At 42.1% G+C, this 288,358-nt stretch overlaps 1 protein-coding gene across 1 annotated transcript; it reads right to left on the reverse strand.

Moving 5' to 3' along the window:
• Positions 1-25,433: 25,433 nt before the first annotated feature.
• On the reverse strand, positions 25,434-221,913 carry CNTNAP1 (contactin associated protein 1). The gene is made up of 24 exons (XM_063458930.1): positions 221,706-221,913; positions 173,677-173,778; positions 164,616-164,812; positions 162,431-162,578; positions 161,179-161,382; positions 159,640-159,824; positions 132,555-132,695; positions 105,143-105,404; positions 102,523-102,672; positions 102,101-102,272; positions 89,184-89,290; positions 83,076-83,195; positions 81,340-81,543; positions 72,925-73,081; positions 70,739-70,866; positions 60,314-60,505; positions 58,856-59,074; positions 57,150-57,389; positions 37,228-37,455; positions 32,743-32,870; positions 31,983-32,073; positions 30,054-30,284; positions 29,298-29,342; positions 25,434-27,000 (listed from the first exon to the last, which is right to left on the reverse strand). The coding sequence occupies exons 1-24, from the start codon at positions 221,791-221,793 to the stop codon at positions 26,807-26,809; spliced, it is 3,933 nt and encodes a 1,310-aa protein (XP_063315000.1). The 5' UTR covers positions 221,794-221,913; the 3' UTR covers positions 25,434-26,806.
• Positions 221,914-288,358: the final 66,445 nt, after the last annotated feature.

The following is a 288,358-nucleotide window of genomic DNA, read 5'->3' on the forward strand; positions in this document are numbered from 1 at the left end:
CCCAACACCCAACGGAGATCAATCAGATCTTCACGGAATTCTTCGCACACATCTACAACCATTCCCCAACACTCAGCAGCGACAATAGGGTCCACACACAGGAAGTAGCTGACTATGTAGCAAAGACGAACATGCCGAGACTAACCCCGGAGGTCCTGCACACCTTGGGGAAAGCTATAGGTGAAGAGGAAATTAATAAGGCGATCACAGCCCTTAAGGGCAATAAAGCCCCGGGACCGGACGGCTACGATGGCTCTTACTATAAAGTTTTTAGGGACGTACTGATGCCCAGCCTCACGAAAATGTACGCCGAATGGATGGAGGGCGGGTACCCTAATCCAGATATGCTCACTGCCGACATAGCACTCATACCTAAACCAGGGAGAGACCCAACGGAAGCCGCCAACTACAGACCCATCTCCCTGATTAACTTTGACGTAAAGATTTTCGCGAAAATATTAGCTACAAGACTTAACCAACTCCTGGGCACGCTGGTCCACCCGGACCAGGTCAGTTTTGTACCAACAAGGCAACTGTACGAAAACACCAGGAGGGGGGTGGACATCATATGGTGGGCGGTGAGGTCTCGGACGCCTTCTCTGATCCTTTCCCTGGACGCGGAGAAGGCGTTCGACAGAGTGCAATGGCACTACCTCTTCGCACTACTTGAACGACTGCAGATGCCGGACGCTTTTATAAAGGGCATCAAGGCCCTTTATACCCAACCGAGGGCGCAGACCAACGTACCTGGTACGATCCCGACCCCGTTTACGCCAACCAACGGCACAAGACAGGGCTGCCCCCTCTCCCCCCTGCTGTTCGTCCTCTCGTTGGAGCCTCTCCTACAGAGGATAAGGGAAGACAAGAACATCTCAGGTATACAAGCAGGAGGCGAAGAGTTCAAAGTCTCCGCATATGCGGACGACGTCCTGGTCACACTAACCAACCCAAATCAATCACTGCCCCGACTGGTGACCATACTAGAAGAATACGGACGCGTCTCAGGTTACAAAATCAACTTAGACAAAACAGTAGCCATGCCAATAGAAATGGACAGAGAAGGGATAGACAACATAAAAAACACCTACCCCCTCAAACTCACACGATCAGATATTAAATACCTTGGGGTCAAACTCACGGCTGACCCGGAGAAGCTATACAGCGCCAATTACACGCCCACCATCCAAGCGCTCTGTCGGGACCTAGAAAAATGGCATGAGAGACCCATATCGTGGATTGGTAGACTGCACGCAGTCAAAATGACTCTGCTCCCACGTATACTGTTCCTGTTTCAGGCCCTTCCAATTAAAGTAACCAAGCAAGACCTGCAAACACTCCAGACACACATAGACAACTTCATCTGGGCACAGAAAAGACATAGGATAGCTCGACAGACATTGTACCGACCTAAAGCGAGAGGTGGGCTGGGACTCCCGAACCTGTATCATTATTACCTGGCAGCCCAACTGGCCCAGATAATAGCATGGCATACACCGGAGGGCGCACATAGGTGGGTAGACCTAGAGACAAAACTAATGAACACTGACCTCCCTCAATTCTGGATATGGGTGCCTAAACAAGACCGACCATCCTTGCATACATCTTGCCCAGCGATCCTTAACTCCATAAGGATCTGGGACTTGACAGCCACCAAATTCGCCCTGAAACATACACCCTCACCGCTGACTCCGTACCTACGGAACAAAGCGTTTGAGCCCGGGCTGAGCGCACGAGACTTCAGGGGGATAGAAAGCACAGGAATGCAAAGATACAAGCACATGTACATCGGGGATTCCTTCAAAACCTTCGAAACCCTAAAAACCACAGCACCCCTAACAACCAAGGACGTCTTCCGATACATGCAGCTGCGAGACTTTTCCAAACACCCAAACATAAAGAAAGCAGCTCAGACCCCTATGACATTCTTTGAACGGTTGTGCAACGCCGAAACAATCCAAAAAGGGATGATCACGACAATTTATGCACAGCTCAGCGCCCCAGAAAAAGGAAGCCATAGACCCAAATTATATACACCAGTGGGAGGCAGTGGGAGGCAGACAGGGAGAGCAATAGAGGGAGAGGACTGGGTAGACATATGGGAAGCGACGGCGAAAATATCGATATGTGTGCTACATCAGGAGCAAGCCTATAAGATGCTCATGAGGTGGTACACCACACCTGCTCAGCTCCATGAGATGGGGAAAACAACGACAGACACATGTTGGAAGGGATGCGGCGGCAAGGGCACCTTTATCCACATGTGGTGGGAATGCCCTGAGGTGGCCAAATTCTGGAAGAGAATCCAATCACTACTCCAAGAGGTCCTCACACGACACATAGACCTAGATCCCTGGGCGATCCTCCTATCCAGGCCAACCGACTGCCTTTCTAAAAAAGAACAACAACTTCTGAACAAACTCACACTGGCAGCTAGAAGGGCACTAGCACAATCGTGGCTAAAGCCCACGGTCCCCACTGACAACGACGTGATAGTTAAAATTAAAGACACATATTTAATGGACAAACTAACAGCCCAAATAAGAAATACGGAAAAATCATTCCAAAAAACCTGGCAACCATGGGAAACTTATACCAATGAATAATTCCAGACAATCTAAAAATCGCGAGCTGCGGCTTGGCGTGCTTGTGCCCGCCGGGCGCCCCAACGAGCATTACCCCATTCCCTACCCTACCCCACTTCCTACAAGACCAATCACTCAGTACACCAGCTTGGTTAACATACCAGACTAGCAAAACAACCTCGACTGGGTGGACACGGACGCAAAGACGTAGGCGGTGAGAGTTCACTGTGTAACAGTAACCAGAACTGTGCTAAGAACCACTTCGACAAACACAGGGACGTCTCACCCACCGAATGAAACTCAGACCCGCACAATGTTAACCGGTCCATATGTTGTGAAATTAAGTACTGAAATACCACGACCTTACCAATATTCATGTTTTTGTTTATGTATTTGTTCAATACTTGGGCTAACAACGCCCGGAAAAAAGAAAATCAGCGCCGGACGGCACACTACTTCAAATTTGTATTTGACATCACTATGTATATTCCGTTTAAAGCACTGTATAATATGTCTATAAGAGGCCCCTGCGTGGGCCATCCAATGTCTTTTACTGCCGTACCGGATGCTGAAACAAAAATAAAGAATTAAAAAAAAAAAAAAGATCACCTCTATGGTATTGTGCCGTACTTAGATATGTAAGGCGGAATAACTACTGGGAATAGTAGGTATATAGTATGTCCGCCGGATTGCTTCTAGATACGCTGCTTGGCAATTTAAAGTTAGTAAGACAAGTCGTAGAATAGGTACTCAGACTGGTCAGACTTTATCCACTCACTTTCTCCGAGATATTTAGCTTGGAGCAAAGTGGATGTTAAGACTGATAGGTGTGCAGTATCACCGCTGACTTGCTACTAAAAATCTTGCCGGGCAGTGCAGATGTTTGCAAAAAGTGTGTTAGTATAATTAGTTAGGTGCTCGTCGCATGTATAACGTATCTCGTCTGAACCGGTAGCCCAGTTCTTATCGTCAGCTTTTCTACTTGAAATAGTTCTAGAGACTTAAAAGAAAGGAAAGTGCCTTCGAGGGCACTAGTAATAGTAAAGGAAGAATATTGAAGATTTGCCAATGCATAAAGCGAGCTGTGGCAAAAGTAGCTAGGTGGTTAAGAATGAAGACCATCGGTCGGTTAGTTATTCCACACTGCTTATCACTGAGCTGAATGCCCCAATACCTTGGTCGGTAACTCAGATAAGTGTGATTGCTGAGGTTTCCAAGGGGGCAGTCCTGTATTCAGTGTTTCTGTTAAGAGTGCAGAATAATGTCGGAGAACCCGACGCGCGTTTCGCCCTGTTTAGGGGCTCGTCAGGGGGAAATGACTCCCTCCAGTGGTGGAGTTATAAATCCCGCCCTTGCAGCTGATTGGTCTGATTTCGGCTGCCTGGGAATGATAATCTACGGTGGCTCAGTGGGATCAAAAATTTAACGAACACACAGTAGTTTGGTTTGTCGAGTGTATATGCCAGAATTCTTGTACATCTATGGTCCTAATACCTGTCCCTGAAATAATAGAAACTATTTCGGGATGGTGTAATTAAGGAGGTCCTATGTTATACCTGGAGGTGATTGAGTATGTTAGAAAATGTGTATAAATAACTACTCAATTGGTAAGGCACCTCTTCTTAAAGGCATGGAGTTGAATTTATAGATGTTATACCCATATATGAGATAAAACAATTAGATTAAATTAAAGGAGAAGATCTTTTGATACAGATGTAATTCAAAGATCAATGATGGTGGCTGTCCCCCCATATACACAACTGGCCAGCTTAGATGTGGTCTCCCTATACACTAACATACCCCATCAGATGGGACTGAGGGCCTGCAGGTTCTTTCTAAACAACACCTCATATAACGACTCTCGAAAGGATTTCATCTTGGCTTCACTAGAGTTTGTTTTGACGCACAACTATTTTGTGTTCAATGGCTCCTACTACCTTCAGATCTCCGGCACAGCTATGGGGACAGCGTGTGCACCCACATATGCCAATCTATTCTTGGGATGGTGGGAGCAACATGTCGTCACCACCACAAGGTTTAGCCGGTTCCATGAATTCATCTTAACCTGGCACAGATATATAGATGACATGCTGCTCTTTTGGACAGGCTCTGTGACCATGTTCGAAGGTTTCGTCGAGATGCTAAATGACAACGATATCAATCTTAGATTGACGCATGTGATTGACGAGCACCAACTAGTGTTCCTGGACCTTAAGATAGACACTCTAGCCTTCACTTTACTAGACCTGTACAAGATTCCAAGACTCCCCGCTGTATCGCCACCTTCGACCAAGGCTGGGAACATATGACTAACATCTTCAAAAGGAATTGGCCTATCCTCCAACATGACCCTATCCTTCAAAAAATATTACCCAACCACCCATCTCTAACAGCACGGAGACCATCCAACTTACAGGATCAACTGGTCCACAGCCACCTTTCCTCCCCTTCAGCACCATCAAACTGGCTCTCTGATCTAAAGGGAACCTTTAAATGCGGCCATTGTAAAGCCTGCCAGTACATCTCACCTACTAAGTCGGCGGTTTCCACCCAAACGCGGATCAGCATTGTCACCAATGCTTTGATAAATTGTGGCACCACTCGACTCATTTATCTTATCACTTGTAGCTGTGGAATCCAGTATATCGGCAAGACCTTCCAACAGTTCAGACGAAGGATTCTGCAGCACATTAATTCCATCAAGAATACTGTTACTCCAACCACAGTAGCACGACACATCCTCAATTTTCACAATGGCATCGTTGACAATTTACGATTTCAGGCCATTGAGAAACTAATGCCTAACCCAAGGAAAGGTGATTTTAACAAAATTCTACTACAAAAAGAATCCCACTGGATTTTCACCTTCAAGACTCTAGCCCCTCACGGTCTAAACGAAGATTTTAACTATACACCATTTATCCACCAGTAATTGGAGGTTATTGAGCACCACTACAACCGCTCTCCCTCCACTGGTCCCTCGTTACAAAATCATTCTTGCACTCAAAATGGTGCTCGTATATACTTCATGTTCCCATACATGATGAGCAACTGGTCAGAATTACTGTTATCGATCTCAGTAATGGCTGGAAGAACACCATCATTGATCTTTGAATTACATCTGTATCAAAAGATCTTCTCCTTTAATTTAATCTAATTGTTTTATCTCATATATGGGTATAACATCTATAAATTCAACTCTATGCCTTTAAGAAGAGGTGCCTTACCAATTGAGTAGTTATTTATACACATTTTCTAACATACTCAATCACCTCCAGGTATAACATAGGACCTCCTTAATTACACCATCCCAAAATAGTTTCTATTATTTCAGGGACAGGTATTAGGACCATAGATGTACAAGAATTCTGGCATATACACTCTACAAACCAAACTACTGTGTGTTCGTTAAATTTTTGATCCCACTGAGCCACCGTAGATTATCATTCCCAGGCAGCCGAAATCAGACCAATCAGCTGCAAGGGCGGGATTTATAACTCCACCACTGGAGGGAGTCATTTCCCCCTGACGAGCCCCTAAACAGGGCGAAACGCGCGTCGGGTTCTCCGACATTATTCTGCACTCTTAACAGAAACACTGAATACAGGACTGCCCCCTTGGAAACCTCAGCAATCACACTTATCTGAGTTACCGACCAAGGTATTGGGGCATTCAGCTCAGTGATAAGCAGTGTGGAATAACTAACCGACCGATGGTCTTCATTCTTAACCACCTAGCTACTTTTGCCACAGCTCGCTTTATGCATTGGCAAATCTTCAATATTCTTCCTTTACTATTACTAGTGCCCTCGAAGGCACTTTCCTTTCTTTTAAGTCTCTAGAACTATTTCAAGTAGAAAAGCTGACGATAAGAACTGGGCTACCGGTTCAGACGAGATACGTTATACATGCGACGAGCACCTAACTAATTATACTAACACACTTTTTGCAAACATCTGCACTGCCCGGCAAGATTTTTAGTAGCAAGTCAGCGGTGATACTGCACACCTATCAGTCTTAACATCCACTTCGCTCCAAGCTAAATATCTCGGAGAAAGTGAGTCTGAACTTGCGCTTTGATACATATCAACTGAGCAGCCCCCCACATATGGAAAAGGAGTAGGCTACTATCAGTTAACCACGTCTATTATTTCCTCTATAGACCACTGGTTGCACCAATCGGAATGTTCAGCACCATACTTATGACTTAGTTAGCTAACATTTTGTACTGACCGCCTCTCAGTTATTACTCTGTGATTTGCCATGGTATTTTTGAGCCCGCTCAAACTGGCAATCACGTCCAGCTCTATAACACTAGAGACCTCTCGACATACAGATATTAATAATCAAGTATCGTCTTGAACAGTTTGTAACTATACAATCTACCAGGTCAATCCCTCTTGTATATTGGAGAACAGAGTAGCCGCAGCTATTCAGTTACAATTGAATTAAGATACATATGTTCATTCGATACATATATTTACTTTAACTGAATAACGACACATTTGTTCACATTATTGAACAACCAAACAACCTGAGTTTATATATTTTATGTTGTTTCTTCCCCTCCTTTGCTTTCTCCCCCTCTTATCCCCCTATGTATACGCCTCTATTTTTCTTATGTCAGTAATTCCGATTGCTAGCTGAGAGCTAGCCAGGATATACTGTACCTATGAATTGGTGACAGTTTACGATAGGAACGTGTTTTCTCAACATATTAAAGTATTCATTTTTAATTTTTACCTCTATAGTACACTATACCTTTGTGTCATAATCAGGAATGTCTTTTTGATACCAATACCTCCATATTGTGTTTTATCTCTAGGACAGACTTCTCTCCCTTTGTACGTTATACTTTGAGGGTTACCCCCTCCCTGTCCAGTTACACTAGACAATCTCATGGGCCAATCCACCCCCTTATCACGTGGTTTCCTTGGTGGCCCAGTGGGGAGAGTGAACTCTAGCCCGCGCTCCAGGGCTAGAGTTCACTCTCGCGAGATTTGTAGCGTTGCCATGGTTACCGCGTCAACGCCTCCAAGCTCGCGAGATGAGGACCGGGAGGAGCTGCAGGCAGAGCTCCCGGGTCCTCTTTCTTTCCCTCCCTCTCCTGCCGGCTGCGATCACAGTGCCTGCGGGCCGGGGAGGGAGATCTCTGATCTCCTCTCCGGTCCACAGGCACATTGCAGGGCTAGCACCTGCATGTGCTGGCAGGGTAGAGGGAGACCATCGGTATTCTCGGGGGGGGGGGCAATTGCCCCGTTGCCCCCCCCCCCGGATCCGCCACTGCCCTCCCCACCACCTTCATCCTCACCATCCTCCCCACCACCCCCACCACCCTCAGCACCCCACAACCCTCAGCCTCAGCACCCCCCACCACCCTCAGCCTCCCCACAAAAATAAAATATATACCGTAATCCTTCTTAATAAGTTATAATATGGTGTTTTCCCTGCTGTGTCTATCCAAATATCATATCTTTTTCAGATGCAATTGCAATACATCTTTTTATTGATACATATTGATAATGTCTATGCTTTCATTAAACTACTGATCACATCTAGCTGAGACCATGTTACCAACTGTATCTAAATATACTTACATTATATATTCCAGCTATGACACAGTGTTTAATAGCTATATCCTCAACATCCTTAGGAATAACAACATCATTGGATTAATATAGGTACCAAATTTATAACAATTAAAACTGGAAGCTATGCGATATTGTACATTCTCAAATATGCCAGCCATTGAATGCTAGCATCCGATTTTTACTTCATTAGGGAACTTCTACTAATTCAGATTTTAGCCTGTCTTCTATGCATTATTTATTATTTTACAACTAGTAATTTACTGAAAGGGTTAATCCCCTCTACGATTATGTCAGACAGGAAGAGCTTTCACGGCATGTGTTGGAATCTAACTAATAGGAACTACTTACCTCCAGCCAATCATATTCTACCACCTCCTTTTTAAACTTCGTGCTGTGCACTGGCTGGCTACCCTCTGACGAGCCAGGTCGGGCGAAATGCGCGCGTCAGGGGTTCACATGGTGCTGTCTCTTATCATTAGTTGACAGCACCGGACTTACTACTTTATTTATTTATTGACTGTACGGTTCATGAGCTATCTGGCTTTTGAACATGACTTTGACTACCCAGTTTTATTAAGGATCATGTACTTATAGTATCAGGGGAGGTCACGAGATGAGAGGTATCTCTCTTGGAACTCAAGCACTTACAGAGACTGACCCATACAAACCAAGACTGACCCATTCAAACCCACAGACTGACCCATACACAGACAGACCCATACACACACTCACTGCCCCCCACATACAGACTGACCTATACAAACACACAGACTGCTCCCCCACACAGACTGACCCCCCACACACACACAGACTGACCCATACACACACAGACTGACCCCCCACACACACTGACACACCCCACAGAGACTGACTCATGCACACACAGACTGACCCATGCACACACACAGAGACTGACCCATGCACACACACACACACAGACTGACCCCCCACACACAGACTGACCCATACACACAAACTGATCCCCACACACAGACTGAACCCCCCACCGCACACACACAGACTGACCCCCCCCCCACACCCATACACACACAGACTGACCCATAAACGCACAGACTGACCCACCCCACAAAAACGGACCCATACACAGCGACATATACATACTGTGGTCGCAGCTGCAAACGGGCCCATCACTCCAGGGGACCAAGCCGCCCTGCAGACCCCTGGAACCAGGTGCCGGCCGCCATGTCTTGCGGCCCTGGCCGCGCAGTATAATTGCCAGGGCCGCAGGATGGAAATGAATTTCATCATCAGAGTGATGATCACTCTGATGATGTCAGACGCTGGGAGGAAGTGACTGCCACAGGAGGAAGCAGAGGGAGTCAGAGTGGGAACTCTGACTCCCATCAACCTGAGCCACTGGACCCCAGGGAAGTCACCCTCCTGCACCTAAAAGGTAGGATATAGGAGAATGACTAAAATATTTTACATGTGTGTGTGTTAGTGTATGTGTGTGTCTGTTTGTGTGTCTATGTATGTGTCTGTATGTATCTGTGTTTATGTGTATCTGTATATGTGTCTATGTATGCATGTGTCTGTATGTGTGTGTGTATGTGTGTCTCTGTATGTATGTCTGTCTGTGTGTGTCTATGTATGTGTGCCTTTGTGTGTCTATGTATGTGTCTGTATGTATCTGTGTGTATGTGTGACAGTATGTATGTGTTCGTGTGTCTATGTATGTGTGTCTGTATGTATGTTTGTCTGTCTGTGTGTGTCTATGTATGTATCTGTGTCTGTGTGTGTCTGTATGTGGTGGCGGTGGGGATGGGGTGGGGAGTGGGGTGGCGGTGAGGGGGACAATGGAAGAGGCCCATGGAGAAATGGCAAAGAACAAACAGTTCAACGTCTCTGCGTGTACACCTGTACAGACTGCCCCAGAGATAAATGAAGGGGTAGTGACAGATGCCACACACAGGGACAAATGTACCGGTTTGAGACTCCAGATGTCTCAAAAAGGGGCTTAACCCCAGCTAAACGAAAATCAGAAACAAACACAAAAAATTTAGTCAGTCTCAGTTTGTACTAGAGACTAGCCACATGTCTGGAAATATCTACAGCGATAGAGTGTAATGTAACAATCCTGGCTTACAAAACTGCAAATGTAACTAGAGACCCAAAAACAGAAAAAGTAAAAATAATATTGATAGTTAAATAAAGTATTTACAGGTGGTACTCAAATTCCATGCCAACCAAAGGGGGTATAGGTAGGGATATAAATACTGCATGTATCCTCAGTTCTAAACCCTAATTAACAGCTTTATTATAATGTGCTATAAGGGTATGAGTATCCAGGGGCTAGGTCCCATCCATAAATACCTCCTAGGAAATGTCCATCGTAAGTATAACAAAAGCTCAAGATAGAGCTAACTCAAGTAGAGAGAGAGAGAGAGGAATTAGTATATAGTAATCAAAAACAATCAAAACCATACTGGTAGTTTTAAATTAAAAAGCCTCTCTCCCTGTTAATCTAGCTAGACAGGCATAGGAAAGATAGAAAGAAAATAAATTAATTAAATAAAGTGCTAATCATGGTGCTACATCCACCAGTGCCCAGTGCTCATAATAAAATATGAGAAGAAACGCCCAACGTACGTTTCGGTGCTATAAAGCAGCACCTTCGTCAGGGGACAAGAGAGGTCTGATAAGAGGTCTCTTATATATGAAGTGTGCCAGAAAATATGAATGCCTAAGACCAATGGGAGTTGGGGAAATGATTTACCAGTTGTGCTTCCGCGTCATTACAGACCACGAGATGTGCATGCAGGCGGAGTTAAGTTCCGATCACATGGTCTGGTATGCCGCGCATCACGTGGTCTACCTGACGGGACGTATGGTCACGTGGTCTATCCGACAAGATCAGTTTTCCACTGAGGCCCCATGGATTTTGTGTATACACACAAACTGACCGCACACACACAGGCTGATCCTCACACACACAGACTGACCCCCCACACCCATACACACAGACTGACCCCCCAACACCCATACATACAAACACAGACTGACCCCCCCACACACACAGACTGACCCATACACACACAGACTGACCCACCCACCCCACACAGATGGAGACCCCCATTCCCACACACAGACTGATCCCCACACACACAGACTCCCCCCCCCCACACCCACTGACCCATACACACACAGACTAGCCCTCCCCACACAGACTAATTCATACACACAACTGACATCCCAACACAGACTGGGCCCCCCACCCCACACACAGACTGACCTCCACACATACAGACCCATGCACAAAAACTGACCGCACACACACAGACTGACCCCCCCCACACCCATACACACAGACGGACACATACACACACAGACTGACCCCCCCAACATCCATACACACACAGACTGACCCATACACACAGACAGAATCCCCCACTCCCAAACACAGACTGACCCATACACAAACAGACTAGCCCACCCCACACAGACTGACCCATACACACAATTGACCTCCCCACACCACACACTGACTGATCCTCACACACACAGACTGATCCTCACACACACAGACTGACCCATACACACAAATTGACCCCCACACACACAGACTGACCCATACACACACAGACTGACCCATACACAGACTGACCCCCCCCCACACACACACAAACTGAACCACACACACTGACTCACACTTACCAGCAGCTGCCTGGATGCCTCTTCCTGTCTCTCCATTGCGCTGCTCTTTAGGACCCAGAAGGAAGTCCTCCCAGCACAGTGCCCCCTCTGGCCGCTTGTGGGAAAAGCTTGTGTAGGGAGGCGCAGTGCTTCCGACTTTAATATCAATTGGGGGGGCACTGCATGTTGTAGGTCCGCCCCATGTGAACTGTATATCACATACATATCAATTATATCCTTCAATATAGCATCCACAGCAGGGCAAAGAAGAGAGCTAAAGGTATCAAAGAGACGCCTGAGATCGCGGGAGCATGAACTAATTATAGATTCATATTGTGTTCTACAGCGCAGCCCTTGCCCTCGCCAAAGACTAATACTTTTCCTCTTGGAAAAGCATGACTCTTTGACGAGGTCAAGGGCTGCGCTGTAGAACACAATATGAATATATAATGGAGGAAGTCTGACTGGGTGCGAAACGTCCTACAGCAGCATTCAGCACAACGGGAGCATCTTTGTAGGTAGCGTGTTGATTTAGTGTGCCATGGTTAGGAGCATGTCCTCCTCGAGGTATATGTTTGGAGCAGGACTGTAGCGTTCACGGCAGAGTTAGTGTTATATGTGGAGATGGCCAGTGAGGGACAGGAGAGGGAAGGGATGGCTTTGTGAATCAATATCAGCTGACAGCTTCTATAGGTCAATATAATTAAGGTTTCTCCTGAGTTGAGGGGGGTTAGGCTGAGGTTATTGGGTGAGGGGGGGTTCTTTAATATTCAAATATTAAAGAAATGAGAAAATAAAATTGTCTCTTTATCATTCCAGGAAAATCCAGAAAAGGATGCAGCATCTATTGGCTTTTACTTAGGATTGCAAGATATCTCTCATCAAAAGAATTGAAAGTCCCTAACATCATCTGACCTCACTTGACTAGTGCTATGGCCACATCTTGGGCAGCCTGGGCTTTCATTCCCCTTGGGGCTTTAGGATTCCCTATTAGTGATGTATGGCCACGTAATAGGAAAATGCTTACCTATACTTTACCAGAATTAACTTTTCCTGCATCATGAAGCCACCACCCAACTAATAAATTGGGTATGTCTATTTTTTTGTGTAAAATCATTTGTCTGTTGTAATGGGGAGCTGTATATTTACATTAATTTGCTTTTGTTACACACTGTCCAACAACCATGTCCTAGATCGCAGAGAGGTTTCATTTGGTTTTTCATTTTTTCTTCATTTTACACTGTTTGGAAAAAAATGCAGAATCAGAACTGCCAGGGTACGGCTAGTAACAGTTGAGTTTATCAGTGCACAAGGGAGCACTGAATAATCATAAATATTGTTTACTTTGTTAAAATATACATATTTCATGTTAGAATATAACCAAATAATGAATTCATATAAGTCAGGTAAGTCAATATTTGTTTATTCTTTTCATTTTAGAGTTTGAGAAATCCAGCAGAACTAGACCACTTCAGGTTACTAGTTGCTGCTTTGAAAAGAAACGTCAACACAGAGGGAAGCCTCTTTTGACTGGTCCCGAGGGAGGGCCAATAACTTTATCCTCCCGGCTCTGTTGGGGTGGAGGGCAGCCTATTGAAAAATTATTTGCAGAATCTCTAATAGCCACTGCATTATCTGATGGACATAACTAAGACTCCTTTGCTACAGCCAATGACAGCCAGTCACCAGGTATTTAATGTATGCTTTTTTTTGTGCAAGTACCACATATAAAGTAACTCAAGGTCAGGGAAATGTACGTAGGTCTTTTTAGCAAGCTGGTTCAGAATGTGATAAACAGTTCAGCCCTTTATAGGTATTATAGTGATTTCTAAGAGATATTTTTCAGGATGTTCAGTGGATTCTGGCTAACGCCTGAGCTACTAGGGATGTGCATGGAGAAAATTTTCGGTTCGGCATTCCGAAATTCGGAACTTCTCTTGCAGCCGCTTAGTAGATAACTCTCTAATTCCCACGGTATTAGGGAGTTATCTACCAAAAGGCTGAAAGACCTAAATTGGTCTTTCAGCCAAATTTACTAAGTAAAAATTACTTAGTATTAGTAAATTCTGCCCCTACTCGCTATACTGCAGTTAGGGGCATGTCTATTAAACAGTGAGCAGCCTGCTCACTGTAAAAAAAAAAACCAAACGTTTCCCCCATCCCGAGCCCTCACCCATGCCGCGCGAGTGGGAGCTTCAAACCTGAAAGGGGGACCTATTGGCCCAACCCCGAACGGAGGGTGGGGGCCCTAAAGTAAAATAAGGGGGGGGGGACCTATTGTCCTCCCCCCCCGGCCCCCACCCCTGAGCGGCGGGTGGGGGCCCTAAATTAGAATAAGGGAGGGCGGAAACATTTTTTTTACAGTTTACAGTTTTACTGTTTAATTGACATGCCCCTACTCCCGGTATAGCGATTAGGGGCAAAATTTACTAATACTAAGTAATCTTTACTTAGTATTAGTAAATTTGGCTGAAAGACCAATTTAGGTCTTTCAGCCTTTTAGTAGATAGCACCCTAATACAGTGGTAATTAGGGAGTTATCTACTTATTAATTCCTGTCATTCCATTGACTGGCTAAGTAACTTACATTTTATATGAATGTGTGTTACTTGATTGTTGTAAGTGTTGCAAATGCTTACAGCTGAACCCTGGCTATGTTTGTATACTTTTTATTTAAACTTGTATACAGTGTAACATTCTTCATTCTTTCACCGGGTAGGTATATTAGTTCTTCGGCAATACTGTGCTTTGGAACTTCGGCAATTCGGACATTCGGAAGTATCTGAAACAAATTGCACATGTCTACGAGCTACAAACATTGGTACAAACCACCTGTTACCTTTGGTAACTACTCGCCTTCAATCCTATACCCTGTTAAATCAAGAGACCTGGCAGACCTGTTTTTAATTCAACTCACGGAGTGTTATCACTGTATCAATTTGACACCAAACACCGTTGCCAAAGTTGCCAACAGTGTCACATTTTGCTACATCAGTTAGTGTTATATGTGGAGATGGCCAGTGAGGGACAGGAGAGGGAAGGGATGGCTTTGTGAATCAATATCAGCTGACAGCTTCTATAGGTCAATATAATTAAGGTTTCTCCTGAGTTGAGGGGGGTTAGGCTGAGGTTATTGGGTGAGGGGGGGTTCTTTAATATTCAAATATTAAAGAAATGAGAAAATAAAATTGTCTCTTTATCATTCCAGGAAAATCCAGAAAAGGATGCAGCATCTATTGGCTTTTACTTAGGATTGCAAGATATCTCTCATCAAAAGAATTGAAAGTCCCTAACATCATCTGACCTCACTTGACTAGTGCTATGGCCACATCTTGGGCAGCCTGGGCTTCCATTCCCCTTGGGGCTTTAGGATTCCCTATTAGTGATGTATGGCCACGTAATAGGAAAATGCTTACCTATACTTTACCAGAATTAACTTTTCCTGCATCATGAAGCCACCACCCAACTAATAAATTGGGTATGTCTATTTTTTTGTGTAAAATCATTTGTCTGTTGTAATGGGGAGCTGTATATTTACATTAATTTGCTTTTGTTACACACTGTCCAACAACCATGTCCTAGATCGCAGAGAGGTTTCATTTGGTTTTTCATTTTTTCTTCATTTTACACTGTTTGGAAAAAAATGCAGAATCAGAACTGCCAGGGTACGGCTAGTAACAGTTGAGTTTATCAGTGCACAAGGGAGCACTGAATAATCATAAATATTGTTTACTTTGTTAAAATATACATATTTCATGTTAGAATATAACCAAATAATGAATTCATATAAGTCAGGTAAGTCAATATTTGTTTATTCTTTTCATTTTAGAGTTTGAGAAATCCAGCAGAACTAGACCACTTCAGGTTACTAGTTGCTGCTTTGAAAAGAAACGTCAACACAGAGGGAAGCCTCTTTTGACTGGTCCCGAGGGAGGGCCAATAACTTTATCCTCCCGGCTCTGTTGGGGTGGAGGGCAGCCTATTGAAAAATTATTTGCAGAATCTCTAATAGCCACTGCATTATCTGATGGACATAACTAAGACTCCTTTGCTACAGCCAATGACAGCCAGTCACCAGGTATTTAATGTATGCTTTTTTTTGTGCAAGTACCACATATAAAGTAACTCAAGGTCAGGGAAATGTACGTAGGTCTTTTTAGCAAGCTGGTTCAGAATGTGATAAACAGTTCAGCCCTTTATAGGTATTATAGTGATTTCTAAGAGATATTTTTCAGGATGTTCAGTGGATTCTGGCTAACGCCTGAGCTACTAGGGATGTGCATGGAGAAAATTTTCGGTTCGGCATTCCGAAATTCGGAACTTCTCTTGCAGCCGCTTAGTAGATAACTCTCTAATTCCCACGGTATTAGGGAGTTATCTACCAAAAGGCTGAAAGACCTAAATTGGTCTTTCAGCCAAATTTACTAAGTAAAAATTACTTAGTATTAGTAAATTCTGCCCCTACTCGCTATACTGCAGTTAGGGGCATGTCTATTAAACAGTGAGCAGCCTGCTCACTGTAAAAAAAAAAAAAAAAACGTTTCCCCCATCCCGAGCCCTCACCCATGCCGCGCGAGTGGGAGCTTCAAACCTGAAAGGGGGACCTATTGGCCCAACCCCGAACGGAGGGTGGGGGCCCTAAAGTAAAATAAGGGGGGGGGGACCTATTGTCCTCCCCCCCCGGCCCCCACCCCTGAGCGGCGGGTGGGGGCCCTAAATTAGAATAAGGGAGGGCGGAAACATTTTTTTTACAGTTTACAGTTTTACTGTTTAATAGACATGCCCCTACTCCCGGTATAGCGATTAGGGGCAAAATTTACTAATACTAAGTAATCTTTACTTAGTATTAGTAAATTTGGCTGAAAGACCAATTTAGGTCTTTCAGCCTTTTAGTAGATAGCACCCTAATACAGTGGTAATTAGGGAGTTATCTACTTATTAATTCCTGTCATTCCATTGACTGGCTAAGTAACTTACATTTTATATGAATGTGTGTTACTTGATTGTTGTAAGTGTTGCAAATGCTTACAGCTGAACCCTGGCTATGTTTGTATACTTTTTATTTAAACTTGTATACAGTGTAACATTCTTCATTCTTTCACCGGGTAGGTATATTAGTTCTTCGGCAATACTGTGCTTTGGAACTTCGGCAATTCGGACATTCGGAAGTATCTGAAACAAATTGCACATGTCTATGAGCTACAAACATTGGTACAAACCACCTGTTACCTTTGGTAACTACTCGCCTTCAATCCTATACCCTGTTAAATCAAGAGACCTGGCAGACCTGTTTTTAATTCAACTCACGGAGTGTTATCACTGTATCAATTTGACACCAAACACCGTTGCCAAAGTTGCCAACAGTGTCACATTTTGCTACATCAGTACAGGATTTAAAGGATAACTGTGTTCCTTTAACTCCTTAAGGACACATGACATGTGTGACATGTCATGATTTCCTTTTATTCCAGAACTTTGGTCCTTAAGGGGTTAATAAGAAGTTGCATATTTTATGAAAAATGTGTATTCCTGATCGTACAGTGTTAAAAGCACTATTTAGCCCTCTGACCCCCCTTAAGAAGCTGTTAAACTTTCTTTCCAGCCCCGTGTGGGTTTGCTGGTGCTGGCTCTGCCCCCTATCTGTCTCCTTGGCTGACATCATCAAAATTGATGATCTCAGCTAATCAAAGGCTTTCCCATAGAAAAATCAATGCATCTCTATGGGCAAAGTTCAGCATCTCCATGCAGAACGTGGACATGCTGAACGTCAGCACTGCACTGACCCAGGAAGTACATCTAGTGGTCATCTGAGGAGTGGCCACTAGAGGTGTTCATGTAATGTAAAAGTTAGTGTTTACGGCAAAACAGCCTGCAGGGACTGACTATACTCACATAAGAACTACATTACGCTGTAATTGTTCTGGTGACTACAGTGTCCCTTTAAATTATATAGAATCAAATGTTATCTATGTATTGTGCTAGCAGAATTAAAAGCAATTAGAGGTTAAAACAGCCCTTCTCCCTCCTCTCAGTGTGTGCAAAGTGTGTGACAATCAGCATAGATATAAGAAGATTGTGCTCTACTGTTAGTTATCCTATTTGATTCAGCATTATAGTGTCCCTACTATAATCACCAGAACAACTACAGAATAGAAACAGTTGTGGGAGCAAATAGGGAGACTGGAAAGTCATTCATAGACACTTGTGACACAGAGATACACAATGCTACAAACAACTATCAACACACAATTATGGAGCCTTTGTTAAATAATTGACACCAAAAGGGCTACAATGAATAAGTATCACCTATGTTTGCTACATACTGTAAAAATATATTGGGCTTATCATGAAGAAATTAAATGGGTTGGTCAGTACATCATCCTAAGCAGAGGAGTTGGGCTTTGAATGGTGGGTAAACCTTTTGGGAGCTAATATACAAAACTATCATATTTACCTTAGGGTACAATAAGTTGCTGTTGTTATGGTGTAACATTTCAGGGGATGTTCGTTCCAAAAGAAGAATCCACCCCTTGGTACACCTTTGCACATTACACTCCTCTAAAACTTTGCCCCACAGTTGTCCTTTACAAGTAATAAAATGTCAGGTCATTATTCTTAATAAAACATAAAAAATGCAATACAGTATTTTATTAGAATGAAAAAGTCTGTTGCAAAAATGCCCATTTTGTCTAGATAACCAGAGGAAAAAAAATACAGGTGAGAGAATCTTAAAAAAAATATACAGCATTGGACTGATGGTACTGACACTGACATTTTGACATAAACTCTCTCTACTGTGTAAACAGACATATGTTATACATTTTCCTAATTTACATTGTTCTTTTATCTTTCCAAGTGCATTGTGTAGTAATTATATCTATGAATGTCACTTATACAGTCACCCGCTTCTAATAGCATCTAGCTTGAAGTGTTTCACCTGAGCATAGTTTTTGCTTGTACAGAGAAGTGTATTGTAACATACGCCGTAAGTACAGAAAATATTAACTACTATAGTTATGTACAGTATAAGGAGCTTGTTCATGCTCTGGTAATCTCTCGCATGGATTACTGTAATTCTCTCCTAGTTAGTCTCCCCAAAAGCCAAACTGCCCTGCTACAATCGGTAATGAATGCTGGCGCCAGGCTGATCTTTCTCACCCGTCGCTCCTCCCATACCTCGCCCCCCTGTCGATCCTTACACTGACTTCCTGTATCATATAGGTGTCAATTCAAAATACTAACTCTTACCTATAAAGCTCTAACCAACTCTAGCCCATCTTGCATTTCTTCCCTGATTCATAGATATGCCCCTTCTTGGTCTGTCCACTCTGCCAGTAACCTTCTCCTGTCCGCTGCTCGCACCCTTACTGCTAACTCGCACTTGCAGGACTTCAGACGTGCAGCTCCCTTCTTTTGGGACAGCCTGCCTCCCCCATCAGACGCTCCCCTAGTCTTCAATTGTTTAAGAAGTCCCTCAAAACACATCTGTTCAGAAATGTCTATTGACTCCCAGAGTAACTTATCTATACTTACCCAAGTCTATCTCTTGCTCTCCTAAAGAGCCATACTCCATTCTCACCTCCAGCTCTGCTACTTTTCCACCTTGTTTGGGGGCTGTCACCCTTGCTACCCTGCTGTGTATTTGTACCCCACCTCATCTAGACTGTAAGCTCGTTTGAGCAGGGTCCTCATCTACCTATTGTTCCTGTGTCTCATGTATTGTAAATCCTCCCCCCCCCCCCCCCTCCTTTCATAATATTGTAAAGTGCTGTGGAATTAGTTGGCTCTATATAAATACCAATAATAATAATGGTCATTTATATTTGTGTAGGTGACTCGGTGGTGGTTGCAGTCTTGAGGGACACTGATGATGGACCATAAGATCCCTGTCATTCTTGACATATCGTTTTTGTGGAAAGTGAGTTTGCATGATGTAGTGCAATAATGTAATGCGTCTTGTTGTCTTTGGTTGGGTGTTTTAAGTAAATGTATATTTTTTTAAACTATCAATCTCAAATGTCTCTACCTTGGCTGTTAAAGGACCACTATAGGCACCCAGACCACTTCAGCTTAATGAAGTGGTCTGGGTGCCAGGTCCAGCTAGTATTAACCCTTTTTATATAAACATAGCAGTTTCAGAGAAACTGCTATGTTTATATTAGGGTTAAGCCAGCCTCTAGTGGCTGTCTCATTGACAGCCGCTAGAGGCGCTTGCGTACTTCTCACTGTGAAAATCACAGTGAGAAGACGCCAGCGTCTATAGGAAAGCATTGTAAATGCTTTCCTATGAGACTGGCTGAATGCGCGCGTGGCTCCTGCCGCGCATGCGCATTCAGCCGAGGAGGCGGAGAGCTCCCCGCCCGGCGCTGAAAAAAGAGGTAAGTTTAACCCCTTCCACTCCATCCAGCACGGCGTTTTCCTGGCACTATAGTGGTCCTTTAATTGGTCTGTTCCCGCTTCCCTTCAGAAAGAGGAGGATACAAAGTCTAATTTCTATACCTCTTTTGAAGCAAATTGCACTCGTTGTATTGCATTATTTTTAATTCTTTATTCTTATTATGTATTCACATTTCTCATTCAATTGTATTGATTCTATAATTGGATCTATTTTTAATATTTTATTGGGCTTTTATAAGAGAATCCCTTGAGTACCGCTTTATTATTGATGGAGCCTTTGCCAACCCTAGTTTTATACCACAATATAGTGTGTCTTCATTTAAGATGCATATAGAAATGTACTAAAAACAACAGTTCATGCTGAAAAGATACACATACAATTAAAGCATGCTAGAAAAGGGTCTTCCTCAGCGTACAATCCTTCATGGTTTTTTTTTGTCTGTTGTACTGTACTGGGAAAATATTGCTTCTTTATAAATATAATAAAACTTAATTAAGGCAAGGTGACAAATGAACATTTAATTGTGAATTCATTCATATGCTCAGTTATGCCTCCCATTGCAATAACAGATTCATTTTGTTTTCATTTTATATAGAATCATATAAAAACTGTGCACTTTTGCTATGACAGAATTTGAAGGAACAAATATTACATAGATACATGGGTAATCCAACTAAAGCTATGTCATTTCCATGTGCTAATTAATAACTACGAATAATTCACTAAACCTGAATTGTGGAGGCTTGACAAACAAATTACAAATATGAGGCCAACATAGTTGAGTGTGGAAAGTAGCGGATCTAAAGGTCTTTCGCTTTTTGATTACTTTGGCCTAAAACAAAATTGCAAATACCCTGTGAAGTATCAACAATGTCAAGTTTAATGTATAACTATGTTTGCAAACTTAAAAAGTTGCTAAATCTATAAGTATCTAAATATGTTTTAACGGAACATTCCATGCACCACAGCCTGCTTTATCAGTTACGGTGCCGTGAGTGACTTAGTGCTGTCCCAGTGTAATTTGTTGAACCGTTTTAGAACAGTTTTCTAATTTAACTGGATCTCTCAGGCCACCCAGCCACCTCCAGTCTGGTACTCCTCAGCGAAATAGATAGACCATGTTCATTGTCAGAGAGCAATAAGCTGATTCTCCCAGCCAATGAGCACACCTCTGCATGGCAATGCTTAGCTTAACAGAGCAATTCGGATTCTGCTACAGGAAAATCCAAAAGCAAGGTTTCCTGTTTGTCAAAATAGGCAAACAGGAAAATGTCTCTTTAACACATAGTGTAGCAAGCCTGCATATTTAGAAGCATGGTTTTGATTAAATAGCACTTTATATAATTTTTCATTTCTTTTTCCTCTGACTATCTAGCAAGATTATTAGGGAGAGAGGCTTTAACTATTTATATCTCTGTCTGTAGATATCTAATGATCCTAAGCATAAGCTGAATTACCTTGAGTATTGAATCAATGAACTAGAAAGATCCATTCAGGATCACTAAACGACTCTTAGAAAAAGTGACAGCCAATTACAAATATTTTAGAACTTCAGGGGCATAACTGCATCTATAATTTAAATATATTAACCCCATATGTGGGATTAGAATTTTAAAGCAATTGTTGTCAACTACTTTATCTGGAGTTACAACATTGGCGTACACACAAACCATGGGGCCCCCGGTGCGAAAATGATCCGTGGGCCCCCCTCTCCCCCGACAGACACACACACACACATAGACCCGTAAATACTAACAGACAGGCACAAATATATACATACAGACAGACACACACAGACATAAAGACCGACACACAGGCACACATACACACACACACACACACACACACAAGACACACATACATACAAAGACACATACATAAAAAAACAGACAGGCACATATACACACAAGCAGACACATACAGACAGACAGATAGACACACACAAGACGCACATACATACAAACAGACAAGCACACACACATACAGGCAGACACACACACATACATACACAGACAGGCACACACACATACATACAAAGACATACATACACACACACACACACACACACACAGAGACAGACACACATACAAACACACACACACAATGTTTAAGTCACCCTCCTGCTTCCTACCTTTAAGGTGCAGGAGGGTGACTTTCCCTGGGGTCCAGTGGTGGCTCAGGTGGATGGGAGTCAAAGTTCCCACTCTGACTCCCTCTGCTTCCTCCCGCACGGCTCTCTGTGTGTTAGCTGGAAGGAGTGATGTGCGGTCACTTCCTCCCAGCTCTGTGTGATGTAATCACAGGGGGCCTGGTTGCGCTGACCGGGCCCCCTGACAATCCATATCCATCGGGTGGCCCTGACAGCATGGGCTACCCGATGGACCCGTTGGACCGCGGCCCCGGCGGCTTGCCACGTGGGAGGGGCTGCAGAAGATGATGGCGGCGGATACCCGGTCACAGGGAGTGGCGGGCCCGGTCGCAGCTGCAACCCCTGCGACCGCGGTATGTAGCCGCTGATTGGAGATATTGTGACTATATCCAAGACAAATCTGAACAATATCTTGGCTCCTATTTTGCTTATTTGAATCAAGTCTATATGAGAACTCATTTCCCACTGGGATTTTCCTATTGAAGTATACTGACACAATCCAGTACCAGTGAGATTGTAGACTTTGAGTTTATTGTTTATCTTGCAATAAGCTCTATACTACTTTTGCTGAGTTATTGGCATTTTGCCTTCTGCTCCCTGTATCCTTGACTACAATATTTATTTCATTTGATTGATTAATATCCTACATAGGCATAACGTAATAAATCCTGGAAAGTTAGGGGCACTGGATATATGCTTATACTTGAATAGTCAGAGGTTTAGCCTAATAGGCTTTGGATTTCTAATCTGCCCACAACCACATTTTGGGTGTAGTGCTTTAAATTAAGAGTATATACATTTCATTTTTCTTCCAGTTTACACCTACACTCAGAGTTTTCTCTCTGGAAGTAGGAGTTACATTTCAATCTCTAAGTCAGCTATGCTCCGGGTACTCTGACCTTAAATTTAATATTTCACTTGGAATTGTCACTTTAGTAAATAACTCTAGGAGGGTATTTTATAATACCGGTAATTGTAGAGAATTGACAAGGGAATTGCCCATCACGGGCTGGGAGCAGGCGCTATGGGGGGCCTAGAGGGACTCAGGTAAGTTTTCAATCCTTGCTGGAATGTTTAGACAAAATACACTGGGATGGTGCCAAGGCACTCCGGGTTCTAGTGTTATGGTGCATAGTTCCTTTAACTATGGGCCTGATGATTGCTTGGCTAAATAGTACCCATCGTATCTGTCTTTGTATTTATTTGTATTCACATACACAAATCAAAGCCTGTCATATATAGATATATTATTTTATTCTACTCTGTAAGATAAAGCTTTCATATATTTATATATATGGATCATAATTTTATTATCAATAAAAATAATTCACATTTTGAAAGCAATGCTTAGAAATCAGGGTAGTAGGGCACCTTCAAGACACCAAAAGAAATGTGGAAGAATTCTTTTTTTCCAGCAAATAACAGCAATCTTTTTGTTTCTCTATCTAAATTTGTTACTTCTCTTGATGAATACATTTTACCACAGTATATTTGGGCAGAATATTACATTGATTTCAGTTACAAATGTCATGAACTTTACAATATACGCTGTCATTCTAAATTTTAGCCAGAGAAAATCATTTTACCACATCTTACCATTAGGGTTGCCACAGCCACCATATTTTCCTGGACACACGTCAATTCCACATGCTGATTTATAGGATATGGGGAAAAAAAAAAAAAACTCTCTTCTACTATGTAACATTCAAAGAATTAACGAAACAAAGCATGGTAAAAAAGCATGAACAGTCCTTCAGCGCGATTAAATGGTAAGTGTCCGGGAATAGTTTAAGGAACTGGTAACCCTAATGTGAAATGACATGGCTTTAAATAAAAAGTCTTGAGACAATGATACTGAAATTTAAACCAGTACCATTGGTTGGGTAATATTACTGCTAAATATAAAGTCTTTTTGCACCATATTTCTGTGCAGTGTAAAGTTTACAACACCAACACATTCCTATATATGTCTTATTTATAAAGCTACATGACATAGTTGATATTATTACACAGGTATACTCAATGTATTACCTTTGTTACGGCAGTGTCTTTAAAAATATGTTGTCATTAGGTTTAGGCAGCAGCCATTTAAGAAATCCAGGGTTGTCATGGGAAACTATTGTTTTAGAAGTTCAAGTAAATGGGGTCTCATTCAAATCTATCTCAATCTCCTAACCTGGGGAGAATACTGTCATATTTAAAATGAATGTTGTGTTTTCAAAACAAATGTAGTGATATCGTGATATAAATATTGTTTCTTTAATGTAAAAAACTAAAAAATGTCTGCATTATCAAATATCGGCAACATCACAAACAGGATGCCTATGGTATAATCTATTGACGGTTTTATCTGCAGCTTTAATACATGTATTACAGTTGCATTCATGAGTCTGGTGAATAAACCAATGCTAACACTATCTGGGTTATTTACTAAAGTAAGAATTCAGGGTGAATTCAAAGTAAATTTCAACTTTACGATCAGCTATGCTCAATCTTGCTACTAAGACCTGAAATTTGAAATTCACTTTGAATTATAACTTTAGTTAATAACCATGTGAGGGTATTTCACTATACCGGTAATTGTAGAGAATTGACAAGGGAACTGCAAAACTGGGAACAAAATGGCTGCATTGAAAAAATATTCATCCCATTTCTCCAGTTTGGTTATTGTGGCTTAACATTTGCTCTAACCTTGCCATTCCTTCTGGTTTAGTGCGTAGCCCATGTGCTATTCTCCTACAATATTAAAGAAATATGCTTGTTTATTTGTGTAATTTCATAATTAGTCTAGCATTCATTATTTTCTCCAGGTGTTAGTAAGTCTATCATCAATAGCATATGTTCTATGGTTATACATATCAAGACATAACAATAATCTGTTTCTTAGCAGGTCTTAACCCCTCAAGGACCAAACTTCTGGAATAAAAGGGAATCATGACGTGTCACACATGTCATGTGTCCTTAAGGGGTTAAAAAAAAAAAAAAGGTAAATGAAACCACAGATGAACACTGTGTCATGATTTATTTAACAAAAACAAAGCCAAAATGGAGAAGTCATGTGTGAAAAACCAAGTACACGCTTCCATAGGAATTAAGAGACTGAGTTGCAAACATGTGCTGCTAATTAAATTATTAATTGATCATCAGCAAGTGTGACCACTTGTATAAAAGCTGAAGTTTTAGAAGTTTGCTGGTCTGGAGCATTCAGGTGTGTTTTAACAGGAGGAGAAACGTCAGCAATCATCTCAGAGAAGAATTGTTCAAACTGGGAAGGGTTATAAGGCCATTTAAAACCAGTTTAAAGTCCATCATTCTACAGTTAGAAAGATTATTCAAAAGACAGTTGCCAATCTTTGTTTTTCACACACGGCTTCTCTCTATTTTGGCTTTATTTTTGTTAAATAAATCATGACACAGCACATGTGTTGTTGTACATCTGCTATTGTATTTACCTAATTTTAAGACCTGCTAAAGAACAGATGATTGTTATTATGTCCTGATATGTAAAACCATAGAATTCAAAGAGGGTGTACTTTCATTTTCCCACGACTGAATGGTCATTACTCGCATTACCTGATATCCAGTGCTATACTTAATCTGTGATTTACAAGTACGGTGGGCAACCAGATCAAGACGTATGGATGGTTTTCATTATGTAGGCTTGCTTGTTGAACTATTGACTCATTGGGTCCTAAAATGTTAGACATGCAGTGAACGCTTAATGATGACTTTTTTTGTTTGTTTGATGTACATGTAAATGACATAATGCTTATAGAAGCAGTACAGGAATAAATACGAGCATTCACATACTGGCTCATTTGAAGTGCAACGTCTAATTTACAAACATCCTAGAACTGAGCTTTCACTTCCTGCATTCATAGATTAGTGCAATCATATACCATTCATGCTTGCCTGTAGAATGTCTGAGATACTTCACTCATATTTAATGGAATAAAAGACACATTATACCCCCTTTTGGGGGGTGGAGGGGTGTATATGCAGTAATTGTAAAGTCTTGTGGCTCATCTTTTAAACTGCATTCCTACATTTCTTCTAATATTAAGGTGTACGTTTTGGTAAGTAATATCTGATACCACTATGGTAGAATTTAAATATGAGGAAGCTTAGGATATGTCTTCTTTTCCAATAGGTTGTGGCATTATTCAGTAAAAATTAAATAGGTGAATGTAAATACAATACTGACATAATCTTCCCTCCAAAAATGGCTACAAATTCTTCTAACTAGGGCAGTCCATTCTTTTTCATATTCTCTGGTCCCTCTTCCCCCCTTGTTCCTTCCACTCCTTTTCTCTCCGTTAAAGAGGGCTTGATCAACTAGTAGACAGATAGTTGAAGGTGACATAGGCAGTCATTCCCAGACAACCCACGATTAGATGGCTGCTGTTTCTTGGATGTGTCTTCTGTGGCATGGGTTATTCAACTTTTCCGCCCTCCTCTTCAATTTGAGGGAGGGGCTGCTCTTTCCGGCCAGAGGCAGGCTTTGTGGTGCTTGGGGCATCTATGGCTTTTGGCTCATTGGTAAGGTACGAACCTTTGTACCGGTGGAAATAATGGTAAACCAGAAATAAGGCCGCGATTGCAATAAGGAAGAGAAAGATCACCGTGACTGTTTAGAAGAAGGAAAATAATAGAGGTGTGTTATTTCTAATCTTTGACAATTTGGCAGATTTACAAATGTGGAAAACATTCAATATAGCATAACATAGAAGCATCTTTTTCACAATAACGGCGAATACTGGGTTATTGTATGAATAATGGACTGGACAAAGTACAGTAAAATTTGAGCTTTTGAGGTTTTTTCACTAGACAGAGACACATACAACTGGTGAGGTCAAGGAATCAGTAACTTGTTAAGTGTGAACCAGTCAAAATTAAATGTTGTGAACTATGGGGCAAGATAGTTCCAAGAATATTTACAAGATTAATCATAATCCCACAAACTAAGTTGCCCATATCTTCCCCCATAACATAATGTATAATACAACTATTGATGTGTTACACTCCCTCTCCATCTCTGGGGCAGGAGGAGGAAGACAAAAAAAAATAAATAAAAGTTTTTGAACTTACGGGCATGAAATTAAGAAGCGGTACAATACTAACTCTTCCTTTCGCTTTTGGTGCCCAGGTGCCATAAATGCCATATATGTTAATGGAAGATAGGGTGGCCATTAAGGCCCCCTCAGTATTTTCACCTTTATTAAAAAAAAAAAAAAAAAAACACCCTCCTGGGTTGAAAAAGGGTTACTACTAACATGTAATTGAGTGTTTCTGTTCTTCTACATTGTAAACTGGGTGAAATTGGTTGAAGGGGATGCTGAGATTTTTACAACTGTAGACTCAATGTACATTGGGTCTGAGGTTTTGGTCTCAGGGGCTTGTAGTTTTGATCAGAGAATTACGAACAGCGTTCGAATCTGCATTTGTATGGCCCTTGGACATTCAACCTGACTAGTCACCTCAAAGGTTCGCCATACATTATAAAATGGCACTAGTGTAAAAAAAAGTGTTGAATGTCCAGAAGAACGCAGTTGAAATCAGTTCTGTGTTATCTGGTCCAAACTATTTATATTGTTAGGATTGGCTAACTATAACATCATTGGAACAATATAAAGTTATGGCCAAGAATGCGGTTCCTTTTAACATCTCAAGTTTGACTAGTGTAAGAGAAAAATCATTTTTGACAGATTTTTCAAAGCCCCCAAAAAAATGAGTTATCACAATGAAATGATGCACCTTATAAGTCGCTACCTATGTTTTCTGTGTGTAACGGTGACTGTGTTTATGTGTGGTTTTGATACCCATTTTAAAGTGTGCAGCTTAACTGGCAAATATAACATTTGATGTTGAATATTCCTGTTGTTTCTAAAACATATTTGAATTAATGTGTCCCAAATTTAGGTAGAAATCCCAGCCTAATAACCTATTAAATACCTGTTGTTCAGAGCAATGGGAGTTGAAGTTATTCTAACAGCTCTGTTAATGCACATAATGCAGCAGATATGGTTGCAATATCAGATTTCCTTTTTTTTTTTTAGTTTCTTGTTCAACTGCAGGTATTCATTTTTATTTATTTTTTTTACAAAAAGTAATTTATATAGATTAATCAATCTATATTAATTACTTTTTGTTAAAAAATTTTTTTTGAAAACACATTATCTGCCCTAACATAGAAACGCTGTCTCACTGTGATGTTAATTTTTTCCCTCTAAAGGACACAGAGCCTGAACATTCCCAGGGGATGGGCTGTTTTAATATAACTGATCATTCAAAACCCAATTAATAAATACATAGATGACACAAGAAGGTGGATTATTTGACGGTTTTTTTTTTTACTACCTTCCCTATACATTAAGACCAGGTGTAACTATCTGCTTGGATAAAGAATAAAAGCACACTGGTTAAAATAACTATATATTTGGGATATGCAATAACATCTTTTGGAGAATTTACTTTGAACAACTTGTGTCTGTGTCTGTGTCAGTTCACGGTGGCCTTCCCAACGCTGAAAAGAGATTGTAGGACAAACCTGAGATGGCTAAATTACATAGAAGTCCATGGCAAGGAAGTTGTCAATTATTTAAATAGATCTACAATTTTGTTCTAACAATAATGCTCTCACATTCAGCGGGATAGTGGCAATTCTAATGTAATAATACTTCATGTTTACCAGGTTTTACAGAATAGGCCTACATGTTTGTTATGTGAAAGTCAGAAATTATGCACAATTATTTACTTCACACTTTGCCCATGTACCAGTGTACAAACCAATACCCAGTATTGTATAAGATGTGTGATATGAAACAATAAGGCATGCCCTGGCTAGTTATGTATCATCACATTGTTCATAAACTTGTATTTGTTTAAGCCCGTAGCTAATTTAGATTTCACAGTGATAATACTTACATGCAATTATCCCAGCCAGACCATCATCGTGGTAATGAGGAAAAACTGTAAGACAAACATGTGTGATATAGTTATATGTGAACAAATTGATACACGGAATGGAACATTTTAGTTACAAAGAAAGGTAAAAAAAATGTAGATCTCTTTAGTTTGGAAAAACGGCACCTCAGAGGGGATATGATAACATTATACAAATATATTCGGGGCCAGTACAAACCATTATCTGGAAATCTATTTATAAACAGGGCTATACATAGGACACAAGGTCACACATTTAGGCTGAAAGAAAGGAGATTTCATCTAAGGCAAATAAACGTTTTTTTTTACAGTAAGAGCAATAAGGATATGGAAGTCTCTGCCTGAAGAGGTGGTTTTATCAGAGTCCATACAGATGTTTAAACTGAAATTGGATAAATACTTGTAAAAACATAACATACAGGGATATAATTTCTAATTAGTGGGGCAATAGCTGCTTGATCCAAGGAGACATCTGACTTCTATTTTGGGGTCAACAGGGAATTTTTTTCCTAGTTTGTTGCAAAATTGGAAGCGCTACAGACTAGTTTTTTTGCCTTATTTTGGACCAACAGCAAAAGCATATGTGAGGAAGACTGAACTTGATGGACGCAAGTCTCTTTTCAGCTATGTAACAATGCAAAGCAACTTATGTTCTCATTTAGCATATTACAAACTAATGGCTTTAATACCCAGTACATGATGCCTATACAAAGAAGCATTGTTCCTTAAGAACCTTACCTGTTCCCATATACCATGGATCCATATCGTAGGGCATATGAAAAAACTCCCTAGGCATGGCCCCACAGTTAGACTCCACCAATGTCCCCTTCACAGTAATAACAGCTGAGGAATATGGAGGTCTGAAGATGTCATGTATGGGAGTGATGTTGTTAAAGCGAACATCTGCTAAGCAACCTCTGAAACCAGGTGTGTTAAACTTTTGTACTTCTGGATCAATGGTGCCCGTCTCTGTAGATAAACAACAAAACGAGAAATGCACATAATTTTGATGCAGTGATATGCAGACTCTATGCCTCCTTTAGAGTAGTATGCAGTCCCCCAATTCAAATCACTACTACTTACAAAAGTAGGCCCCCATAGCATTTTACATGAGATATATTGAAGTGCATCTGTGCCCTATAGAACTTTTGGAGTATTTCATAAACATAAATTATTTATATAATCATGTTGACTAAGGCAAAGTAGACAGGGTTGACAAAATGATAACAAACGGCCATGTGTCTGCTGTCAGCTTTTGTTAATTCCCAATGCCAGTGTCACTGACAGCTGTCAGGATATGGTGGATTCTTGTGAAATGTTGGTTGGGCTATGGAAAATCCCACAGTCTCACTCATAGACTTCAGTGTTTTATTCTTCTGCATGCAAGAAAATACAGCAGTAATATGGACTCACGATGCTCCTGGAGCTTAACAATGAATATGGCTGCACTCAGTGGGAGAGCTTCAGGAAATTATAACTAACTTTAGGTTTAACCAACCGAACTACACACAACAGGCATACTACCTTTGAAGGTCTTTGCAAAATTATTTTTTCAATAGCTTTTTATTCACTCCAAACATGAATTATAATTGTAAAACACAGTAAAAAAAAATTGTATACATTTTACTCAAGAACTAATTGGGGAGGAAAAAGTTAGAGAAAGAAAGAAAGTGCTACAACACTACAGAGATATGCAAAATAGCAAAACAGACAAGGTAAAAGTGGTCTGTAAAGGAGAAATTGGGGCAAGTAGTGACTTGTTGTTTCAAAGATGGTTGGAGGGTTATTCACTAAGAAACACCATCTGATTCTGGAAGAATATGTCCCTTATTGTATAATCTAGCAAAATATGTGTGCTAATAATGATATCCAAAGGATTAATATAATCATTGTTATAGTGAAGCTATACATTTTATATTACTTAAGATGAACGTTTTATGGAGTTTTATGTAAGTATGTGCTATTTTACTGTTTGAAAAATGGAGAAAGTACGAGTGCGTTGCCATGTGTGAATTGAGTGGTCAAATATGTAGTTGGGCCACAGGAATCAGAATAATACAAAGCAGAGTCAATAAACATGCTAATAACAAGAATTAGGGTGGGGAACAATATGATTATGCATCAGGGGTCTTGCTTCAAATTCTGTGTCATTGACACCATGCGCAGAGCACCAGACAGGACACCAACCAATGGACTTCAACCAATAAAACCATAAAGAGGCTAAAAGGTTTTGGCTCGCATCATTTAAGTTTGGCTTTGTTCGGAATAAATCGAGCACCACCTAATGACTATAATGCTGTACCCAGAATGTTACAAGTGAGCCCGTGTACTAGAGATTGATACGGCTGGGTCTGTATATGAGTACATTTTCTTCCTCGGTAATAGGACTTTGGATCAGAATGACTCTTTTGACGCTGATGCACCCATAAAATCATTAGGCTGTGTGATTGCTGTGAGAGCCAATGACCATGATTGTATTGCCTTAGCTGTCAGTTAAGGCACTGGTGTAACTGTAATTGTTCCCCATATTGACCAGGATGCCTAGGTGCCAACTGATGATTTGTGCAGATCTGCCTCACTTGTTTATCTTTGTGACAAAAAATATTCCATATGCTTTATACTTTACTATACTTTATACTTTAATTTCTGTAATTAAAAGACACTCACCCACCACGCGTCCCAGATACAAAGCTTTCGGAGAATCAAATTTCCAGAGCCATAAATATAATTGTTTGGTCACCACAGGATTATAGTCCACCTAGATATGAAGATATTTGAGTCCTTTAGCAGGAATTAAACATTTAGGTTTCAAGTATCACTTTGTGATATGCATGGTATTATAACACATGTTCATCATCGGAATGATAAAAGGTTGTTCGGACTCTCCAAAATACAACACTGAGGTTTGAGAAAGTAGTATAGTGTGTGCATTTGGCAACTTTTACTGGTTAGTAAAAGAAGAAACTTAGCACAATTATTTTCACTTACATATATTACACGAGTTTATTTCTAGAATATGTGCAAACTGTACAAAACATTATAAATCAATAGTAAAGCCACGCTGAATATGTACTGCAAAATATTTAAGGATGATGTTGAAGTGCAAAAGTTTGGATAATGAATCCAATGACTGTGTATTGAACCCAATGAAAATTTCAGATATGATAAAAAGCCATGCAAGTTGCAACTGTGTACCCTAGACAGAATTCATATTATATTATCCAAATATATATAAAAGGCAAATGCAGTTTTCTCAATGATGTCCATTTGGCAAAGAACTGAACAAAGAAAAAATAAGCACCATTAAGGCCTTAAATAGAACTTGAAGAAAGGAGATTTCACCTGCATTAGTAGGAACACAAAAACTCATCACCTTATTGAACCCACTATTTTTAGCAATAGTCAAACCATTAGTCAATAAGATTACCTGCATGTAAAGAGTATGGTATATCCTTGTAATATTAACCAAGTGAGATCTCCCATCGGTCATGTTTTTCCTGCTCAGCTGGATGACATATGGGTTATTGCTCAACTGATAATTCAGTTGCAAAGTCCCTGAAAAACAGTTAAATATGGGCAAGGATTAAGTAGTACAGTTAGTTAATTGCAAGTACAGGTAATTATAAACATTTTTGGTAATTACTCATAACCCAATGGCCAACTCACGCTTGCAGGACTTCCCACGGGTAGCTGCCTTTCTTTGGAATAGCCTGCCTACCACCATCAGACTCAGGGGCGGGCTGGGCCGGGGGGCAGGGAGGCAATTGCCCCTCAGGCCGCCTGAAATAATTTTAGGACCGGCCGCCGCGGGCCGGCCCTTTAAATGCTGCAGCCGCCGAGCGGCAAGCCGCTGACACAAAGCAAAGACAGCAAGCGGGTTACTGGGAGACAGGTTTACTGCACCTAATATTAGCGTTCTTACGTTATAAGTGTGGACACATCTGTGTCTCCCTACCCATGTTGGGTCTTCTACATACATAAGAGTATTTGCCTGTCCAGCTGTTATATCAGCAAGCTCTACAGTAAGACTGTGTGCTTTTTGGGGGGACTCCTTAGCAATTGGCACCAATTAGAGGCCTCGTTGCACAGTGAGCCTCAACTCCCTTTACCTCCTCACAGTCTGCTACCGCTAGGCAATCTCCCTGTATGGTAGACTACGCCATCACCGGCTGTCTAAGTGCTTGTGAGCTATTCCAGTACAGAGTATAGACTCTTTCAAAGGCAACATCCGATTCCTTTATAGACAGGATCGAGTGTGCTCTATTATTGACTCACAGCGATCCACCACTTGGACTGAACCGTTTGGTTCAACCTGTTCTTGTCACTCTAGAGCTCTCTTCACTCATCTATCCCTGTCTTAGAGGCCAGCTGCCACTAAGAGCACTATTCTGCACTGTGCTATACCTGTTACCCAGCCTCTGCTTATACATTCTCAGCCTTTCTCTACTCAAAGGCAGTATATAGCAGGGCTAACGTCCACAGGTCCCTATAGCCATTTATGTAGGTACAACCTATTTTGTTCTTGTTTTCCCCGTTTGGTTCATAGTGGTTGTGGGATATTAAGTTTCCTTTCTCTATATGTATATATTTGTCTGGGACCATACAGTGGTTATGGTGCCCATAATAAAGTTGAATTTTTAAGTCTGCCATATTGGTTAGAATCATCCCTGCAGTACCCCTCTCCAGTGCTCCTGAAGCTGCCCCACAGCTTGGGTTCACGTTTTTTCAATGGGCATTTTAGGCTAAATAGTACAAGCTGAGCTCACTTGATGTAAGTGATATCTGAATATAAAAAAAATAAATATAGTTACATAGTTACATAGCTGAAAAGAGACTTGCGTCCATCAAGTTCAGCCTACCTCTCATTTGTTTTTTGCTGTGGATCCAAAAGAAGGCAAAAAAAAAAAAAAAAAGACAGTTTGAAGCACAATTTTGCAACAAACTAGGAAAAAAATCCTTCTTGACCCCAGTCAAGGGGCAGTCAGATTTATCCTTGGATCAAGCAGTTATTACCCTACATTTAAAGATAATATCCTTGAATATTCTGTTTTTGCAAATATGCTTCTAGTTGCTGTTTGAACATCTGTATGGACTCTGATAAAACCACTTATTCAGTCAGAGAATTCCACATCCTTATTGTTACAGTAAAAAACCTTTTCTTAGACAAAATCTTCTTTCTTGCAGTCTAAACGCATGACCTCGTGTCCTATGTAAAGTCCGGTTTGTGAATAGATTTCCACACAATGGTTTGTATTGGCCTCAAATATATTTGTATAATGTTATCATATCCCCTCTCATGTGACTTTTTCTAAACTAAAGAGGTGATATGTTCCATTCCTTTTATTAATTTTGTAGCCTGTCTCTGCACTTTTTCTAGTGCCAAAATATCCTTCTTTAGAACAGGTGCCCAAAATTACAGCAACATCGCCTCAAACTGGTACGGTGTGCGGTCTCGGGCCGCCGTCAGTAAGACTGTTTTATCTCTCCGATGCTGAAAGCATATTATGAGGTCCTGAGGGGCTGCACTGGGTGCTCTTGCGGGCTTTGGGGCTCTAATGACGCCGTTTAGCTCAATGGCTTTATCTTGCCGCAGGTGTAGTAGCGTTGTCAGGAGCCTCCGCACCAAGTGCGGTAATTCATCTGTTGGGATGTCTTCCTTTATGCCCCATAACTTGACATTGCTTGCACTGCGTGTATCTTACAGGACTTCAAATCTAATGTCATACTCCTCATTATGGCTCAGCAGTCCCTGGATCTCCTGCTGTAAGGAGGTGATTTGCACATCATGGACGTCGGAGGTGTTCTCCAAAGTGCTCAGCCTTCCTGTCAATCCTTGAATGTCTTAGCGGAGATTAGCCACATCAGACTGGATGTTTGACTGGAGGTCTGTTAACAATTTCTTTAGCACCCCGGTGGTAACAGGTGCAGAGACTGTGCTTATAGGTTTTGGCTTCGGTGTCTGCACAGCCGGTAAGTCTGTTGTTTCATCTCCCAGTGTGGAGTCAGAGAGCTCAGAGTATGTTCCCGGGTAGTCGGCCATTTTGGGCCCAGCAGCCCCACGTAGCCTGCCTCAGCAGCTCGCAGATATCCAGGCTTTGCCGTAACCTGTCGGGTTTCTGTTTATTGGTCTTCTGACCCATGCTGGATTCCTCCCGCTTGGCAGGTATTGGCTGTGGTTTTGTGGGGTATGATTGCCCAAATCTGGTTGATTTTGGCTATAGTTCGCCGGAGCTCTGAAGTCATGCATCTGCTCAGCTCCGTGGTTAAGCACCGCCCCCTTGATTCTTTCTTTAATGGTGAAGATATGAACCTTGACAATCATATCCCTGGTAGCAAGCTGTCAAGGTCATGGCATCTGATGGATCTTTTAGGAGATCTTGGAGATCCTCAGAGGGCAACAGGGCTTGGAGGCAAGAGGTTACAAACTTGTAGATATTTCAATTTTTCACACTAACAGCAATGCCCTGCAGTTCAAAGTTATTTTGCTAGAGTGCACTTCCCGGTTGCCTTCTGACGAGGGCACTCTGGCCTCCAGAGCCTCATGAGCATCAGCCATTGAACTCTGAACCTCCACCATCTATCTCCTCCATTTTGATTTCCAACGCATTTGTGCAGTTGATGAATTTCTTCAGCTAGCTTGTTAAAACTGCATTGCAGAGATGTCTGCACCTTCGTTAAGCACTTACTATGCTGAAGTTAAAATAGTAGTGATGTCACTATCTCCAGACGTGGAAGGTGAAGATGCTCATTTGGAACCATATTGGGCCTACTAACCATAGAGTGGCCCTGCAACATGCAGATCCACTCATCTCTCCTTAAATCATTTAGAGCTGCTGGGCTACATTGCGTGATTCAGCCGAGTTTGGGCTGTTAATTGTTTAGTCATTGAATTTGTTTGGACACAAGCACCTTACTCTCTAATCTATTCACTGTCAACATGCTCCACACGCACCGGTACTCCTTCACTGCTAGAACAGGTTTTTGAGTAGGGTACCAGAGGAGTGCTGACAGGACCAATAATCATAATGTTTATTTTTAACTGCAATAATATTGTTATAATTTCACATGCATTAATAAACTCTCTCATAAAGTCCTCTAAAATTCCTCAGTATTTCGTTACCATCATGTCATGCACCAAGTCTTCTCCCTTACAAGCATAGTTCAGAAAGGTTGCATATTCTCCTCTCAGATTCAGCCGCTGTGTTTCTACGGACAGTGTTCCAATGAAACTCTACCCTACAGAGAGCTGTCTGTTGGAACACTGGCCAAATGAGGCGCAGGAAGAATAAACAGCAAGTACTTAAAGTTTTGTCTGCGCTCTTAATTACCTCATATTGCAAAAGTGATAATAGGAGCCGCACTCAATCCCAGCAGCCACCCGGTGCTCTGGAGCAGGACCAGCAATCCCACAACGATAAGGCAACAAAAGTAATTTCCGGGCACTCATGGTGTTGAAGCCGCAGGTGCACCTTGAGTGCCTGGAGAATTTATTTTGTTGCCTTAATTACCTCATAAACATTTATAAACTTAAATTTTCATATTTTCCTATGTAACAATAGGGACGTTAATTAAGGGACTCTCTAAGCACCATAACCACTACCGCTAATTATACTGTTTATCATGCATTTTTGCTGTACCAGTATGAAGTGGTTTCAAAAACTCGAGTATTCCATCAGACCTAAAGGATTGAGAAGACATAACAAGGAAGTTTCACTTCTTCATTATCTGTCTGAAATATGTAGAGGTTTCTGCAGGACTCAGCAGTGCCAAATTAATACAACCATTCCAGCGCTTTAGATGCCATTGAATTATGGAGGGAGTGTATAATACGTTGCATTGGTAATGTTACTTTGATCATTTTTTTGATCACGCATAAAATGTTCTGAAAATAGCATGGTTCTTTCTAACTCACCATCTGGCTTGAGAAGAACAGCAATGTAATCTGAGACAAAGGAACTGACGTAGAGGAGTACAGCTGGGGCAGTGGTGGTTCTAAAGCTGAAAGAAATCTCATCGCGAGTTAGATTGTTCACAAAAAGTGGAAGGTGTGTAATGTTGGCAAACTCCTTGGCAGCTATCATGCTTATCGATAGAATATTGTATCGCAGCCATGTTCCAGCCTCAAAATATGCACCAATATCTAGATAAATAGCAGAAAAGGAATGCATTTAAAAAACCATCACACAGCAAATGGACAAAAACAACACACAGCAACATTGCATATGAAGAAAGAACATAAGCATAAAATTCAAGTGACTACTACATTAAAATCATCTTAAAAAATAGCATACTGCTGGCATTTCAGAAAGTAACTTTTTGCTCACGTATTATATCATTCTGTGCTTTCTTTGTATTTCCCATTATCTAACACCCATCATTTCCAGCTCAGTCTCAAACTCCTTCATATACATACAGTGAGGGAAAAAAGCATTTGATCCCCCGCTGATTGTGAACGTTTGCCCACTGACAAAGAAATGATCAGTCTATAATGTTAATGGTAGGTGTATTTTAACAGTGAGAGAAAGAATAACAAAACAAAAAATCCAGAAGAACGCATGTCAAAAAGTTATAAATTGATTTGCATGTCAATGAGTGAAATGAGTATTTGATAACCTATTAACCCCTTAAGACCGCAGCCAAATGTACAAGTTGTGATCCAAAAAAACCGTAAACAAAACCTGGCATTTGCGCTATATGTCTGTCCAACCATAATTCACCTCTTTCATATTAAATGCATCCCCCCTTATTATATAACATTTTATTCAGGTGAAACAGGGCTTTCGTTTAACATCAAATATTTAGGTAAGGAACATAATTTAATATGAAAAAAATATTAAAAAATGGGAGAAAATAAGAATTTTTAAAATTGTTTTAGTTCTACGTGACATTTTAACTGTGAATGTCAAAATACTGTTTGCTTTTACTGCAATACAATACACATATTTGTGTTCAGCAATGTCCCACGTGTAAAACAGTACCCCCTATGTACAGGTTTTATGGTGTTTTGGGAAGTTACAGGGTCAAATATAGCGTGTTACATATTTCAGTTTTTTCACATTGAAATTCGCCAGATTGGTTACGTTGCCTTTGAGACCATATGGTAGCCCAGGAATAAGAATTACCCCCATGATGGCATACCATTTGCAAAAGTAGACAACCCAAGGTATTGCAAATGGAGTATGTCCAGTCTTTTTTAGTAGCCACTTGGTCACAAACACTGGCCAAAGTTAGTGTTAATATTTGAAAATGCAAAAAACTAATTTGAACGCAAATTTTGGCCAGTGTTTGTGACTAAGTGGCTACTAAAAAAAACTGAACATACCCTATTTGCAATACTATTGCAAATGGTATGCCATCATGGGGATAATTTTCATTCCTGGACTACCATACGGTCTCAAAGGCAACCTGGCAAATTTTAATGTGAAAAAACTGAAATGCAAACCTTATATTTGACTCTGTAACTTTTGAAAACACCATAAAACCTGTACATGAGGGGTACTGATATACTCAGGAGACTTCGCTGAACACTAATATTAGTGTTTCAAAACAGTAAAACGTATCACAACAATTATATCGTCAGTGTAAGTGCCATTTGTGTGTGAAAAATGCAAAAAATGTCACTGTCACTGACGATATCGTCGTTGTAATATATTTTACTGTTTTGAAACACTAATATTTGTGTTCAGAGAAGTCTTCTGAGTAAAACAGTACCCCCCATGTACAGGTTTTATGGTGTCTTGGAAAGTTACAGGGTTAAATATAGTGCTAGAAAATGTAATTCCCTGAACTTTCGGCCTGGGTTGTCAGGCAGGTCCTGCAAATTGTAATTAATAAAATGACCTAATTATGTAAAATTATTACATAAATATATACGTAGAATTATTATATATATATATATATGTGTGTGTGTATATATATATATATATGTGTATATACGATTAATACACGTTTGAAAAATCCAAGTGAGTGCTCCTGTTTTTTACCTTCATTTCTACTGGCCTAGAGGCATCCTGGTAATATTTTTACACATTATATATATACTTTTTTTGGGTTGAGTGCCAGAGTCTGGTCTGTTATATGTGTATATATATATATATATATATATATATGTGTCATTCTTTTTTTATTTATATATAGGTATATATATAGTGATATATAAGTATATACTTATGTATATAGATATATATATATATATATTATTTAGTTCTACATGTATTTTGATATCAATATACCGTATATACTCGAGTATAAGCTGAGTTTTTCAGCACATTTTTTGTGCTGAAAAACCCCAACTCGGCTTATACTCGAGTCAATAGTCTGTATTATGGCAATTTGCATTGCCATAATACAGACTGGGGGAGAGGGGGGCTGGCAGAGCTGTAACTTACCTCTCCTGCAGCTCCTGACAGCGCCCTCCTCCTCCGCGCCGTCCGTTCAGCACCTCGGTCAGCTCCCACTGTAAGTCTCGCGAGACAGAGGGAGCTGCACGGACGGCGCGGAGGAGGAGAGAGCTGACAGGAGCTGCAGGAGAGGTAAGTTACAGCTCCGCCAGCCCCCTCCTCCTCCCACTGAACTACCAATGCCACTGGACCACCAGGGAAGGAGAGCCACCAGGGCTGGACCACCAGGGAAGGACGAAAAAAATATATAATAAAATAAAATAAATATAATAATATTAAAAATAATAATAAAAAAAAAAATATATAAGAAAAATAAAATAAAATAATAATAAAAAAAAAGAATAATAATATAACAAAAAAAAGAAAGATTAAAACAATTAGTAAAAGAGCAATAATCAGCCCACCCCCTTCCAACACATACACAGACACACACTGCATCACACACTCACACTGCACTCATACACACACACTACACTCACACTGCACTCATACACACACACTACACTGCACTCACACTGCACTCATACATACACACTGCACTCATACATACACACTGCATTCATACACACACACTGCATTCATACACACACACTGCATTCATACACACACACTGCATTCATACATACACACTGCATTCATACGCACACTGCATTCATACGCACACTGCACTCATACGCACACACTGCATTCATACACACACACTGCGTGCATTATATACACACACTGTACATAAATATTAAATGAATATAATTTTTTTAGGATCTAATTTTATTTAGAAATTTACCAGTAGCTGCTGCATTTCCCACCCTAGTCTTATACTCGAGTCAATACGTTTTCCCAGTTTTTTGGGGTAAAATTAGGGGCCTCGGCTTATATTCGGGTCGGCTTATACTCGAGTATATACGGTATATATTAATTTTAAAATACAGTTAGAACGAAATTACGTATGTTTATATATTTTTTATCTATTTATTTTTTATAATTTTTGTAATTTTATTTTTTAACATATTTAGATATTTATTTATTTGTTATTATAAATATATATATATATATATATATATATATATATATAATAACAATTATATATATATTTAATCAATATCATTGTACGTGTATTTTGATATTGATATATATATATATAATTATGTATATATTAATATTAAAATACACGTAGACAGTGTATGTATATTTATGTGTATATGTGTATATATATATATATATATATACTTAGATCATATATATAATAAATATATATATGATCTAATTATATATAATCTTATTTTTACACTGTTTTAACTTATTTTATTTTATTTCCAGGCAGCAGGGGGAGTACCTGTCATTACAGGCACTCCCCCTGCTGGCATTGACATGGACGGCTATGCCGTCGATGTGATCGCGGGGTCCTCGCGATCACATGGCCCTGGGGGGCCGAAGAGGACAGAGGGGGACTCCCTGGGCTCCCAGGTAAGTCCCCCATACCACGATCGCCGGTGTGGGATCGCCGGCGACCCGGTAAGTACAAAAGATCGCAGGACGTTCTATGCCGTCCTGCGGCGTTTAGAGCCACCAAAATAAGGACGGCATAGAACGTCCTGTGGTCTTAAGGGGTTAATCAGCAAGATTTCTGTCTCCCAGGTGTCTTTTACACAGGTAACGAGCTGAGATTAGGAGGACTCTCTTAAAGGGAGTGCTCATAATCTTAGCTCGTTACCTGTATAAAAGACACCTGTCCACAGAAGCAATCAATCAGATTACAAATTCTCCACCATGGCCAAGACCAAAGAGCTGTCCAAGGATGTCAGGGACAAGACTGTAGACCTACACATGGCTGGAATGGGCTACAAGACCATCGCCAAGCAGCTTGGTGAGAAGGTGACAACAGTTGGTGCAATTATTCGCAAATGTAAGAAACACCAAATAACTGTCCATCTCACTTAGTCTGGTACTCCATGCAATTTCTCACCTCATGGAGTTTCAATGATCATGAAAACGATGCTCAAGAAAGCACATGTACAGGCCCATCTGAAGTTTGCCAATGAACATCTGAATGATTCAGAGAAGAACTGGGTGGAAGTGTTGTGGTCAGATGAGACCAAGATCGAGCTCTTTGGTATCAACTCAACTCGCCGTGATTGGAGGAGGAGGAATGCTGCCTATGACCCCAAGAACACCATCCGCACGTCAAACATGGAGGTGGAAACATTATGCTTTGGGGGTGTTTTTTCTGCTAAGGGGACAGAACAACTGCACCACATCAAAGGGACGATGGACGAGGCCATGTACCATCAAATCTTGGGTGAGCACCTCCTTCCCTCAGCCAGGGCATTGAAAATGGGTCGTGGATGTGTATTGCAGCATGACAATGACCCAAAACACACAGCCAAGGCAACAAAGGAGTGGCTCAAGAAGAAGCACATTAAGGTCCTGGAGTGGCCTAGCCAGTCTCCAGAACTTAATCCCATAGAATATATGTGGATGGAGCTGAAGGTTCGAGTTGCCAAATGTCAGCCACGAAACCTTAAAGGAAAACTCCAGTGCCCGGAAAACAATCCGTTTTCCTGGCACTGGAGGTACCCTCTCCCTCCCACTCCCCGGTTACTGAAGGGGTGAATACCCCTTCAGTCACTTACTTGAGGCAGTGACGATGTCCCTCGTCGCTGTCTCCTCCTCCGCGCCGCTCCTCCTACTGATTCCGTCAGGCAGTGGGCGAGACTGATCCCGCCCACCGGCCGAGGAGACCTAATGCGCATTAGTGCTCCCCATAGGAAAGCATTGAAAAAGATTTTCAATGCTTTCCTATGAGGAAATGAGCGACGCTGGAGGTCCTCACACAGCGCGAGGACGTCCAGCGACGCTCTAGCACAGATAATCTGTGCTATGTGTCAGGAAGTGACCTCTAGTGGCTGTCTAGTAGACAGCCACTAGAGGTGGAGTTAACCCTGCAAGGTAATTATTGCAGTTTATATAAAAAGTTTTATAAAAAAACTGAAATAATTACACTTGCAGGGTTAAGAGTAGTGGGAGTTGGCACCCAGACCACTCCAATGAGCAGAAGTGGTCTGGGTGCCTGGAGTGTCCCTTTAATGACTTGGAGAGGATCTGCAAAGAGGAGTGGGACAAAATCCCTCCTGAGATGTGTGCAAACCTGGTGGCCAACTACAAGAAACGTCAAACCTCTGTGATTGCAAACAAAGGTTTTGCCACCCAGTACTAAGTTGAAGGGGTAAAATACTTATTTCACTCATTGACATGCAAATCAAATTACAACTTTTTTGACATGTATTTTTCTTGTTTTTTTTTTTGTTATTCTGTCTCTCACTGTTAAAATATACCTACCATTAAAATTATAGACTGATCATTTCTTTGTCAGTGGGCAAACGTTCAAAATCAGCACGGGATCAAATACTTTTTTCCCTCAATGTGTATCTATATATATATAGTGTGACAAAAGTACTCCTTTCCCTTGGTACCTTGTCCTGGGATTGGGGTGTTACACACAGTCTTTTCAGGCTTTAGAGACACCTTACACGCTGGATGAGGTAAATTAACTTGCTCTTTTATTGAGGCTCCAAAATAAATGCACAGTAAGGTATAAAGGTAACAAAAATATATAAAACAAAAGCCTTGCTCCTCTGAGCACTAACTAAACAAAATAATCAGCTAACTGGGTTGGATGGCTTGTCCATTTCCCAACATAAACATAAGCATAAACAACCTTACTGTTTCAGGGTTTTCAGCTCTCTGTTTCCACTCACAGAAACCAAACACAATCTCCATCCTTCCTTGGCAGGGGAGTACTTAATAGCACCGGTAATTGGCAATCCTTTTCAAACTCTGGAACTGGACTTCTCACCTGTAGGTTCCAAGCAACTTCCAAAATGTGGAGTGGAGTGGAGCATTGGCCCACCCTACTCTCCAAGTACTCCACCCCAGGGCCCAAATATACACATATTTAAAGTGCAACATGCATTATAACATTACACATTTCCCTGGGGCTAATTACACAAAGTAGGAACCTTGAAAAATCTGGGGAGGTATATAGATTCCCTCCAGCACAATTCCTTGCTTTCCTATTGGGTCGAGCGACCATGGACATCAGCGAGTGCATCCGCGAAAGACCATCTGCATTTCCCTGTTTACTCCCAGCCCTATGCTCTATGGAGAAATTATAGGGTTGCAAGCTAAGGAATTTTCGTCCCAAGAGATAGTATTTAAGTGTGTCTACTGCCCACTTTATAGCCAGACACTCCTTCTCAACAATGGAATAGTTTCTTTCTTGGGGATTAAGCTTCCTGCTTAAATATAATATGGGGTGCTCCTCACCCTGAATTTCCTGAGAGAGAACAGCACCTAGTCCTACATCAGAGGCATCTGTCTGTAAAATAAATTCTTTAGAAAAATCAGGTGTTACCAACACTGGTTGGGCACAAATGGCTTCTTTAAGCTTTCTGAATGCTTGTTCAGTCTCTGGGGACCATTTTACCACTACTGGAGCATTAGCTTTAGTAAGGTCAGTTAATGGGCTTCCAATTGTAGCAAAATTGGATATAAATCTCCTGTAATAGCCAATGAGGCCAAGAAATGTTCTCACCTGTTTCTTAGTCAGTGGTCTCGGCCAATTTCGTATGGCTTTAATTTTAGCAACTTGGGGTTTCACTAGTCCCCTACCAAAAGAGTAGCCCAAATATTTTGCTTCCTCTAGGCCAATTGTACACTTATTGGGGTTAGCAGTTAAGCCAGCATTTTGTATTGAGTTAAGGACAGCCTGTACTTTTGGATGGTGAGATTCCCAATCCTCACTGTGTACTACAACATCATCCAAGTATGCAGCTGCATAGCGCACATGCGGCTTTAGTATTCTGTCCATCATTCTTTGGAATGTGGCAGGGGCACCATGCAAGCCAAAAGGCAAAACTCTGTACTGAAATAGGCCATCAGGAGTAGAAAATGCGGTCTTTTCTTTTGCTCGCTCTGTGAGTGGTACTTGCCAATAACCTTTGGTTAAATCTAGTGTAGTGAGGTACCGAGCTCTCCCAATTCGTTCTACTAGCTCATCAACTCTAGGCATGGGGTATGCATCAAACTTAGAAATAGCATTCAGTTTGCGATAATCATTACAAAACCGTACTGTATTATCAGGCTTTGGTACCAGCACACTTGGACTGCTCCAGTCACTTTGTGACTCCTCAATGACTCCAAGATCTAACATTTTCTTAACCTCTGCTCTGATAGCTTCTCTGCGAGCCTCGGGTATTCTGTATGGTTTGAGATTGACCCTTTTTCCTGGTTCTGTCAAAATGTCATGTTTAATCACACTAGTCCTTCCTGGGACTGGGGAGAATACCTCTTTATTTAATCTAATAAACTCCTTAACTTCCCTTGTCTGGTGTATTGACAGGGTCTCTGAGATATTTACTTCGGGGTCAATATTACACTTATCAGGGAAGGTTGAAGCCTCTGTAGTAACCAGAACTTCCCTTTCTTTCCATGGTTTTAGCAAATTGACATGGTATATTTGCACTTCCTTTCTTCTACCTGGTTGCCTTACTTTATAATTTACCTCTCCTACTCTTTCAATAATCTCATATGGCCCATGCCAAGTTGCCAGGAATTTGTTCTCTACTGTGGGAACCAGGACTAATACTCTGTCTCCTGGTTGAAATACTCGAATTCTAGCATTCTTATTATAGCTATTCTGCTGATTTTGTTGAGCCTTTTGCATGTGTTCTCTGACTATTGGCATAATGGCTTCAATACGTTCCTGCATCTGAGTTATGTGTTCTATTACACTGCGATGTGGGTTTGCTTCTTGTTCCCAAGTTTCCTTTGCTATGTCAAGTAATCCCCTGGGGTGTCTGCCATATAATAATTCAAAAGGTGAGAAACCCGTAGAAGCTTGGGGTACTTCTCTAATGGCAAACATTAAATTGGGCAATAGAAAGTCCCAGTTTTTCCCATCTTTATCAGTTAGTTTGCGCAGCATAGCTTTTAACGTTTTATTAAATCGCTCAACCAAACCATCGGTTTGTGGGTGATAAACAGAGGTTTTGAGGTGTCTAATGTGAAGGAGCTTGCAGAGTTCCTTTGTAACCTTGGACATGAATGTAGTACCCTGATCTGATAGGATCTCCTTGGGAATCCCAACCCGGCTAAACATCATCATTAACTCTTTAGCAATGGACTTTGCTGAGGTTGTGCGCATAGGTATTGCCTCAGGGTAACGGGTAGCATAGTCTAGTACTACTAATATATACTGATGCCCCCTACTGGATTTTACCAGAGGACCCACAAAATCCATAGCAATACGTTCAAAAGGCACTTCAATAACAGGCAAGGGTACTAAAGGGCTACGGTAAGCCGTAAAGGGCGCAGTGACCTGACATTCAGGGCATGACGAACAGTAGTTCTTGATAGCTGCGATTACTCCAGGCCAATAAATCTCCTCAAAACACGCTCTCTTGTTTTGTCAACCCCTAGGTGACCCCCTAAAACATGGCTATGTGCAAGGTTTAACACAGTGCGCCAATAGGCTTGTGGTACTAACAGCTGCTTTGTAATAACGGACTCTTTTTTCTCAACTCTGTACAACAGATCATTATCCACTTCAAAATAAGGGTAAGTAAGAGAATTCCCTGGATTGACAGGGGATCCATTCCTTATAGAAATATTATTCCTGGCTACCAATAATGTTGGGTCAGACCACTGTGCACTTCTGAAGTTACCAGGCCTAACCTCTAAATCAGCTAACTCTATATCTGGTTCAGAGCTTCTAGAAGGTCCCGCATTAGTTTGTTCTGGGTTTTCACCAACTAATGTTTTTATAGGGGAATGCTGCATATTGTTAGGCTCATCATCATGATCTCTCTCATCTGCCAGAGTATTTGCAAAAGGAAATTCATCATTCTGTTCACCTGATGGGTTTTCAAAACATGCCCATAGGTCTAGAAAATGGGGAAAATCCCTTCCAATAATCATCTCATGTGCCAGTTTTGGTACCAGTCCCACTCTGCAGTTTACAGTACCACACTGGGTTTTAACAAGTATATCTGCAGTAGGGTAGTTATGTATATCCCCGTGCACACAAGCAATATTAACTTTTCCAGAGTTAACAATATGAGTATCCTGTAATAAGGATTGGTCTAGAAGGGTAACCATACTCCCTGAAACTAGCAATGCCTGTATAATTTTTCCCTCCACATTCACGGTACACCCAGGGTGACTATTCAAATAACCATTTTTTTCCACAGAACATACAACCTGTGAATAAAGTGCAATTCCTTCCCAATTATTACCAAAATTACACTCCATTGGTTCAACATTTTCAGGACAGTCTTTTGCAATATGTCCAAAGTTTTTGCATTTAAAGCATTTTATACCATAATTAGTACTTTTTGATTCATTTGTAGGCTCTTCCCACCTCCCAAAGTCTTTTTCTCTTTTAACAATGTCTCTTGGGTAATAAAAACCCTGTTCTCTCACCAAAAGACCCCCTTTTCCCTGGAACAGTCTTACCAGATTTGCTGGGGCTGTAGGTTTTCAGATTCTTGGGTCTCTCTTGGCCAGGAGGTTGAAACAGTTCTCCCGCTGCTATATACCGTTCAACCAATTCAACCAATTGGTCTGCTGTTTGGGGATTGCTCTGACTGACCCACCGACGAAGTCCAATAGGTAAGCCTCTTAGGAATCTTTCCATCACCAGTTGCTCCACAATACGGCTGGGTGAGTTGATCTCTGGCTGCAACCATTTTCTGGCAAGGTGTATCAAGTCAAACATCTGTGAACAAATCGCTTTATCCAGGCTGTAAGTCCACGAATGAAATCTCTGGGCACGGACGGCTGTTGTCACCCCCAGGCGTGCCAGTATTTCTGCTTTCAGCTTCTTGTAGTCACTGGCTTCCGCTGGTTCCAGATCATAGTATGCTTTCTGGGATTCACCTGTAAGAAATGGCGCTAGCAGACTTGCCCATTCCACTTCAGGCCAACCTTCTCGCTCAGCGGTTTGCTCAAATGCCATCAGGTAGGCCTCTACATCATCTGTGGATACCATCTTTTGCAAGTAGTGACTCACTCTGATCACCTTTGGACATTGTGGTGATTCTGTGGCATCCCTGGCCAGCCTTTGTGATAGACTCTGGATCTCCTGCTGTATGATACATGTGGCATGCTGCTGCTCCTCTCTGAGCAATTGATGAGCTGCTGCCTGTGTTGCTTCAACTTGCTTGAATAAAGCATCTGTATTTTCCTTTTGAACCAGTACAAGCTGCTGCAGTATTGAAATGCTCTCTTGCTGTATTGCATTAGTCTCTGCAGTCCTCCTGTTTGTCTCTTGCTGTACAGCAGTGGACTGGAGCAAAGCTTTCATGACATCCTCCATTTTCTCAGCAGTCTCTTTCTCCCTACTTACAGACTTTGCCGTGTGCTGCCCGCATCCTCCACCATATGTGACAAAAGTACTCCTTTCCCTTGGTACCTTGTCCTGGGATTGGGGTGTTACACACAGTCTTTTCAGGCTTTAGAGACACTTCACACGCTGGATGAGGTAAATTAACTTGCTCTTTTATTGAGGTTCCAAAATAAATGCACAGTAAGGTATAAAGGTAACAAAAATATATAAAACAAAAGCCTTGCTCCTCTGAGCACTAACTAAACAAAATAATCAGATAACTGGGTTGGATGGCTTGTCCATTTCCCAACATAAACATAAGCATAAACAACCTTACTGTTTCAGGGTTTTCAGCTCTGTTTCCACTCACAGAAACCAAACACAATCTCCCTCCTTCCTTGGCAGGGGAGTACTTAATAGCACTGGTAATTGACCATACTTTTCAGGTGAGTTAAATTAGGATTCAAACTCTGGAACTGGACTTCTCACCTGTAGGTTCCAAGCAACTTCCAAAATGTGGAGTGAAGCACTGGCCCACCCTACTCTCCAAGTACTCCACCCCAGGGCCCAAATATACACATATTTAAAGTGCAACATGCATTATAACATTACACATTTCCCTGGGGCTAATTACACAAAGTAGGAACCTTGCAAAATCTGGGGAGGTATATAGATTCCAAAAAACGGGTGGGTGTACCAGCGCTAATGTGGATAATCAGAATATTATGTACCAAATGGCTAAAAATTAACACGAGAAGCTGCTAAATCACCCAAGGTCTTATCTTAAAAACTAAGGAATAAAATACGGAGTGATGGTGAAGCGCTATATTAAACTCAAGGTGTGGAAACAGGAGATAATTCTAAAGGAGTATAAATGTACCTGAATATAAACGTTTCTTGGAACCTTAACCTTGATATAATTTCCTTAAAAATATAAACATAAAAAACATATCATAGCGTAAAACTGTAAAATACACAATGTAGTATGTATAAGAGAATATTCCCACTCACACTCTGAAGAGCTAAAAGGTTTTAGCTCAATTCTTGCGCCTGCAGGGTCCGTAAAGGCGACCCTCTCCCTTCTTGGGGAACCTTTATCCTTCTTATTTCCGATCTAGGATACAGAGCATATATAGTGCAGTACCTTTAAAGTTCTTTAAAATAAGTAAAATAATAGATGTGGTACTCACAAACCAAGAGCCTTCAGAATAGGCTCAATGGAACAGCATATGTGGTTAAGGACCACAATCCTTCTTTCTTGTAGCAGGAAGAATTGCCCAATAGTATTGTGGTAAAAAATATATTTATTATACTATTACTTTAAAACATAATCTAATACAAGTAAATACTATATAGGCAAAAATAAAAGAGTCCAATAATTGTAGTCTCCAGGACGCGTTTCGCCTAATAGGCTTCCTCAGCTGGATCAAAAAGTCTTTATGAAGATCCTTGGACTGGTTCCTGCTTTATATACCTTTTTCTTTGTTCAAATAATTGTTTTGTGGGCTCTTTAATTTCGCGGGCTATCGTCATGGCAACGCCGACGCCCTGCGTGTCAAGCCTCTTTTTCGTTTCGCTTCCGTGTTTGTCACTTCCGGTGTGACGTGTTTCCGGTGTTTTCATGCGTTCCACCGTGCGGTTCATACGTAGGTGTTTCCGGATCGGCATGGTTATAGAGAGAGAGAGGATGAGAATATATTCCGAAAAAGTTCACTCATATGTTCTTTCCTTTTAACTTTATATCAGTATGGTATACATTAGTCTTTGTTTCCATATTTTATAATTCGTTCTATTTAACAATGGTATACATTATAATATTTTAGATTTTATTAATGTTCGTCTTCCTAAGTATATATATATAATTTTATTCCACTTTGAATAAAGATTGTAAGCTCTCATTCTGAAGTTCTTTCTATACGTTTTGCAAATCTTAAAAGTGTCCATTTATATATTTCTACATCTTGATATCGAAAGACTCCATGAGAATAAACCACTTGAAGTGTATTTTATGTACTCACAATAGTACCAAGTTAGACATAAATCATTCATAGGCACCTGAGGTATTCATAGATCATGCAGATCAAACTACTAGGGTGATTGGGGTACAGTATATCGAATAAAACATCACTCAAATTGCTTAAATTAAAACAAACCACTTAAGGTGCTTAGCATGAATTTAAAATACAAAATATTAAAAAGTAAAACCGTGATGACCAAAGTGACCTATATAAGATTGAAATACTTCCCCTAAAATGCTTCATAAAAATCAGAGTCGTCAGCATAATAATATAAAACCATAATATAAAACCATATAGGTCTAAAAAATGTCTCTCAGCTTACGTTGATATTGTTAAGAATATGTGGATACCATATTAGGTGTATAAACGTTATTAAAAAAAAAAAAAAAAAAAAAATGTATCCAAAAGTGTATAAAAAATTGTATAAAAAATATATATATATGAGTAAGAATATAAAATGAGAATAGGGAAGAGGGGACAGAGAGGTGGGGATCTATCTGAGGAAATGGCACATCTCAAAATCTGCGTTCAACCCGTTTGGAATTAGGGTATTAAGTCTAAAAATCCACTCCATTTCTTGCTTGCTCATTTTTGTATCAAAATTGCCTCCCCTCCAGTCCTTATCTACTTTTTTTATGCCTAGGAATATCGTGTTTATAAACTCACAATTGTGGAAAGATTTATAATGTAATGAGACACTATGGTTCTCAAATCCTTTTGTAATATTCCGGCCATGTTCCTCTATTCTAATGTGTAAGGCTCTAGTGGTTTTTCCCACATAGATTAGGCCACAGGGGCATATTAGTGCATAAATCAAGTTTTTCGAGTGGCAGGTTAAAAAATCTTTAATAGGATACTCTGTACCATCTTTCTTCACAAACGTTTTTATATGTCTTTTTTTGTTTGTGGTTCTTTTGCAGGCCAGGCATTGGCCACATCCAAAGAAACCTTTATCAGAATTTAAAAATGAGTTCTCTGTTTTTTTCTTTCTTATGAAACTTGATGTCAGGGTTGTGCGCAAATTTTTTACCCCTCTATGTATAAACCTGGGCTTCTCTGGAAGAATTGTTTTAACACTCGGGTCCTGAAGTAGGATTGGCCAAAATTTAGAAATAATCTTTCTTACTTTAAAATTATCCGTACTAAAATTGCATATGAAGGGTATTTCTTTCATGTTGTTTTCTTTTTTCTTTTTATATACTAAAAGACTGTTTCTTTCCACTCCCTTCACTTCCTCTCTAGCTTTTTCTAATTTTTGTTCTTTATATCCCTTTTCTAAAAAATCGAGTTTTATCTTGTCTGATTGGGCTTTAAAAACATTCAAATCCGTACAGTTCCTCCGAATTCTTAAAAATTGGCCTTTCGGAGCGTTTTCCAGCCATGGTGAAAAGTGGCAACTTTCTCTTTCTATATAACTATTTGCTTCTACGGTTTTAAAATGATTTTTGGTTTTGATGGTGTTGTCCTCTATATAAATTAAAAGGTCTAAAAATACCACTTCTGATTTACTCCAATTGCTCGTAAGTTTAATTCCCCATGAGTTAAAATTCAAGAAATTTAAAAATTCTATCAGGTCTTTTTCTTCTCCCTTCCAAATGAAGAGAATGTCATCGATATAGCGGCCATAGGTGACCAAGTTCTCCCTCCAGCTATGTGGGCCATAAATAAATGTGTCTTCCCAATGAGCCATAAACAAATTAGCATAGCTGGGGGCAAACTTGGTCCCCATGGCCGTTCCATTAATTTGTAAATAAAATTCTTCGCCATACCAGAAAAAATTGTTGTTTAAAATTAGTTCAATCCCTTCTAAAATAAATTCCATTTTTTCCTCGGTTAAATCTGAAAAATTGTTTAAACGGTATTTTACTGCATTGCATCCATATTTATGTGGAATATTACTATAAAGTGCTGCTACATCGCTTGTCACTAAAAAGTAATTTTCATTCCAATTACATTCATTTAAAAGATTTAAAACCGTGATCGTATCTTTTATATAAGAAGTGGTATTTTTTACTAGTGGTTGGAGATGTAGATCTACGTAATGGGACAGTCTACTGGATATGGAGTCTATCCCTGCCACTATAGGTCTGCCTGGGGGATTATTGACATCTTTGTGGACTTTGGGTAAGAAATAAAAAACCGGAGTTTTTGGGTACTTAATATTCAGAAAGCTAAATTCTTTTTCATTTAATATGTTTGACTCTAGACCCTTATTTAAAAACTTCTGAAACTTAAAGTTCATCTCCTTTCCTGGATTGTAGTTTAACTTTTTATATGTAGTGGTATCTGCCAATATTCTATCTGCTTCCTTCTCATAGCTTTCTTTAGACATAAGGACTGTTCCCCCTCCCTTGTCTGCTGGTTTAATAACTAGGTTTGAATCTGTTTTTAAATCTTTTAAGGCTTTTCTTTCCTGTATGGTCAGGTTGTGACTGAAATTCTCTTTTTTATCCAGTTTTTTGATCTCAGTCATGACCATAGTTTCAAAGGTCACCATTTTGTCTGAGATCATCTGTTTTGGGTAAAATTGAGATTTTTCTTTTAGCATTGTATGTCTTGATTTATCCTCATCATTTAGTTGGAGTGCTATAGGGTTTTTTTCAAAATACTTTTTTAGGCATAGATTTCTTTTGAATTTATTTAGGTCAATATAAAATTCAAATTGATTTAACGGTTTGTTTGGGGCAAATTTTAATCCCTTAGTTAATACCTTTTTGTGGTATTCTGTTAATGTTTTTTGACTTAGGTTATAGATGCCTTTCATTTCTATTGGTTCCTCTGTGATTTTTCCCTTTTTCCTTTTTTGGACATATTTTCCTCCTCTAGTGCCTCTATGCTCGAATCTCTTCTTCTTTTGTATGGTGTTAAAATGTCTATTAAATCCTCTCTTTTGTGCCTGTCTTTGCCCTTGCTTCTCCAAAAATCCTGGTCATCGAATTCGTCCAGGACTTGGAAGCGGTTTCTGGTAGCCAGGGGTTCTTCTTTCCTGTATTCTGTGAATCGGCTATATGGTGTTTTTTCTCTTTCTACATTTTTATAGTCTGTTTTTCTTTCCTGCCTCTCTCTCTCATATCTCGGTCTTCTTTCATATCTATCTCTTCCAAAATATTTTTTGTTTTCTTGATCTCTATCTCTATATTGTGGATATGTAGGTTTAGGTTTGTAATTCCAATTTCTATGTGGGCGTTGTTCATAGTGATTTCTATGTGTCGGGTGATACGAATGGTACGGTTTATTTACCCCTTGTTTATTAGAGTAATTTTCTCTTGGGAATTCTGAATCGGGGTTTCTTTTATAACCCATAGTTTTTTGCATATCCTCTCTATTTTCTAAATGTGTTTCTTGAAAGTTATATTTAGAAAATGATCTCACTTGTTTAAGCTTATAATCTCTGGTGTCTCTGAGATATTTGCTTTTTTTAATCTCTATCACATCTCTTTCTATTTTGTCTAAGTTTTCTTTGATATCACGTGTTGTGATGTCAAACTCTTCTTGATTAAGAGAATTTAAGATCTCATTCTGACATTTATTGATTTCTAGATCTAGTTCTTTAAGGTTTTCTTTCCTTCTTTTGATAATAAGATGCATAGTAGTAATGGTAAAATTTTCCAACATTACATTCCATTCATCCATATCCATATCCAGTAGACTGTCCCATTACGTAGATCTACATCTCCAACCACTAGTAAAAAATACCACTTCTTATATAAAAGATACGATCACGGTTTTAAATCTTTTAAATGAATGTAATTGGAATGAAAATTACTTTTTAGTGACAAGCGATGTAGCAGCACTTTATAGTAATATTCCACATAAATATGGATGCAATGCAGTAAAATACCGTTTAAACAATTTTTCAGATTTAACCGAGGAAAAAATGGAATTTATTTTAGAAGGGATTGAACTAATTTTAAACAACAATTTTTTCTGGTATGGCGAAGAATTTTATTTACAAATTAATGGAACGGCCATGGGGACCAAGTTTGCCCCCAGCTATGCTAATTTGTTTATGGCTCATTGGGAAGACACATTTATTTATGGCCCACATAGCTGGAGGGAGAACTTGGTCACCTATGGCCGCTATATCGATGACATTCTCTTCATTTGGAAGGGAGAAGAAAAAGACCTGATAGAATTTTTAAATTTCTTGAATTTTAACTCATGGGGAATTAAACTTACGAGCAATTGGAGTAAATCAGAAGTGGTATTTTTAGACCTTTTAATTTATATAGAGGACAACACCATCAAAACCAAAAATCATTTTAAAACCGTAGAAGCAAATAGTTATATAGAAAGAGAAAGTTGCCACTTTTCACCATGGCTGGAAAACGCTCCGAAAGGCCAATTTTTAAGAATTCGGAGGAACTGTACGGATTTGAATGTTTTTAAAGCCCAATCAGACAAGATAAAACTCGATTTTTTAGAAAAGGGATATAAAGAACAAAAATTAGAAAAAGCTAGAGAGGAAGTGAAGGGAGTGGAAAGAAACAGTCTTTTAGTATATAAAAAGAAAAAAGAAAACAACATGAAAGAAATACCCTTCATATGCAATTTTAGTACGGATAATTTTAAAGTAAGAAAGATTATTTCTAAATTTTGGCCAATCCTACTTCAGGACCCGAGTGTTAAAACAATTCTTCCAGAGAAGCCCAGGTTTATACATAGAGGGGTAAAAAATTTGCGCACAACCCTGACATCAAGTTTCATAAGAAAGAAAAAAACAGAGAACTCATTTTTAAATTCTGATAAAGGTTTCTTTGGATGTGGCCAATGCCTGGCCTGCAAAAGAACCACAAACAAAAAAAGACATATAAAAACGTTTGTGAAGAAAGATGGTACAGAGTATCCTATTAAAGATTTTTTAACCTGCCACTCGAAAAACTTGATTTATGCACTAATATGCCCCTGTGGCCTAATCTATGTGGGAAAAACCACTAGAGCCTTACACATTAGAATAGAGGAACATGGCCGGAATATTACAAAAGGATTTGAGAACCATAGTGTCTCATTACATTATAAATCTTTCCACAATTGTGAGTTTATAAACACGATATTCCTAGGCATAAAAAAAGTAGATAAGGACTGGAGGGGAGGCAATTTTGATACAAAAATGAGCAAGCAAGAAATGGAGTGGATTTTTAGACTTAATACCCTAATTCCAAACGGGTTGAACGCAGATTTTGAGATGTGCCATTTCCTCAGATAGATCCCCACCTCTCTGTCCCCTCTTCCCTATTCTCATTTTATATTCTTACTCATATATATATATTTTTTATACAATTTTTTATACACTTTTGGATACATTTTTTTTTTTTTTTTTTTTTTAATAACGTTTATACACCTAATATGGTATCCACATATTCTTAACAATATCAACGTAAGCTGAGAGACATTTTTTAGACCTATATGGTTTTATATTATGGTTTTATATTATTATGCTGACGACTCTGATTTTTATGAAGCATTTTAGGGGAAGTATTTCAATCTTATATAGGTCACTTTGGTCATCACGGTTTTACTTTTTAATATTTTGTATTTTAAATTCATGCTAAGCACCTTAAGTGGTTTGTTTTAATTTAAGCAATTTGAGTGATGTTTTATTCGATATACTGTACCCCAATCACCCTAGTAGTTTGATCTGCATGATCTATGAATACCTCAGGTGCCTATGAATGATTTATGTCTAACTTGGTACTATTGTGAGTACATAAAATACACTTCAAGTGGTTTATTCTCATGGAGTCTTTCGATATCAAGATGTAGAAATATATAAATGGACACTTTTAAGATTTGCAAAACGTATAGAAAGAACTTCAGAATGAGAGCTTACAATCTTTATTCAAAGTGGAATAAAATTATATATATATACTTAGGAAGACGAACATTAATAAAATCTAAAATATTATAATGTATACCATTGTTAAATAGAACGAATTATAAAATATGGAAACAAAGACTAATGTATACCATACTGATATAAAGTTAAAAGGAAAGAACATATGAGTGAACTTTTTCGGAATATATTCTCATCCTCTCTCTCTCTATAACCATGCCGATCCGGAAACACCTACGTATGAACCGCACGGTGGAACGCATGAAAACACCGGAAACACGTCACACCGGAAGTGACAAACACGGAAGCGAAACGAAAAAGAGGCTTGACACGCAGGGCGTCGGCGTTGCCATGACGATAGCCCGCGAAATTAAAGAGCCCACAAAACAATTATTTGAACAAAGAAAAAGGTATATAAAGCAGGAACCAGTCCAAGGATCTTCATAAAGACTTTTTGATCCAGCTGAGGAAGCCTATTAGGCGAAACGCGTCCTGGAGACTACAATTATTGGACTCTTTTATTTTTGCCTATATAGTATTTACTTGTATTAGATTATGTTTTAAAGTAATAGTATAATAAATATATTTTTTACCACAATACTATTGGGCAATTCTTCCTGCTACAAGAAAGAAGGATTGTGGTCCTTAACCACATATGCTGTTCCATTGAGCCTATTCTGAAGGCTCTTGGTTTGTGAGTACCACATCTATTATTTTACTTATTTTAAAGAACTTTAAAGGTACTGCACTATATATGCTCTGTATCCTAGATCGGAAATAAGAAGGATAAAGGTTCCCCAAGAAGGGAGAGGGTCACCTTTACGGACCCTGCAGGCGCAAGAATTGAGCTAAAACCTTTTAGCTCTTCAGAGTGTGAGTGGGAATATTCTCTTATACATACTACATTGTGTATTTTACAGTTTTACGCTATGATATGTTTTTTATGTTTATATTTTTAAGGAAATTATATCAAGGTTAAGGTTCCAAGAAACGTTTATATTCAGGTACATTTATACTCCTTTAGAATTATCTCCTGTTTCCACACCTTGAGTTTAATATAGCGCTTCACCATCACTCCGTATTTTATTCCTTAGGTATATAGATTCCCTCCAGCACAATTCCTTGCTTTCGGTCACAATAGATATATAGTAAATACGTATTCATGCTTCATTATGCATTTCAAATGTATAATGCTATTACCTCTGTTACAGAAGGGTCCCTCAAATCCCGTTCCATTGCAATCACAGGTGTAGTGATTGTATCTTTCCACACAGCGACCAAGATTCTGACACTCTACTCGTGGCTTCTCACAATAGCCTGTGCAGTTGGTCCTTATACCTAACGTTTCATTAGCTTTTCCTTCTAAATCCAATGTAACTCCATTCATTCTCAGCGCACGAAGGCAACCAACAAATGGTTTTAACTTGTACTCTGCAGAACCTGCAATCGAAATGTTTAGACATTAAAGGTATAATTAAAAAATCCAATAACACAGAAGCAATAGATTTTATAAATTAGAAAAGTGACATAAAATAAATAGAAATACATAAAATAAAAAAACATATGAGTGTCACGGTGTGGGAAGAGATTGTGGGGGACATTGTTTAGAAACAGGGAAGTTAATAAGATTTGCTTTTCAATTCACTATGATTCATCGTTTTAAAACTCTTATTGACTATCCTTTTGGGAGTTGTGCTTTTGCTGTCTACCATGGAAGTTCCTTCTACAAGTTAAAACTCAACTTATCAAACAAAAGCACGTTGTTGGGTTGTTTTTAGCCCCTTAAATTCACACCTGAAATGTGTCAATATAACAATAATCTGTTGAATTCCAGTCTAAAAGAAGATTCTACTTTTAAAACACAAGCCCTGCATAGTGCCCCAATAAATGTTTATCTTCCAACCTGATGATACCGGCTAGATGGAAAGCCCTTACTATGAGCCAGGGTTCTAAAGATCATAATTACATACCTACACTGCTTATTATATGAACCATAGTGCATTGCGCTATTCACACACTTTCTTTGTCTGTTTAAACATATTTCTATGCTTATCACATTGAATTATCTACTATTCCTGCAAATGACTGGGTATATCCGTTGCTATGAAATTTATATTTTTCTTTAGTTTTTTAAAAAAATAATATTAATTATAAAATAGTTCAGATATGGTGCTCAGGATGGACTAAGCCCAAAAGTGTGAATAAATTGACAGCCTCTCACTTTCATTACCAGACTCGCACTGGCCATGTCTTTACATGGATAGAGCTCCCAGTGACAACAGATAATTGCTGGCTGTTCCACTGTACACACATACCCAAACATTATCCAAAGCGGAGTTCAAAGCACCATAACTAGTAAAGCCAGCTGTAGTGTTTATGGTGCAGGAGTGCCTACCTGAGTCCTACTGGAATCCCAGGGCCACATCTGCTTGTACTTTTCTATTTTCTCTTCAGAACTAAGCAAAGGCAGCCTTGCTCAATTACTTAGAGTGTTAGTGCTCAGCCAATTAGTGCAATATTGGCTATTCTATAGAGAATATTGAATGTGGCACAAGTTGTGGATCCAGGTAAGTTTTCAAACTGTACTAGAATGGAATGGTTATGGTGCTTGGAGAGTTGCTTTTGGGGTGAAGGTTACTCCAGATCCCACAAACACCAGTCCAACAGAGGAAATAGAAGAAGGGGGATATTTTTATTTTATTGTGTGGAAAATAGGGTCTTATACTCCTGGAAGGTAGGATGAAGAGAATCACATTAACATTAGAGGTCTGTTGCCCAAGGAACACGAGAGGGGTATTTTTATCGAGTCAATCACACTTAATTTTGAAGGAGAAAATTTAAATGTTGTGATACTCCATTCTCTAAACTTTATAAATGATTTGCTAATGATATCACTGTTCACTCACCTACACGTAATGGACGATCATAAGACATGTTGAGGTAGGTCTGAAGGGGGAATCTGCGGATAACCCAGGGTAAGTAATCTACCTTGATTCTTGCTAGCTTGACATTCATTTCAGCCTTCACTTGGTGCCATTCATCATCATTAAAACCTCGGGGTGATTTTACAGTTACATTTTCATGGCCGTTACCAATGTCATAAATAAACGCCAGTTCTTTTGTTGCTGAAAAGTAAAAAAAAACAAAAAAAAAAACCAACACATTTTGGTTGATGTTTTATTGATTTTGATAACAATCATACCCAACTAAACAATAACTACAACCTGTCAGAATCATTCAAAAATCCCATTCTAGGTCTGCATATTAATTTGTCCATTGTCACCTGTCCAGCTCAGCAGTTAATTTTTCTCTCTCTTTTTTACTTTACCATTACCCTCACAAATAAACACATCCTGTCTGTCAGTTCTTTTTCTCAAACATCTCTCCTACCAGACATCCATTAGATGCCCGAACACGCTGTCTGCAGAAGCATCATTGGGTGGAGAATCTGTCACATTGCAAGAGATGGTTCCTCTTTAAACTTTTATTTAAGTTGTGGGATAAAACTAAGCACTTTTTTAAAAATCTTTTTCTACTTTTTTATTTGATGAAATGCATTATGCCTAATTTAAAGAAAAATATTTAATGAAAATGCTAATTACCTTTGCTTTTCCATAATTAATTGTGTGCAGAACTTAAAGTTAGTTGTTAGTAAGTAAGAGTCAGTTTATTGCAAATAAATTAAGTGAAAAAATAAATGCCCTCATGATTTCAAATTTGCCATTGTATTACTACAATTACAACTATAATTTGTCACAACATGTATCCTAATTTTCAGCAACTGCTTATTAAAGGGTGGTAACACAATAGGAGGCAGGAGGGGGCTCTAACTATAATACTGGGAGGACCGGGTGTCCCCTCCATGGGTGGTTGGGGGCAGTAATCATAATACAAGAGAGGGGTGGTGGAGAGGGGTGGTGTAGGACTCTAGGCCCGTGGGTGGGGGTTGGGGTTTGAAATCCAGACCATACCCAAGTTTATTCAAAATAAATAATTATTTTGGGGTTTTGCATTCCAAATGTCCTGCAGCCATGTGGTTTTGCCCCAATAAGAGTTTAATCAATGACTCGGTTAATATCTGTGCCAGTTAGCTATGATTGTGTGTGACTTAGTCCCTTTAAATAACTAAATGTTTCATCATATGCATTCTTTGAAAACACCATGCTGTATTGTACTAATCACTTGCTGAACTTTTCATCTATATCGCCATAGTTCTGCGTGCTTGTGAAATTGCATGACAGTTGCTATTTAGCATGCCTAATAAACAAATGGTCCTCTTTAAAGTTTTAAAACATTTCACAAGTAGATTTTAGCATTATGGCTGTTATAAATTATGACAAAAGCAATTCACACCAGCCACTCACTGTTCAACTCAATCCTGATAAAGATCTGAAATCTGCCATATATGTCAGGATATCCTCCTGCATTCTCCAAAAAGGTTCCAGATAGAGCAGTGGTTTTGAAGTAGAAGGAGATATCAACACTAGTTTCTGGTTTGAATGTTGGGAAGAGTAGGCTGGCTCCTTTCATAAATGTCACTGTATTCCATGTGTTTCCTAAAATTAAATGAAAAATGATTTTATTATGTTAGTCTTTTAATCTATTTATAAGTCCAAACATGTTCATCACATGCAATAATTCTTTATTTGTGTCCTTTAAACATGGCAAACTATGCAAAACAAATGGATTAAATGTCTTAATACCCTCCAGAGGAGAAAAGTAGCTGGGCTGATATTTGTGTCAAACATAAAGAACAGGGATACAACATTATTTGTAGATGATATTTAACTCTGATCAGACTCCAGAAAGGTTAACTCCCATCGGATCGCTGTTGGAAACAGTGTTGGAAAAAAGGCACCTACCAACACTGCTAGTGGTCATGCCCTAAGCTGAATACCATTTCTCCTACCACAGGTGTTTGGGAAACCATATCTGTTAGATCCCTGGGCTCTCTTACTCTTTAAACTCTTTGATTTAACAGAGCGAAGAATAATCAGCCACTGGGAAAGCACTTGCAGCTCGTAGAGCAATCGGTGAATTATGGGCAAATATCTGAAAAGCTGCCTCTGTCACAGTCCGTATAATAAGGGGAGCCATGGATATGGAGGGATTGTCTGCCCAGCTGAAGGGTTTTCCTAAATCTTTTCACAAAGTTTAGGACCCCTGCCTTTCGAGGCTGTTTTGGAGATACGCCATGTAACCTGTTCCTTTCCTACATAAGCTCAACTAGCTTCTGAGGCACTTGGATTTTTCCCACTCATCACTTTCCCATTTTTCCTTTCTTGGGGATTCAGGCATGTTGCCTCTGCTTCCTCTTTACTCCTCTCCCTACATACCTTTCTTTTCCTCGCTTCACCTCTTTGTTCTCTCATCCTCTTCGTATATTCGTATCTGTATATAGTTTAATGTGGTTCATTTCTCTCCTTCTCCCCTCTACCCCTTTTTCCTCAACCCCTTCATGGCCTTCTATTTGGGAAGCAATACATTAATGATAGCTTACACCTATGTGAAGCAATCTCTGGGGCCATACTCACTAATTTCTTGTCTTGTAGTTTTGGTTGTGTCCCTTCCCCTGTCCCACAAGTAGGAGCACTTAGCAGATTTAGAAAATGTTGAATCTTCTGCAACCTTATCCCTTATAGTCAACACAATGTGAGGATACCTGTTATGTATGAAATTACCGATGCTTCTCATCTCTTGTGATTGGTGCCTATTACTCAAGTAATAGTTATGCTTCATTGATATACACACGAGCGCATACAGATGTAACAATCTTTTCAACGCAAGAGTGTGTTTGTCCTTGGACTACAGGCAGTAAACTGTTATTTAGGAGGCTATCTTGCTAATCAAATATACAATATTACTGCCCATTTATTCCATAAACCTTTGGATTACTGGGCAGTATACTCCTATAGAGGAGGCTATTTTGCTAATAATACCGGTTATATCACTGCCCATTATTCCAATTACGTTTGGATTATTGTTTTTATGTTTTATTAGATATTAGTATTATTCTGATCAGTCTATACTCATTATTAGAAGCCCATCAACTGGTGGACTTCTTTTTAGTAAATACCTAGTAAAAGTTAAGTTTTAGCTACTGCAGATTTTTACCGTATGCAGTATTTGACTATATTAACCTGTTATATTGGTAATCCTCCTGTTTTCCTCTTTTTTCTGTGTCACACTTTATTTGGTTGTTTTATAAAAAAAAATATTTCATAGTCAATTCTAGAGATTTTAAAACTAAGACAGTGGAACATAGACATATGTATTAGTATTTTTTGCTATGTTAACGGCAATAAATTTAGAAACCATGCCTATGTAAAGACCCCGCTATCAACAGTTTGCCAATTTTTCAATTTTAACATACTACGTTCTAATATCGAGTTTCTATTTCTTTATTGAAAGTTTAAATCCTTTTAGGTGATAAGAAACGTTCTTTAGCTTCTCCATTTTTATATGGGGTTATATACCGTATATAGTGTAAGTTGAGTATAAGTCGACCCGAATATAAGCCGAGGCCCCTAATTTTACTCCAAAAAACTGGGAAAACTTATTGACTCGAGTATAAGACTAGGGTGGGAAATGCAGCAGCTACTGGTACATTTCTAAATAAAATTAGATCCCCCAAAAAATTATATTAATTGAATATTTATTTACAGTGTGTATATAATGAATGCAGTGTGTTTGTATGAATGCAGTGTATGTATGAACACAGTGTGTGTGTGTGTATGAATGCAGTGTGTGTGTATGTATGAATGCAGTGTGTGTGTGTGTGTGTGTGTGTATGAATGCAGTGTGTGTGCATGAGTGCAGTGTGTGTGTGTATGAATGCAGAGCGTGTGTATGAGTGCAGTGTTAGTGTGTGTGTGTGTATGAATGCAGTGTGTGTGTGTGTGTATGAATGAATGCAGTGTGTGTGTGTGTGTATATAATGCAGTGTGTGTGTGTGTGTGTGTATGTATGCAGTGTGTGTGTGTATGAGTGCAGTGTATGTGTGTGTGTATATAATGCAGTGTGTGTGTGTGTGTGTATGGGTGCAGTGTATGTGATGCAGAGCCTTGGTGGGGGGTGGGCATTTTTATTATTTTTATTATTATTTTTAAATATTATTATTATTATTTTAGTTATATTATTAATATTTTTTTTATTTTAATATTACATTTTTTATTTGTATTTATTTTTGTCCCCCCTCCCTGCTTGATACATGGCCAGGGAGGGGGGCTCTCATTCCCTGGTGGTCCAGTGGCATGAGCTATGTAGGAGGGGGGCTGGCAGAGAGCTGTAACTTACCTTTCCTACAGCTCCTGTCAGCTCCCTTCTCCTCCACTGTAAGTCTCGCGGTGTGAGTGCCGCTCTGACCCCACGGCTCTCGCAAGATTTACAGTGGAGCTGACAGGGGAGCTGACCGGAACGCAGGAGAAGGGAGCTGACAGGAGCTGCAGGAAAGGTAAGTTACAGCTCTCTTCCAGCTCCCAACAGGACCGCCGGGCTTCTAATGAGCCCGGCGGTCCTGGTCTATATTATGGCAATGTAAGTTGCCATAATACAGACATTGGCTCGAGTATAAGTTGAGTGGGTGTTTTTCAGCACAAAACATGTGCCGAAAAACTCGGCTCATTCTCAAGTATATATGGTAAATCTAGCAATTTAAAATTATTCTATGTATTTGGGAGTCATTATATCATACTTTGTTATTTTAAAGATATTAGGTAATTTATTTATTTAATGGAGTAAGGAGCCGCCTAAGAAGTACATAAATTATTATCAATTTGGATTTGTTTCTTGGTGTATTCCCCTTTGTTTTGATCAAACATTTTAAAAGGAATTTTATATATTATCCCCACTTGCCCTTTAACTATTTCTAAGCAGTTATTTAGGTCAGTGGTTGCGTTCCATCTATACATCCGGGCTTTAAAAAAAATAATAAAAAAAATAAAATAAAAAATTGGGGTTAGGATTTATCATAGGCTAGGATTAATTTATCTGGTATATATTTCTTTAACGTACTATTCCACTTCAGCACTTTAGTAAGTCTGCCTCAGTTTCCTTTCGCCCATGTCTAGATTCAGGTGTGAGTGGTTTGTATTATAAGGAGCGTCAATTTGCTTTGAATGGATTCCTCCTATATATCTCCAGAATTTCCTATGTTTACTCATGTTGAGAAAGCACCAGGGGGGTGCGAAACGCATCCAGGGTACTAGCGCTTACCTTTATGTCGGTGGCGGTGTAGGTGGTCTTCCTCACGTCTGGCAGCAGAAGGTATCACAACTACCTAATCTTTCATTCCCTTAGTGTTCCTATTTTTTGCAAGTATGTTGTCCATGCTTGGAAATCTGTATATTCATCTTGTGATTATTATATGTGGTTTGCATTACTCTATATTCCTACTCCTATATTTAGCTTTTTGGAGTGCTGCCATGACTATTTTCTGCCATACATCGTTGCAATTTTTATATCAATAAATGTGCACTTTTTTCATTATTTCTGTGTATTATTCTGTGGCTCATTAGGGTTTTTCTCCTGAGTGCGGACTCCATTTTATTTTGTGTCACGTAATGCATATGTGGGATAGCCCAGCACCGGAATTAACCATATCAAGGTCTTGCTCTCAGGATTATTTAAGACATTTTACTTGGAGTTGCAGTATTGTCTGTGGGTTTCATACAACACCAACATATTTTTTGTTATATTTCATTAAGGGTTCGAGGCTGACGTTTGGCAACTCGAACCTTCAGCACCCTCCACAGATTTTCTATGGGATTAAGGTCTGGAGACTGGGTAGGCCACTCCAGGACCTTAATGTGCTTATTCTTGAGAGACTCCTTTGTTGCCATGGCTGTGCGTTTTGTGTCATTGTGTGTCATTGTCATGCTGGAATACCCACCCACAAGCCATTTTCAATGCCCTGGCTGAGGGAAGGAGGTTCTCACCCAAGATTTGACAGTACATGGCCCCGTTTGATGTGGTGCAGTTGTCCTGTCCCCTTAGCAGAAAAACACACCCAAAGCATAAAGTTTCCACCTCCATGTTTGACGGTGGGGATGGTGTTCTTGGTTATAGGCAGCATACCTCCACCTCCACACGGTGATATGAGTTGATGCCAAAGAGCTTGATTTTGGTCTCATCTGACCACAACACTTTCACCCACTTCTCCTCTGAAGCATTCAGATGTTCATTGGCAAACTTAAGACGGGCCTGTACATGTGCTTTCTTGAGGGACCTTGCGGGTGCTGCAGGATTTCAGTCATTCACGGCATAGTGTGTTACCAATTGTTTTCTTGGTGACTATGGTCCCAACTGCATTGCGATCATTAACAAGATCCTCCCGTGTGGTTCTGGGATGATTCCTCACCGTTCTCATGATAATTGAAACTCCACGAGGTGAGATCTTGCATGAAGCATCAGACCGAGGGAGACTGACAGTTATTTTGTGTTTCTTCCATTTGCGAATAATTGCATCAACTATTGTCACCTTCTCACCAAGCTGCTTGGTGATGGTGTTGTAGCCCATTCAAGCCTTGTGTAGGTCTACAATCTTGTTCCTGATATCCTTGGACAGCTCTTTGATCTTGGCCATGGTGGAGAGTTTGGAATCTGATTGATTGCTTCTGTGGACAGGTGTCACATGAGAGCCAGAAATCTTGCTGATTGATAGGGGATCAAATACTTATTTCACTCATTGACATGCAAATCAATTTATAACTATTTGACGTTTTTTCTGAATTTTTTTCTATTTTATTCTGTCAGGGGATCAAATACTTTTTCCTCTCACTGTACCACACTTCAATTTCCAAAGCGTATTTTTTTGGTATTAAAGTTTGTTGGTGTCTTTGTTTAAACGCTTTTGCCAGATATTTGCCACATTTGTTCCCATACTGGTAGTTTACGTGTAGGACTAGTAGGGCAGATCGCACCGTACGGTTGTCTAAGAGAGCGTTAAGTTTTTGTCTGGTGTCTGTTAATTCCATCAGCATGTCAGGGGACATAAATTGATTGTGTTGCCTGTCCAGTGTTTGTAGTTTAGTAAGCAACGTTTGTATTTCTTAATTTTTCCGTCTTTTAAAGCTTAGAACCAAGTTTAATTAATTCCACTCTAATAACACATTTATGTGCGTTCTAAAGCCTCATTGGGGAAATATCAGTTGTGTAATTTTCCTGGAAGTACATGGAAATCTGAGACTGTAGTTTGTCCCTGATCTCTTGTGTTTTTAATTTTCATTAATTTTCCATAATGGGTTAAATGGTTGGGGTGTTTCAGGATTAATGGTAATAGTTATTAGAGCTTGGTCAGACCACATTATGGACTGAATGGATGAGTGTCTTAACAGGTGTAGGTGGCGGTGCGCTAGCAAGAGAAGATCTATTCTGGAGTACGAGTGCTTAACCTGTGAGTAGTATGTGAAGTCTATTTGGTTGCTGTAAGCGCCAACAGTCTACTAGCTGGTGCCTATGTAATAGTGCTTTTAGTTTGCATCTGTGTCTAGAATCAGAGTGTATGTTTGTTGCCGTGTTGTCTAGTCTAGGGTCAAGCGTTATGTTGAAATCACCCCTTACTATTACTGTACCTTAAGCAAAGTCTGCTAACTTGGTCAGTATCTTTGAAAGAGAAGCATATTGTTTGGAATTAGGAAGATAAATGTTGGCGAAGGTGTAAACTTGATTTGAGATATGTGCTTTGACAAAGGTAAATGTTCCTTCTGTATCTGATAGGTATGCAGAGGGGCAGAAGGGTAGGGTTCATGAGAAGAGGATCGCTGTGCCCCTAGATTTGTATTCTGTATAATTGCTGTAATAACCAGCTCGGTAGCAGTGATCTTTTAATGTGGGAGCCGAGGGACCCTTAAAGTGAGTCTCTTGGACAAAGACTCTGGAAGCTTCGAGGGAGTGAAACTCTGGCAGGGCTCATGCCCTCTTCTAAAAATTGTATCAATTAATGCTGGGGCCTAAATGTGCCTGAGCACATTTAGGCCCCAGCATTAATTGATACAATTTTTAGCTGTGACATTGATACTTTGTATAATATTTGCAAAGAAAGTCTGCGGGTAATCTGTCTAGTCTAAGTGTAAGGAGGATGTAACATAAATAGGGCCTACAGGGCCAACAGTAACTATTTACAAGAAACAAAACAATATGCATATAAGTGAGGGTCACATAAAAGGACATAGGTTGTAGTGTGTATGCTCTAACAGTAAATAAAACTGTTCGTGGGTCGGCTATCCAGTCTTCATGGACCATTGATCAAATGGAGCTGGGTAACCCAATTGTTCACGAGGCTATTGTGTGAATACTAGATGAGTTAAAGTTTAACATCTGTGTGAGTAGTCTAAAACTCAGATGCCACTTATATTAACATTACTAGACAATTACATGGTTAATAGTAGCAACGCTGCGAGTTGCAGCCCCGGCCCGCCCCCCACAGCAAAATCAATTATCATATCTCATAACGTCCCGGTGAACCACGGGAGGCCTGACAAGTCGAGTAATCCTCCGGTCCAGCATGGCGGCCCGGGACCCAATTTCCTCCCCTCCCCCATGACGAGAACCTAAGAATTTGTGCCCCTTTCCTTGCGAGGCAGAACAGTCCAGCCCCTGTCTGTGGCGTGTCTCTGGCTCAGCAGTGGAGTTAAGTGGCCATCTCCAAGCTTGGTCGGCCACGCCCCTCTATATTTTCATATATTTTGAAAATATGACTGATCATGCAAAAAAAAATATTTTTTTGAATGATAGTGATCATATGAAGCCATTTATTATCACATAGTTATTTGTCTCCGTACGACCAGTACCTATATGGCACTCGATAGCAAAGATAGCAGCTTAATGAAATGATATGCATTGTCAGCACAGCGTAGGGATGATTATGGGACAAATATTCATATTTTCTGTTATAATATGTCTGACAATATGACAATGGAAGGGCCTCATCTATGGATTTATGAAGCATAATCTTATAGTTCTATTAAAATAGTAATGGAATAGGCAAACTTCTGCACTGCAGGCATTGTTTACTACATTTCCAATAATGCTCTTACAACCATAATGCTAGCAAAGCTTCAGGGGAAAAGTAGTCCACAACAGAACAAGAGTGCTGAAAGTTGCCAACCCCATCTCTAGTATTTATGTATGCTTTTCCTTTAAGTGGCGGTCTCATGTGCATATATAACTAGGTACCTCCCCCTAAATTTAATTCTGAAACACTGTCTTTTGATAAAATTCTTCGCAATGGAACATGTCAGTATCTAGTGTGATGTCACTTCCTGTTTGTCATTTCCGTACATTGTGCTTTTTGATTTGGTTTGGTGTGGAGTCTCTTCTTCAGACCTTACGCCACACGGATTACCTTGTAGTTCTACTCTAGAATTACTTTTTACAATACAATAATTTGTAAATACTTTACCATCACAAGTTATTTACACAATGATTGTGATGGGATTCCTGTATGAACTTTGTAACAGTTGGTGGACATTTTCTAGGTAGATGATAAACTATCATTACTATTCCTACTGGTTTTGGCATTGAGAGGTGTCCTCATAGTTCTATCTATTTGTGTGGGGTTTTTAATTGCATTTTTATGGTGACATTTATTTCTTATTTAGCAGCAGAAGGGTATAGCAGATTTAGTATGCCTGTTTGGAGAGTGTTTATGACTATTGATACAGCAATAATTTGATTTTGATATTTGATATGCTCTGCTCTCAGAACGATTAGGTTACCTGATATCTCTATAACTTTATTCACTTGGTTATTACAATTACCACATATCAACACATCCACTGGAGTGCTGAGTGATGTGAACTCCGTTCTGTTCGGAGAAGAGATATTTTTTGTAACCTGATGCAGACAAATGTATCAAACATTATACTTTGTGTTACTATTTATACCTCTTAAGAGTTACGCTCACAGGCAATAATCATCTAGTCAACTTTATGGTCTAAAATCCCTTTAGCCCCTCAGACCTTAGTACTATCCACTTATACCAGAGGTACCCACCTATTTACTGAGTCATCTTAGGTGATGCATTAAAGGTACACGGGTTCCTCGAGTATAGGATAATTTTGAGACTTAACCTCCCAGCATTTTCAATGTATTATTGTTTCATAGTGTTTGATTTATATCACTAGGGTTTGCACATTTTATTTACTTTATGTTTTTTTTCTGTTCTGATCTTTTTTGGCCATATATATAAATATATATATATATAAATATAAGCGTTTCATTCAAAATAGTCAACAGGGTCGCAAGAAGCGTGTGGAGAAACCAAGGCGCAAAATAACTGCCCATGAACTGAGAAAAGTCAAGCGTGCAGCTGCCAAGATGCCACTTGCCACCAGTTTGGCCATATTTCAGAGCTGCAACATCACTGGAGTGCCCAAAAGCACAAGGTGTGCAATACTCAGAGACATGGCCAAGGTAAGAAAGGCTGAAAGACGACCACCACTGAACAAGACACACAAGCTGAAACGTCAAGACTGGGCCAAGAAATATCTCAAGACTGATTTTTCTAAGGTTTTATGGACTGATGAAATGAGAGTGAGTCTTGATGGGCCAGATGGATGGATTGGTAAAGGGCAGAGAGCTCCAGTCCGACTCAGACGCCAGCAAGGTGGAGGTGGAGTACTGGTTTGGGCTGGTATCATCAAAGATGAGCTTGTGGGGCCTTTTCGGGTTGAGGATGGAGTCAAGCTCAACTCCCAGGCCTACTGCCAGTTTCTGGAAGACACCTTCTTCAAGCAGTGGTACAGGAAGAAGTCTGCATCCTTCAAGAAAAACATGATTTTCATGCAGGACAATGCTCCATCACACGCGTCCAAGTACTCCACAGCGTGGCTGGCAAGAAAGGGTATAAAATAGAAAATCTAATGACATGGCCTCCTTGTTCACCTGATCTGAACCCCATTGAGAACCTGTGGTCCATCATCAAATGTGAGATTGTCTGGGAGGCTGTGGTTGCTGCTGCACGCAATGTTGATGGTTAACAGATCAAAACACTGACAGAATCCATGGATGGCAGGCTTTTGAGTGTCCTTGCAAAGAAAGGTGGCTATATTGGTCACTGATTTGTTTTTGTTATGTTTTTGAATGTCAGAAATGTATATTTGTGAATGTTGAGATGTTATATTGGTTTTACTGGTAAAAATAAATAATTGAAATGGGTATATATTTGTTTTTTTGTTAAGTTGCCTAATAATTATGCACAGTAATAGTCACCTGCACACACAGATATCCCCCTAAAATAGCTATAACTAAAAACAAACTAAAAACTACTTTCAAAAATATTCAACTTTGATATTAATGAGTTTTTGGGGTTCATTGAGAACATGGTTGTTGTTCAATAATAAAATTAATCCTCAAAAATACAACTTGCCTAATAATTCTGCACTCCCTGTATAAAATTAAAAATTAAAATGATATAAAATGTAAGCATTGCTAATGATACACACATATTTTATACATTAATATATACCTACTATGTATGTAATTTAATGCACCCTTAAAAGTAACTGTTCTCACTGTATTACACAAATATATTTACCATATACTAGGTGGAATGATTAATTAATTGCTCCTAATAAGGCCAAAACAATGCTCAGGGTGTTTGGAGATTTACAGACTAAATAAAATGTATGACGTGGGACACTCAATAACTAGATCATGTATGCCTGGTAACTGACTATGTAACATTTCTCCCACATAACCAGATCCCAAGTGTGTCAGTCGTATTCAACTTCAGTATGGTATTGATGCACTTTACATCATTCATTGAGACCACGGGACTAATGTCTTACTGTCTCCATAGCATCGTAATGGTCCCACTGAAAACCAGGCCTCGGAGCTGGAGCGATTTGTGTCCCCCACAACCACTTGTGTAACTGGTAGATGATCACGATATTTAAGTACACCTTTGTCACTTCTCCTAAAAAAAAATGAAAAAAATAAAAGATAACATACATTAACATTTTGTGTGCAAAAGACATCATTCCAATGCCATGTTCTCTCTGTAATATGCTTGTTTTGCACATTATATAAAATACAGGAACAGTGGAAAATGAAAATAAACATTGCTGAATGGGCAACAGTGTGTAACGTTTTGGTAAAAACAGCTGCAACCTTTCAAGCTGCATATCAGAAGTCGCAAGTCCCTAAAATATATCATACTAATTGGTGTTTTAAACTGAATTATTTATTTAAGATACAAGAAAAGAGAGCGCTGGTACTAAATAGATAACTAATGTGATAACCAATAAATAGTCTAAATAAAATAAATAAAAATAGTATTGTAACTATTTCTGTAGTAATCAGCAGCTAAAACAAAAGAAATTTCCCAATTCCTATGTAGAGATGCACATGAAGATTTCAGCGCTTAGTAGATAATTCCCTTATTGGTAATAAGGGTGTCTAAATATAAAGAACAATCAAATACAATAAAACATATGTAAGTAAAGTTAAAAACAAAATGAAAGATCAAAAGTAAAAACAACTAAAGTCCAAAATAATTGTAGAAAAATACCAATATAAAGGAAAATCCAAAGTCTGCAAAACCTGAGTATGAGTCCTGCACAAAAAGAGTCCAATTTTGTAGTGGAAGGTGGGGATCCAAATATGTGTAAAAATACCTTAGATAGAAGGAGACAAAAACGGTATATAGTGTAACTCTATGACAAAATGTATTGCTCCAGGTATAAAAGATCCCTCCCTACATAAATACTCTTACACGAATAAAATAATGATACTCATCGTGAAGCAGAAAAAAAACCCGTGCTCGCTTGTTGTAAGTTCAAATGAAGCTCCGGTTTCCCAAAGAGGACAGCAGCTACCCGGTGCACTCAGGAGGGCTGTCTATGATGGCACTGGCGGGGAAACAACTGGCGGTGAATGCGGCTTCTATCAGGAGCTTGCAGAGCAGGGTATGCTGCAGATGAGATCTGTGTTGGCACCTTATTCACCGCCAGTTGTTTCCCCGCCAGTGCCATCATAGACAGCCCTCCTGAGTGCACCGGGTAGCTGCTGTCCTCTTTGGGAAACCGGAGCTTCATTTGAACTTACAACGAGTGAGCACGGGGTTTTTTTCTGCTTCACGATGAGTATCATTATTTTATTTGTGTAAGAGTATTTATGTAGGGGGGGATCTTTTATACCTGGAGCAATACATTTTGTCATAGAGTTACACTATATACCGTTTTTGTCTCCTTCTATCTAAGGTATTTTTACACATATTTGGATCCCCACCTTCCACTACATTATTGGACTCTTTTTGTGCAGGATTCATACTCAGGTTTTGCAGACTTTGGATTTTCCTTTATATTGGTATTTTTCTACAATTATTTTGGACTTTAGTTTTTACTTTTGATCTTTCATTTTGTTTTTAACTTTACTTACATATGTTTTATTGTTTTTGATTGTTCTTTATATTTAGACAGCACTGAAACCTTCATGTGAATTATTTATTTACCTTATTTACCTTCACAAGTAAAAGAAACAGATAGCTATTTAGAATTTGTGTAAAAAAAATCTGGACTAGATTGGATCTCACTGATAATCTGTGGTTTTATTTGCACTCTGAGCACAGTTTAATGCTAAAACGTAGCCAGGGTTAGCAAAAAGGTAAGAAATGTATGTGTGTATAGAGACACAAACACGTCTTATTATTATTGTCATTTATGTAACATCAACATATTCAGCAACTCGTTGCCATTTTACAATGGGGATATGATGGCAAATAAATGGCAAAATAACTAATGCAAACAGAAAGAAACACTTAAATAAGTATCTAAGAGTAAGATCATGTTGACAAGATGTGTGCTAGCGCAGATATTGAGACGTTTAAAGTAGTGCTTGTGATGAGACTTTATGAAACATCTAAACTATTCAAAAAGTCCTAACACTGAAGAAACGAACAATTTAAAACAACAATTTACTTTCAAGTATTTAGTCTCAGATTACTTGGAACACCTAAAAAAATTTCTTTACTCACCACTGCAGATGATCAGCATCACAGTTGCAGAAGAAAGTTGGATCTGCACATGTCTTTTCAAAGCTGCAAGCACATCTTTGACTTCCAGGATTTGAGCCACCCCAGTAAAAATGCCTTAAATTATCTCGTCCCATCCAGAAGCTGTAGGGAAGTCCAGCTGCAATGATATAGTAGATGGACAACGTGGAACAATTTGAAGTGAATCATCCAAATGTTCTTTTATATATATTTGAATGCACATTGCGTGCTGTCATATCTGAATAGGGTTCCTGGAATCAATACTTGAGTGGAGTTGATCACTGTAGCCCCAGAGATTGCGTGTACAATTCTGACACTTACTTGTAAATGCTGCAACCTAGGAAGGGAGCGCTATCGCTGAACAAAGGTACCCCTTACTCTACCCAGTCATTTAAAAAAAAATATTGATTGTATTCATACTGTGTTTGTTCATTGTCCCTATTTTCAAGACCCTATTTTGTGAGGCTCTTCATGTCCAAGGAAAATAGGCCTTCCAGCTTACTTCAAACATACAACCTTAATAACTCTCTATGATGTGCAGTATGTAGACAAGGTGCCAATAAGTTTATTTAACTTGGCATGGGTACCCAGTTAAACCTAGGATGCTGTGATTGGTCTCCTAGCCTAGAGAGTCTTTGTGTACATGATCAGCTGCAAAAGTGCTATAACATGCTAAATTGTGCAGAGAATTTTATTTTTATTGTTTGTATGTATTGTGACAGACCGCCTGGCACCCCGACCGGGTATCTCTGCCAATAGCTGCTTCCTAGTTATCCATATGTACCATAAGCACTGCACCAGACACCTTAACCACTGTAAACCCCACAAACCGCCGCAGCTTGGTTGGGGTCTCGCTGTCTTCCACCCACCTTGGACCCAAAATCAGGATTCAGCTTTCAGTGGGTAGATCTCTCCTAGTCCAGAAAGAAAAGCAGGCTGCTCTTACAAGAGAGTTGTAAGCCAAGGGAGTATAGTGATTATAGCAATCCCCAGAGTGAATATTGCCCTCCAACCCCCCAAACATGAGCCTAGACTTCATGAAGGATAAAAAAAATCTGTTTAATGGCAGCCACAACTGGCCTTATATGCAGGTCCCCATGCAAGGGGCAATCCCCCCTGGACATGAGAGTAGACTACAGTAAAAACATAAACAAGATTACATTGACTCTCAGGTCCAGGACACTGCCATACAAAATAGGTCAATCCCTCCCCTGTGCCTGGGAGATAATTGAGTCAGCACTGTATTAAACTCAATAATCTCCAGGCACAGAAAACATACATTTTTACAAACCCCCCCCCAAAATACCTTTAAACACACAGAATCCCCACAAAAGTTAAATCCCCTGATAGCCCCGATCTGAGTGACCAACATATCCAAAAATCACACAGATCAGTTCAGGAATTTCCTGGAAGTCATGCATGGTCCCATACCCAAAACAGTTCCAGAGAATCAGGGCTTGCAGTCGGTCTAGTTCGGTAGTTTAAAAAACAAACAAACTACCGAGCATAGTCAATGTCTTACCCTGGAGCTTGTTCACCTTGTTCATGGGGATGTTTCCAACGAACAGTGCCCTTCTAAGTTGTGTAGAACCGAACGCAGGTGATCCTGGAAGTCTGCCTGCGTTCGCAGGAACAAGATGGACGCCACCTAATGGTCTTTCCTGCGAACAGCGGCCACCCAGACGAACACTTAGAACATTGCGGTGGAAAGTGTTACAAACTGTCAATTAGGCTGAACAAGCTCCCGGGTGGTCTCTGGTTTGTGCAGCTGTTCGGGAACCAAACCATATAATCCCAATTGCACAAACAGAGCCCTTTAAAAGTATTTTAAGCCAGGTCTATTGCAGAGGCCATAGTCCTGAGGCAGGAGGCTGGCAAGCAGGCTCCTCCCAGAACCCCTGACGAGGTTCAGTTCGTCACATGTATTATATTATAGCATGAAGGGACAAAGGTGTTAATACTTACTAAAGGTAAATCTGGGGAAAATATGGTAATTCTGACCAAATAAGTACCATGTGGCCAGTTCAATTTGAAGTTTTAAAAGCAGTGTTCTTTGCATCAGAATCCTATACACAGTAAAAGACCCAAACATTTTAAAACACCAATTTTAACTTCTGCTATGAAGTAAGTGAATAACGCTGCTTACAATAACCACACACATAATATCAAAACCAACATCTACCCATCCCATATCTCCTAAAATTAAGGCATACATAAACTGGTGAAGAAAGTGTTTGTTTTCTTCTGCCCAGGGCCACCAGAACATCATGGACAAAAGGAGCATGAAACTCTGAGAGGTTTACAAGATAATTCTGATTATCATTAAAGATAGTGACAAAGGTCACTAGGTCAGTGAAGAAAGTCCAAGATAAATAAGTAATTGTGAGACTGGTGCCTCGAATGAGGACATAAAAATGTTAATGGATAATGTGATGGAAATACATATAATCAATATGGATTTAAAAAAAAAAAAAAATAGTTTTAAACCCAACCAGTTCTACTTATGTCCATCTTGTATGCACTACCCAAAGTGCATATCAATCTATGTAACCCACCATGAAGGCCCACTAATAAATATTCCTTGATAAGGTTTTGCAACCAAATAAATATAAATAATTTTTCCTAGATAGTATTGCGACTATCTATACTGTCAATTTTGAACAGAATAACAGTGACATGTTGCAGAATGATTTTTTGACTGACATTTTGAAATCAATTTTGTCCAGGAATTCATTTTGGTTTGGTGATGTCATCTACAGGAGGAGGAGTGTTTCTTGTATACCCACCATCTGTACAAAGAATACACCAATATTTGGTGGTGTTTCATTGATGATATTTTGTTTAGGTATCCATTGAGATGATCTGAGCCAATCCAATGCTTTCCCAGAGCAATCCAAAAATTAATTCCTGGATAAAATTGATTTAAAAATGTCAGTCAAAATATTAATTTTCAATTCTAATGATCTCAGTCAAGGAGGCGAGCCGGGTGAGGAGCCAAACGCTACTTTGACCCAGGGGCGGACTGAGAACCCTCAGGGCCCCCGGGCAAAATAAATCAAGGGCCCCCTTACAGGCCCCACCCATACTCCGCAGCAAGCGCCACCCATGTCCCGCCTCCATGCACCGCCTCCAGCCACACCCTACACAATCTTTAGACACAAGGAACAAAAGTGCAATAATCCCTTCAAGGCCCCAGTAGAGACTACAATTGAGGGCTAATGGGCCATGGAGGGGGGTCTTTCTAGCAGAGGCTATCTCAGTGTCCTTTAGAGAGTGTGTTAGAAAGAATCCCCTCCAGGCCCTATTAGAGACTACAATGGAGTCTAACAGGCTTGGAAGGGGGTCTTTCTAACAGAGGCCATTTCAGTGTCCCTGCTGGAAACAGTCGCCTCCAGGCCCCAGTAGAGACTACAATTGAGGGCTAATGGGCCATGGAGGGGGGGAGCATTCTAGCAGAGGCTATCTCAGTGTCCTTTAGAGAGTGTGTTAGAAAGAATTTCCTCCAGGTCCCATTAGAGACTACAATGGAGTCTAATGGGGCCTGGAGGGGGTTCTCTCCAACACTCTGGTTCCTATTCACAATATAGCAACACAACATAGCTGATACCTAGGCCAAGTTTGCTCCTCTTACCTTAATTACTGTTGCTGGCTGGCAGTCTGTGGGCTTACTGGAAGGCTGTGGGCTTACTGGCTGCGGCTGGCAGGCTGTGGGCTTGCTGGCAGGCTGTGGGCTTGCTGGCTACTGCCGGCAGGCTGTGGGCTTGCTGGCTGCGGCTGGCAGGCTGTGGGCTTGCTGGAAGGCTGTGGGCTTACTGGCTGCGGCTGGCAGGCTGTGGGCTTGCTGGCAGGCTGTGGGCTTACTGGCTACTGCCGGCAGGCTGTGGGCTTGCTGGCTGCGGCTGGCAGGCTGTGGGCTTGCTGGCTGCGGCTGGCAGGCTGTGGCTTGCTGGCTGTGGCTTGCTGGCTGGCAGGCTGTGGCTTGCTGGCTGCGGTTGGCAGGCTGTGGGGTTGCTGGCTTTAAGCCTAACTGGTGGCCTGTAGGCTGGCTGGCTGTCTACTGGCCAGCCTGTGGGCTGGCTGGCCTGTGGGTTGGCTGGCTTGCTGGCTACTGGGGCACTCGTAGATTATTTAAAGAAATAATCCATGCACAATAACCACTACTACTCTGTGTAGTCGTTATGGTGCCAGGAGGGCCGGGCCCCCCTCCCAGAGTAAGTAGTCAAACCGTTTAAGAACAGTTTGACAACTTACCTGGGGTCTGCTGGGATATGAGGCTGTAGTAGGGTATAGGAGCAGTGGTGCAATGTGTAAGGGGTGCAGTCTGTGTGAAAGGTTCAGTGTGTGTGAGGGGGTGTAGTGTGTGAATGTGTAGGGTGTGTGGGGCAATGTGTGTACGAGGGGGCTTTGTATGTGTGTGGCAATGTTAGTATGGGGGGCTGTGTGTGTATGGGTGGGCAGTGTATGTGTGTGTGTGTGAGGCAATGTGTGTAAATGTGTATGGTGTGTGTGGGGGCAGTGTGTGTGTATGGGGGGCAGTGTGTGAATGTGTATGGTGTGGGGGCAGTGTGTTTATGGGGCTAAAGTTCACTCTCACCACTGCGACCACCAGGAATACCTGGTGGTCACAGTGTTGAGAGTGAACTCTAGCCCGTAGCTCCAGGGCTAGAGTTTACTCTTGCAAGAGCCGTAACGTTGCCGTGGTAACCGCGGCAATGATCTGTGCTCGCGCAAGAAGGACCCAGAGGAGCTGCAGGCTGAGCTCCCGGGTCCTCTCTTCCTCCCTCCCCTGCCGGCTGCCCGCACGGTGCCTGCGGTGCCACGGTGCCTGCGGCAATTGCCCTCCTCTTACTCCCCCCTCCCCCTCTTCTTACCCCCCCTCCCCCTCTTCTTACCCCCTTCTTACTCCCACTCTCTTCTTACCCCCATTCTTACTCTCCCCTCCCCCTCTCCTTACTCCCCCTTCTTACTCTCCCCATCTTCTTACTCCCCCTCCCCCTCTTCTTACTCCCACCTCTTCTTACTCCCCCCTCCCCGCTCTTCTTACCCCCCTCCCCCCTCTTCTTACTCCCCCTTCCTCTTTTTACTCCCCCCTCCCCTCTTCTTACCCCCTTTACTCCCCCCCTCTCTTCTTAATCTCCCCTCTTCTTACCCCCTCCCCCCTCTTCTTACTCTCCCCTCCCCCTCTTCTTACTCCCCCTTCCTCTTTTACTCCCCCTCCCCCTCCCCCTCTTCTTACCCCCTTCTTACTCCCCCCTCCCTTCTTACCCCCTCTCTCTCTTCTTACCCCCTCCCTCTTCTTACCCCCCCTCCCTCTTCTTACCCCCCTCTCTTCTTACCCCCTCCCTCTCTTCTTACCCCCTCCCTCTCTCTTCTTACCCCCCTCCTTCTCTCTTTTTACCCCCCTACTCCCCTCTCTCTTTTTACCCCCCTCCCTCTCTCTTTTAACCCCCTCTCTCTTTTAACCTCCCCTCTCTCTTTTAACCTCCCCTCCCTCTCTCTTTTAACCCCCCCTCCCTCTCTCTTTTAACCCCCCCTCCCTCTCTCTTTTAAACCCCCTCCCTCTTTTAAACCCCCTCCCTCTTTTAAACCCCCCTCCCTCTCTCTTTTAACCCATCTCTTTTAACAACCCCCCCTCTCTTTTAACCCCCCTCCCTCTCTCTTTTAACCCCCCTCCCTCTCTCTTTTTACCCCCCCTCCCTCTCTCTTTTAACCCCCCCTCCCTCTCTCTTTTAACCCCCCCTCCCTCTCTCTTTTAACCCCCCTCTCTCTTTTAACTCCCCTCTCTCTTTTAACTCCCCCCCCCTCTCTCTTTTAACTCCCCCCCTCCCTCCCTCTCTCTTTTTACCCCCTCCCCGTAGCGTGGCCGAGAGGCTCTGCGTCCGCGGTGCCGGCCGGATTGATAGGAAGGTGCACACACACTGAGTGTGCACCTTCCTGTCAGTCCGGCCGGGTACAGGAAACAGAAACTCCTGTTCCGCGCGGAACAGGAGTTTCTGTTTCCTGTACCCGGCCGGACTGACAGGAAGGTGCACACTCAGTGTGTGTGCACCTTCCTATGACTCCGGCCGGCACCGCGGACGCAGAGCAGCTCGGCCACGCTACGGGGAGGGGAGGCGAGAAGCTGCAGCCGCCTGAGCGCTCTTAAGAGAGCGCTCAGGCGGCTGCAGCATTTAAAGGGGCGGCCGGGCCCCCTGATGGCGGGCCCCCCTCCCGGCCGGGCCCTCGGACCATGTCCGAAGTGCCCGACCGGTCAGTCCGCCCCTGCTTTGACCAATCAACATCTCTATGCGGAAAGCTCAGTGTCTCCATGCAGAATGTTAATGTCCCAGGAAGCACCTCTAGAGGAGTGACCACTGGAGGTGTACCTAGGCTGTAATGTAAACACAGCATTTTCTCTGAAAAGACAGTGTTTTCTGCAAAAAACCTGCAGAGACTGACTATATTCACCAGAACAAGTACAATAAGCTGCAGTTGTCCTGGTGACTATAGTGTCCCTTTAAATACGATCAGTGTCTTCAATTTTATTGCTGACTTTTGTCAACATCATAATTGTGTTTTGTTTTCATGTTAATGTCACGACTACTAGTGTGGTTCAGCACGCAGAAACTATGTAAACATATACATAGGCAAGAAAAGGGAAATAAAAGGACAGAGCGTAAACCGGACCTTAGAATGGCCGGTCTAATACGCTAGAGACAGAGAATGGTCAAAGGGAAAGCCGAGGTCAAGGAAGCCAGAAAATGCACAATACCGTTTACACAAGCCAAGTCAGGGAAACCAGAATTCAGAATAACCAGGGAAAAGCCAAGATCAGCATACCAGGAAATCAGATTCACAAAGATAAAGCACTCTCAGGAAACCAGGAACAGGAAACCACGACAGGGCAAGGTACTGGAGTGAGCTAGGGATTTAAATATCCCTCTCAAAGGTCTGATTGGTCAGAGGGTGACCTCTGACCCCAAAACGTGCGTGCACGTTGACGTTGTGACGTCACGCGCACATCAGTATAAACTTCGGGGGCAGAGCTATGTTTAGGCGCGACCACGTGGTCAGCGCCATTTTGGAACCGGGCGCGATGGCCGGAGGATGCAGGGAAGCGGTTGCCGGCTCACCGGCGAGCAGGTAAGCTTGTGCCGTCGGGCACAGCGTGCCACGCGGCGGGCCGGCAACCGCAACAGTTAATTTGTTAAAAAAATCTATAAATTGATAAGTGTATTATGCACCATAACTGACATGGTACTCAAGTATGTGCAAAAATATGTTTAGTTGTGTCTTAGAAATGGATTTCCTAAAAACTGCATGTGATGAAACTACCCTGTTTATTCTGGACTTTGACTTTTTTGGTTCGGTATTTGAAACTACTGAACAACGGCCACCCCCCTGGCTCATAACCTTCAAAGAGAACAGTGTATTAAATGCTCTGGTACTAAAATTGGATACTCAACTTCCGGAACACCTGTCAAACTTTACGTATGCCTGCCTGCTTCCTTTTCCCGAACAGCCTGGAGAGCGCTGTTCAGTAGTTTTGTTCCACGAACTAGGGGAACAAACGCTGCTATGAGCCAGGGGGTAGTGTTTGCATTTGTTCTGTTTCAAGACTTTCCGAAATAGACCGACTGCACAACCTAAACTCATGGAACTATTTCTGGACAGGAGCCTTGTGTGCGGTCGGTCAAATTAAGACATCCATAGAATTCCAGAACCCCTGAACTGATCTGGGTGATTTTTGGATATGTTGGTCACCCAGATCAGGGCTATTAAGATATAACATTTATGGTGATTTTTTGTTTTTTGGGGTACTTTTTAAGTTTTATGGAAAATGGTTTTTTTTCTGCCTGGAGATAATTGGGTTATTACAGTATCTCACTCAATTATCTCCCAGGCAGGAAGGAGGGATTATGTGATGTATAGGGGAGTGTCATAATTTGTAACCTTGTTGTAATTGGTTGTTAACTTTGTGTTGGAGTCCCCCACAAGGTCACCGTGGAAGTGCCCCTTGCATGGTGACTTGCATAAAAGCCAGTGTGGCACCATTAAACTTCATTACTGTTGTACCCTTCATCTAGTAACTGTCTACTTGCTGGGGAGAAACTATTTGGATGCTGCATTAGTCTGGAACCGCTTGAATCTACACCCGAACTGCGAGCTATAATCACTCAGGCTTCAGCAGTTCGGGAGGAAATAGGCGAACGGGTATCTACCATACGAGCGTTCGTAATACTGCATACCAATGGATTTTGTGGAGAAATAACATCAGCACTTGAAGGTTTTCACAATGTATATAAAAAAAATTCCTACTTGCTCTGAACAGGATCCAATTTGTGAGGATTACGTTATGTGATATAATGCTGCAGAAAGTAGTTGGTTGCATACATAACATATACATTATCCGCTTACCAGGTGAATTGAGGAGCCTGGATTTGTAACAAGAGAATTCTATTTTCTGCTCACAGTATTCAGACCCATTTGCCAATGAGGAAATTTCTCCCCAAGATGCGTTCCAATAATGCAACTCCCCCATATACGGATGGTCTGGGGTGGTACCAACGATCTTTGTTGCCACTTCCCGGTCATGATGTACTGTAGTCCATGCTCTTTCCTCTAGTCAGATGACAGAACAAACAAGAGTTAAACTGTCAGCATTGAAAATCTAGATGACATGTCCTTTACATATCCATATATATTCGGGTCAGAGAGCGACATAGCCAATCACATTCTAACTATGATTGGCTAACAGGGGAATTTAAATGCAGAGGAAAGGGAGAGTCTTTTTTTTTTTTTTTTAAATGGGGCATACCTGACAAGGCATACTTAAAATACTTAAATGCATGTTGGGCCTTTTTTTTTTTCTTAATATGACACTACAAGGGTTTTCTGTGTGGTTGGAGGTTTATTTGTTTCAGACCAAGCACTTTAATACGTATTATGAGAATGATAGGTTAGACTCCAGTGGCAGTATAGCAGATCCTGGTGTTTGTTGAGATAAGCCAGTGGCCTGGGTTGAATCCTATTATATTATTTGCAGACATTTTAGCTGTGTATTAGAGTTGTTATAGGCAGGTAGCTCCATAGTTGTGGTGTCTAAGCTTGGTTGGATACTGCTATAACTGTGCATAGGATAAAATGGGACACATTATGCTGCTTGGCTTCATGCTCACTGACACTGTTAGTTCCTCCTGCTAATTGAACTGACTATATAGGAGTTGATTCCCGTCAATTTAAATCATGTGCTAGTCAAGAATATGTGGGTTTCCTCTTTCTCGAGGTTCATATCTGTAGAAAACGGAGCAGCTTATTTATTTTTTTGCCTATTTACTGCTCAGACAAAATAGTGTATGGCCACTAGTGTCACATAGAAACTAAATGTAGCCTACAACAGAATACAGGACTAACTAATAGATTACACTAGTGCATTTAAACAGCTAAATTGATTAAGACTTTGAGTGTATGTTGCCAGTTGTATGTATTCAGGCAGGCACAACGATAACAGCACATAAGTGAACTTGTCAGGAATAGGCCTTTCATTTGGTGATGCCTTAAGAGGTAACAATATAATGCTGTATTGTGATTGTGGTATACTTACCTCTAGAAGTTAATAGGGAATGCAGTCTGGTGTTTGTAAATTGAACAAAACACTTGAACACTTTTTAATAAACTTAATAAGTTTTTTGTTTTGTACATAGATTTGCATATTTGTTTTATTTACTAAAAGTTTGTCTCTTGGGAAGGGGGCAGGGGGGGAGGTCAGTTATCCTAACCTAGATATTAATTTTTGTTAACTTCTGCATTATACATATTCTAAGTACACCAAGGAATTACAAGAAACATGCATAGTACAGTAGTTTTTACTTTAAAATGATGTAAATGTTAAAAATCTAAGTATCTTCTTATGTACAGGGCACCAATTTCCTCCTTTTGTCTCTGCAACAGAGTTAATTTATCATCGAATTTATAAAAATGTATTTATATACTAACATGCTATGAATGCCTAAGGAATCTTTAAAACTCAATTTAACTAGGTGCCAACATAAGTTTAGTTTCATGACATTCCTGTCGTAATTGTTTTTCCAGCTTAGAAACAATTCATCAGGTCATCTAAACTACATCAATGTTAATGAGTTGTTTTACATTACCTGATATGTCACAGTAAACAGTAAAAGGTTTCATTGGCCCACTACCATCAGGATCCACAGTATAATTGCCAGAATATTTGCCACTGACTCTGTATGCATCGCAGTTTTCCTTGTAAAGAGCTACAAAACAATGTAAGAGCTTAATTATAAAATGCATTTGACAGCACAAGTAGCAAGCAAGGAACATGAAGCTATTTTATTTATTTATTTATTTAAATTCTTTATTTTCCTAGTGCATAGCTTAATAACATACATGCTTGTCTTGCCACGACAACTGTGACAAGCAATCTCAAGTATACATCTAGATACGGTGTCAAAGCATGTGAAAACATTGTACATGTTTATAAGATTGGTACACAAGTTAAACTAAGCACTTTTTTTTTATATTAGACAAGTTAGGTGACACGCCCAGGGTTGTGCTATTTCAGACAGGTGTGGTAGGTTGTGTGTTAGTTCCCTGGGATACTCCAGGTTTGGGTGTCTGTGAATGCTCGTGGGTACTAAATGTGGCTTAAGTTGGGAGCCTAAGAGCATACATGCTTGCTACAGGTTTGGGTCAGGTTTTGGGTGTCAGATGTCAGTGAGTACCTGTCTATGGGCCCCCGTTTTTAGTTTTTAGTTTGTGTTTTATCAGGTGTGTGTGGGGTTCCGCGTTGCAGGGTACTACCTGTGGCATCTTGACTATTTCCCCTTACCTTGGGGGTGGCGGGGAGACGGAGGGATGTGTCTAAGGTGGGTGCCATCAATTTGTCTGTTGTGTACATAGTTACATAGTTACATAGTTAGATAGCTGAAAAGAGACTTGCGTCCATCAAGTTCAGCCTTCTGTTGTGTAGGTCTGTTTGGTATTGTTGGGTGCATGGGTACCTCATGTAAATAGTGGTAGTGTTTATGAACACAATTATACAGGTGTTAACAGGGAAACAAAAAGTAATAATACATGCATATACATCTCATGAAGAGGAAGGGGTGCATGTGAGAGGTTATGCAATGGTGTAGGCACTTGAGGGGATCTCAACCGAGTATCGGTAAAGTCTTGGTCTGCATCGGAAATTGTTCCCGTGGTATGTGTGTTGTTTTTAGGCTCAGCCTTTGGACATAGTTAGGTGTTTATAGATTGTTGGTTCCTCGTTATCTGGGCCAGCGTTGGATCGTTCTCTGGTTCCCGATTCTCTATTTGACTTGCAGGTGTGGGGTTAAGATGCAAAGGCGCGTAGTGAGGCTGTGACTGGCCCGAATGTTTTACGCCTTAGTAGTGTGGCTCTGGTGAGGTCCTGAAAGAATGTCAATTGGGAGCTCTCGAAGGCCAGAGGCGTTTTACCCTTCAGGGCTGTCATTATCTGTATCTTGTCCTGTATCGACGTGCAGCGCAGGATTACATCTCTGGGTGTGCTGGGGGGGGGATTCGTACCGTGCTTGTGACCCGGTAAATCCCGTCCAGGACTAGTTTCTTGGCGATAGCTTGAGGTAGGATCATGGTGAGGAATCGGCTTGCGTAGTGTGCTAGTTCCTCGGTTGGGACTGTGGTGGGTACTCCCCTGATTTTAATGTGGGTTTGGCGTTGTTTATCCTCAAGGGACATGAGTTGAGCAGCTAGGATATGTTGCTCCGTTTGTATTTGTTGGACTGTGTCTTTAAGGCTGGAGACCTCATCCTGAACGACTTTGATGTCTGCCTCTGCTGTTCCGACACGTTCCGTTACTTGTGTTATGTCTGCCTTAACCCTTGCGACATTGGCCGCTAGTAAGTTTTGTATGTTTGCCCATAGTGCTTTTAAGTCCCCTGTGGTGGTGGGGGCTGAATCATCTAGGGATTCTGGTGGTGGTGTTTGGTCTGCCAGGGGGGTCGCCGCTGTGATAGGTTCTTCTCAGTGTTGGTCTGAGGTCGGGCTGCTGGCGTGGAGTTGAGCGGCCTGGGCCGGTTCAGGGTGTGTAGGCCGGAGGAGCATCTCTCCGATATCCCTACCTTGTGTGCAGTGGCCAATGCGGGTTTTTGTGAGCGGCGGACCATTTCTGCTTTGCTTGCAGCCGCGTTGAGAGGAGGGAGTTCCGGGTAGATCTCGCCGAGGAAGGCCTCTAGGCCCAGGATTGGAGTGGCGCGGTAGGCCACAGCTTTGTGTTTGCGTCTGGGTTGCTTAGGTGCCTGGAAGAAAGGCATGAAACGGTGCAGGGTGCTTGCTGGTAGGTGCTGGGTGTTTTTGGAGGGTAGATGGGGCTTGATGGGGTCGATTTTTGGCAGATTGTTGTAGATTTTGGAGGAGCAAGCTTTGATGGCATCTGTACAGGATGGCTGCCAGGCTCCGCCCCCAAGCTATTTTATTTAATTACAAATCAAGTGTCACTTAGCAAACTTCTGGTATGTTAAGGGCATACTTTTCATATAATTTTATCCTTTAAAACCCTTATATTATCTTGATTTTTAGTTAAATATCCAGGATAAGTACTGTACCCTCGTCCACTGACATCATTTCTCCAAGCATCTCTTCCCCATTCAGCCGTCCAAGTTTTGGTACTGCTACTGTATGAGTATGCCCTGCCTGGTGTTACTGTGCTAGTCAGCCTCCTAAACATGCAGGAGCTGTGCTGGAAGTGTTGGCATACACTATATGGTAATACTATAATCTATCCAGATATCCAATCAAAGTCCAGCACTCTTACAATTCAGCAGAACTCTCAAATTGTTTAATTTATCACAAACACAACCCAGCCTCTACATTATTAATATTATGAAAATCAAACTAAATGAAGTGTAGGCGTTTACTAAAAGGGAAAATTGTCATTTTAAGAATGCATGCATAAATAATCTTTTCAGAAGTAAATACTCATGTGAACAGATGTTTCCCAAAACAAAGCACTCCATGTCAAAATTGGGGATACAAATTGTTGATTGTCATCTGGAGCACTGTGCAATCAATAATAATAACAGTGCAGTGGTAATTCCCTTAGAAACGGGAACAACAGATACAAATCCCGGTCAGACCACCTCACCAGCATGTGTCCCTCGGCAAGACACCCAATGATATATACTGCCGTCCACCTCAGTAATATAAGAGTAACATGGACCAAGAGAGTCCTGCCTGCCCAGATTAACAATGTACATGTCAGATGTTAGGGAACCAGGGCAATCTGATGAAAAGTGAGCTACTGGAACAAACCATTCCTGGACATGAAGACCTGCTTGACTGCTACTACACCTGCTTGATTGCTACTACAACAGCAGACCTAAAGAGAGGGGCTAAATGAAACATATTTGGGAACTATGGATGAATAAAAGACCTTCATCTACCCTAACAATAAAACAGCTGGTTATACAACGTTTGAACGTTGTTAAGAGGAAGCTAGTGTCACAACTGGAATAATATGGACTAGGTAAAACACCATACATGAGCCAGGAGGAATACATTCCCATACCCACACCCATACTTGCAGAGTGTTACCAATCTGAATGTCTACCCCAAGATGCCATAACAACACCAATAAGAAAGATAAGCCTTGAAAAGCTAGCAGTCCTTGACAACCGGACCAAAGATCACTGGCAAACTGCAACCAGATAGTATTCTAAAAACACATCAATCAGGACAAACCTGATACAATTCCAGTAGCATGCGAATAGAAATAAATAGGAAAAAAACTGTATTCCTTAAATCAATTGATAATATCCAAACAACCAATTAAAATCTAAAAAAAAGGTGCTAAAAATATGCTTGTAAAACTGTATCTAAATATTAAAAATAATGTAAAAACTTAACAAGCACACAGATAGATAAGGGAATGTAACCAAAATAATTAAAAGTTACAAATTGCACAAGTTAATAAATAGCAATGTTTGTGGGAAAAAAAGAGCAACTTAAAATACACAATATTGCACATTGAGTCCACACTAAAGCAAATGTTATAGATCCAAGTTCTTGTTAAAGCAGTTTATGGATAATGTTAGAGCACGGCTAATTCCACTCCTGCTACTATATTTGCAACTGTAAATTAGATATGATTAGGAATTACTTTAGGAGTTAAATCATCCGTGCTGTCACATTATCCATGAACTGCTTTCACAAGAACTTTAATATACAACCCAACCAAATTGCTGAGATTGTGTAACAAAATATTTGCACAAAAAATGGGTTGGACCAACCTAAAAGAGGAATCAAAAGATAAGGTCTAAAATAGACCTTAATTTTAGAGTATAAAACACAGCTAAAGGTAAACTCTCAACCGAAAAAGGGACTCCACTAAAAAATCCCTGTAAGTGCAATAGAAAAGGAAATATTAGATAATATAAATAATCCAATATAAATTCAGGAGTAGTATATACCTTGAAAATGTTAAACTTATTTGATGCAATGCTAAAAAGACATGACATTGCTTGTATTCGATAGTATTAAATGTATTCAATTTTAACTATTGAATACAAGCAATATCATGTCTTTTTATCATTGCATCAAATAAGTTTAAAATTTAAAGGTATATACTACTCCTGAATTTATATTGGATTATTTATATTATCTAATATTTCCTTTTCTATTGTACCAGCCTAAGTCCAGATGGGAGATACCACAAAGGGTAGTTTAGAATGACAGGGCTAAGATCCTGTGGGACTTCCAGATCCAGACAGACAAGCAAGTATTGGCCAACCAACCTGACATTGTGGTGGTAGACAAGGAACGAAATACTGCAGTTGTGGTCGATGTGGAAATAACCAGTGATTATAACATCAGGAAAAAGGAGCATGAGAAGGTGGACAAACACCAAGGACTGAAAGAAGAGCTAGAAAGGATTTGGAAAGTGAAGATAGTAGTAAGGCCAGCTATAATCCCCAAGTTTGGGGGAGTAGATGCAACAGATTCCGGGAGGGACATCTAAGATCCCTGTCCTGCAGAGGGGAGAATGGGTAATATGTACCACGCAGGGGGATGAAAATATAAATATATTTTAAAAAGTATATAGGTAATTATTGCACACCTTTGTTTGATATATATATTTTGTTCAGTGTCATTGAGATATTTTTTTTTTAATTTATAAATTTTTATTCTTTTTATAAGCAAAAAGTATACAAAAAGTCAACAATTGTATGATACCAAGTTTCACAACATTGAAGAAGAATAAATCCGTTGATACATAATACGTGATGTTACAATAATGCATTGGTAATATACAAATGTATTGAGAGGCGTGGTGTTATACAAACATAAATGTAAAACAATAACTTTTACATAGCTTCACATAATAAAGACTGTGTGAGAAAGTAGTTGGAATAATTTATTCGTTCTAAATAATGTTGAAGTGTCATAACAAAGAACTGAGCTCAAGGGGTGGGTGAGATATTTTATTAAAAGGGATTGGCTAAAGATATTTATAGGTTTTTACATTTCATTGTATTTTGTAAAAGTGCTCCTTGTTTATATATTATGGAAGCTTAATGCTGCAGTTTCATAATTGAATTTTTCCCATCTGACAATGAAAGAAGCACAGCTTCATGGACACTGCTCTGTGCCACTACTTACAGCGCTACAGGCCTGCTCAGTATATACTTCCTAAAAGTGAGATGGGGAATCCTTCCAACTCTCTCTATTTCTATGCAGTGGTGCACTGCACTAAAGTCAAGTCTGGCTGTGCCAATACAGGTGGTCCTCACTTTACGACCTACCTGTTTTACGAAGGCTCGCACTAATGACCAGCTCTTCAGTGTTGGGATTCAAGGGATATAGCTGGCCTATGTTCGGGGAATTTTCCCCGAACATAGATTCGTAGGATTCTATGCGCTAGTGAGTTGGGGGGAATTTACACTAACGTAGACCTGCTCTCTTGCGCATGCTCGCAAGCGCATCCTCACTTACCGACCAATTTCTTTTACGACCGTGTCGGTACGGTAAGTAAGTGAGGACTGCCTGTATATGAAAAGGTCAGCACACTTAACACGAAATACAGAGCCATTGACTTACAACCAGGCTGCCATTCCACAGATGCTCATCCACTACCTCTCAGACACTACCAGACTGACACCATAGATTGCTACTACACTAGAAAAAACATAATCTCAGTATTTGCAGACTTATACATAAGGGTCAGTATGCAGTGTTCTATCTTGGAATCACATTAGTAAGATACTTACACTTGTGACAAGTCTCTCCCTTGTAGCCAGTCATATCACAGATGCAGAAAAAGTCATCCCATGATTGATAGCAGCGGCCCCCATGCTCACATGGATTAGGTCTGCATCTGAATGTATAAAGAAACAAATGACCAACGTTATAGAAGTATAATTAATACAGTTAAAAGATAAAAAGTGCTCATTTTAACATCACTTTAAATTATAGATAAATTCTAAATATAAAATGAATGTAGTGACAATTTCTTGCTGACAATCTCATGGATGAGTGAGATTTTGGCAGCTTGGCTATTTTAGACTTAATTTAATGAATGTAGTTTTCACATTACACTGTTAAGTGATTAAATCCCTTAGATTTGGCTTTATTTGTCCATTCAAACCTAGAACAGCAATGCAACATGTATTTGAGAATACAATCAATATAAGATGAAAACGTTTAAAGGGACAACAGGACTCCTAAATAACTTGCTGAAGTGATTTATGTATGGAGAGTGTGTTCTCTATTTTATTTTACAAAAGGTGCACATTTCAATAGAAATTGGCCCTTTTAAAATTAACTACAATTGGTCCTATTACTTCCTGGTTTGGTTAGCTCAGTGGTGCTAAACTCAAGAGGCAGCAAATGCTCAGAGCACCTGCCATTGAGTTGTATTGGGAAGTCTGTGATTGGACAGCCAGAGAATGTCTGCGCTGGATTATAAGAGGGAAGCTTACAAAGGCTTCAGACAAGAGATCTGTAGCTTTAGCAGATTTTCCTTCCAATTTAAAAAATCCCTTTAACTATGTATGTTAAAGTCCCATTAGAAATGTAAAGCATAAAAATAAAATGCATAATATCTGTCAGGGTATTTATATCGGCAGACATTTTGTGCTATGATAGAAATTAAAGTGTATATTGCCTAAATCATTCTGAACAGAGCAGACTCCATTTTGTTATCTTCAAGCTGACAAAAGACACAAGATTTCTATCCCTTCTGTAAAACTAACCACCTTGCCAGAAGCTAAGGAATGCTTAGTATATACAAACCAAATTGATAAGAAATGAGAACGGGGGATGGACAGACTGTCTAAATGCTAATGGAATATAATTAATTCTAAAACCAGACATTTGTGACAGAGAAGATTAAATAATTTAATTTTACTTTCGATATTGTATAACGTCCCATTGTAATTTAAGGGTCATATTTAGTTTACGAACTGTCATATTAGAAATTATAGCAGAATTTGCCAGACACATAGTCTGAAGAAAGCCCAAAGAAACTCTTTGAACTGACAGAAAACTTAAATTATAAATAACCATAAAGATAAGGTAAATTACGTCAAAATAGCCACCAGGAAAAGTTAACTCTTTCCTGGATAGGAATGTTTAGTGGGACAAGACTGCCCTCTATAGACCAAATACTTAAATTGCTATCTGGAAGGTAACCACACCTCCAGTTTTCTATTGGTCTATCACCTAGTGAATTTTCCCTTTAAAAAGTTAAGACAAAGGAAAGAGAGAGGCAAAAGAAGCAAAGAGGTGAGCAGTCGGGGGCAATGCAGAGAAATCCATGACAGATATCCACTCCAGGGCACTCAGAATTTCTTACACACCAATCACACATCCATTCAGACTACCTACTAATCTGATGAAAATATCTACTCAACTGGTAATTATACTGGTTTCATTTAATTAATCTAAATTAATTAAAATTTTCTGATAGCATGATATATGCCTGGATTAATCACGATCAGATTTCGATATTTAGAAATCTTAGTTACTAAAGAATATATAATTAAGCATTCTATTCTGCAGATGGAAAGGAATAATTATATTTCCAGGCTAATCATGGCAGCATATACACATGGGTTAGCTCCTCCCCTTACAGCCGATAGGACAGGAAAACCACCAAGGTTTTAAAAGGAGGCTCCATCCCTAAGGTCCTCAGTCTTTTTCCTGTCCTACAGCCCTTAGGACGTGAGCAATTTGCTCCCTTAACTTACGGACATGTATGTTTTTTATCTTCATTACTTTATTTGCCTGTTTTACTGTAGTACATTATGCAGTTGTGCTTTTATGCTGTGATGCATTTAAGCTTTGATATCTTTAAACTAGTGCATTATACAGCTGTACCTTATTTTTAAGATTGTGGTACATTATGCGGTTGTGCTTTTGCTAGGAAGCATTTAACCCCTTAAGGACCAAACTTCTGGAATAAAAGGGAATCATGACATGTCCCACATGTCATATGTCCTTAAGGGGTTAAGCTGTGTTGCATTTCAGCTGTGTGGCATTTAAAACTGTTTCATTTAAATTTGCATTTAATACTTTTGCATGTATTGAAACTGCAGTACATTTGGAAAACTGCAGTGCATTTGAAGACTGATATATTTAAAACTGTGATACATTTTGAAAACTGTGTTACCTTTTATATCTTGAGGCCTTTAGACTGTGGTGCCTTTAAACTTTGACTTTTTGCACATGGTTGCCTTTTCAACTCCCTTGCAGGCACTTTTGTTATCTATTTTGCTTCCCCTCGGTCCCAGTGATTTATTCCCGGTACCCTGGGTGTTTAGGGGCCATGTAGGCTTCAGACAGAGTCCTCTCCCTGGTCTCTAAACAGCAAACACACTCGGAATAGGCCCACATGTGTGCAGTTTGTGCCTTATTGGCCCTAATACAGATGACTTGCATTGTGGGAATACAAGTTGTGGCAGCCATCTTGGATAAGGGCAATTGCCAGAAAGTGTCTAAAATAAAGGGAAAAGTACAGTAAACCTACCACACTTATTTGGTAAGTATTTGCAGTGTCTCCAGACATGGATAAGTGCTGTCGTCAGCCTGTTTTAAAGCTGTTTCGCTGGTTTCTTATAGAATTTAACAGTGCACATTTTTTCTTAATACTTACCACAGGTAATATTTAGTTATTATTATTTGTCAGGTGTCTGATTCTTCACCAGGATCTGGTTATGAGGTGAAAACAGTGGAAGGAATCGGTTATGCACTGACTTCCTCCAGAAGGTTGTCGCTTCAGCATGACCTATCACTGTGCAGCCACATGACATGCAGGCAGGGCTTACAAAGTAAGTTCCAGAGGCCTTAGGGGTAAGAAAAGAGGCCAGGCTTTACCCTGTGGAGGAAGTTATTTCCAACCCCAAAACAACACCACCTAAGTTGCACACTTATGGATCATAGGTGGACGCAGACCTATCCAAAATTTTACGCCTACCATTGCAGGAGGCCAGCCAGCTGTGACTTCCGCTGCTGTTTCTACAAACATGAAATATGTGATTAAAGATCTAAAGACTACTATGGAGAGAGAGATATTAAAAACCAAGATTGAAGAGGCAGTCTGAAGTCTTCAGGTTACAACTGACTTCTTCACAGAAACTTCCCTAGATGTAACTAGGATATTCTCTGGATCAGATGGCTTTGTCTATAGCAGCTAGGAAAGCATTATGGTTCTATTTCTGGGATGATGACTCATCCTCCAAGTCTGCCCTCTACACCATTCTATTTGAAGGGGTGGTGCTGTTTGGGGAAACTTTGGATAATTCCATTGAAAAGGCGAATGAGGGCTGCAAGATATTGGTACCTTAGGATGGAAGTTCCAAGGATCCCAGCTCCTCATAGTCATAGTCAGACCGGAGAACCTCCAGTGACCAGTATTTGAGATACATGGAGCTACTGGCCCTGCAGGGAATACTCCAGAGGTGACTCATGGCAGTTGGTAAACCTGCCTTTCAAGGTTCTAATGGAGCTATAACGCAGTCGTTTTGCTCTTCAGCAATGAACATATCTCCTCCGGTACTAGGAGCCTCATTTTTCTGATCACACACACCTGGGCTCATCATACTCTGGAGGCTTGTGTGGTATCCATGGTCCAGATGGATATAGACTGGAGTTTTTTCTTAACGGGCACAGGAGTCCCCATACCAACAGGAGTATTAAGACCAATGAATCAAAAGGTAAAGCACTGAAGGAAGAAGCCTTCTGGACGAAGAGGTGATATTTTTTTTTTTAGGTCCCAGAACAAGAGCAGTTCCAGGGACAAGTTTCGCCTCTCTTCTGGTGCTTAGAGGAAAAGCACAGGAAAGCCTACATTGGACATAAGAGGGGCCAACAAGAGGCTGAATGTCAGTCTTCGGGATGGAGTCAAGCAGATCCATATCTCAAGCAATCTGGAAGGATAATTTCCTTACCTCTATATATCTCAAGGATGCTTATTTTCAGTCCAATCTGCAGAGATCTTCGGCATTAGCTCAGAAGAGAACCTACCATTTGGCCTCAATGTGGCCCCAAGAATCTTTATATGTGCTTATAGTGTTATTGAGAGTCCAGAACTCCACCTGGTTCCATTAGCTGGAGGATCTACTTCTGATAGCCTTAGACCCTCAGAAGGCAGGCACACAGTATATAGTTCTTTCATAACTCCTAAAGTTTGGCTGCTTGATGAATATCAAGAAAAGCAGTTTCAGACCAGCTCAGTGGTTGACATTCCCGAGTGGAAAATTCTATGCTCTGCTGTAGCGGATTGGTACCGGGCTGTCCCACGACATATATGAGAATAAGTGTATTTGGTCATATGGCTGGTTTAATGTGTATGTACATGTATAGAAAGCATGGTATCCGGGTATAATGACAGTTAAATGTATGTAAAGAATTGTATTCCTCTAGTTGTTCGGTAGAATCATTCAAATAAAACAAGGGAATGAAACTACCGAACAACCAGACCACCCAGGAATGAGTGTGCCTCCAATTACCGTTTGCAACAATGTTGCAAACAGGTAATTGTCAATCAGTGCAGTGTGGTCTTTGTCCTCTGGGTGGCCGCCATTCGGGAAACAAACACGTGGCGGCGGCCATCTTAAACTACCGAACAGCGGTGTTTTGCCGTCGAGTGTCTGGAACTAAAATTGGACACTTGACTAGGCAAACACCGCTGAGACCTCCATACTTCCAGAAATTCGTATGGAAACTACCGAATGACCCGCCGTTCGGTAGAAAGAGCCCCATAAACAAGGGAATTCATTCAAACCCTCTCCAGGCTCTATAACACAGGCAATTCGCCTGTTTTCATTCCCTTGTTTGTGACCGACCGCAGGGCCAAAATGCATGGAACTGTTTTCGGATACTTTACCCATGCGGTCGGTCAAATCTTTGGAACCCCATATCTCACGAACCATTCATCCGAATGGGCTAATTTTTAAGTATGTTGGTCCCCCAGAATAGAGCTATGTTGGATTTGTGGATGTACCCCAAGTATTTAGGGTACATCCAAAACTCGGGGAAAACTGTGTACACAATAAGGGGATTATGATGCTAGAGGAGGGGAGGAGATCTGTGGGAGGTTACTACTTAGAGATTGGATAATGTCTTAAGTGATAGAACCTCCTCCCTTGCATGGGAGAGGGCTTTATAAGGAACTGTGGAATAAAGCTTGTCAGTCTACTCCTGAAACTGTGTGTCGTCCAGTTATTGGGATTGCGATGGGGATACTGCTGTATTACTTTACCTGCTGGAAACCTTGCCTATGGACTTAACATCACCTTGTTCCTGAGCCTCACTGGAATCTCTAGTGGAGAATAGCTGTGCAAGATCGGCTCTCCGCTACATTGGTTGGCAGCGCTGGGATCCAAACTCACAGAGGAACAAGTGTAAATGGAGTACGGATGGAGATTGATTTTTCTGCGCTAAAACGCTCCACGCTAAAGGACCTCCTAGAGGAAAGGGGTATACAAGCCAGCAATAAGAAGAAAGCAGTACTTGTTACAGAACTCATGGCAGAGTACAGAATGGAGGGCGATTCAGTTCCGGCACAGAGGGAGCCGGGAGGAACACCACAAGGATCGGAATTCCAGAGGCAGGTTCAGTTCAGGCTATCCTTTTATGGGGAAAACCCCCCAACAGAAATTGTTACCAGGACAATGGCCGAGGTACAAGAATTCATCCTAAGGACACAGGCACCAGAACAAAGCTCTACAATTAATGTGCCACAGGAAGGTAAGCCTAAAATACCATACCAGGCTTTTAAAACATATGTGGAGGCAGAGGAAGATATAGACGCTTTCCTGCAAGACTTTGAAAGACTGTGTGCACTGCATAAAATTAACGCAGAGGACTGGGTACCTATTTTGGCCGGAAGGTTAACCGGGAGGGCAGCAGAGGCATATCGGACTGTACCTAATGACGAAATAAGGAATTACAGTAAAGTGAAAGAAATTATACTCGCCAGGTATGCTATAACACCCGAGGCATACCGGCGGAGGTTCCGGGATCTAAAGAAAACAGAGAAGGACTCGCACGCAGAGTGGGCATGCCGATTACAGGGGGCAGCGCTCGGGTGGGTGCAAGCTAGCAAGGCACGTTCTATGGAGGATGTAATACAAATGTTGCTGATGGAGCAGTTCTATGAGGGAGTAACCAATGAGGTCCAGGAATGGGTAAGGGACAGCAACCCTACTTCCCTTACCGAGGCGGCTAGGAAAGCGGATGACTACCTGGATGCACGCAGGTCACAAAAACCTGCAGCTCCAAAAGCAACCTTTAAAACATTCGGGGGAAACAACTACACCCCAGCTCCACCGAGACCGCTTCCACCACCCGCTGCACAGCCCCGGTTCCGACAACCCACCGCTGGCCCCTGTCATCACTGCCAGAAGTGGGGACATTATAAAAGGGAATGCCCACAGCTACGGGACCGTTCCACCTGGATTCGTCCAGGCCCACCTCCACCCAGGGCGGCCGCAGCCCACCACTACCAGGACCTAGTCACCACCCCATGTGGCCCCAAGAATCTTTATATGTGCTTATAGTGTTATTGAGAGTCCAGAACTCCACCTGGTTCCATTAGCTGGAGGATCTACTTCTGATAGCCTTAGACCCTCAGAAGGCAGGCACACAGTATATAGTTCTTTCATAACTCCTAAAGTTTGGCTGCTTGATGAATATCAAGAAAAGCAGTTTCAGACCAGCTCAGTGGTTGACATTCCCGAGTGGAAAATTCTATGCTCTGCTTTTCCCTATCTCGGGAACAGTTCCACAGATTGTAAAGGTTTTCTCTCCCAGTTTCTTCATTTCTGCTTGGTAACAGCAAGAAAATAGATACAACTACTAGGAATCCTGGCTTCCACCAGCAGACTTGTCAGATGGGCCCAATGGCATCTCTGGATTCCTTACAGATCCTTCCTATCTTGATCCAACAAGAGAAAGATTATTGGAGTCAGCCACTTACTATGTCCCCCATCAGTGGAGTTACACCTTCCCTGGCAGCTGAAAGAGGGATTAGATCTGAGTTTCCTGTGAACAGAACCTCATTGGTCGATTATTAGCTCGAATTCCAGTTTTTATAAGATTGGTTGCACAGTGTTTGGAACATGTTGCACAATATTTCCATTCATTTGTATGGAACTAAGTCATTTTCAAGGTTCTTCTTCACTTCAGATGCTTGCTGAAGAATGAGTGGGTCCAAATTTGCTCAACAATCAATGCAACTGTATCCTATATTTACCAAGATGGGTCTCACAGATACGTATTGATGGAATTCCAGCCCATAATCAGGGCACAGAAGAACAACCAGTGGCTCAGAATACAATGGCTGTTTGCTAGAGCTGAATAACTGTGGACAAGGTGGATTGGCAACCAGGTCCTGACGTATCCTCAGGGTTGACGCAGATTGTCTGATACCCTACATAGATCTGATGGCCATTTCTTGGACCTACCAGGTCCAGAAGTATTTTTTACATGCTAGGACCAGAATGCTCAGGTTCAGGATACACTGACTCAAATTTAGAATTTTAGTCTGATGTACATATTCTCCTGTTTTCGACTTTCCTAAGAAGGCAATGCAAAAGGTGACAGTGGAAGACCGTGTCGACTCAAATTCCTATGATGAATAAGATGATTCTGGAACCTCCAAGGGAAATTCCTGTATGTCCAGACCTATTACAAGGCCCCATGACACACCAGGATCCTCAAGTTCTGGTGTTGATGCAGGGGTCCATATTAGTATAGGCATCCCTGAGACGGTCATTGAGATCCTCTTACAATCCTATACAGGCTTTACTAAGCTTGACATGCTTTTGTCTGTTGGAATTACTCATCGTTCAGGCCTTGAAAGGTTCTGTGTTATAACACTCTAGAGGAGCACTTAGCTGCACTTTGCTTCATATAGGCATTGATTGAAATCATGCCTCCACTGAGTGTGGTGAAGCCAATATGTGACGTACCACTGGTCTCACGGGCCCTGACTGAACCATTATTCGAACCTCTAGAATGAGCTTCCATGGTGGTAGCACAGAAAGTGCTGGAGGCTAGTACCCCAGCAAGGAAAATGGGTGAACTCCAGGCTTGATCCTGTGAACCCCCTTTCACTACTTTTCAACAGATATGGTCATCTTGCATTTGGCATCTGAAGATCCTGCCTATGGTGAATGCTTATCTAGGTCATTCTCTACCTGTACTGAAGGGTACCGATTGAGCGTTGATATCCCTTGTGCTTTGCTTCATGTAAGCAAAAATTGAACTCAAGCCTCCGCTGAGGGTGTTGAAACCAATATGTGACGTACCACTGGTCTCACAGACTCTGACTGAACTTCTAGCAGGAGCTTCCATGATTTTAGCCCAGACGTTGCTGTTGCTGGTGACTTGTACCTCAGCAAGGTGAATGTGTGCACTTAGCTGCACTTTGCTTCATATAGGCATTGAATGAAATCATGCCTCCACGGAGTGTGGTGAAGCCAATGTGTGACGTACCACTGCTCTCATGGGCCCTGACTGAACCATTATTCAAACCTCTAGAAGGTGCTTTCATGGTGGTAGCACAGAAAGTGCTCGTGGCTAGTACCCCAGCAAGGAAAATGGGTGAACTCCAGGCTTGATCCTGTGTACCCCCATTCACTGAATTTCAACAGGATATGGTTGTCTTGCTGGTAGCACCAGAGATCCTGCCTAAAGTGAGAGCCTTTCAATGCCATTCTCTACCTGTACCAAAGGATTTGGGGCATTCTCCACTAGTACTGTTACAGCATCTCGTGGGCTTCCATGGCAATGGTCTCTGCTGAAACTTTGTAAAGTTGGCATTTGGACCTCTTTGAACTAGTTTGTCCTGCATTACATATTGGACATTGAAGTAATTCGTGAGGCACAATTTGGACGTCACGTCCGTTCTCTACCTGTGCTGGAGGGTATCAGGGCACTCTCCTCCCATGCTGTTGCAGCATCATGGGTTGCCATGGTAATGGTTTCCGCTGACACTTTTTGTTAGCTAGCATTTGAACCTCTTTAGACACGTTTGTCTGGCATTTCATACTGTTCGTTAAAACAGTCTATGATGCACAATTTGGTACTCAAGTACTTAACTCAGTTAATTCTTCTATCTATGTTGAATTATTCTGATTATTTGATTGGCTATTCTGAAAATGGAAAATTTATTCATACTTACCGTAATTTTCTTTTCCTGGCTATTATTCATGGCAGCATATACTTCCCACCCATTAATGTCTCTATTTATGTACTGTAGAGCTTGTAAACTGACTGAGGACCTTAGGGATGGAGCCTCCTTTTAAAACCTTGGTGGTTTTCCTGTCCTATCGGCTGTAAGGGGAGGAGCTAACCCATGTGTATATGCTGCCATGAATAATAGCCAGGAAAAGAAAATTACGGTAAGTATGAATACATTTTCCATTATATTAATGTGACATATCACATGTTAGCATATCGTGATATTTATCCAGGTGTATCTTAACTACCTAGGAGATCTAGCCAGCATTGAAAGGGTTATTCTAACTGTTAGCTAAAGTTTTTATGGCCTTATGCTGCAAGCTGTGTGAAAGAAAGTGTCTCTGTGAAGCCCATCATAAATCATTGTCTTGACAATTGCTGTGTTAGCCATTGGAATGCGTATTGCCATTGTATTGCATACTATGTTATACTGAATATTCATTGATTATTATCATGCATGTTACATATTGTTATTATTTAATTGTCACAATAAATTGTATCTATTTTTATAACAAATTGTGATTTTATTTATATGGAATACATTTCACTTACACGATAACGATCTTTGGGATCTGAGAATTGAAATAGTGGGCAATTCTCAACTGTTTACTATTATTTTTTTGTAATTCTTTATTCTCAAATGACAGAAATTACAGGAACGTACACATTGCGCAGGAGTGGGTCATGGGCTTATGCAAAAGCCGAGGTTCTAACATTCCAGCAGTACAGATTTATACAGAAGGATAGAGAGAGAATTGTTATATGGTGATGGAACATTAGATTTCTTTTGTACGAGCCTGTTCTGTCAGGTTTTTCAACAGTTGCATAACATACATAACGAAACAAGTTTAGGTTAAGTTTTAGCGTTAGAACTATAAGAGTGATAGAGAGGTTCCATATTCTTGGAGTTTCTAACCCTTTTGTTGTGTAAAAACAGCATAACATGGTTGAAGCAGTAATTGTGCTTTGTGCAATAAACAGTTTGCAGAGTTAAGCTGTTTCTAGTTAATGGAAATGGTTACAGTGAGTTACGGGGTGGGGATGTGTGTAGAACTTGTGGGGATGGGGGTCGAGGGGCCCTATTGGGCTTTAACTGTTTACTATTATTATCCCATAAATATCCCCACATATCAGTGTATATAAAATATAATATTGAAAACCCCAAAATTGGAAAAATGTAAACAATCTCAAATTCAAGTATTTACTGGAGCTAGAATAATAAAGTCAAAGCACACAGCTCTTACTCAAAATGCAAATCATAACATCTCTCACAAGTGGTAAAGTTGGGTTGTGAAGTGTCCCTTCAAGTAGGCCTCTGGATTTATGAGAAAATTCAGAGTGGCTTTTTTTTCTTTATCAGACATTTAGAGCAGGGCAGCAGGAACAAAAAGAGTGTGTAAAGTATTTATTTTTGTAATAAAAAAAAAAAAGGCAAAAAAAGCTGCCTTAGTCTTTATACCATACTCACTTCAATTAGATGTATTGCTTATGGTACTTGTGTGTGATCCTTTAACTTTACATTACAGCCATATAGATTAATGGACTTACAAATATTCAGACTTTTTATAGTTTTTACTGTAAAGAATCCTTTCATCTCCTTTAATTAATTCTCTGTTGATGACCTCTTATCATTTATACAGTGCATTTAACAATCTATATCTACAGCTCTATAATATCCTTCTTTAAAACTGGTCCAACAATTGCACCATATATTTAAGGTACGGTCGTATAACCGATTTTAAAGAGGCAAACATATTTTCATCATACAAGTTAAGATTCTTTTTATACATGACAATATCTTAGATGTCTTATAATCTGTTTTTATATATATACAGGGAGTGCAGAATTATTAGGCAAGTTGTATTTTTGAGGATTAATTTTATTATTGAACAACAACCATGTTCTCAATGAACCCAAAAAACTCATTAATATCAAAGCTGAATATTTTTGGAAGTAGTTTTTAGTTTGTTTTTAGTTTTAGCTATTTTAGGGGGATATCTGTGTGTGCAGGTGACTATTACTGTGCATAATTATTAGGCAACTTAACAAAAAACAAATATATACCCATTTCAATTATTTATTTTTACCAGTGAAACCAATATAACATCTCAACATTCACAAATATACATTTCTGACATTCAAAAACATAACAAAAACAAATCAGTGACCAATATAGCCACCTTTCTTTGCAAGGACACTCAAAAGCCTGCCATCCATGGATTCTGTCAGTTTTTATCTGTTCACCATCAACATTGCGTGCAGCAGCAACCACAGCCTCCCAGACACTGTTCAGAGAGGTGTACTGTTTTCCCTCCTTGTAAATCTCACATTTGATGATGGACCACAGGTTCTCAATGGGGTTCAGATCAGGTGAACAAGGAGGCCATGTCATTAGATTTTCTTCTTTTATACCCTTTCTTGCCAGCCACGCTGTGGAGTACTTGGACGCGTGTGATGGAGCATTGTCCTGCATGAAAATCATGTTTTCTTGAAGGATGCAGACTTCTTCCTGTACCACTGCTTGAAGAAGGTGTCTTCCAGAAACTGGCAGTAGGACTGGGAGTTGAGCTTGACTCCATCATCAACCCGAAAAGGCCCCACAAGCTCATCTTTGATGATACCAGCCCAAACCAGTACTCCACCTCCACCTTGCTGGCGTCTGAGACGGACTGGAGCTCTCTGCCCTTTACCAATCCATCCATCTGGCCCATCAAGACTCACTCTCATTTCATCAGTCCATAAAACCTTAGAAAAATCAGTCTTGAGATATTTCTTGGCCCAGTCTTGACGTTTCAGCTTGTGTGTCTTGTTCAGTGGTGGTCGTCTTTCAGCCTTTCTTACCTTGGCCATGTCTCTGAGTATTGCACACCTTGTGCTTTTGGGCACTCCAGTGATGTTGCAGCTCTGAAATATGGCCAAACTGGTGGCAAGTGGCATCTTGGCAGCTGCACGCTTGACTTTTCTCAGTTCATGGGCAGTTATTTTGCGCCTTGGTTTCTCCACACGCTTCTTGCGACCCTGTTGACTATTTTGTAATGAAACGCTTGATTGTTCGATGATCACGCTTCAGAAGCTTTGCAATTTTAAGAGTGCTGCATCCCTCTGCAAGATATCTCACTATTTTTGACTTTTCTGAGCCTGTCAAGTCCTTCTTTTGACCCATTTTGCCAAAGGAAAGGAAGTTGACTAATAATTATGCACACCTGATATAGGGTGTTGATGTCATTAGACCACACCCCTTCTCATTACAGAGATGCACATCACCTAATATGCTTAATTGGTAGTAGGCTTTCGAGCCTATACAGCTTGGAGTAAGACAACATGCATAAAGAGGATGATGTGGTCAAAATACTCATTTGCCTAATAATTCTGCACTCCCTGTATATATATATATATATACATACATATATATATATAAAAAGATGAGATATTGCAGTACCTGTCAGCTATAGCACACACGTTGAACATAACCTCTGAGAAACTCCCCAACCACCCAAATTGCATCCGATGAAAATCCACGGGCAAACCATCAACCATTATCATCTGCATACAACCGTGGAATGCGGTCTGATTCGAGTGGCACCCAGATCCGGCAGCTGGCTTAGGACAACCTGTATGATAGAGATGTTCTTAAGCCACCAGAAAACACAGACATTCCAGAGTTTCAAAATATAAGTATTTCTATTCATGCATTAATAAAATAATTTTATTTGAGAAATCTTTTTCAAGTGGTCATAATGTGTATTTATATATGTAAAAATAAAATGTAGAATGTTTAGTTTCTAGAAAAAAAAAATATTTCACAAATCATGAATTTAGAGAAACTATCTGCTGAGAACTTATTTAGCCATATTTGCTTACCTCCAAAGTAATATGAATCCCCTGTCCGAAGTTGGAATATATAATTAACTTTGAACTCTGCCCCTTCATCCTCATCAATGATGACCACTGCAGAGTTTTCTCTGGCCACCAGGGAGACAGAGTGCCAAAAGCCATCATTGAGTCTGTGACCTGCGTAAAAAGAACCAGGCCACATGTCTTCATCACTCATCATATAGGAAGCTCCACTTCTGTAAATGGTCATTTGCAAGCTAGATTACATATTGTAGATATCTCAAACTAGCTATTATGTACTGTAATATCTCAAAGTTTGAATGCTACATACAAGCTTTCTTGCACAGTATGTCAGCCAAAGCTCTGCCTACTGTTTTTTTTTTTTTCATATTTATCAAGCCATATTATTACATATTATGAAGAGGAGCATTTGTAAAGATCTCAGTTGAAGTCGAATTGTTGCTCTGTTCTCCAATAAAACTGTCCTTGAGTGTCTGGACCAACCTGTTCCTACTATTATTGACTAGCCAGCCTCAGGTCCAGCAAAGCACCTTGTTTGTGGAGGGAGTACAGGAACCCCTTGTTGCTACAATGGATTTATTAGATGGTTTATAACAAAACTACCTCCAGTGCCTTTTATTCTGCACCTCCATCTTTTACCGTTGACACATTGCATGATGGTTTCCTAAATTATAAGTGTTACTCGTTGACAGTAACACTACAATCTCAGTTGTTATAATATAACCACTAAGTAAATGTCTGAAATTAAAATATTAGACCTAAATGTAAGCTTTATTGAATTTTAGTTCCCAAAACAGATTACTGTTTTAATTTAAACCTTTAAGGACCTCGGACATACTAGGTATGCCCGACAAAAAAAAAAGGTCTTTAAGGACTGCGGAAGCTGCTCAAAGGGTATTGCAGCAATATCTCTCCTGACTGCAGGGCCGCCAAGTGATCGCTCCGGGTTTCCCAACGTGGTGCCCGACAGTGTAGCAGAGCATCGGAAGACATAGGGCAGGCTTCCGATGCCCCTCCTGTGTGCTGAGGCACTCAAAAAATAAGTAAATAAATAAAAAAACAAATAAATAAGGTATTTTAGCCTCCAGAGAACCCAACACACCTATACATGGATGGTATCACTGTTCTCAGGAGATGTTGCTGAACACATATCGGGATGTTCTTTGGCAGTAACCCTTAAAGTCCTCAGTACATGTATTCTTTAATTGCTATGTGTGTCAAAAAAATTACCAATCATTGAATTTTTTTAAAAAAATTTTGGCATAGATTGTTGGTAAAATGGTTGCATAAAAAGAGTCAAAAGACCCCAAGTTTAATACCTTAGGTTGTCTTCTTTTAAAAAATATGTACATGTGAAGGGTTATTCAGGGATTCCAGATATCAATCAGTGTTACAATGTAACTTTCATGAAGTTTTTTTTTTTTTTAAATGGTTTGGAAATAGCGAAGTGCTATACTTATTGCTTTATAACTTGCAAAAAAGCTAAGAACATGTTAACATTGGGTATTTCTAAACTCTGGACAAAATTTAGAAACTATTTAGCATGGGTGTTTTTTGGCGGTTGTAGATGCATAACAGATTTTGGGGGTCAAAGTTAGAAAAAGTGTGTTTTTTAAAATTTTATAAAAAAAAATGTAGTACAAATTATATGATATGATGAAAATAATGGTATCTTTAGATGGCGAGAAAAACTGTATATAATATGTGTGAGTACAGTAAATGAGTAAGAGGAAAATTACAGATAAACACAAACACCGCAGAAATGTAAAAACTGCCCTGGTCCTTAACGGTAAGAAAATTTAAAAACGGCCAGGTCACTAAGGGGTTAACAGACCACACAGTTCTTATCTGAAATTCTGATTTTGGGGCCACATGCTCAAACGTTTAGCTATTTAGTGTGAAATAACATGTGCAACAGGCAGGCCTGTAAATGGAACAGGTGTGAATGATCCTGATCCTAACAATTTAGGGGATTTCAATGCTTTTTAAATTCTTCATCAACCAGCAGTTGTACCCCTGTACTTCAGATTTGCTTCACATGAATAAATAATGAAATAGTATACCTCAAACACTCTCTAAAAATAGATGGACCATCTTCAGTGAATGAGAAATAGGCAAATATTGCATCTTCTCCCACTCAACAAAAACACCACCACATTTTTGTACATATATGTATATAAATTGCAAAACAAAGTTTTTTTCTAATTTTGTTGCTAAAACAATGCATTTCCTGTGCAATATCTAATAGAAAACCTTCTGTGCTTTACATCAGAAGTATATTTTTATGAGCCTCAAGTAATACAATTGTAATATTATTGTGGCACAGTGATATTTAAAATTAAGTCTATTTAGTTCTAGTAACATTTCTACCTTGAAATATTTCCTGAAATATTCTCTATAATCCAACTATACTGCAATTATTTACATAGATATTCAGTGGTATCCTATACATCTTTCAGTAGTCATGCATAGTTATTTATAGTAATTAATTTAGAAAACCTTTCCTTCAAAACTCTGCATAACACCTCAAACTCTTCTACTAAAAGTTGTCCAATACCTTCACGGTTACGTCCTTATTAGAATACAAATTCATTGTTACTTTGTCTTGTAATGTTATATTGCACACCTGCTGCAAATACCAGTTTCTTTGTGCCAGGTTGGGAAATGGAGATGTTGATCTGGCCGTCACTCAGTGCCATTTCAAGGGATCCCAGAGAACCAGCAAAATTGGAGTACATCAGCAGGCCAACATTATCCCACGTGCGAAACTTAAAGCTCACCATCATCTTCATATTAGCAGGGATACCAGGAACCATTAGGTAGTTGTTGATGCCAGAAAACGTCACAGGGACATACGGCAATACCACACAGGAATTGCGAACATTACCCTGTTGAGCAAATATTAAAAAAACTGTGTTTTAAAGGGGAGATGGGTGGTAAGGAATATATATATATATATCTCTTGCTAGTAAAGGCAAAAAGTGCCTTTACTTGATTTAATAAATCTACAGGGGCAGCAAGTCAATAAGGACGATCATTAAAATCACTGTGGATTACAATACTGTGGTAACAATATTTTGAACTGCAGAAAATTCACTTAAAGGCTGAACTAATTTTCTGATGAAACTATGGAAACAAATCATGACTAAAAACGCAAGGATCCAAACAATTGTCCTTATTATTAAATTTTTCCTTTTCATCACAGAAAAAAGTCATTATCCACTTTCAAAACTGTGCCAGCAGTTTACAGAGTGTAGGTAGTGTTTGGAGGCAAATATATCAAGTCTTTGTCCCTTGCCCAATTATATAAACAGCACACTGAAATGGTATTTCCCCATCAACTCTTTTATATGTAATACATGGAAATACAAATGTAACATTTAAATTATATTCTGTATTATATTTTATCAACACTGAAATGCAAGTCAATTATTTCAAGCATTACTTAAAAAAAAACATATTGGAGTTAAAAACTACTTTGATTGTGAAATTATTCAAATTCAAACTTCTTACTGTGAAGAAAAACTAAAACTTGGAACTGGGTACTCAGGAACTCTTACAATGGAGGACTTTATGAGCAGTACACTTTTCAAGTCAATAGTTGTATCCTTTATGAAGCTATACATACATTCAAACTGCTAAGTTAAAGAAAATTATAAACATAGTAATTAAACTATCGCACCGCTTTCATTACAGAGTGGAAAAATCATTGCAATAATGGGTTTGTAGCAGCCTGCATCTTCTGAATATAGTCATATTTGAATGCCAAATTAATGATGCTGTTTATTATTTGCTGTACTAAATCAAAACACAAATAATGCCACCAGCGATGACAATCAATTGCGCTGATCACTTAAAATGTAATCAGAATAATTTCATTTCTGTTTTTGTTTAATTTGTGTTTATTCACCACAGAGTCATGGTGCTAGAATACACCACAAATCAAAATGATACACAATGCACATAGTTAAATGTGGCACAATGAAAGGAACACAAACGTTTTCCTGACCATATAGTGTTGAAACCACCATTTAGGTGGCTTGCATCCTGTTAACCCCCTTAAAAGGTAATAAATCTTACATTATTTCCATATTCCGCACGGGTCTACAGGCGCTGGCCCTGCCGCTGTTCCACCTCCTTGCGGGGTGAAGGTGTCCCTAGGGGGGCAATGTAAACACTGGCTTTTCTCTGAAAAGACAGTGTTTGCATAAAAATGCCTGCAGCGGGGGGCGTGGCTAGCCGAGCAAGTAACCAGACGTGCTGTTGTGGAGCTCCTGCAGGCCCCAACGATAAAAGCAATAAATAGCCGAGGACTTCCATTGAACCGACCGCAAAACACATACCAGTGTACAACACAGAGAGATGGGACGGAAAAACCGCAAGCTGACCCACTCGGGGAGCTCTAAACAGCCCGACATCCGCACGTCCTTCGATAGGCCGCAACAACCGGTGCAGCCCAAGATGGCGCCCGTGAGAGCCCGAGACACCAGCGACTCAGATGAGTCCCAAGAAGAGGTTGACAGCATGCCCTCGTGGACCCCAAGCCGGGTGTCTGGGAGTGCAGACTAGGACTCCGATACCTCGCCCTCCACCAAAGGGGACATTAAAAGACTATTGGTCAACCTGAGGGAAGTCTGGAAGGCTGATCTGGCCGGCGTGCGGACCGAGGTTGATGGCATCGCCGCGTGGGTCGGCGCAGTGGAAAAGAGGGAAGGAGGGAGAGACCAGGAGCTGACTGAGGTGCGGAACCAAATGGAGTCCATGTCCCAGCAACTCAGCAGGCTCACACGCATGGTCACATCGCTGGAAGCAAGGCACCGGAAGAAAAATATACGGATCCGTGGAGTACCGGAAAGTGTGAGTGCAGAGACTATACTAGGCTATGCCAACACAGTTGCAGAAACGCTGGGAGTGAGACCCACGATAGGAGTCTCACCCATTACAGTGGCATTCCGAATCAAAAAGGCCCCTACGGCCCCAGTGGACGCCCCAAGGGACATCATAGCGATAACACCCCCACCATCATGGTGGAAGGCAACCCTGTCCGGATCTACGATGACCTACCCTTTAATGTGCTTCTGGAGAGACGGAGGTTTATGCCCATAACGAAGGAACTCCGCAACAACGGGATCAGATACCGATGGGGAGCATCGGGCACCCTCGTGGTACAGCAGGAAGAAGGGATACTTACCCTGTCGGCACAGGAAGACCCGACGGGATTCCTGAGGGCACTACACTTGCCGAGACAAACCTCCCCTGCAGAGAGGGACAGCACAAACCCAACTCCCGAAGGACCCAACCAGGCGTGGAGGCAGACCACCGAGGCCGGACAAAAGCAGAAAAAGCCAAGAGTGCTGAACCCACCATAGAAGGGGGAAACGGGCGGTAAGCTGGAACTATCACTTTTCCTGGGAACTCACCAAGTTCCACGACAACCTCCTACCCATGGTTTACCCAGAATCAAGCACCACGGCCACACTAAGACTCTCCTTAGTATTGAACCGTCCACATTTTTTTTTACTTTTTTACATTTTTTGAATCTATATGTTTTTTATCTATGTTTTAACATGTTATTCGGTTTTATAAATTGTAACCTACCCTACTGTTCATATGAATGCTGTTAAACTTAACTACGAGACATAGCGCGGTGTAGCCGCGATCTCACACGAGACTTCCTCTTCACACTAACATGGGGCACAAAGCTAAAACACCCTTTGGCTGACAGCCAGGATCCGAGCTGACGCCTACTACAGTAATTGTTATTAGTTGGACGTCTACTGGTGTTAGCTCCGGAGCTATCTCTCTAGCCCCAACTACCACCTACCAGCGTAATGCAGCTCTAACGTGTTGCTAGTTGATAGTGTTTGATATCTTCATTAAGCTTTGAACTAATTTAAATGTGCGATAGGGCCGAAATAGAGGATATGGCAACAGGGATTTAACTCAGAACGGCCTGTAAAGAGTGACACCCCGCAATTTATTATATCCCTGTTCCCTTCTGCTAGACCCAACACACAACATATAACCACTAAAATCTCGGTTTACCCTGGAGGAAGCTAGTTCTAGTCAGTATTCTCTGACGTAGCATGTCTCATGTATGTCGCTATGTCCTGACCTACACTGCACACCAATATAACCCCAACCAGAGAACCCAAATACTGCTAATGCCTCCCTCTGTTTTTATGACGCACACGATATAACCCTGTTCGCATGTATACCGAATATAAATAGATCCAACACACTGATAGGCCCACTGCATACGACCCTGAAGCCTAACACTCAGAGACGCCTACAGTCCCAACCTTCTATAAGATTAGCTGTCGAGCTTTGTTTGGTGGGGCACAAACTTAATATGTTTTATGATTTCTAGACGTTTATATTTTACCTCGTTACCTCTTTCACTACAAAAATATATGCAAACTCAACTTGCCATTATACAGTTATGTTATGTACATAAAACATGAGCCTGCTGATGCTGCTGTGGCGATACAGGCACTGTTGTACCTACCTGCATATCAAAAAAAAAAAAAATGCCAGCAGCGAATGGTTATACTCACCAAAACAACTACAATAAGCTGTAGTTCTTCTGGTGACTATAATGTCCTTTAAACTTACAAAATGTAACAAGTAGCCCCACATGAATTAAAATAATTTAAATTCTGTATTATTCAAATAATTGTTCAGCATTGTTTTCTAGAATCCCCTAGGTATATCGCTCCTTTATACACCATCAATACACAGTGCACCAAGCAGGCTCATTGAAAGACAGCATTTAGTAAATCTAGTAACGATGAATCTGGATTTAAAGCAGTTGCAGTAGCTGTGCCAGTTCCCTTGTCCTCTCTGTACCCTAAGATATATATAGCAAGTGTATAGATGGAGAATCAAAGAAAGAACTACGGACTATGACTTGAATAGCTGTAATAGGGCCTGATTTGAATAAAAGGAGTGGGAAAGACAAAATTGAGTTATGAACCTAGAAAGCAAAAAAGTAAAATATTCACAATACATTCCCTAGAGGAAATACCATGGTGTACCTACACACACCTAAAAAGTTACTCGCCACTGTAAGAGCAAGAGAGAAAAAAAAAACACCGAAATGGCACTGATGACTCTTTAAATATTCAAATGCAAGATCATCCGTGTTTTTGCAAGACAGCATACAACAAATACAAAATGATATTAATGAAATCCATCAACGACAAACCAACGTTGCTTTGAAAAAACTCAAGGCGACATCATACTCTATGGGTAATAAAGCTACCAGAGTACTTGCACAGAGACTCCGCGATAAACAAACTCAATCTAGAATTCCATTTATACTTTCTAAGACAGGACAAAAAATTCTTCAACCAAATTTGATATGTGAGGAATTTGCAGCTTTTTATGGACTATTGTATAACCTAAAAGACCAAAAAAATCTTCCAAAACCAACCTTTAGAGGAATAGGTTTATATTTGGATAAATTAAATCTACCTACCTTAAAGGATTCGCAAGCGGCACAGCTTATAGCTCCCATTACAAAGAAGTAACTCAACAAATAAAGAGAATAGCCAAAGGAAAAGCACCGGGACCTGATGTTTTTTCTGATTTGTATTATACTCTGTTTAAGAAATCCCTGGCCGACCCACTGACCCATTTTTTTTTTATTTTTTTTTTGTCAATCTTTATTTTCTGATGTAAAAGAGGACAGGTTGCAAAAACATACATAGTAATATAGCATCTTAACATATACTGAGTTTGCATGCATTGTACACAAAATGACAGTTACTAACATGCTGGATAGTCAAACTTAGTCTAAAAGCCCAGGTAGTAAGACCCTGTAGAAAGCTATGGGCAATAAGAGTGGAGAGTGAGGGTCAGAGAAAAGCGGAGCTAGCTGAACAGGGGACACCATGGTAGAGTACCGTTAACGCTCGTGAATTCATTAACAGTGGTAGGGTACATAATAAAACAGGTATAATCCAAATAGCTTGGCATGGGAACTCGCGGCGAGGTTGTGTCCCGAAGGGAACAGCCCGCTTAGTTAGAATCGGGTGTGTTTGTTGGGGGGAAAGAGGAGAAAAAAAAAAAAGTGGGTGGTGGGGGGAGAAAGAGAGCTTCGGTTGCCCCCCCCCGAGACACCCCGCGCCAGTCCCCCCTCAACATCACCACACAGAGGGTGCGGAAGCCATCATCCCAGCAACGCATCTCCGCTAGGTATGTCAAGTGAGTAGTCGGTATAGGTTTGTGTTGCGACCCCATTTAGATAACACACTCTCTATGGATCGTATTTCAACAGTACAGCTGTTTCTGCTTTGTTTTAGTTCCCCATCAGCCCTCCCATTCCACCATCAGTGATACCTGACCGTGGGCTCTTGGGCGGTGGGTAACCCTACGTGAAGCACGGTCATGTCTCTTTTTTGGGGGGGGATGTGGTGGTTAGTCGGTCTGAGTTTAATAAATGCAGGGTTTGGGGCCTCTATCTTGCGCTGGGTTGCATCTAGCTTAGTTACGTACTTGGTTGTCGGAGGTCCACAGTCCGTCCGCCTCTTGCGAGGTTTAAGGCCATTATGCCTCCCAGTGAACGCTTTTGGGCGTCCTACCCTTCTGTATTTATCCTTATATTACCTTTTGCGAACTACTATTTTATCATACCGATCCATGGATGCCCATTTTTTTTAATGAAGGCACTAAGGCAGGAAAATTACCTACAGAATTTTTAGCGGCACAAATAATTACCATTTCAAAATTAGGGAAACCCCATCCGGCCTGTCAAAATTTTAGACCAATCTCATTATTGAATATAGACGCTAAAACATATGCAAAAATATATGCAGAAAGACTAAAGTTTATTTTACCTACTTTAATTCATACAGACCAAGTGGGATTTGTGTCAGGCAGACAGGGGTCAGATAATACACGGAAAGTATTAGACATTTATCATTTTGTAAAATCATCTAAGCAGGAATTATCTTTAGATGCTGAAAAAGCTTTTGACCGCTTGAATTGGACTTTTTTACGCGAAACCTTGAATGCATACAAATTCCCTCCTGCCTTTCTTTCAATCCCTAAAGCTCTTTACAGTAATCCAACAGCTACAGTATTGACTTCCGGATTTTGTTCAAAACTGTTTAATATTACTAATGGAACACGTCAGGGTTGTCCCTTATCGCCGATGCTCTATGTTCTTGCTCTGGAGCCTTTCTTACAGCGATACAGCAAAATAAAGATATACAGGGAGTTTAAATAGGTCGGAGCGAATACAAACTTAACGCTTATGCAGATGATATTTTATTAACAATCACTCAGCCACATATCTCCTTACCAAACCTAAAGAAAGAACTAATTTTATATAGTCAAAATTCGTACTATAAGCTCAATATAAGCAAATCGCAAGCAATGTGCCTTAATATTCCTAAATCTCAAGAAGATAGACTTAAACTAGACTATCATTATGATTGGAGGGAAGATTATTTTCTGTATCTGGGAATTAGATTAACAAAAAAGGAAAAAGTCCTATTTTTAGCTAATTATAAAAAAAATATTTAAAGATACAGAAAGCCAATTGAAAGCTTGGGGAAGTGTACTATTATCATGGATAGGTAAAATATCGGCAATCAAGATGCAAATCTTACCAAAAATACTCTACCTATTCAGATCTCTACAGATTAAGGTTCCACAAACATTTATTACATCTTTACAAGCAATATTGTTACATTTTAGCTGGGGAGGGAAGCATCCAGTCCCAAAAGGACTAATAATGAGACAAGTGAAATGCGGGGGTATGGGGTTTCCGAACCTGAAAATTTATTACTACGCTGCAATTTTAACCAACATAGTTTCTATTAACCCACAGAGATATACTCCGCAATGGGTGGAAATAGAAGAATATTGCTGTGGAACCCAGGACCTTTATTCTTTAATATGGCTTCCCCAACAAAAAAGGAAAGTAACCCCTGACATATTACACTCGACAAGACTTTTATTTAAAATCTGGGACAGTAATAGAGGAAGCTTATGCTCAGGGCACCCATGGTCATTGGCAACCCCCATAAAAAGTTTGTATAGTTGTAATGAAACATTTCCTTATTTACAATGGCATAGAAAGGGAATTACCGTATATACTCGAGTATAAGCCGAGTTTTTCAGCACATTTTTTGTGCTGAAAAACCCCAACTCGGCTTATACTCGAGTCAATAGTCTGTATTATGGCAATTTGCATTGACATAATACAGACTGGGGCTGTGGGGGCTGCAGAGAGCGTTACTTACCTCTCCCCTACAGCTCCTGTCAGCTCTCTTCTCCTCCGCGCCGTCCGGTCAGCTCTTCTGTCAGCTCCCACTGTAAGTCTCGCGAGAGCCGCGGCTCTCGCGAGACTTACAGTGGGAGCTGACCGAGGTGCTGAACGGATGGCGCGGAGGAGGAGAGAGCTGACAGGAGCTGCAGGAGAGGTAAGTAACGCTCTCTGCAGCCCCCACAGCCCCCCCCCACTGAACTGCCAATGCTGGACCACCAGGGAAGGAGAGCCCCCCTCCCTGCCATGTATCAAGCAGGGAGGGGGGACGAAAAAAAAAAATCGAAATAATAAAATATTAATAAGTAAAAAAAAAAAATATTACAAATAAAATAAAATAACCATAAAAAAAATATTAAAATAATAAAAAATAATAATAAAATAAAAAAAAAAATAATAAAATAAAATATTAAAATAATTAAAAATAATAATAATAAAATTGCCCACCCCCCACAAAGGCTCTGCAACACACACACACACACACACACACTGCACACATACTCATACACACACTGCACACATACACACACACTGATCACACACACACTGCATTCATACATACTGCACTCACACACACGCTGCATTCATACACACACTGCACTCATATACACACGCTGCACTCATACACACACGCTGCACTCATACACACACGCTGCACTCATACACACACACTGCATTCATGCACACACACACTGCATTCATTATATACACACACTGTAAATAAATATTCAATTAATATAATTTTTTTAGGATCTAATTTTATTTAGAAATTTACCAGTAGCTGCTGCGTTTCCCACCCTAGTCTTATACTCGAGTCAATAATTTTTCCCAGTTTTTTGGGGTAAAATTAGGGGCCTCGTCTTATATTCGGGTCGGCTTATACTCGAGTATATACGGTACACATGTTTCTAAACTCTACACGATAGAGGGGTTAAAGTCCTTTTCGGCTCTCCAATCGGAATTTACACTCCTTCCACAATCTAAATTTGCATGTTGGCAGATTAAAGCTCTTTTGTCTAACAATAATTTATATGTAAAACACTGAATAACTCGAAACATAGTTACGAAATTTGAAGAGATGTGTATAATAGTGATGTACCGAACTGCTCGCTGGCGAATAGTTCCCGTCGAACATAGCGTGTTCGCGTTCGCCACGGCGGGCGAACACATGCGCGGTTCGATCCGCCCCCTATTCGTCATCATTGAGTAAACTTTGACCCTGTTTCTCACAGTCAGCAGACACATTCCAGCCAATCAGTAGCAGACCCTCCCTTCTAGACCCTCCCACCTCCTGTACAGCATCCATTTTAGATTCATTCTGAAGCTGCATTCTTAGATAGAGGAGGGAAAGTGTAGCTGCTGCTCATTCGATAGGGAAATGTATAGCTAGGCTAGTGTATTCAGTGTCCACTACAGTCCTGAAGGACTCATCTGATCTCTGCTGTAAGGACAGCACCCCAAAAAGCCCTTTTCCTGTGTAATTAATTGCAGTTGCCTGCCTGCCAGCTTCTGTGTCAGGCTCACAGTGGATACTGTGCCCACTTGCCCAGTGCCACCACTCATATCTGGTGTCACAATAGCTTGCATTTAAAAACAAAACATTTTTTTTTACTGTAATAGATTGAATAGCAGTTAGTTGTCTGCAAGCGTCTGTGTGTCAGGCCAACAGCGTGTACTCTGCCAACCTCTGCCAGTGCAAATTGCCACTCATATCTGGTGTCACAATAGCGTGCATTTAAAACCAAAACACTTTTTTCACTGTTATAGATTGAATAGCAGTTAGCTGTCTTCAAGCGGGTGTGTCAGGCCTACAGCGTGTACTCTGCCAACCTCTGCCAGTGCACATTGCCACTCATATCTGGTGTCACAATAGCGTGCATTTAAAACCCCAAAAATGTTTTTCACTGTTATAGATTGAATAGCAATTAGTTGTCTTCAAGCGGGTGTGTCAGGCCTACAGCATGTACTCTGCCAACCTCAGCCAGTACACAGTGCCCCTCATATCTGGTGTCACAATAGCGTGCATTTAAAAACAAAAAACTTTTTTCACTGTTATAGATTGAATAGCAGTTAGTTGTCTTCAAGAGGGTGTCAGGCCTACAGTGTGTACTCTGCCAACCTCTGCCAGTGCACATTGCCACTCATATCTGGTGTCACAATAGTGTGCATTTAAAACCAAAACACTTTTTTCACTGTTATAGATTGAATAGCAGTTAGTTGTCTTCAAGCGGGTGTGTCAGGCTTACAGCGTGTACTCTGCCAACCTCTGCCAGTGCACATTGCCACTAATATCTGGTGTCACAATAGCGTGCATTTAAAACCCAAAAAATGTTTTTCACTGTTATAGATTGAATAGCAGTTAGTTGTCTTCAAGCGGGTGTGTCAGGCCTACAGCATGTACTCTGCCAACCTCAGCCAGTACACAGTGCCCCTCATATCTGGTGTCACAATAGCGTGCATTTAAAAACAATTTTTTTTATCACTATTATAGATTGAATAGCAGATAGTTGTCTTCAAGCAGGTGTGTCATGCCTACAGTGTGTACTCTGCCAACCTCTGCCAGTACACAGTGCCCCTCATATATGGTGTCACAATAGCGTGCATTTAAAAACAAAAAATTATTTTCACTGTAATAGATTGAATAGCAGTTAGTTGTCTGCAATTGTCTGTGTGTCAGGCCAACAGCGTGTACTCTGCCAACCTCTGCCAGTGCACAGTGCCACTCATATCTGGTGTCACAATAGCGTGCATTTAAAAACAAAAAACGTTTTTCACTGTTATAGATTGAATAGCAGTTAGTTGTCTTCAAGCGGGTGTCAGGCCTACAGCGTGTACTCTGCCAACCTCTGCCAGTGCACATTGCCACTCATATCTGGTGTCACAATAGCATGCATTTAAAACCAAAAAACTATTTTCACTGTTATAGATTGAATAGCAGTTGGTTGTCTGCAAGCGGGTGTCAGGCCTACAGCGTGTACTCTGCCAACCTCTGCCAGTGCACATTGCCACTCATATCTGGTGTCACAATAGCATGCATTTAAAACCAAAAAACTATTTTCACTGTTATAGATTGAATAGCAGTTACTTGTCTTCAAGCGGGTGTGCCAGGCCTACAGCATGTACTCTGCCAACGTCTGCCAGTGCACATTGCCACTCTTATCTGGTGTCGCAATAGATTGCATTTAAAAACCAAAACATTTTTTTATAGATGTTATAGATTGAATAGCAGTTACTTGTCTTCAAGCGGGTGTGTCAGGCCTACAGCGTGTACTCTGCCAACCTCTGCCAGTGCACATTGCCACTCATATCTGGTGTCACAATAGCGTGCACTTAAACCCCAAAAAACTTTTTTCACTGTAATAGATTGAATAGCAGTTACTTGTCTTCAAGCGGGTGTCAGGCCTAAAGCGTGTACTCTGCCAACCTCTGCCAGTGCACATTGCCACTAATATCTGGTGTCACAATAGTGTGCATTTAAAACCAAAAAAACTTTTTTCACTGTTATAGATTGAATAGCAGTTAGTTGTCTTCAAGCGGGTGTCAGGCCTACAGCGTGTACTCTGCCAACCTCTGCCAGTGCACATTGCCACTCATATCTGGTGTCACAATAGCTTGCATTTAAAAACCCAAAAACTTTTTTCACTGTTATAGATTGAATAGCAGTTAGTTGTCTTCAAGCGGGTGTGTCAGGCCTACAGCGTGTACTCTGCCACTGCACAGTGCCACTCATATCTGGTCTCACTGTAGCTTGCACGCATAGTACCACTAATCAAAAAAAAAAAATGACAGGCAGAGGCAGGCCACCCCGCAGGGGCCATCGTGGTCATGGTGCTGTGTTTCCCTTTTGCCCTAGAATAATGCCCAGTTTTCAGAGGCCACGTACCCTGAACTTGAAAAGTTCTGAGGACATAGTTGACTGGCTAACACAGGACACACAATCTTCTACAGCTTCCGCTCGGAACCTTGACGCACCATCCTCCTCCAGCTTAGCTTCGGGCACCTCTCAAGATACCACTCACCCGCCTGCCACCACCACCAACACTAGCACCACAGCCGCTTCACTTTATCTGTCAGAGGAGTTATTTACACATCCGTTTGAAGAAATGAGTGATGCGCAACCATTATTGCCAGAGGATGTAGATAACAGGGTTATGTCTCAGTCAGGCAGCATTACACACATGGACGTACGGTGTGATGATGATGATGTTGTACCCGCTGCTGCTTCCTTTGCTGAGTTGTCAGATACAAGTGAAGCGGTTGATGATGACGATGCGTCCATGGATGTCACGTGGGTGCCCGCTCGGCAAGAAGAAGAACAGGGCGAAAGTTCAGATGGGGAGACAGAGAGGAGGAGGAGACGAGTTGGAAGCAGGGGGAGGTCGTTGCAAGGAGCTAGTGGCACAATCAGACAGCATACATCGGCACCCGGTGTCAGCCCGACAGCACGCCAATCAACGCATGCTGTGTCCACCACCAGAATGCCGTCATTGCAGAGCTCAGCAGTGTGGCATTTTTTTTGTGTGTCTGCCTCTGACAACAGCGATGCCATTTGCAACCTGTGCCAAAAGAAACTGAGTCGTGGGAAGTCCAACACCCACCTAGGCACGTAGGCACATGATCGCACATCACAAACGCCTATGGGATCAACACATGAGTACAAGCAGCACACAAACTCAAAGCCGCCATCCTCCTCCTGGTCCAGCATCTTCAGCCACGTCAACCACTGCTGTCCTCCGTGCCCCCTCTCAACCATCCGCCACTCCGTCTCTCGCCTTGAGCAGTTCCCGCTCATCTGCCCACAGTTAGGTGTCTGTCAAGGACATGTTTGAGCGTAAGAAGCCAATGTCAGAAAGTCACCCCCTTGCCCAGCGTCTGACAGCTGGCTTGTCTGAACTATTAGCCCGCCAGCTTTTACCATACAAGCTGGTGGAGTCTGATGCGTTCAAAAAATTTGTAGCTATTGGGACACCGCAGTGGAAGGTACCCGGACAAAATGTATTTTCACAAAAGGCAATCCCCAACCTGTACTCGATTGTGCAAAAGGAAGTAATGGCATGTCTGGCACACAGTGTTGGGGCAAGGGTCCATCTGACCACTGATACCTGGTCTGCAAAGCATGGTCAGGGCAGGTATATCACCTACACTGCGCATTGGGTAAACCTGCTGACGGCTGCCAAGCATGGAATGCGTGGCTCTGCAGAGGAGTTGGTGACACCGCCACGAATTGCAGGCAGGCCTGCTGCCACCTCCTCTGCTCCTCCTACTCCATCCTCTTCCATAACCTCCTCGGCTGAGTCCTCTTCTGCTGCTGCGTCTTGCTCCACATCAACGGCACCCCCCCAGCTACCCAGGTACTATTCCACATCCTGGATACGGCAGTGTCATGCCGTCTTGGGTTTGACTTGCTTGAAAGCAGAGAGTCACACCGGACAAGCACTCCTGTCCGCCCTGCACGCAGAGGTGGAAAAGTGGCTGACTCCGCAGCAACTGGATATCGGCAAAGTGGTTTGTGACAACGGAATAAATTTGTTGGCGGCATTGAAGTTGGGCAAGTTGACACATGTGCAGTGCATGGCACATGTGTGTAATCTGATTGTATTGCCGTTAATGAATATTTGTATGACCGGGGTGCTAGGACAGCCTCTGGGGAGCTGGGAATTTTTTTGCCACGTTACTGGACGCTCATGCGCAATGCCTGTAGGCTCATGCGTCCTTTTGAGGAGGTGACAAACCTAGTCAGTCGCACCGAAGGCACCATCAGCGACATCATACCATTTGTTTTCTTCCTGGAGCGTGCCCTGCGAAGAGTGCTGGATCAGGCCGTAGATGAGCGTGAAGAGGAAGAGGAAGAGTTGTGGTCACCATCACCACCAGAAACAGCCTTATCAGCATCGCTTGCTGGACCTGCGGCAACGCTGGAAGAGGATTGTGAGGAAGAGGAGTCAGAGGAGGAATGTGGCTTTGAGGAGGAGGAGGAAGACCAACCACAACAGGCATCCCAGGGTGCTCGTTGTCACCTTTCTGGTACCCGTGGTGTTGTACGTGGCTGGGGGGAAGAACATACCTTCCTTGAGATCACTAAGAAGGAGGAACGGGAAATGAGTAGCTCGGCATCCAACCTTGTGCAAATGGGGTATTTCATGCTGTCGTGCCTGTTGAGGGACCCTCGTATAAAACGGCTGAAGGAGAACGACCTGTACTGGGTGTCCATGCTACTAGACCCCCAGTATAAGCAGAAAGTGGCTGAAATGTTACCAAATTACAACAAGTCGGAAAGGATGCAGCATTTGCAAAATAAATTAAAAAGTATGCTTTACACTGCGTATAAGGGTGATGTCACAGCACAACGGGAATCTAACAGGAGAAGAGGTGAAAGTAATCCTCCTCCTCCCACGACCACGTCGGCAAGGACAGGACGCTTTAAAGACGTGTTGTTGATGAAGGACATGCGGAGCTTTATAAGTCCTACGCATCGCCACAGCCCTTCGGGATCCACCCTCAGAGAACGACTTGACCGACAGGTAGCAGACTACCTCGCCTTAACTGCAGATATCGACACTCTGAGGAGCGATGAACCCCTTGACTACTGGGTGTGCAGGCTTGACCTGTGGCCTGAGCTATCCCAATTTGCTATAGAACTTCTGGCCTGCCCCGCTTCAAGTGTCCTGTCAAAAAGGACCTTCAGTGCAGCAGGAGGTATTGTCACTGAGAAGAGAAGTCGCCTAGGTCAAAAAAGTCTAGATTACCTCACCTTTATTAAGATGAATGAGGGATGGATCCTGAAGGGACTGACAGTGGGCGATACATTCGACTAAAAAAGGCCTGATGAGATGAGCTGCCTTGGGCTAAAAATGGTGACCCTATGTAGGAGGAACATTCCCTATTCTGCTCTGTGTCAGTGTGTATCAGGGTCTCTGAGGACAGGTGTCAATCCATATCTGCCAAGTGACCCTATGTAGGAGGAACAGTCCCTATTCTGCTCTGTGTCAGTGTGTATCAGGGTCCCTGAGGACAGGTGTCAATCCATATTCAACTATTATTTATATATATATCTATACAATAATTAATCGGTCTAATGTGAATAATGGGTTTGCTCTAAGAATATTCAGAGCTGGTATATAATATAAATTAAATGTATACAAAATTTGTATGATAAGAAGTTATTTAATGCACAGTATTTTTCAAGTTATAATCCATTACTCTTTTTGTAACCATAATAATGGATTGCTTTAAGGTGTCAAATAGGTTTAATTTAAAGATTTTTATGCGGAGCACAAATAATAATGTGATACATCGAAGATTATTTGCGAAGGTGATGGATTGACTTTGGTGTCCATTCTCACTAAGATGGTATAAAGTTATATAGAAAAAAAAAAACACTCTTTATAATAATTAGAATGACTTTATAACACGAAGCCTTTTGCTTATAATATAATACTGTTTTATGAGTAGGATTGAGGATGAAACTTTATAGATATATATATATATAAATAATAGTTGAATATATTGTGCATATCTAACAGTCTTTTCACTAGCAGAATGGGGCTTTTTATTTATCCTGGTTTCATATGATCTTTGAATGATCTGATTACGTCCGGTTGCTATGGAGATGCTATTGGTGGAACGCATGTGATGACACTTCCGGTTTCCGGTGTACCGCATGTGACGTCACTTCTGGTTTCGGGAAAATTTTTTATCACTTCCGGTTCCTGTCGAAAAGGGCGCAAATTACAAATTATGGAGAATTGACAAACGTTAAACAGCTGCCATAGGAAAACTATTCCTCCAATCTGGAACAAGGAGGTTTTACACACCCACTAGATCCACCAATGGACTTTAGGGATTAGCCCTATTTAAGGACACAGGGAGGGGGGATTTGTATAGGATATATTAATTTATGTATTGTATATTGCTACATGGTTATTGTTTTTAATTGTGGTCCCTGAGGAAGTAGGACAACATTTTTTTGTTACTTATATCCTATGCTGAAATGGTGACTACACCTTTTATTTGAATAAAAAATTGTTTTTTTACTACTGAACCCTGACCTGTGGATGTCTTTTGGTGAAACAAGGATCCAGAGGTGATCAGAAATACCAGCTAGCCCCCCATTACATCGGGAGAGGCACCCTAAGAGCGTTTTTATCGTTTACATCCTGTGAGTGCAAAGATTGCTGCGCATGAAATATTGTGTTTTATAACAATATCACACTATGTTTTGTTTTATGTTTTCTCTGTAGATTTATATAGCCATATCCCAAATTTTCTTTGTTTCTGGTCAACACTATATATGATATAGGGTGCTTGTTTGGGTAGCGACCTAGGGAGGCTGTCATACATCTTTATAAGCTAAGTACCATTGCTTTTTATATTATTAATTTTCTGTATATTGTTTGAGATATACTTGTGAGCTATTGTCAATACATATCTGCCAAGTGACCCTATGTAGGGGGGAAAGTCCCTATTCTGCTCTGTGTCAGTGTGTATCAGGGATCCTTAGGATAGGTGTCAATCCATATCTGCCAAGTGACCCTATGTAGGGGGAACAGTCCCTATTCTGCACTGTGTCAGTGTGTATCAGGGTCCCTGAGGACAGGTGTCAATCCATATCTGCCAAGTGACCCTATGTAGGGGGAATGGTCCCTATTCTGCTCTGTGTCAGTGTGTATCAGGGTCCCTGAGGACAGGTGTCAATCCATATCTGCCAAGTGACCCTATGTAGGGGGAACAGTCCCTATTCTGCTCTGTGTCAGTGTGTATTAGGGTCCCTGAGGACAGGTGTCAATCCATATCTGCCAAGTGACCCTATGTAGGGGGAACGGTCCCTATTCTGCTCTGTGTCAGTGTGTATCAGGGTCCCTGAGGACAGGTGTCAATCCATATCTGCCAAGTGACCCTATGTAGGGGGAACGGTCCCTATTCTGCTCTGTGTCAGTGTGTATCAGGGTCCCTGAGGACAGGTGTCAATCCATATCTGCCAAGTGACCCTATGTAGGGGGAACAGTCCCTATTCTGCTCTGTGTCAGTGTGTATCAGGATCCCTGAGGACAGGTGTCAATCCATATCTGCCAAGTGACCCTATGTAGGGGGAACAGTCCCTATTCTGCTCTGTGTCAGTGTGTATCAGGGTCTCTGAGGACAGGTGTCAATCCATATGTCAAGGTGTCAATCCATATGTCAAGGTGTCAATATGTCATATGTCAGGTGTCAATCCATATCCATTGTGATTTAGGAATGTTAGGTGATTTATGCCCTTTATGGATTAAAACCAGACTCTGCATCAACTGTGTAATTTTCCATGGGAGTTTTGCCATGGATCCCCCTGGATCCATGCCACAGTCCATGTTAGTCCCCTTGAAACAACTTTTCCATCACTATTGTGGCCAGAAAGAGTCCCTGTGGGTTTTAAAATTCACCTGCCCATTGAAGTCTATGGCGGTTCGCCCGGTTCGCGAACGTTTGCGGAAGTTCGCGTTCACCGTTCGCGACATCACTAGTGTATAACACTTACCCCACCTAGGAAAGTATTAACGCTCTGTTATAACACTTTAACAAATCCAAGAGAAACAGCAACACCAAAATGTATGATAGATTGGCAAACTGATATCCAAGAAACTGTATCAGAAGATGAATGGAACAAAATTTTTACGGCACATATGGGAATGTCCTCATGTACAGGACACTTTCAATTATCACGAAAAATCCTATACAGATGGTATATGGAACCTACTCGCATTCATGCAATTTACTCTGAAGTACAAGATACATGTTGGAGATGCCACTCTTATAAAGGAACTATGCTTCATATATGGTGGACATGTGAAAGAGTTAATAGTTTATGGAGAGAGGTCGAAACAATGATTCAAGAGGTGACATCTTATAAGTTGGATCACACACCGAAAATGTTACTTCTCAAAGCTTTTCCAGACAACATCACTAAACCTATGCGTAAACTAAATTTTTTATTATTATCTATAGTGTCAATTCTTATAGCTAGAAACTGGAAGACTACAAGCTTACCTTCAACAGACTAAATTAAAACATTAATGTCTCTGACTACAGATTATGAGCTTACCATGTAGAACCAGACCAAAACTGGGAAACTAAGCTTAAAAGTAGCTTACTACTGGAAAACCTATATACAAAGATAAGAATGACATAAGCTTAATAGACATATGGGGTATATATTCAGAATAGGAGGTGAGAAATTAAACCTATTCTCTAGTTACTATCAGAATATAACTCAGAATATAACTCAGTAAAAACTAATGAAAATCAATAATAACTTTTAAAACTTTGGTCTAGTCCCTTGGGAACCGGGCTTCTGGAATGAAAGGGAGTTGTGATATACTATATAGGTTGTGTGTCGATGAGGGGTTAAATGAGTCTCCATTCTTTTTCTAGGCCGAGCTTAAACATAATCCAAGATATATACAATAAGCAGGATATATAATCTATTTGATAATATTAAGCAACTAAACAAAATATAAGCCTCTACTGTTAGACCAGCTTAAATATATGAATGCTTCGGAGTGAACTTTTCCCTTTGTTTTTTTTTGTTTTTTTCTTCCCTCTCTAGTAGTTGTCAATATATCCTGAGGGGAATTATAGAGTGGACACACCAGTATCCACTAGGTTAAATATAATAAATACGGACAGGATCTATATATTATATATATTATTTAAATGCAATATGATAAATGCACAATATTGTATAACAATTGTATGGCTAAAATGATTTAACACTACTGATTGAACCCCTATCCCTTTTTCCTTTCTGTACCCCCCTTTTTTTCTTTTTTGAAAATATTTTGATAAATGAAGAAAAATGCAAAGTGCAAAAAAAAAATTCAAATGCAGGGCCTAACAAAGACATCTCCCTAGCAGTAATTGAAGTGTTGGCAGGTAAATGCTAGAAACCATTATGCTTTCTTGGCCTTGTCACTAACAGATGTACTGAGAGGAAGAAAAGTCCTGCAGCTTTGCAGTAGCGAATCTGACATAGAAGAATGGTGACTTGAGGAGTAAACAGTAAGATAGAGTATAGGCATAGTAACACCATCAGCAGCTTGTAACACTTGAAACAGCTAGCAACAATGTAGAGTACTTTTTTTTTTACCCATTAATTGTTAAATATGCATATATCATTGTAGCATTTGTAGGATGGACATGTATTTTTGCAGTATGCAATGTGGACTAAAATGTGAAGATTGTCAGGATACAGAAGATACAGACAAAAGAAAGGGTGACGGTGACGTGACAGAGCAGTTTTAAACGCAGTAATAATATGCTCTCTAGTAGATCTTATTCGCTGTAAAAATGTACTCTTTTCAAAGAAGACCTACATTTCAGCAAACGTTTCTGACATTTCTTAGCCTTAGCCTGTAACAAAAAAAACCTTGCTAGAGCACACATTGTACTGTGTCACACATTTTATCGCAGTTTGAAAACAACCTCAACATCTTTTAATTAGGAAAGCAGCGTCTATTAAAATGTAGCTTCTGGCGATGGATAACGGACAATGCAATCAGCTAGGACATTGAGCGTTTGACATGTCTGAAGGGTAGAACGTACAAAAAGCACGAAAAAGATGTTGCTTTGGTGAACGAGGAAGGCATTGTATATGAATTTATGACCATATAATTTGTTTACTGAAATAAAACATTCCTACCAGCAAGACCGCGAACATATGCTATTTGTACATCAAACCCGAATTGTGGGGTTAGGGGTTATCCAATTGTAAAAATGGATCATTAATACCAAAAACTAACAAATATTAAATAAATGTGCATGTGTGTATCTAGCATGCAGCACAGACAGGATGCTCTCTCGGAGGTCAACTAACAGCAAAACATGTACAAAATAAATATTTTATATTTCATACAAATGTAAAAAAGTCTATCATCATAATCTTCACAAAAATAAATGCCACTAATCTGTCAGAAAAACATCATCCTTGATTCTACAGAACATATTTCTTTCCATATTCATAAAGCAGAGTGAAAAGTAAAAGAAAAATAGATTAGCATCTAATATATATTTCAAAAGGTCTTAATCAGTTTTAGCAGAATTTCACAAGCCGTACATTTTAAACGTAAACATCTCTCAAAATCAAAAATACATTCCAAGAATTTATATTCATGTTTTTATATCAAGAAAAAAAACGGAGATCTCTGAAACAGCTCACGAAACCTGTGCATTTGAAAGAAAAAAATAAAGCACTTCGTCAAAAAACTCCCAGTATGTCACAAAAAGTGAAAATATCCATATCTGTCTTTTGACCCTAGTAACACAAGTTTTACATTGATTTGCGTATCCATTTTATTTCTTGCTGGGACAAGACTTGAGATCAATGCCTATACATATTATTATTGGCATTTATAAAACGCCAACAAAGTACATACGACTTTACAATATTATTAAGGGGACTTTAACAACAAATGAGACAAACTAATACAGTTTTTGACACAAACAATTGGTTAATGAGGACCCTGCTCAAACAAGCTTACAATCTAAACGAGTTGGGGTATAAAAACACAGTAGAAAAAGCAATGTGATGGAACAGAACCAAGTGATATATAAACTCTAAAAAGAAAAAAGGGCAAAGTTATGCTAATTATTGATATTTACTGACTGGCAGAAATTTGCTGCAATGCCAGTTTTGAAAGGATACTAGCCGTAGGACAAAGACTTCATAGAAAACCATAAAAAACTGGTGGAAATCACTAAATGGAGTTATGGTTTTAAAAAATCCCTTTTGGGAGCCAGCAGTCATACTGTCCGGATGTGTTCCAGCAGAGCAACGCGACTAAGCTAAGCATAATTGCCAAAACTTGAGGGCCAACCTGGCCTTTGCACAACCAGCTGCTCAGATAATAGATAAATAAAGAATGATGGCCAAAACCAGTCCAAAAGGACAGAACAGGGGGTAACCCTAATGATATTGATAAGAAACAAAAAGGAGAAAAATCTGTCCTACAAAGTATATAACAATATACGTTATGATAAAGAGAAAGCAGTTAAAATAGTTTCCTTTATTCGATAAAAAAGAAAAAGAAAACTTAAACCATATATAAAGGTAAGGGAAAGTGAGGTAAGACACACCTAAGTGAGAGAAATATATTGAACACTAACTAAGTAGATCGATAAAGCAATGCTGCCTAACAAGTGCCAAAGTGGCAGCACAAGATACCTAAAAAGTTGAATATATGCACAATAAATACCGATGCCACAAACTATCAAAAAGCAAGTCTATAACTATGAGCAATAACCAGTAGTTTGCTACATAGAAAAGACAAGTGATGATTGGCAACGGTATTGCAAAAATACTAAAAGGGGAATGCAGTAATCTGGTTGAAACGTCAGATTAACCCCCCTCCCCCCCCCCAACCACTAGCTAAGGCACCACTACTAGGTTTGAGCACCTGAATACATTTTGTTCTGGGGTACCCTACACTAATGCCAGAGGTGCAGGCATCCCTAGCCCCCATTATTATCCAACACTTTTACTTCGTAACTACACGGGATGCAAAGTATTGCTAGTAGCATCAAAACTAATTTCATGCTCTATGACTTCACCAACAAGCCATCGTATTCCAATAAGCATCCTCCCAAAGCAACACAGGCCCAGTGCCTTCACATTACCCGTCTCACCATCTCGAAATACCTGCTTGCTATACCTCAGTGGCTTGTTATACTATTATATATGTTTTCGCTTTACAAAATTAGGTTATCGAACTAAGAAGTTCGCACTCTTGTATGCGTTGAGTATTGTTCACTTGTAATGTACCTGTGCTGACTACTTGATATGCATATGTTCTTAATCCTTATTGATTGTACTATATCATAACTTCACCTCAATAAAACAAAGATTGACAAAAAACTTTTTTAAAAATCCCTTTTAATGTCATAAAGGCTACACCTAGTTAATTGACTTTCTTACACCTGTTATTTGTGTAAGCACCTTTGTTAGGGAAGTGGATCATCTGGTTCATATATGCTCAGAAGTCAGTCTACGACGCATGATCGTAAATATTATGGATTTTTAAAATGTCTAAGTGTTACTGATTTCAGCAGCAATGTGGATCTTTATGCCACCTAGTAAATTGACCTGTAACTTTCTCACTATTTAACGTGATTCCATAGTGATATTATTTAAACCTTTCCCAAAGGGCCCTAGCTGATTTTATTGATCATTATTATTACCGGCATTTGTAAAGCGACAGCATATTCCACAGCGCTGTACAATTGGGTGAGGGGGAAAAAAATACAATATACACATACCAATACAAAAGGTAAATAGGACACTGTCCGTGAGCCGAGATCTAGCCATTGAAGCTCTTATAAAAAGTACCAAGCTAGTCAGCCTTATAGCTTACAATCTAAAGGTTACTTTACACAAGCACATGGTAAATGATATACCTAATTTTAGATACACAATTAATAAAATTATTTTCCCGTAATGGTACTCTTGCACTCAGCTGTTTTATATTTCTGAAATGTGCATGTTGGACAGGTGCCACATTTATGAAAACCTAAAGGTTTATGTTGTAAAAAAATGTGACATTTACAACTCTATATCTGGTAAGAACACTTGAAGGCAGACGAGATTGTAAATTCTTTACCTGTCTACTAAAAATCGTTTTTGGCACAGATGGAAGATTTTCTTTCAGGACGTTGTAATAAAATCAGCTATGTTTTTTTTGGAGCTTTGTCTATTTGATACGAATCTGAACTATATTTAGTGAAAAGGGCATAATCAAATGTATTATTCAGAATTATTTTATTATGGTTATCCCTTTTCAAAGATTCCAGTACTTTTGCACTACCTATCAAATTTATTGGATGTTTCTTATGAACACAAATGTTTACCTGCTTCACAATATGTTTACCTAACTTCTAATAGCAGCTTCATCACATCTCTTCTTCTTTAAAGAGACAACAGATCCTGTCCCTTTTCTTGGGCAAATTAAAATCTGTCTTAAAAAGGGCAATGTTTTGTCTCTAGTGCCCCTGAAAATCATTTAGTTTCTGTTTATGCAGCCCTAGCCACACCTTCCTTAGATGACTGACAGCCTGCATGTTAAATATAGTTTAATTTTCAATAAGATGCTAACTTGATTTAGATGTTTTTATCTACTGCTCTGTAATTTAACTCTAATGACATAAAGGAAGATCCTGCAGCATCTAGAAGGCAATTAACAGAGCAGGAAATAAGAAATTTTAAATTATAGAGAATGTGCTGTAAAGGAAGTTTAAACATTAGATCTCACTTACAGGAAGTGTTTAGGAAGGCTACGCACGTTACTTGCAGGGAGGTGTGTCAAGGACTGCATAAACAAAGTAATTCAACTCCTAAATAGCAGAGAATGGAGCATGGAGACTGCACAGGCATGATCTATATAGCAAAACTATTTAATTAGGCTAAAGTTGTTTTGATGCCTATAGTGTCCCTTTAACACTTTGCTAGAATAAACACAAAACAAAAAAGGACAATCTCTAATGTGTAGAGACTGGTGTGAAAATGTATAAACATTATGACCGAATGAATAATGAAACACATAAAAATAAATAATTTACAATGTAATTTATTACTAAGAAAATGGCTTGCTATCTTGTTGATTTTTTCTTCAGTCTCTTTCTGTGGGAATTACAATTTTTCAAAATATATGCAGGCTTTTATCCATCTTAGCCAAGTGTTTATTTTCTAGGGCTTTAATCTGTTTTTTAATCATATTTGTCGCTTTGAATTTTTTTTTTATCTTTGTTAGCAATAATTTAACCTACTTTTTTTTTTCTTTTGCCATCAATTATTAATGTGCTCCTCCCCAATTATGTTAGATGACATTCTTTTGTATATTTCCATCTAGCCATTCTATTTATTTTCCAAGGAGTCACTGTTAGTATTCCATCAGTAACAATCCTTATAACTATATTGGATATTGTGCTGACACAATACCCACAGCGAATCTTTGTAACTGAACATGCTTTTTTTTTTTATCTGTAATGTTACTGTAAAAAAATAAAAAAATCCTATTTACAACAAATCAAGGGCTCTTTGTTCTGTACTTTAAACTGCCCTGCATTCATAAGATTTTTTTACATTAGTCGCCATGTAAGATAAAATCCTACATGTGTAGAAATCGATGAAATCGGGATATAAATAGGGATATATCCTGATGCAGAAATCAAAACCATTGCTGGAGATAAAACCCAGACAGAGCCGACCAAAAAGAAGTGAACACAAATGGCCAAGATGAGCTGTAGAAGCAAGAAGCCAATCCATTGCCATTCACTGGTTGAGAGAGTCAGCTGGCCACTCTCTAATGAATCGCAGACACACTGTGCATTAAAGTTTGCACAGAACTGACATTAACCATCCCAGAAATCTTGATGACATCCCATGACATTGCAGATGGTGGACCTAAGGGTTTCAATTTTAAACTTTGCTCATACAGACTACATGCACCATGACCACTACAAATCACTCAAGTGGTCATGGTGCTTGGAGTCACCCTTTAATTGCAATAAAATTGAGAGTTGAGAAGTTTAGCGTGATGAGCCTCTGCACTAATTTTAACAGGGTGATCTAATTGAACTTATAGTAAACATTTGGTTGTCATGCAAAGTTCTTGATGCCATGAATGTAGCCATGGACAGTACCTATTTACAGTTTGATAACATCTTCACATATACTTGACATTCCTGTAACTGTTCATGAATTCGTAAAAAAACAAACAAACAATTATCTATTCAATTTAGCCGTAGAATTGCATTTATCACTTTCACATTCATATGTAGAAATTAAGCAATTTAAGTTCCTATATTATGACAGAGCTCTAGGCATTGTGTGTAATGGATGATATGCTTCCCTACAACCCTTGGAATGTTCTTGGGTATTTTGAATATATAATTGAATTAGGTATTTAGCAATACTCCATTCTACAGTGATTTGAAGTGATCATGGTGCCTTGAGTCAGTATAACCAGTGTTTCATTATAAAACACTGCACATACGTAATTAACCCCTTTGCTGCTGGAGGTGTAAGTACTCCTCTGGCAGCATCATTGGGGCATAATTAACCACCCTGGAACTGATCAATACATCCAAAACTTCAAGATTACGGTACTTAAAGGGAATTTAAGACTCTCAAGAATGGAAAATATTTGAGATGAGATGTTGGCGCTATATAAATGCTTATACTAATAATGTCTACTTTTCTTTCACGCGTTTTCACAAAAAAGACCTTCTGCTTTGATGGCTTTTGTAAACTTTTTCATATCCAGAGGTGCATGCGTATTTCCACCTCTTTCACTACCATTACGACTGGCTTAATCAGGGCCGTCTTTAATAGTGATTGGACCCTGGGCAAACATTTGCCTGGGCCCCCTGGACTCTGCTGCCCTCCCACTCCCTGGCATGCAATCATGCCTTAAACTCCAACCCAGTGGCGGAACTAATGCAGAGAAGCCCTGGTACAAGAGAGTTGTTTGGGCCTCCCCCTCTAGCACAAGAGTGGTGAAAATATACATCCCCATCTGTCATACAACTCCCACAATGCTATGCTAGCTGGGGATCTATAATGTGCCCATCCTTGTAGGGTTGTATTTGTGTGCAGTATTTGTGCATTTGAATGTAAGCCTGTTTTTGTATAGAGTATATGTGTGCATGTAGAGGTGTATTTGTATGTACTATTACAATTGGAATGCAGAGGTGTACTTGTGTGTAGTGTTTGCGTTTGAATGCAGTGGTGTGTGTTTGTATGTATGGTGTGCAACTGTGAGTTGGTGTATGCATATCATTTTGCCATTTTAATACTGGGTTTTGTTTGTATGTAATATTTGCCTTCAGGGTTGTTATAGGATGTAGTGTTGTCTTGTAGTGCTGTGTATAGTATTGGTGTTTGAGTAAAGGGTGTGTTTTATATATAATTTTGGAGTTTGAAATCAGGGGTGTGTTTGTCTGTAATGTTTGTGTTATCAGGGATGTGTTTGCATGTTGTTTTTGATTGCTGGGATGTATACACATACACAGTTACATACACATCAACACACATATAAACATACTGACACATGCACATACCTTGACACACAGGTACACACACTGGCACATGCACACAAATTCTGATATGCACACTGGCACACACATATACTCACTCTGACATACATGTGATCATTTTTATGTTTGCAGCAGGGCAGAAGCAGAGAGTTGGAGGAGGCACAAAGCTTGTAAATGCTGATGCTGCTGTGGCAAGGCAAGCTGGTACTGTTATATGTAATGCACAACAAAAAAAAGAATTAAAACATAAAAAAATCACTGTGCTTAAATGCAACTGCAGCAATAATTAAACTCATCTAAACAGAAAAAAGCAGTGAGTGGGGGCACAGGGTAAAAAAACAGTGAGGGGGGAATGCAGGAGCAGTGAGTGGGGGCACCGAGAAGCAGTAAGTGGGGGAAAGCAGGGCAGGGGCAGATAGTGGGGGCATAGAGAAGAGAAGAAGTGAGTGGGGGAAGGCAGGGCAGGGGCAGAGAGTGGGGGCACAGAGAAGAGAAGAAGTGGGGGAAGGCAGGGCAGGTGCAGAGAGTGGGGGCATATAGAAGAGAAGAAGTGAGTGGGGGAAGGCAGGGCAGGGGCAGAGAGTGGGGGCACAGAGAAGAGAAGAAGTAAGTGGGTAAGGCAGGGCAGGGGCAGAGAGAAGAGAAGAGGTAAATGGGGAAGGCAGGGCAGGGCCAGAGAGTAGGGGCACAGAGAAGAGAATAAGTGAGTGGGGGCACAGAGAAGATAAGCAGTAAGTGGGGGAAAGCAGGGCAGGGGCAGTGAGTGGGGGCACAGAGAAGATAAGCAGTAAGTGGGGGATAGCAGGGCAGGGGCATTGAGTGGGGTGGTTTTTCTAAAAACTATCCTAGCTGCAGCCATTCACCCAGAAGGAGAGGATCAGGGACTGGACACACTTACCTTCAACTCAGCTTAGAGCTGGCTGAGGCTGATGGGAGTGGGAATGAGCAGCAGCTCATTCCTGCCTCTCCTCCCCATGCTGCTACCTGCTGCTGCCTCCTTCCTCCTGCGGTGCTCTCTTCTGAAGCTGGGAGGAAGTGATCGGCTGTCACTTCCTCCCAGCCAGCTAATACTACAGGGGCCCGGTCGGCTCTTAAAGGGCCAAGGCACCCCACCGGGTCCCTGTTCAGAGATGCATGGGCCACCTGATAGGCCCCTCCAAATTATTGTGGGCCTACAGGGCAGCTGCTTTGGGCCCCCCAGGAGTAACTGGGCCCGGGGCAGCTGCCCCGTTTGCCCTGTGTTAAAGACGGCCCTGGGCTTAATGTTCAAGTAACATTTACAGTGTTATTCACTAAAGAGAGCATTGTTGAGGATTCCAAATTCATAGTGAATTTCAAATGTAAGGCCAAACTAGCCAAATTGGATTCTGAACACTTGTTGCAGTGAAAATCAAAATATGAAAATGAAAAAGAAAGTGGCAAAAAAATAATGTAGGGCACAAGAGAACCTAACTTTGTTCACATGTAATACTACTCAGCCTCCCAGCTTCTACTGAATGTCCAAACACCAGTTTTTTTTATACCTTCATCGCGCAGCATGTATCACACTGATGATAAACCCGTATATGATTTCAAAGAGACGGAACAGCAGCTGACATGATTTGACCAGTTGTATAATTATCACTTTTAATAAACATTTCTGCACTGACACTTTATTCTGTTAAGAAGTAGGAACAACATTGACATAAGAAGTGGAAACACTTACAACAAAGCGAATTGAAGGTTTTTTTCTTCTTGCGAGGTCGGCGATGTTTACTCCATTGAAGAGAATATTCTCCAGGCAGCCACGGAAGTTTTGCTTGTGAGAGATGGTCTTTTCTTGGTAAACAATACCAGCAAAAAAAATCTGTTGTGAAAAATGTCAGACTGTAAGGCACCAATCATATATTGGATAAAGAGCAATATAAAAGCAAAACAAAACAGCAAATGTATTGTTAATAATGTGGACTCAAAATATAGATCAGATGTAATTACCAACTTGTCACTAATTGAAATCTATATATAAGCAAAATATCTAATTTACATATTCCACAATGCTATTTGCACCCATCCCTATTTCCTTTCCCTCCTTTTTGAACCCAATTAATCTTGATTATCCTAGCCCCGTAAATCTTAAAGGGACACTATAGACACCAGAACAAATACAGCTTATTGTATTTGTTGTGGTGAGTATAATCATTCCCTTCAGGCTTTCTGCAGTAAAGACTGTGTTTTCAGAGAAAAGGCAGTGTTTACATTACAGCCCAAGGATACCTCCACTGGCCACTCTTCAGATGGATACTAGAGGTGTTTCCTGACAGAGACACTAAACTTTCCTCAAAGAGATGCATTTATTCACTGCTTCTCTATGAGGAGATGCTGATTGGCCAAGGCTGTGTTTTGGCTTGTGCTGGCTCCGTCCCTGCTCCTTGACAGTCTCAGCCAATCCAACGATTTCCTGTGTGACAGCATTGTGATAGGCTCATATCATAACTTCTGATATTAGCCAAGCAGGTAGATCAGGAGCAGAATCAGCAGAATCAGACTGGATTAAAGGTAAGATTTTGCTATTTAGGGGGGGCAAGGAGGGCCAGGGGGGCTAGATGGTGGTTTTAACAATACAGGGTCAGGTATACGTTTGTGTTCATGACCCTATAGTGTTCCTTTAATCTTGTATGTCCCCTCTGTATGAATTGATTTTCTCTAGAACCTTTTTGTTTCACGTAGCACTTTATCACGTCATATTAGAAGAAGTCTAAAAAGAAGGTCTAAGAAAGTTCTTAAGCATCACTTTTAAATTCCAATATCCCACTTCTTCAGCCTTTAGCTCTGCTTTTGTCTCCACTGCCACTACCCCCTCAAATTCGAATTGTATTAACTGATGAGAAACTACAAAGTAATGGACTTGGGTTTTTTTTTAGGGGTAGGATGGTTAAAGGAACTCTGTAGGGTTAGGAACACAAACATGTTTTCCTGAGCCTATAGTGTTAAAACACCATTTAGCCCACCTGGGCCTCCCTAAATTAGTAAACTCTTGCTATTCATGTGTGAAGCTGCTAGCTCTGCCCCTGATTGGCCTGATTGGCTGACATATCAGAAGTGTTATTCAAAGTCAATCACAGTGCTTTGTGCTTTATATTCACCAGAATAAAAACAATACGCTGTAGTTGTTCTGGTGACTATAGTGTCACTTTAATGCACTATTAATTGTAGAAACGACTTATACAAATAACAAGAATGGGGATACCTACAGTTATTATAGTCAGATTGACAAGTTACATTCATAGATGAAGTTGACATTGAATTGACTGTGTCAGACCGCTCTTTAAAGCATAAAGCAACTACATTGAAACATAGAGATGATTGCCTCTAAAAGATCAAGTGAGAAAAATAAATTGAGACTTTAAAACCACCCAAAAAAATCCAGGTAACCTTGTGATACTAAACACGGACTAACAATATTGAATACAGCTATAGAGACTTCTTAAACCTCTCAACCCTGGCTATCTTTCTATTAAACACTAGTGGGGAGGTTATCTATATACCTTGGATATATCTCTCCCAATTGGGATTATCTATTATGCTACAATAGACCTGTATAATAAAGTCTGTTAGATATGACTTGCTATAATATATGCATCATTACTATAGATTAACTGGTTAGGTAAAGGAGTAGCCTTATAAGGCTAGTATTGTCACTTTATTTGTTTTATTTTCTTTCCTGCAATGTGATTCTCGTGGGCAGAGCCTGACCCAGCGCCGAGGGACATCGGCGCTGGATTCAGGTAAGTCACTTAAGGGGTTTTAACCCTTCATGGCACAACTTGTACAAGCACCAACTAGAATGGACGCTTGTCTGGACCTGGTTCTAACAAACAACATTGATCTTTTGACCAACATTCAAGTACGTGAGCATTAAGGAAATAGTGATCACAATATAATGTCCTTTAAAATGAACTCAAAAAAACAAAAGCACATGGGGTATACTAAAACATATAATTTAAAAGGCCAATTTCAAAAAGTTAAGGGGAGCTTTACAATATATTGATTGGCATAAACTTTTAGTGAAAAGAGGATAAATGGAATATGTTCCAACAAATATTAGAAAGGTACATTTCTCAGTATGTACCATTGGGTAATAAATATAAAAGAAACACATTGAAACCACATGGCTGAGTGAATCAAGAAATTTTAAATTAAAAAAGGCGGGGGCAGGGCTTGACTATCAACCTGAATGGACACCATTCTTGGAAGCTCCTGAACAAAAATCTAAAACCCACCGAATATCTCCCTACAGACAGCCCATTCAAAGTTGCCAGCTGAACTCCTCAAGACTCACTGAGTCGATAGATGCCATTCTTTCTGGCACCTAACCAGCCTAAACGGAGGCGAAAAACTGGGGCCTACCGCATGCTGACACTCCCAGGCCTGGAGGCACTGTTTTGCGGTGCTGCGGCTAAGAGACAAATCTATCCCCACAACGACAGTTCCATCAACCCACATGCCAGCTCACAGAAACCGCATACCGCGGCAGACGGCAGGGACATCAAGGCCATGCTACAGAGGCCCACACCGCCTAAACCAGCTCCTGCGGAAATCTTGTGCTCCACTAACCTCACTTACGCACTTGAGCAAACAGGGCCCTCAGGCCCTGGAATTCCCCACTGGACACTCGAGCAGCTCAATCACTGCAGCCTGCAGCCTTCACCGACCTGACACCAACCACCAGGCACTACCAAAAAGTCTTACTATTAGACTTACACAAAATACTGGAAGCAGTACTAGCACCCATTCAAACAGACGTGAAAGCAATCCCAGAACGTGTGCAGGCTTCTGAGTAGGACATAACTGATATACAGACCCATCTGTCCACACTCCAAGACTCAGCGCAACAAGTCTGGTCCCACCACAGATGACAGACATGGAAGAATGTCAACGGCACACAAACATTAAAATAAGGGGCGTCCCCGCGGAAGTCACAACAGAAGAACTGCCACACTATACCAGGCGCCTACTAGCCACTATTCTGCCTCACGCCACAGCAAGGAAACTGGCTATTGATGGGATATATCACCTATTTGGCTCCACGAAAGCAGCGTCGACAGTAGCCCGAGACATCATACTAAGATGCCTAACTGTTCATGATAAAAATCAAGATAATGCCGGCACTTAAAAATTAGACACCTCTAGCTTTTGAGGATGCATCCCTTACGTTCTACCGAGACCTGACCAAAGCCACCCTCCTCTGGCGTAAATCATTTGACCTTATAACAAGCAGCCTACGAAGAGCAGGCATTACCTACAGGTGGGGGACGAACTGCAACTGAACCTCACACACTTGCATCAATGGAAGAAGCACCCACGTTGATGGAGGCATTGGGATTGCCATCTCTGACTACCGTGCCATCTGCATGACCCACCACCAAATCTTGGGATCTCGAACATGCTGTTCCCTTTGTCCTGATTATCATGAAATCCCAGGCCACGGAACCACGACAACAAATAGGAACGGAGTTGATATATGTGTCACGTCCTGTTCCTGTTGTGGATCATATCTGGCCTTGGCTTCGGATATCCAGTACTCTTTCCACATTCTTGTTTAGTTTTTGGGGTTTTTCTGGTTATGTATTCTATCTCTGGTTTTCTGGGTTCATTCCTTTATTCTGTTCCTGGAATTCTCAGTCTACTGGAATGTTTGTTTTTTGTTGCTAACCCCGTTTCTTTGCCATTTATCCCTTTTGTTTCAGAGTGTTCCCTGCTAGCAGTGGTATAATTCATCTGCTTGTTTCCTTGCAGGTAAGTACTGTTCCAATAATGGCCTTTTATTAATAATGGCCTTTTATTGTTTTACTTTTAGTCATGCATATCTAGGCAGTTAGAATTTGAGTACTTTGGCGCAGTGGTGGGCTGCATACATCTTGGCCATTTATGTATGTCTAAATCTCCAATGTATATTACATATATAGTACTTAGTTATTTATCCTATTGTTTTGCCTTGTGCCTCTTGTCTTGTTTTATTTTGTCTTGTATACCCAGTTCATGTATAGTTCTGAAAAGCACAATTGAACACCATATCAGATAACAGGGCGGCACAATCACTTTAGTTGCCATGTACAGTCCTGTCCTGTTCTGGTTTCCCTCATGTAATGTGTGCATGTTCTTGGTTCTGCTTTCTGTCCTACTCTGGCTATGGGTTCTTCTAGTCTTGTCTTGTTTTCTTGTTTGGTGCCTTTTCTAGTCTTGCCTTGTTTCTAGTACTGGATACATAGAAAAACTCACAGAGTAATAAAGTTGATAACACCAATAAACCAGTGTTCAAGGTTACACTTACAAGAGTATATCGATGGTAGGCATATCAATAATTTAGAGATGGTATAAAATCCACAACACGAAAAATGGGCATGTGGGAGAGAGTAAAGATATATAATAAGTGAGGACTATTAGATTCAATATATGCGCTTAATTAAAACACACTTACAAGCTTGAAGTAATGTATGAGCATATTGAATCCTGGGGGTATGATCCCCAATAGTTGGAGAAGATACAGCCACAGATGTAGGAAAAACCTACACTGTTGACATAGAGAAGGTTACCGAGGTAATAGGGGACATGAACCTAATTATTATTATTATTATTATTGCCATTTATATAGCGCCAACAGATTCCGTAGCGCTTTACAATATTATCAGAGGGGATTTAACTATAAATAGGACAATTACAAATAAACGTACGGGAACAATTGGTTGAAGAGGACCCTGCTCAATCGAGCTTACATTCTATAGGAGGTGGGGTGTAAAACACATTAGGACAGGAATTTGCAATCAAATAGGGTGGGCTGCTTTTTAGGAGAGGGCAAGAGACAGGTATGTGAGGTAGGGGTTGTGGTGTATTACCAAACTCTATAAATTATTATGTACGCATACAAATATAAACTCTGGTCCGTCTACTTTAACAAATATTTATTCAGAGACAAAACAACAACAACATACAAATAATGACACACAATCTAACTAACTATACCAACAACAACAACAACAGCAACAACAACCTAACTAACAATAACAACTAAATCTTATAAAATCACCAGATCCCACTCACAGTTCACCATGATAAAAATTAGCCCATGTCTGATTAAGGGTCTGCTTAGTAGCACAGCCAAGAAGGAACAGGAAGGAATGGAGATAGGGGGAAGTGGTTATCTCTTTCCTGACTTGTAAAGGTATTGAATTACCATATCAAAGATAAAGCTTATCCCACTGTAAGAAAGGCATACATGAGCTTGGTCACATGACCCCTGGTCACCATATTAGTTTGATGACAGAATGTCACCACAGGGGTTAGTCTTGGAGGCCATAAGCTTTCCTAAAGAGATGGGTTTTAAGGCACGTCTTAAAAGATGCAAGACTAGGGGAGAGTCTGATAGGGGTAGGCAGGCTATTCCATAGGAAGGGAGCCACCCGCGAGAATTCCTGCAAGCGCGAGTTGGCCGTACGGGTGCGGACAACGGACAGGAGGTGGTCACGGGCAGAGCGGAGAGACCGGGAAGGGACATACCTATGGATCAGTGAGGAGATATAAGAGGGGCTAGAGTTGTTCAGTGCTTTATAGGTGTGAGTTAGTACCTTTAATTGACTCCTATAGCATACAGGAAGCCAATGTAAGGACTGGCAGAGGGGTGAGGTATGAGAGAAACGACTAGAGAGGAAAATCAGTCTAGCAGCAGCGTTCATTACGGACTGTAGGGGTGCAGTACGGCTTTTGGGAAGACCAATCAGGAGAGGGTTACAATAATCCTTGCGGGAAATTACTAGAGCATGGACAAGCTCCTTGGTAGTATCTGGTGCAAGAAAGGGGCGGATGCGGGCTATGTGTTTAAGATGGAATCTACAGGATTTGGCAACATGCTGGATGTGAGGCTCAAAGGTGAGACCAGAGTCAAGTATGACGCCAAGACAGCGCGCTTGCAAGGATGGACTGATGTTGGTACCACAAACTTGAAGGGAGAGCGAAAGAGGAGGATCAGTATTAGGAGGAGGAAAGACAAGGACCTCAGTTTTAGAGAGATTGAGTTTCAGAAAGCGGGAGGACATCCAGTCAGAGATGGAAGAAAGGCAAGCAGTGACACGTTGCAGGACGGCAGGGGAGAGGTCCGGGGAGGAGAGATATAGCTGCATGTTATCAAAGTACAGGTGGTAGCGGAATCCAAAAGAGGTAATAAGTTTGCCAAGAGAGGCAGTATAAATAGAAAATAGAAGGGGACCAAGGACAGAGCCTTGGGGGACTCCAACCGAGACAGGACGAGGGGAGGAGGTATCATTAGAAAAAGAGACACTGAATGAGCGTTGGGAGAGATAAGAGGAAAACCACGAGAGGACAGAGTCACAGAGACCAAGCGATTGAAGAGTTTAAAGAAGGAGAGCATGATCAATGGTGTTAAAGGCTGCTGAGAGGTCAAGAAGAATTAGTATGGAGTAGTGGCCTTTGGATTTAGCTGCGATTTTGGTCATTAGTAACTTTGATAAGGGCAGTCTCTGTAGAGTGGAGAGGGCGGAAGCCAGATTGAAGGGGGTCAAGGAGAGAGTTGGAATTGAGGAAATGAGACACACGGGTAAAGACAAGTCTTTCCAGAAGCTTTGAGGAAAAAGGGAGCAGGGATATGGGACGGTAGTTAGAGGGGGTGGACGGGTCGAGGGATGTTTTTTTTAGTATAGGTACTACAGTGGCATGTTTAACCCCTTAACCCCTTAAGGACACATGACATGTGTGACACGTCATGATTCCCTTTTATTCCAGAAGTTTGGTCCTTAAGGGGTTAAGGTCAGCAGGGACGATGCTAGAAGAGAGAGAGCAGTTGAAGATGTGTGTTAAAGAAGGCACGAGACAAGTGGAGAGGGATCTGATAAGGTGAGATGGGACAGGATCGAGTGGGCAAGTGGTGGGGCGAGAGGAGCAAAGTAGCTGGGGAGAATGTCTGAAGGGTAGGAAAGGCATGATCTATGTGTGGTTGAGACACAGAAAGGCAAGGAGGGGAGAATTCTTTCCTAAGCTGTTCAATCTTGTCAGTGAAGTAACATGCAAAGTTATCAGCAGTAAGGCTAGTTTGGGGGGTGGCCACAGCAGGGCGAAGAAGAGAATTAAAGGTGTCAAAGAGACACCTGGGGTTGCAGGGAACATGAACTAATGAGAGAGGAAAAGTAGGACTGTTTGGTAAGGGCAAGGGCTGCACTGTATGAACACAATATGAATCTATAATGGAGAAAGTCTGACTGAGTGCGAGACTTCCTCCAGGAGCGTTCAGCACAACGGGAGCATCTTTGCAGGTAGCGCGTTGATTTAGTTTGCCATGGTTGGGGGGGGGGGTCCTCCTCGAGGTGCTTGTTTGGAGTGGCGCTGCAGCGTTCAAGGCAGATGTAAGAGTAGAGTTATATGTGGAGATGGCCAGTGAAGGACAGAAGAGGGAAGGGATGGACAGCAGTCGTGAATCAATGTCAGCTGACAACTGCTGGAGATCAAGAGAATTAAAGGAACACTATAGTCACCTAAATTACTTTAGCTAAATAAAGCAGTCTTAGTGCATAGATCATTCCCCTGCAATTTCACTGCTCAATTCACTGTCATTTAGGAGTTAAATCACTTTGTTTCTGTTTATGCAGCCCTAGCCACACCTCCCCTGGCTATGATTGACAGAGCCTGCATGAAAAAAAAAAACTGGTTTAACTTTCAAACAGATGTAATTTACCTTAAATAATTGTATCTCAATCTCTAAATTGAACTTTAATCACATACAGGAGGCTCTTGTAGGGTCTAGCAAGTTAAGATAAGAAAATCTTAATTAAACAGAACTTGCAATAAAGAAAGCCTAAATAGGGCTCTCTTTACAGGAAGTGTTTCTGGAAGGCTGTGCAAGTCACATGCAGGGAGGTGTGACTAGGGTTCATAAACAAAGGGATTTAACTCCTAAATGGCAGAGGATTGAGCAGTGAGGCTGCAGGGGCATGTTCTATACACCAAAACTGCTTCATTAAGCTAAAGTTGTTCAGGTGACTATAGTGTCCCTTTAAGGTCCCTCCTGAGTTGAGGGAGGTTAGGCTGAGGTTGTTGGATGAGGGCGTACGCGAGAGCAAATGATAAGAGGTGGTGATCAGAGAGTGGAAATGGAGTGTTGCAGATATTAGATACTGTACATGCATAAGTGAAGATTAGGTCAAGGGTATTGCCAGCTACATGGGTGGGAGAATTTGCCCACTGCGATAGCCCGAGGGAGGAAGTAATTGAAAGTAGTTTAGTGGCTGCAGAGGTCAAAGGTGGGTTTATAAGAATATTGAAGTCCCTGAGAATTAGGGATGGAATGTTAGAAGAGAGGAAATAGGGTAGCCAGGCAGCAAAGTGGTCAAGGAAGAGAAGAGGGGAACCAGGGGGCCGATAAATAACAGCAATGTTAGCAGAGAAGGGTTTGAAAATGATGGGAAAGAGAGGGAAGGGGGGGTGGGTAGAGGTTTAAAAGAGCAGTGAGGGGAGAGGAGAAACCCAACACCACCACCTTTACAATTAACGTTAACACTTGAAAAATAGAAAAAGTGAGGTTAGGTCTCCAAATAAAATTAGATGGGACCCACCTCACTAGAATTACCTCTTTTGTTAAAATATCATAAATGGTAATAAACTTTATTGAAAACCAAATCCACATAACATAAACAAATCCACGTAAAAAAAGGTGTCAACACAACCTACCGTGTATAAGACAAAAAAACACAGCAATACACCTTTAAAAACCTGGGGTAAGAATACTCATATAAATGTGTACATATGGAGATTAGTATCTGTAGTATATACTCTTGGATTAAACCAGAATATGTAGACAGATTTCCCATATATATATTTAAAGTCAGGCTCAAAAAAAGAGCGGAAGCGTTCATCCCGTGCTCTGTTGTTGTGGACAGAAGAATTAAACCAAAATAGCTATTTACTAATGTCTATTTATTCTGTGTTCACTATGTTAAAACTGGCTGCTAGAGTAAATATTCCCTTCCCCCTTTATGGTTCAGTCATTATTTCCTCTGCAAGTTTCTTGTTACACATTCTTGTGTTAATAGGTAGCCTCCTTTGCTAACTCCTCCCCCACTGCCTTTGTGCCAATTCCACGTGCAACAAAATGGAGAATCACTGTTAAAGTAACAAAGAAACTACTCACTTCCCCTTTCTTCATGTATCCAAGCCAGAGCTGGAATATGGGGGGAAGAGCTCTGTAATGATGACATCACACCCTGTAGGGTGGGACCCTTTTTGACTGTTAACCAATTGTTGAATTGATATTGTATGTTTAAACTGTGACGTATTTTTGCTTTAAGAAGGAGACCCCCCTCTGGGGAATAAAGCATTCCTTAGTATTTCACTGATCAGAAACTTTGTCTCCGGTGTGAATTACTTCTAGGGAAAGCGTGCACGCATTCATCAATCAATTTGGAAGGTGTAGATAGACAAATAATCAAAGTTTTCTTTGATCCAAAACAATTTGGCGCCCGAACAGGTACATTAAGGGTAGTTAATTCACTTGAAAAGCCGTATATACATTACAAGACGGGAGAACAAAAGGACTACCAGAGATTGGAAAAGGAGACTGATCAACTCTGGCTATGGTAAATGAGTTAATTACCTACCTATATTTTCCTTTCTTTGGATTTCGTTTATTCTCCGTGGCTTCACTACGGCTTCGTGTGAATGACGTCTTCAGACAGGTATATATATACCCATATGTCCCCTTATAGAACTATATAAACCCTGTCCCTTGTCTATCTACAGCCTAACTAAATCCAGAGTTTGAGTTTTTATGTGTGAAAGTGTCTGTTTGAGAATCTGTTTTGCTTTCTTTTGATTATTTGAGGTCGGGGTGTTGAAACCTGGCGTTTGTGGCCGGATTATATTAATTGTAAATCCTGGCGTTGTTTTTATTTTGAGATCAGGGGGTTCATAAGACTACCCTGGCGTTTGTGGCCGGATTATATTAATTGTAAATCCTGGCGTTGTTTTTATTTTGAGATCAGGGGGTTCATAAGACTACCCTGGCGTTTGTGGCCGGATTATATTAATTGTAAATCCTGGCGTTGTTTTTATTTTGAGATCAGGGGGTTCATAAGACAACCCTGGCGTTTTTGGCCGGATTATATTAATATTTTAATATTAAATCCTGGCGTTTCTTTATTGTTTTTATTTTAAGTTCGGTTTTGGGAAATACCAAACTGGCGTAATCGGTTTTAGTTTGTTGAAATAATAAAAACAACAAACAAAGAGTTAAGTTGTTGTATGTGTGCTTGAGTGTGAGTTTCTATGTGTGTATGTACTGAGTTTATTTTAAGGAGTCTATTTTCAGCTGGCATTTATTTTAAAGAATTTGTGTGCTTTGGCATATATATTGTGCTTTTGCATGTATACTGTTTTTTTGTTTGGTTTTTTTTTTTGGGTATATGTTACTTGTTATATATTCTATCTGTGTCCTGTAGTTCTCCTATTCTATCTTTTGTCTTCAGGAGAGCTGTGCTTAGGCACTCACATGGTTAAATACTTTGTGCTGCTTGCAACTCACTTTCTCCTACTTCCCCCCTTCCCCCCCCCCCCCCTTCTGCCCCCTCCATTCCTTGGAGTCTGTGCTGCCAGATGTTAGTTTTTTTTTTTTTTTTTGCATCACTCTGGGTGTTTTCTGTGCTCTGCTAGCTTGGTGTGACACTTTATGCAAGTTTCTTGCAATTCTCTCTCTCTCTCTCTCTCTCTTTACGTCCCTCTTTCTCTCTCTTTCAGTCTCTTTCTCTCTCTTTACGTCCCTCTTTCTCTCTCTTTCAGTCTCTTTCTCTCTCTTTCAGTCTCTCTCTCTCTCTTTCTCTCTCTCTCTCTGTCTCTTTAAGTCCCTCTCTATCTTTCAGTCTCTTTCTCTCTCTTTCAGTCTCTTTCTCTCTCTTTCAGTCTCTTTCTCTCTCTTTCAGTCTCTTTCTCTCTCTTTCAGTCTCTCTCTCTCTGTCTCACTTTCTCTCTCTCTCTCTCTCTCTCACTCTCTCACTCACTCTCTTCACTATCTTCACTCTCTTTTGGTCAAGGGTCTGCTTGCTGTCTCTTTTCCCTGTTTCTCTCTATCCAGTTCTACTGTAGTTTATCAATGGGTCAGACTCATGTTAACCCCTCCCGTGGTCGGTTAGCCTGTGATCTTGTAAAGGAAAGAGCTGGGGACTTAGCTGTGGTCAAACTCCGGAAAATTATTAAACTGTGTAGTATTAATATGTCCCCCAGTGGCAGATTGCAGGCGGAAGACTGGAGAAAACTTTTAAACGACAAACATGGGATCTTGGTAGATCATGGGTTGAAGAAATCAGCAGATGCGTGGTATAAGGTTGCTTGTGTAATTAAGAAGGAGGGGTGGATTGAGGAGGAGATAGACCTAGAAGGAAAAAAAGTCTTTGTATATCATGAAAAAGGTTGTTTTGTTGAATCTGTTGCAGACGTTTCCAGCCCTCCTCCATATGATAAAGCCTGGCCTAAAAGGGAGGTGGCTCAACCTGCCTCTGGAGCGCCCCCACAGCCCATTCATGCTAGCTCCCTCTCTCCAGCCCCTGCTGCCTTGTACCCTGTTCTTAAAGCAGATGGTTCATGTTATTTTCCAACCCCCACTCCTTCTCCACTCCAAGTCTCAGTTCCCCCTTCCCTTCCTGTTTCTCTGCCTCCTCCTCCTCTCTTGCCCATCTCTGCAGCTACACCCTCTCTTTCGGCTCCTGTTGCTTCTGTCCACGCCCAATTCCTTTCACTTCTCCCTATGACTTCCGCCCTTACTTCTCCTGTGGAATCCTTCCCTTCTGCCCTTTCACTGACACCATTTCCTGTTTCTAACACACCCATCCCTTCCATGATGGTAACGTACCCTACCAACACCCCTGTGGTCTCTCCCCCCCCCCCCCCCCTTCTGTATCCTCTTCCATTCCAACCCCTCTTATGGCTGCCCCCAGTGTATCTTTCCCTATTATGACTATTGGATCCACTGTTCCTACAGCATCAGGTTTTCTTCCTGCTGCGACCCCGGCAGCATCAGGTTATTATCCTGCAACCTCCACAGCTTCCTTAGCCACTTCTCCCCCTGCCTCGCAACTTGATTCGGTCCAAATTACTACTACAGTTAATCACCCTGCGACCAGTACTACAGCTGGTCTGATTCCCATTCTCACTGCCGATAGTAGTGTCCAAGAGGCGCAGCCTCCACAGACCACAACTAATCTACCCTCCATTCCTATAGCAGGTGCTTGCGGTGCCCAGCATGATCAGGAGGGTGCCCCTTTGATGTATGTTACCTTCAACCCGTCCCAAGCTGCAACACTGGTACAATCACTTCCTGACCCTGAGAAACAGCCCATGCCCTTTTTCCGTCGGATTGTTCAGATCCGTAAAACTTACTCTGCAGCATGGCGTGATTTGTTTAGTCTGTGTGAAATTAAGGCAGGGGATGCTTACTGGCCCGTAATGGAAAGGAGCTTTGATGATGCCCGTCTCACTACGGATACAGATTTTCAGTCTGGTATCACATTTTGTGAACAACTCCGTGCATGGGCTCAAGATAAGTTGACTGATCAGGCTATTTCTATTGCTGATATTGTACAAGAAAAATCAGAAACAGTTGAAAGATTTCATTCTAGGTTAACTCAAACCTTTTCTGATCTAGGTTTCAACACATGTAATAAGTCCCACACACAGATGCTGTCAGCTGCTTTCGTTGCAGGCCTTAAGGAACCCATAAGGAAAGGCCTGGTCCAGTCCCGTCCCGAATTCAGGATAATTCCCCTGGACACTCTCCTCCTGGTCGCTAAAGGCCTGGAGTCAATCCAATTGCCCCTGCAAAAGAAATCCAATCCTTTAATGTTTTCCTTATCTGACCCTGCAACTCATCTTGCCCCTGGCGGGTACCGAATTCCATCACCTCTGGACCCTTTCACAGCTCAGGCCCCAGGACCACCACTCAAAACGTGTTATCACTGTAGGCAACTAGGACATTTTAGGAATGAGTGTCCAAGTCTGCATGCACCTAGGCAGCGCACACATGCTCTACGGCCACCATATCCTGTGGCCGGTTATCCTCCTGCCCAGGCGCTTGGTTATCCGTTACCTGGTTCTCATTATTATCCTAATAACCTACCCTCTGCAACTTATCTGCCCACTAACAATCCGATGCCTAGACAACGACGCCCTACACAGCATGCTCAGCAACCATACTATCCAACTACACCTACACGTACATACCCTGGTCCAGACCAGTCTCATATTGATCTTGTCCAATAGGTAACAGGCAAACCTGTGTCCAATGCCCCTGTCATGGCAGTGTATACAGGGGATAAAGGGGGGCCCCTAGCTACAGTGGTCCTACCTGTGGAAGGCTGCCCAACCACCTTCTTAGTTGACACAGGCGCAGCCCGTAGCGTACTTAGAGCATGTGACCTGCCTGACGATTCCTTTCTCTCTAATATAGATGTTTCCTGTATAGGTGTTGATGGAACCCCTCGTAGCAACCCATTAACTAAGCCCTTACGGGTGGGTACTTTCCCAGATCTCCTTACTCGTTTTGTAGTGTCTTCCTCTTGTCCTCTTAATTTGTTAGGGGCTGATGTCCTGTCCCGCTTGCAAGCCTCCGTCTCCTTTACTCCAGATGGTAAGGTTCAGTTATTGACCCCTCTCTCCAGTGATGATACCTCAGCCCTTTGTTCTTTACCCCTCCTACTCCACATGGAGTCACCCCATGGGAATGCAAGGGTCCCAGATAATTCCCCCAGTGCGCTTGACAGAGTTCCTGTGCAACTGTGGTCTACTGGTCCCGATGATATTGGACGTCTTAAAGTTCCTCCGATACTTGTGCAGTTGCTCCAAGGTGCAAGTCTGCCCAGAAGACCACAATATCCATTGACTCCTGCTCAGTCCCTTTCTATCTCCAAACAAGTTGAAACTCTGCTGGCTGCGGGTGCTCTGGTTAAATGTGTATCGCCTTGTAATACTCCTTTGTTTCCAGTTAAGAAAAAGACCGAAAAGGGTGAGCCGGACAAGTACAGGATGGTTCAAGACCTCAGAGCAGTCAATGATGTTACCATCTTGGAAACCCCCATTGTTCCAAATCCTCATACTCTTCTATCCCAGGTCCCTCCGTCAGCTAAATTCTTCACAGTGGTGGATTTGGCAAATGCCTACTTCAGCGTGCCTTTGCATCCCTCTTGCCAATACCTGTTCGCATTTACTCATGACCGCCAACAATACACCTGGACTGTAATGCCCCAGGGAGCACAAAATTCCCCAAGCCAGTTTGCAAGAGCCATGGCATACATCCTGGAACCATGGCAGAAATCACACACAGACGTGGTCCTCCTGCAATACGTGGACGATCTCCTTCTCTGTGCTGATGATCTCCCGACTGCAGAATGTACCTCTGAAGATTTCCTCTGTTTCCTGGCCGCCCAAGGTTGTAAAGCATCTAAGAAGAAATTGCAGTGGTGCCGACCATCGGTGATCTTTTTGGGGCATTGTCTTTCTCATGGCACCCGGCACCTTACTAGAGACAGAGTGCGGTGTATTACATCACTATGCCCTCCATCGGCTCATAAGTCCCTCCATGCCTTCCTGGGTCTTATCTCTTACTGCAGAGCCTGGATTCCTGAAGCCTCTACACTGTTGCAGCCGCTCTACGATGCCCTCAAAACTGAACCATTTGCTTTATCTCCTGAAGCCCTTACCAGCTTCTTCGCATTACGACGTGCTGTTGTTACTGCTCCTGCTCTGGGCCTTCCCAATTACGGGAAGCCCTTCAAGCTCTTTGTCTACGAAAAGATGGGCCATGCATCTGGTGTTCTCACTCAGTCTCATGGGTCTCGTCAACGTCCAATAGGGTATTACTCCTGCCAGTTGGATCCTGTGGCCAGAGGAGGACCCTCCTGTCTTCGGGCTGTATTTGCAGCAAGTGCTCTGCTGGACAAGACATGTGACATAATCCTTGGTCACAAGCTAACCATTCTCGCTCCACATGATATTTCTGCGATACTAAACCAAGTTCAACCTAAACATCTCTCTACTCAAAGACATCTTCGTCTCCAAACAACTTTAATGTTACCCGATAATGTCTCTTTACAGCGATGTTACACTTTGAATCCTGCCACTCTTCTGCCACTTCCCAAGGGGGGAGTACCACACTATTGGTACAGTCTGAACATAGATCCTGATGCCTTCCTTGATCTGGATGTCCATATGCCCACAGTACCACACGATGAACAGCCATCTCCTCTGTGGCATTGTACTTTATGGTTCAGAGACGTGTCGGGGCCTGACCCTCAGTATGAAGAAGAACTGTTTCAATTGATTGAAGTACCTCTCACTTTGACAGACATATACTGTGATACAAAAGGTAACACTGTAGTTTTAGTCCAATTACCCACAGAAGTGACTCATATGTACCACCATTGGGAGATGGCAGTTCCTCATGTCTCTATTACTAAATCTCCAAATATCTCATGGAAGGAACTTGGTCCATTAGCCAAAGCATGGAGTGCAACAGATCAAGACCAACTTTCTGCAGAAGGTGTTACCAAACGAACTGTGAATTGTAAGACTACTGGTTACCCACAGTATCACACAGAAATATGTGAAGATGCCCCTCCCAAAGATTCTGACCCAGACATCCCCCATGATTGTTTTGAACAGATGAAGATGGAAACAACCCATCTTCCTACAGTACATGAAACGGCTCTGCCATATCCTGACTGCACACTGTTTGTGGATGGCTCCAGATTTGCAGATGAACAAGGAAGATACCACACTGGATTTGCAGTGACCACAGTAGATCAGGTACTTCAAGCATCCCCACTTCCTCCGTCTATGTCTGCTCAAGAAGCTGAACTAAAAGCCCTCACTGTAGCATGCCAAATGTTTGAAGGGAAGCGTGTTAATATTTATACCGATTTCAAGATATGCCCTGGGCGTAGCACATGATTTTGGATTAATATGGAAAACAAGAGGTTTTCTAACAGCAACCGGTACACCAGTTAAACATGGTACAGCTATCAAGGAATTGATGGATGCTTTACTCCTTCCTGAAGAAGTGGCCATACTGAAAGTAAAGGCCCATGGAAGATGGAATTCGGAAGAAACATGTGGCAATCATAAAGCTGACCAAGCTGCCAAAGATGCTGCATGTCAATCAAGGGAAGTGGACAGAAAAGTGTCCGGTGAGGAAATTACTATTTTTCCCATGCAAACCTTACCTACGGACCTCAAGTTTTTGAAAGAACAGCAAGCAGCTGTAAGTCCCGAAGAAAAGCAAAGCTGGAAACAGAAGGGAGCGACCTTACAGGATGGAGTATATACTAGTAATCTCAAATTTTGTCTGCCTAAATGTATGTACGGTATCCGGCTGTGGTTCAATGGGCCCACGGAGCAGCGCACTTGTCTAAGACCCTCATGAACTCTTTAATTGCTAAATATTTCGAAGCACCAGGTATTACCACTCTGACTAAAAACTACTGTAAGTCTTGTGCTATCTGTGCCAAGTGCAATCCGGGAAAATTGGAGAAAGTTTTCCCCAAACATCTGGCGAAGCCACACTACCCATTCCAGAGAGTCCAAATTGACCATATTCAGATGCCAAAGAGTGGCCGGTATGAATATGCCCTAGTTATGGTGGACATGTTCTCAGGATGGCCAGAAGCTTTCCCGGTTACTAATATGACCGCCAAGACCACTGCCAAGCGGTTGCTCACTGAAATTGTCTGTAGATATGGAGTTCCTGAAGTGATTGAAAGTGACCAGGGCCCGGCTTTTACAGCACTAGTAACTAAGGAAGTCTGGGCAGCACTAGGGGTGACCCTTGCATTTCACACACCCTATCACCCACAAAGTAGTGGTAAGGTAGAACGTATGAATGGCACCTTAAAAGCCAGAATGCTTAAGATGGCCCAAGAAACTAACCTACCCTGGCCAGAGAGTCTCCCCATAGCTCTATTTAGTGTCAGGTACACACCAAGAGGGAAGTTTAACCTGTCTCCCTATGAGATTTTGTTTGGTTCAGCCCCTAGGTTAGGTTGTTACTTTCCTCAACAACTCCAACTGCAATCAGATGTTATGGTTAATTATGTGACTGCTCTTTCCCAAGTTTTAAACAAGATACATGCCCAAGTGTTTTCTTCCATTCCAGATCCAGAGTCTGATACAGGCACACACAAGTTGCTCCCTGGTGATTGGGTTCTGGTTAAGAAGTTCGTGAGAAAACATACCCTTGAACCCAGATATGATGGTCCGTTCCAAGTCCTTCTAACCACAACTACCTCAGTTAAATTGGCTGGAAAGAACTCTTGGATACACGCTTCACACTGCAAGAAAGTACCAGCTCCAGAGGAACCAGATCCTGTTATAACATGAATTTTGTGTATTTGTTCTTGCTGCTAGGTCTGATAAAGGCCCAACAAGTCGCTATAACCAAAGACAATTATGTTTATACATTTTGGTACAATTCCTCTAATACACGGGTAGCCACATTTGCATTTGATTATTGTGATATCGTAAACTGTACTTTTCCACCAGCGTTGTTGTCAACAGTGTACAAAGATATACCTAACATTAAGGACCCATACATATGTGTGACTAATGACTACTGGGGATATGAGTGTAGTTCATGGAAGGCAGCAGGGTGGAATACAGGGCCAGCCTGGGGCTATAGACCACAAAGTGCCTTAGACAGATTAGATAAAAATGGGGAGTCCTTACTGAAAAGAATGACGTTCAGGAAACCAGGGGGGGCGACACCTATGAAACTAGCCTTAAACATAGAACACCCCAGTCCTGGAGATGCTGGACAATATGTAATGGGAATGTACTGGAAGGGAGGAGGTTCATACAATAAACAGGGGACCTTTTACTTACGGGACATGTATGACTCACCTGAATGGGTAGGAGCCACACACATGACTATTAATCCTCTTAAGCCACATATCAAAACTCTAAAAGAGATGATAGCTATAGCTAACCCCACGTATGAGGACACTATGGCTGTAGAGACGGGTTTCTCTGACACTAACTTATGGCTTGAGTGGATGAAATATAATGCTAACAAACACAACAGATCTAACTGCTATGTCTGTGGAGGAGCGAGGCCTCACTTAGGTACTGTCCCTTTGAACATACCTCCGGAGATAGAGATGTGTTTCCTAAGTCTCTATACTATACTTAAAACCAACCGGACGGAATGTGGATCATGGATAAAGGAATACCCAGTTGTCCTTAAAGATGTCAAGCCAGATAAAGGTATCACCATATATCCAGGGAACTACACTTGTTATGGTATATATGATGGGGTAGGCCAATTCTTTGGTAATTTCACTGGTAAGTACTGTGCCACATATAGCCCAATTCCAGTTGCCTTTATCCAACAACACATAAGATCCCTTGGAGATATATATTGGATTTGTGGGGATATGCAGATTAGAATCAGATTGGAAGGCGTATGGTGGGGAGAATGTGCTCTAGCTAAGGTAATTATGCCTATACACATAATCTCTGACGGACACCAAGATACCCCAGGTACGTTACACCAATACTCTAGAATAAAGAGAGATACTCCTGTAAAAGGCAGTTTTGATCCCCATATTTATATAGATACCATAGGAGTGCCAAGGGGGGTGCCAAATGAATTTAAAGCAAGAGATGAAGTGTCCGCAGGGTTTGAATCTATTTTTCCAATCATCACGGCCAATAAAAATTTAAATTGGATTAATTACATCTATTATAACCAACAACGTTTTGTAAATTATACAAGAGATGCCCTCCAGGGTTTGGCGGAACAATTACAAGCTACTTCCCAGATGACCTTCCAGAATAGACTGGCCTTAGACATGATTCTGGCAGAGAAAGGGGGAGTATGTAAAATACTCCCAGACACCATGACATGCTGTACCTATATCCCAGATAATACAGGCCCTAATGGTAAGGTAACGTTGGCAATAGAAAAGTTAAAAAGTTTATCCAACGAACTGAAAAGGAATTCCGGGGCCACAGATCCATGGGAAAGATGGTTTGGATGGATGTCTGGATGGCAAGGTGCTCTGGCCCAAATAGGTGTTGCCATTTTAATAACGATACTCATCCTCGCTCTTCTTGTTTGTTGTGTATTACCTTGTCTTAAGAAATGCCTACAAAAGACAGTTGATCAGACAGTCGACCAGACCACCCCGACCTTCCTTCACCAAGAGATTGATGACATAGACCGTGATACACCACATACACCCTTACAGTCCCACCGCACTAAATCAATAGCTACTTCTTCTTAAGGACATTCAGGGATAGCGTCTGTCTCTACGGGCAGAAGTCTGGCGCGGAAGAAGTAGTGGACAAGCTGCTATGGGTAACCCGCACAGTGAAGCGTTCGAGGCCTGTTCAGACAGATGTGCAAGATAGCCTTTTGTTATTTTTCTATAGGGACAGTATTAGAGTTAGAGATAGTAGTTATTAGTAAAATAGCCATTTTAAGGGGGGACTGTTGTGGACAGAAGAATTAAACCAAAATAGCTATTTACTAATGTCTATTTATTCTGTGTTCACTATGTTAAAACTGGCTGCTAGAGTAAATATTCCCTTCCCCCTTTATGGTTCAGTCATTATTTCCTCTGCAAGTTTCTTGTTACACATTCTTGTGTTAATAGGTAGCCTCCTTTGCTAACTCCTCCCCCACTTCCTTTGTGCCAATTCCACGTGCAACAAAATGGAGAATCACTGTTAAAGTAACAAAGAAACTACTCACTTCCCCTTTCTTCATGTATCCAAGCCAGAGCTGGAATATGGGGGGAAGAGCTCTGTAATGATGACATCACACCCTGTAGGGTGGGACCCTTTTTGACTGTTAACCAATTGTTGAATTGATATTGTATGTTTAAACTGTGACGTATTTTTGCTTTAAGAAGGAGACCCCCCTCTGGGGAATAAAGCATTCCTTAGTATTTCACTGATCAGAAACTTTATCTCCGGTGTGAATTACTTCTAGGGAAAGCGTGCACGCATTCATCAATCAATTTGGAAGGTGTAGATAGACAAATAATCAAAGTTTTCTTTGATCCAAAACACTGTCTCAGGTATAGGTGACAAAGTGCCTTATAATAATTAGACGCTGGACATGCTATGTCCAAGTGACAAGTCCTGTGGTCTATACAAATGACTAATCTTAGCTGCATGCAGTAAATTGGTCTAAAAAGACCTTGTTAACAGAGAAGGATAGCTGATCTGAATAGTCCTAGTGGTAAGGATAGTAGTGATGTCTTAAAGGACACATTGTAACAAGTATAAGAGACGCTTAGATACCAAAGGAAAAATAAATAACTATTATAATAAACTTGTATAAACCCCATAACAGTATGGTAGTGTTGAAACAGTTTTTCTAACTTGTGCACAGTGATACTAAGCTCTCAACCCCCACATAGTAGATCAACCAGCTGCCTGCAGAGTGCAAATTAACAGTTATAGACACTAACCAGCTACCCCGCTGCTTCAAGGCCGCCTGTATCCGTTATCCAGCTAACAATGCTGCTTCAAGGCAGCCTACCTAATAAGCCCCAAAGTACTGACTTGAACTTAGCGTTAAGACACTAAAGAGTCATGGCAAACAAAGAAAGTCTACCCCAGGATAAAGTTAAACAACATAAAAGTGAATCGGCATAGAGCTCAATGAGCTTTTCTGCAGGAATGTCCGCCTTTCTCAAGAGCTGGTAGGCATCTGAACCATGTCTGTTATAAAGGAGAAGGGGGAAGTGAAACTCCTCCGTCCTTGGGAAAGCAACCACAGGCATCCCCCTTGGGATATAAAGCGGAATTAAAGTAAAGTAAACAATAAAGCAATCAAAAGATTGTGTTACTTGATGGTAAAATAATTTTACAGCGGGAAAGGGTAGCCCTTAAAGTATGGGGTGACAAATAGTGAGTTTGTACCCAGAAAGAAGAGAGAAGACTGCAGATTCAATACATTGACAGGTAAATATTAAATATTTTTCTGTTTCTTTTCTCATGGTAGCTCTGTTTGGAATGGAAATAAACTGTTCAAAAAAGATGGTTTGCATCTTTCTCAAAATGGAGCAAATGTTCTCAGTGAGCAGTTCAGAGGTTTTGCTAGGATGTATTTAAACTAGGTGGGGGGCAAAAGGGTATAAAACATCAATCCAATTGCCCCCCAAAACAAGGACAGAAGCAAGTGTGTTAAAAATGATAAGCTTAGAGTGATGTCTACAAATTCTTGCAGTTTAGGGAATAAGATCCATGAACTTGTGGCAATAATGGCAACTGATAATGTAGATTTAGTCGCTGTTACTGAGACATGGTATAATGAGAAAAATGACTGGGACATAGCAATACCAGGGTACTCTTTATATAGAAAAGACAGGGAAGGCAAGAAAGGGGAGGGGTGGCCCTGTATGTGAAAGATAGCATAAAATCAAGCCTAATAAAAGTTAGTGAGGCGAACATAGAGTCTGTTTGGGTTACGTTAGAATTTGGTTATCACACAGTAACTCGTGTAGGTGTGATTTATAGGCCCCCAGGACAAATAGAAGAGTTAGATAATCTACTAGTTGAGGAAATAGCTAAAATGACAATGAAGGGGGAAGTTATCATCATGGGTGACTTTAATCTTCCTGATGTGAATTGGAAAACAAAAATAGCTGCTTGTGCCAGGAGCACATATATTCTAAACTCCCGACTGGGATTGTCTCTAAAACAAGTCGTTGAGGGGCCAAACTCGTAAAGAGGCCATACTAGATTTAGTGTTAACAAATGGAGATTTGGTATCAGATATTACTGTAGGTGAAAGTTTAGGATCCAGTGATCATCAGTCAGTGTGGTTTAGTATAAGAACAGTGACTGAGTCACACCACACAAAAACAAAAGTTTTAGACTTTAGAAAAACAGACTTTTCTAAAATTAGAATATGTGTAAAGGAGTCATTATCAGACTGAAGCAATTTAAATGGAGTAGTAGGGAGGAGTTGGGCAACTATAGGCAAGTAAATAGTGGGGAAAGTAATGGAAACCATGTTAAAGGATAGGGTTGTTGAACATCTAAAAACACATGGATTTCAAGATCAGAGACAACATGGGTTTATTTCATGGAGATCATGCCAAACAAATCTTACTGATTTTTTTGATTGGGTAACTAAAATAATAGATCAGAGTGGTGCAGTAGACATTGCTTACCTAGATTTCAGTAAGGCTTTTGACACTGTTGCACATAGAAGGCTTATCAATAAATTGCAATCTTTAAGTTTGGATTCCAATACTGTTGAATGGGTAAGGCAGTGGCTGATGACAGGCAACAGAGGGTTGTAGTCAATGGAGTATATTCGAAGCTTGGGCTTGTCACCAGTGGTTTACCTCAGGGATCTGTACTTGGACCCATTCTCTTTAATATTTTTATTAGTGATATTGCAGAAGGTCTTGATGGTAAGGTATGTATTTTTGCTGATGATACTAAGATATGTAACAGGGTTGATGTTCCAGGAGGGATAAGCCAAATGGCAATTGATTTAGGTAAACTAGAAAAATGGTCAGAGTTGTGGCAACTGACATTTAATGTGGATAAGTGCAAGATAATGCATCTTGGACGTAAAAACCCAAGGGCAGAGTACAGAATATTTGATAGAGTCCTAACCTCAACATCTGAGGAAGGGATTTAGGGGTGATTATTTCTGATGACGTAAATGTAGGCAGACAATGTAATAGAGCAGCAGGAAATGCTAGCAGAATGCTTAGATGTATAGGGAGAGGTATTAGCAGTAGAAAGAGTGAAGTGCTCATGCCATTGTACAGAACACTGGTGAGACCTCACTTGGAGTATTGTACGCGGTACTGGAGACCGTATCTTTAGAAGGATATTGATACTTTAGAGAGTGTTCAGAGAAGGGCTACTAAACTGGTTTGTGGATTGCAGGATAAAACTTACCAGGAAAGGTTAAAGGATCTTAACATGTATAGCTTGGAGGAAAGACGAGACAGGGGGGATATGATAGAAACATTTAAATACATAAAGGGAATCACCACAGTAAAGGAGGAGACCATATTTAAAAAGGGGCAAAGGTTTAAAAATAATATCAGGAAGTATTACTTTACTGAGAGGGTAGTGGATGCATGGGATAGCCTTCCTACTGAAGTGGTAGAGGTTAACACAGTAAAGGAGTTTAACCCCTTAAGGACACATGACATGTATGACATGTCATGATTCCCTTTTATTCCAGAAGTTTGGTCCTTAAGGGGTTAAGCATGCGTTGGATAGGCCAGTGGCGTACACACAACCCATGGGGCCCCGGTGCGAAAACTGATCCGTGGGCCCTTCCCCCCTGCACTTACTCTGCGTATGTACGCCAGTGCATGCAGATACACATACACTTAAAGGACCACCAAGATCACATCAGCTCAATGAAGTGGTCTGGGTGCCAGGTCCATCTAGTTTTAACCCTGTAGCTGAAAACATAGCTTACATAGCTGAAACATACTGCTGTGTTTCACTGAGGGTTAATCCAGCCTCTAGTGGCTGTCTCATTGACAGCTGCTAGAGGAGCTTCCGCGATTCTCACTGTGAAAATCACAGTGAGAAAACGCTGAACGTCCATAGGAAAGCATTGAGTAATGCTTTCCTATGGGCAGTTTGAATGCGCGCGCGGCTCTTGCCGCGCATGCGCATTCGGAGCTGAGAGGCAGATCGGGGCGGAGGGAACCCCAGCCCCAAGGGAGTCCAGCGCTGGAGAAAGGTAAGTCCTGAAGACACACACACTAGCTAACAGACACACACATTTACTGACAGACACACACTCAGTGACAGACACATACAAACTAACACTCACTGACACACAAAATTTAACCCACACACTGACACAAAAACTAACACTAACACTAACACACACACTCTAACACACACACTTTAAAAAAAAAAAAAATGTATCCCCCAGCCTTCCTACCTTTGGGAGTGCTGAGGGGATTCCCTGGGGACCAGTGGTGTTACTGTGATGTCACTAGGCGCGCGCGAAGGAGCACTCTCCCCTGAGTGCTCCCTCTTCAGCTCCCTCGCGCGCTGCGTACTGATGCTGGAGCCGGAATATGACGTCATATTCCGGCTCCGGCATCAGTGAGGTGCGCGAGGGAGCTGAAGAGGGAGCACTCAGGGGAGAGTGTACCCTTGCGCGCCCGGTAACATCAGGGCCAGCCTCGGGGGGCCCTGAGGTGGCCGGCTCCTGGACCCCCAGGAGAAGAGGCTGGCCACACTGGGTACATACTGGGTCGCAGGGCGGCGGATGCAGCCGCGACCCTTGCGACCCTGGTATGTATGCCACTGGGATAGGCATAAGGCTATCCTAACTATAAGATAAGGCTAGGGACTAATGAAAGTATTTAGAAAATTGGGCAGACAAGATGAGCCGAATGGTTCTTACCTGCCGTCACATTCTATGTTTCTATGTTTATGTGAGTAGTATATATAAAGGTATCTTTCGTTAGGTGGCTAAAAGCTTCACTCCTGGGACTCCTGTCTAGTATATCTCCCCAATACCCGCCACAAACATGGTGTGAAGGAAGAGTTCAAATCAAATGCTGAACATTCCCTGATTATATTGTGGTCTACGTTAAAAAAAAAAAAAAGGTATCGTAAATTTATTGGTTTTAGAGTAAAGGAGCTGATCAACAAGACACAGTGTGATAAAACTAGCTTCTGGCATTTCAATATCAGATAATTACACACTGCAGTGCAAAAGGGTCAAAATAGTTTCAATTAAAATAATTTATATAGTGCATTCTGCAATAGGTGAAACAAGACAAACAATTCTAACAAAAAAAATGTATAATCGCAAGAGTTTATTCTCTGTGTTATATTAGTATGTGACAAATTAATTTCAGCTAGAATGTAACTTACATCTGTAATGTCTTTCCTTTTTAATAAAAAATAAAAATAACACTTAATGAAATTAAAGATTATTTGTATGGGTAGTGGCAAGTATTTTTTCTCTTATACTTCCTGTTTCACAACACTGTTTAGATAATCCAAGTTGGATTAAAATTGAGTGGGAAATCAATATATTTTACAAATGCAAATACAAAAGTATTTTCCTAATTCTAAATTAGTCCAATCAAAATCATATCATCTTATCTTAAATTGTGCATTAAAAATATTTATTTTATGAACATAATTACCGTATATACTCGAGTATAAGCCGACCCGAATATAAGCCGAGGCCACTAATTTTACCCCAAAAAACTGGGAAAACTTATTGACTCGAGTATAAGACTAGGGTGGGAAATGCAGCAGCTGCTGGTAAATTTCTAAATAAAATTAGATCCTTAAAAAATTATATTAATTGAATATTTATTTAGTGTGTGTATATAATGAATGCAGTGTGTGTATGAGAATGCAGTGTGTGTGTATGAGAATGCAGTGTGTATATGAGTGCAGTGTGTATATGAGTGCAGTGTGTGTGTATGAGAATGCTGTGTGTATGAGTGCAGTGTGTGTGTATGAGAATGGTGTGTATGAGTGCAGTGTGTGTGTATGAATGCAGTGTGTGTGTATGAATGCAGTGTGTGTGTATGAATGCAGTGTGTGTGTATGAATGCAGTGTGTATGAGTGCAGTGTGTGTGTATGAGAATGCTGTGTGTATGAATGCAGTGTGTGTGTATGAGTGCAGTGTGTGTATGAATGCAGTGTGTGTATGAATGCAGTGTGTGTGTATGAATGCTGTGTGTATGAGTGCAGTGTGTGTATGAGAATGCTGTGTGTGTGTATGAGTGCTGTGTGTGTGTATGAGTGCTGTGTGTGTATGAATGCTGTGTGTGTGTATGAATGCAGTGTGTGTGTATGAATGCAGTGTGTGTGTATGAATGCAGTGTGTGTGCATGAATGCAGTGTGTGTGTGTATGAATGCAGTGTGTGTGTGTATGAATGCAGTGTGTGTGTGTGTGTGTGTGTAATGCAGAGTGTGATGCAGAGCCTTGGTGGGGGGTGGGCATTTTTATTTTTAAATTATTTTAATATTTTTTTTGCTTCATTACATTTTTTTATTATTATTATTTTTTTATTTTATTATTATTTTTTATTATTATTTTTTATTTAAATTTTATTATTTTTTTATTTTTATTATTATTAATATATATACACATTTTTTTCGTCCCCCCTCCCTGCTTGCTAGCTGGCCAGGGAGGGGGGCTCTCCTTCCCTGGTGGCCCAGTGGATGGGCACTGTGTAGGAGGGGGCTGTGGGGGCTGCAGAGAGATGTTACTTACCTTTCCTGCAGCTCCTGTCAGCTCTCTCCTCCTCCGCCGGTCCGTTCAGCACCTCGGTCAGCTCCCAGTGTAAATCTTGCGAGAGCCACGGCTCTCGCGAGATTTACACTGTGAGCTGACAGAAGAGCTGAACGGACCGGCAGAGGAGGAGAGAGCTGACAGGAGCTGCAGGAAAGGTAAGTAACATCTCTCTGCAGCCCCCACAGCCCCTGTCTGTATTATGGCAATGCAAATTGCCATAATACAGACAATTGACTCGAGTATAAGCCGAGTTGGGGTTTTTCAGCACAAAAAATGTGCTGAAAAACTCGGCTTATACTCGAGTATATACGGTATGTATTTAGGTATTAACGCAAAACAACTAAAATGTAACACTAAATATATACAGAGGGCAGAACAATGTCAGGTTGCGTTTGGTATGGTTTGTAAATATTTAATGATTATTGATTATTGTTAAAGTAGTAACGAGTACGCAGTTGTTCAAAAAAGCACAACTCTAAAGCTCTCGATCTGCCCACCTCTGTATCCAAATCCAAGTGCTCCATGTTTCCATTGCAAACTATTTGCCTTGTCTCCCCATCCAAAGTTATATTAAGTTCCCGTCTGTAGCGTTCAATGTGTACAGAATGCCAGTGCTGGTCATCTAGGAGACTCCCTAATTTGACAGTTGTGTAGGCATCAATAGGATAGAGAGGACTGTCTCCTGTCAACCAAAGAAACACAGGAAAGAAAAATATAAAATAAGTTAAAAATACGTTAAATCAAAATTAAAGTATCATGTCATTTTACTTAACGAAAGGAAGAATTTTAATAAGCACGTCATATGTATTAACTATGGGGTAAAGTACAATCCAGAACCAGCATCTGATCGCTAGTGTTTTCTGAATCTAATCTGTAGTTAGAGATTCTTACCGAATTAAAACCAGGCTCGTCTTCATTGTTAATCAAATTATTCTGAAATTGATGCTCCAATAGCGCACGGCCAACGACAAACAAAATCGAGTCCATCTTGGAAACATCTGAGCTGACCCCTTTTGTATTGCAGTAGTAATGATAATAGGCAACATGTGGATTATTATTATTTTATTATTTATATAGCGCCAGCAAATTCCGTAGCGCTGTACAATGGGGATGACGTGATCATTCTCCAACTGTTCTCTTTTTTTAAGCATATTTACATCAGTCATTTTGGGAACAATGTAAATGTGTATTTGTTGTGTTATCAGCTTTGTTGTATTATACTGTTGTTACAGTCCTTATTTGCACTTTGATTCCGTAATTAGGAATTGTAAGTACACGTTTGGTGGCATCCCTTGCAATATATCGTAACTTAAATCGACTCATAAGCATATCATTTGGGATATTGGTTAATTACTAGAGAAATGTTTTCTGTGTTTGACGGTTCCATTATTGTGATGGTAACTCTGCACTGTGGTCACATGAGCCTTACTGCTTAACATAAGGTATAAGGCCCTTTTTCACCGAACCACTAACAGTCATTCTGGTCTTGAAAAGTATCAGAATAGTGAGATTGTGATTGCACCAACATCGTTACCAACTCATCAGTAACGGTTAACATACTGATGCTTATCAAACTATAGATTGTAATTCTCGCCTAACTTGTAAAGTGATTAACACAAGAGTAAGTATATGTTTAAAGATGTAATGAATTACTATGATATATACCATTCATTGATTTATTTTAATTAGATGACTAGGTTCGCAATACTCTGTATTGTACTGAAACTTCATATGACGCTGAATACACAACTTCACTGTGACATAAAAGTTAGTTAGTTTTTCAAACAAGGTATACCAGCATTGGAGAGAATGCAGCTCTGATCTTACCCAATAGCAGGTTTACACACCTTCATGGTGAAATATGCAAAACCTGCAACTATTGATAAAAATCTGTATTGCCCACTGTTCTTTCCAACACACTGTTATGGTGGAATACTATTGATATTACTTTTCATACTGACTGAAAAGCTAACTATGCCTTGTTCAAAAACTCTTTCATTGTTCCTTATCATCATTCTCCTATTTATCCTCATTACCTAGACTAATCTTGAAGACTAAGCGTGCCTTCTGGAGTTCCAGTGTAATGAAATCTCCTTGAGATCCTTCAGCATGCATTAGCATTCCTTCTTTTTCTAAAGTTTTAAAGTTGAACGATATATCATCTTCCAAGGTACTGTTAGTCTTCGCTCGAAAACGGAATGAGATTAAATCGTCACCATCAAAGGAGAGGACATCATGGTCTGAAAATAAATAAATCAAAAAACAAAATGGGTCAGTATTAGAAAATGTAGGACTCTGTAGCTTGTGTTCACAATCTACATGTACAAATAATATTTCCTCTTATAAGGCCCTAGTTTTACGTAGCGTAACAATAACAAAAGAAAAGTTAGAGTAAGTTACAATCTATCCTAAAATAACATTAAAAGCATTAAATCAATGTAAAAAACAAAGTCCAGTGATTACAAAAATACTCAAACTAGAAAACTCTAGTACAAAAGGACAGTTGCTACGAACACAAAAAATAGGCACTGTATGCACCATAACTACTATAGTTTTTTTGTGGTGACTATGCAGGAAGAAGTCTATGTAAGTTGTGTCCTCGTTTTCTCTAAAATCGACTTGCACTACCCGATGCACGTAGACCACTCCTCAAAACCTTTAATGATAACACTGGGGTCGCTCTAGCACTCTCAGTCAATCAATAAAAACCCACATTTGCCAGATTTGTACGGAGATGGACAAGTGTAGTTTATACATTATCCATGCGGTTGCAAAAGGGAACGTTTATGGGTGCTAATGATAATCCTATTTTTGGCAGAACTGCTCCAAAATTGTTTGACATAAATCTGGAGGCAGTGCCAATAGAATCCTAGATAATAATCACCACAATGAGCTTTAGTGGCCATATTGCTTATTATACATACACAGTGGGTGGAGTGCTTTGGTTCAGGGTAAAGGATGATGGTTTCTATACCATCATCCTTTACCCTGAACCGAAGCACTCCACTCACTGTGTATGTATATGTTTTTATGTGATTTTTTGTGTGGATAGAGAGGTTACCACACGGGTGTTTTAGAGTGACTCGATATCTATTTGGGTAACACGCTTAGACTCTGTACTTGTATTTTCATATTGCTTATTATGTCTATTTAACTTTGTTTGCCTGAACAGGATAAAACCAGAGCAGAGCTATGTCACAGTAACAATTGTGATTCTTTTTATTAGTTCGCCAGATTTAGCACTGAATAATATCTACATTTGAGTATGTGTCTCTCATGTATACTTACTGTACGGACAGCCGTAAAGGGCAACACGAAGTCCGATCTTTCCTTTTGGATTCCATGCCACTGGCACAAAGCGGACATAACGAGTGTTAATGGGAAAGTAGAGGCGGTGTTCCATCACTCCTGATGTATTGACGTTTCCAAAAAATGTCTAGATGGTGGTTCAAGAAAATAGTTATTGTGAAATTAAATTTTTTTTTATTATATATATAATAATTTTTGTGACAAATCCTGATATATTTTACAAAGTGAAAGCCTAGTGTAAAGGTATCAGGGCAGTGAAGGGGTTAACCCTACGTGAAGATTGGAGGAGAACAAAAAAGAGCGAGGAACACTGCCTATAAAGTATACATTTATGTATACAGAGAAATTAGATTAAAGTTAAAATATTTTAACTTTAATCTAATTTCTCTGTATATATAAATGTATACTTTATAGGCAGTGTTCCTCGCTCTTTTTTGTTCTCCTCAAATCCTGATATATATATATATATATATTTTTTTTTATTATATATATAATAATTTTTGTGACAAATCCTGATATATATATATATATATATCAGGATTTGTCACAAAAATTAAACTTTATCTTATCTGTTTCTTAAATGACCACTATAGTACCAGGAAAACAAACTCATTTTCCTGGCACTATAGGGCCTTTGGGTCCCCCCCCCACTCTCAGGGTCCCACTTCCATCAGGCTGAAGGGGGGAGGAAGATGTTAAATTCTTACCTTTCTCCAGCGCCAGGCTCCCTCGGCGCTGGGGAAATTTCCTCCCTTTTCCAACATAATCCGCATTCAGTCAGTCCATAGGAAAGCATTTCTCTATGCTTTCCTATGGACGTCAGCGTCTTCTGACTGTGAAAATCACAGTGAGAAGCGCGGAAGCGCCTCTAGCGGCTGTCAATGAGACCGCCACTAGAGGCTGAATTAACCCTATTGTAAACATCAACCCTATTGTAAACATAGTACAGCTGCAGGATTAACCCTAGATGGACCTGGCACCCAGACCACTTCATTAAGCTAATGTGGACAAGGGTGGGGGCACCCTCAGGGTACTATAGTGTCAGGAAAACCGCTTTTTTCCCCTGACACTATAGTGATCATTTAAGGTACAGGAGGCATAAGGTAAGAAAAACCAAAAGAAAGGAAAATTATGACAGGGCTGTTTTAATAGTTGTAGATAAATATGATTTTAAATATGACATCAAAATAATATACACAGGTTTAGAACATTAAAAGAGAAAAAAACCATTTTGTATTACTTATTTCAGCAAAATATAGAAAGGAGGTGTTTTAATCTCAAAGTACAGTGGTAAATGGATATTATCTAAAGATGCAGGGATAGGTCTTTTTATTGTAGGTGATCTAAGCACATGCAGAGATTATACTTTAGAAACTAATATATTAGTATTGGCACCAAGCATTACTTAAAGGGTGTGAGCTTACTGCAAACATAAAATGTGCATCAACTAAAATATAGTCAAATCAAACTGATAATAAAATAAATCTACATGTGAACCTGTTTAACACACAAAATGTTCTATCATGAATTTAAAACACATAAAATGTGAATTTAAAAAACATGTAAAAAACAACAGATAAATAGCGCAGAATGTATAGCACTATCAAAACAATTGCTTAATTTCTAGTTGATGGAAACCTCACCAGATCTGATACTTGCAGCTTCCAGACCCGAAAAGGAGGATCTACTTAAAATCCTATATGTCTTTAGCTTCATGCTATGGCACTGGCACTAGCAGTTAGAGTAATGACCAATGATTTATAACTGCTATATTTCACAAAACAGATATGCAAAAAAACAATTGTCGAGAAGAAGCAGTATCTGATCTAGGAATGTTATGTTTTTTTCTAGTTTTTAAAGAGAGAGAAAATGCCAAGATCCCAAGGAACAGATTAGAAACAGATAAGTAGATATGGTTCTTCAATTAGATTATGTATACGGGTAATATATCATGTGTGTAATAAACTCAGTGAAAACTGATACCATTCAAGGTGTGAACATCCTAGTTTGATGATAAGCACAGAACAAATAATCATTTAGGCCGATATACTAAAAGCTCAATTTAATTGACATTTATACAACCTAGCTATTACTGATGGGATGTCATATTTCATATAGAACAAAAAACATACTTAATTATAGGATATGTAAACATCAATCTTACCCAGTTGGTTCCTTGCTGGAAGAACGGCTTCCAGTTATCTGGCCGGTCCCCATAAAGGAGGATATACTTGGTCACCCAGTCATAGTACGTGTTATATGTCCCCTGCGTGGCTACTCCCATGATTTTATACTTTTGCTTTAAATCAATTTGAAGCCAAGGCTGTTTATCTCCAGGGGCTGGTGACCACCCGCTGCTGCCTGGAAGATATTATAAATCAATCTTGCAGAGTAAAGTGTAAAGGTTAAAACGTCAATTATATTAATACTGAGAATTATACAAACTATAGTGCCTCTATATTTCATGTCAAACTAACTTAGTTGCATTTAAATGAAGAAGTAGAAGTATCGATCCAGGTGTTGCAGTGGGTATGATCTATTTGAATTTTGCCATGACATCCGAAATGGTTCCACTCAATAGGTTAGTGTTCAAACTAAAATAAATTGTTCCAGATGCAAATTGTGTTTAGGTAGAACATTGGCTTAAAGATAGAGTACATAGAGTTTACATTAATAGTAAATGAAGAAGAAAAGTCAACACATTTAAATCAATTTAGTTTAGAAAAAAATGAGGGGATATGATTGGCATTATACAACTATATTTGGGGCCAATACAAACCATTGTTTGTAATCTATTCATAAACAAGACTATACATAGGACACAACGTCACTCATTTAGACTGGAAGACAGGAGATTTAGTCAAAGGCAAAGAAAAGGGTTCTTGACAATAAGAATGTGTAATTATCTGCCAGAATAAGTGGTTTTAGTAGAGTCTTTACAGATGTTTAAACAGCAACTGGAAGAATACTTGGAAAAAACATTATATTCAGGGATATCATTTTTAATATGTGGGGAAACAGCTTATTGATTCAAGAAGAGACTTCCATTCTGCGGTAGAGGAAGAATGTTTTCCTAGTTTGTTGCAAAATTGGACAGCACTTCAAACTTGATTGTCTGCCTTCTTTTGGATCAACAGCATAAACATATGTAAGAAATGCTTAGCTTGATGGATGCAAGTATTTTGTCAATCTATTTAACTATTTAACTTTGTGAAACAATAAAATAAAATATGAAAATTGATACATTCTGTATCCCTAGGTTGGTACAAAGTAACTTGATACTATAGTATGGATTTGTGATGTTCTTCTTCAAGAGGAACTGCAAACATGTGGAATTCACAGCAATTAATAAATTATTTAAAATCATATATAACTTATTTATCTTCCATGAGATGTTCACATTTCTTTTATATTTATATTAGAGGGGGTATGGTCTGACTCTAAGCAGTAAAGAGGTGTAATTCTGGACCATGTACAAGAAGTTTAACCTCTTAAGGACCAAACTTCTGGAATAAAAGGGAATCATGACATGTCACACATGTCATGTGTCCTTAAGGGGTTAAAATGGATGAATATGCATAAGCCAATATTAGCCATGCAGACTGTATCCAACACATGGAGCAACAAATGGAAGGCTGCAAAACAAAGCTTTATGGATTTCAGTGGTAGATCAAGGTCTTCTCTTAAAAGGAGACATTGGGAATTTTGTCAAGCATTTGATGTTTGTCCAGTAAATAAGGTTGCTCACAAAGTTCCATGTGGTCTACTCCAGCCATTACCTATAACCTCTAATCTACCCTCTAAAAAATGGTCAGAGCTGTGGCAACTGACATTTAATGTGGATAAGTGCAAGATAATGCATCTTGGATGTAAAAACCCAATGGCAGAGTATAGAATATTTGATAGAGTCCTAACCTCAACATCTGAGGAAAGGGATTTAGGGGTAATTATTTCAGATGACGTAAATGTAGGCAGACAATGTAATAGAGCAGCAGGAAATGCTAGCAGAATGCTTGGTTGTACAGGGAGAGGTATTAGCAGTAGAAAGAGGGAAGTGCTCATGCCATTGTACAGAACACTGGTGAGACCTCACTTGGAGTATTGTACGCAGTACTGGAGACCATATCTTCAGAAGGATATTGATACCTTAGAGAGAGTTCAAAGAAGGGCTACTAAACTGGTTCATGGATTACAGGATAAAACTTACCAGGAAAGGTTAAAGGATCTTAACATGTATAGCTTGGAGGAAAGACGAGACAGGGGGGATATGATAGAAACATTTCAATACATAAAGGGAATCAACACAGTAAAGGAGGAGACTATATTTAAAAGAAGAAAAAACTACCACAGCAAGAGGACATGGTCTTACATTATAGGGGGCAAGTTTAAAAAGAATATCAGTATCGTACAACCCCAACTGGACACAACACTGACTGACACTTTGCCCAGACATAAAATTCTGCGAACACAATGCAAGGCACTCACAAAACTAATCTCAGAATATGGTCTATACAATGTTTGGAGGACGTACCACCCAAATGATCGGGAGTATTCTTTCTATTCATTAGTACACAAAACATACTCAAGGATAGACTTCATATTTTGCTTCAGGGGATTTGCTCCCCCACACAAATCCCTGCACAATTGGAGATATAGTATGGTCGGACCATGCTCTGGTGACAATCACCCTAACAGACAAAATCCAATTTAGAGGTAGAGCACATTAGCGCCTCAACAACACTATCTTACATGAAGTAGAATTTAAAAATAAAATTACTGAAGACATATCCACATACTTTACCTTAAACAAAACCCCTGGCGAGTCACCAGTCTCAGGCTGTTGTTAGGTGTCTTCTTATAAGTAGAGGATCCCACTTAAAACGTAAATCAAAGCACGAATACGTTATGCTACTGCAATCACTCAGAGACGATACAACTACTCAGCTTCTACGACCACCAAATTAAACCCAATTACAAAAAGATAAGATAATAATAGCGAGACTAAATGAGATACATCTCCACAACACTGCACTCATGACCCAAAGGCTAAAACTGACCACATACACACAAGGGAGTAGAGCAGGGAAAGTATTGGCATCGATTATGCAGCACAAACTGCAAAATTCCAAGATACCATTTCTTATCAATGCCTTAGGAAACTAAATTTACAACCCACAAGAATAAACAATGCCATGGCAGAGTATCACAGTACGCTCTACAACCTCAAGGAGGAAGAGAACACACACACCAACCGTCCCAATCAGAAAAAAAAACAGATTTCTGGCAAAAATCAGGCTCCCTAAACTCTCGCAAGCACACAAACATACGATAGAGGCACCGATCTCACAACAAGAAATCGCACGCGCAATCTATTCATTGCCCTAAGAGAAATCACCGGGGCCACATGGGTTCACAAATTTGTATTAAAAAATCTTCTCACACTTCCTAATTCCCAAACTCGAACAAATGTATAACCACACTCTAAAAACCGGCATCAAGCTACAAGAAATGTTAACAGCACAGATAGCAACACAACCCAAACCAGATAAACCATCAAATAAATGCCAGAATATGCGCCCAATATCCCTATTAAACACAGATATAAAACTCATAGCGAAAATATACGCCACAAGACTGGGTGGTATTATGCAGACATTGCTACACAAAGACCAGGTGGGATTTGTTAAGGGCAGATGGTACGAGAAAACTAGTGAACATTATATGCTGCAGAAGTCAGGGAACCCCAGTGTAGTCCTCTCACTGGATGCTGAAAAAGCTTTCGATAGGCTACACTGGGGATCACTACCGTACAACACAGAATTTAACAACGAAGCTATCACGAAACCAAGTTTCATGGTGGCATGGGAGAGGGAACTAAATCACAGCGTAGACGAAACCGAGTGGTCTAAAATGTTATTGGCCCATAAAAAGCTCACACTATTACAACACACATTGAAATCAGCAGAAAAGTTTTATTTAGTTGTTACATGGTCCCAGTTCGGTTAAAACACGCTGACCACACAAAATCAAGGAAGAGTTGGAGGAGCCTGGCTGCGCCGGGAATCATGCTCCATATATAGTGGTCTTACCAGAAACTTACAGAATGCCTGGAATGGATTTCCCAAATGATAGAGGGTACTACGGGCCTTAAATTACCACATCAACCAGAGACCTATTTATTGTACAGTTTTCACGAAAAGCTGCCCAAGGACAAACTGTACCTAATTTACCATATAATCACAGCTGCCCTAACGGTGATAGATGGAGCATGGTTGCAAACATCAGCACCCAACAAGCCACTGTGTATAAACACTATAACCACGAATACATATGAAAAAACGGCGAGGCGCTTGCTGCCCCCAAAACGTTTTTGGAGTGAAGCCTGGGAACAATGGAAGCAACACTTCACTGGGAACAATGGAAGCAACACTTCACCGCGGCTCTGGGCATACACACCACTATCTTCCAAGTTATTCACAATAAACTACAACAAATTCATAATTAGACATATACACAGGTTTAACAGTATTAAAACGAAAACTGTACCACTCCGACAGCTGTGTCCATATTCTTGGACCCACTGAATGGGCAATTTTTTAAAGGAAAACTGTTAACGTTAAATTGTGCCTGGGGTAAAGGTGTCTTGAATAACATGGGCCAGGATAGAAACGAAAAGATGTTTCTTATGGAACAAAGCACGCAGTTAGATGCTGCTTTTATATACCATGCATTATATGACATATGTTACGTGCCTACCTAACCAGCACTATCCGTGAGTTTCCCTCTCAGCAAACACACAAGACCCTTATTATGCCGTACCTGGTAACAACCTAACCCAAAAGGGAAGCTTGCCCCAACATCATAGTCATACTATTCATACTAACTAGGCCCACATCCAATTTCTGGCGCCCACAGGTGAAAGCTCTCATGGGTGATTGCTTATAGAATTCTCATGGATCTAGAACTAACCCTTTTTAACCCTCCCCACCCTACCCTCTCTGTTTTCCTCACTTATGTTCCCAAGTATATTGCTCTCATGTTCACTTTACTTCCCATTATGGAAAAGAGGTACACAACTAAGAAATACAGAGATTCTCAGGGGACAGGTCCTATAGGAGGACCGCAAATGCTTAATTGGATTACAAATGTTGACAAAAGTCGGTTTATGCAAAAGTGCTATTTTGCCGAATTACACCTCTGTATTACTGTTTGATTCAATGTCTTATTTACCTGGTTATGTATATGTACCTAAAAACCTCAATAAAATGTTTTACTAAAAAAAAATAACAAAATAATATTAATATCAGGAAGTGTTACTTTACTGAGAGTGTAGTGGATGCATGGGATATCCTTCCAGCTGAAGTGGTAGAGGTTAACACAGTGAAGGAGTTCAAGCATGCGTGGGATAGGCATAAGGCTATCCTAACTATAAGATAAGACCATGGGTGAATGAGAGTATTTACAATATTGGGCAGACTGAATGGGCTGAATACTTCTTATCTGCCGTCACATTCTATGTTTCTATGTAAAAAGAGAGAGAGATATTGTATCTCTTGCAATACCTTTTTTATTGGATTAGCAGAGTTTTGGAGTCTAAAGCATAAAAAAGTGAGACTCTCAAAAAGCTTGTCATAATTATTTTGTTGGGTGTGCTACAACCCTGGTTGCCAAGATAACAAATTACACTGATTTTCAGACCGCAAATACAAATAAGGCCCTGCCAAATCTTCAAACTCCTCATATAGAGAAATTCAATTTTAGACCTGTGCCTGTTAGTGTTGTTCATAAACATCTTAATAATTTAAAAATGAAAAACCAGTGTGGACCAGATTAAACCCAGCAATGTTGCTGAAGCTCAGTGCTCCAGCAATTGCTAAACCTGTCACTACCCTTATCAATGAATCCCTGGTGTCAGGATACATACCCAAACTTTGAAAAACTGGAAAAGTTGTACCTATCCATTAAAGTGGTGACAATATTTTGGTATTTAACTATCGCCCGATATCATTGCTCCCAGTATTGTCAAAAATCTTGGAAAAATGCGTCCACACGCAACAATGTGAATATTATCAACGATCAAATTATCTGACCCCTGATCAATCAGGCTCTCGTCCAAATCACTCAACTTTAACTTCCCTCTTAAAGGGGCACTCCAGGCACCCAGATCACTTCTGACCATTGAAGTTGTCTGGGTGCCAACTCCCACTACCCTTAACCCTGCAAGTGTAATTATTGCAGTTTTTATAAACTGCAATAATTACCTTGCAGGGTTAAGTCCTCCTCTAGTGGCTGTCTATCAGACTGCCACTAGATGGACATCCGTGTTTTTAGAACACGAAAAGTGTCTTACACGACGTTGGACGTCCTCACGCTATGCATGAGGACCTCCAGCGTCGCCAAAATCCCCATAATAAAGCGTTGAATAATGCTTTCCTATGGGGAGGTCTAATGCACGTGCGCGGCCATTGCCGCACATGCGCATTAGGTCTCCCCCGCCGACGTCAGGAGAGTAGAAGGGGCCTCACCCAGGGATGGAGGGTGGGAGGGAGAGGGGCATTGCAGGGTCCTGCAGTACCAGGTAAACTAATATGTTTCTCTTTAAAAGTTTGCAAAGACATCCAAATTGGCATGGAACAAGGAGACTTTACTGGAGCTATTTTCCTCGGCTTTGCCAAGGCCTTTGAAACCGTAGACCATGGCATCCTTTTGCAAAAACGTAAAAATTCAGACATTGGTGATTGTCCGCTAACCTGGTTTCAATCATATGTTTTAGACCGATTGCAATATGTGGCCATTTCTGATAGCGCTTCTCTCCCTCTTCCAGTCACATGTGGTGTTCCCTAAGGCTCCATACTTGGCCCCCTGCTATTTACATCATATATAAATGATCTGCCCAACGTCTGCAAATCCTCAACTGTACACATGTATGCAGACGACACTGTAATCTACGCTAGTAAACCCAAGCTACCACAGTTTGAGGCTGTGCTCCAAATCTAATTCACAGAAGTAGAAAAGTGGATAGCGGATAACAAACTCTTCCTAAACACTGACAAAACTGTTACAATGATCTTTGGAACTAAATTCCATAAACTACAAAATCAACAACTGTGTATCAGAACAAATTCAAATAGCACACTGACAGCAGTCTCCTCTTTTAAATATCTAGGTGTGTTGCTAGACCGCTATCTATCCTTTGGCCTTAACATTCAAAAAAAATCTTTTCAAAATGTTACCGAAAACTAGGTGCCCTGTACAGAAACAAATCCTGCCTAAGCCCTACAGTAAGGAAACAGATGCTAATTCCGGTCATTGATTAGTAGTGTAGTGTACCCCGCATGGCAAACCCATGAAACTTAATACGTTATATAATTTGTTCTGCCGCTTTGTACTAGAATGTAATTACTTTACCCACCACTGTGACATGTTAAAAGAGCTAAACTGGCTGTCGCTGGAATCCTGACGCACTCTTCATCTTTCCAGCCTTGTGCATAAGAGCATTTCTGGGAAGCTCCCACCCTACTTGAGTAGAATACTCTCCCCGGCTGTTCCCACCTCCTATAACCTCAGATCCAGTACTAGCATGATATTTTGCACACCGCAATACAAAAATAAAGTGGCTCGATCCTCATTTTCCTACAGAGCACCGCAATTATGGTATAACCTCAGGGACACAGTCAAATCTTCATTAAATCTAAAATATTTTAAGAGATCTATGGGAATATATTTATTACCTGTATTAAATTTATATATGTGTGTATATATATATAGTTTGTATATTGTGTTTTTATAATATTGTATGCTATTGTAACAACGCAATGTTTTGTGGACCCAGGACATACATAAAAACGAGAGAAATCTCAATGTATCCATCCTGGTAAAATATTGAATAATTAAATAAATAATTCAAAAACTCAGTTAGTCCAATAAAAATGGATTACAAGATATGAATTTCACCGGTTATTCTACATCTGTGTCACTGGACTAATACGTTCAGCTACAATCTCTTCTCTCTATCTCTTTCTTTCTCTCTCTCTCATTTCAATTGAAATGTTTATTGAAAGTTTTACAAAAGTATTAAAGAAAACCCGGTCAGTCACATCAGCCACAATAATCTTCACATCACAATACAGAAGCTATGAACCTTCTTGTATTTTTGAGGTGCATAGCTTTCCATTTTGTGATGTGAAGAATATTGTTGCTGATGTGACTGACTGTGTTTTCTGTAATAATCGTAAAACATTCAACAAACCTTTTAAATGAAAATAAATATATATATATTAAAGACTTAGCAAATTGCTTCATAATTCAGTTCAGAGAACGGAAAGCCAGGGCAAACATTGCAAATAAAGAGAAGACACAGAAAGATGGCTTCATGTTCCTCTTCCCTGTATGCTTTCTCTATGGTGTAAAGAAGGAATCTTTTATCCCAATTTGTGGCAATATTGAAAATTGCTTCAATTTGGGCTTTTCCATATTTTGGATCAACCGTAGTAATACAGGTTTGTGAAAGGCTGAACTTGATGAAAGTGCATTTCATTATTTTTCTCTACAGCTCACAAATACTTATTTGTTAAATACAAGGATAAGTAAACAAAATATAAAAATCTTGGAAAGTGATAGTTTCTTTAAATAATTAACCTTCAGTCATTTTCCCTTAATTATCCCTCATTCAAGAAGGAATGCGGATTCCTAAAACAAAAAGGTGGAGTGTTAATGTGACACTTGTGTTTGGTTGATTATTCTTAAAACCTGTATGTAAATGCTCACCCCAATCCCGTTTGCACCTTGTATTTTAGGTACGGATATATTTGGATTCATTAATACATTTTGTTGCTACATTCCACTTCTTATGGATTCTATACCTTGTTCTACTAGGGAACCATCTATTCTGGTCTTCAAGTTGCAATCCCGGAGGAGAACCTGCATTGTACTGGTAAAGACCACTGCTTTTTGACAATATTACAGATAATGAGTGAAGACCACCAGCCAGCTTTTGTATTTGTGTTTTAAATGACAGTTCCCTTTTAAGTAAAGTAGTCAGTAGTCATATTCTTGTACCATTAGTAGTTGCACTCAATGACATACCCTTCAAAACAACTTTTATTCTATGAATATGCATAACACAGAACTGAGATATATATTAATGTTATACTCTGCCAAGCATATAACATTAACAAGGTTTTAGACATATATATTTTTGATAATTAAACTCTCTTAATTCTTACCATAGAGACGTGCAAAATTAGAAGTATAAAATACTGAATATCTTGAGGATGCATCAAAAGATGTGAAGTACAGAGGGGAGACCAGGTCGTTGTAGCACCATTCTGGAAAGTAAAAAAAAAAAAAAAGAAAAAAAGGGAAATATAAATTGCACAATTATTAGTTGAATAAAGGCTATAACCTTTGAATACACATGTTTAATGCACATTTAGTATGATGTTAGCATACAAATCATAGCAGATTTTGGCATTCATTGTTGTATTTGTAACACAAGACATCTATTAAAGGAGCACAAGAAATTCTCCAGGCACTCAGGTGTTAAAGCCAAAGTTTTTCTATAAAACCAGTTTTCATAGAACAAAAGGAGCAGCAACGTTTCGACCTGCTAAGAGGTCTTTGTCAAGCTATGTATTAAAGGAACACTATAGCTATTGTACAATGTCAATACAAATGTGTAGTCCTAACAATTAAAACGTTTGAAAAGGTCTGGGCACCATGGATAGATAGCGGAGTTGGCTCTTAGGTGATGGGGGGGAAGGGCTCGTTCCCCCTTACCCCTGTCTTTATAACAATTTGTTGGAATCGATTAACTCTTTCACTTTGATCTCCTACAGTGGGACTTTCAGGATCCCTCTGGGAGACTTACAGGGCAGAGCCTGCCCCATAGGTGCTACGACATTCACTGTTATACACTGCCATGCCACATTGAGGCTGAGTGCCCTTGACACCATAAGTGTTGGAGGCTCCCTGCAACATTCCCTCCCATCCCTCCTACTATCCCATCCTTCACTTTTCTCTACATTCTTACATTTCATTTCTACTTGTACTATATATTAGTATCTTTTCTCTTCAATTTGACTGGCTTTTCCTTTAACATATATCTACCAGTGACATACCCGTCCTGCAATATTGGGTTATGAGCGCCTACGGATTAACTTAGGTCCGATGAACCTTCCAATCTGGCGTCTCCGTCCATTGGGCTGGAAATAGGCGATGTGTCCAAATGGCACATTTATCTCACAAATTTGGGGATGTTACTCTTCTTGTCAGAATAAAAATTAGGTGAGGCATCATATATATATATGCGCTTTCATTACCAATATATTCTATTTCTTACGTGGCGGATATACGATTTTGTTACTGTTCACCTTTACGTAATTCATGTATATGTTGGTGTGTGCTAATGTTCATTTTGTTTTGATTACTTTAAAGATATTGTTGTATTTGGTGTTTGACCTTGTAATAAATAAAGAATTTAAAAAAACAAAAAACAAATGTGTAGTCCTAACGCTATAGTGCCATGGAGGCTGCTTAGGCCATCTTTTAAGTACAGAACATTTACAAGCTTCCCTGTTCATAATAACATTAGAATTGTGAAAGTAAATAATAATGAATAAATAAATACCTAAATACATTTCAGTAGAAAACATAGCTAAAGAGCACAGAGAAATGTTTCAAAGCTAAAATAAAGAGGGAGTAAGAAATAGATAATGAAATGAGGACGATATCTCTAAAACGGGAGGGTAGGGGAGGGGGGGGGGGGCAGTCCTTATAAATAATATATATAGAAATATCACTATAAATCTATAATAAGAGTCCAGTAGTTGAAAACCTCACATGAAGATATATAAGTCAAATGAAATAACAATCTCAATGTGAATACCGTACAAACAATTTATAGTCCCAAAATTGAAAAATGTCTACAACATATAGCATGAGTCACTCCCACTGTGTGTGAAAATAACACAGTGTGATGTGACCCAAATGCCAAATTAATAGACTTTCTTCAGAAAGATACAGTAAACCTCAAGTAGATACATAAAAAAAAAAACAAAAAAAAACCAACTGGTTGCTAAGTTGTTTAACTTATAGCAGTGATGGCGAACCTATGGCACGTGTGCCACAGGTGGAACGTCGAGCCCTCTCTGTGGGCACGCGGCCATAGGTCGCCGGGGGAGGGGGCTGCTGGCGTCGGCAGCAATACAGAGTAGGCACCTGCCTGTCCAAAACAGCGCCTTCTCTGCTTTCATGTCGGGAGGACCTGGAGGCAGGGGTCTGGGAAGCAGCTGGGTGGACAGGAGAGCTGCAGCCATGCACATACTTACCATCACCAGATCACCAGGACCACCAAAGGTAAGAAGAAGAGAGGGTGAAAAAGACTAAGTATATTTACCCCCACACACAGCACCCTTACCCCCACAACCAAACAGCACCCCTACCCCCCACAACCACATAGCACCCCATCACACACAGCACCCCCCTCCACAAACAGCACTCTTCCCCCACACAGCACTCCTCCTCCCCCACAGAACCCCTCTCCCACACAGCACCCCTCTCCCACACAGCACTCCTCCGCCCACACACACACACAGCACTCCCCCCCACACACACAGCACCCCTCACACACACACAGCACTCCTCCGCCCACACACAAAGCACTCCCCCACACACACACAGCACTCCTCCGCCCACACACAAAGCACTCCCCCACACACACACAGCACCCCTCACACACAGCACTCCTCAGACACACACAGCACCCCTCACACACATCACTCCACACACACTCTGCACCGTCAATGCAGTATGTGTGTGTGTGTATTCAGCAGACTGCGTGTGTGTATATAGCAGTCTATGTGTGTGTGTTTGTACTCAGTAGACTGTGTGTATGTATTCAGCAGTTTGTGTGTACTCAGCAGTCTGTCTGTGTGTACTTGGCATTCTCTGTGTGTGTGTACTTGGCATTCTCTGTGTGTGTGTGTGTGTGTGTATATTCAGCAGTTTGTGTGTGTATTCAGCAGTGTGTGTATTCAGCAGTGTGTGTATTCAGCAGTCTGTGTATTCAGCAGTGTGTGTATTCAGCAGTCTGTGTGTGTGTATTCAGTGGACTGTGTGCATGTATTCAGCGGACTGTGACTGTATTCAGCAGTGTGTGTGTGTACTGCATTTGTTGAAGATACTAATAAATATAAGCTTAATTCTATATATTATTTAAAATTTTTATTATTGAACTCTCTGTTGTGTTCCTCTTTTAAAACAAAATATGTTAATTAGGTTGGACAACTGTACAAGTTGTTTTTTCTAAACACAAACCTCAGTTTTCAGGTTTGATTGCCGTGTTGGCACTTTGAGGGAAAAAAGTTGGCATTTTTTGTGATTTGGGCTCAAAAAGGTTCGCCCTCACTGGCTTATAGAAATTAAAAACACTCACAAAGACATATAAATAGAAGCAAAATCGTCTACAGTGGAATCTGATGCTGTGATCATAGGGATGGATGAGGTATATGGGAGCTGCAGTGAGTCCTGTGTCTAAGCCGCCAGTGAGGTCGGCGTGCATGGCACAGTGCATTCCACCGAAGCCTCACTTCAAGGATCTCCTATTCCACTTCACAGATGTCTTCGGTATCAGGCCAGAGTCAGCAGCAGCAAGTTCCAGTGTGCTACAAAGTTCTTCCGAAAGTCTGTCTTACGCATTTCGTGAGGATGCCGCCCCACTGAATCGGAAACTGTAAAGCATTGGAAGCAACAGAGGGTATATTTATACCCCAATACAAAAGTTATTACAGCGAGAAATTAAAACAATAGGCCTGGCAGTAAATACGCATATTGTCAAATAGACATATTATAAAATCACAATGATCTCCCAGGCACAGAGATCTTTGGGAGGGGCTATTGTGTGGAGACCCCATGCTGGGGGTTGTGTATAAGTAGGCGACTTGGCCAAAATAAAGCAGTTCCCTTTCACCCTTCACTCAGTCTGGGCCTTTGTTTGGGTGGTTCAGCTATACTCTCTGCAGGGGAGCTTAATCACTTGAAGCTGTACCCAGGATCCAATTCCAGGTCGGGAAGCGATGGAGATATCCCAGCCAAACTGCGGTGGCTAGGGGCTGAATCGCTCCTGTGTCCGAGTGGAGAGCTAGGAAGCGAGCTTGGCTGTGGTACCCAGCCGGGGTACAGGGAGCTCCATCACATTTGGTGGCAGCGGTAGGATGGCTTCCTAACAAATAGGAGCACCGGAGCATCTTGGCAAGAGGGGTAGCTCAAGCATCCATGCAGCGTGCCTGTCTGGAGAGGAATTTGTGAGGATGGAGCGAGCAAGCCCCCGGCCAGCGTCCCCATACGAAGAGGAGTTCCAGTGGAGACTGCAGGAAGCATTGGCCTAAGAGTATGGCTCTATTTCAGCAGATGAAGAGCTGGTATACGGCGAGATCTCTGGCACAAGGCCCTGAAGTGGACTCGACTTCCGTGGAGAGAGACTTCCCAGTCCAGAAAAGCGCAGACAGAAACAAGCGTTGCTGAGGATACCTTTCCTGGAGGAGCAGCCCCTGGAAGAGTGGGGCATGGAACGCCATCATCTGATCAGGAAGGAACTGTGGCTGGACAAGGAATACCGGGCGTTACGATGGTACTTGGTCCAATAAAACGTTTCTCTGTAGATTGTGTTAGCAGGCTTGATAGCAAAATGTATATATTGGGGGGAAAAACTATTTAATAAGAGGTCTTTCTCTCCCCCGTCAATCAATTTTTCGGCATAGACTCCTCCATGGAAAAACAGAGTTACAGGGAGAGCAGGAGTCACAAGTGAAGATGTATTTAATCCCAACCGACCACTCCCTTCACCCCCTCACCTCCCCACCTCCCAAAAAATGCCTCTTTATCTGTAACCTTCTTTTTATGGTTTTCATATTCCCTCTTTTTTTTTAATTTTTTATTATTGAACGATTTTACAAAATCCAAAAAGGTAAGGTGTGGATTATGAAAAGTAAAATTAAACCGAGCAAAAATAAAGCATCAATATGTTCCAGCAATAAAATCGCTCAGTTACAATTTTAGAATATTACAAGTCTTGCGTAAATTAACACCCATCGCCCAGTGACAGTTTTACACCCAGATTGTAACCTCCAACTTATCTATCTCGAACCATCTATTTATATCTCTCTCTCTCTATTCCACTTTCTCCCACACTCAGTCAGTCACTCTCCCACAAAATAAGTTTACTAAAAGTATGGATCCTCTCCTGCTGCTCAGTCTCTGGTCTTCAGCCTGTCAGCCCGAGCCGACACTGTGTGCATGAGATCATATCTCCCACACTGTCGGCTCTCATCGCTGACAGGCTCCGGGGTTACTACAGGACATAGGAGGCACTGTGAACGCACCTCCTATCTGCTGATAGGACATTTGATGTCTTCACCCAAGCGTTAAGACGTCAAACGTGAAGATGAATATGAACTATGCATTCATCAACACAGAAGTCCTTCTGGTGGCAGTCTGAGTGACTGCAACTGGAGGTGTTCTTAGCTTCCAATGTAAACACTATTTTCTCGGAAAATATGGTGTTTACATGAGAAAGGCTGCAGGGAGCTATAGTTCTCACCTGAACAACCTCATTAAGCTGAAGTTGTTCAGGTGACTATAGTGTCCCTTTAAGATTGTGATTTTAAAGGACCACTATAGTGCCAGGAAAACATACTCGTTTTCCTGGCACTATAGTGCCCTGAGGGTGCCCCCACCCTCAGGGTCCCCCTCCCGCCAGGCTCTGGAGAGAGGAAGGGGTTAAACTTACCTCTTTTTCCAGCGCCGGGCGGGGAGCTTTCCTCCTCCTCTCCTTCTTCCTTGCGACGTCATCGGCTGAATGCGCATGTGCGGCAGGAGCCGCGCGCGCATTCAGCCGGTCGCATAGGAAAGCATTTACAATGCTTTCCTATGGACGCTTGCGTGCTCTCACTGTGATTTTCACAGTGAGAATCACGCAAGCGCCTCTAGCTGCTGTCAATGAGACAGCCACTAGAGGTTTTGGAGGCTGGATTAACCCTCAGTATAAACATAGCGGTTTCTCTGAAACTGCTATGTTTATAAAAAAAAAGGATTAATCCTAAAGGGACCTGGCACCCAGACCACTTCATTAAGCTGAAGTGGTCTGGGTGCCTAGAGTGGTCCTTTAAGTATATTTTTAAAATTTCTAATGGTGTTTGTCTTGTATGTGCTCTGTTCCCTAATCTGTATTTTTTTTATATATTTTTATTAGTACATCCCAGAGGATATTGCATAAAAGCATACAGAAGAGATGACAGAAATGCCAGCACATTCAAATGAAAAACATTCAAACTAAAGTGATGGTAAATAAGCAGCATTGTGTAAGAGCATGCAAAAAAATTAAAAACTTTGTATGCCATCAATTGTTCATATTATTTTCAGTGCACTGCATTATACACATAATGCATTAAAACAAAAGGTCAACTCCATATATATGCATGTCTGGTTAACTATGGGAATTACCAAAATCCTTTCTGATGAAAAAAAAATAAAACTGGTAGACGCATATAAAACGCAAGGTAGTTCATGAATAGAACTACTTCAGAGGGCCAACAATAACAGATGTTCAGAGGCTAGAGGAATCGCTTTGATAATTGCAGTTATGTGTTATCAGAATTAATCTTTATCCAAGCCTCCCTTCATTGACATCTGTCCTGCAGCCCCCTCACTCTCTGCCTTCTCTGCAACAGATGGTTCTGAATTATTTAGAATAGGCTCCGCTTTCCAGGTTTAAATAGCATCTTCACGTGTTAAAGGATCTTACTCACGTAAGGAAATCTTGCATCACTATAAAATATAAACGTGCATACATTACATAACAGAGGTCATTTTTAATTTTTCCTACTAGAAAAATATTAAGAGGAGCTCAGAGAAAGCAAAAGTGTTTAACAAAAACAAAACAGTACACTTGGTGTCTATGCAAATATAATGGGATAAGCTGCTGTCTTCCTAATAAGACTAGTATCACCTATATTTATAAGCAATCTTTTTTTTTTTTGCCATTCACAAACTGTTTAACCCTAAAGTATTCTGCTTTCAGATTCTTCAGACAGGATACCTCAGACAGGGGCACCACTTTTTGGCTAACAGCATCAGTAGATAGATAACCATTCGTAAAAACGGCTTGAGAAAAATGATCTCAGCCAAATGGCACCCCGACCAAGGTTTCTTGTTTTAAGAAGAGCAGAGGAAGGGCAGGGGAAGTGCTAAATGGCACTGGAGAGAAGACTTTGGGGATAAACCATTCATGAGTAGTTAAATTACTAGCGGTAAGCCAGGGTCAGTGACCTCCCGGCACTATAACAACTTAATTCCGATTACATTGTTATGGCGTTCAGAGGTATCATTGGCAGCCTAACCGATACAAGGAAAGCAGTTACAATATACAAAATAGGTCCACAAAACATGACAACTTTTAATTAATCAATTTTATTTAAAACAAAATGAATGTAAATTTCTAGATGATCAAATTTAAAGGATTCTCTGAATCATGAACCTCTGAATTGTGATTAGTAAAATGCACTTTTCTTCAACCTCAAGGACTAGGAAAGGAACTGGTAAATATTGGTGAATAGTCACTTGGTAGGTAAACAATAGTGGTCTCTAGGTCTGACTAACTTATTAAAGGACCACTATAGGCACCCAGACCACTTCAGCTTAATAAAAGTGGTCTGGGTGCCAGGTCCATCTAGGATTAACCCTTTCTGCTATGCTTACATATGGGTTAATCCAGCCTCGAGTGGCTGTCTCATTGACAGCCGCTAGAGGCGCTTCCGCGATTCTCACTGTGATTTTCACAGTGAGAAGACGCCAGCGTCCATAGGAAAGCATTGAGAATGCTTTCCTGTGGACTGGCTGAATGCGCGCGTGGCTCTTGCCGCGCATGCGCATTCAGTCGATGCCGGCGAAAAGGAGGAGGAGAGTTCCCAGCGCCGAGGGAGCCCGGCGGGGGGAAAACGGTAAGATTTAACCCCTTCCATCTCCTAGAGCCCGGTGGGAGGGGGGCCCTAAGGGTGGGGGGACCTAGAGATCCTATAGTGCCAGGAAAACGAGTATGTTTTCCTGGCACTATAGTGGTCCTTTAATGAAAGGGGATCAGGGCACTATAAATAAACTGTGATTCCTGGCCCAAGGACACAGTGCTGCTACCACCTTGCCCCAATAAAACTATCACCTTGAACCAAACACACAATACATTCACTAGCATTACAACACAAATGAAAACATTCCTTTGCTGTCCTTTCCTTCAGTCATTATGTTCTTACAGTGTCTTAACAGTTAATTTCCCATCCCTCAATAAATATTACCTGCCACTGACTCACAATTGATGAAAACTATATAGGCTCCCTTTCATCCTCATTACAGTTTTGTCAATCCATCCTCTCATTTCTATAGTTCCCCATTTATCCTACTTCCAGGCATTTTACCCCAAATCCCTTTCCAGCAAAATCTCCAGCCAGCACCAAATTTTCCTTTAGGCATAATTGTCAACTGCTTCCAAGAGTATGGCTACTAAACTATGCTACTACACTAATAAAAACCCACACTTTACTAGCTACACTATTAAACACACACACACACACAACTATACTTAAAGGGACACTGTAGGCACCCAGACCACTACTGCCCATTGGAGTGGTCTGAGTGCCAACTCCCACTACCCTTAACCCTGCAAGTGTAATTATTGCAGTTTTTTTTTAAAACTGCAATAATTACCTTGCAGGGTTAAGTCCTCCCTTAGTGGCTGTCTATTAGACAGCCACTAGAGGGCACTTCCTGCTCTATAGCACAGGTTTTCTGTGCTAGAGCGTCGCTGGACGTCCTCACGCTGTGTGAGGACCTCCAGCGTCGCTCAATTCCCCATAGGAAAGCATTGAAAATCGCTTTCAATGCTTTCCTATGGGGTGCGCTAATGCGCATGCGCGGCATTGCCGCGCATGCGCATTAGGTCTCCTCGGCTGGTGGGCGGGATCAGTCTCGCCCACCGGCCGACGTAGGCAGAAGGTGGAGCGGCGGGGGAGGAACAGGCAGCGACGTGGGACATGTCGCTGCCTCAGGTAAGTCACTGAAGGGGTTTTCACCCCTTCAGCAACTGGGGATTGGGGGGTGGGAGGGAGAGGAATCCTGCAGTGCCAGGAAAATGGATTGTTTTCCTGGCACTGGAGATTCCCTTTAATGCTTCCCACACTAAGGGACTGCGGGCAGAATGGTCACTTGAATAAAGCATGGCAGACACATACACAATACTACCCACACTACTTTGCATTCTGCTAACAAATACCCAAATTCTTTCACACACTACTACCCATGACTATACTATTACAAACACAGATATAAAATGGAGTATACTTGAAACCCAATGCCACTTCAACACACCATGCAGTTCGTATGATATGCCATACTTGTACAACCTGCAGAAATTATGAGGGCTGCCATGACAGTTTGATGTCATGTACTTATAGTCTACATCAGTGGTAGTCAACCTTTTTCTAACTACCGCCCACTAATGCATCTTTTCGGTTGAAAAAATTTCCTTACCGCCCACCAGTTTTTGCGCAAGTGCAGAATATTTTTTTCGAAAGGAGGGTGTTTTAAAAAAAATAAATGGACGTACATTTATCTTTTTATTTCCAATGAATGCATGTTTATAATGTTTTTAACATTATAAAGTTTAATGAGAACACAATAAAGTTAATTGAAACCCCCTTTACTAGTGATTAATGAGATCCTTGAGGTTGATGCTGCAAGACTAAATATTTGATATCTGGTTCGATTTTCGTAAGGAACAAACGAAGGTCTCTTTCGGTGATATTCAGACGACTTCTCTGTTTGCGCATAATAAGATTTCTCATCTGTGCGTCAGCTCCCCTCTTCTCCCTCCTCAATTCCCCTCCCCACCTTTTTTTCCCCTTTTTTTTTTAAACCTTCCTTATAGCAATGCCCAGTAGGAAGGCTGAGCTAGGTATCCCCCTATAACAGTCTGGCATACATACATACATACATACATACATACAGACACACATACATACAGACACAACTACATACAAAGACACATACACAAGAAACATATACATACAAAGACACACACACACACACGACATACACAGCACACAACCCTGCAGGACTTGCCATAAGCAGAGCCTGGGCCCCATAAAATTACAGAACCAGCTACACCCAGGACTCACAGCACACAACCCTGCAGGACTTGCCATAAGCAGAGCCTGGGCCCCATAAAATTACAGAACCAGCTACACCCAGGACTCACAGCACACAACCCTGCAGGACTTGCCATAAGCAGAGCCTGGGCCCCATAAAATTACAGAACCAGCTACACCCAGGACTCACAGCACACAACCCTGCAGGACTTTCCATAAGCAGAGGTAGCATTTCTGGATGATCACTTCCCACCCCACCATGGTAATCATTACATTTATAGATAGCTCAAATTACCTAGCTTTCCTGTTAAACCAATTATGTCCACCAAGCCCTCCACACCCAAAATAGCTATACTCACACAATACCTCTTTAACCCTTAACCCTCCTAACCACAGCTCTTAAAAACACAGCACCTACTCTCCTACTAATAATCTCTCTATCATTTCACTTACCTGTTCCTGCTAACACCATCTTCATTGCTCCCTCCCTGCTCCCCTCATCTCTGTATTCATCACATGCACTTTACTCATATTTATCCAGCCTTTCTCCACACACCCCTCCTAAATACCTTTAGACACAAGCTCTCATCCCCAACATTTAAATCTTACTCGCACCTTCTCTTCCTTTCCATCCTACTACTCCTAGCAGCAGGTGATGTCTCTCCAAACCCTGGTCCCTCCACTACTCAGCCACCTGGTTCAAACACCAGAAACCACAACAACCTAATACCCATTCCATGTAATTCTCACTATAATTCCTCTTTTAAAGCTGCCCTCTGGAATGCACGCTCTGTGTGCAGCACCTTTAAATCTACTTCTATCCATGACCTATTTATCTCACACTCCCTAAACCTACTTGCACTAACAGAAACATGGCTCTCTCCCTCGGATACTGCTACCCCTGCCTCACTGTCCTTTGGTGGTCTTCACTTTACCCACAATCCAAGACAAGCGGAGATTAAAGGTGGCGGTGTAGGTTTTCTTCTCTCACCCCACTGCTCCTTTAAAACCCTGCCCACCCCCCCTTCCCTCTCTTTCCCATCATTCGAAATTCATTCAATTCGCCTTTTCAAACCCTTCTCTGCTAACATTGCCATCATATATCGTCCCCCTGGTTCCCCTCTCCTGTTCCTTGACCACTTTGCTGCCTGGCTACCCTACTTCCTCTCTTCCAACATTCCATCCCTAATTCTTGGAGACTTCAATATTCCCATTAACCCACCTTTAACCCCAGCAGCCTCTAAACTACTTTCAATTACTTCCTCCCTTGGACTATTGCAGTGGGCTAATTCTCCCACTCATGTAGCTGGCAATACCCTTGACCTTATTTTCTCCTATTCATGTACATTATCTAATATCTTCAATACTCCATTTCCTCTCTCTGATCACCACCTCTTATCGTTTGCTCTCAATTACCCCCTCACCCAACAACCTCAGCCTAACCCCCCTCAGCTCAGGAGGAACCTTAACTCTATTGACCTCCAGCAGCTGTCGGCTGACATTGATTCACAACTGCTATCCATCCCTTCCCTCTTCTGTCCCTCACTGGCCATCTCCACATATAACACTACCCTCACATCTGCCTTGAACACTGCAGCCCCACTCCAAACATGCACCTCGAGGAGAACACAACCCCAACCTTGGCATAATAAATCAACACGCTATCTGCAGAGTTGCTCCCGCTGTGCTGAACGCTCCTGGAGGAAGTCCCGCACCCAGGCAGACTATCTTCATTATAGATTCATGTTGCTTTCATACAGCGCAGCCCTTGCCCTCGCCAAACAGTCCTACTTTTCCTCTCTCATTAGTTCATGCTCCCGCAATCCCAGACGTCTCTTTGACACTTTTAATTCCCTTCTCCGCCCTGCTGTGGCCACCCCCAAAACTAACCTTACAGCTGATAGCTTTGCATATTACTTTACTGACAAGATTGAACAGCTAAGGAAACAATTCTCCCCTCCTTGCCGTTCTCTTTCTCAACCACACATAAATCATGCTTTCCCTACCCTTCAGACTTTCTCCCCAGCTACTGAACAAGAGGTGGCTGCACTTCTCCGTTCCTCTCGCCCCACCACTTGCCCACTTGATCCTGTCCCATCTCACCTTATCAGATCTCTCTCCCCTTGTCTTGTGCCTATCCTAACACACATCTTTAACTGCTCTCTCTCTTCTGGCACTGTTCCTGCTGACCTTAAACATGCCACTGTAATACCTATCCTGAAAAAAACATCTCTTGACCCGTCCTCCCCCTCTAACTATCGTCCCATATCCCTGCTCCCTTACTCATCAAAGCTTTTGGAAAGACTTGTCTTTACCCGTGTGTCTCACTTCCTTAATTCCAACTCTCTCCTTGACCCTCTTCAGTCTGGCTTCCGCCCTCTCCACTCTACTGAGACCGCTCTTATCAAAGTGACTAATGACCTAATCTCTGCTAAATCCAAAGGTCACTACTCCATATTAATTCTCCTTGACCTCTCTGCTGCCTTTGACACAGTTGATCATGCTCTCCTCCTTCAAACTCTTCAATCACTCGGTCTCTGTGACTCTGTCCTCTCTTGGTTTTCCTCCTATCTCTCCCAACGCTCATTTAGTGTCTCCTTTTCCAAGGATACCTCCTCCCCTCGCCCTGTCTCGGTTGGAGTTCCCCAAGGCTCTGTCCTTGGTCCCCTTCTATTTTCTCTTTATACTGCCTCTCTTGGAAAACGTATTGCCTCTTTTGGATTCAACTACTGTGGTGGAATCTCGGTAAAAATAAATTTAGTAGGCCGAGATTACCACGTGGCATGTGTACGTGCATATGCTGACGTATCGATCAGTTGGTTGCACGAGGCAAGATACGATCAGTAGTGTACGGAGCATGTGCAAGAATACAGGATGTAGTATTCCCCTCCTCCATTGTGCTGGACAGGCCATGCGGTCAAGCAGGAAGTTAATTCTTATTTGTATTGATTGGTCAAGAGAATGTGCGGGTGGAGCTTAATATGGGAGGAGTTATGTGCCTATATAAGGAGCCTGCACTATTGTCCGGGGCTCAGAACTTGCTGTATTTTGGTGACGTTAGTCCCTCTGAGTCCCGATCGGTGATCCAATAAAGAATCTCTTCCTTCCTGAAGAAACCTGTGTCCATCTCTCTGTGCTTTGCTTCCGTCAGTTTCTCCGGTATCATTTGGTGCATTGGCCGGGAAGCTCATCGTTCAACGGTAGCTGAGAGGCAGAGGCGTGAGACGGTCTATCTTTGCCCACGTTCTCTACGGCTGCACCCCTGAACTTCTGCGTGGACCTCCCTTCGTCTCGGCGCCACTGGTCTGTTGTCCAGGAGATCATCGGCCTCTACGTAAGAAGTGCTGGGGTGTCCCCGTCGATGAGTGTGAACTCAGGTTCAGGAACGAGGAGGTAAGACAACTGCTGTTTTAGACGGCAGACCCACTAGGGGTATACCGATTGTGCGGTAGGCCCATAAGGGGTTATTTGTGTATGGAATCTGCCCCCTCTGTCGGAGGGAAGGAGCGAAGGCGCACCGCTCAATCGAACGCTCTTTAGTCAGACCGTTTGATTTGGTTAGTCAGGCGGGGTCCTGTGTAAATAGCCCTAGCCGGACACCGGTGTCTTGTCTAGACTAGCGTTCTAGGGTGTATATTACGTTCGCTAGGTCGGAGGGACCGGGAGACTAAGCGGCGCCTGTGTAAATTCGGTTCGCTAGCTCTCAACCTATCTTGGCTAAGTGGGAAGGCGTGTAAATTTGGAACCCACTAGATTTTTGATAGTAATCGACTAAGAGGCGCCTGTGTAAATTCGGTCCTCTAGCTCGCTATATGTGGTGCTTGGGCAGTGTGGCTAACCAAAACGGGTGTACATAGTTTTAGGTAGTCCATTCAAGGTACTGGCCAATAGTTTAGTTGGGAATTGTAAATGTGTTAAAGATTGTTTAGTAAAGTGTATATCTTGTTAGATAGCGCGAGCTCAGCCGTCTAGCGAGAGTGCTAATAGTGTGTTGCTGTATCATAGTGCACGGTATCATAACCCTGTATATTTACTGACACTGTATATAAGTACTAATCATTGTCGTCTATTGCATGTTTAACACCATAACCACTAATAATTGTATTGTGACCTTAAATTGTGCTTTGACCTATGCTAACTGTACTGTAACCGCTATTTGTAAAAGACGATGTTACTGGGGTGTGTTATAGACGGGTAATTCGTATATAGAGAATTATAGCGTGGGTGACTGTATAGTTTCGCCAAAGGGCATAATATTGATTATCTAGTGACTGGTGTAACAGCTGTGTGTGTACGGGAATTCCCTGAGTGTTTATTGTGTTATTGTGTACGTTTCACTTGGTAACCGTACCACGTGGTGCTGTTGCCAGAGGAAACGGGTGTGACTGTTGAATAGTACGCGTGCATAGTATTCGTTGTCAACGACGTTCCATTGATAAGTATGGGCGCGTCGCAGTCAACGATTCCGGATCCCTTAGGTTGTATGGTGAAGAATTTTAAAAAGGGATTCAAAACATGTGATTTTGGGGTTAAAATGTCTCCTGTACGTTTGGTCACTTTGTGTACTAGGGAGTGGCCTACTTTGGTTGCGGCATGGCCGCCACGTGGTAGTTTGGATCCAACTCTGGTACAACGCTTACACGTGGCTGTATCAGGTAGGCCTGAACTTTACGGGCAGTTTCCTTATATTGATTGTTGGAGACAGGCCGTAAATGACTCGCCAAAATGGATTCAGACATGCCACGAGGAGCAATGTCGCCTCATGGTGGCTAGGACTTGTTTGTCCACTAGGACTGGTGTTAGGCCCATTTTGGACACGCCCCCTGAGTCCGAGATCCCTTTGCCGCCCCTTTACTTTCCTTTAAGAAGAAGTGACGCAAATGCAGGAAGTCCTGCACCCCTTCCCTCATTGCCCTCATCCACTTCCGCTTCCTCCTCCAGTACAGAATCCACCCCCTCTCGTACTAAATCTCCCCTTCCGGAACCAGAGCCAACCCCCATTAGATCTGAATATCCTGATTTGGCGCCACTTCAGACTTCCGGTCAAGCTTCTTCTAGCTCGGCTCAAAGTGTTTTATTTACTACTTTTTCCCAAAACCAAGCTCCCACATCCTCATGCTCTATTACCCCCCGACCGGAACCTCTAACTGACGCCCCTCCACGTAGCCCCATACTAACCCGACAACTGACCGGTACCCAACAATTAAAACATTATCAGATGCCTCTTCGTCTGAATCCCGGGTCAGCCTATATCGATGCCGCAGGTCAAATGGCGCATGCTGACCCAGTCTTCGTATATGTCCCGTTCACGACAACCGATCTCTTGAATTGGAAGACCCACAATTCCTCGTATACTGAGAAACCACAAGCTATGACTGATCTGTTTACCTCGATAGTTCAGACACATAACCCGACATGGGCTGATTGCCAGCAGTTATTAATGACTTTGTTTAACAATGAGGAAAGGACAAGGATTAACCAAGCGGCCATTAAAGCGCTAGAGGATAGAGCCCGTGCTTTAAATCAAGCCAATCCGGCAGCATGGGCCGCAACACATTATCCTAACACCGATCCCGACTGGAATGTAAATGGTGCTGATATGGTCCAACTCAGAGCCTATAGAGACGCTATAATTGCTGGCATGAAAGCCGGAGGAAAGAAAGCCATTAATATGTCGAAGACAGTTGAGGTGATTCAGAAAAGTGATGAAGCGCCCAGTGTCTTTTATGACCGATTATTGGAGGCATACCGCTTGTATACCCCCTTTAATCCGGAAGACGCAGATAATTCCCGAATGGTGAACTCCGCCTTTGTCAGCCAAGCTTACGGAGATATTAAGCGCAAGCTACAGAAGTTAGAAGGGTTTGCAGGTATGTCCATCACCCAACTAATGGAGGTAGCGAATAAAGTATACATGAACAGGGAAACAGAAAGTAAGAAAGAGGAAGAGCGCAAGATGCGTAGAAAGGCAGATATGCTAGCGGTAGCAATCGCAGGCGTAGATAGACGGGGCCCAGATAGAGGCGATAGTAGATGGAATAGGGAGCCTTTGAGTAGGAATCAGTGCGCGTATTGCAAGGAAGAAGGGCATTGGAGGAACGAGTGTCCACAAAGAGAGCAGTACGAGAGAGACCAACCCAGGGCAGGTTATGGAAACTTTAGAGGCAGAGCGAGAGGTAGAGGAGGCCCCCGGAGGGAGTAATGGTAATAGAGGGAGCAATGGGAACAGAGGAAGTGTTAGGGAAGATAGGTATTTCCCCGCAGCGCAAAGGTCCCGCGATAGAGAAGGCAGGGACTTTGTAGGATTGGCTGACACGGTCATGGAGGACTATTGATACCGACCGGGCTCCATCCCCCTTGGTCGAGCGGAGCCTATGGTCGATGTATCAATAGGGGGAAAAAGGAGTGCGTTCATGATCGACACTGGTGCTGAACATTCAGTGGTGACTAATCTAGTTGCTCCTCCATCTGGAAGGACTATTACTGTGATAGGAGCAACTGGAAGAAGTGCTGAAAAACCGGTTCTTAAAAGTCGACTCTGTACATTGGGAGGCCACGTAGTAAAACATCAATTCCTTTATATGCCTGAATGTCCAGTCCAATTGCTGGGACGTGATATGCTATCTAAGTTACAAGCGCAGATTACGTTCCTACCAAATGGAACAACATCCTTAAAGTTTAATGGACCTTCAGGTATTATGACATTATCCGTACCAAAGGAAGAAGAGTGGCGACTTTATACAGCGTTGACTAGCCAAAACCCTAGGAGTGATGAATCCTTATTCAACATACCAGGAGTTTGGGCAGAGAACAACCCACCAGGACTGGCCCGCAATATTCCACCTATTAAAATTTAACTAAAACTTGGGGCTTATCCAGTGAGCCTAAGACAATATCACATCCCGCAGAAGGCTAAGAAGAACATACAATCATATCTGGATAAGTTCATACGGTATGGTATCCTAAAATTCTGTACTTCCCCCTGGAACACCCCATTGCTGCCTGTTCAAAAGCCCGGTACAGATGAGTATCGACCTGTGCAGGACTTGAGAGCAGTCAATGATGCGGTTGTTAGTATACATCCAGTTGTACCCAATCCATATAACCTGCTTGCTTTAATTCCGGGCGGGGCTACTTACTTTACAGTCTTAGACCTCAAAGATGCCTTCTTTTGCCTCCGAATTGCCGCAGAAAGTCAATGTATTTTCGCTTTCCAATGGGAGAACGCTGTAACGGGCTCAAAACGCCAAATGACCTGGACAAGACTGCCCCAAGGGTTTAAAAATTCACCTACCCTATTTGGTTCAGCTCTAAGTCAAGATCTACTGGATTTCGAGTCCATCCCAGGAGAGTGTGTATTGTTACAATATGTAGATGACTTGTTGATAGCAGCAGTTACAAAAGAAATATGTCAGCAAGCAACGCACGATCTACTACACATTCTCTGGAAGGCAGGATACAAGGTGTCTAGAAAGAAGGCTCAGTTGTGTTTGCCAACTGTCAAATATCTGGGATTCCATATCTCTGAAGGTCAAAGAATTATGGGGCCAGAGAGAAAAGAAGCTGTGTGCCAAATACCGATACCCAAGAATAGAAGACAAGTGCGAGAATTCTTGGGGGCAGCAGGCTTCTGTAGGATATGGATTCCCAGCTACGCGATACTGGCAAAACCTCTGTATGCAGCTATCAAAGGTACAGAGCACGACCCCTTCTTATGGACTCAAGAACAGCAAACGGCATTTGAAGATGTGAAGAGGGCTTTGATGAGTGCCCCAGCATTAGGTCTACCTGATCACACACGACCATTCTACCTGTATGTACATGAGCAAAGAAGAATGGCTGTGGGAGTATTGACACAGTACTTGGGATCATGGCAAAGACCTGTTGCCTACATGTCTAAGCAACTGGATGCAGTGGCCAGCGGACTTCCACCTTGTCTAAGAGCTGTAGCTGCAGCCGCCCTGCTAGTAGCTGAAGCCGATAAACTCACTCTGGGTCAAGAACTTTATGTACGAGTCCCACATGCAGTACAGACGTTGTTGGATTACAAAGGCAATCATTGGTTCAGTAACAGCCGTATGACCAAGTATCAAGCAATGTTGTGTGAAAACCCAAGAGTGCATTTAGAGACTGTAAACACCTTAAATCCAGCTACCCTTTTGCCACAACCTACTGAAAGTCAACATGATTGTTTGGAAGTAATGGATGAAGTATTTTCAAGTAGACCAGATCTTCGTGATTTTCCCATCCAGAACCCCGATGTTCAATATTATACCGACGGCAGTAGTTATGTGAAAGAAGGGATCCGCTATGCAGGATATGCAGTAACAACAATAGACAAGGTGATAGAAGCTCGGCCACTGGCGAAAGGAACATCACCACAAAAGGCAGAATTGATAGCACTGACACGAGCGTTACAATTGGCTGAAGGTTTAAGAGTGAACATCTACACGGACTCCAAGTATGCGTTTTTAACCACTCATGCCCACGGAGCTTTGTATAAAGAAAGAGGACTATTGAATTCAGAAGGCAAAGAAATCAAGTACGCAGCTGAAATCCTACAACTATTGGAAGCAGTGTGGGAGCCGAAAGAAGTCGGTATCATACATTGTCGAGCGCATCTGAGAGGAGATGGTGATGTAACTAAAGGAAATCGGATGGCAGACAGTACAGCTAAGCGTGCCGCTGAATCGGGAAGACAGGAATATGTGGGGCATATAGCTGCCCTTATATCAACTCCACTGTCTCAATGGACTCCAGTTTATACAGCTCAAGAAGAGGAGTGGTTAAAGACTGAACCTGGAAAGTATTTGGAGAACAAATGGTATCAGTTAGAAGATGGAAGAATAGTCATTCCAGCATCACTAGCGGTAGAAATTGTCCAAAATTATCACAACGGGACACATTCTGGGAGAGACAGCACAGAAGAATCTCTCAGAAAACATTTCTACATACCAAGATTGTCCAACTTGACTCAGGCCATTGTACGAAGATGTGTAACGTGTGCTAAAAATAATGCAAGACAAGGACCAGTAAAGCCACCAGGAGTCCAGTTCATGGGGGGACTACCCATGTCCGATTTACAAATTGACTATACAGTGATGCCTAAATCGGGTGGACATCGTTACCTGTTGGTAATTGTGTGCACCTATTCAGGCTGGGTAGAAGCATGTCCTACTCGTACAGAGAAAGCAGGAGAAGTTGTGAGATTCCTGTTACGAGAAATAATACCCCGATATGGACTACCCTGCTCTATAGGATCGGACAATGGTCCAGCTTTTGTTCATCAGTGCCTACAGCAACTGACTCATATGCTTGGTATAAAGTGGAGGCTTCATACGGCATATAGACCCCAGAGTTCTGGTAAGGAAGAGAGAATGAATAGAACTATTAAGAATCAGTTGGCTAAAATGTGTCAGGAAACCCAACTTAAATGGAACGTTCTCTTACCCATAGCTCTATTGCGAATCCGCAGTACCCCTACCAGAAGGATGGGCCTCTCTCCTTTTGAAATCATGTATGGGCGACCACCTCCCGTACTTGGTAACTTAAGGGGGGATTTGAGTCAGTTGGGAGAAGGAATTACCCGGCAGCAGGTTGTAGAGTTGGGTAAGACTATGGAGGAGGTACAGAAATGGGTACAAGATAGATTACCTGTGAATATTTATCCCCCAGTTCATAGTTACCATCCAGGAGACCAAGTGTGGATTAAAGAGTGGAATAATGTACCGTTAGGGCCCAAGTGGAGAGGTCCTTATGTTGTTCTTTTGTCTACCCCTACAGCGATAAAAGTAGCCGAAGTGACTCCGTGGATACATCACTCCAGGGTTAAACCAGCAGCAGTCGATTCTTGGCAAGTTACAGCAGATCCAGAGAATCCCTGCAAGATCCGGTTAAAACGCACGACTCAGTCGGAGTGACGAGGAACTTTGTGGATTACAAAATTTTATTGTTTCAGAGATTTGGTGCGTGAGTGAGAGGGCCATAATAAAGCCTGTCCGCCCACCGACGTATAGAATATAAGCCAGGGAAAGTCTCGAAGGGACTCCTGTGAAGACGAGCAGAACTCCATTCCCTGCAGCCCTTACATCCTGGAAGCTGAGGTGCCTTCGCACGGACGAAGACTGAGGATGACGGCGAAAGATGTGTTCTTGATAATGTTTATTTATGTGTATTTTTATATTCAGGAAGGTAGAGGTACCGACACTCCTAGCTGTGAGGTATGCATTAGGACTACAAGAACAGGTAACCATATTTCCCAAACCCTAATTTGGCATTCACAATACGAGTGTAAAGGAGATGTATCAAGATGTAGATACCTTAATATAGAATATAGTGTGTGCCATTTAGGAGTAGGAGAACCTAAGTGCTTCAGTCCAGAGTATCAACCCCGTACAATTTGGTTGACTCTCAGGAATGGAGATCCTCAGGGGACCCTAATTAACAAGACAGTATTAGAATCCGTACATTCTTCGGGTGTTCTGCTATTTGATGCATGTAAGGCGATATCAAGTGGTAGAAAGCCGTGGAATGTATGTGGGGATCTTAGATGGGAGAGGACGTATGGGTCTAACGATAAATATATTTGTCCCAGTAGTAAAAATAAATATGTGAGTCCTAGATGCCCAAATAGAGATTATAACTTTTGCCCATATTGGTCTTGTGTGGGGTGGGCAACTTGGGGACAGACAGTAGACAAGGACATGATAGTGACTAAGTTGCCTACCAACCCATATTGTAAGTCTATGGAATGCAACCCAGTCCATATACTTATAAATAATCCCGACAAGTTCTTAGACAAGTATGGTAATTTATTTGGGTTTCAAATATATGGGACGGGTTTAGATTCTGGGACAGTATTGTTTATAGGGATAGAGACTGATACGGTATCCTCCCAAACTCATCAAGTATACCATTCCTTTTATGAAGAGGTGAGTATAGATAATAAGATCCCCCATAATGCTAAAAACCTGTTCATTGATTTAGCTGAAAGTATTGCCGGTAGTCTTAATGTTACCAACTGCTATGTGTGTGGAGGTACTAACATGGGAGACCAATGGCCTTGGGAAGCAAAGGAGGTAATGTCCGGTTCTGAGGCAGTTGACCAATTAATATCTACACAAGCCGATTATCATATGAGTGTTAGAGGTAAATCTGAGTGGAGATTAAAGACCTCCATCATAGGTTATGTTTGCATAGCAAGGAAAGGAATGATGTATAATACTTCTGTAGGAGAATTAACTTGTCTAGGGCAAAAAGCTTATGATGATGATACAAAGAATACAACTTGGTGGTCGGCTTCAAATGTCTCAGAACCATCTAACCCGTTTGCTAGATACGCCAATTTAAAGGATGTGTGGTTTGATCTATCCATCACATCTACCTGGAGAGCCCCAGCAAATTTGTACTGGATCTGTGGTAAGAAAGCCTATTCGGAGTTGCCACAGGACTGGGAAGGGGCATGTGTGTTGGGTATGCTCAAACCATCCTTCTTCTTGTTACCTATTGAAACTGGTGAGACTTTAGGTGTTAAAGTATATGATGTGAATCATAGGAAGAAAAGGGGACCCATAGAGATAGGCGCCTGGGAAGATAATGAATGGCCTCCCCAGCGTATTATAGATTATTATGGGCCAGCCACGTGGGCAGAAGATGGTACCTTTGGTTATAGAACCCCTATTTATATGCTCAACCGTATTATAAGATTACAGGCGGTGGTTGAGATTATTACTAACGAGACCTCACAAGCGCTCAATCTTCTAGCGAAGCATAATACCAGGATGAGGACAGCAGTCTACCAAAATAGATTAGCCTTGGATTACCTTTTGGCAGTAGAGGGAGGTGTATGTGGGAAGTTTAACCTGAGCAATTGCTGTCTTCAAATAGATGACGAAGGGCAAGCAATAGCTGAGCTTACTAGCCATATGGTTAAACTAGCGCATGTGCCTACTCAGGTATGGAAAGGGTATAATCCAAGTAGTTGGTTTGGTAGCTGGTATGAGTGGTTTGGAGGGCTTAAGGCAGTGGTAGGTGGAGTCCTACTGATTTTAATGTTGTGTCTACTCCTGCCGTGTCTTATACCCTTAGTAGTTAGGTCTGTGCAAAGTCTGATAGAAAATATAGCAGAGAGGAAGGCTGCTGCACAGATAATGGCAATTTATAAATATGAGGCTCTAGATCAGGGAGAACCAATGCAGGAAGATGAGTGTTGAAGATTCACATCATAAGTTAAGTCTGGTCTGGTTCAAGGTAACTTGCGGTGTATGCAAACTAAGGTTAAGTGATGCCTCAAGTAATTGTGAAATATCAAGAGGCATCAAAGGGGGGAATGTGGTGGAATCTCGGTAAAAATAAATTTAGTAGGCCGAGATTACCACGTGGCATGTGTACGTGCATATGCTGACGTATCGATCAGTTGGTTGCACGAGGCAAGATACGATCAGTAGTGTACGGAGCATGTGCAAGAATACAGGATGTAGTATTCCCCTCCTCCATTGTGCTGGACAGGCCATGCGGTCAAGCAGGAAGTTAATTCTTATTTGTATTGATTGGTCAAGAGAATGTGCGGGTGGAGCTTAATATGGGAGGAGTTATGTGCCTTTATAAGGAGCCTGCACTATTGTCCGGGGCTCAGAACTTGCTGTATTTTGGTGACGTTAGTCCCTCTGAGTCCCGATCGGTGATCCAATAAAGAAGCTCTTCCTTCCTGAAGAAACCTGTGTCCATCTCTCTGTGCTTTGCTTCCGTCAGTTTCTCCGGTATCACTACCACCTGTACGCTGATGACACTCAGATATACCTCTCCTCACCGGACCTCTCCCCGGCCGTCCTGCAACGTGTCACTGCTTGCCTCTCTGACTGGATGTCGTCACGCTTTCTCAAACTTAACCTCTCTAAAACTGAACTCCTTGTCTTTCCTCCTCCTAATACTGATCCTCCTCTCTCACTCTCCCTTCAAGTCAGTGATATCCACATAAGTCCATCCCTACAAGCGCGCTGTCTTGGCGTCATACTTGACTCTGGTCTCACCTTTGAGTCTCACATCCAGTTTGTTGCCAAGTCCTGTAGGTTCCAACTCAAAAACATAGCCCGCATCCGCCCCTTTCTTACGCAAGATGCTACCAAGGAGTTTGTCCATGCTCTAGTAATTTCCCGCATGGATTACTGTAACTCTCTCCTGATTGGTCTCCCCAAAAGCCGTACTGCCCCGCTACAGTCTGTAATGAATGCTGCAGCTAGACTGATTTTCCTATCCAGTCGGTCCTCTCACACCTCGCCCCTCTGCCAGTCCTTACATTGGCTCCCTGTATCCTATCGGAGTCAATTCAAAGTGCTAACCCATACATTTAAAGCACTGAACAATTCCAGCCCCTCTTATATCTCTTCACTGATCCAGAGGTATGCCCCTCCTCGTACCCTCCGCTCTGCCCGCGACCACCTCCTGACCGCTGCTCGCACCCGTACGGCCAACTCGCGCTTGCAGGACCTCTCACGGGCGGCTCTTCTCCTTTGGAATAACTTGCCTACTGCCATCAGACTCTCCCCTAGTCTTCAATCATTTAAGAAGGGCCTTAAAACCCATCTCTTCAGGAAAGCGTATGGCCTCCCAGAGTAATCTCTCCCTTACATACCTGTCTCTTGCTCTCTCCTATGGGATAGTGCTTTGCTCTCTTCTCCAGCTCTGCTTCACTCCTACCTGATATTTCCTATCCTAATGTTTCTAATACCCCACCTCCTATAGACTGTAAGCTCATTTGAGCAGGGTTCTCTTCAACCTATTGTTCCTGTAAGTTTTCTTGTAATTGTCTTATTTATTGTTACATCCCCCCTCTCAAAATATTGTAAAGCGCTACGGAATCTGTTGGCGCTATATAAATGGCAATAATAATAATAATAACATACAAAGACACACATATATACAGACACACACACACAAGACACATACATAAGACACACATACAGACACACACAAGACATACATACAAAGACACATGCACAAACAAACACACATTATATTTAAGTCATCCTCCTGTTTCCTACCTTTAAGGTGCAGGAGGGTGACTTTCCCTGGGGTCCAGTGGTGGTTCAGGTGGATGGGAGTCAGAGTTCCCACTCTGACTCCCTCCTCCTCCTTCCTCCCGCGCGGGCTCTCAGTATGCTGGGAGGAGTGACCGGGGAATCACTTCCTCCCAGCAGAGATGATGTCATCACAGGGGGCCCGGTCGCGCTGTTAAAGCGCCCAGTGCTGACCGGGCCCCCTCACAATTCACATCCATCGGGTGGCCCTGACAGCATGGACCACCTGATGAACCCCTCCATATGCAGCCCCGGCGGTTTGCCGCCCGGACCGGGGCCGCAAGTGGTGATGGCGGTACCCCGTCGCTGGGGTACCACCGAATCTGTAAAACAATTTTAAAATCCCTACCGCCCACCTGGAATCCTGAAACGCCCACTAGTGGGCGGCAGGGACCAGGTTGACGACCCATGGTCTACATATATTTTTTTTACTAATAAAAGTGCACTTTTTTCATATTTCTGCTTTTCTCTGTGACTTATTTGACTATTAACCATGTTTGTGCGGACTATTGTTTATCTTTTTGGACTTTTTAAATACAAACACATACACTGCTGTAAACATACACCTACATACAGACATATGTACTCACGCAGGCAAATACACACTGACATACGGCTACGCACACACAGAGACAAAAAGGGCCGGTAGAAGGAGTCTGGCCACCTTAGGAAAAGATCCATTTTTCCACCCCTCATGAATGCAACTACATTCTCTCAGAGGCTTATTCACTAAACTCTGAATTGTAGGGAATTAAAACCCAAATTGCAATGGAAGCAAAAACTGCTGAACTATGACTATAACGGAGTTGGAGAACTCTTTCAAACCAGCTATTTTGGCCTAAATTCCCAGATTTTATTTTATTTATTTATTTATTATTGCCATTTATATAGCGCCAACAGATTCCGTAGCGCTTTACAATATTAGATATTTTACTAGTAACATGACGTAAAGTCATGATTTTATTAAAGACACGGAGGCGAGTATTATGCATAACTCTTTCTTTATTTCCTCAGCAGCAAAGATAGAGGAATATAAATATCAAATTGCAAGGAAAAAAAACTGTATGGGTACACAGGCAACCAATAACATAACAGAGGAAGTGACTATATAAGGCCTGTGTCTCCCACAATCCCCCTCTTTCTTGCGAAAACCGAAGACCATCTAAGATGAACGAAATCCCACTTGGTCAGAACAGGAAACGGCAGCACTCCAATAACTTCAAGCTAAAAGAGAGAGAAAAAATATGGTAATAACTAAACTCAAAACGGTGTGCTTACCAGTTAAAACTGTTGATCAATCACAGATCAGAACTGAAATCTGAAAAATACAAAATATGATTAGTATCAAGGTATCATAAGTGGCACACGCAATTAACCACAAAATGGACCAATATGTAACATATCTGAAAAGTCCAAAACGCATCTAACTCGCAGACCACACACCGGGAGGGTGGGCGGGAATAATACTCGCCTCCGTGTCTTTAATAAAATCATGACTTTACGTCATGTTACTAGTAAAATCTGGGAATTTTATTAAAGACACGGAGGCTCATATTATGCAAGTTCAAAGCTGTGCTATCACCTGAGATGCGATGTGCTCAATTGGTCTAAAATAGAAGTCCCTGAAGGTCGACTCTCGAGACCAGTCCGCTGCGCGCATGTCGTCTTCCAGACGGCAACCAACTGTAGATGCCTTCGAGGCCATAGCACCCCGTACAGAATGAGACGTGAAGATAGACGTGTCTATACCCGCTAGGGATAAAAGCCAATGAACCCAACGCGCTAGTGTCGGTGTCGAAACCGGCTGATGAGGAGCCTTAAAGGAAATGAATAGAGGATGTCGGTCAGACGAGCGAAACGTCCGTGTAGCATCCAGATAAGTCTTCAAACAATCCACCGGACAGAGTGCCGGACATACCGAGAATCTAGGATACACGAAGGATTTGGATGCCGACTTAGTCCTCCTAGATATGTTGAAAGTAACGCCTTCAGGAGTAAACACAATGGCACCCCAGTCAAGGGCCCTGACATCTGAGACCCTCTTACAAGAAATCAGGCAAAGCAGCATAACCAGCTTGGAGGATAGCTGCTTGAGGGTCAAGTCATGGTTAGGGTCCCACGCCGACAGGAACTGTAAACATTATGTTGACGTCCCAAAAGGCCGAAAAACGCGACCTAGGTGGACGGGCGAGGCGAATACCCTTGAGAAGGCGGCATACAAAAGGATGCTTGCCGACGGCTAAACCTTCCAAACCGCCGTGACCGGCAGATATGGCCGAGCGAAAAATATTGATAGTTCTGTATGCCTTGCCAGAATCGAACAGGGCTGTGAGAAACTCCAGAATCAAATGGAGAGGGGCAGATACGGGATCCATTGCCCGTTCCATGCACCAACTAGACCAAGACCTCCATGCAGCACGGTAAGCTGATCGCGTGCCCGGAGCCCAGGCGTTATCGAGGAGCAAGAGAGTCGTCTGTGGAACGTCAGGGACAACCCAGCGTCCCCTGAAAGGAACCACGCTACCAGGGGCAACTGGTGCTGTAATACCAATTCGTGCGAGTTCCCATCCGGATCCAGAAGGAGGTCCCGAAAGTTCGGTAACAGCCGTGTGAAGTCTATGGACAACTCCATCAGTCGAGGGAACCACGGACGGGATCTCCACAGAGGGGTGATCAGGGCCAGACAGCAGTCGTGACAAACCAGTTTCGAGAATGTGCGAGCAATCATGTTGAATGGGGGAAGGCATACAGGCGGCCCGGCGGCCATTCCTGAAGAAAGGCATCCGTCGCCACAGCAGCCGGGTCCGGTCTCCAACTGTAGAACTTCGGCAATTGAGTGTTCAGGCGAGAGGTGAATAGGTCCATCTCGAATCGCCCCCACAAGCCGGTTAAGCTTTGGAAGACCGAGGCGTGCAAGCGCCAGTACCCGAATTGTCCAGACCCGGAATATGTTCCGCCGTCACCGAAACGTTGTTGAAAAGGCAGAATTGCCAAAAATCCTTCGCCAAGAGAGCCAACATCCTGGACTTGGTGCCGCCCAGGTGATTTATGTACCGGACCGCCGATACGTTGTCTAACTTGAGGAGAACGCAACAGTTCGCCCTTCCAGGGGTAAGGCTGCGAATCGCAAAGGCTCCCGCCAGAAGCTCCAGGCAGTTGATGTGCAACGACTTCTCTGTGTCGGACCATCTGCCTCCTGCGGAAACGTCGCCACAACGAGCACCCCAGCCGTGCAAGCTGGCATCCGATTCTATGATCACGTCCGGAATGGAACCGAAAATCGCCCTTCCATTCCAGGCTTCCATGTGTGCTAGCCACCATACCAGCTCGTCTCTAGATTCCTCGTCCAAACATATCCGTGATTTGTAGGAGTGACCCGAACGTAGGCTGAGCCGCTGGAGGGCCCGGTAATGCAAAGGGCCTGGGAATATTGCCTGAATGGAGGAGGCCAACAGACCAATGATCCTTGCTAACTGCCAGACCGATAAGTCCGAAGCACGAAGAGCTCGCTGAAGCTCCTTCTGGATGGCCTTCATCTTGGATTCCGGCAAGTACAGGAACTGCCGTATGGAATCCACCTGGAACCCCAAAAACTCCATAGACTGGGCGGGGGTCAGGACCGACTTGTCCCAGTTGATCAGAAAACCTAGGTTCTGTAAAAGGTTTACTGTCCAGTCCAAATGCAGTCTTAGGCATTCCAACGATTGGGACATGATCAAGATATCGTCTAGGTAAATGATTAGGCGAACCCCTCAGGTACGGAGGTACGACACCACCGGCTTCATTACCTTGGTGAAACACCAAGGGGCCGAGGAGAGACCGAACGGCAGGCATGTAAAACGCCAACGCCGTCCGTGCCAGGTGAAGTGTAAGTAGTCCCTGGACTCTACTGCTATTGGAACCGTGAAGTACGCGTTCTTCAGGTCCAATTTGGCCATCCAATCCGACTGTCGCAGAAGGTCTCTGAGACAATGAATGCCCTCCATCTGAAAATGCTGGTAGCGTAGGAAGGCGTTGAGAGGGCGAAGATTTATCACTGGGCGGACTCCGCCCCCTTTCTTGGGCACTAAGAAGAGATTGCTCGTAAAGCCTGGAGCGGCGAACGGCAATTCTTCGATGGCGCCTTTCGAGAACATCTCTTCGACTTCTGCGGAGATCATCGCGTCCTGCTCCTGTGGGAGAGACAATTCCCTGGGGGCAGAAATTTGAACAGGCATGGAGACAAACTCCAGTCGATAACCCTTTACGCATTGTAGAACCCAAGCATCTGAGGTTATATTTGCCCACCTTAGGTAGAATAAGGCCAGCCTCCCCGCCACCCGAACCTGATCGAGAGGGGAAGAAAGGGTACTCACCATAAGGGCACTCACCATAAGGGCGTCTGCCCGAAGACCCACCATGGGGGTATCTGGAGCCCCACGATCTCCCTCTTGCCGGAAAGAAGGGAGGCGTTTTCGGATCTTGGAATCCTCGGGAGGGGAAAAGGGAACCTCTGGTGGCACGGAACGAGCCTCGGAAGCCACGGCCGGGTGGACGGTTCCTGCTACGCCCGGCCCCTCCAAAAACCCTTGGGCGCGAATACGCGCTTCATATTTGCCTGCGCCTTGTCGATTGCCGTAAAGGTCTTGACATAAGATCCCATGTCCTTCACGAAGGATGTGCCGAACAACATCCCTTCATCGGCTGAATCAGGTTCAGCTACGGTCATAGCGGCCAGTTTAGGGTCTATTTTTAAGAGAATTGCCTTGCGTCTCTCTGAAGACATGGCAGTGCTAGCATTCCCTAGAAGGCAGATAGCCCGCTGGACCCACCCGATGGCCACATCAACATCCAAAACAGAGTCACCAGTACGAGCGGCGTCAAGAAGCTCGTACAGCTTCGACAGGGGGCCCAGCGTATCTAGGATCTTGTTTTGGCACCCTTTCAGGGAGTGATCAAGACCCTTCTTAGGTTTCCACCCAGACTTATTTAAAAATTGGGCAATTTGAGGGTCAACATCTGGGGTCTTACAGGCAGCGCCAGGGAGGGAAGGTCATGGGCATTCAGCGCGCAATTTATTGCGGCCTTCTTTGGACAGAGGTGTGCGTATTCGCTTAGCCACGTATTGGGCGATATGGTCCGGAGGGACCCATTCAGCAGACCGCGGGTGACGTAGGTCGTCCGGGTCAAACAGGGGGTTACCCTGTGGGTCTAAAAGTGCTTTATTATCATCCCCAGCGGGGCCTGGCACTTTCCCTCGGGGGTTGGCAGAGGACCCAGAAGGGGTTACACCCGTAGGGGGTTGATCCTCGCCCGACTCGCCCTCAACATTGGAGTCATACTCCATAATATCGGAATCATCTTCCACACTCCGGTCGGTATCCGACCCATTATCCAGGGCTCTAGCCCGTTTCCACAATCTAGCCTTTTTAGCCCGGCCAGGGGCTCTTGTGTGCGTGGGATGCGCGCTGTGACCGCCAGAGGCGTGTCAGTCATGGCAGGCAAAGCCTGCATCGAGGAGTGGGAGCCGATATGTCGAGATTTTGCCTTCGCCTTACGGGCACCCGGCACAGTTTGGGCAGGGGAAGGGGACCCCACACCCAGGGGGGTAGGGGTAGCCATGGAAGGCAAAAACACAGAGTGAAGTGACTGGGTAAAGGAGGATGAAATAGCCCCCATTGCTGAGGCAATAGCCTTTTGAAGGGAGGAAGCCATAGTGGCCTCTAATAAGGCTTGGAACTCCTGAGAGGCCATAGCACCCTCAGGGTTATCAATTGGGAAATCCCCAGAGGGGTCAGTAGGCCCATCTTTACTATCCTGCATAATGGCAGTAGGCACTTAGAGAAAAAACGGGCACTAAGTGAAGTATAAAAGAGAATTATCAGAGAAATGGGTTGATTAACCCAGCAGAAGAGCATATAAATTATAACCTGATCGTTGGTGTAGCAGGGGAACCCGGAGTAAAACAGGGACCGACCGCACGGCAGAACAGGGAGTGATGCGAGTGATCGCCCAAAATGGCCGCCGCACGTGTCAGAGTGTGCTCGCGGACCGGCTCCCGGCGGGGGAAGGGGCGCGTGCGCCTACCCGCGCGGGCAGCCCGCGAGAGGGAACGAGCACACTCAGCCGCGGTCGCAGGGGATCCGCGGCAGAGTAAATAGGGACGGGAGGGAGGGTTAATTAAAAACAGCCCGCGGCGGCGGGCAAAGTCCCAGGGGAACACCCAAATACATCAACGATGTAGGTAACAGAAAATACCAATTACAAATACAATAATAATAGTAATAAGCAATAGGTCAATAACATGAACCAACAAGTAAATATCACAAAGCAAAATGCAATGAGTAGGAGAGCTCAAGTAAGATACTTAGCTGTCTGAGGAAGCAGCAAAGAAAGAGGGGGATTGTGGGAGACACAGGCCTTATATAGTCACTTCCTCTGTTATGTTATTGGTTGCCTGTGTACCCATACAGTTTTTTCCTTGCAATTTGATATTTATATTCCTCTATCTTTGCTGCTTAGGAAATAAAGAAAGAGTTATGCATAATATGAGCCTCCGTGTCTTTAATAAAATTGTGTCATTTGGTTTTCAATTAGGTCTGATTAGTTGTCCCTTTCATATACAGTGCTCAATCTCTCTCATTTATCCCCATCTTTCTCTTCTGTTTCGTTTTCAGGAAGCTAGCCGTCTCGAAGTTCATGATTTCTCTGCTCACTCTACGCCATTGATTCTCTCCAGCCTGTCTGTCTTTATTCTTATGAGGTTATTCAATAAAATAAGAATTGTTAGGAATTCAAAGTGAATTTCTACTTTACAGCCAATAAAAAAAAAAAAAAAGTAAACTTGAAACTCCAACAATTCTCACTTTAGTGAATAACCGTCATAGTCTTTTGCCATTTTCTCTCCTTTGCCCTGTCTATTCATTAAACAGTAAATTGAAATATAACGTGCAACATTAAGGCCAAAACAGAAGAGTTGTATAAAGTCACCATCTCAACTCATTTTTCAAATCGCTGTTTAGTGACTTCTAAGTGTCTAAGGTAATGCATAGACACTGGTGAGACATTTAGGGAAAGGGAACAAAACAGAGAAGACAATTAGGGAGAGGATAGAGAGATTGTTGAGGTATTTAGGAAAAATAGACAGATTTTCACTCTATATGGCACTGCAAAGTGCCATTACGATTGCGCATGCGCTGTACATCCGTCATATATAGAAATCTGACAGAGGTACTGTGCCAGCTGATGTTGCGCACATGCACTGTACATCCGTCAGATTTCTAAATCTGAAGGAGGTTTGTCATGATCTTGAGCAGGTCAGGTAAGAGACTTTGGACAGAGTTAACATTAGAGGCTTTATTGTTCATTTTGGACATAATAAAGAAACAGGAAACCCAATAAATAAAATTATAGGGAGAAGAAAAAAAGTGTTTAGGCAATATGCCCTATATAGATTATAAAACAGGATGTAGGTAGATAATAAGAGAACCTATGGATAGAAGTATAGGTTGAATATACAAGGATAAGTAAAACAAGATATAACAATATGGTTTCAGGATTAAAGGAAAAGCAGAACTTTAGTGAATCAGCCCCTTCTTGGAAGGAGTACGGATAGGGTATGGAAATAACACCTTCAATATTACTTAGAGGCAAAGTCCAGATTGGTATAAATCAGGATGTCAGGATATAGCAGGTTAGTAGCATCGGTTAGGCTGGTTTGGAGCAGGTTGGTATAAAGCTGGTTGGCAGGATAAAGCAGTTTAGGTTGGTAATGGAGCAGGTTGGTAACAAAAGGTAGATAACGAAGATCAGGTTTGTTTCCAATAGGCAAGTGGCAGAGAAGGTAAGTCAATATAGGAACTATTACAGAGGAGCCAGGAACTGAATTATTTCAGGATGAGCATCAACTTCATTGTAAAGGCCCTGTTGTGAGCAGGGTGTAGCCCTATGTAGGATCTGTAATTAGCCCAGGCAGGTGAGGAATGATGCAGGTAAATTCCAATGTTAGTGGTTAGGGAGGCCACTAGTGGTGGAGAGTTGGAACTTGTCTTAAAGTACCAAAATAAAAGAAACAAACTTAGTTGTCAGGGCCAGCTGATGCCTCATCACTTCCGGTGCCGCGGTGGTCGCACGCATATGACGGATGCTTCTGGGCCAGCTGATTTTGCATCACTTCGCTTCAGAACTCTATACCTGAGAGACCTGCTAGCATGCATGCTCCACAAACTGCCAAACTAATTTAATTGGGTTTTATGAAGAAGTTAGTAGAATTATAGATCAGATTATTCCAGTGGATGCGATGCACATTAATTTTGCTAAGGCATTGGAAACAGTTGCACATTAAAACTGAAATCATTTGGATGCAAAATTGTATTCCTGGATAAAACATTGCCTTAAAGGGACACTATAGTCACCAGAACAATTACAGCTTTTTGAATTTGTTCTGGTGAGTAGAATCATTACCTTCAGGCTTTTTGCTGTAAACACTGTCTTTTCAGAGAAAATGCAGTGTTTACATTACAGCCTAGTGATAACTTCACTAGCCAATCCTTAGATGGCTGTTAGAGATCCTTCCTGGGTCATGGCTGCCTAAAATGCATCCAAACATTCAGTGTCTCCTCCCTCTGCATGCAGACACTGAACTTTCCTCATAGAGATTCATTGATTCAATTCCCCACTGAACTGCCAATGCAACTGGACCACCAGGGAAGGAGAGCCCCTCCCTGGCATGTATCAAGCAGGGAGGGGGGACGAAAATTAATAATAATAATAAAATAATAATATAAATAAATAAATAATAATATAACCAAAAAAATGTAAAATTATAATAATAAAAAAATATTAAAAATGCCCACCCCCCACCAAGGCTCTGCATCACACTCTACATCACACACACACACACTGCATTCACACACACACACTGCACTCATACACACACTGCATTCATACACACACACTGCACTCACACACACACACTGCATTCATACACACACACTGCACTCATACATACACACTGCACACACTGCACTCATACACACACTGCACTTATACACACACACTGCCCTCATACACACACACTGCATTCATACACACACACTGCCCTCATACACACACACTGCATTCATACACACACACTGCACTCATACACACACTGCACTCATACACACACTGCACTCATACACACACACTGCATTCATACACACACACTGCATTCATACATACACACTGCACTCATACACACACTGCACTCATACACACACTGCACTCATACACACACTGCACTCATACACACTGCACTCATACACACACACTGCACTCATACACACACACTGCAGTCATACACACACTGCACTCACTCATACACACTGCACTCATACACACACACTGCATTCATACATACACACTGCACTCATACACACACTGCAGTCATACACACACTGCACTCATACACACACTGCATTCATACACACATACTGCACTCATACACACTGCATTCAAACACACACTGCACTCATATACACACTGCACTCATACACACACTGCATTCATACATACACACTGCACTCATACACACACACACTGCAGTCATACACACTGCACTCATACACACTGCACTCACACACACACACTGCATTCATACACACACACTGCACTCATACACACTGCATTCATATACACACACACTGCATTCATTTTATACACACACTGTAAATAAATATTCAATTAATATAATTTTTTTAGGATCTAATTTTATTTAGAAATTTACCAGTAGCTGCTGCATTTCCCACCCTAGTCTTATACTCGAGTCAATAAGTTTTCCCAGTTTTTTGGGGTAAAATTAGGGGCCTCGGCTTATATTCGGGTCGGCTTATACTCGAGTATATACGGTACATTAAATTATAATAAAATAATTATAGATACAAAAAAGGCAACAGGTTTGAATTGTGTTGCCATGGGGGTATTGATTCAAGTGATCAAAATATAATTTTGCCTCTCTGTAAATCAGTATGTAGTGCACTTGTGGGCAGAGTTAGAAATAGTGCACAGGCTACAGAATTTAAAGGAGATGGAAAACATTAGTTATCACGAAAGGCTAGAAAAACTGCAATTTTTTTCTTTAGAAAAAAGGCTTCGGGGATATGATTGCGCTATACAAATATATACACGATCAATTGAAACCCCTATGTGCTAAAATGTTCTTTAGCCGTTGTATACACCATACACCATACCATTGTGACTGGAAGAAAGGCGTTTTCACTTACAGCAGAGGAAAAGAGTCTTTACAGTAGGAACAATAACGTTTTTAGGGTTGTCTTATCCAATTCTATAGCCAATTTTTAAAGAGGGCCTAGATTTTTGTTTTGGCAAAAAAAAAATATTTTCAAGGTGATACTGTCACGCCAAAAATAAATAATACTTACAATTAGATTTCTTCTTTTTTTAAACTTTTTTTTTAGCCCCAAAAAAGGCCAAATAAAAATCCATAAAGCTTGTCGAACTAATAAAATAAAAAAAGACCTGATCGCCAAAAATAAAATAAATAAATAAAACACACCCCCAAAAAATAATTAATTACAATAATAATAGAATCCTTCACCAAGTGAAGGCTCAGCGCAGAGTGAGCCTTTAAGGGCAGGGAAAGGCTTATAAAGTGCTCAGAGTGCTGTGATTGGTTGGCTTAAGACAAGCAATCAGAGTGCTCTGACAGGTTAATCTTGAGCATTACAGGTCCCCTGAGTATCAATTATGCCCCCCCCCCATATCACCTAGGGCCCCCTTCTGTAATGGCTGGGGGCCAGGAAGGAGCAATAGAATTTTTACTCGGGGCTGATCATGTCCAGTAATTCATCCTAACTGGTTTTGAGTCTTTCTCTTACACCTTTACGTGGACCCCGGCCTGATCGGGACATAGATATCCCCGCAGTGACACCGAGCTCCCTGGTGAGGACTATCTTGTTCGTTCATAGAGGGTATGGGCATTCCACCCTGAGCTTGTTTCGGACTTCTTTTCCCCGAAGCCGGAAGTTGGCAGAGTGTGCCCGGTGCTCCGGTAAACCCCTCTCGGATGACCCTGGGTGTCGGGTGGTACGTGAGTCAAAGCAGATTGTCCAGTGTGCCTAAGGATTCTGTCACTTTATCTCTTCCGATGGAGACTCTCCATTCTCTCATGATCTCCAGAGAAGGGGGAGGGATGAAGTCCTCGTCCCCTGATGATGGCGCCTGAGATGTTTAATAGACAGGACGTTCTGAGGGACGGTTCCGCTAAGTCGGGGTGTTCTCTTTCCCCTTTGGGGAAGCCGTGTTGGGCCCTTCCAGTGGTGTTTAGGTGGTAAGGTGTCCGACTTGTTAGTCAGTATCTTGGAGAGGACTTCTTCCTCCGGAGCTGCCCTGGCGGCTTTAATCCTCCCCTGAAAATCGGTCAGGGGAATTGAGGGAAGTCCGACCTGTTGGTTCACACCTTTTCGGTCTGTGGAGCCAGGATCGTACAACAGTACGCTTATTGCCACTCAGTGTGCCTCTGTGTACAACTGTGGTCACCCAGAATTTCGATCAATAGGTACCACTTTCTCAGGATCTGGGTAGTGGTCTGAGAATGAGGACACCCTCAGTAGGATCGGGATGAGCGGTCTGCGATGTCGTGGCGTAGCCAGAGTATGGGAGACGTGAAAGCCTCCCTATGTATAATCCAAGGGCTCATCCTTATATGTCCTAGAATTGTGGAGTTTGGCAGTATTGTGAGTTCTCCTTCTCGGTTAAGGGAAGGGTGTGCGGATCCTCCAGTTGAAGCATAGAGGTGTCGGAACACATGCATCTAGTGTGCCCTGGTCTGTGCATACAATGACAGAGCGTACTCTGAAGGTAGAAGCCCTAGAAAAGGGCGTGGGGGGTCACCCCTTTGTACCTATGCCACTAGTACCATAGTAAGACTAGCCTGGGGTTCATCCAGCGTAGGGGGGTCACCCCTGTATGTATGTCTCTTATGGCATGTTGGGACCCTCTTTCGGTTTGTGGGGTACCGAACAGGTGTCAGGTACGGCAGTACACTTATTGCCACTAGTGGGCCTCCACGTACAACTGGGGGTCACCCAGAATTGTTTCAATCAGTACCACTTAGAGATTTCCTGGGAGTGGTCTGAGGAGGGGGTCACCCTCAATAAGACCGGGATGAGCGGTCAGTAATGTCTGAACGTAAGCCCGTGTATGGGGAGGTATGGTAGCCTCCAAATTATCCAAGGGGTCACCAAGGGGTATTTAATTTAATTTCCCTGCCAGCAGATAGAGTAAAGCATCCACTATGTGCCCACAGCAGGGAAAAGTCCAGAACTTTTATTCCACATGACATTTGTATGTAACATTATAGAGCAAACTGCCAGCAGACCTGAGTACTGAATCCAGTATATTCACACAGCAGGGATCAGTCCTACATAAGTGGAGTATGCATAATCCTGTCAACTTTATTCCACCTGCCAGTGTTGTGTAACAGGATTGATTTTAGCAGTGAACATTTAATACATAATCTCCCAGAAAAAGACTTGGAGAACTTCATTTCACAGGAACCTTATTTTTGACAATGTAGAGCAGACTGCCAGTTCGTGGGAATCACGAACTGGCTAAAGCCGAATGTCCGACGTGAGTCTCGCGAGAGCCGCGAGATTCAAGATGGCCGCAAATGCGCCGTGTGGTCCGCGATCGTCAAAGCGATCGCGGCCCGCCGGTGCAGTACTGAGTCCACCCGGTACCCCCAACCCCCAGAGACCTGCCCTGAAGTCCTGGCACCAGAGCAAACAAAACGCGATCACGGTAAAACGCTGCTATCCGCGCGAGATTAAATCAGAGAAAGTGAAACAACAAAGTGCCAGCAGAGACAAGTCCAATAGAAAAACGTAAAATCAACAGCAAAAAAATCAGGATAGAAGGACCAATGTAATCCCCACAAAGCAAAAGGGAATTAGCAAAATATCATATTAACCCTTTAAGTTTGGTCCTTAAGGGTTTAAAGAGACAAAGCTAATGGCAACTAGCAAATTATCAGGGAAGAAAAGCAAGTCTAATACCAAAATGTAAAAGCTATTTAGCAGATAATCAGGGTAAAGAAGGGAGAGGGTAGCAGGGGACAAATACCACACCATAAACATTCAAATATAATGATAAATGTAATATAAATTAAAACTGTTTGGAGCAAAATACTCTGACCTGTACCTTGGCTGGTAAGCGGCAAAGAAAGAGGAAATCATGTGACTGTCAGGGCTTTATATATGGATGTGATGCCTGTTACTGATTGGTTTAAAGTTGGGACAATGGGGGATTTAGGAAGTGGAAGCACGGCTCCCTTCCGCTTCTATTTCTACATATAACCCCTCCTCCTGTCTCTCCAGTCCCGTCAGCTCTCTGTGCGCCGGGAGGAAGTGAAGGGCACTGTAATTATCTCTCAGCGCTGAGGTCACGCAGGGGACAGGCAGCTATGCGGCATGTGGGCGGGGAGCATGGTTGGCTACGCAGCATGGGGAGAGAGGCGGGCAGGGAGCAAGGTCGGCTAAGTGGCATGAGGTGGGAGGAGGGTGGGGAGCAGAGTCGTCTTAAACTAGTATCCTGCCAGGTTAGCTTGCCATTCCCCTGTGTGGCCTTTGCACTGGGGGGGGGGGGAAGTAATTAAAGTTCACTTCCTCCCAGCGCACAGAGCTGCACAGGGATTGAGACAGGAGGAGTAGGAAACGGGCTGGCGCCAGGACAAAATATATAGTCGCCATGGTGACCTGGCACCTGGGATTTGTTGATCCAAGGAGAAATCTGATTGCAATTATGGAGTCAATAAGGATATTTTTTTCATTTCGTTAAATTTGGGGATTCCACAAAATTGCTTCAATATGGGGATTGTTGCCTTCCTTGAGATTCACAACATAGAAGAATGTCTTTAAAAGATTAAACTTGATGGGCTCGAGTCTCTTGTATGAAACAATACAACTACACTCTAACTACTCCATTACACCACCATAGCCCTCCATGAATGAACATGGACACATGCAGTTATATACCATTTGAAAACACATGCTTACCAATAGATTTACTTATATTCACACTCATTCTGATTAAATTCTATCAAAGACTTACTATTTCTCTCAAATATTGTTCACAAATCTGTCTAAATCTGTGTTAGTGAGTACTTCTCCTTTGCCAATACAATCCATCCACCTCACAGGTGTGGCATATCAAGATGCTGATTAGACAGCATGATTATTGCAAAGGTGTGCCTTAGGCTGGCCTCAATAAAAGGCCACTATAAAATGGGCAGTTTTATCACACAGGACAATGCCACAGATGTCGCAAGTTTTGAGGGAGCGTGTAGTGCCCTTTTGGCTTGTCTAATTCAGTTCCTGAATCATTTTTTTGGTACCAAAATTCTGCCAAGCCAAACTGACATTTGGCAGAAATTCAGGCATTCTAAAAAGTTTTTTATATTTTCTATTCCTATTCTATTTGTTTTAAAGGTTCAACTGAACAAAAGTGTATTTCTGATTAATTGATTACTAGAGCATGATAATGTTAGCAGCAATTACTCGTCACTTTATAGTTATTCTTAGAATACTAAATGGGCAGTTTGTGCAACTCTGCCAAAAGGAGAATATATCAGAGAGGGAGTAATCAAGTATTAATTTACCTGACCAGGAAAAAAGGAGAAAGAAAAAAGGCTAAATTAGTAACCATTAAACAGATAGATGTACAAAAGCATAGCCAGATAAGTCATTTAGGACCATAATGGAATGTAGGATTGCAAAGTCGGCACAAAAACAAAACACCTGCTTACTTAGTAAAGGGCATCTGATACAATTATTATTAAGACCAGGCATGTGAAAGGTAATGTCAGAAACTGCCAGGATGCATTTTCAGGGCTGTAAATTTATTTGGAATAATTTAGTCTGCAATGAATTGGTTTGCCAGAATATGTTTTGTTTATGAAAAAGAGGGCAGGCAGAGGGGAACACAAGGGTCCATTATTTAATCAGATCATTTGATCATTCTACTAATCAAAATAGCAGAGTTGGAATGAATATCTTACCCTGCTGATATTTATTTTCAACTATTAAAACACGAAAAGAACACAAAATATCTTATACAAGAAAAACACAAAGATAAGAAAAAAAGTTTTTAAAAATGTCATTATATATAATTATTACCACTACGGGAGCAAACACTATGCAGTCTCAAACAGTAAGAGAGAGATCCTTATTCATCTCTCTGTGATATTATGTTTCCTCAGTGTGTATATATATATATATATATATATATATATATATATATATATATATATATAATAGAAAAAATAGAAAAAAATCCCAAGCACTCACGCTTTATGGTTCCTCATGTGCCGGGTGCCAAAGCCTGGACTCCAAAGATACATAGAATGCCAAATAATAGCTGCTCACCGGTCTTGTTAAAATCCAAAAGTTTTATTAAATCATATTAAAATCTGTGACCCAGATCACAGATTTTAATATGATTTAATAAAACTTTTGGATTTTAACAAGACCGGTGAGCAGCTATTATTTGGCATTCTATATATATATATATATATATATACACTGAGGAAACATATACATATATATATATATATATATATATACACACTGAGGAAACACACATATATATATATATACATATAAATATATACACTGAGGAAACATAATATCACAGTATATACTCGAGTATAAGCCGACCCGAATATAAGCCGAGGCCCCTAATTTTACCCCAAAAAACTGGGAAAACGTATTGACTCGAGTATAAGACTAGGGTGGGAAATGCAGCAGCTACTGGTAAATTTCTAAATAAAATTAGATCCTAAAATAATTATATTAATTTAATATTTATTTACAGTGTGTGTATATAATGAATGCAGTTTGTGTGTATATGAGTGCAGTGTGTGTGTATGAATGCAGTGTGTGTGTGAGTGCAGTGTGTATGAGTGCAGTGTGTGTGTGTATGAGTGCAGTGTGTATGTATGAATGCAGTGTGTGTATGAGTGCAGTGTGTGTATATGAGTGCAGTGTGTGTATATGAGTGCAGTGTGTATGAGTGCAGTGTGTGTGTATGAGTGCAGTGTGTGTGTATGAGTGCAGTGTGCGTATGAGTGCAGTGTGTATGAGTGCAGTGTGTATGTATGAATGCAGTGTGTATGAGTGCAGTGTGTGTATGAGTGCAGTGTGTATGACTGCAGTGTGTGTGTATGAGTGCAGTGTGTGTATGAGTGCAGTGTGTATGTATGAATGCAGTGTGTGTATGAGTGCAGTGTGTGTATATGAATGCAGTGTGTATGTATGAATGCAGTGTGTGTGTGTGTGTATGAGTGCAGTGTGTATGAGTGCAGTGTGTATGAGTGCAGTGTGTGTGTGTGTGTGAGTGCAGTGTGTGTATGAGTGCAGTGTGTATGTATGAATGCAGTGTGTGTGTATGGGGGCAGTGTGTGTGTATGAGTGCAGTGTGTGTATGAGTGCAGTGTGTGCAGTGTGTATGTATGAGTGCAGTGTGTGTGTATGAGTGCAGTGTGTGTGTGTGTGTGAATGCAGTGTGTGTGTATGAGTGCAGTGTGTGTGTATGAATGCAGTGTGTATGAGTGCAGTGTGTGTATATGACTGCAGTGTGTGTATGAGTGCAGTGTGTGTATGAGTGCAGTGTGTATGTATGAATGCAGTGTGTGTGTATGAGTGCAGTGTGTATGAGTGCAGTGTGTATGAGTGAGTGCAGTGTGTGTATGAGTGCAGTGTGTGTATGAGTGCAGTGTGTATGTATGAATGCAGTGTGTATGTATGAATGCAGTGTGTGTATGAGTGCAGTGTGTGTATGAGTGCAGTGTGTGTATGAGTGCAGTGTGTATGTATGAATGCAGTGTGTATGTATGAATGCAGTGTGTGTATGAGTGCAGTGTGTGTATGAGTGCAGTGTGTGTATGAGTGCAGTGTGTATGAGTGCAGTGAGTGTGTGTGTGTATGAGTGCAGTGTGTATGTATGAATGCAGTGTGCGTGTATGAGTGCAGTGTGCGTGTATGAGTGCAGTGTGTGTGTATGAGTGCAGTGTGTGTGTATGAGTGCAGTGTGTGTTTGAATGCAGTGTGTATGAGTGCAGTGTGTGTATATGACTGCAGTGTGTGTATGAGTGCAGTGTGTATGTATGAATGTAGTGTGTGTGTATGAGTGCAGTGTGTGTATGAGTGCAGTGTGTGTATGAGTGCAGTGTGTGTATGAGTGCAGTGTGTATGTATGAATGCAGTGTATGTGTGTATGAGTGCAGTGTGTATGAGTGCAGTGTGTATGAGTGCAGTGAGTGTATGACTGCAGTGTGTGTGTGAGTGCAGTGTGTGTGTGAGTGCAGTGTGTATGTATGAATGCAGTGTGTGTGTATGAGTGCAGTGTGTATGTATGAGTGCAGTGTGTGTGTGTATGAGTGCAGTGTGTGTGTGTATGAATGCAGTGTGTGTGTATGAGTGCAGTGTGTGTGTGTATGAGTGCAGTGTGTGTATGAGTGCAGTGTGTGTGTGAATGCAGTGTGTATGAGTGCAGTGTGTGTGTGTGTGATGCAGAGTGTGATGCAGAGTGTGATGCAGAGCCTTGGTGGGGAGTGGGCATTTTTAATATTTTTTTTATTATTTTACTTTTTTTTGTTATATTATTTATTTATTTTTATTATTATTTTATTATTATTAAAAATAAAAATGTTGTCCCCCCTCCCTGCTTGATACATGGCAGGGAGGGGGGCTCTCCTTCCCTGGTGGTCCAGTGGCATTGGCAGTTCAGTGGGGGGAGAGGGGGGCTGGCAGAGAGCACTTACCTCTCCTGCAGCTCTTGTCAGCTCCCTCCTCCTCCGCGCCGGTCCGTGCAGCTCTTCTGTCAGCTCACACTGTAAGTCTAGCGAGAGCCGCACTATGACCCCGCGGCTCTCGCGAGACTTACACTGGTAGCTGACAGAGGTGCTGAACGGACCGCCGCGGAGGAGGAGAGAGCTGACAGGAGCTGCAGGAGAGGTAAGTAAATTGCCATAATACAGACAGTGACTCGAGTATAAGCCGAGTTGGGTGTTTTCAGCACAAAAAATGTGCTGAAAAACTTGGCTTATACTCGAGTATATACGGTATATATATATAGTGCTGTTTTAAGGATTGGAACCTTTGCATTGGTGACTCACAGAGAAGGGGTCAGCTAGACACTTCATTATATTCTGAGATTGTTAGCCTGGTTATATGTTCTTTTTCTTCTATTTTATTTGCGCCATTTATTTAACCCAAAAGTGTATTTCTGGTAAGGCAAGGATGCCATTCTAGGTGCATCATGGACTACAGCAGGACATTGTTAGCAATTACCCACCATTTCCCCTTCAGCTTTGTACACTTTTATGTTGTGCCCACAGAGCATGTGTATGGCAAGAGATTCCAGATAAACCTCGGGTTTTTTTCTGGATATATCAATTTTTAAAGGGGATTGGGAAACCCCCTATAGTTTCGCATGGCGATAATATAAAATAATAAATAAATAATAAAATATTCTGAGATGCAGGTAGAAATTCCCTTGTGCTATAGTTCTAGCAAAGAAAGTTGGTACAACACTGCCATGCAAGCAATATTTAATTAAGATGTCTCTATCCAGTGTTGGAATTGCTTTATATCTCACATAAAAGGTCTCCATTTATTTTCTCACACCTCTGGTGGTATTTTATGTATTTCTCATTCACGGTTCCTCTACCAGGGATCTGTGAGTCTGAGTGTTCTGGGAACTATTTTAGCTGTTGCTAGAATTGCATTCTTCTGGACAGATGTTCCATCTCTCATCTTGGGAGTTACAGCCCCGAGGGCTGCTATCACCAGTGAGACTACTACTGTCTTTTAGTTTCAAACTAATCTTTCATCCATTAGTATTTGTCCACCTTCTCATGTTTCTTCTACTTAATATAATGGTCACTGGGTATTAACACATCCACCATCACTGTAGTCTTCTATTCTCTGTCTATCATGACAATATCTGGTTGGTTGGTTGGCTAGTGCTTGCTTCTCCATCTGGATCTCGAAGTCCTACAGGATCGTTGATCTGTCATTTTCATCTACCCCTTTTTGGCACCTCCCATCCGGACTTATTTAGGTCCAGCCCATGGAGATGTTTTACATACAATCCTGGCAACCTGGTTGTGCCTCTCTGGGTATGTTGTCTTTGCTAGCTAATGGCATTTGACTATGTCCTGGATTGTCCCTGAGACCTCTTTGCACAATAAGCAGGCTCTTTGTGTCATTGGTTAATGTTAATGTTGGTGACCTCTGGAAAAATCCCCTGAAATGCTAAGATATGGCTTTGTTATTGTTGTTTGTAAACCCCCAAATCTGAAGAAATTTACAATAGTTCTATGGTTCTAAGGTTGGCCACTTGTATTTAGTCAGGCATTATTAGATATGATCCAAAGTGTAATAAGCAGCATGAGAAACAACATAACAGTTGTAATGTATATTGTAAATCCAATGAATGATCATTCACTTAAATATTTAAGAATTGTTTTCAGATGCAACTTTATTTTGTGATCATTATGCATAAAACATATGCTGTATCAGCTCAAGTATCTAAAAGAAAGCAATTTAACATTACAATACATAGCTGAAAGGAAATTAAAGAACAACATTCCCCTTTTACTAATATATAATGGACTTCCTACAGCATTTGGAACCTATAGATTGCAGGTCAGTACTTATAATCTGCAACCTCCAAGCACAGAGAATTAGGGTTTCTAGATCCACCCAGTTTACATGGACCAATGCCATTAGTAGGATCTTACCATGTATAGTCTGGAAGAAAGATGACACAGGGGGGATATGATAGAAACATTTAAATACATACCGTAACTATATTTAAATGAAGAAAAACTACCACAACAAGAGGACATAGTCTTAAATTAGAGGGACAAAGGTTTCAAAATAATATCAGGGAAGTATTACTTTACTGAGAGGGTTGTGGATGCATGGAATAGCCTTCCAGCTGAAGTGGTAGAGGTTAACACAGTGAAGGAGTTTAAGCATGCATGGGATAAGGCTGTCCTAGCTATAAGATAAAGCCAGGGACTAATGAAATTATTTTGAAAATTGGGCAGACTAGATGGGCCATGGTTCTTATCTGCCATCACATTCTATGTTTCTATAGTACACAATGATTGCCAGTAAGTGAAAATTAATAAACATTGATAAATAGGATTTCTATTCTACTGTAAATGTATTAAACCAGTAAGGATACCAAAGGCCAAAGAAATTGTTTGAACATTATACACTCCAAGAAAGCATTTTCATTCTCTTATACTGCTTGTAGAAGGCAACCCTAGTGGTAAGATGTCATAACTAAATGTCCCACCCTGATCAGTGCATGTCTCATCCTCATAACACACCATGTTTATTTTATTATTATTATTTTTTTATTCTTTATTTTTCTTGTGCAGTGGTAATAACACAGGTATGCAGTGACATATAGTATATCCATGAACAGTAGGAAGACAAAAGTAATTTACATGTCAAGGTAATCTGCACAATTTTTTTGTAAAAGGAAAAGGAAAAATAAACATTGTAAGAGATCACAATAATGCATCAGGAAGCACAGGTTTAGGGTGGATATGCATGAGTGGTCATCTGATGATTAACGAGATATATCGTACCTAGATGTGTTATAAAGTTTAACCCCTTAAGGACACATGACGTGTGTGACATGTCATGATTCCCTTTTATTCCAGAAGTTTGGTCCTTAAGGGGTTAAACACGTCAGACCAATTATGCATAGGACATAAGGAGTAACCACTAGTTGTAACATTTGATAACCAGAAAACACCCTTAGCTAGGCTGATTAAGTATGGTACAGTTAATGCATATAGGTAGACAGTAACTTGCCCGCAAGATTGATAAAACACGTTGCCTAATGAGACGCATATTCTAGTTTCGCGTTATATGGCGTTCTTAATGGTTCTGCACTATTTTATTATGGACATTCGTCTCAAGCTAGGTATACTGTCTGCACTAAGTAAGTTATGAGTGTACAAAAGGTGAGATGTCCTAGTAATAGGGTGATAGTCTGCGAGATATATATTAAAAGGTTTGTAGACATATGTTTATTGCTCGGTGGTGAATACGTTAATTAACCGCTGGGATACAGGCTAACTAAGACGGTATGGTATCGCATTATAAGAAGATGGTGTCCATCAATAGTATAGGGGACTCAGGGATTAGTTGCTTAGTCCTCTGTCCTCGGGGAAACTCCGGCTCAGCCAATCCCCAGGTTCGGGAAACTCCCAGGGCACACCGTGAGGCAAGTGGTACCTATGAGGGGTCTCGATGCTGGATGATTGTCCCGTTTGATGGAGTGGCTGTTTGGGGCACTCCGCTTGGTCTTTGCTTGTTCTGGAGGGTCAGAGGTAGGTCGGTAGCTGGAGCTCTTGTACTGGAGGAGTCTGACCTCCCTCCGCCGCTTCTCCGTTTTCCTCTGCTTTGTGGTACATCGCTTGGTGGGTGGTAATGTGGCAGTGCCTTGCCCAGCATCTGCTTGGGTTTTGGGGCTCTGTAGCTTGCGGGGTGCCCTCTGGATGGTTGGGCGGAAGGGCGGGTGCACCTCCGTATGGATCCCGTGCCCAGAGTGAGTCTGGCAGGGAGCCTCTGGTGCATGCTCTTGCTTTTCATGTGGGGTTTGGGATCAAGATTTTTGCTGTAGTCGCCTCCAGAAGGCCCTGCAGATTTGATCGAACCGGGCTTCAAATCGCTGTCTCCAGTGTTGGAGCCCCGGGTCCTCTGTAGCGTGTTCAGGATATAGCGTGGCGGCCATCTTAGGTGCCTCGTGCGGCTTGCCGTCGGACTGTAGTTTACCCTGTGGCAGGTAAGTGTGAGTCTCCAGCGGGGACCGGGTTATCCCCCACCGGTCCATGGGGGGGTAGCAGGGGAACAGCAGAGCTGCGGTGTGTTGCTGACCCTCCGTCGGGAGATCGGCCGCCTCTCCCGGCACTCAGGTTGCCTACCCTGTTAGGCCTCAAATGCTGATCCTGGTAAGCCGGTGTAAATTGCTTTGTGTGTGGTATCAAACTGTTCAGGTTAGCTTAATTTACCCGCCAGTAGCTCATTTTATCGCTTTTTTGGGGCTAATTTGTGCCTTTTAGTCGAGTGAAAGGTTGTGCTGAGCAGGAGCTGTGCTTGCATGCGTCTGCTCAGCTCTGCGTTCAGGCCCCGCCCCCCCCCACACCACGTTTATAATTCTTTTTTTTTTTTTTTATTATTATTATTATTATTATTTGACAGTATTATCAAATGGTATATCAGGATTATCCCTAACAAATAGTTAAAACACATTAAAGGTATCTTTAATATAGATAGAAAAAGAGTATTTTGAAAAATAAATCCTAACGCAAAGTATCTTAATATATTACATCTGTGACAATTCTTCTAAATCTGATGCTACAGGATTCTTATTTCTGAGGCTTGGAAATGTTGGACTTACATGTATGCAATTACTCATGCTGTTTAATATCCTAACTGCACATTACTTAATCGAACTCTATGTGGAACACTGCATTATATAAAACACTGTGAGAGCATTGACAGTTTATAACATGCATATTGCACGTTCTCATTTTGCCAAGCCCTGAGATTTTTCGTTTCAAATGCCCTCGTGCATGTACACTAATACATAATTGGTTCTAAAAAAAAATGATTTTTCTACATAAAGACCAGTTCTGGCCATATTGATGCCCCATTAAAATCACAAAACAAATAACCAAGCTATCTTTAACATTGATTTAAAAAAACAAATATTCAATGCAGAATAACAGCGATGAGTTTCTGGAAAGTTAGAGAACTTTGCCTACATCTATTCATTTTTAGCACAAATACGAAATATAAAACTATTTGAAAAGTGTAATCTCTACGACATAATGCAAAGTATCAGGATAAACTACCGATATCTCCCATTTCACATACTTGTACACCATATCCCTCCACTTCTACAACACAGAGACTTTTGGAAGACACTCCCTAGTTAGACATAAGGGATGCAGGTCTTACTTCTTGATTTTCACATACAGCAAGGTTACAATAAAGTCAGAGGCGTTTGATGTATCTACTGAGCCCATTCACTACAATCCAAGAGTTCAGTTGGTTAATTATTATTTTAACTCATCGTGAATCTGTCACAATGGTTTGATAAAAGCAAGGTGGAGTAGCAGAACTGCATTGAGGTCATCCAAGACAAACTTCTGCAGTGTGATTACGAAGCATTTCATAGCCAGTCCCACAAGTTCATCTATATGACTACCTAATTTACCGATAATGTCCACTTAAATGCCCAGGCGTTAATTAACACGAGACTTTTCAATGTGAGAAAAATTGCATTGCTAGAGGCAGATTACATCATCAATTAACTTATATATATAAAAAAAAAAAAAATCCGTTCACTAATAAATTCAGCATTTAGCTGCCTTGCAAAATCTCGCTTTAGAAGGCTTATCAAGGTTTGTTTGGTGATGTGCAAAATGTGTTGGACGGCACCCAAAAAAAACACCCACAGTTAAGCCACATACTGCGGGTGGAGTTCTGAGCATTGCAGTGGGTCTCTCACACCACCGACCTCTCACTAATAATAATAATAGTAATATTAATAATTAGCTAAATCATAAAAATAATGATGATAGAATAGACATTTCCTCCTGTAGTACCCAGTATAAACAGTCATTAGTCCCAAACCACATTATTTAGTTGTGACTGTTTATGTTCGTTAAATAGAACGTTTTAGACATTCTCAAACATTTTGTTAGAATGTGTTCCGTTCTAAAGCATGCCCAGGAGTGGTTGGTGCATGGGATGTTTCCAGCTGCTGCAATGCAGGGCAGAGTTTGGTCTGTCTGCATGGGCTGTTAACACTGCAATGCAGATCAGAACTTTGTAAAAGGTACCATCTCCATCCGTCACCATCCTCCCCTTTACAAGTTTAATTAGATCCTTAAAATGTATCATATCACCCACTTACCTGTTCGACTTAAATTCACACCCTGACCCTGGAGAATTCCAGCCCATAGGAAAACTATAGAAAACAGTTTTTCCTCAAAATGTGGCATCTTGCAGCTTGTGTCCAGAGCTGGTCTAGTTGGCTTTTACTGATGCATTAAGCTTCGATAAAGAGGTAGGATTAGCTTCCTTCGTAAAACTGCATAGCAGCTGGAAAGAGCTCAGAGTGCTTAGACTCTCATTTCCACACTATGGCATTCAGCATCCTTGCAAGTCTACGAGGAGATCACATGACAGCTCTCTGCTGAAGTTACAACGCAGACATTTTTGTTATGGGCTTAGTCTCCATCAATTCAATTTTAGGGAATTAGATAGCTGTTTAAAGATGCCACTGTCCTTTTTTGCCCTTTTCCTTTTATCTCTAAAGTCCTACTCCTAGACCTTGGAGTGATGTTAGCATTTACAGCATGTGGGGTTTTATTTTGATTTAACCATGATGTAAAGTAGTCCTTTAACTTAATGTACACCACATAAAACGTAATACTTTTTATCATGACATGTTCTCTGAAATACACCATCAAATTCAACACCAACCTATTTTATATTTATTATCAGGTTTATTTAATAATTTCTGAATAGAGGAGATATGGGGATTGCTAATAGTTTTCCTTTTAAAATGTGCAAATACCTTGCCACATTTTCTCAATTTCACAGTTTAGTGAAATACCCTAAAGATGTAAGAAGCACCTGTACATCCTTAGGGCTAGCATGTGGCTGTTATAGTGAGGTCAGCTATTCTTAAAAATAGCAAAGTTATTCATTAAGCTCCAAGTTGCACGGAATACAAATCCAAAGTATTGAATTATTTCAACCCCATTTTTTTCTATTTAGACTATAAATCAGTACAATTTGGAATTTAATCAATAATCGGCAGGTCTCGTCATAATAATCAATAAAGGTCAATACATTTTCTTGGTTGAGTAATGATGAACAATTATCTTTAAAACTATTTATTGTACTGCAAATGGGCATGTAGTGGGTGTAAAGGGTTGGTTACATACTGGGACAAGAATGGTCTGAGTTTGTCCTTGTTCCCATACTTTTGTCACATAATTCCACAAAAAAATTTTCTCCAGTCCACAGCAAGTTGCTTGAGGAGAGACACGATCTAAATTTGAACAATTTTACATTTTAGATATGTTCACAGCTCATCTGTTTTTATCTAAAAATGTGCAATGACCTTCTCAATTCTCTACAATTCCCAGTTTAGTGAATATACAACAAAAAAAAGGCACTCTTACAACCTATTGGGTATGAAGACTCATAATTAGGGTTACCAGATCCACCATGTTTTCAGGGACATACAATGTTGTCATATTTATGAAAATGCATGGGTTGCCCTGCCTGTTTGTATAAAGCATATTATGCAGGATTATCCATTGCCTGATTTCAAAACCCCTTAAATCTGAGCTAAATGTCTATTCATCCATAATTGTTCTCTTTCATATTAAGTGTACCCACACCTACTATATATAATTTTGTTCAGGAGAAACATGGCTTTCATTTCTCATCAAATATTTATACAGTCGTGCTCAAAAGTTTGCATACCCTTGGATAATTTGTGATATATGTACCATTTTTTTAAGAAAACATGAGTGAGCAGCAGGGTCGTCTTTAATATTGATTGGATCCTGAGCAAAGCATTTGCTTGGGCCCCCTGTACACCCTTACCAGGCGTGCAAACACATTATCACCCTTAATGCAGTGGCTACCTAAAGTAGAGAGGTGCAAGAATATTTTTTTGGGCCTCCCTATTGCAAGGATGTTTAAAAGGTAGATCCCCATCGGTCGTGCAACTACAGCAATGCCTTGACAGCTGGGGCTCTACCATTTACCCATGTTTGCAGGTTTGTATTTAGCACTAAGCAGTTTTTGTGTGTTTCAATGTAAACAGGTTTTTGTTTGGAATATGTTTGTATGTGGTGTTGGCGTTTGAATGTAAGCAGGGCCGGCGCTACCATTAAGGCGGACTAGGCAGCCGCCCCCCTAATGCTGCAGCCGCCCGAGCGCTCTGTAGAGAGCCTCAGGCGGCTGCAGCTTCGCCTGGGCTGGTGCGTCCATGAGGGCGCACTGCCCAGGCGCAGCATGAAGAGAGGAGCTGACAGGAGGGAAGCGCTCAGCGCTCCCTCCTGTCACTCCCTCACTGTAGCGTGGCCGAGCCCTGTATGATCCGCCGGTACAGGGAGTGTTCACTTCCTTTTAGTCCGGCCGGGTACAGGAAACAAAAGCTCCCTGTACCCGCGGACAGTACAGAGCTCGGCCATGCTACAACATAGGTAGGGGAGGGTGGGGGGAATAAAGGGAGGGGGGGAGAAATAAATGGAGAGGGGTAAATAAATGGAGAGGGAGGGAGGGGAGGGCAGGAAAATAAATGGAGAGGGAGGGAGGGGGAGGAAATAAATGGAGAGGGAGGGGGGAGGAGAAATACATGGAGAGAGAGGGGGGAGGAGAAATAAATGGAGAGGGAGGGAGGGAGGGGGGAGAAATAAATGGATAGGGAGGGAGGGGGGAGAAATAAATGGAGGGGTGAATAAATGGAGAGGGAGGGAGGGGAGAGCAGGAGAAATAAATGGAGAGGGAGGGAGGGGGGAAATAAATGGAGAGGGAGGGGGGGAGGAGAAATAAATGGAGAGAGAGGGGGGGAGGAGAAATAAATGGAGAGGGAGGGGGGAGAAATAAATGGAGAGGGAGGGGGAGAAATAAATGGACAGGGGGGAATAAATGGACAGGCAGGGTGGGGGGAATAAATTGAAGGGGGGGGAAATAAATTGACAAGGTGGGGGGGAAGTAATTGACAGGGAGTGGAATTGATGGGGTTAGGAGGGGGGTGAGAGTGGGGAGGGGAGAAGAGAGTGACAAGGGAGGGGGAGAAGAGAGGGACACGCAGGGGAGAAGAGAGTGACAAGGGAGGGGGGAGAAGAGAGGGACAAGAGGGGGGAGAAGAGAGGGACAAGGGGGGGAGAAGAGAGGGACAAGGGGGGGAGAAGAGAGGGACAAGGGTGAGAGAAGAGAGGGACAAGGGGGGAGAGAAGAGAGTGACGAGGGGGGGGGAGAGAAGAGAGTGACGAGGGAGGGAGAGGGGGAGAAGAGAGTGACAAGGGAGGAGGGAGAGATTGACATCCATCACACACACACAATGCACCCCTTGCACACAGAAAAACACACAATGCATTACACACACAGACACACACACACAAGCAATTCAACCCTTGCATACAATGCATCCATTACACACACAGAAACACACAATGCATTCCTTACACACACTCAATGCACCCCTTACACACACTCAATGCACCCCTTACAGATGCACACACTGCATCCCGTACATACACAGAAACACACATTGCAGCCCTTACACATACAAACACAGATTCACACAATGCATTCCTTACACACATATCAGGACATCCCCATCTCCTGTGAACAAACTATTTGGTGGAACATGAAGGTGGACCCTGGGGCCCAGACAGTGGCGTACTAAAGGGGGGGCGGGGGGGGCGGCTCGCCCCGGGTGCCACTGACTAGGGGGGTGCCATGACGTCCAGTGTCATGTGTCACCCCCCCATCATTACGCTGCGGCGGCTGCGCACAGCCGCAGCACCTTTGCGCCCGGCGGGACTTAATTCAAGGAGAAGGGGGAGGAGTGTTGCGGGCCGCGACGTCGCGCAACATGATGACGTCGTGCGCAGCGCCGTCAGCCCGCCTTCACGGATATTCAGGCGGTCAAGGCATCATCAAAATGTGAGTAGTCATTTTATGTGATGGGGCTAAATTAATTAAAGGGCGGGGGGTGGATAATGGATTAATTAAAGAAGGGGAGGGAGGTTTAATTAAAGGGGTGAGGATTAATTAAGGGGGGTGTATTAATTAATTAAGGGGGGGTGTATTAATTAATGGGGGTGAGTATTAATTAAGGGGGTGTATTAAGGGGGTGTGGATTAATTAAGGGGGGTGTGAGGATTAATTAAGGGGGGTGTGGATTAATTAAGGGGGCTGTATTAAGGGGGTGTATTAATTAAGGGGGTGTGGATTAATTAAGGGGGTGTATTAATTAATTAAGGGGGTGTATTAATTAATGGGGGTGAGTATTAATTAAGGGGGTGTATTAAGGGGGTGTGGATTAATTAAGGGGGGTGTGAGGATTAATTAAGGGGGTGTATTAATTAAGGGGGGTGTGGATTAATTAAGGGGGCTGTATTAATTAAGGGGGGAGTGAGGATTAATTAAGGGGGTGTATTAATTAAGGGGGGTGTGGATTAATTAAGGGGGCTGTATTAATTAAGGGGGGAGTGAGGATTAATTAAGGGGGTGTATTAATTAAGGGGGGTGTATTAAGGGGGTGTATTAATTAAGGGGTGTGTGGATTAATTAAGGGGGTGTATTAATTAATTAAGGGGGTGTATTAATTAATGGGGGTGAGTATTAATTAAGGGGGAGTATTAAGGGGGTGTGGATTAATTAAGGGGGGTGTGAGGATTAATTAAGGGGGTGTATTAATTAAGGGGGGAGTGAGAATTAATTAAGGGGGGTGTATTAATTAATGGGGTGAGTATTAATTAAGGGGGTGTATTAAGGGGGTGTGGATTAATTAAGGGGCAGTGAGGATTAATTAAGGGGGTGTATTAATTAAGGGGGGTGTGGATTAATTAAGAGGGGTGTATTAATTAAGGGGGGTGTGTATTAGTTAAGGGGAGTGTATTAATTAAGGGAAAGTGAGGATTAATTAAAGGGGTGTATTAATTAATGGGGTGTATTAATTAAGGGGGGTGTATTGATTAAGGGGGGTGTATTAATTAAGGGGGGTGTATTAATTAATGGGGGGTGGATTAATTAAGGGTGGTGGATTAATTAAGGGGGTGTATTAAGGGGTGTGTGGATTAATTAAGGGGGGTGTATTAATTAAGGGGGGTGTGGATTAATTCAAGGGGGCTGTGGATTAAAGAATTAAAGGGGGAGGTTTAAATAATGGGGGTGCAGGGGTTTTTTGATTAAGGGGGTTGCAGTATTCTATTTATTAAGGGAGGATGTGCACTGCAGATTTTTGTTTTGTTTTAATGGGGTGTGCAGGGTTTTTATAAGGGGGGTGTGCAGGTTTTTTGTTATTAAGAGGGATTGTGCACGTTTTTGTTTTTTATTAAGGGGGTGTGCAGGATTTTTATGTGTAGGGAGTGTATGGAATTTATGCGATCGGGGTGCAGGGTTTTTATGTGTAGGGAGTGTATGAAATTTATGTGATTGGGGTGCAGAGTTTTTATATGAAGGGCGAGACAAGGGGCTTTGTAGAAAGGGGCAGGGCAGGAGTTTTCTAGAAGGTTCTCACCAGCCCCTTTCTACAAAAGCACTGGTCTTCCCCCTTCTACAAAACTGGCGCATTTTACAAATTTTACAAGCAGTTTACAAATGTGTGCAATAAATATTATTGAAAACATTGAAAAAAAATGTGGGTGTTTTCTTACATTTTTATTATGGGGGGGGGGAGGGGGGTGGTGCCACACTCAGGGTCCGCCCCGGGTGCCAAATGCTCTAGGTACGCCCCTGGGCCCAGACCATGAGCTGTGTAAAGGGCCTTTAAAAAAAATGGAGCTGCTTTCCGTTCTCCCAGAACACAAACAGCCTCCAGAGAGCCTGTTCTACACCAGACGAGTGGAGCCAGACTGCAGCTAGAGCCCATCACCATCCTCATCTGATTGTAAGTAGGCAATCTAGTATATTATTGGTGGCACTAATCTCTAATTTACCTCACATTAAAGGGACACTTTAGTCCCCAGAACCACTGCAGCTTAATGTAGTGGTTCTGGTGTCTATAGCCTGTCCCTGCAGGCCTTTTAATGTAAACACGGCGGCACTGCAGCACTTGCGTTAGTTAACATGGGGCATTGTGATGTCATATGGGGGGGGGGGGGGCGGCAAACTTTACTTTTGCCTAGGGCGGCAAAAATCCTTGCACCGGCCCTGAATGTAAGCATGTATTTATGTGTAGTGTTGTTTTTTGAATGCAGGGGTGTGTATGCATATAATGTTGGTGTTTAACACAGACGTGTATTTGTATGTTGTGCTGAAGCTTGAATGCAGGGGTGTATTTGTGTGTAGTGTTAGCGTGTGAATGTTGAGATGTATGCACATATACACACACAAACACACACGTAGATACAGGGACATTTTAGCTGCAAGGCAAACAAGGCATTTGCCTTGGGCGGCATTTTCCAGGGGGCGGCAAAAAACGCCGCCCCCCAAATGCCCAAGGCAAATGCCTTGTTAGCCTTCCGGCTAACTGGGCTGCCGGTCGGGTTGATGGGCTGGGCGGGCGGCTGGCGAGGGAGCTCTTCCTCTGAGCGCTCTGCTCAGCTCCCTCGCGCGCCGCAGAGTGAGTCTGGGAGCCGGAATATGACGTCATCTTCCGGCTCCCAGCCTCACTCTGCAGCGCGCGAGGGAGCTGAGCAGACAGCTTAGAAGAAGAGCTCCCTCGCCAGCCGCCTACCCGCCAGCGCACAGCAGCCACTGGACCACCAGGGAGAAAGAGACCTCCCCCCAGCATTCCCAAAGGTAAGGAGGCTGGGGGGTAGGTTAAATTAATTATATTATATATTATATATTATTATATTATATTATATATATTATATTATATTATATATTGTATATTATATTATATATTATATTATTATATATTATATATATTATATATTATATTATATATTATATTATTATATATTATATTATATATTATATATATGAGAGTGTGTGTGTCTGTTAGTGTGTGAGTGTGTGTCTGACTGTGTGTGTGTGTGTCTGTTAGTGAGTGTGTGTGTGTCTGTTAGTGTGTGAGTGTGTGTCTGACTGTGTGTGTGTGTGTTAGCTAGTGTATGCGTATCTGTCAGTGAATGTGTGTGTGCGTGTGTATTTAGAAGGCGGGACGGGGGGGAAGGGTTGGGTGGGGGTGCGCGGGGGGGGAGTGCGGGGGAGGGGCGCCTGAGTTTTGTCCTGCCTAGGGCAGCACAAAAGCAGGATACACCACTGCGTAGATATGCACACAACCTGACGCACAAATACACAACCTGACACATAGATACACATACTGACAACATACAGATACACTGAAACACACAAAGACAACATACAGATACACACTGACACACATACAGACACACATCCTGACATGCACAAAGATACAAACACTGACACACATGCAGTTACACACACACACACACACACATATATACACACTGATACACACAATAACAACATATAGATACTGAAGTGGATATCAATCCAATTGATTGATTCTTTTTGCGTATCTGCCCCGGCCAAATTAAAGAAACAATGCGTGCACGCTCCCAAAGTAATTCACACCAGACACAAGTTTCAGGTAATGAAAAACTTGAGGAATGTTTATTCAGAGGTGGTGGCATGCCCCTTATAAAGCAAAATTACATCATATGCTTTGTCAGAGATAACATGGAATAATACATCAATAATTGGTTAGGGGTTAAGTGGTTGATTTATTGCTCTTCCTACCGGGTGTGATGTCACTGGTATCTTGCAGGTCTCCCCCAGATTCCAGCGCCATCTTATTAGTGAGGGTGTTAGTTGATACCAAAGGGAAACTCCCTGGCCCTAGCAGCCATTTTAGGTAAATCACATATAAATTGATTAATACTGATTGAAACTATATAAAGTAAATAGACATTTTACTAACTTGAATTAGGTTAATATTTTATGTCCACAACAGTCCCCCCTTAAAATGACTATTTACTACAAAGACACCTACAAACTGTCCCTAAGGTGTGCCTATTTGGCTGCAGCTCATCTGTCTGAACAGGCCTCGAACACTTCACTCCGTGGGTATCCCGCATTGGCTAACCCACTACTTCTCCCACAACAGACTTTTGCCCGTAGAGACAGACGCTCAGGGCCGGATTTTCCTATAGGCTAACTAGGCTTCAGCCTAGGGCCTCAAGATCAAGAGGGGCCTACATTCAAATTGTTAGCAAAATTAAAATTACACTATTCTAAAAACAGTGAACACTAAAACACTGAACCGAAAATAAGGAGAAATTATACGCATATGATATGACCAGTGGCGTACTAAGGGGGGCCGGGGGGGCGGTCCGCCCCAGGTGCCACTTACTAGGGGGGTGCCCGGGGCCAGGGCCGGTGCTAGGATTTTTAGTTACACAGGCGAAGATGCATTTTGGTGCCCCCAACCCTCATTAAAAAAAAAAATGCATCTTCACCTGTGTGTCTTTCCTCCCAAGCCACAGGCACACAGGCATCATTTTTCAGTCACACAGTCAAAGTCATACAGGTACACTGTCATACAAAGACAGAAATAATCATACAGAGACATACAGACACATACAGTCAGAGACATACAAGCAGAGATATACATGCATACAGAGACATGCAGGCATATAAAGACATACATGCATACAGAGGCATACCGTCATACAGACACATACATACAGACAGGCATACAGAAACATACATACAAAGACATTCAGGCACATACATACAGACATACAGGCATAAAGAAACATACATACAGAGACAAACATACATACATACATACAGAGGCATACCATCATACAGACACATACAGAGGCATACCGTCATACAGACACATACATACATACAGAAACATGCATACAAAGACATACAGGCATACAGAGACACACACATACGTACATACAGAGACATAAAGGCATACAGTTACATACATGCATACAGAGACATATATACAGACATTCAGAGACAAACATACATCCAGTTACATACATGCATACAGAGACATACAGAAACATACGTACAAGACATACAGACACATACATACATACAGAGGCATACCGTCATACAGATGCATACATACAGACAGGCTTACAGAAAAATACATACTCACACACACACACAAACTCACAGACACATACTCGAACACACACACACACTGACAGACACACATATACACACACACGCACACACACTGACAGACACACACACACACACACACACTGACAGACACACACACACACACACTGACAGACACACACACACACACACACACTCACTGACAGACACACACACTGACGGAAACACACACACTGACAGACACACACACACTGACAGACACACACACTGACAGACACACACACTGACAGACACACACACACTGACAGACACACACAAACTCACAGACACATACTCGAACACACACACACTGACAGACACACACACACACACTGACATACACACTCACATGCACACACACATACACACACAGTAATTAATTATCTAAATTAAATGTAAATTTCCCACCCAGCCTCCCTACCTGGAGTGCTGGCGTGGGTCTTTCATTGGTGGTCCAGTGGGGCTGCTGGGAGGCGTGCGGCTGACTGGATTAGGAGGCGGCGAGGGAGCTCTCTGATCTCTCTGATCTCTCTGACTCTGATCTCAGGCTGTTTTCTGATGCCGCGGGAGCCGGAATATGACGTCATATTCCGGCTCCCGCGGCATCAGCAAAAGGCGCGCGAGGGAGCTGGTCAGAGAGATCAGAGAGCTCCCTCGCCGCCTCCTAATGAACTTCAGCGCCGCTCCGGGGATCCAGGAGGTGACCAGGCAGGAGGGAGCACTTCCCTCCTGCCGGTCACTGGAATTTTGCGCCCCCAGAGCCGGTGCGCCCTAAGGGCCCTGCAATGCCCCTCCTTCCGCGATCGCCGAGACCAGCGGTCTGCAGCTCCGCAATGTGCAGAGCTGCAGACCATGGATCTTGCGTGCACTGCCCAATCAGAGCGTTGCCGCGGGATACCACGGCAACGCTCTGATTGGGTCTCGCGAGATCCGTGGTCTGCAGCTCTGCGGAGCTGCAGACCGGAAATGAGGGCCACCGGACCACCAGGGACCCCACCGGACCACCAGGTAGCCCCCACTAGACCACCAGGGATTTAAGGTAATTTTTTTAGTCACCTCTCCTCATCACCCCCCTCCCTCTCACAATCACCCCCCCTCTCCTCATCACCCCCCTCCCTCTCACAATCACCCCCCCTCCTCATCACGCCCCTCCCTCTCACAATCACCCCCCCTCTCCTCATCAACCCCCTCCCTCTCACAATCACCCCCCTCTCCTCATCTCGACTTTTTAAAATTCATTATCCGTGCCACATTTTTTATAAAGGTTAGTACCAATCACAACATGTTTAATTTAACATATTGATATATATATATATATCACAGTAATTATGTATTTTATAGTCTCTCATGTAATTTACAAACTTAAAAATGGGAGGTGAAAGGGCCTCATAAGTGGAATAGCCTAGGGCCTCTTTTGATCTAAACCCGGCCCTGCAGACGCTATCCCTACTCTGTCCCTTAAAGATATGCAGTTTGAACTGGTGGGATTGGAGGGGTGTATGTGGTGTGTCGCATTCTGTTCCATCGAGGTCTTGGTGTAAAAATGTGGGGGTAGTGTGATCAATTGTCTGCCCTACAGTCTTCTGCAAGTATTTCTGTATGCATGGCAGAACACAACAAGTCAGGAAGAGGATTGTCACAGTGAGGACTGCCATCCCTACTTGAAATAAGGTTTTCTGCTAACCATTCATCCATCCAAACCATCTGTCCCATGTATTAGGGACCCCAGAGTTTCTTTGCAGCTCATCAGAGAGACTGTCTAATTTCTCTATGGCCATGGTTACCTTACCGTTAGGACCAGTATTATCGGGAATAAAGGTGCAACATGTCATAATATCGGGGAGTATTTTACACACACCCCCTTTCTCTGCTAAAATCATATCCAGGGCCATCCCATTCTGGAATGTCATCTGGGAGGTAGCTTGCAGTTGTTCTGCCAAGCCCTGGAGGGCATCTCTGGTGTAATTAACAAACTGATGTTGGTTATAGTAAATGTAGTTAATCCAATTAACATTCTTGTTAGCAGTGATTAGCGGAATTAAGGATTCGAATCCTGCCGCCACTTAATCTCTGGCCTTGAATTCGTTAGGGACCACCCTTGGCACACCTATGGCATCAATATAAACATGTGGGTCAAAACTCCCTCTGATGGGAATTTCTCTTTTTGCCTGAAAGTACGTATGTGCCTGAAAGTACGTATGTGGAGAATCAAGCGGTTGTCAGGTATGTCTTTGTATATTGCGGAATGTTGTGTGTGTGGAAAAGTACAAGAGACAATATCACAGTAATCAAAAGTAAAGGTAGCCACGTGTGTGTTTGAAGAATTATACCAAAATGTGTAAACATGCTTGTCTGTTGTGATAGCAACTTGTTGGGCCTTCATTAGGCCTAGCAGCAAAAAGAAACACAGGAAGCTCATGGCTGGGCGGAGGTTGCTTCCTCTGGATCTGGAACTCTCTTACAATGTGAGGCGTGTATCCAGGTACTTTTCCCAGCCAATTTTACTGAGGTAGCTGTAATCAGTAGAACTTGATAAGGACCGTCAAACCTTGGTTCAAGAGTATGTTTCCTGAGGAATTTTTTGACCATAACCCAATCACCAGGAAGCAACTTGTGAGTGCCTGTATTTGACTCTGGATCTGGAATAGAAGAAAACACTTGGGCATGGATTTTGGTCAAGGCATGAGAGAGTGCAGTTACATAAGCTACCATTGCGTCTGACTGAACCTGAAGTTGCTGGGGGAAATAACAGCCTAACCTGGGTGCTGCACCAAACAAAATTTCTTAAGGAGATAAACTAAACTTCCCTCGGGGGGTATACCGTGCACTGAATAATGCTAAGGGAAGGCTTTCAGGCCAAGGCATGTTAGTTTCTTGGGACATTTTAAGCATTCTGGCCTTCAGTGTGCCATTCATGCGCTCTACCTTACCACTACTTTGTGGGTGATAGGGTGTGTGGAAGGCAAGGGTCACCCCCAGTGCTGCCCAGACTTCCCTGGTTAATAGAGCGGTGAAGGAGGTTCCTTGATCACTTTCAATCACTTCTGGAACCCCGTATCTGCAGACAATTTCCGTGAGGAGATGTTTTGCCGTGGTTTTGGCTGTGAGGTTAGCAACTGGGAAAGCTTCTGACTATCCTGAGAACATATACACTATGACTAGTGCGTATTCATACCGTCCACTCTTTGGCATTTGGATATGGTCAATCTGGATCCGCTGGAAGGGATAATGCGGTTTGGCCAGATGGTTAGGAGCAGCTTTGATAACCTTCCCAGGGCTACATTTGGCACAAATAGTACAAGATCTACAATAGATTTGTGTCAAAGTGGTGATACCAGGTGCTTCAAAGTATTTGTCAGTCAAGGAGTTCATCAGATGTTTGGACAGATGGGCTGGTCCGTGGGCCCACTGAACAACAGCTGGGTACATATTTCTGGGTAAACAGAACTTGAGGTTAATAGAGTAAACATCATTTTGAAGGATTGCTCCTTTGTCCTTCCAACTCTGTTTTTCTTAAGGGGTAGCTGCAGCTTGTTGTTCTCTCAGAAGTTTAAGATCAGTAGGTAGGGTTTGCATAGTGTATATAGGGTTTCTTCTGTCCACTTCCCAGCCTTGGCGTGCTGCATCCTTAGTGGCCTGGCCAGCCAAGTGGTTGCCCTGGGTTTCTCCTGAGTTCAATTTGCCGTGGGCCTTTACCTTTAGTACGGCCACCTCTTCAGGAAGCAGCAGGGCGTCCATTAATTCTTCAATGGCTTCTTCATGTTTCACAGGGGTACCGGTAGCTATAAGAAAACCCCTGGTTTTCCAAATCAAGCCAAAGTCATATGCCACACCCAGGGCAAATGTAGAGTCTGTGTAAATATTAACACGTTTGCCTTCTGACAGCTTGCATGCCGCCGTAAGAGCTGTTAGTTCGGCCTCTTGTGCTGATTTTCATGATGGAAGTGCAGAGGCCTGAAGTACTTGACTTTCTGTAGTAACAGCATATCCAGTGTGGTATTGTCCTTGTTCATCAGCAAATCTGGAACCGTCCACAAACAAGGTGCAGTCTGGATTCGGCAGGGCGGCCTCATGCACTGTTGGTAAGTGAGTTGTTTCCATTGTCATTTGTTCAAAACAATCATGAGGGGCCTCTGGGTCTTGTCCTGTGGGAGGGAGATCTTCACATATCTCAGTGTGGTACCGAGGATAACTGACCGTATTGCAGTTAATAATTTTCTTAGTGATCCCTGCCTGTGCAAGTTGTTCTTGGGACGTAGTACTCCATGATTTGGCTATTGGGCCTAGATCTTTCCATGAGAGATCAGGAGACATAGTGAAGGAGATATGAGAAATGGTCACCTCCCAATGGTGGTAGAGATGTGATACTTCCATTGGTAGATAGACTAGTAGAACCATGTTAACTTGGGAATCACAGAATAGGTCCGTTAATGTAATGCGTATTTCCACCATACGGAACAGCTCCTCTTCGTAGTATGAGTCAGGGCCTGGAGTATCTTTGAACCATAGGGTACAATGCAGAAGGTTCTCGGGCTGTTCATCATGTGGAACTATGGGAGTAGGAATTTAAAATTCCATTTGAACGTCAGGATTGATATCTAAACTGTACCAATAGTGCAGCACTCCCCCCTTGGGAAGTGGCAGAAGCGTGGCTGGATTCAAAGTGTAACAGCGTTGAAGGGTGACATTGTCAGGTAGTAGAAGAGATGTCTGTAGGCGGAGATGTCGTTGAGAAGAGAGATGTTTCGGTTGGACTTGCTGTAGAATGGCGGCAATGTCATGCGGAGCCAGAATGGTCAGTTTGTGTCCAAGAACAAAGTCGTTGGTTTTGTCTAGTAAGGCACTGGCAGCGAAAAGTGCGCGCAGGCAGGAGGGACTACTCCTAGCCACGGGGTCAAGCATGCATGAGAAATAGCAAATAGGTCTCTGGCGAGACCCATGGGATTGATTGAGGACCCCAGAAGCATGGCCCATCTTTTCTAAAACAAACAGTTTGAATGGCAACTGGTAGTTAGGGAGGCCCAAAGCCGGAGCGGAAGAGATAGCCTTCTGTAGAGCAGTGAAACAGTCCCATGCTTGAGATGATAATGAGAATGGCTCGCTTTTCAATGCATCATAGAGAGGTTGCATGAGTTGGGAGGCCTCTGGTATCCAGGATCTACAGTATGTGATGAGGCGCAAGAAGGCATGAATGGTCTGGTGATTAGACAGGGGGGGCAAGTTTAAAATAGCGAGGATCCTGTTTCTGGTGAGATGCCGGGTGCCATGGGAGAGACAATGTCCCAAGAAGACCACAGAGGGCCGGCACCACTGTAACTTTGACTTGGAGGCTTTGCAACCTTCTTCAGCTAGGAAGCACAGGAGGTCCTCAGAGTTCAGCAGTTAAGAAATCCTCAGCACAGAGAAGTAAATATTCAACATACTGAAGTAGGACCACATCCGGGTGAGATTTCTGTCAAGGTTTCAGAACAGCAGACATTGCTTTTGCAAATTGGGTGGAAGAGTTCTGTGCTCCCTGTGGCATGACAGTAAAAATAGAAATCCAGCGCACTCACTTAATAACTAAACAGCTACTTTGATGCTGACAGATTTGACTAGTTTTATTAAAAACACCTAATCTAGGCAAAAAATAATGGGGGTTTAGTTACACTATATGATCATACATTGCATAAGCCTGCCACAAACATCAATGCACCCCATCTTTGGCAGGTCCTACTCTCACTGTCTACTAAATTAACTACTCACTTGGGGAAATCCTTCCATCTCGAGTTCTCTGCAGTACAAGGCTTAAATAGGGTCCTGAGATGAGGCACCTGTGACAGGGGGCGGTGCAAAACCAAGGAGCTGGCTATACTCCTAAATATATATGGGAAAACAAGGGGCTGGCTGCACTCACCTAAACATGCTTAAATGGGGGTGCTGCTGGGGGCCAATAAGTACAGTAAAAATAGAAAAAATAGTTATTAAGTGAGTGCGCTGGATTTCTATTTTTACTGTACTTATTGGCCCCCAGCAGCACCCCTATTTAAGCATGTTTAGGTGAGTGCAGCCAGCCCCTTGTTTTCCCTGTGGCATGACAGTCCATGTGTACTGCTGACAGTCATAGGTGAAAGCAAAGAGATGTTGACAGGGGGGGTCCAAAGGTACACTAAAAAATGCATTAGCAAGGTCTACCACCGTGAAGAACTTGGCTGTCGGTGGGACCTGAGACAACAGCGTATGTGGGTTGGGGACAACTGCAGTATCCCGGACAGTGACATCATTAACAGCACGGAGGTCCGTGACCATGCGGTACTGATCAGGTTGTCCTTTCCCAGTTTTCTTCTTGACAGGAAACAAAGGGGTATTGCATTGTGATACGCATTTGATGAGAGCACCTTTTGCCAGGAGGCTGTCAACTTGCTTGGAAAGGGCGAGAGCCTGTGCAGGTTTCAGCGGGTATTGTGGCCGTCGAGGTGGGGCAGCTCCTTGCAGAAGAGTAACCACAACTGGTGGAACTCGGAGGCAGCCAATATCATTGGGGCCAGTGGACCAGAGTTTAATAGGGACCCTGTCTAGAGCACTGGGGGCATCTGGGACCCTGGCTCCCTCGGTAGGGGATGTCATATGTAATAACAGGGGTAAAGAACAGAGGACAGAAGTGTCTTTGCGTGAGAGGGGCGTGAGTAATTGAACCTGACCATCTGCAGTGAAGGTAATAGATGCCTGAAGTTAAGATAAGACATCAGCACCCAAGATGTGGAGGAAACAACAAAACGCGAAAGAATATCGGAACCCACATGTAGGAGTTTAGTGAGTGGATTACTGCGTGGAGTTCCATCAACACCAGCACAGGATACATCGGTGTCTGACAGAAAGGATGGGTCAGGCAGGTCTTGTTCTCTGAGAACACTGCGGGCTGCACCTGTGTCAACTAAAAAGGTGGTAGGATGTCCCTCAACAGGCAGGACAACAGTAGCAAGAGGCCCTCCCCTATCCCCTGTAGACACTGCCATGACAGGGGCATCAGACACAGGTTTGCCAGTTACCTATTGCACTAGGTCTAGGTGAGCCTGATCAGGACCAGTGTAGTGGCGTGTGGAGGTAGAGGGGTGGCATGCCTGAGGGCCCTGGCGTTCTGAACGGCTTTGGCTGGGCATGGGGCGCTCATCCTACGGGTACTCATCTGTGTCATAACCATCAGCAGGAGTTGGAGGGTAAGTACGAATGTCAGGAGGAGGAGCCTGGGAATACTCCGGGGGTGGGAAACATGGGACATTGGCAGGTGGAGGTGGCGGGGGAAATTAACCTGGTTGAAAACAGCCATAGGCCGCTGCAGGGGCATTAGGGTATGCAGGGTAACCCAAAGTGGAGCGGGACGGTCTATTGGGAGGCGGTCTGTACACCCTAGGATGGGGACAGTCCCTCTGGTAGTGGCCCAACTGATTGCAGTTGAAACAGGTCCTAGGCTGGGGCCTGGGGGCAGATTGCATAAACTGGCCCTGGGTAGGCGGTATAGTCGGCTGTGTGGGGTAACCTGGGGGGACTGTGGCAGGCCTGGTAATGGGACCTGAGGAAGCGAACATAAGGGGATTATTTCTCCTCTGTGTGGGCTGTAACACTGACTCTAAACCTTTAGCAAATAGCAACCAACAAAAGAGTGTCCAAAGGGATTATCCTGTATTCAGGATGGGAGAGCACTAAACCTTTCCAAATGGCTTCTTTTAAGCCAGCCACGAAGGCAGCAGACAACATCTGGGTATGAGCTTAATTATGTACACTGAACCCAAGGTCAGAGAAAGTCTGGATCAACCGTGAGTGGTATTTCTCTACGGACTCAAGCTTATCTTGAACAATATCATTTATGCATGTGGCCTGATCAGCCAATTTATCTTGGACCCAAGCACGGAGTTGTTCACAAAAGGTAATGCCTGATTGGAAATCCATGTCAGTTGTGAGAGGGACATCACTGAAACTCCTTTCCATAATTGGCCAATGGGCATCACCAGCTTTAATTTCACATAAACTGTAGAGGTCCCGCCATGCAGCGGAGTATGTATGTTACGGATTTGGGCCATTCTTCGAAAGAAGGGCATGGGCTGTTTCTCCGGGTCAGGGAGGGAAGTAACCAGTGTGGCAGCTTTTGAGGGATTGAAAGTGACAAGTGCAGCAGGGGGTACTTGGAGGTGGAGACCTGAAGTACTCTGTCTCTGAGAAACCCTATTATCAGGAGGGCAGAATGGATTATGCCCTTGCACATTGTCATCTTCAGGGGGAACAAGGAATGGGAGACCATGGTAAGAAGCAACATCGGGGGGAATGGGAGCTTGGGTGACTGGGGCAGCAGGGCCGAGGGGGCCAATGGCGTCAGTTTGGGGAGTAACCAATTGAGAAATAGTAGGATGGAAGCCTGATGCTGCAGGAGAGACACCCATAGTATAAGGTTGTCCCGATGTGGTAGACTCTTCCGTACCAACCACCATGAGTGGGTAACTGGGGGCTATGTCAGGGATGACAGGAACTGTGACCGGGGTGGGAGTAGGGGCAATCTGGACCGGGTGAAGCAGGTGAGCGGACAGAGCAGAAATGAGGGCGGATAGCGGATCAGAGGAGGGCACAATGGGGGGAGAGGAAACAGGAATGGGAATGGAAGGAGTAGTGGAAGGTGGAGTAGGAGGGGCAGGAGTAGTAGGAAGAGTCTTAGAGGCGGAGAGGGCAGAAAGTAATGAAGGCAGATCAGTAGAGATAGGAGATGCAGAAGGGGGAGGGGTGTCAGGAATAGGGAGAGCGTTAAAGGGTGTAGTAGGAGGAGCAGGAGTAGAAGGACGGGCCAGAGTGGCGGAAATAGCAGAGAGGAGTGATGACAGATCAGTAGAGGGAGGGGTAGTAGTAGGAAGAGGAACATCAGGAACTGGGGGAGCGTTAGAGGGAGTAGCAGGAGGAGCAGGAGTAGAAGGATGGGCCAGAGTGGCGGAAATAGCAGAGAGGAATGACGACAGATCAGTAGAGGGAGGGACGGTGGGAAGAGGAGGAGAAGCAGAAAGAATGCTAGGGGGTGGGATGTAAGGTAGAGACAAAGAAGGATCAGAGGTGATGGGAAGAGGATGGGGGGCTGGATCGGGGATAGGAGGAGGGGAGGGAGGTGCAGTAGGGAGAGAGACTGACGGGGGAACAATGGGAATGGGTGGATGGGAGACGGGGGCCATAGGAACAACAACGGGGGGTTGCACGGGAAGGACCGGGGGAGATACAGAAAAGGCTGGGAGAGGGGTAGAAGGCTGGGACACTGGGAGAGGTGGGGGACAGGGTGGTGGCGGGAACGGTGGTGCATCGGGAAGGGCTGGAAGGAATGGAGATGGTAAGACTGTTTCAAGGGTGGTAAGGGACGTAAGAGACTGGAAGGGTGTCTGAAGGGTGGGTACGGGAGAGAGAGAGAATGGAGTGGAACAGGATAATAATAAGCTCCATCTGCCCCGAGCACGGGGTACAGAGGGGTGGGGACAGGTCCTATGCCACCAGGAGGTGGCGTCTGTGGGTTAACGGGGAGGCGGGGCGAGATTCATTCACCATGCTCTGGGCGCCATCATAGGGCGGTGGCCGGGGAACAGTAAGAGGTGTTTCATCATTGCAAACATTTCGGTGGTACACATTAATTGTTTGTCCCTCAAAATCTAGTTCTTCCTCTGTCCAACCCTCCCGCTTATGTCCTCTAGCTACCCGATACCAGGCCTCTACAGCTTTTGTCAACCCATTATCCAGTAATAAACCCTCCTTTTCAACAAGCAGCTTCCTCCAAAATTCTGGCTGTAATCTACCACTGGGTGACATCTGGAAACCACAGACTTTAGCTATCTTCTTTATTTTCAGCATAGCTTCTTCTCCTGCCCTCTCTTTAACAATATCACAGGCCAGATAACCCCTAGTAGGTCTAGCATGCTCCTGTCCCATTTTAACCAGACAAAGAGTTCCACGTGACAGGGACAGAGGGAGAGAGAAGAAGAAGGAGGAGAGTCTACAGTGCTCGACTGCCATGAGGACTTGGGTCCCGTGCGTCTTCCCTAAACGTAGACTAGTCACGGGGGTCCGCCCACCCGAGGTGGTGGTCACGGACCGGAGCGGGTGAGCGTGGGTGACTAACACAGCTCTGGGCAGCAGACGCAGGATAGATAAAGGACAAGGGAAAAGATGAACGTAGCAAGGCTAATCAAAAAACATTTACAGAAATCACAAATATAGAGATGAGCACAGATTCCGGAATCAAGGACTAGCCACACAACACACACACACACACCTAGGGTACCAACACTATAGCAACAATTGCACAGAAACCACAGAATGATGGAGAGCAATATAGCCATGTACATATTAAGACAATGAGCATAGTAAAACAATAAAACACAGCAAATAAACCCTGATCCACTCAGGACAGTACAATAACAATAACAATCCCAGCCTTTCTCTAGGCTGTACTCAGCCTTTTACCGGGCGGACAATAATAACCCCAACCCTTCAGCGGGTGGTCAACAAAACCCCAACCCTTCTACGGGTGGTCCCCAGCCCTTTACTGGGCAGTCAACAATACCCCAACCCTTCTATGGGTGGTCCCCAGCCCTTCACTGGGCGGTCAATAATACCCCAACCCTTCTACGGGTGGTCCCCAGCCCTTTACCGGGCGGTGGCGTACCCTGCCCGCTAGGCAGTCAAGCTAAAGTTTTAAAAAGAGCAAACCTCACACACCGGCCGTCCCACACACATATACAGTCTTTCAGGAGGCAGATAGACAATTGACAGGTTTTGTTTTTATAAGGGCACCGGATAAGAGATTACCTGTCTTGTAGCCTTCTGGAAGCCGGAAGTGGACACGGAGACAGACCGACACAAAACAGGAGGATACAGACAACGGCTGTGTTTTGGAGGTGATCAGGCTCCGGTTGTCCCACTTTCCAGAGGTCCGCTCCGATCCGTTGGTTTCCGGCCCTCCGAACCGTCAAATCCGGGGCCCCACTTTGGGCGCCAAATGAAGTGGATATCAATCCAATTGATTGATTATTTTTGTGTATCTGCCCCTGGCCAAATTAAAGAAACAATGCGTGCATGCTCCCAAAGTAATTCACACCAGACACAAGTTTCAGGTTAATGAAAAACTTGAGGAATGTTTATTCAGAGGGGGTGGCATGCCCCTTATAAAGCAAAATTGCATCATATGCTTTGTCAGAGATAACATGGAATAATACATCAATAATTGGTTAGGGGTTAAGTGGTTGATTTATTGCTCTTCCTACCGGGTGTGATGTCACTGGTATCTTGCAGGTCTCCCCCCGATTCCAGCGCAATCTTGTTAGTGAGGGTGTTAGTCGATACCAAAGGGAAACTCCCTGGCCCTAGCGGCCATTTTAGGTAAATCACATATAAATTGATTAATACTGATTGAAACTATATAAAGTAAATAGACATTTTACTAACTTGAATTAGGTTAATATTTTATGTCCACAACAGATACACACACAGATATACAGACACATAGAGACAGACAAACTGACACACAAACATACACTGATAGACATACTTACACAGACACATAAACTGACAGACATGCTGACACATTCACCAACACACACACCAACATACTGACACAAAGAGCCATACTGATACAGACATGCACACACTGACATACATATGGACACACAGAGACACATACACTAACAGACATGCTGACACACATATACTGACAGACATACACTGACAGACATACTGACACATTCACAGATACACACACAAAATTTACACTATTAAACCTGTGGCGAAACCGACTTCGCCACGTGTCCTTGGAGGGGGCTGCTTGCCCGCCTCTTGCCTTCTGACTATGGCCTGGGAAGATGTGGCCCTTTAATTACAAGATTTGGGCATAATGGATTTTTGGTGTGCTGCTGCTGGCCCTTTAAATCCCAGAGAAAGGGTTTGTACTTTTAAATTGGCACTTTGAATGCTGTCAAAGTACCGAAGTAGTCGAAGTGGCCGCCATTCGAAAAACAAACACGTGGCGGCGGCCATCTTGGTTCATTCCATGTGGTCAGCGGTATGTGTAGCCAAATTCATGGAACTGAAATCGGCTACACAGTTCCGCGAACACCGCTGAGCCTTACCTTCTCCCACGGTGATTTTGCAGCCGCAGAAAGGGACTTAGTCATTTTTTCAGCCTGAAATAGACCAACCGCACAGCCCAAATCTATGGAACTGTTTTCGGCATGAAAATGTGCTTGCTGTCGGTCCGAAAGGACTTCCATATAACTTTTTAATATTTAATATTTCTTTATTGTTGGAAAAAATTCCTTTTCAATTACACTTATTTTTTTTTTTTACATACATAGACAGTACCATCAGATATTTCATATAAATGTATACATACTTCTACAAAAGATTATGATATGATCTAGGTAGCCTACATCATATCCCTTACCCTGATGGCATCCAAATTTAACATAACATAACAAACATTACAATACTTGGGAGCAGGAAGTAGTAGAAATTAGCTAGTTGTCTAGGACGATCTTAAACTTAGATATCATATTATCAAAAATGCTGAATGTTTTTTCTATGATTAATATAAAACTCAGCTCAACTTTACAGTTCAACTTCTGGTTATCATACGAGAGCTATATCCTATGTCCCAGTAGATAGCGTTAAACAATATTTAGATAAGACAAAAGAGGAAGAGGGAATCAGATCAGGTGAAACAGTCTTTAATTTTCGATAACCACTTTTCTAGATGGTGTATATGTTTGCTGTTATTATTAGAGAAAGCAACCCCTCTTTCCATTTCAAGCTGATATAATAATTGGGTTATAAACTGTCTATTATCGGGTGTATAAGTTTGTTTCCAAGATCTTGCTATTAATATCTTCGCCGCTATAAAAGAATGTATAATTAATATTAGTTGGTCTTTTGGGAATCTATTCCATCTCAGGTGGAGTAACCCCGTGTATGGGTACTTTTTAACTTTAATATTAAAGAACTCTAAAAAAGAGTAGATTGAGTCCCATAAGTTCGAAATTTTTGGGCAACTCCACCATATATGTAACATGTCCCCTTAATATTTTTGACATCTCCAACATAGAGACGAATTTAATGTAGATATTTTGGCTAGTCTCGTTGGTACTAAGTACCACCTATGATAAACTTTAAAGAAAGTTTCTATTAAGTTTAAACAGTGTATATATTTTCTTAGAACTTTCATGGGTATACACCAGACCTTATCAGTCAAAACTATATTGAGATCTTTCTCCCATTGTTTTTTCGCCGTTGGGTGGATATCTGAATAAACTTGTCTGATCAAATCTGTGGCCAGGGAACATATCGATTTTGTTGTTTCTTTCTCAAAGATCTTATACACTAAGTTGTTTAAATCGCTCTCTCTTTTTAATAAAGATTCATTTATAAATCCTCTAATTCTAAAATAAGAGAATATCTCTGTATCAGGGAGGTTTAATTTTAATTTAAGATCGTTAAATGGCATCAGCTTTTTATTTTGAAGGAGATCTTTGACATAAATCTCTCTTTCCGATCTCCATTTAGAGAGATTCATATCAGGGATAATCCTTTCAATAACTCTTATGTTTGCTCCTTCAATTATCTTAGTTGATATCTTGAGTAATTTTTTAATTCGATGCCATTCTCCGATCAAGTGGGATACAATCATAGAATTAACTTGCATTAAGTGTATATTATAATTAGTTCTATCGTCCCAAATCATAAGCGAGAGATCTTTCTCAGTTATCCTTGTCGATTCTATCTGATACCATGGTTGTTTTCTTGAATCAATGCTCTGAAACTTGTATATATGGGAGATTATACTAGCAGCATATATGTATTTTATTAATGGGAGGGCCATTCCTCCTTGATTGATTTTTTTTGTTAAAATTTGGGATTTTATTCTTGGTGTTTTCCCTTTCCAAATAAAATTGGAAAAAGAGTGTTGGAGCATGTCCAACCATGGTTTCGGAACTTTCAGTGGGATCATGTTGAACAAATAAGTCCATTTGGGGATAACATATGCTTTTACTGTGTTAACTCTTCCCCACCAAGAAATTTCTAAGGGACGCCAACTCCTTAAAATCATATTAGTATGTTTAAGTAGTTTTAGAAAATTAGTTTCTAATATATTCTTAGGATTCGCCGTAATCATAATTCCCAGATATTGAAATTCTTTTTTAGTCCAGTGAAAATTATATTTTTCTTGGAGAGAGGCTAAAACACGGAGATTTATATTGATTGATAAAGCTATTGTTTTTTGGAGGTTTATCTTATAATTAGAGACATCCTCATATTTCTCAATTTCCTTCATTAAGTTAAAAAGAGAAATCTTCGGGTCTGTTATTGAGATCAATACATCATCTGCGTATAGGCATATCTTAGCTTCTACGTCTTCAATTATCACACCTCTTATTCCCTGATTTTCTCTAATAGATAAAGCTAGTGGTTCGATTGAGAGAACGTACAACAGGGGTGACAATGGGCATCCCTGTCTTGTTCCATTGTTGATATCGAACCATTCAGAGCATATATCATAACCTATTATTCTCGCAGATGGACCTCCATATAAAGCCTTGATCGCCTGTGCGATCCATCCCTCAAAGCCAAATGCACTCAAAACCCTGTTCATATATCCCCATCCGACCCTGTCGAAAGCCTTTTCTGCGTCAATCGACAGGGTCAGAAGGGGCGTGCCCGTTAAATGGGCATATTCAAATAAATCAATAATTCTGCGAGAATTATCACTTGCATGACGACCTCTTACAAATCCTATTAGATCTATGTGTATTAATTCAGGGAGTATTAAATTAATTCTATTTGCTAATATTGCTGCATACAATTTGATATCTATGTTTATCAAAGAGATAGGCCTATAGTTTGTTATTTCTGTTGGTGATTTATTAGGTTTCAAAATAGGTTTTATATTGGCTCTCAATAATTCCTGGGTTATTTTGCCAGAAAAGGCCATCTCATTAAACGTTGCAGTCATATTACAAACTATAGTTTTTTTAAATAATTTGAAAAACAGGTTTGAAAACCCGTCCGGGCCTGGAGCTTTTGATGATTGTAAATTATTTATAGCTTCTTCTACTTCTAACTGTGTTATTTTTTGATTTAATTTTTCTTTTTGAGTCAAAGTAATTTTAGGAATTTTTATTTTATTTAAATAGCTTTCTATTGCCTGCTCTGTAGGTGTATGTTGGAGATTGTATAATTTTCCATAATATTTCTTAAATGAGTTACCTATATCTTCTGGGGACAACAAGACTTTTCCGTCATCTATAATTTTATATATCTTATTTTCCATTTTGTTTTTTTTAAGTCGATCAGTCAGTAATTTGTTTATTTTATTACTTCGATAGTAGAATTTAGTTTTAAGTCGTTTTAAATTAAGTTCTATTCTTTCAAGAATCTTTTGATTTATCATATTTTATATTTTTTTATCTGATTAATTATGTCTTCTGAAGATTTTTTATTATTTTGCGCTTGTAATTTATATAATTGTAGATAAAGTTCAGATATTGGTGCCCCCCTCATTTTTTTTTCATAGCTCGCGACAGCTTTATATGTACACCATGCATTTTGATTAGATGTTGTTTCAGGGAGATTTTCCTTAAAAAACAAATCTGAAAGATTCTTTATGTATTCAATATTTTGTTTTTTTGCTAATAGGAAATCATTCAGTTTCCATGGCGAAAAGTCTTTCTTCCCATTTTCTTTAAATTCTAAAATGAGAAGATCATGATCTGACCATGTATTAATTTCAATTTTGATTGTTTCTAATCGTTTTAAAAGATCCAAATCTCCCCAGCACATGTCTATCCTTGCTGAGGTTTTATGTGCCGATGAAGTATGGGTATAGTTACGTTCATTAGGATGAAAAATTCTCCATAGATCAAATATATCATTTTTTTTTGCCAAATTGTTTAAGCAAGCTGCTTGGTTAGCTAGACTTCCATCTATACGTTGCCCAAATTTTACTTGTTTATCTAGTTTAGGGTCTGATACACAGTTAAAATCATCGCTATCAATAGTATTCCTTTACGAATTGTTTCTACTCTTCTCATTATTTTCGATAGATATCTAATTGGAGCTTTATTTGGCAAATAGATGTTCAGTAAAGTATATTGGATCTCGTTTATCTTACCTATCCATATAATAAATCTCCCTTCTGTATCACTTTCAGAATAATCACATGAATAATTGATCAGACTGGAAAACAATATTGCAACCCCCTTTTTTTTTTTTTTTTGATCCGAGGCTTCCGCAATAATTTTAAACTTTTTATAGTTCCAATAGTGATTATCTTGTTTTTTCCAATGGGTTTCTTGAATAAAGGAAATTTGAGCTTTTTCCTTTATTAGGGTATTATATAGATATGCTCTTTTGTTTGGGGAGTTGAGTCCTTGGGCATTTATTGATATCAATTTTAGCATTTTTATTGATTCATTTCTAACCGATCCCCTGTAAACTAGCGATTCCCACAAACCCTTCCATTTTCAGCCAAGTATATGTACAAATACATTTAAAAACAAACAACAAATAACTCAAGATGCTAAAAAGCATCAAACCTGTATAGCTCCTGCCGGTTATGCAGCACCTATATATTGGAATACAACAAGATTCCAACATCAAAGTATCATATAGATACCCACAGGGAGGGAGTCCTAATTGGAGATAATAAGGGACAGTATATATAAAACTAGGGAGAAGAGGAGTAACCTTATCTTAAAATATTTTCATAGACTGTATTTTGTAATCTTATCATACAACGTTTCCAATGGCATAGCCCAATAGCTTCTAGTGCCTAATTACTTCAAAGCATTTTTTTTTTTTTTTTTTTATCATACCATGGATAATTTCTGTGCTATAGTACTTTAACATATCTTAATTTCAAATGCCCTTTTCTTGTGCTTACAGTGCGTGATATCTAAGAAATGGATAATTCCTCGTTACATACATATTTTCTAGTGGTTTCTTACATACATTGCCTGTGCATAATTTCATGTGATGGATTACACTATGTTCCGTGTTCAATTTCTCAAATACCTTATATCTACTATGTATATCATACAATATTATATACTCCTATTACATACTCTTATAATCCTTAATATCTCGCGCTATGTTCCACAACTTCGCAATGATCAATTTACAGTGCTCAATTCACCGTGCAAAATTCTTGTATTATATCTTATACTATTACGTTCCACTGTAATATGTGATTACTGTGAGGATACCCCCTAAATATTTTCAACAAAACAATACTTGAAGTAATTAATACTTAATGATCAATTACACTAAGTCCAATAGGCCTATAAAGACTTTGGTGCATGCTTTTTTTTTTTTTTTTTAGTGTCTTTCCAAGACCATCTTATTAATCTATTGTGGGATTGATAGTCCTAGTGAAGTAGTAAACCACTTGTAGTCTATGGCTAATGTTCTGATTTTACAGTCTCTTATTTTATTTCCCCTTTTTTTTTTTTTTTTTCCTTTTCATTTCTCTTCTTCCTTCCTTTTTTTTTTTCTTCAATTTTCCTTTTTCCCCCTCTCTCTTCTTGCCCATTTTCTTTTCATTTCACCATGTGTCTTTTTTTTTTTTTTTCTCTTTTCTCTTTCTCTTTTCTTTCTCCTTTCCCTCTTGCTCTTTTATTCCTGGTCTTGTCTTTCACTTTAGTTTCGCTTTACTTCTCTATATGTTGTGACAGCCATTCATTGGCTTTCTCGAATGTTGTGAATGAAATCCATTCATTATGGTAATAGATTTGCAAGAAAGCAGGATGTCGCCATCTAAACCTCAGATTGTGCTTTATTAACGTTTGAAATATTGGTGAAAAATTTCTTCTTTTAGCTCTTGTGTGGTAAGAGATATCAGGAACGGCGAATATCCCTTTAAATTTTTCTTCTGTTGATCTGTTGTTTTTTAAGGCAAACAAAATTTGGTTTTTCGTGTCATATGAATGAAACGCCACTATTACATCTCTTGGAGAGTCATTCTTGATACTTGTAGGCTTAAAGATTCTATGGCATCGGTCCATTATTAATTCATGAGGACCTAGTGATAATTTGAGGGATATAAACAGCTCCTTCAGAAAGTCTTTCAATTTATCGTTTGTTATATCTTCTGGGATATTTCTGAATTTTAAATTTGTTCTGCGGGCCCGGTCTTCTAAGTCTGCTATTTTAGCTTCCAGTTGCTCCAATTTGAGCTCCATTTCTTTGTGGGACTCTCCAAAGGATTGAATCTGAAGCTCTGTGTGATCTTGCTTATCTTCTATTGTTTGTATTCTAGTTAATACTTTAGAGATATCATTTTTAAGGTCACTGGAATTTTCCTGGATCTCTTTTTTTATCTGTTTTAAAGCATCATCCAATAATGATTTTATAATTTCTATAGTAATTGTCGATGTTTCTGTAAGTGGCAAAGTTGTATCAATAAAGGAATCTGAAGAGAGGTCTTCGTTAATACCTTGAGTTTTTTGAGGAGAAAAAAATGTAGAAAGTCTCTTTTCTTGTTTTGAAGATTTCTTTTCCATTTTTGATGTTGCTTTGAGATCCTGCGATCGTTTGGAAGCCATTTTTATTTTTTATTTTTTTTTAAATGAGAAATAGAGGGGTTATCCTTTAGATTCGGGGTTTGTTTTCCACGCTTATATATATATATATTATTTTTTTCCCCCTTTATTTATTTGTTTGATATTTGTTTGTTTGAAGCCAGGCTGCTTTTCTAACTTACAGTTTTTTTTGGGGTTTTTTTTTTAGCAATTTTTTTTTTTCCCTTTTTTTAGCAGTTTAGGTGATATTCCCAGTATTTTAACAGTTCTTTATCAGTTTAAGTGGCAGTTTAGATAGCATTCCCTTTGAATTCTCAATTTCTTTCTGGTCCTGTTCTCTCTTTGTTGGTAGAGCAATACCTTTGGGAGTTATATGTGGAGTTGTATTGGGAGGAGGCATATGATTGATTATTGGGGTATGGAGGATATGGTCTCTTTTATTTTATCTTTTCCACTTTTGCTTCCTCTCTTATCCCATTCTTTCCCTCCTTTCTTTATAACTTTCTTCCCCTCCTCCCCTTTACTTCTCCCTCTCTTTTTCGTTTCTTTTTTTTTTTTTAAATACCTTGGAATACCTTCACAGGATGACTTGCCCCTTTAATTTCTCCTTCAGCGATCTCAATAAGATAAGCGGTATGCAGCCAGATCAGACCCGATATGCTGGGCTATACTGGGAGCTTTATCACTGCTCCTCCGTCGGTGGTAAAAGAAAACTCCGTCTCTTACCACGCGGTCTCCCCGGAACAGCCACACCGAAACAGCCACTCAGATATCCAGTTATCGCCGGACAGACAGAGAGAATAAAAGGTAAGTAGAGATTATTTAGAAGCTGGTTGAACCGAACACCATTGGAAATGGTTTTATCCCGGGCAGTGTTTTGAGCGGTATCATGCTTAGCTTAGCGTGGTCTCAAGCAGCATAACTTTTTAATCCCTGAACCAATTGCCCTGATTTTTGAGTATGTGTTTATTTCCCGCATGCTGATTATGAAAATGTATGCTTTATGTTTGTGGCATGTATATTTTAGAAGTTATAAATATTGTGTAAAAACTGTATTCCTCTTCCTGTGATAATGAGATTACCCATTGTGTTCAGTAATCATATCACAGGCAGAGGGGAGGATTTTGTGTGGGAGTGTCTGTGTGTATTGTACGGATTGGTTGTTCTGTAAAACCCTGTGGGCTGTACTATGTTTGTGGATTGAGAATAAAAGAGACTGTATGTGCCAGTACAGCCAGTTTCTGCCTAACCCTCAAAACTAAGTGTCGTCTCGTTATTGGGGGAAATGGATTGTATGCTGAGGGAGTGTAACCCTTTCGCATGGTTTTCCTGTTCGACTGTTTCCCGGGTTCGTGTGTTTCCAGTTCGGGAGATTGGTGCTTGCAATAGCTGCCTGTGCATCTGGAAAGGGGAATATCGCCTAAACGTTTTTTAACCTCTGGTGAGCAAAACGGTCCGTTACAAAACCCACCCTTCCTACCTTGGAGGGTGGCTTTCCCACTGGTGGCTGAAGATGCTGGGAGTTGGGGTCTGGCTAGCTCGGCTCGGCCTAGACCCCCATCGCTCTGCTTCCTCCTCCTCCTGCGCGCTCCACTCTTTATGGGATAAAGGGACGCGCAGCCGTCACTTCCTCCCAGCCAGCTGCCAAAAAGCAAGAGGGCCCGGTCGCGCTCTTAAAGCATCAGAGCGCAAGACCGGGCCCCTGTTGACAGAAGCCCACCTGGTGGGCCTTAGTGCATGGCTGCACCGGCGGTATGAGAAATGCTTGAGGTCAGCGGGGCCCACGGTGCAGCTGCTTCCCATGGTATCAAATGTCATTCCAAGCATTTTATGATATTAATACATACAATTAAAATAAATATATATGTGTGATGGATCCTCTGTGAGCAACCCTAAACTGTCCTGGAACTCTAAGGCGGATCGTGGAGTCACTGCTGTCCGCTAAAACTTTAACCAGAGCGCTCCCGGTCCCAGGACCATAAATCAGGGCGCTTTTTTGAGGGTTAACAGAGGGGCATTGCATGACACCAAGAACTTGGATGAGTTCCATGTACCTACGAAAAGCGCTGTGTTTTTAGGTGACCGGGGAACTCTTACCAGCTAGCCGCATCCCATTGAAAACTGGACTTCCATCTAATTCAGACTAACCACATCCGATCTGGGCGCTTCTTGGACAGAATGGGCACCCCAGAGAGACCTTTCTGGGGATATATGACACATGAGGGTGTTCGGTTATAATGTTATAATGTTGTGGGGTGTTTTTTTGTATTGCACTTTCGGTGTCCAGGAGATAATTAGTTTACTTAGACTCAATTAATTTCCAGACATAGCGGTGCCTGGGCGGGCTTGTGTTACTATGAATGTAGACCCCATGCTGGGGATCTGGGTATACATTCTTGTGCTTCGCTCAATAAAATCAGTTTATTTTCACCCTTCACTAAGTCTCAGGTAGTGCTTGGGTGAGGCAGCAGTAAATTCTGCAAGAGAGCTTAATCACTCTGGAGCTTTTACACTTAGGGAAGGGTCAACCTAGGCCAGTGATGGCGAACCTTTTTGAGCCCGAGTGCCCAAACCGCAATTCATGCCAACTTTTTTTCCTTAAAGTGCCAACACGGCAATTAAACCTCAATACTGAGGTTTAAGTTTAGAAAAAACAACTCGTACTGTTGTCCGAACTAATTAACAACTTTTGTTTTAAAAGAACACAACAGCAGAGAGTTCAATAATACAAATTTTAAATAATGCTATAAATAGATCAAATTAAGCTTATATTTATTAGTATCTCCAACAAATGCAATACATACACACAGAGACTGCTGAATACATACACACAGTCTGCTGAATATACACACACAAGACTGCTGAATACAGAGACTGCTGAATACACACACACACAGTCTGCTGAATACACATACAGACAGACTGCTGAGTACACACACACAGACTGCTGAGTACACATACACAGACTGCTGAATACATACACACAGTCCGCTGAATACACACACACATACAGTCCGCTGAGTACACACACACACACACACAGACTGCTGAATACACACACACACACACACAGTCTGCTGAATACACGCACACACACAGACTGCGGAATACACGCACACACACAGACTGCTGAATACACGTACACACACAGACTGCTGAATACACACACATACTGCATTGAGGGGTGTAGTTTAAGGGGCATTGAGGGGTGCTGTGTGTGTCTGAGGGTTTCTGTGTGTGCTGTGTGTGTGTGTGAGGGGTGCTGTGTGTGTGTATGAGGGGTGCTGTGTGTGTGTATGAGGGGTGCTGTGTGTGTGTATGAGGGGTGCTGTGTGTGTGTGTATGAGGGGTGCTGTGTGTGTGTGAGGGGTGTGTATGAGGGGTGGTGTGTGTGTGTGTATGTGTGTGAGAGGGGTGGTGTGTGTGTGTGTGAGGGGTGCTGTGTGTATGAGTGGTGGTGTGTGTGAGACAGGGGTGCTGTGCTGTGTGGGGGGTACGGCTGCTGTGCAGGGGTAGGGGTGCTGTGCTGTGGGGAGTAGGGGTGCTATGTGGGGGTTAGGGCTGCTGTGTGTGGGGGGGGTAGGGCTGCTGTGTGTGGGGGGTAGGGCTGCTGTGTGTGGGGGGTAGGGGTGCTGTGTGGGGGGGGTAGGGGTGCTGTGTGTGGGGGGGTAGGGGTGCTGTGTATGGGGGGTAGGGGTGCTGTGTGTGGAGGTAGGGGTGGGAAGCGATGCTGGGTGTAGGGGAGGGGAGGGAAGCTGGGTGTAGGGGAGGGGAGGGAAGCTGGGTGTAGGGGAGGGGAGGGAAGCTGGGTGTGGGGGAGGGGTGGGATGCTGGGTGTGGGTGAGGGGAGGGATGCTGGGGGATAGGGGTGCTGTGTGTGGGGGGTAGGGGGGCTGCTGTGGGGGGTAGGGGTACTGTGTGGGGGGGTAGGGGTACTGTGTGTGTGGGGGGGTAGGGGTGCTGTGTGTGGGCGGTACGGGTGCTGTATGGGCGGGTAGGGGTGCTGTGTGTGGGGGGTAGGGGTACTGTGTGTGGGGGGGGTAGGGGTAGTGTGTGGGGGGTAGGGGTACTGTGTGTGTGTGGGGGTAGGGGTACTGTGTGTGGGGGGGTAGGGGTACTGTGTGTGGGGGGGTAGGGGTACTCTGTGGGGGGTAGGGGTACTCTGTGGGGGGTAGGGGTGCTGTGTGGGGGGTAGGGGTGCTGTGTGGGGGGTAGGGGTGCTGTGTGGGGGGTAGGGGTACTGTGTGTGTGGGGGGGTAGGGGTACTGTGTGTGGGGGGTAGGGGTGCTGTATGGGGGGTAGGGGTGCTGTGTGGGGGGGTAGGGTACTGTGTGTGGGGGGGTAGGGCTACTGTGTGTGGGGGGGTAGGGGTACTGTGTGTGGGGGGGTAGGGGTACTCAGTGGGGGGGTAAGGGGTGCTGTATGGGGGGGGTAGGGGTGCTGTGTGGGGAGGGGTAGGGGTGCTGTGTGGGGGGGGTAGAGGTACTGTGTGTGTGGGGGGGGTAGGGGTACTGTGTGTGGGGGGGGTAGGGGTGCTGTATGGGGGGTAGGGGTGCTGTGTGGGGGGGTAGGGGTGCTGTGTGTGGGGGGTAGGGGTACTCTGTGGGGGGGTAGGGGTGCTGTGTGGGGGGGTAGGGGTGCTGTATGGGGGTGTAGGGGTGCTGTGTGGGGGGGTATTTAAGTAATAAAAAAATAAATTAAAAAAAGTATATTAAATTAGTACCCCCCTTCCTCCTTCTTACCTCTAATGAAGGAAGGGGGGACACAGCCATCCCTGGTGGTCCGGTGGTGGCAAGCAGTCTTCCGGGTTGGGATGCAGAAACGGCAGGCGCCTACTCTGCTTCCGGGTCGGGAGGCAGGAGAGGGATCTTTGCAGCAGCTCCCCTGTCCTCCCGCGCGATGCTGTGTGGAGCGTTGCCATGGTAACGCGCGGCAACGCTCCACACAGCTTGCTCGCGGGAGGACAGGGGAGCTGCTGCAAAGATCCCTCCCCTGCCTCCCGACCCGGAAGCAGAGTAGGCGCCTGCCGTTTCGGGCAGGCAGGCGCCTACTCTGCATTATTGGCGAACCTATGGCCGCGTGCCCACAGAAAGGGCCCGGCGTGCCACCTGTGGTTCGCCATCACTGACCTAGGCGATAGTAATCCAGCTACTTGTGGGTATACCGCCACAATATACATGTATATAGTTTCATTCTTAGTGTGTATTTATGCATTATTTTTACATGTTTATGTGCTTTTACTAATATATGTTGGGGGCTGCAAGTGGACTGCCTGGGTTGTCAGGCGGTCCCCCCCATCCCGCTCACAATCTTCAAGGATGGTAAGTATCCTTGCTCCCAGGAGGGCCTGGTCAATAGGGCGTGCTATGCCACCCTAGCAGCTTTAAAGCCCTCCGTTTGTAGGATGACAAAGCACATCCTAACGTTATTAAGGAGTTATACACATTCTTCTGAATTCTATGTACTACAGGTCGACCCTTTTCATGTGTTGCCCATTAATTTGTATACATGATCAGGACCTCCATCAGAGGGTGACAACTATGATAGTTGTCACAAGCCCTGTGGAACCCGGGGGGCACCACATTTCCTATATGTAGCAGCGGAACTTGTGCAGGTAATATGGCCCATCAGGTGGCCCATGCACTTAGGGCCAACTGATGGACATATGTATTCAGGGACCCGGTCAACACTGCGGCTCTTTAATAGGTAATGACTAGGCCTTTTTAAAAATGGCAACTACAGCAGTGCTGGGAGGAAGTGACAGCCGGTCACTTCCTACCAGCTTACTCCGCTTTTTTTTTTTTTTTTATTCTTTATTTTTGGTGTGCAAGAAAGATACCAAAAGCCTCGATGTGCCACAACAGCGACATCTGGGTACTTGATTAAACATTTGTTTTACATGTCATGGAAAACGATTGTCATGCACATTTTGGTTATAAATAATAACATTGTAGCATTTTAGTCGAACATTTAGCTTATTCAAAAGAGTGTGTCCATGCGCTTTCAAACTATGCATTGTGAAGTATAACGTATATTTTAAGGTAAAGTAAATCATAAGTAACTTATAAACATGAGTAGCTCAGTGATGCTTCGGTCCTAAAGGTGTGGGAACCATGTCGTCTTTCGTGTGTGCCCTAGATAGCCATGTTAGGTTAAACTCACTATGTCAATGGGGGTCTGGATGGTGTCTCTCTGTGTTGGACATAATTGTGTCGCAAAGTATGTGGTCCTGGATCATATGGGGTAAGCGACCCTCATCGGTACCCCCTAGCCTGCCAATTCGCCGTCGGTGCATACCCCGTGTTGAAGGTGCGTAGGTATAGCTTGGTGTGAGAATGGGGCACTCAGTGAGGTGAAAAAGCTTGTACTGCCAGACTTCTGTATTGAGTGGTTTGCCTATCAGAATGCCCAGGTGGTGTGGCCAGTGTAGGGTTGAGTAAATATGTTCGCTAATTGTGGGGGTAACGCTTTCTAGCTCTGACTGGCGGCTAGACCCATGAGTTTACTGTCACCTACGTGGTATCTCTAGGTGGCCAATATTCGGGAATTTAGTGTGCAGGGTTACACTGAGTTCGCTGCCCGCAGAAAGTTAAGAAGCTGCCGGCGGGAGGTAATAAAGTGGTGGGGCCTATTCCTGTCTGTTACCGGTCGTTACCAAGGCAGAAAGCTAAGGCTCAGGGGAGTTAGGAGTAAGGTAACATGCTGTAACTGGGCTGTTTACACAAGCAACATAGCATAACTTAATAAGAAAACTGCAGCAAAAATAAAATGTAGACTCAGCAGTATAGTCCGACAGTTCTGGTAGCCTGTTCTTCTGTGTGCCCCTCCATGGCTCAGGTGCCCATCGGTTGGCGGCTAACCCTCTGCGCCTTGAACGCGGTAGAGGGTGAAGCGGGAGTCCCAGTCGGCTGGAATGTGCGCACTTTTGGCATGTCCCAGACGTGGGGGTGCCGATGTCTCGTGGCTTGGGTAGTTGGCGCTGGGTGTGCAGTCAGTCCAAGAGCTAACATCACCGAGTCCATCTCTGCTGCTTCCGTCAAGCGGGTTGTGGCTCCTCCATGGGTGATGACCAGGTTTCAGAGCACCGTGGGCCGAGACAGATCCCGGTAGAAGGACAGGGTAGAGTTTTCAAAAAGAAAGGTAGGTTTTCCTCTCACAGCTGTCATGAGGGTTTGTTGAGCTGCCCGTGTCTGTAGTTGTAGTATGACATCCCTTGGGGTGTCCGCCGGGGTTTTTGCGGCTCTCGGGATGCGGTAGATCCCGTCGATCACGGCTAGAGTTGCTTGGGGTGATGTGAGTAAAGCGGCAAGCAGTCTTCCGGCGTATTGCGGTAGATCATTCGGGGTCACTGTCTCCGGGATTCCCCGGATTTTTACATTTCTGTTCCTATGCCTATCCTCTATCGCGTTGAGGCGGCAGGAAAGATGTGACTGGGCGCGCTGCAGCTCAGTATTTTGGGCTTCTAGCTGTATGCATCGGGCTGTTAGGCCTTCGGAGTCTCCCTCTACGGTCTTGACTCTCCCCTCCACCGATTGTATTTCCTCACGCAGAGCGGCCACGTCTGCGGCAAATAGCGTACGGAGGTTGCGGAGAAGGGCTTTAATGTCTCCCTTCGTGGAGGGTAACTCGTTGTCCTCGTCGGAGGAGGCCTGGTGTAAGCCCCCAGAGCTCGGGAATTCATCCAGCTCGTCCATAGCTTGTTCCTCGGAGGAGGCCGCGGTCGCGTCGCCATATTGTTTTGGCGCGGTGAGGCTTGAGGCCTTTGCGGGACAGAGGAGAAGGTCTCCGATATCGCGGGCCCCAGCTGGTTTTACGGTTCCCTGGTGTTTAGCTTTCTTCCCCATCCTGCGATATCGTAGTTGGGGTTGGTGGTGGGGCTTTTAGGGTGAATATATCGCTTTTTTAGGCTTGTTTCGGCGGAGCTGTGCTTACATGCGTCTGTTCGCTTCGGCTGTTGGCTCCGCCCCCCAGCTTACTCCGCTTTTGAGCGAGGAGGCAGAGCAAAGGAAGTGAGGAGGGGAGAGTCAGCTGCCAGTCTGACTCCCAACAGCCCTAGCCACCCTCCTTCACCCAAAAGGTAAGAAACAGGAAGGTAGCTAAAAAAAATACATGTATATGTGTGTGTGTCAGTATGTATGTGTGTGTGTCAGTATGTATGTATGTCTGTGTGTCAGTATGTATGTTTGTGTGTCATTATGTGTGTCTGTATGTCAATGTGTGTGTCCGTATGTCTGTGTCAGTATGCTTGTGAATGTATCTGTGTGTCATTGTCTGAGTATCTGTGCATCTGTGCGTCCTTTTGTGTCAGTGTGTCCATGTGTGTATCTGTGTGTGTGTGTGTGTGTATTCTGTGTCAATGTGTATCTGAGTGTCTGTGTCAGTGTGGATAGATGTGTGTGTGTAACATGTGTCAGTGTATCTGCGTGTGTAACTGTGTGTATATTTATGTGGGTGTGTGAGTGTATTTGAATGTGTGTAAACCAACCAACATTCACACTCATACTCTATACAAAAACATGCTTACATTCAAACACACATTGCGCATGTATATGTATATATATATATACACACACACACAACAGGTAGTTTGGCACTCACCCTTTCTCCAGAGTAATCACGATATTGTATGCCTGGGTGCAAACCTGCGTTGTGAATATATAGAGATGAATGAAGGGATGCACTTTCAGGGCTTCTATGTAGATTAATATGAATTTATTCCATAAAGGTATTTACATAAAAAAATTACGGACGTTTCAACCCGTTCGAAACGTTGGTCATTTTTTGATGTAAATATTGATGTAAATATTGAGGAAGACCCTTTATGGAATAAATTCATATTTATCTACATAGAAGCCCTTAGAGTGCATCCCCTTCATTCATATCTCTCTCTCTCTCTCTATCTCTCTCTATATATTGTGACCGAAAGCAAGGAATTGTGCTGGAAGGAACCTATATACCTCCCCAGATTTTGAAAGGTTCTTACTTTGTGTAATTAGCCCCAGGGAAATGTGTTATGTTATAATGAATGTTGCACTTTAAATGTGTGTATATTTGGGCCCTGGGGTGGAGCACTTGGAGAGTAGGGAGGGCCAGTGCTCCACTCCACATTTTGGAAGTTGCTTGTAACCTACAGGTGAGAAGTCCAGTTCCAGAGTTTGAATCCTAATCTAACTCACCTGAAAAGTATTGTCAATTAGCAGTGCTATTAAGTACTCCCCTGCCAAGGAAGGAGGGAGATTGTGTTTGGTTTCTGTGAGTGGAAACAGAGAGCTGAAAACCCTGAAGCAGTAAGGTTGTTTATGTTTATAAATGTTTATGTTTATGTTGGGAAATGGACAGGCCATCCAACCCAGTTAGCTGATTATTTTGTTTAGTTAGTGCTCAGAAGAGCAAGGCTTTTGTTTGATATATTTTTGTTACCTTTATACCTTACTGTGCATTTATTTTGGAACCTCAATAAAAGAGCAAGTCAATTTACCTCATCCAGCGTGTGAAGTGTCTCTGAAGCCTGAAAAGACTGTGTGTAACACCCCAATCCCAGGACAAGGTACCAAGAGTACTTTTGTCACAATATATATATATATACACAATATGTATAAAGAAAGGGTTCACTCTCCGGTCTTTCAAACAGTAGAAAAGTATTTAATCCATCAAAAGGTATACAATAATATGACCGACGTTTCGACCCATTCGGGTCTTCCTCAAGATCAACATGTAACCATAAAAACAAACTATATATAGGAAAAGTGTAGTGTACTCACCAATTGTGATAATCACCCTCCTCCCCTCAATCGAAACCCCGAAGTGTCTGCCGATCGTCATGTGATTTGCATGATGACGTGACCACGTTGAACGTGCGTGATGACGTGAGCGTGGTTACTAGGAAACCAGTGTATACAGTAAACGACCGGTCTAAAATAGTTCCGTGTAGAGTGAATGATAAACTCTATGTGACTATCTATTAGGGTATATACAAACATGCTATATACAACGTGAAAATCACTGTGGAACAAGTATTGTGTGAGGCATCCTATGAATTGTGTATAGGGAAGAAAGAATCAGTGCCAACTGTATATACAAAAACATCAGTGAAAATTTGTGACATGCCCCAGAGTGACAAACATGTGTATATATCTATACAAAAATTAAAAACACTGTTAATATACCATAGGAAGAAAATGTACCAAAATTACTATTGTCTAGAAGGCTAGTAAACCAACAATACGTTATTTTACATAACATTTTAAATATCTTAATAGATAATTTAGGCTTGAGTGGGAGCATGGGAACCTAATGCTATAGACAAATATATTTATGTCAAATAGAAACTGACAGAAACAAAAACATATTTTTCTCAATTTTTCCAAATGACATTTGTTACATATAACTTATGTCACTAATAGGGAATCATGGGAGCAGCATTGAGTTTACATTAGCCACCTTGCAAAATCATGTGTATACTATTACAGTGATGAAGTGTTATCAGAAAAACTTATAGCCATACATATATATTGGCTAGAAAAAAGAATTGAAATTAAAATAGAAAAACAAAAATTAATTAACAAATGGAGATAGCACTATATACATGTAGAAAGATCTGGCCTGAACAGGGATCTCGTATTCAGAGGAAGATAGAATAAACAATATTTTCAATCAGTCCTCTAGGTGTCACGGTGTCTAAACGATGTATCCAATGGGCCTCCCTTTGTAGCAGCATTTTGGATCTGTCTCCCCCTCTAGGTAGGGGGGGGGGGGATGTGGTTGATAGCTGTAAAACGTAAAGTCGGTAGTTGATGTCCCAGGTCTAAAAAGTGTTTTGCAACTGGTTTGTCACTAGCATTGTCACGAAATGCAGTAGTGATGGTAGATCGGTGACCACGTATCCTATCTCTAAGGGTCAAGTTAGTTTTGCCCACATACGACAGTCCGCAGGGACAGGTAATCATGTAGATCACAAGGTCAGTTGTACATGTAATGTATTGTGAGATGTTGATTCGTTTGCCACTGTGTGGGTGGACAAACGTAGTTCCACTGACCATGTGGCTACAAGTTGCACACCCACTACATTTGAAACACCCCTTTCTGGCAATTTTAGTTGGTATTTGATAGCAGTGTCTAGGATTGTTTCTAACAAGTATTTTATGAGGTTTTTATTCCTTTTGTAACTAAGTGTGGATGGGCTTTGGAACGTCTTAGGCAGTTGTTTGTCCGCTCGGATCAATCCCCAGTGTTTATTGATGGAATTTCGGACCACCGATGTACCTGTGTGGAAGGTAATAGGGATGTCGGTATTGCTTTGGTAATCTTTTTCTCCTTTTCAGACTCCTATATTTCTTTTGCTCGTGTCTTGGCTATTTCGAGAGTATTGACCAGATAGCCCCTAGCCCTGAACCTATTCCACATTTCCTGGATTTATGTTTCACGATATTCCATAGTACTGTTATATCTATAGACTCTCAGGAATTGGGATACAAATAAAGAAACTTTGACATTTTTCGGGTGGAAACTTGAGGCCATGAGTAGGGTATTATGTTCCATCTTTTTGCATGTGTGTGTGTGTGTTAGAGTGTTAGTGTCTGTGTGTGTGTGTGTGTGTGTGTGTGTCTGTCTGTCTGTATGTATGTGTCTCTTAGTATGTGTGTGTGTCTGTATGTATGTGTCTCTGTGTGTGTGTCTGTATGTGTCTCTCTGTGTGTGTGGGTCTGTATGTGTGTGTCTCTGTATGTATGTGTGTCTGTCTGTGTGTGCATGTGTTTCTGTATGTATGTGCCTCTGTATGTATGTGTGTCTGTGTGTGTATGTATGTGTATGTGCATCTGTATGTATATGTGTTTGTGTATGTATGTGTGTGTCTACATGACAGTGTGTGTGTCATGTGTGTGTCTGCATGTGTGGAGAGGGGGGCAGGGATGTGTGGGGGGGTCGGGAACGTATGGGGTGGGGGCTAGACGTATGGGGAGCCCCAGGGCAATTTTCACACCAAAATTTCTGATGGCAGCCCTGTATATGATGTGTGTCCCTTTAAACATGGTGGATCTGTGAACCCTACTCATAATGTGTCATGAATGGAATTGCAGATGGATGCTAAACTACATATCCATAATTCCCTACTGGAGATCTGTTGGTGGAATAACAAAAATAAACTATAACCCAGAATGGGAAGTCCAGGATCTTTGTATCCTCGCTCTGGTCTAGGTCCTTGTGCAAGTGCAGCAGCTTCACAAACTTTGAAGATAATTTTTTTTTACTACCGGTACTTTCATTTAGTATATTTTTGGCACTTTATCTATATACTGCATTACAAAGTAGGAGTCATTTTCAACATATTCATGTCCATTTATCACTTCTAAAATCAGTTATGCTCATAAATAATCTAAAGATTCATGTTAATCACTAACTGAACTATGTCCCTAGTGCAAGTGCTAAGAAAACACAACACTACATAAATCACAGACAGAACATTGTCAATTATAGCTGCAAGCAGTAAAACTTCTGAATCCAGAAGAGTAGGGAAAGGTGGAAAAAAGCATGAACTTACAATCTAGAATTTCCAAACTATATCCTTTTAAAAAAAAAAAAAAGAAGAGTCAGCTACAAGGACTACTAACACTGAAGTTTACACAGCTTTGGTTCGACTTGCCAAGAAAACTATTCTACCAGTAGATGATCCCTTGATTCTGAAGGATCCCATGGGAAAACACATTGAGGCTAATCTTTGTAAAGCATAATTGTCATTGTGTGCTACTTTACATCCTACGGCCGCTCTCACAACAGTTTCAAGGACATTATGCCAATGGTGTTCTGACCTATTTCACAACATCAGAGAAGGAGTTTCCAGACAAATATTAGCAGCAAACTTCACTACTAACTCTTTGGAGGATCTGGTATGTTCTTCCACAAGAGCAATGGCTGTCAGTTGCCAGGAGGTTGAAATGATAGGAGATGGATTTTTTGTTAAAAAAATAGACTGTGGGGGCCGTGCTTGACAGCGAGCCACAGCAGTTATACAGAGTGTACCACGGAAAAGAAACATATGCCGTTTGTGCAGCCCGCTAAGACGAAACAACAGAAACGCCGACCCGAGGCCTACAGACCCACGCTGAACATAGGTTGGTCAGAACTGTTGCACGGCATCAAGCCCCCTGGGGAACAGAAGGCGGAAGATTACCCTGCTTTCATGGGGCGACGGTCCCAAAAGCCACCCCTGGAGTCACCTTCAGGATCCAGGGACATAGGGACACTGCTAATGCAACAACCTCCATCCAAAATGGTGAGAATGGCCGAACACACTCCCACAAAGGTACAAGCAGACCCCATGCAGCCTGACTCACCTCCAGAACATTGTTAACCCTCCACGGGGGACTCAGATGGGTCAGCACCGGTTACACAGTGGGATTTCTGCGACTTGGTCGCAGAGATCAAAAGCCTACTGGCGGCTGACGTGGAACTTATTAAGGCAGACGTGCAAGCAGTCACCGACAGGGTCAAGGCTTCAGAGAAAAATATAGCAGACATCAAGTAGGGAATGCCGTCCCTACAGAACTCTGTAATGAATATACAAGCCCAACAACAAGTGCTCTCACTCCATTACATAGCACTAGATGATAGGTCACGGCGCAATCACCTCAAACTTAGAAGGGTGTCAGACGCCATCACACCCGACGAGCTCCCACACTATGTGAGGCGACTAGTAGCAACAATACTACTACCGACGCATGCAAATAAATTTACCCTAGATGGGATCTATTGCTTACAATCATTCGGAAAAGCAGCCTCAACAAGGGTCCGTGACGTGATCGTGCGCTGTTCGACCTCCCAGGATAAAAGACTTCTGATGTCTGTGCTACAAGACAAGACACCTCTAACCTTTGAAGGATTGAGCATTACAATTTTCCAGGACCTCACCAGATCCATGTGCAGTGGAGAATCCTGTCACCAGCTACCAGAGCGCAGCGAGAGTGGAATACCATTGGAGATCACCCAGATTCATGGTGGTCACACTCAATGGGACTGTACGCAAGATCTCCTCACTTGCAAAAGCTCCCACCTTCTTTAAGTCTTTGGGCTTACCTGCCCCCAAACATGCTACCGACCTCCAAACCAGCGCACGCACCGGAGGATCTGGGCCGGTGAGCCCATCTACTTCTTCAGACCGCCCAATCTCATGACTAGATACCTGACAGTACTCACCTACAACTCAAACTCATATGTTTTGCTTTGATATGTTTTGTTTAGATCAAACTTGGTCCACAATTTACCCATTTCACTCCCACACGGAGCTTATGCATGTACTTCCCTGTTCCAGCACTCAAATACCTGGGGCACTGCCCTTATGGCATGGAGACAGCCCTCCCCCCACCAGTTACCCCCTTGGTCAGGGGTGCAAATTGAAGACGGCCGTAATATCTCACCCCAAGTTAGAAGCATTCACATCCGCATGTCTTACCAGGCCGCTCTCCCAAACCCCCTCCTGTTAACATATCAATGTTAGGTTGACCTAACTGTGCTGCATACCGACTTCTTCCCTGCTGTACAAACATGTATATTGTATGTGATGCATTCTTTTTTATACCCTTTATTTCTGTATCCCTCCTTGCACTGATATTATAAAAAAAAACATTTCAACAAAAAGAGATTGACAAAAAAAAATAATAGTCTGTGCACATTACTCTTCCAGGGGCATATGCTATTTGATGAACTGCTGGATAAATGTATAAAGAAAGCAGTAGAAGGTAAAAGTCTATCACAAGATAAGAGACAACAAAGAAGTTTCAATCAATAATAGATCATTTTGTGAAGCAAGACAGTACACATAAAGCGCTGTACACATATGTAATTTTATTCTAACACATTTATATCAAAATACACTTAGAATTAAATGATATATATATATATATATATATATATATATATATATGTATATCCCCTTAACAGCCGTGGACAAACTACGAACGTCCGACAAAAAAAAACGTTAAGGACCGCGGACGTACCTAATACGACAGCGGCAAATATGAGCCCTGGACTTACCTGGACCGGCGATCCGCAGCAATCACGGTCGGGGGGACTGCCGGAGTCCCCAGCAGTCCCCCTGCAGCAGCTCCGGCCACCCTGGCCCTCCAGGGCCATATGATCACCATGATCCTCAATATCCTCCAGTGTAAAGTGTATTAAATCCTCAGTCTCCGAGACCTGCTGCTGTACAGAGTTAAAAAGATTCCTGTAATCCTGTTCAAGCTCCTACTCAAGGGTGGCCCGGTAGATCAGATCAGGTTTCAGGTCTGGCACGTTGTAACGGATCACCTGGCACCCCGACTGGGTATCTCCGTTGAAGGATGCTCCTAGCGCTTACAGAGGGCTCCAAGCGCTCCTCCAGACAACACAACCACTGTAGACCCCACGAACCTTGGTGTCTCGCCATCTCCTACCCACCCTGGACCTACGACAAGGCTCCAGGTTCCAGTGGGTGAACCTCTCCTCCAAGAGAGTGAATCAGGAACAAGCTCTTAAAAGAGCTTAGAAGATATTATCCAAGGGAGCATGCAGAGCATAACAATCCCTTGTAGTGATATAGCGATTCCCCAATAAGAGACAGGACTCTAGATTGAGGGTGAAGTAGAACTGATGTTTAATGGCAGGTACTCTGCTTTTATGCAGTGCTCCCCTGCAAGGGAGACGCCCACAGGCAATTAGGCATTAATCAATCAGATAACGGTTACATCCCACAGATTCCCTCCCCTCTGCTTGGGAGATAATTGAGTTTCTTACTGTATCTACTCAATTATCTCCAAGCTGAAAAATCATACTTTTTATACATTTTTATAACTTTAAAACTATATATTCAATCTTCATAAAAATTACATATTCGGACATATACAGCACACTTTACTTACAAACATATCCAAAATTCAGCCAATTCCATCCAGGGGTTAAAGAGTTAGCTGGAAGTCCTTTATGACCGACCGCAAGCACATTTTCCTGCCCAAAACAGTTCCATAGATTTGGGCTGTGCGGTCGGTCAATTTCCCACTGAAAAAATGACTAAGTCCCATTCGAACGTGTGTTTGAATCTTCGAACGGGACTTAGTCTCTGTGGCTGAAAACTTGGTGCAGGAGAAGGTAAGGGTCAGCGGTGTTCGTTGAAATGTGTAGCCGATTTCAGTTCCATGGATTTGGCTACACATACCGCTGACCTCATTCGAATGAACAAAGATGGCCGCCGCCACGTGTTCGTTTGTCGAATGGCGGCCATTTCGACTACTTCGGCACTTCAGCTGTATCCGAAGGGCCAATTTAAAGTTGCAAAACTGCTCCAAAGTAATTAAAGGGCCAGGAACAGCATTATCAAAATCCATCATGCCCAAATACAGTTCTTAAAGGGTCAGTAACAGTATAATCCATAGTCCATAAGCCCCAACTCAGTTCCTTAAAGGGCAATACATCCCAGGGCCATAGTCGCAGGGCAGGAGGCTGGCAAACAGGCCCCTCCAAAAACCAGTGGCGAGGTTACTTTCGCCACACACGTCAATGAGAAGGAATACAGGAGGTTTTTCCTAAGTTCCTAGATGTCCCAGAATTGGAACACCCCAGGACTACCGAATGCAGCTCTCTCCTCAATGGTCTCCCACAATAGGACAGGGCCATCATAGTCCTCACCTTTTGGAGGGTCATCCCCGGCTTGCCACGGGTACTGCTGGACAGCATACCACTGTAACTCCAGGTAAGTCTCGTCCAGTTGATCCTGAAGTTACTGCTATTTGGTTTGGAGTGGTTCTCTCCAGAGAATCAAAACTCTTTGTGACCTATTTTCAGAGTTCCAGATTGCATCCCTTCAGTCCAGGTTGCCCTCTGTATATACAGGACCAGCATCGATGTTCCCTATAATTTTTCTTAATTGGTGTGCGCAGAAATTTTCTCTCTTGCTAAATGTTTTCCTGATCCCAATTTTTGTGCGCACTGAATGTTTGTCTGTTAGTGAGTGTGTATGTCTGTTAGCTAGTGTATGCATGTCTGTTAGTGAATGTGTGTATTTAGAAGGTGGGGAAGGGGGGGTGGGGGTCACCTGAGTTCTGGCATGCCTAGGGCAGCACAAAACCAGGATACCCCTGACCCCTGTGACAGACCATTGGCCCACTCCTCGCAGCGCCCCTCACCTCCTGGTGCCAGGGCCCCAAAAAAATGAAAATGGCAAAAAACCTTTGTGTGCAAATTCTTAGCCTGTGTGTGCACGCCCTCATAAAAGTGTGTGCGTGTGCACAAGCGAACGCCTTAGAGGAAACACTGTTGGTGAACACAAGAAACGAAGACTGGCATAAATATTAAACCATCTGCAGAAAAGGCTTCCAGCCTATAGAAACTACTTGATTCCTTTGGTTCATCAGACTTTGATTCTTCAGTTCTCCATATTATCAAAACCTTCCGGATGAACTGAGTTAATAGATAAAGTCGCACAGGGCCATTGGAAGCCATGCATGCCCATGTCATCTTACTGCTTCCACTGTGTTTTACAGATGATGTGGTATCTTTTGGATCATGAGCAATTCCAAGCCTGCATACAATCTTCTTCCCATCCTTCAGGTACTAGTTGATATTAGTTTAATCTGTCCAAAGAATGCTGTCTAGAACTGTGATAGAAAAATAAGAAAAGGGTCAGCGCTAATAAAATCGAAGTAAGGTAGGCAGCGGCCCAACAGAAGGTAACCCTCAAATCCCCTGAGGATAGAACATGTAACACAAAGAAATACAGGAAAAGGGCTGCGCCAATAGTTAAAAGGTACAATAGTTCATCTGAATAGGTAGGGCAATATAACGTAGTTGGTCTCACTGATATGTTGGGACTAAAGTTATGATGGAGTAACTGAAGGTAAAGCCCAATAATAGTGAGGTCTTTCTCACTCAGAAGTAAGTATCTTTATAAGGTGACTGCTTTTGGGTGTAGAGTCCTCAATGTCCCTAGTGGTCCAACCGTCCCGCTTATATGCAAGACAAAAACGAGGAGACCCAATGGTGCAGTATATAAAAGCCAATATGAGTAAAATAAATAGATATGTGCAATAAACTCACATTTAAAGCGCTATAGCCAACTCTTGTGTGAAGGGCGTACAGCGGTTTAATCCCCGCTTTAAAGGATATGTGATGGGAGTACTCCAGAGGGATGGTATCCAACACTCAGGAGAGGGATATATAAAAGACAGCCAATAGTGCTCTCATTAAAATAAAATATGCAGTAAACATAAATAAAAACGTACTCACAAGAGAATTGCAGGCAAACTGCACTGTGATGTCAGGATTGGTGGTATGATCCCCACCTCGGATATACTTGGAGTCACATGAAGGTAAAAGGAAGCCAGGTAAAAAATTCCAAATAAAAAATGTATTTAAAAAGATGATTGACACAAAATTGTTACCAAAAAGCCTTTTATTTAAAAAAATACACAATCAAAATAACCATAACGCGTTCTACCACTAGGGCTTTATCAAATAGGTTAGAGATTAGAACCTGACTGCTCTGAGTATGTATAGGTAACTGAGCAATTAAAATTGGCATAAAAAACCCCATCATAGATTAGCAGCCAATACAATCAAAGAATATGAACACATACATAAATATTAAGAAAATACATAATAAAATAATTATTATAAGTGTAGCTGTATCTTAAATAAGTGTAAAAATTAATAACTTTAGTATAGCAGGCCATGTGACTTACTGACATCATCACTCCAAAAAAACATATATTACCCCCCGCCCCTGTTTTTTGCTCTCCACAAGTCTAAAGGGTAATCCAGACCCCTTGCTCACGGTGCCTAGAGAGATACCAGCTATGCCTCACTGATGATGCCTAACAAGGCTCAAACGAACGTCTGGGGTTGCTGTGTCTCTTGTGCAGAGGGAACTTGCTGGCATTTTGGATCTGGACTGCCCGTATGGGTGGTACCAGTATGATATGTTTCAGAGATGTTCTCTCTGTAATGGCACAAGATGAGCTAAAACCAGCTTGAGATCTGAGCGGGTACCCACCGAAGGCAGGCTTTTTAAGCTGCTGCCCGTTCTCAGTATTCTCTTGCGCCCCGTTTTTTGCTATTCCCCCCACCCCTCTTTATTCTAGTTTAATAAACAGAAAACATAAGGATGATAAAAGGCATATATACTATATAGAAATAAATCTCACTGGAATATAATTTAAACAAATATAAATGCAGATTAAAATGACACAAATGAATAAGAAAGCATATAAATGGCAGAAAGATGTAAGGATTAAAATACTGAGAGACACAAATATGTATTTAAAACTTAAAAAGGAACCATAAAAGTGTATCTAAATCAAAACATAAAAGAGATCACAAAAAGTTTTTGCAAGTTAAGATCCACATTTAGGCCATGAGGGGCTAGGGTCTGCAAATGAAAAACTCACTCCATTTCCAACCTGCCTAAAATAATTTTAATATTTCCACCTCTCCATGACATCTTATTATTCCTATACAATTGAGAAGTTTAGGATCTTTGTTATGATTAATAAAGTGCTTTGATACAGAATGGTTAAGATATCCATTTTTAATATTTCTACAATGTTCACTTAATCTCATTTTTAGGCATCTTGTAGTCATACCTACATATTGGAGGCCACATAGGCACTCCTGTAGGTAAATTACATTTTTGGTATTGCACCCAATAAAATCTTTGATATTATAACTTTTTATTAGTTCTGTTTGATTTAAAATGGGTGACTTTGGACTGAGTAGAGGAATCAGTGCTCTTGCATACAATAGACTTTTTACATTTATAAAATACTTTCACTCCTTCTAAAAATGTGCAGTTAGAAATTGGTTTATTTTCTTTAGTGTAAGTTTTATTTAGGAAAGGTCTAAAATTGGGTGGACCTCTAAAAACAATATTCGTTTTTTGAGGTAATATTTAATTTAAGAGATCATCTTGCATTAAAAGGTGCCAATGTTTTTTTACTATCTTTTTTATAAAACCATTTTTGTTGTTGTCGTTAAATATAATGGGGAGAGAAGGGAAATTTTAAGATTTTTTATCTTTATAGATTTATAAAGATTGTCTCATTATTGGTTTCTAATACTGTCTATGGTATTGTTTAACTTAGTTTTTTTTTTTTAAACAAATCGTCGATATATCTAAAATAGGAGACCAGGTTTGCCTCTCAGGCGTGCCTGCCCCAAATGGCGCTGGATTCCCAGTCTGCCATAAAGAGGTTAACATAGCTGGGGTCAAGCCTGGTCCCCATAGTAGTACCCCTCTTTTGAAGGTAAAGGAATTAAAAAAACTAAAATAGTTATTTTTTATAATAAAATAATTCCTTCCAGGATAAAATCTATTTGGATATCAGGAATTCTTTTTCAAGAGATAGAATAGTCTTAATAGCTTGACAGTTATTAAGCTAGATGTGGTGAGGGATTATAGTGTATAGAGAAGTGACATCACATGTCACTAGTATAAAGGGTAATCCAGACGTGGACCCCTTGCTCACGGTGCCTAGAGAGATATCAGCTGTGCCTCACTGGTGATGCCTAACAAGGCGGAAACGATCATCTGGGATTGCTGTATCTCTCGTGCAGAGAGAGCCGGCCTGTATTTTGGATCTGTTCTGCCCTTTTGGGTGGAATCAGTCTGAGATGCATGGTCTGGTTCTCTTTGTAATGGCACAAGATGAGCTAAAACCAGCTTGAGAACTGAGCGGGATCCACCGAAGGGCAGGCTAATTGAGCTGTTGTCTGTCCTCAGCACTCTCTTGCGACTTGTTTTTTTTTTGCTCTCCATATATATTTAGTATGTTAATAACATAGACTATTCATGGATAAATATCAATGAAGAAATATCATATTATTTACTAATGTTAGTGGAGTATAAATAATCTTAAACACAGTTTCACACAAGAAAACCAGACACCAAAGACAGATAACACTAAGTAATTAATTTTGCGGAATCTAACAAACCTCCATTGTAAGAAAAGGGTGAAATTAAGGTTAGGAGGTGTCAATTCTAAAATTACGATCAAAATTGCCGACAATCTGTCTGGTATAAGAGTGAAAAAGCCTTTGAAATTGGCAGGAATTTAGATTTATAGTATCCATAAAGATAACTGAAAATGACGTAAAAAGCATCACCAATTCAGTTAACCCATTATGCAAAAAGGCAAATGGACCCCCTGACAAGAATTTTTGGTGATGTAATTGCGCCACCTACTGACCAAATCTAGATGATAGTCTGTAGGAAAGACACACCCCTATAGTTCCCTATTGGTCCTATCAAGTAGTGACGTGCAGAGTTTTCCCCTTTAAAAAGTAAGGACAAAGGGAAGAGAGGGAGATTCAGCTCTTTGGGACATTCATACACTCTTTGAAGCATATTTGAACTCTCTTTGAAGCATATTCTGACTCTTGGACTGTACTCAAGAAACAACACTCTCTTGGACACCTAATTCTTACTATTACCTTGTCCAACTAACAACTCCAGAACTGAGAACTTTTATCTATTTACATACAATTCTCTATACATCATACTTGCATTCATAAATTCCTGGGACATATCTACACATCTGAGAGAAAATCAACATAACTGGTAATTATGCTGGTTGTATTTAATTAAATTAATTAAATTTTTACTAATAGCAGGAATATATATCTGGATAAATATTGGTCAGATTTCAATCATTAGAAATCATAATTAGTTAAGGAATATATGGTTATAAAAATTCCATTCCTGCAGGTGGAATAAAGATAACGATATATTAACGGTAAAATTTGCCAGATGTTAGCATACCAAATTTTATCCAGAAATATTGACTTGTTCTGATATAAGATAGTGAATCTTATTTAGAAAAGTTAAAATTCGGCAAACGTAAAAATCTGGTAGAATTTTTCTTATTGGATGGTCCTAGGAATGGTCAAATGATCTGGTATGAACATTACTTTAATTGTAAAGTTGTAACATAATAGGATATCTTGCCTATGAGGATTGTAGCCAGCAGTAGAAGGGTTAATTCAGTGTGATTTAACTGTCAGCCAATGTTTTATTGCCTTACAGTGGGCTGCTGTGAAGTTTTGTCTTCTATATGAATTTGATTTTCAAGTGATTTCCAAGTGGAGTGTCCTATCATAAATCTTGTTAAATTGTTGACAACTGGTCGCTTTTAGCTGTCTGTATCTTTTTGTGAAACTATTGCCATATTGTATAATTATGTTATACTAATTATTCACTGATTGTCACGCATGTTAAATATTACTATTATTTTATTATTATTGTCACAATAAATTATATTTTTATAATTCATTTGTGATTACTGTGTGCAGTAAAAATCCTCTAGTGAACTTTCTCTAAGATATAAGAGAATTAAAAATTGTGGGTAATTCTGAGCTTAATATTATTATAACAGTGCCAAGATATAAATTCTGATATATAAAAATTATTAAATTAATTTTTAATAATGTTTATGAAAATATAATTTTTAATATTTATCACCGCATAAATATCCTCACAGCGGGGGTGGTAGGCGTGCAACTTGTACTCACTCAGTGAGCTGTCATAGGAGATTGGTCGATAGCTACTCGGGAGGCTCAGGTCTTTGTCGGGTTTGGGCAATAGAACAATGGTTGCTAGGGGCATGTCCAAGTCAGGAGCGCCCCTCGCTCGAAAGTCATTAAAGAGGGCGGGCAAATGAGGGGCTAGCTCATCTCTGAATTCCTTGTAGTAGCTCCCGTCGAACCCATCCGGTCCCGGGGCTTTATTCCCCTTAAGGGTAGCAATGGCCTGAGCCACCTCTTCAATCGTGATTTCCGCCGCTAACGCGTCTACCCCGTCCTGTGCTAGTTTGGGTAACCCCAAGTTTTCCAGAAATCGTCGCGCTATGGCCTCTTCCTCCCCCGTCCTCTCCTCTGCTCCCGGGGAGTGGTTGTAGAGTGATGTATAATAGTCCGTAAAGACCTCAGCTATGTCTCGGGGGCTAGTTTTAGTTGAGCCATCGGTGTGTCTAATGGACGTAATATGTCCCCCTCTTTGTCTGGGTTTCAGAACCCTAGCTAGGAAGGTATCCATTTTATTTGCGTGTTCATAGAAGGTCCTTTTGGACCACGTAAGGGATTTGGCCGTGTCGTCTAAGAGCAGCCGGCGAATTTCCAGCCTCAATTCTGTCAGTCGTCCCGCAGTCAGGTCGTCTGGACTACTCTGATGTTGTTGTTCTACTCTCTTCAGGTCAGTCAGGAGACCTTCTAGTTTCTGTAATTTCAGTCTCTTTTTGGTTGTTGCCAATTTTATGAGCGTACCCCTAATGACTGTCTTATGGGCCGCCCATACCGTCGCCAAAGAAACGTCCGGGGTCATATTAGTCTTGAAGAAACTGTTGAGCTCCGCCCTAATCTGGGATGTTATAGTCTGGTCTTTCTTTCAGTAGGGAGGCGTTAAGTCTCCATGTCCACGGGGTTGCTTCGCTCAGCCTCCCCAGCGTCAGTGAGATGTCGGCATGGTCCGACCACGTGATGGGCCCGATGCTAGTGCTAGTTACTCTTGGCAGGCACCTACTGTTCACTAAGAACATATCTATCCTGGAGTAGGATCCGTGTGGGGCCGAGAAGAACGTATAGTCCCGCGTACCCGGATGATGTGCCCTCCAATCGTCCACCAAGCCCGACTCCGTTATGAATTGGTGCAGTAGTTTGTCCTGTCTCCCGCCCCCCTGGGATGTTTGTATGCCACTGCCCGCCCTCCTGTCCACCGCCGGGCTTGGCGTAGCATTCATGTCACCCCCTACTATGATCAGCCCGTGGCGCAGGGTTTGGAGCTTGGTCTGCAACGTCTCCCAGAAAGCCGCTTCCGGGTGGTTAGGTGCGTATACGTTGATTAAATGGATATGGTGGTATAGCAATGTGCCTGACACTATGACATAGCGCCCTTCTGGATCAGATTCAGTGGACAAGATTCTAACGGGGCAGCTGTTCCGTATCAGGATCGCCGCTCCGTTGCGTTTGCGCAGCGCCCTGGCCTCATACGTTGTGCAGTATGTGTGGTCTTTAAGTTTAAATTTAGCTTGTCTCGGTAAATGCGTCTCCTGTATGAATGCTATATCAGTTCTCATCCTTTTGAGTTCTCTAAATAATAGACGCCGTTTATTAGGGGAGTTCAACCCCTTTACATTCAGTGAAGTGAGTTTAACAGCCATGGGTTCCCCCTACTGATTGTGCTACAGTTTGCACCCACCTCTGCTCGTGCTGCGCCCCCCTCCGGGGCCTCTCCCCGCCGCCCCCTCGGGATAATACGGGATCGGGGAAGAGAAAGGTGAGAAGATAAAAGGAGGTGAAAAAACGAAGAAAGAAGAAGAGAATGTGGTGCACTTCCCGTGCGCCACCAACAGAGTCTGGTCTTACCTGTCGCCAGACTATCTCGGGGGTCAGGATCCCGAATCCCATCCGCGTCCAGCGTACGGAAGAGAGTCAGGCTCGTGAGCCCTCCCCATGACGCGCTATTGCGCGAAAGGTAATGTCATCTGGACCGTGCCAGCTTCAGACACTTCGCTAAACATATATAGAAGAACTTGTCTGGGGTATAGTAAGTACTCAGCCTGTGCTCTCTGGAGGCAGTCAACCAAAAACAGTAATTAAGATTGTAACTTCAAAGTGTGCTAACATTGCCTTAGAACAGTGGCAAGGGTCGTGGCATGCAATTATGGGGGTATGGTGGGGATGCCAGATTTAAGCTCCCTGCGGTTGTCCCATCAAAATCATGTCCCTCCCCACCCTCCTGGCCTCTGGGGGGGGGGCTCTAAGTCCCGTATTGCCTTGGGGGATGTGGGTGTGCCCTTTCGTTAGTGTACACAACGCCTGGCAGTGGTTTGTCCTATTGCGAAAGCTGGTAGTCAGCTGATCGTTCTTAAGCATGAGTTTGCTAGTGGCCCGCTACCCTTCAAGGTGCATGAGTGTGTACTAGCATCTATTGTGCTGGGAGCAACATCAGTTTGCTACGTGCGGCCCGGCGCTCCTGTCTGACCGGTTGCAGTGCAGTGCGCCAACCTCCCATACCAAATACGCCCCCATTATTATTTGAGCGTTCGCATAGCCTGTGTGATGCGGACCAAGGGGAAGTATATCCCTTCTAAATCTTGCTTGGTTTGATATAATTACTGTATTGTATGTATTTTCCCCCCCTCTCCCCTATTTTGTTTTGTTTTATGCATTCATTTTTCTTTTTTTGTGTGTGTTTTGTGTGTTCGATCCCCTCCATTCCCCCCCGCTGACCACCCTCCCCCTGCCCGTGACGTTATTGCGTGTATGTTCCTGCCCTCTGTAGGTCATGTGGGTATCCCTCCCTTGTGGATTTGATGCGGTTGCCCAAGTATGGTGGTGGGGCTAGTCCAGGTTGGGCCCCCCGGATCCCCACAGCTGCAGAAGTGAAAAAGTGAGCCGTTTCCCGTGCCCGTTCCCCAGTACATATAACAAACAAAACATAGAGTCTCAGCACAGGCATCAAGCCTCCCATCAAAGCAATAGGGTGGAGGACGGGTGCGCTGCAGGGAGAATGATTGGATCATGTGGTGTAAGCAGAGCACTTAGGAGGTCAGGGCCCGGTGGTCATAACACCTCGCTTCTTCCCGCCCACCGCAGTGCGGCTATGCGGCAAAATGGCTTCTCTCTCCATGGTTGATGGCAAAACAGCCAGGAGGCCATGCCCAGACCACGGCTTCTCCCCGCTGCGTACCCCTGACAGGGCTCCCTCGACCCCCCCCAATCAAATAAAGAAGGCCCCAACCCCCGCCTCCGGGCCCAGCTTCTTGCGCGGTGCATGCCATGCCTCCCAAACTTGTCCCGGCACCCCTCCTGGAAAAGCCCTGTGTGCCCCTATGAGAGCACCCATGACCCCCTCCCAAACCAATAGACAAGGTCCCCCGCCCTCCTCCGGGACAGCGCCTGGTGCGCAGCTCGCCATGCCCCCCAAAACGGTCCCGGCACCCCTCCCGGAAAGGCCACAATGTCACTTACTTTAGCTGGCTCGGAGATCAGCGCCGTCGAGCTCCCACCTCCTGCCACTCAGTCGGGAGAGGCTCCAGCGTGGTAGGCCGCAGCTCCGGCAAACCGCTGCTAGTAGGGATACCTAGGTCTTCCAGGAACCGCTTCGGCTCACCGCTGGGGGTCAAAGTGTGGGTCTTCCCCCCTCGAAACGCCATCAGCCGAAAAGGGAAGCCCCAGGCGTACTGTACGTTTTCTTTCCGTAGAGCCTCCGTGATGGGTCTCCACTCCCGTCTCCTCTGTAGGGTGCTGGGGGCCAGATCCTGGTATACCTGGAGCACCGTGCCCTCGTGCATCAGCCTGGTTTCTCTGCTCCTCCTCATCAGGGCTTCCTTAGTCTGGAAGAACAGGAATCGGACGATAACGTCCCTGGGAGAAGCAGCTTCGGTTCTTTTGGCACGTAGGGCTCTGTGTGCCCTTTCCATGTGCCATCTTTCTTCCGGGAGGTCTGGCAGCAAGGGCTTAAAGATGGCCATGAGCACCGCGGGTAGTGTGCCTTCTCTCTCCCCTTCCGGCAGGCCGCGTAAGCGGAGATTGTTTCTCCGAGACCGTTTGGCTAAATCTTCAATGACAAGCTCGGCCTCCGACATGCGGGCTGTCAGCCCGTTGATTTGGGCCGCTGCAGCATTGTGAGCCTCGGACGTGGCCTCCATGCGCTCCTCGAGGCGGGCCGTCCGGGTTCCCAGCGCAGCAATTTCGCTCCGGACCGAGGTAGAGTTCTCAATTTCCCCTGCCAAGTAAGTCTGTACCTCTGCCAGTCTCTCTAGTATGCGTGCCGTCTCGGTCTTGTGGCTGCCTCCTTCTCGAGGTGAGGGTGGGTGCGATGAGGGGCTTCGTCCGGCGCCATCTTGGGGATCCGCAGACCCGGTCTTATGGGCCGTCAGCAGGTCGAGGACTGACGATCCCCCCTCTGCCCCTCTCTTGGGTAGTTTTTTGGGGTTCCTCTTTTCCATTTGCAATAGTGAAGTGGAGTTTATATCGGTTGACGTCCAGAAAATTGCTAAAGTAAGCTAAATACAGCGCGTTGGGGCCGGAGCTCTACTCAGGCACGTCCAGCTCGTTCCCTGGTCAGGCCACGCCCCTTGAACTTTCGTTTTCAGGAATGATTGAGGCAGGCCCTGTATAGGCAGATGGGAGGCACACAGGTAGCTTGAGGTGGTCAAGCACTGTGCTGTGGCGAGGGATGGATAGGATAATTGAGGGTAGGTTGGCTTGGTAAGTGGGGAAAAGTTTAACTTCAGGAGCAATAGCTATGTTTGCATTGGTTTGGTAGGTTCGACCTCGTTGGTAGCTCTGAACCTGGGTGTGTAGGGGTATCTCAGTAAACCCCTACAAGTGGTTAAAGATGCATTTGGTGGCTGTGAAAAAAGATGCCCTTGGTGGCTGTAGTAACTGTTTGGGTTTTATGATAGATATTGTTTTAAGATTGCTGTCATTTATGTGGGGGTCATTGTCTGTAAATGTTTAACATTTAAATATGTTGGGCTTCAATGTCTTTAAGTGTGTTTGACTTTGAACCCCCCCCCCCCTCCTTATTTACATTTTATGCATACATTTTATGATTAATAGAAGCTGTGATATTTTCCCAAGAAATATGGGTGTCTGTGTTTAATTGGTGTTTGGTTTTATGGTGGGTTTATTAGGAATATGCCTAGTACCACCACTAGATGGGGATACTGGACCAAGAGATCAAGCCAACTGATACTTTTCTGTTAAATTCTCAGTTTCTGTGAGGCACAACATATTTTTTGAGAATCCTTACATATTATTTCAAGCAGTCATATATATGTAGTGTCAACACCGGCTCGTGGAATAACGGATAGCTACACATCTGTTAGGTGTCTGTGTTTATTGCGATTTTATCTATGTATTTTATGTGATATTAAAAAAAAAATGGAACATTTTACTGATGTGAATTAATTAAATTGGATTTAGGCTAACCTTTACTGTAACAATAAAAACAATGGCAACCACATCATTTTATATTTAATCAATTATTTCAATTCTTGCATACAATTCTTGCATCAGTATTTATGATATTTTGCTCTATAATATATTTAATGATGTTATATACTTAAAATGGTGACCAATAATTTTGATTGCATGTGAATGATAATGTTGTAATGCGGAATGCCTAAATGTCCATGTTTGGCCAATTTCCAAAATGGTGGAATTGGGATTCCTGTGGTCTTTTTTAATTGGTTAATCATTTATATTTTGCACTTGTGTAGTTGTGTATTGTCCCTACCCTACTGAATTAATTTTCTCTGAGTAAGTGCCAAAGTGGGCATGAAAAAAGTCAGATTGATTCGTCCCTCATCCCTTTTGTAGCGTTACTCACCTTTCCCAGGGGCCGGCTGCGGTCCTCTCTTCAAGCCGCGCGCGGTCCTGCGACTGCACGAGCCGCGCGCGGCTCATCCGACGCTTCTGGCAGGAAGGCGGGCAGTGACCGCGAGATGCGGTCACATGTCCCGCCTGAATCTAAGAGCGCGCCGCGAGTCTCGGGCGCGCTCTTAAAGAGACAGTGGGAGCCTAAATTGCCAAAAGGCTCCCATTGGCCCCTGTCATCCCACACACCCCATACACTTACCTTTTGGGGGTGTGGAAGTGACAGGAGCCAATCACATTAGTTTTGAAACTACTTATACTTACCCTTTTCCCTTAGTTCCTTGCCCTATCGTGGTTTCTGTCTCAGTTCCCTTTAGCGCTTGTTGTGTTCAGTTGTGTTCCTCCGTATTTGACCTTGGCTTTGTATTCTGACTTCGTTTTCGCTTTATCCTTGTCTGTTCTGTTTGCCGGCTTGCTGTTTCCTGTGTACCAGACCCCGGCTTGTCCTCGTTTACGCTGTCTCTTTGTGCCCTTGACCTCGGATTGTTCCTGACTCTGTACTTCTCCTATATACGTCGAGTCCGGCCATTCTAAGGTCCGGTAGACGTATCTCACCTCTGTACTGCCTTCTGTTTAGCTGGATCCTGCGTGTAGGGGTATATTCTCGTTACACCTTTATGCCTAAGCTGTGATGGTATAACTATATTAAAGCGTCCCCATTTTTTCATTACTTTCTTGTGGGTTGAGAGGTTTTATTTTTATTGACACAGAATCTTGTACTTCCAATTAACTTTACGTTTAAGCAGTTACAGATTCTGCATACGCCTCTCCCTGAATTAACGTACATTAAAAATTTAAATGATTGTTCCCTACATTTATCACTTTTTTATTGCCTCTAGCAACTTTGTTTTATTTTTTATTTTAGAGACACCACCAGTGGCTAGTGATCTCTCTTCCCCACATTATTAAAATTGATACCTCACTGGATGACCCCGCGTGGGGGCACTGGTGAACCAGTGCCAGGTCCCCCTGAAAATTGTAGATGTATGGGTTTTATATTACCATTACATTCATTCGTCTTTTCGGCATTATATTTGTATTGATATTCAATCCAGACATATCAAAAAGACAACACAAATTTCTTTATAAGTGTACTTGTAAAATAATATATGACAAAAAAATATATGGATCAGTGAATAGATAGTGAAAGATATTACAGGAAAATGTGGGATAGAAGAATGGGGAAAAAATCCTCATTAGTCACTCTATGGATTTAACTATGCGGTTTTAAAGAACTTAAATAAACTTTTAACAGTGCCCATATTTCATCCTTGAGAGTAAGTGTTCCTAACAGAACAGCTGTTAATTCCTTCACATCATGAATGAACTGTATCTTCCTTAGTATCATGTTAGAGTCAGGAGTTTATTTTTTACAATGGCGAGCTATACACCAGTGTTAATTTTGTTGACTAACAATTTTAGTCAAATTTCTGTCGACTAAAATTTTTGAAATTTAGTTGACTAATTCTAGACTAAAACTAAAACAATTCAGATGACTAAAATACAACTAAAACTAAGATATCTTTTAGTCTAAAGATTATGACTAAAACTCAATTGAAAATAAACACTGCACGGAGGGGCTGTGGAAGGGGCAAAAGAGATACATAGAGGATTTAATTAAACCTATTCGATTTTAGTTGTGTCGACTAAAATCTACTGGAGATTTAGTCGACTTAAACTAAAACAATTCAGATGACTAAAATATGACTAAAAATATATATATATATATATTTTTTTTTTTTGTCAAAAGACTAAGAATTAAACAAAATAAAAATTTGCCACCACAATAAACACTGCTATACACAAAGGTGTAGCTGTGAAAATATTATGACACCACTTTAATTCCATTCGTGATAGCTGTTATCGCTCGATATAGTTATAGCTATTTTTGAATATGGGTAAAGGTCAGTTAAAACATTTGAATAGGATGAGAAACTACTTCTACCCACAACTAGAAACGTTCTTACATTCCCACCACATATGGTAATATGCATCTTTAAAGGAACATGGGCCATTCTGACAAGATCTAAGTACCATCTTGTTATGTATTTATACTCATTTGCTTCTAGTGGTACATATAAATAGGTTATAACAATTTACAAAAACATTTCTCTACTGTCTTCCCCAAGTATCTCTCTGAAAGCTCTCTCTGAAAGTTTTATTTTGTATCACCAGGTGAACTCTGTAATAAGATATAAATTCTTGAGATGGATCCTTTATTTTAATTTTTTTGTGAATGTAGTTTTTATTTTCAATAGTCAACTGATATTGGTCAACTGTATGCATGTTGGACTCGCAGGTCCCTCATGTGTTTGAGCATAAATATAACATAAGCATTGGTATTAGTCTGCTTCTTATGTAGGTACAACATTGTTTTGTGGCTAGGTTGGTGGTGTAGGGGGGGGATGGGGTGTTCCGTACCCCGGGTGGGGGATCGGGGAGACCATCATCGTGGCTAGGTGTGGGTAGGGGTGTGGGTCCCTCTGTTGCGTGTTGGTGCGTGGTAGGGCTCTGTCTATCATTTTGTTTTCGTACAGGTATTAGTTAAGGGTCTCAGGTATTGGGGGTAGGGGTCTCCTACACATCCCATGGAGTTTTGTCGGTCATCGAGGCGTTGTGAGTCTTTGGGGTACTTCGGTCGCCTGGCCATCCTTTATTCAGGTATTGCTCAGTATATCGGGTTTCAGCAGTCTCAGTTATGTTTGGGTTCACTGGTCCCGATTGTTTGAGAACACATAGGTCTCTTACGTTCATTAGCGGTGTAGTTTGATACTGTGTGGCAGGCGTGTCATTGTGTAGGAGGAATGGTGTGTCACAGAAGGCCCGTTTTCGTGTGTCTGGTATTTCGTATCCTGTCAGACCTCTGTCTTAAGGTCCCTTATGTAGTGTGCAGTGTTGTGTGGGACGTCCAGCGGGAGACTGGGGGTTGGCATGTACATGTTTAGCGGCTTCTACATGTCACGTGACCCCCAGCGTTGCGGGTGCAACTAGAGAGATGGGGCGGGGCGTGTTGGAGGGAAGGAGAGATAGATCCTTTATTAAGGTTCTGAAGTGTATATCGCTTTTCAAAATTTGTTGCATTGGAATTTTTACCAATCTGTCCCAGAACTCACCAATCAATTTGAAGTTTTGCAATTCTTCTGAAGGCATCATGATTTTTCTTTGTTGGTCTTTGCCCAGGCTGACCAATATCTCTGACTATCACAAGAGAATGTTTCCAGGCTAACAATTCCAGGATTACATTTGCAATGTTTATGGAAAGCAGGGTTCTCAACAACTCTGGTCATTACAGACTGCGTCTGACTTTCTCCACTATAAATGTATGCTGAGCTCATATAGCTTGGCTCTTTCCTCAAAAGTAAATTACTTCAATACCCTCATAACCACACTCTCCCATGAACCCAAATGACTATTTCCCACATTTAACTCTCTTCTTCGCCCTATTGTTCATCCTCCACCTACTAACTTGACCGCCTCAGACTTTGCAACTCACTTCACTGACAAGATCTCTACAATCAGGGAAGAGTTCTCTCATCTTTCTTCTTTCCCTTACAATACTTCCCCTAACCTCAACGCCTCTGCTATACTATGTTAATACGCACCTGATACAGTAGAAGAGGTTTCTGCTCTGCTCCAGTCCTCCTGCCCCACCACCTGCTCCCTAGATCCAATTCCCTCGCATCTCTTTCATACTCTGTCTTCTTCTCTTTCTCCACCTCTCACTAAAATTCTCAATCTCTCTCTCTCCTCTGGCATATCTCCATCGCCCTTCAAACATGCAACTGTGACCCCAATTCTAAAGAAGCAAAACCTTGACCCTAACTCCCCATCCAACTACCGTCCTATCTCGCTACTTCCTTTGCATCCAAGATCCTTGAAAGAGTTGTGTATGCAAGATTAATAGACTTCCTAAAGTCAAACTCTTTGCTAGACCCGCTTCGGTCTGGATTTCTGCTCTAAGCACTCTGAGGAAACGGTTTCTTTCTCTGGCTCTGCTTCTTCTCCCCAACTCCTCTCTGTAGGTGTCGCCCAAGGTTCAGTCCTTGGTCCCCTACTGTTCTCTATCTATACTGCCTCCCTTGGTAAACTTATTAGCTCCTTTGGCTTCCAATATCATTTCTATGCGGATGACACGCAAACCTGTCCTCTCCTGATCTCTCCCCGTCCCTCTTGACTAGTGTCTCTGACTACCTCTCTGCTATTTCTAACTGGATGGCTGCCCACTTCCTTAAACTCAACTTGACCAAAACGGAAATTTTGGTCTTTCCTCCCTCAAGTGCTGCTACTCCTGTGTCTGTCTCCCTCCAAGTCAACGGTGCTACCATCAGCTCCACCATGCAGGCTCGCTGCCTAGGTGTTCTCTTTGACTCTGACCTCTCCTTCACGCCTCATGCTATCGCCAAATCCTGTAGTTTCCATCTCAAAAACATTGCGTGCATATGACCCTACTTAACGCCAGGTGCGACTAAGCTTCTGGTTCATTCCACTGTCCTTTCTTGCCTTGACTACTGTAATCCGCTTCTCAGTGGTCTTACGTGCTCCCAACTTGTGCCGTTACAGTCCATAATGAATGAGGAGGCAAGCCTCATCTTCCTGTCAGCCCGCACCTCCCACGCCTCACCCTTCTGCCAGTCCCTACATTGGCTTCCTGTAAGATATAGGGCTCAATTTAAAATTCAGTTTTTTGCTTTCAAATCTCTACATAATGCTGCTCCCACCTATCTATCCTCCCTAATACAGAAGTATGTCCCGTATAGGCCCTTACACTCTGCTGAAGACTTACGTGTATCTTCTGTCCGTACTCCCACCTCTGATGCTCGCCTTCAAGACTTCACGAGGGCTGCGCCATTCCTGTGGAACTCACTTCCCTCTTTCGTTCGATGCTCACTAGACATGTACAATTCAGTTCGGTACGAATTAAATTCCGGACGAATTTTGGACATTCGGATTCTTCAACAGCTTGAAGTGCCAAATTTCGGAAGAACCAAACCAAATTGCTGAAGTGCCGAATTTCGGAAGTGCCGAATTTCAGAAGTGCTAAAGTGCTTCGGACTTCTGAAAAGTGGTAAAATGGGTAGGGGTAGGAATTGGGTTGGGGTAGGGTTAGGGATAGGGTTAGGTTAGGAGTAGGGTTATTAGTAGGGTTAGGATAGGGTTAGGATTGGGTTAAAAGTAGGGTTAGGGGTAGATTTGGGGTTAGGGTTGGGTAAGGAGTAAGGTTAGGGGTAGGGTTAGAAGTAGGGTTAGGTTAGGGTTCAACTTGTCCAACTTGTCTGGTTACAACTACATGTCTGTTTGTCCACCCACTGTAAAGCGCTGTAGGATTTGTTGGCGCTGTATAAATAGTAATAATAATAATAATAATCTACAGAAGTGTTGAAAGTTGTACAAATAGAACTTGTAATCTAAAATCGTGTATGTCCTACTGGTGAGCGCCACTTAAACGCCTGAGTGGATTGCGCAGCACTCCCATCCCTGACATTGTTCTCTGATGCAGAAACATTTTGGTGGATAGTCTAGCTCTCTTGCCAGACCAAATTAAATTAAGCATATGTTTTGAAGCTTAAGTAAATCTTTCACTACTACCATATTGCTAAGTTCCAAAGAAATATAGTGTTTTTGGAAGCTATCATCATTTTCAGAGAATAGACCCGACCAATAAGTGAGATGTTAAATGGAGTCTAGCATTCAATGGATCTTTCAATTATTTAGGTAACATTGTGTTGATACCAATATACATATCATCAAGTGATGGTGTTTCACTTCTAAACCAAGCTGGTCACGTTGTGTTATTTTTAAAAGCAAATGATCTTGAGAAATCACAATAATCTTGTATCTTAAGTGTAATATTCAGCCTTTTACACTTTGGTGGATTTAATGTTTTGACCTGATATTTATAACCTGATATACTTGAGAAATTCCAATTATTTTACATGGAACTGATATGGTTGGATTTGTGACTGAAAACATCAGGTTTCTTTTGTGTATAGATGACATCTCAGCATGCTTTAATGAGATCTCTTTCAACAAAGCATTTTTGTGACGTATTTTATGTTTTATCAACAATTCTTTATTTTTTATTTTTTTTATAATTCTTTATTTTTGTAGTGCAGGTGAGTACATACAGTTTTTCATGCCCCGACGGCATAGAACAAAAGGTTTAGGGTACATAGCTTACATGGTATAAAAGCATTGCGATTGTCAGGCACTATTTTTTTAATGCATAGTAACAGGTTTATAAACACGCTTGTGTGAGTTATCTAGAGTTCGATTACAGCATCAGCATTCCTAGTAGGTGAGGTTATCTAGTTACTTGGTGAAATGTATTAATACAAGAGGTTGATTTCAGACTATTTCTGCTTTGTTTTGGAGCTGCTAGGTAAGATATTTCCAGTTTGGCTGCCTTGTCTGTGTGTGGGGGATGTCCTTTAACCCCTAGAGAGGTGAGAGCGGTCTGGGTACAGTGAGTTGACTAACTCGCAGTGAAACTATATAGAGGTGTGTTTTATCGTAATGTAGGGTAAAGTGGGCATCACTAATGTTGTGTTAGGTTCTGTCAGGGTAAAACAAAATTGTGAAACAACGTGCTTCTAAGGCATGAAATCATAATTCATAGTGTCTTACAACTGGGTATGGTCGGGCTTTGGGTAGTCGGTACCCTGACTTATCCCCATCTCAGTTCTCTGCCCTTTAACCGATGCCATCCCTGGTGGCTTGGTAGCTGCTTCCCTCTGCTGGGCAGACCCACAGTGGCTCGTGCTCGTTGAGCTGTCGGTATGTCTTCCACCCCAGTCTCGGTGTGTGTGATTTGACTGTGGTCTCGGGTCTAATCTCTCCGCTGTTTGGCTGTGTTGCCGGTTTGCCCCTGGGACCCACTGGTTTTTGCTCCCCCTTGGCTTGCTTCGGTGTGTATAGTGGCGCCGGCATCTCTTGTAGCATGTGTGAGTTAGCGGTCTGGGCGTGGGTCGGGACTTAGTGGCTTTAGGCTTGCCTGATGGTTCCCTTGCTACTGGATGCGCCCGCGAGGTTCTGCTTGCTGGCAGGAGGAAGCGTTTCTGACGGCACCATTTCTGTGCTTGTTTCTCCTCATGGTGTGAGCCTTGATTTTGTGAGCGTGTAGGCAGCCGTAGTGGTTAGTGGACCTCCGGGCCTGGTGTGACGAGACCAATCTCGCCACTGTGCATTGGAGGAGCCTGGTTGCCTGCCTGCTGCCTTTTGACTATGGACCGGCATTTTAATACTTTATTTTCCTATGCAGAAAGGTCTATTCATGTATTTCTGCCCTGACGTTCAGTAGATTCTCGGATTTACTGAATGAACTCATTTAACCCAGATAGCTATGCCATGGAGCCTATTCGTGAAATAAAAGACTTTGGCTCCATGGCAATTGAACTGTATGTGTGTGGTCTAAACGCCATTCAGTAATAATGTGTGCTCAGACCTAAGCTATCTGGGGATATGTTGCATGTCTGTAATTTATGTAATAAATGTAACGTTGTGTATTTTATAGTATTTTATTGTCTTTTGCTGCCATGTGTTCAATGGAGTTTTGCCTCTGTCCTTGGAGATAATTGGATTACTTCCCAATTATCTCCAGGATAGAAGACTCTGTGGAACTGGATTTGGGCAGAAAAGCCATGTTTCCTTTGGTCACAAAGGACTACAATCTATCTTTTGAACCACTGGACCAATTTGTATGATTTTGACGCATGTTTGTATTTGTTTGGAGTATGCTGATTCTGAAAATGTTTCTGAAAGTTTTATGTGAATGTGATGCATACTTTTAAAGTTATGAATAATGTGGAAAAACTGTATTTCTCTGCTTGTGATAATTACATTACCCATTGTGTAAGGTAATTGTATCACAGGCAGAGGGGAGTATCTTGTGTGGGAGTGTCTGAGTGTATTGTACGTGTTTATTGGTTGTTTTCCAAAACCCTGTGGGTGGTACTAATGTGTATATAAGAACAATAAACCCACAGCTCTGTCTGTTCACTGCTTGACCCTCAACACGGAGCTTTGTCTCGTTCTTGGGGGGATTTACTGTATGCTGTTCCAGTTTGACTGCTAGGAGTGTAAACCTATTTGTATGTTTTTTCCTATTCGGCTGTTTACAGCATTCGTATGGTTCCAGTTCAGCTGTTTACGGCATTCATATGCTTCTCCGGTTCGCTGTATTGGTGTCTACAGTAGCTATGCCTTTATATCTGAAGGGGGCATATCACCTAAACGGATTTTAACCCCTTGTGTGCTGAAACAGTCCGTTACACCTGGGGTCAATGCTTGTCGGTCCTCTATTCTTCGCCAGAATGCCTCGAATATGGCGTTCAGCCTTGCCGGAATGTCTGGACCTTCTTTTGTGCCAAGCGGCCCAGTTGCTATCGGCACCAGTCTGGGGTGGATGGACCCTGTCTGGATGTGCTGCTCCGTTGCTTGGGCGAGCTCTCTTGGGACCGGGATGACCCCGCCGGTCCATAGGAGGGGGAACGTGGGCTTTTTGTCTTGCTTACCGCCGTGGCAGACTGCGGTGAAGCGGCCGCCTCCCCCGCGCCCACCATGCTTGTAGGCCGCAGGTAACTTTCCGCCGTGTCGTGCCCAAAGTGCTGATTGTTTGGTGTCCGCATGTATCCTACAGTGGCACCTCACTATTGGTGGCACTTATGTGTCGATTTGATGCCCTACAGGGCTGGTTTTGGCTGAATTTTCACCTGCAGTTAGAGGAGCTATACAGTTTCGTGTCTGCTCGGCTCAGCGGTCAGGCCCTGCCCCCATCAACAATTATTTTAATTCATTGTAAATTTGGCTGATTTTGAAGTTATGATTTTTTTTTATGATGCACTGAGCAGCTGATTAATGTGCCTCTAATAAAAGCTTTACATGCAACCCATAGTGTGCCCTTGGATAGTTGGTTTAGTAAAATACAGGTCAATATATTTTAAGGTTTCTTTTCTGATTTCTAGATCATTCAGGAGTCTCTCATCCAGTTTCCATCTCAGATCTCTCTCTAAAATGCAAATCTCTTTTAGCTTTAGTGAAACTAACACATTTTCAGGCGAGGAGCCTGTTGTACAATACTACAGTCATCTACATATTTCGAGTTACTCTATGACATCAAAATACAGTCAACTCTTGAGTACTAGTAGATTTGCAAAGTTGGTGTAATCTTGTTCTTTTGGGTACACAAGTCTCTATGGATCACAAAGATGCACTCACTTGAATTAATCACCATAGATCTTAACATGTGAATATTTGTATGATCCCGTAGAGCAGGGGTTCCCAACCCAGTCCTCAAGTACCCCATCCAATCCAGGATTTAGGGATTATCCTGTTGTGTCTAAAGTGATTTTTTTTTCTTTAGTATTAGTTTAGTATTAGTAAATTTGTCTGGAAGACAAATTTAGGTCTTTCAGCCTTTTAGTAGATAGCTCCCTAATACCATGGGAATTAGGGAGTTATCTACTTATTCATTCCTGTCATTACATTGACTGGCTAAGTAACTTACATTTTATATGAATGTATGTTACTTGATTGTTGTAAGTGTTGCAAATGCTTACAGCTGAATCCTGGCTATGTTTGTATACTTTTTATTTAAAATTGTATATATTGTAACATTCTTCATTCTTCCACTGGGTAAGTATATTAGTTACATAGTTACATAGCTGAAAAGAGACTTGCGTCCATCAAGTTCAGCCTTCCTCACATATGTTGTTGCTATTGATCCAAAAGAAGGCAAAAAAACCCCAGTCTGAAGCGCTTCCAATTTTGCCACAAACTACCATTCAGTGTGTAAGTTGCTTGTGCATTCTTTTTTTTTATTATTATTCTTTATTTTTGTAGTGCATTCAGGTAATACAGTCGCTTGTTGTGCCACAATAGCCATAACAAGTAGAGTGGGTGACATTGTTTAAACAGGCTTGTGGAATAGAGAGGTACTGCATAAATTTTTTTTAACAGATAAGTAAACAGGATTTTCTCCTGGGCTTCATAAAAACAAAAGGTAACTTTTCTTGGCTAACAGATAAGCATCGCCCAATAGTCACAATAAAAGGAAAACAGGCTAGGACATGGAATTACATGACTGAGCTAAACACATCTATCGTGGTGTCTGCCTATGTAGGGTCATTGTGTAAATGTAATTTTATATGTGCTACAGTGGGTGAAAATACAATAAGATCAAAATAGGTAACCAGGGAATACAGGCTAGTTCCTCATGCCTAAGCTATAGAACATATGTTGGTAACTCAGAGAGGCTGGCTAGGCATGAAGGGTAAAACACGATAATAAAATGTTGCTTGTCATATTTATGTTTCGAAAGTATGGAGCCATCTCTACATGGCTCACTATGTTTGATGCAATATATGTGTAAATAGAAGTCGCGCTGGCATTAGCTATTAAGGTAAAGAGTCACTGGTAATGTTCTGTCCCTACGGCAGCAACTAAAGAAAAATTTTGTTGTTACTTGATGCAGGTAGTCCGCACAGCGATGGCTGTAAGCGTGCCCTCCAGATGCAGGTGAGGCATGTCCACTTGAGGGGCACAGAAGTAGGCCCTTTAGCTGATGCCCACTGCATGGACGTGTCTCTTGCCGTCGACGTTTGACTCCTCGAAGGTGCCCCTGGACTGGGACTCCGCTCCAGCAGCATTCAGTGGAGTGTTTAGCTGTGTGGCTCCCCGGTTTGCGGTTGTAGCTTGGAGGGATGGGGTCAAGCTCCGCCGAGCGCCGGTTCTCAGGTCAGGTGAGTAGCTGGCGTGG

This window comes from Pelobates fuscus, chromosome 6 (genome assembly GCF_036172605.1).
Source record: "Pelobates fuscus isolate aPelFus1 chromosome 6, aPelFus1.pri, whole genome shotgun sequence".
NCBI lineage: Eukaryota > Metazoa > Chordata > Amphibia > Anura > Pelobatidae > Pelobates > Pelobates fuscus.

What these genes read in the sequence shown, in the direction of transcription:
- CNTNAP1 (XM_063458930.1), bottom strand. Translation starts at nt 221,793, where the DNA reads ATGCCACATTTTGAGGAAAAACTGTTTTCTATAGTTTTCCTATGGGCT. An exon ending in TATCAGGATTGAGTTGAACA is followed by an intron (nt 59,075 to 60,313) that starts GTGAGTGGCTGG and finishes TTTACTTTTCAG; the next exon opens with CAACAAAAGAACTGGCGTTT. An exon ending in GGGACCCTTCTGTAACAGAG is followed by an intron (nt 37,456 to 57,149) that starts GTAATAGCATTA and finishes CTATTTATCTAG; the next exon opens with ATATTGGTGCATATTTTGAG.